The 288,358-nt window shown below is 42.7% G+C and overlaps 6 protein-coding genes and 2 long non-coding RNA genes across 17 annotated transcripts; 3 read left to right on the top strand and 5 right to left on the bottom strand.

Annotated features, from left to right (window-relative positions):
• Nucleotides 1–50,084: 50,084 nt before the first annotated feature.
• Nucleotides 50,085–54,428, bottom strand: LOC133382313 (uncharacterized). Its single transcript, XR_009761900.1, has 3 exons — nucleotides 54,353–54,428; nucleotides 51,995–52,065; nucleotides 50,085–50,241 (listed from the first exon to the last, which is right to left on the bottom strand). It is a non-coding gene; the product is annotated as an uncharacterized LOC133382313 (long non-coding RNA).
• Nucleotides 50,091–62,517, top strand: LOC133382312 (platelet glycoprotein IX-like). The gene is made up of 2 exons (XM_061621997.1): nucleotides 50,091–50,168; nucleotides 60,755–62,517. Exons 1-2 carry the CDS (start codon nucleotides 50,162–50,164, stop codon nucleotides 61,372–61,374), a joined length of 627 nt encoding a protein of 208 aa, XP_061477981.1. The 5' UTR covers nucleotides 50,091–50,161; the 3' UTR covers nucleotides 61,375–62,517.
• A 3,250-nt stretch (nucleotides 62,518–65,767) lies between these two features.
• LOC133380589 (platelet glycoprotein IX-like) lies at nucleotides 65,768–72,217 on the top strand. 4 transcript variants are annotated; one of them, XM_061618126.1, is made up of 4 exons: nucleotides 65,768–66,063; nucleotides 69,099–69,222; nucleotides 69,470–69,558; nucleotides 70,115–72,217. In XM_061618126.1, exon 4 carries the CDS (start codon nucleotides 70,116–70,118, stop codon nucleotides 70,734–70,736), a length of 621 nt encoding a protein of 206 aa, XP_061474110.1. In that variant the 5' UTR covers nucleotides 65,768–66,063; nucleotides 69,099–69,222; nucleotides 69,470–69,558; nucleotide 70,115; the 3' UTR covers nucleotides 70,737–72,217. The 4 variants fall into 4 exon arrangements, with proteins under 4 accessions (XP_061474110.1, XP_061474112.1, XP_061474111.1 ...); XM_061618128.1 differs by lacking the exon at nucleotides 69,099–69,222; XM_061618127.1 differs by lacking the exon at nucleotides 69,470–69,558.
• Nucleotides 72,218–108,341: 36,124 nt separating this feature from the next.
• LOC133380588 (uncharacterized) lies at nucleotides 108,342–127,433 on the bottom strand. The gene is made up of 3 exons (XR_009761474.1): nucleotides 126,795–127,433; nucleotides 122,662–122,696; nucleotides 108,342–108,530 (listed from the first exon to the last, which is right to left on the bottom strand). It is a non-coding gene; the product is annotated as an uncharacterized LOC133380588 (long non-coding RNA).
• On the top strand, nucleotides 126,914–149,120 carry RAB43 (RAB43, member RAS oncogene family). Of its 2 annotated transcripts, none has more exons than XM_061618124.1 (3): nucleotides 126,914–127,656; nucleotides 138,060–138,237; nucleotides 140,082–149,120. In XM_061618124.1, exons 1-3 carry the CDS (start codon nucleotides 127,108–127,110, stop codon nucleotides 140,327–140,329), a joined length of 975 nt encoding a protein of 324 aa, XP_061474108.1. In that variant the 5' UTR covers nucleotides 126,914–127,107; the 3' UTR covers nucleotides 140,330–149,120. The 2 variants fall into 2 exon arrangements, with proteins under 2 accessions (XP_061474108.1, XP_061474107.1); XM_061618123.1 differs by having other exon boundaries at nucleotides 126,917–127,656; nucleotides 138,054–138,237.
• Nucleotides 149,121–151,864: 2,744 nt separating this feature from the next.
• LOC133380585 (haloacid dehalogenase-like hydrolase domain-containing 5) lies at nucleotides 151,865–196,672 on the bottom strand. Of its 5 annotated transcripts, XM_061618120.1 has the most exons (8): nucleotides 196,034–196,672; nucleotides 180,410–180,619; nucleotides 179,674–179,786; nucleotides 170,929–171,022; nucleotides 168,792–168,825; nucleotides 163,795–163,969; nucleotides 159,268–159,456; nucleotides 151,865–153,467 (listed from the first exon to the last, which is right to left on the bottom strand). In XM_061618120.1, exons 1-8 carry the CDS (start codon nucleotides 196,169–196,171, stop codon nucleotides 153,050–153,052), a joined length of 1,371 nt encoding a protein of 456 aa, XP_061474104.1. In that variant the 5' UTR covers nucleotides 196,172–196,672; the 3' UTR covers nucleotides 151,865–153,049. The 5 variants fall into 5 exon arrangements, with proteins under 5 accessions (XP_061474104.1, XP_061474100.1, XP_061474102.1 ...); XM_061618116.1 differs by lacking the exons at nucleotides 151,865–153,467; nucleotides 159,268–159,456; nucleotides 163,795–163,969; ... (2 more) ...; nucleotides 180,410–180,619; nucleotides 196,034–196,672 and adding an exon at nucleotides 171,032–178,399 and having other exon boundaries at nucleotides 179,674–179,763; XM_061618118.1 differs by lacking the exons at nucleotides 151,865–153,467; nucleotides 159,268–159,456; nucleotides 163,795–163,969; ... (2 more) ...; nucleotides 180,410–180,619; nucleotides 196,034–196,672 and adding an exon at nucleotides 171,032–178,387 and having other exon boundaries at nucleotides 179,674–179,760.
• Nucleotides 196,673–198,035: 1,363 nt separating this feature from the next.
• Nucleotides 198,036–236,602, bottom strand: ISY1 (ISY1 splicing factor homolog). The gene is made up of 11 exons (XM_061618122.1): nucleotides 236,436–236,602; nucleotides 234,875–234,897; nucleotides 234,482–234,533; nucleotides 229,148–229,213; nucleotides 221,469–221,511; nucleotides 220,669–220,781; nucleotides 220,240–220,357; nucleotides 217,115–217,237; nucleotides 206,409–206,524; nucleotides 202,128–202,214; nucleotides 198,036–198,790 (listed from the first exon to the last, which is right to left on the bottom strand). The coding sequence occupies exons 1-11, from the start codon at nucleotides 236,436–236,438 to the stop codon at nucleotides 198,683–198,685; spliced, it is 852 nt and encodes a 283-aa protein (XP_061474106.1). The 5' UTR covers nucleotides 236,439–236,602; the 3' UTR covers nucleotides 198,036–198,682.
• Nucleotides 236,603–250,064: 13,462 nt separating this feature from the next.
• CNBP (CCHC-type zinc finger nucleic acid binding protein) lies at nucleotides 250,065–258,061 on the bottom strand. Of its 2 annotated transcripts, none has more exons than XM_061618115.1 (5): nucleotides 257,864–258,061; nucleotides 252,772–252,891; nucleotides 251,975–252,067; nucleotides 251,631–251,829; nucleotides 250,065–251,206 (listed from the first exon to the last, which is right to left on the bottom strand). In XM_061618115.1, the coding sequence occupies exons 2-5, from the start codon at nucleotides 252,872–252,874 to the stop codon at nucleotides 251,089–251,091; spliced, it is 513 nt and encodes a 170-aa protein (XP_061474099.1). In that variant the 5' UTR covers nucleotides 252,875–252,891; nucleotides 257,864–258,061; the 3' UTR covers nucleotides 250,065–251,088. The 2 variants fall into 2 exon arrangements, with proteins under 2 accessions (XP_061474099.1, XP_061474098.1); XM_061618114.1 differs by having other exon boundaries at nucleotides 251,631–251,833; nucleotides 251,976–252,067.
• Between the last annotated feature and the right edge of the window lie 30,297 nt (nucleotides 258,062–288,358).

Raw genomic sequence — 288,358 nt, 5'->3', positions numbered from 1 at the left:
AAGTCAAAAAATGGCAGACAATAACGAAGCGGCAATGGCGGGCGGGGGTAGAGCCGCTTGTGCTGCAGCCGCGGGGCCGATAAGCAAGGTCGCGGCGCAGAAAATCAATAAAGGAACGGCTAGGTAAAAAAGGCAAAAAAGTCGCTGCCGCTAAGGAAGCAGGAGGAGGCAGCCGCAGCCACCGTATGCAGGGACCGTTGCGGCGTGAAACTGTCAGGCAGCGAGGCTCAAGGCAGTCCGAGATAAAAGCCGCAAAGGGAGAGAGAGAGCCGCAGCCGCAGACTCTCAATGAAATATTCCCGGGATGGGGGAGACTCAAACGGCCAGGAACGGGAGGGAAATAACGACGGGAGCTGCAGCCGCAAGCTCCCGCTGGGAATAGAGAGAACCGCAGCCGCGGTCCCTCTGATGGCCATTGGATGAAAGGCTGGGAAAATCAACGGCCCGGGCAACAGGGAACCCCCCCAAGGGAACTCCCCAGGAATGGAAAACACGACGTTAGATACAAGACAGAGGGAAGGGAACACTTGGTAAACACACAGTCACAAAACCTCCACACTCTGTCAAACAAATACAGCAACAAAAAACACAGAAAACTTAGCTAAGCTACGCTATAGGATCTCAATCTTGTTCGTACGAAGGCAAGAATGAACTGGAGAGTGGGAGGGGCCTGACGCCCCTAGTCTTGACTTCAAAGACATTCTTTCCTTCGCACGATAGGCTTTGTATACAACAACCAGCCAATCGCCGGTAAGGTACATCGCTTGCATGTCATAAGCAGGGGTAGTCTTATACGGCGAGTATATCCCAAACTCTATATTTTAACTGGAAAAGTTGGGGGTCGTCTTATATGCCCAGTCGTCTTATACGCCGGAATATACGGTAAACCAGAACTGTCACTAGAAGCTAAAATGATGAAATCAAGATTATCATACTTTGGACACATAATGAGAAGACATGATTCACTAGAAAAGATAATAATGCTGGGAAAAACAGAAGGGAGTAGAAAAAGAGGAAGGCCAAAGAAGAGATGGATAGATTTCATAAAGGAAGCCACAGACCTGAACTTAAAAGATCTGAACAGGGAGGTTCATGCCAGATGCTCTTGGAGGTCACTGATTCATAGGGCAGCCATAAGTCGTAATTGACTTGAAGGCACATAACAGCAACAACCATCCCTTCACTTTAAATTAATCGTAGATATTAGGCCAAAGGTTAACGGAGCCAATGGCATCTGAAGGCTGAAATCACACGTGTGTTATAAAGCACTTTAATTATCACTCTGGAATTTTCCCCTCCTTCAATCAATGTATATTACCACAGTTCTCAAATTATGCTTTGCCTGCTGTACATGTCACCACCTCCACCCCATAACTACTATGAGAGAAGGCACTCTTTCACAGTCCTATACCAAATAGGATCCCATAAAACCTTGTAACTCAGCTAAGATGCCATCGCACAGATAACTTTCAAGCCCATCACACCTTCATTCCCTTCACTGCCTTCACACACCTCAACTGAACTGACAATGTGGGCAAAAGGCTTTTCAGTTTCACCAGTACCCTGACATTTTTTTTAAAAAAAACAAAGATTTTCAGGATAGTATGAAAAAAATGGAAATGGACTGCCTTCAAGTTGATTCCGACTTATGGAGACGCTATGAATGGGCTTTTATGGTAAGCACTATTCAGAGGGGGTTTACCATTGCCTTCCTCTGAGCCTGAGAGGCAGTGACTGGTCCAAGGACACCCAGTGAGCTTCATGGCTGTGTGGGGATTTGAACCCTGGTCTCCCAGGTTGTAGTCCAACACCGTAACCACTATACCACACTGGCTCTCCAGAATAATACAGTGGTATAGAAATCATTTAAATAAATAGATAAAATTTAAATATTGTTGTGCATAATACTGTTGGTTCATAAATGCCTTGTGAGGGTGCTTCCTCCCCAAAATTTTATCTGTTCTCCATAGAGTGGCAGCATAGTAGCACAGGAAAAGTATGGATGGGCAAAATGTTACTAGTATCTGTGAAAATGAAAAGAATCATATGGTTAAGAATCATATCAGTTTCACAAGTGGAGAGGAGTCCTTCCCTTATGGTTGTCCATTCCATGGTGGTGGATATTGAAACTGACAAGCCTTCCTCTCCATATACATCTACCTGGTTGGCCACTGTGTGAACAGGATGCTGGATTAGATAGGCCATTGGCCTGATCAAATGGGCTCTTCTTATGTTCTCAGAGATTTAAAGAGAACGGTGGTATAATCAAAGCAAAAATAAATAAAGTTATTTTAGTAATACAATCCTGAATATAGTGGAGAGCAGTCAATGAAGGAGAAGCCTAACTCTAGATTAAAATAACAAGGCAGTTTGGGTTAACAAATTCATGGGAAATTAATGTATACTGCAATCTTGAACTAGGCAGTTGGAAAGTGGCAATCAGAAGTTAAAAGTTAATGTTCCTCGCTTATAAGGATGGTGGTGAATTGTATCAAGCTGGTTTTGCATAAAGGATTTAAAGCATATTAATATCTTTCTGTCACAAATCCTGTCTGTCACAAGAAAGACAGAACAAATCTGGGATTGTTTGGACAAAATGCTTAACCATGGTTTAGTAGTACATAAACAAATGCTCTCCTGTCCTGTTTCCTCTTCCAATGTGGCCACAAAGAGAAGATCAGCAGCTTTTGCTTCCATTGTTAACTAACCCAGTTTTTTTATGCGCAAACCCAGACAAACTATGCTTAGTCTTAACTATGGTGCAGAGAAACAGATCAACTTCAAACTGGTCAGTGATTTATCATCCTGGTTTGTTTCTCTAAACTATGGGGGGTATGCATAGTTTATTGGTTTTTCAAATTTTTCTGTAACAATACAAGTAACAAGCATGGACAATAAAGGGGGGAAACAGAGCAGCAAAACATGTCGAGTCATAATACCATTAACAAAAGCAGGCATATGTTTTTAAAAAGAGAGACAAAAGAAAGGAAAAACTGAATAAAAATAAATTGTCAGAGAAGGGGTCATATAGGGAAGGGGAAGGGATGGAATAGACTCTCGCAGAGCCCCACATGTTGTACTGATCATGCAAACAGCTCTGAGTCCCAGATCTCAGAGTATTTATGTTCTTTGTGCCTCCGAGTAAAAGTAGCTCATATGCTGCAAGGGAAGAAAGGTCCTCTGACCAATGAGCAATCGGGAGAGCCATTTGATCCTTCCGGTGCTGTAAGAAGAGTTGCTCACATAATAATAAAGCATGCAGGGTCCAGCTACAGTGATCCTCTGTCAAATTCCAGGACTTCGGGATATAATGAGGTATAGCACGAACATATGAAATTTTTAGAGACACTCCTAGGACTAGGTTAATGTGAGTAAATACTTCTGCCCAAAACATGGCCACTACAGGGCAAGGTCAGTCCATATGTTTCAATGCTGCCTCTGTCTCACATCAGTAGATGTAATATGCTTCTGACGTTCTCTAAACTATGGTGAAGATTATCGACAGTTCTGCATTCAGATATGACAAATCACAGTTAAATGAAAATGGAAACAAATACTTCTAATCTCATCCTTGCAGCTGTGCTGAAGAAAGAGATTTGATGCTAGGCTTGTTCACGTAGCACCAAATCATAATTTAGTATTACATCCACACCATATCATAGTTTGTTTCATTTTTCCTTCAAAAGCCTCTGCTGAATCACCTGTATGAATCTATTAGTTGTGTTCCTGGAAATATACACCATATGAAAAGGTTCTAAGTGTCAAGATGTAATGTTTAAAAATGATGTATTTTCATCTGGGAAGTTAACGTGTTCTTGCCATTTGCAAGGGTGAACCCTCGGCAAGGGAGGAACCCTAAGATGACAAAGTCATATATAAGGTTGAATGTCACTCCGTTGAAAGCCCTTTGAAGAAGGGCTATAGCTCAGTGGTAGAACACATGCTTTCCCGGTTCATCCCCTGCTATTCCGATACAGGTCTGGGAAAGTCTCCTCTCTAAAATGCTGGAAAGCTCCTGCTGGTCGTTATAGACCAAGGATGGAGACCATCCAGATGTTATTGGAATGTAACTCCCATCATCCTTGACCATTGGTCATGCTGGCTAAGGCTGATGGCAACTGGGGTTCACCTTGTGGTAGGCCACAGGTTCTCATCCCTGTTGTAGACAATACCAAGCTAGATGGACCAGCGGCTTGACTCACTATAAGGCAGCATCCTAAAGGCATAGAGCTGCAAAATATTATTTTCAGGATAGTTTCAAGGTGCAAAACTAAAGAGAATGTCCAAGTAGCTCCCATGTGCCAGGATGTTTAATTTCTCATTGGCCCTGATGGAGGAAGAGCAATAATTGAGGAGAAGCACCCAATCAATTAAAATTATTATTAAACAATAAATCCAACTTACACCATGGCTAGCCTTTTAGATCATCTGTTATCATTAGATCCAAGTTTTGTGAGAATTATAACCTTATTTCTGTGGTCTTAAGCTTCTTTTTCATATTTCCACTAGCTGTAATAACAGTGACTACAAATGAGATAGGGTTTGATAGGGCTTTCCCCTCAGTATTAAATCATTGTTCAAACCTGTGCACCACCACAGTAGTTTATTGAGGACCCCACTTTTCATTCACTTTCCCCATCATACATACAACGGTCGCAGTGTGCACCTCACCCCACCACCACACAAACTGAAAAAAATATTTTGGACAAACAATTTGATTCCAGAGTATGTTGATGGATATATGAGGCAGTCATGCCACTTCATCCCGACTAGTGAACAATTTTTTAATAATGAACTAAGTGCAAATACCTCTTGTCATGCAGGAAACCAATTTGGCGTTTGCAGCACCTTATCAATATAATTCAAGTTAATTCCTTTCTGAAGTCACATGGCTAAGAGACACACATCAAGGTATATGTCTAATCTATTTAATTAATGTGCTGTGACTTTCCTGTGTAAAGATGCATTTCCATTTTAGAAACTCATTAGTCATTCCATTACAGCTTTCTTTGCAGTGACAAGGACTAAATAACAAAAAAGTCTTTAAGAAGAGCAATTTCATGGAGGTTTAATACATAACTCTTAACTTTTTACCTCAGCATACTTGCTGAGTAAGCTACCAATCATTCTGCATAATGTTAGATTATTACAAGCGGAGTCTTAGCATGAAGCTTTTGTACATTTACAGCTCCAATCTTATCCATCTCTAACATAACCATCTTTCTTCGTTCTATGTATAGTCCAAAAGAACAAATCTCTGTTTCTAAATGCAATTAATTCTCACGCCATTTGGGAGAAATATAGAAAAAGACGGGCTGGATGAAAGGAAAAACAAACAACAGCCCAGTATGCTTGAGAAAATGGGGAAATTGAGTGGAGGAGGTGCATCAAAGAAGGTAGCAGAGATCAAAAGTAAGAAAGGAGAAAAACAAGCACAGATGCAAATAGGGAATAGGTGCTAAAGACAACTTAAAAAGAGATATTTAAAGCACAAAAGTTTTTTTTCAAGTGAGGAAAGAAAAATTAAAAAAATAAAAACATTCTCTATAGTGAAAGCATTTTTTAAAAAAATTGTACAGTTGAAAAATCAGTACAGTTGGCAATGGCATTCAGTGCTAGACTACAAGCATTTTAGGGCTCTTGGGTTTTTGTTTTATGCTGGATTTTATTTTGTTTTTACTGCACTGATATTGGGATATTAGCCTCCTTGGGTTACTATGTTTAAAGGTGGGCATAATAGTAAAAACTGTAATAATAAAAAATAATTATTTATTTTGGGGAAGGATGCCTACCTGTGTATTACTGAGAAATGGGGAGTGGATTGGGGAAAATTGATCTCTCCCAGCTCTGTCTACCTGGGTTCTTGGTGCAGTATCAACACAGACTTGATCGGAGATTGGAGGGTTACAGTATTTTGTTGTCCTTGATAGGCTTCCTGCCATGTTGAGTGTTAGTTCTGAGTACGTTCTTTGTGGAACTGGGACAGATTAGACATGCTCTTATCATACTGACCACCCCGCTGCCTAACAGCCTCTCGCTTGAGCTGATACAGGTAGTCACAGATTTGTTGGAAACCACCAGGAAAGTTGTCCTGGGGGAATTCAGCATCTATATGAACAAGAAGAGGCCTGCTGGATAAGACTAAAGGCCTACCCAGCCCAGCATACTGTATTCCACAGTGGTCAACCAAATGCCAAAGGAAAGCCTGCAAGTTGGACATGAGCACAATAGTGCTCCAGAACGCACTAGTCCCAGTGACTAGTATTCAGAGACAGGCTGCATCTGATCCTGGAGGTAGTATGAAACATCATGACTAGTAGCTATTGATATTGCCAAATCCTCCATAAATCTGTCAAATCCTCTTTTAAAGCCATCTAAACTGGTGACCATACCCACATCTTGTCCTGAATCTCTCACCATTCAGTTTCATTGGATGACGCCAGGTTCTAGTATTCAAAGAAAGGGAGAAAACCTCATTCTGTCTATTTCCTCCATACCTTACTCACTTTTTTTTTTAATTGATAGGCCTCAAACGTTGCAACCTTTCCTCATATGAGAGCTGCTCCATCCTTCTGATCATTTTGAATGGTCTTTTCTGCACCTTTTCTAGCTCTACAACATCCTTTATGAGATGCAGTGACCAGAACAGAATGAGAAGAATGAAATGGAAGAATCCTGAAGTGGTAAAATGGAATGTACCACTTCAGAATTCAGGGCAAAATGCTGCTCTCTATTATTATTATTTTATTATTTGTTAAATTTCTATACCGCCCTACTAGCATAGATCTCTGGGCGGTGTACAACATAAAGAACTCTTCCCAGGTAGTAGATTAGCCAATGCTAAACCTTTATCTACATTATGTGATAGTTTTGTTCTTTAATCCACCACAGTCTGAAGCAGTATATTGCATTCTACCATGTACACTGCATGTATAGATGAGGCCTTAGGCTTGATCCACATAAGCAGCAGACTGGCAAAGATATGAGGCGGCATAATGTACTACTTCAAAGCGTGTAGGACCACATTCAGAGACTCCTGTTCTCCTCATAATTGCCCAAGTGATTTAACAGTCAGTCCATCTTCCCAGGGAACTCTGAGGATTGTAGCTCTGTGAGGGCAATAGGGGTCTCCTAACAACTCTCAGCACCCTTCACAAACTACAGTTCCCAGGATTCTTTGGGAGAAGCCATGACTAAAGTGGAATAATAGTAGAATAATTGTGTGGTGTGAATATGACCTAGATGGATAGAATCAAATTTTAAATGTTCCCATGTACAAAAGCTCCATGCAGAGAAGAGAATAATATGAGCTAGAACCTTTCCCTTGAGAAACCTTTAATTTGTGAGGAGTTGTTATGTTGGAAAACACTGAGCATGTTCCATCTGCAGCCTGAAGTGTTTTAGTCCACTCAGTATTTTTATTTTATTTATTTGTTTGTTGAAACCTCTGAATAATTTACATAAAATATACATTAAATTAACAATAAAAAATCAGAAGTTAAAAATAAGCTGAACGGAAAAAAAATCCAGGTATACATAAAATCAGTAGTTAAAAATATATATTATAAACAACAGAAAGTTACTTATTAAAATGCATGCCATCCTTACATATCTGGGTAGTTTTTAGCACGTGCCAAAAGTAATTAAAGCAAAAGTTCCTGAGTCTTCTTGTGTGTCTATACACGCCTACATGTGAACCCGTACCTTACATGTGTGTTCATGGAGTAAATGATTTGGGGATCTTTATTGGAGGATATTGCCGGTCACAGACATTATTGCTCTGGTTCCAATTACCTTGCTTATGTTTGAAGAATTTAGCAAAAACAAAAAATAAAGTAAAAAAAGTCCATTATATCTCACTTATTTGGGGAAATTAGCAGCAATCACACAGCAATCACATAGTTGATTATAATAAGAATAGTTAATTGTTTTGAAAATGGCTGACAAGTAGTAGAAAAGGCTTTGTGGCTTGAAACGCCAGGGCAGAAGTAGACAATTGTTCATTGTTACTAATTACACAGGCTACCTAACTCATGTTGTCTGGACCACACACTCTTACACCAGTTTCTGAGGCAGGCATTTAAATCCAGCCGAACCCAAAACACACTAAACATATGAAAAAGGCAGAAAGTTCAAATGCAAATAGCTAAGGTTTGGGTCTCATAAGAGCCATAAATTGTTAGTGGGACTTGTGAGATATGAAAGGGAGAAGAGGGAGGAGTGGTTACAGAGGAGCAGAAAGGTGGATTTTCACTGTAAAATGCTGGTGCACGGTCACAGCTAGGATTATTGCTTCAGCAAGGTTTATTGTTGGGGGGGAGAAATGGTGGTCGCAAAGGAGCAGCTGGCAAAAAGACCCCAAGGCCCTTCCCTTCAGTTCCTTAGAACCTTCTTTATTTCAAGTTAAAAACAGAAACTTTCATTGTAGGCAGACACTGTAGTAAGACAACAGCGTCCCAACTAGTTCAAGATATAACAATAACAAACATGGTTCGGAGGCAAGGAGAGGATACCAACTAAAGCTGGAGAAAAGAAGCCTGCTCCTGCAGGGTCAGAGCATCTTGAAAAAGAGGAGCATGGAGCCCTAAAGCTGAACACCTTGGGAATGAGAGGGGGAATAAGCTGTAGGTAAGGAGCTCATGGACAGTAATCTGAATCTGTAAATGGTCTTTCACGAGCATTTGGGGACAGGCATAGGTAACATTAAAGGCTAAGGTAATGAGTTGGCATGAGTCATACCAATTAAGTTTTCTGCTACAAAGCTATGGCAGCAAAATTATGTTTAAAAATATAACCCTACGCTTGCTGAAAGAGCAGGCTTGGATTTCTCATGAAATGCAAATAAAGGAAATCATTTTAATTAAGGCAGGATATCCTTTTTTAATCTATCTGTTGCTTGCAAAGGATAATTAATAGCCAAATTAGAGGCATTACCTGCATTAGATATGGCACTGAGCTCTGTAGCAATCATTTTATCAGTCACTGTGGGGGAAAGTCCCCTTTACAGCAGCCACTCTTGGAAGGACCTTTGGCAGAAATCTCTGGAGATTCTTGTCCTATTACCAAACTTGCTGATCAGAATGAAACTAAAATCACACCCACTTAGTCATGTAGTCTTGGGACATGTACAGAATTCCAAACTGAACCAAAATTCTTGGAAACCAACTGAATGGAATTGAACTGCTTTCAAGTCGATCCTGACTTACGGCTACCCTATGAATAGGGTTTTCATAGTAAGTGGTATTCAGAGGGGGTTTACCATTGCCTCCCTCTGAGGCTAGTCCTCCCCAGTTGGCTAGGGCCTGCTCAGCTTGCCAGAGCTGCACAATCCAGCCCCTTCCTTGTCCTCAACTACCAGCTGGGGGACAATTGGGCTCCTTGGGACTATGCCGCTTGCCCACGGCTGCACAGGTGGCAGAGCACGTAACCCCTGAGCCACTCCCTGTGGGGGTGATCTTTAGCTGGCCCTTGACCCCAGGAGACACGAACGGGGATTTGAACTCACAGACTCTGGACTCTCAGACAGGCTCTCCTCCCCACTGTGCTATACCAGATCAAAATTCTACCGCCTCATTCTCCTGCATGAGTAGACCAGGAGTTAGATGCCACCATTAGTAAAGGTTCCAGAGAACTGTCATGGATTGTTGCATACATATCAGTTATTAAGATGTAAATAAAGTGCTTGAAGACGTGCAACCTATTGCTTGTTTCCTCAACCTTTGCCCCTCCCAGTTCATAATATCGAGCAGGAATAGATCCAGGAAGCAACAAGAGAGGGAATTTAAGAGACACCTCAACCATCTTGATGGAGGTAGTCATGAGGCCACTCCTAAAAAATGCTTCTCTGGACCTCAGAGGCTATAGCAACTGTTGACCTGTGGTGGATACAGCCTGATTGAGCAAAATGTTTAAGCAGGTGGTTGCAGTACAGACCCTTTTGAGAGACACTGAGTTTCTGGATCCATTTCAAACTGGTGCTGAAACAGCTTTGGTCACCCAAACAGATAACCTATGCTGGAAGAAGGACCAAGGGAGTACCACCCTGCTATTCCTCCTGGGCCTCTAACGAGCTTCAATACCATTGACTGTGGTGTGCTTTTGGTCTGCCTGACTAAGATAGGGATTGAAATTTGGGGCCCTGTCCTATCTGAAAGTCCAACTCAAGAAGATGGCACTAGGGGACTACTGGTTGCCCCATGGCCGTTAAGCTATGGAGGTCTGTGGCATATATTTTGTTCCCCACTCGATTCAACATCTAATGCTATAAGTGGGATCATCCAGGGACTCTGTCAGCACAAAAACGTTAGCTCTTCTTCATTTCCATATTTTGAAAATTAATAAGCAAAACAGGAACATTAACAAGAATTGCTCCTCTCAATGGAAACTTTTACAATGTTCAAAAAGTATAATCTAAATAGCAGTTTTCCATTAGGAAAAAAAGGGAAATAGAGAAAGACCCCAGGGGCAAACTCCAACTATCATAGATGGCATTTAAACATAACCATCCAAGTTAGAAATCAAATTCACAGCATGCTCAGTTTACTCCTGCTAGCATGGAGAAAAGCAGTCCTTTTGTCTCAAGAAATTCACTACGGAATGGGAAAGCTGTCACTCAGGTTGTGTAGATAAATGTCTATTTAAATAGCTAACCAAACAGGGAGACAACTTTGTGAAACCTGCCAAGCACAAACACACCACAAACAGCTATTTTATTTTGAAAGGTTTTTCTAATAGCCCAAGAGATCAATCACCATCACACATTTTAAATTAACAGGATTTTAATTTCACATTATGCAAGCTGTTTTATACATTCACAGTTTTAAATTGTATTTATTTATTTATTTATTGCACTTGTATACTGCCCCATAGCCGAAGTTCTCTGGGCGGTTTACAGCAATCAAAAACATTAAAACAAATATACAATTTAAAACACATATTTTAAAAACAATTTAAAACACAATTTTAAAATTTACAACAACATAAAAACAATTTAAAACACATGCTAAAATGCCTGGGAGAAGAGGAAAGTCTTGACCTGGCGCCGAAAAGATAACAGATAATTTGGGGGCCACCACTAAGAAGGCCCTCTCCCTTGTTGCCACCCTCCGAGCTTCCCTTGGAGGAGACACCTGGAGGAGGACCTTTGATCTTGAACGTAGTGTATGGGTGGGTTCGTATCGGGAGAGGCTTTCCATCAGGTATTGTGGTCCCAAGCCGTGTAAGGCTTTATAGGTCAAAACCAGCACCTCAAATTGAGCTCGGAAACATACAGGCAGCCAATGCAAGCGGGCCAGAATCTGTTTTTTATGTTTGGACTGTCTGGTCCCTGTTACCAATCTGACCGCTGCATTTTGCACAAGCTGCAGTTTCCGAACCATCTTTGAAGGCAGCCCCACGTAGAGTGCATTGCAGTAATCTAATCTGGAGGTTACCAGAGCATGGACAACTGAAGCCAGGTTATCCCTGTCCAGATAGCGATGTAGCTGGGCCACCAACCGAAGTTGGTAGAAGGCACTCCTTGCCACCGAGGCTACCTGAGCCTCAAGTGACAGAGATAGTTCTAGGAGAACCCCCAAGCTACGAACCTGCACCTTCAGGGGGAATGCAACCCCATCCAGAACAGGTTGGACATCCACCATCTGGTCAGAAGAACCACCCACCAGCATCATCTCAGTCTTGTCTGGATTGAGCCTCAGTTTATTAGCCCTCATCCAGTCCATTGTCGCAGCCAGGCACCAGTTCAGCACACTGACAGACAAATTCAGAAGGGAAATAGTCTCATTTGAAAACATGGCATTTTCCATTAAAAATAATAAGCCAGAAATTAATGGAAACATGTTTGCAAAAGAAACTGTAGTCATGGATGCACTGATTCTAGGAAAAGCTGAAGTCAAAGTTCACACAGGGAAGCATGGCCAATAGGGATGATGGGAGTTGTAGTCCAACAGCATCTGAAGGGCCACATGTTGCCCAGTCTTGCCGTATAACATACTGTAATGTAGAATCATTTTAGAACTGCTCTTAAGAAAGAGGAAAGTCTGGTCTTAATGCCTGTGTTTAGAGTACAGATACTCCAAACTGTTGCATTGGTAAGTCCCTTCCAGAGATGCCACATTTCAACCTGGCAGATAATGGGAAGTCCAGATATTCATTGCCTTGGTGGGGCAAAACCCAACAAAGGTCCCAAATTGCCGCCCTGGACTCCTTCTGGGAGGAAGGGTGGGATGGAAATTTAATAAATAAATAAATAAATAAAATAATTAATAAATGCTTAAGTAAAAAATGATAATAATGCTGGAAAAGTAGTCACAATAATTTAATTATTACAAATAAAGCTGCAAAACAAAGCTATGAGTGCCTAATAGTTATTATGGCTGAGGCTATCAGTGTTGGCATGATGCTCTTTCCTAGACAAAAAGGATATTTATTTATTTATTTATTAGATTTATATTCCTCCTTTCCTCCCAGTAGGAGCCCATGTGGCTTCAGTTGTTCATATCTTAGGAACATCCTGACTGGATTTCCCTAAAAAGCTCTGTGTAGGGCTGTCTTTGAAAAGTGCTTGGATATGGCAACTATTCTAGAATCTAGAACTGGGGTAGGGAACCTTTTTCATCTCAAGGATGTATTCCAGGTGTGGGAAGCCTCCAGATGTTGCTGAACATCAGCTCCCAGCAACCGCAGCAAGACTGGCCAATAGCCAGGGGATAGTGGGAGTTTTAGTTCAGCAACATCTGGAGGGCCAAAGGTTCCCCACACCTGATGTATTCCTTCGTGGGTAACTTTCTCAGGGCCACATGCCAATAGTGCAGCCTTTCCCAACCAGTGTGCCTCCAGATGTTGTTGGACCAAAACTCCCATCAGCCTCAGCCAGCATTGCCAATGGTCAGGAAAGATGGGAGTTGTGGTCCAACAACATCTGGAGGCACACTGGTTGGGAAAGCCTGCAATAGTGGGTAGGGCCATAGGCAAAAGTGGCTGGAGCAATGGATGCAACTCTTACCTTTGTACAGGAGGCTATATGCTGGCCATGCAAAATTCAGACAATACCCTGATGTTCCACCTCCACTGTCAGAAGCAGTATGCTTCTGAATACCAGTTGCTAGGATTTGCAGGTACAGAGAGTGCTCTTGCTCTCAGGCACTGCTTGTGGGCTTCCCATGGGCATCTAGTTGGCCACTGGCCTGATCTGACAGGCTCTTCTTATGTTCAAGAGGCGTTATCACAGGTCAAGGACACATTCCAGCCAGGCAAAAGCACTCATGGTGGGTGTGGAACAAGATCACTGAGGGATGTGGCTGGGGAGAGTCCCAAGGGCTAGACAGAGGGGCCTGCAGGGCCACATTTCATCCCAGGCCTCAGGTTCCCCACCCCTGATCCAGAATATAGCTGCAAGGTTATTAACTGGGAGTGGATATTTGGAGCATATATGACTGGTTCCAATTCAAAGTGCTGTTTTCAACCTTTAGAGCCACAAATGGTCTAGGGCTGGGTTATTTTAAAGACCACCTGCTCCCATATGAGCCTAATCATACATGTGATCATCTTTGGAGGCCCTGCTTCATGTCCCCACACCTTAGTACTAAGATTATGCAACTCCCTCCCTAGGGAGCCATCTTAGGAGTATTCTGTTCCAGGGGCCTGTTACAGCTGTGTCATTGCTAGTGGTGATTTTATGCCTAACAATTATTATAGCCCCACACCATCTTCATGTATTGGCTCAGCACCTCCACTACTGTGCAAAGCAGTCCTTAAGGCTGGTCAGATTCGATGGCACAAAATCTCTGTACTTGAACATTTGCTCAGAAAAAGGCAAAAAACAATTCAAAATCTCTCTCACACAGCCATGTTCACATGTTTACCATCACAGTTTGCAGAAGAGCATCCGCCATTCAAATGACTTCTTCACTTTCTGAATATGAACACTCTTTTTGTGCGTGACTCAAGCAATATAACTGTTTGGGTCAATGGAAGGTTTCAGCAAGTTTAATTAAACATTGGATGGAAGCTGCTATACTTACCATGGAAAGGAAAACACAGCTGGAGCTGCTTCTTCGGAGCTGACTTAACCGAAGAATAAATAGAACTGGCTGAGCCATGAATTTGCGTCATAAAATCAGAGTGAAAGGGACCACTCAGCCGAATAATAGCATATTCAACAGCCTACGAGAGAAGCCATTTAAAAAAAAAAAAAGTTTTATCACATGGCTTCTTTTCTTCATCCTTGTGTGCTTCAGCAGAATTAACTACCCAAATGAGGAGACATACATTTTTTGCATCGTCTGAAGGTAATTTTCATGAATACTGATCCCAAGCTGCTGCAGACACATGATACAGAAATGCCTCTTGTCTAAATTGTGAACATTTACAGCTCTAGAACTAGCAGCAGACTTGAGCAGTGGGACTGTCAAGAAAATGCTGCAGTGGATCTGCCTCCCTACGCTGGGATGGGGAGTCTCAGGCCACCCCATCACTAGCCCTGCCCTGCATCCTCCTCCTCTCGGCCTGGAGCCGGCTTTGCTCTCTTTTCGGCGCCAGGTCAAAACCTTCCTATTCTCTGAAGCATTTTAAGCTAAATTGATTTACTTTAAAAATGTTATTGTATTTGATTTTTGACTGTATTACTAGTATTATTCTGTTTATTTATTGTATTTTTATGCTATTTTTATGTTCACCGCCCAGAGAGCTATCGCTAGTCGGGCGGTATATAAATCTAATAAATAATAATAATAATAATAATAATAATAATTTCACCTTGCTGGAATATGTCCTTCTATTGTCAGAATACCTCTTGCTTGCCTGGATAGAGACTGGAGAGTGGTGTGTCTGGCCACATCCATTTTGGCCACCACTGGTAAGCACCACCAGCAGGTTGCCCATGAGAGAATGTGGTCCTCAGACTGAGAAGGGTTCCCCACCCCTAACAGAAGAGCTTTTCTCCATGGTTCCAGTCAACCAGCAAACCAGAAATGCCTTCCTCCAAGATATTATCAGCCATTGGATGTGGAAAAACATTTCCCCAGCCCATTATTATTATTATTATTGTTATATTTGTATCCTGCCCTTCCTTCCAGCAGGAGCCCAGGTTGGCAAACAAAGCGCTAAAAACACTTTAAAACATCATAAAAATATATCTTAAAGTACATTAAAACAAAACAGCGTTAAAAACATTTTTAAAACGACAACTTTAAAAAATGGTGTAAAACATAATTAAAAACATATTAAGCAATTCTAAAAAAGATGCAGACTGGGATAGGTCTCAACCTGAAAGGCTGGTTGAAAGAGGAAAGTCTTCAAAAGGGGCCAAAAAGATAGCAGAGATGGCGACTGCCTAATATTTAAGAGTAGGGAATTCCAAAGGGTAGGTGCCACCACACTAAAGGTCCATTTCCTATATTGTGCAGAGCAAACCACCTGATAAGATGGTATCTGCAGGAGGCCCTCACGTGCAGAGCGCAGTGATTGACTGGGTATATAAGGGGTAAGATGGTCTTTCAGGTATCCTGGTCCCTAACTGTATAGGGCTTTGTACACCAAAACCAGAACCTTGAACTTGGCCCTGACACTCAAGATTCTGTGGCTACTGGGCATACTCAGTCATCACTGGGCTATTTTTTGGTCCAGGGATTGCCTCCTTGGTGGTTTAATTTTAATTGCACTTCTGCAAACCTTGGGTCTCTCCCAAGCAAATGGATATTTCCTCATGTTCTATACAGACAGGTAAACTTCCTGAATGAAGCAAAGATAGTATTAATTGTTAAACTTGATAAAGACCCATCTTCACTGCCAACAGGGAGCCAGTGTGGCATAGTGGTTAGAGTGTCGGACTATGACCTGGGAGACCAGGGTTTGAATCCCCACACAGCCGTGAAGCTCACTGGGTGACGTTGGGTCCGTCACTGCCTCTCAGCCTCAGAGGAAGGCAATGGTAAACCACCTCTGAATACCGCTTACCATGAAAACCCTATTCATAGGGTCGCCATAAGTCGGGATAGATTTGAGGGCAGTCCATTCCCATTTTCACTGCCAACAAGACCATTTCCACCATGACTGTGTGAAAATATCCTTATGAACAGTGTGAGTCTCCTATATCCTAAGTTAGAACACTGATCTGTCTAGATAGGTTTTTTCTACAATGGCTGATGGTGACTTCCCAGAGTCTCAGGTACGGGGCTTCCTTTCTGGACCGTGCTACTGCGATTCTTTTAACTAGACATGCCAGGAACTGAACCCAGGATAGTGTTCAGTCCCCAGCATCTCTGATTAAAAAAGAAGATTCCATGGGGCTGGGAAATAAATTTGTATCTGCTCCACAGACACCCGCACAACTTGTATCAGACCACAGATTATCAATAATAAGCAGGTATTTTTCTATGTGAGAAAAATATTTTAAAAAATCAGCCCACAGAGTGCATCTGTACTGGGAAATGAGCACTACCTCTTAAAGATTGCTAAGTGCATCACTATGGAAATGAAGAGATCCCAGCGGGTATGTGGCACATTTAGGATTCTGGGAAATCAATGCATTGGCTGCTGTGTCAGTGGATGATTCCAGCAGCTGACCTTTAAGCAACTCTGTTCCGTGCAAGTAAATAAAAGAGGGGAATGTAAATGGAACAAATATAGTCAATAAAGTGTCTACAGTGCTCTCGCTGATAAGGAGAAATCTCAAAGCATTTTGTTAAAATAACCAGCAATAATTAAGTTCTCACATGGTCACAGTGTGGGCAGGGGCTGCATATGCTGCCTAGAAAGTCTGAATTGTCGGCTGTTGAACAGCAATACAGAACACAGGGTAAGGAAGCAGGGCACACGTTCCTACCAAAATGGCAGCTCAGCACTCAGACGTTTGTCCCACGTGCTTCAATACCTCTGTATATTGTTTATGGGATAAGTTTCAGTTGGTACAGCTTGAGGTTGGTACAGCTTGAGGATGTTGACAAGGTGCTTGGACAGGTTCATGCAACCACTTCTGTACTGGATCCTTGCCCTTCTTGGCTAATAAAAGCTAGCAGGGATGAAACAGCCGGCTGGACCAGGGAAGTGATTAATGCCTCTCTGCGAGAGGGAGTGGTCCTTGGCTGCCTGAAAGAGGCGGTAGTGAGACCACTCCTGAAGAGACCCTCCCTGGACCCAGAAAATCTTAATAACTATAGGTCGGTGGCAAATGTTCCATTCCTGGGCAAGGTCCTTGAACGAGTGGTTGCAGGTCAGCTCCAGACACTTTTGGATGAGACCGATTATCTGGATCCATTTCAGTCGGGCTTCAGGCCTGGTTTTGGCATGGAAACAGGCTTGGTCGCCCTGTATGATGACCTCTGTCGGGAAAGAGACAGGGAGAGTGTGACTGTTGATTCTCCTTGATCTCTCAGTGGCTTTCGATATCATCAACCATGGTATCCTTCTGGGAAGACTGGTTGAGTTGGGAGTGGGAGGGACTGCATGGCAGTGGTTCCACTTCTACTTGGCAGGTCGGCTCCAGAAGGTGGTGCTTGGGGAACATTGCTCGTCACCATGGATTCTCCAGTATGGGGTTCCATGGGGGTCAGTTCTGTCCCCCATGCTGTTCAACATCTACATGAAACCATTGGGTGCAGTCATCCGGTTGGAGTGCGTTACCATCAGTACGCTTGTCAGCTCTTCACTGAGACAGCAGTGTCGGTGGGGGTGCAGGCAGGGCTGGAGATTCCTTGGTAATTGCCAGGCCATAAGTCCTCAGCTGGCAGCTTGGCTATAAATCTGCCAGGCTAGCAAGGAGGAAGCAAGATAAGGGCAGAGGCCGTTCGAAGCTTACGTGCCAAGCCAGAAATCCAGAAGAGACATCAGTGAAGGTCCGGGTCTAGTTTACCGAGAGATCAGTCTAAGTCAAGGTTCAGGGGATAGGAAGACACACAGTGGTCACGCCTGACGTTGTAGTCAGCAACAAGCTGAAGCCAAGGTTTGACTTTTAAGGAGCAGGTTTGTCAGCAGGTGTGAGCCATCAGCGTTTTGGCCTTAAGTGGACAGACCTGCCCCTCTTCTGCCTGACCTTCTGTTGTCTACATTCTGCAGGTGAGGGGGGAGTATCCTGTTCACTGGCTGCGTCTGGCTGAAGGGCTTCAGCTGTGTCTGGGGTGCTCTGCAGCTGAGGGGGAGAAGGAGCTGGGTTCTCAGGAGTTTCCTCCGTTTCTCCTTCTGGGTCTGCTGCTTCTGGGTCTGCTGCTGTTACTCCCGAGTCATCCTCGTCTGATGAGTCCTCTGACGGGGCCATGACAACGCTGATGACACGCAGCTCTATTTCTCCTTCTCATCCTCTTCAGATGAGTCTGTCAATGTGCTGAACCGGTGCCTGGCTGTGACAATGGACTGGATGAGGGCTAATAAACTGAGGCTCAATCCAGACAAGACTGAGATGGTGGATGTCCAACCTGTCCTGGATGGGGTCGCACTCCTCCTGAAGGAGCAGGTTCGTAGCTTGGGGGTTCTCCTAGAACCATCTCTGTCACTTGAGGCTCAGGTAGCCTCGGTGGCACGGAGTGCCTTCTACCAACTTCGGTTGGTGGCCCAGCTATGCCCCATCTGGACAGAGATAACCTGGCTTCAGTTGTCCATGCTCTGGTAACGCTGCCTTTGAAGACGGTTCAGAAACTGCAGCTTGTGCAAAATGCAGTGGCCAGATTGGTAACAGGGACCAGACAGTTGGAACATATAAAGCCGATTCTGGCCTGCTTGCATTGGCTGCCTGTATGTTTACACGGCTTGGGACCACAATACCTGATGGAATGCCTCTCCCAACGTGAACCCACCCAAACACTATGCTCAGCATCAAAGGTCCTCCTCCGGGTGCCTACTCTGAGGGAAGCTGGGAGTCTGGCAACAAGGGAGAGGGCCTTCTCAGTGGTGATCCCCAAATTATGGAATTATAATGCTGATGAGGTGCGCCTGGTGCCAACACTGTTATCTTTTTGCACCAGGTTAAGACTTTCCTCTTCTCCCAGGCATTTTTAACAGCATTTGAATAGCATGTGTTTTAACTTGCCTATTGGTTTTTATGGTTTTTAATTTGGTATGTTTAACAGAAACTGACCAGAACCAAAATGAATTACAAGATGGCTTAAGGAGCCTTAACAGAACCTATATATGATAAATTATTGTCATATAATCAGCAACCAGTTTTAGCCCATGCGTTTCTGTGAACTGCTGATCAGATCACTCCCATAGGAACATAGAAAGAGCCCTACTGAATCAGACACAAGCCAATCTAGTTCAAGGTGCTGTTTTCAGAGGGGCCAACTAGATGCCTTTGTGAAGTGCACAAACAGGGCATGAGTTCTGGTGTTCACAGGTATGCCGCCTCTGATACTGGAGTTAACATTGCCATCATGACCACTGATAGCCTTATCATCCACAGATTTGTCTAATCCCCTTTTAAAGCCATCCAAGCTGGTGACCATAACTACATCTTGGGGGAGCAGTACCTCCCTCTGTTTATAGGATGGGATGTCCTCATGTAACAGAGTAGGAGATTGTACCTCCCAAGGAGAGAGACCTCCTTTCTATGCAGGAAAATAGTAAGGGGTCACAATGGCTCCTCCTCTCTCCCCACTAGCAAAGCAAGGATGAGGGTTGCCTGGTGCATGCATGCTGTCTTTATAGTGAAAGATTGACTCATCCCTTATATAACCAGTCAGTCACGGTGCTCTGCAGGTGAGAGCCTCCTGCAGATACCATCTTATCAGGAGGTCATAGGAAGCAGACCTTTAGTGTTGTGGCACCAACCCTTTGGAATTCCCTCCCCTTAAATCTTAGACAGGCGTCATCTCTGTTATATTTTCAACACCTACTGAAGACCTTCCTCTTCCAACAAGCAGTCTGTATCTGTGTTGGAATTGCTTTTTTAGATATTTCTAATGTTTTATCACTTGCTGTTTGCTGCTTTGGGATCCTTTTGGGAAGAAAGGCAGGATATAAATTTAATAAATGAATAAATCAATAATACTGCCATAAGCACTAGCCCTGGGAATTAGGCAGCTGAAGGAAGAGAGCAGCCTTCTACTTGCTTCTCTTTCGCTCATCCCTAGTTGCTGTGATTGCTTGGAGGGGCACGGGAAGGGCTCAGTGGGAGAATCAAGCTTGCAAACCCACTTTGGCCTGAAGCTATCTGGCTGGAACAGAGGAGCTGTATGGTAGTGGAGTTCAGGCTAGGCTGTGGTGGGTTTCTCCAGCCAGGATCCATGGATCCAAGAAGTATGGGAGGGTGTATAAGGAAGAAAAACTCCTACTCTTTTCCCTAGCCCTCGCACTGATTGTGACTTCTGTTTTTATTTTGTGCAGATCCTCACTTATCTTGCTTTCAAACAGTGACCTGTGAAATAGAAGGCTGCATTCTCTATCCACTGCATTTGACAGAGTTTTGTCACCAAATGATGCAGGATCACATCTAATGGCATTAAAGGCACCTCTGGGTCTCTCTCCTGCTGTTTGAGGGAACACAACTGGATCTTGATTATATAGGACAGAAAGCAGAAGATTGCCTAAATTGACTGTACAAAAAAGGGAGGAAGGAGTGTGAAAGGGAGAGCTGAATTAGTGTCAGGTTTGCACTGATGAAAGCACATAATTATGGCTCATCCAACTCAAGAAATGAGGTCCTAACACATTAAGGTGTTCCCCAGGTGCACTTCTACTGGAGGCTATAGTTTCTTTTATTGCCAGGTCCAGCCATAATTTTGGCTTGCTAGGCTTGAAGAATAATCCACTTAACCACTGCTGTGGCCTTCATGACCCACCTCTTTCCCTCTCTCTTTCTCTCTCAGCACCTTTGACAGCTCCTTGAAAGTTCAGACTAAACTCTGGAACAGATTCACTGCCAAACCGACATCAAAACCACCAGCCTCCACTGGCTGCTTCATCTTACTCCCCCCCCAAGTTCCTACACCTGTTTTTATGTCTGTCTATCTGTCAGTCTGCATGTGTGACTGAGAGAACAAATGCAGCTATACAAAGGAACTTCAAAGGGAAATTGCTGAATTAACATTTATGAAGAAGTACAATTCTATCACCACTGTGATCAGCATAAAAATTATGGGGTTTTGTCTAGCACAGGTGTTAATTTTGTCTAGCAACGGTGTTAACCAAGGTTAGGTTGTTTGCATCATGATCAACACTTCTTTGTAATTATTTTTATATACATATAAGGTTGACACTTCATGCATCTGATAAAGTGGACTAAAGCCCAGAAAAGGTTATGTCACCGTAAGTGTTAAGGTGCTACAAAACTCTCTGTTGGCTTTGCTGCAACAGACTAACCGCAATGCAAATGGAATATCCCTCAAGAAGAGTGAATTGGGAATAGGCAGATCTTGGGCTGTCCTGGCTAAAGCTGCAACTCCTTCATCCTGGCTCAGCTGAGGATTTGTTGTTGTTGTTATGTGCCTCCAAGTCATAAGAACATAAGAAGAGCCTGCTGGATCAGGCCAGTGGCCCATCTAGTCCAGCATCCTGTTCTCACAGTGGCCAACCAGGTGCCTGGGGGAAGCCCGCAAGTAGGACCCGAGTGCAAGAACACTCTCCCCTCCTGAGGCTTCCGGCAACTGGTTTTCAGAAGCATGCTGCCTCTGACTAGGGTGGCACAGCACAGCCATCATGGCTAGTAGCCATTGATAGCCCTGTCCTCCATGAATTTGTCTAATCTTCTTTTAAAGCCATCCAAGCTGGTGGCCATTACTGCATCTTGTGGGAGCAAATTCCATAGTTTAACTATGCGCTGAGTAAAGAAGTACTTCCTTTTGTCTGTCCTGAATCTTCCAACATTCAGCTTCTTTGAATGTCCACGAGTTCTAGTATTATGAGAGAGGGAGAAAAACTTTTCTCTAACCACTTTCTCAATGCCATGCATAATTTTATACACTTCTATCATGTCTCCTCTGACCCACCTTTTCTCTAAACTAAAAAGCCCCAAATGCTGCAATCTTTCCTCATAAGGGAGTCGCTCCATCCCCTTGATCATTCTGGTTGCCCTCTTCTGAACCTTTTCCAACTCTATAATATCCTTTTTGAGATGAGGCAAGCAGAACTGTACACAGTATTCCAAATGTGGCCACACCATAGATTTATACAACGGCATTATGATATTGGCTGTTTTATTTTCAATACCTTTCCTAATTATCCCTAGCATGGAATTTGCCTTTTTCACAGCTGCCACACACTGGGTCGACATTTTCATCGTGCTGTCCACTACAACCCCGAGGTCTCTCTCCTGGTCGGTCACCGCCAGTTCAGACCCCATGAGCGTATATGTGAAATTAAGATTTTTTGCTCCAATATGCATAATTTTACACTTGTTTATATTGAATTGCATTTGCCATTTTTCTGCCCATTCACTCTTTTTGGAGCTCTTCACAATCCCTTTTTGTTTTAACAACCCTGAACAGTTTAGTGTCGTCAGCAAACTTGGCCACTTCACTGCTCACTCCTAATTCTAGGTCATTAATGAACAAGTTGAAAAGTACAGGTCCCAATACCGATCCTTGAGGGACTCCACTTTCTACAGCCCTCCATTGGGAGAACTGTCCATTTATTCCTACTCTCTGCTTTCTGCTTCTTAACCAATTCCTTATCCACCAGAGGACCTCTCCTCTTATTCCATGACTGCTAAGCTTCCTCAGAGGTTTTTGGTGAGGTACCTTGTCAAACGCTTTTTGAAAGTCTAAGTACACTATGTCCACTGGATCACCTCTATCTATATGCTTGTTGACACTCTCAAAGAATTCTAATAGGTTACTGAGACAGGACTTTCCCTTGCAGAAGCCATGCTGGCTCTGCTTCAGCAAGGCTTGTTCTTCTATGTGCTTAGTTAATCTAGCTTTAATCATACTTTCTACCAGTTTTCCAGGGACAGAAGTTAAGCTAACTGGCCTGTAATTTCCGGGATCTCCCCTGGATCCCTTTTTGAATATTGGCATTACATTTGCCACTTTCCAGTCCTCAGGCACGGAGGAGGACCCAAGGGACAAGTTACATATTTTAGTTAGCAGATCAGCAATTTCACATTTGAGTTCTTTGAGAACTCTCAGGTGGATGCCATCTGGGCCCGGTGATTTGTCAGTTTTTATATTGTCCATTAAGCCTAGAACTTCCTCTCTCGTTACCACTATTTGTCTCAGTTCCTCAGAATCCCTTCCTGCAAATGTTAGTTCAGGTTCAGGGATCTGCCCTATATCTTCCACTGTGAAGACAGATGCAAAGAATTCATTTAGCTTCTCTGCAATCTCCTGATCGTTCTTTAGTACACCTTTGACTCCCTTATCATCCAAGGGTCCAATCGCCTCCCTAGATGGTCTCCTGCTTTGAATGTATTGATATAATTTTTTGTTGTTGGTTTTTATGTTCTTAGCAATGTGCTCCTCAAATTATTTTTTAGCATTCCTTATTGTCTTCTTGCATTTCTTTTGCCAGAATTCGTGTTCTTTTTTATTTTCTTCATTCGGACAAGACTCCCATTTTTCTGAAGGAAGACTTTTTGCCTCTAAGAGCTTCCTTGACTTTGCTCGTTAACCATGCTGGCATCTTCTTGGCCCTGGCGGTACCTTTTCTGATCTGCGGTATGCACTCCAGTTGAGCTTCTAATATAGTGTTTTTAAACAACTTCCAAGCATTTTCGAGTGATGTGACCCTCTGGACTTTGTTTTTCAGCTTTCTTTTTACCAATCCCCTCATTTTTGTGAAGTTTCCTCTTTTGAAGTCAAATGTGACCGTGTTGGATTTTCTTGGCAATTGGCCATTTACATGTATGTTTAATTTAATAGCACTATGGTCACTGCTCCCAATCGGTTCAACAACACTTACATCTCGCGCCAGGTCCTGGTCCCCACTGAGGATTAAGTCCAGGGTTGCCGTCCCTCTGGTCGGTTCCATGACCAACTGGTCTAGGGCATAGTCATTTATGTGGACAAGGTGCTTGGACAGGTGCGGGCGACCACTTCCGCTCTGGATCCTTGCCCCTCGTGGCTAATAAAAGCTAGCAGGAATGGAACAGCCGGATGGGCCAAGGAGGTGATTAATGCCTCTTTACGAGAGGGAGTGGTACCACTCTGCCTGAAACAGTCAGTGGTGAGACCGCTCCTAAAAAAACCCTCCTTAGACCCTGAAAACCTTGACAACTATAGACCGGTGGCAAATGTTCCATTCCTGGGCAAGGTTTTAGATCGTGTGGTCGCTCGCCAGCTCCAGGCTCTATTGGATGAAACTGATTATCTGGATCCATTTCAATCGGGCTTTCGGCCGGGGTTTGGTACAGAAACAGCCTTGGTCGCCCTGTATGATGACCTCTGTCGGGAGAAAGACAGAGGGAGTGTAACTCTGTTGGTTCTCCTTGATCTCTCAGCGGCTTTTGATACCATCGAGCATGGTATCCTTCTGGGGCGACTTGTGGATTTAGGAGTTGGAGGCTCTGCTTGGCAGTGGCTGTGCTCCTACCTCGAGAATCGTCTCCAGAAGCTGGTGCTTGGGGAGCATTACTCGAGTCCCTGGGTACTCCAATATGGGGTCCCGCAGGGTTCAGTTTTGTCCCCCATGCTCTTTAATATCTATATGAAGCCTCTGGGTGAGGTCATTAGGAGATTTGGAGTGCATTTCCAGCAATATGCTGATGATACGCAGCTCTACTTCTCCTTTTCATCTTCTTCAGGTGAGGCGGTTAATGTACTAAACCGCTGCCTGGCCGCAATAATGGACTGGATGAGAGCTAATAAACTGAGACTCAATCCTGACAAGACTGAGATGCTGTTGGTGGGGGGGCTTTCTGCCCAGATGGGTGATGTCCGACCTGCCCTAGATGGGGTTACACTCCCCCTAAAGGAGCAGGTCCGTAGTTTGGGGGTCTTATTAGATCCGCTCCTGTCACTAGAGGCTCAAGTAGCCTCGGTGGCACGGAATGCGTTCTACCAGCTTCGGCTGGTAGCCCAACTACGACCCTATCTGGACAGGGAGAACCTCGCCACAGTTATCCATGCTCTGGTAGCCTCTAGATTGGACTACTGTAATGCACTCTATGTGGGGTTACCTTTGAAGACAGTTCGGAAACTTCAGCTGGTGCAGAATGCTGCGGCCAGAGTTCTTACGTGGACTAAAAAATCTGATCATATAACACCTGTCCTGGCCCAGCTGCACTGGCTACCAATATGTTTCTGGGCCAGATTTAAAGTGTTGGTTCTTACCTATAAAGCCCTTAACGGCATTGGACCGCAATACCTGGTGGAACGCCTCTCCCGCTATGTACCTACCTGGTCACTGCGCTCGACGTCGAAGGCCCTTCTCCGGGTTCCAACGCATAGGGAGGCCCAGAGAGCAATAACTAGAGCTAGGGCCTTCTCAGTGGCGGCCCCCGAATTATGGAACGCCCTCCCTGACGAGATACACCTGGCGCCTTCTTTGTTATCTTTTCGGCGCCAGGTAAAGACCTACCTCTTTGCCCAGGCATTTTAAATTTAATTTTCATTTATTTTAATTTTAATCTTTTGTCTTAATTTTGTTTTTAAAAATGTTTTCTATTGTATTGTACTCATATCCACATGTATTTTAATCTGTTTTTACCCTATTGTACACCGCCCTGAGAGCTTGTTGCTATAGAGCAGTCTAAAAATGTAATAAAATAAATAAATAAATAAATAAATTTAGAATATCTAGAAATTTTGCTTCTTTGTCATGACTGGAACACATATGCGGCCCGTCTATGTCCGGGTAGTTGAAGTCACCCATTACTACCACATTTCCTAGTTTGGATGCTTCCTCAATTTCATATCTCATCTCAAGGTCTCCCTGAGCATTCTGATCAGGGGGACGATAGATCGTTCCCAGTATTAAATCCCTCCTGGGGCATGGTATCACCACCCACAACGATTCTGTGGAGGAGTCCGCCTCTTTTGGGGTTTTGAGCTTGCTGGATTCAATGCCTTCTTTCACGTATAGAGCGCCACCACCACCAATATGACCACGACTTATGGCGACCCTATGAATCAGTGACCCCCAAGAGCATCTGTCATGAACCACCCTGTTCAGATCTTGTAAGTTCAGGTCTGTGGCTTCCTTTATGGAATCAATCCATCTCTTGTTTGGCCTTCCTCTTTTTCTACTCCCTTCTGTTTTTCCCAGCATTATTGTCTTTTCTAGTGAATCATGTCTTCTCATGATGTGTCCAAAGAATGATAACCTCAGTTTCATAATTTTAGCTTCTAGTGATAGTTCTGCTTTAATTTGTTCCAACACCCAGTTATTTGTCTTTTTTTGCAGTCCATGGTATCCGCAAAGCTCTTCTCCAACACCACATTTCAGATGAGTTGATTTTTCTCTTATCCGCTTTTTTCACTGTCCAACTTTCACATCCATACATAGAAATCAGAAATACCATGGTCTGAATGATCCTGACTTTAGTGTTCAGTGATACATCGTTACATTTGAGGACCTTTTCTAGTTCTCTCACAGCAGCCCTCCCCAGTCCTAGCCTTCTTCTGATTTCTTGACTATTGTCTCCATTTTGGTTAATGACTGTGCCAAGGTATTGATAATCCTTGACAAGTTCAATGTCCTCATTGTCAACTGTAAAGTTACATAAATCTTCTGTTGTCATTACTTTAGTCTTTTTGACTTTCAACTGTAGTCCTGCTTTTGTGCTTTCCTCTTGAACTTTCATCAGCATTCGTTTCAAATCATTACTGGTTTCTGCTAGTAGTATGGTATCATCTGCATGTCTATTATTGATATTTCTCCCTCCAATTTTCACACCTCCTTCATCTTGGTCCAATCCTGCTTTCCATATGATATGTTCTGCATATAGATTAAATAAATGGGGTGATAAAATACACCCCTGTCTCACACCCTTTCCGATGGGGAACCAATGGGTTTCTCCATATTCTGTTCTTACAGTAGCCTCTTGACCAGAGTATAGGTTGAGCATCAGGACAATCAGATGCTGTGGCACCCCCATTTCTTTTAAAGCATTCCATAGTATTTCATGATCTACACAGTCAAAGACTTTGCTGTAATCTATAAAGCACAGGGTGATTTTCTTCTGAAATTCCTTGCTCTGTTCCATTATCCAATGTATGTGTGCGATATGATCTCTGGTACCTTTTCCCTTTCTAAATCCAGCTTGCACGTCTGGCATTTCTCACTCCATATATGGTAAGAGCCTTTGTTGTGGAATCTTGAGCATTACTTTACTTGCATGGGATATTAAGACAATAGTTCAATAATTCCTGCATTCTCTGGGATCCCCTTTCTTTAGAATTGGGATATATATTGAATGCTTCCAGTCTGTGGGCCATTTTTTAGTTTTCCATATTTCATCTTTTTGGTTGCTCAAAAAATGTGTTCGCAAGAAACAAATTATTGGCTTCACAGAAGTCAATAAGTCTTTCTCCTGCTTCATTTCTGTCTCCTAGGCCCCATTTCCCCACAATTCCAAATTCTTCTCTGTTCCCTACTTTTGCATTCCAATCCCCCATGATTATCAGCATATCTTGTTTTCGTGTGTGAGCAATTTCTTCCTGTACTTCTACATAAAATCTCTCCAATTCCTCTTCTTCTGCGTTTGCCATCGGAGCATAGACTTGGATGATGGTTATGTTGATAGGTGTCCCGTATCCTGAGGATACAGTGGGGTAACTCCCTCAGCCCAGCTGAGCTGGGCCCATGCTGGCTCAGTCGAGGTGCAGCCAGTGGAACTTAAGCCAGCGGAATTTATGCCACTGTAAGTCCCCCAAAAGGGGCAAGGAGAAACTTACATCTCTTCCAAACCTTTTCCAGCTCAGTCACATGACCTGGCAATCCGGCAAAACTTATGCTTGCATAAAGGGTGGTGTAAGTCAAACTCTGCTTTAAAGGCTTGTTTTCACTCTGTCAAGCTTGGGCCAGTTCATCTGGCAGTAGCCACGCTCCTGAAAGGAGTTTGGAATAGAGATAACTTACGGTGGTTTAACTTACTAAGTTCCACCAACTTCCTCTGTTTCGGATTGCTCTGTTACATGGCTACCCCTCTTGATATGATACACTGATGGATATTGACATTATGTAGAATTTTTGGTGATTAAGGGTTCTATAAACAGTTGAAATAAAATAAAATAAAAATATATGTAGATAAAGAACTGCCAGTAAGCATTGGAGCTTACTCACAAGTCAGTGTACACAGTACTGCAGCTTTAAAGGGCCATGAATATGTTTGGCATCCAGAATCTTTAAATAACCATACAGTCAAATTTATACTTAAATTTTATTGATTTGTTCTGCTTTTCAAAAGAAAAATGCCTGCTTTTATTTGTATACCAGCAAATTTGAGCAGTGTTTAAATTGAGACCATCTCTAGGCTGAAACAATTTCACATCACAAATATGGCTCATCTAGCGAGAAAAAAACCTGTCTGAGTTTTCAAGAGTCAAATTGAGCTCCTTATGTCAACATGGCTTAAAATTTGCTGTGCTGTTCCATTGTCCAGGGCGTCCTGCAAAGCACCCAGTGCAATATTTGCACTCTTCCACGTTGGCCATCCCAGATATTTGCTAAACCCACAATGTGCAGAAGAGATTCCATTTTGCTATTTTCTTTCCTTGCCAGGTTGCTTATATTATTAATTCCCTTTCTGACCCCATGCCATTATTTTAGAATATCAGTTAGATAAAATATCCCCCCACCCCAAAAGATAGAATAAAAGCTCTTTCAGAAAACCTTGCAGACAATGAGTCCCCATGCACTAGTCTGAAAGACAAGCAATTTATTAGAACCATAAGAATGGAATGTACCTCAGGGCAGCCTGGTCTGATGGTGAAGGAAGTCTAGTCCTGCAATGAGACACAATTTGAGAGATCAATCTGATCAATCTCTGGCAATTTATTTATACAATTTCTGGGCTGCTCTGTAACTGAAATTCTCTGGGTGGCTTACAGGAATTAAAAGAGACAAATTTTACAATCAAATCTGCCCTTCTAGGCTCATTTGATCCAAGTGGATCAAGACCTGGATCAGATCAATGGTCGACTTCAGAATCTGGAGTCCGGCGGATTCTGTTAAAATGTGGTCTGAAGGTCACAGGCTCCCTCTGTCCCCATCCCATTTTGTCTGCTCTGAAACGTATGAGGCAGTGCAAGGGTTGCATGCTGCCTCCATTTCCCCTTGTCTCCTTGTGGTTGGGGCTGCAGTGCTGCACAGATGCATTGGTGGGAGTGCTGGATTGGCTCCGCCACTGCATCGCACAGCCCTGGCCTCACTTCTGCCCCACCTCAGTCCCATCCAGGTGAGGTGTAGTGATGCCAGTGTTGGGAGGGAGGCTGCAAGGACTAGGCAATACTGAGCTAGATGGATCAATGGTCTGACTCAGTGTACAAGAGCTTCCTCTGTTCCTACATCAAAATGGTGAACAACTTTATGAGACAAATGAGCGAAAACCAAGGATATAGATATACAAAAGTTTGGAAAGCTGTCTTTTTAAAATGAGACAATTCTCTTGTGTGGTTTATCTCTCTCAAGTGACTTCTTGGCTCCAAGTCATTATTAATAACAAATTCCCTCAAATTTGCCCACATTTCCAAGACTCTTGCTACTAAAAGGTCTGTTCTCATAATTTAAGCTTGTGGTTCAGAGTCTTTTCGAGACAGTGAAATGTGTGAGGTATGTTTCTATTTGGCCTTGAATTTCAATTGCTTAGATTCAATTTGGCAGTCTCACGTTATCCACTTGAATGAGTGAGATATCCTTGCAAGCTCTCAATATTCAGAAAACACTTTTTGCAGCTGCTGTAGAATTCCCATGTGTTACAGATGATTTTAGGGCATCGTTCAGGGGACACATCTACATACCAACGCACACTGTTGGCAGGTCATGTCAGTGTCTGACGCTCACCAGGGCAACCTTGACCATGAACTTAATATAAATAAATAAATACAATAAACTTGGTAAGAGTGAGGGAGGATCAGTTTCACATTGTGCTACATATAGGCTCCTGGTTATTGCAGGCAGTTTTAAGAGGCAATCCACAGCATGATGCCCACAAATCCTTCCCTCTCTCTTGCAAAGTGTTTTGCCAGGAAAGAGAAAGAGAGAAAGAGATGGGTCATAATTTTGCAATGACAGGAAAAGAATTTTCAAGGAGAAGGCCTGCTCTTTTGGAGAAAACTCACACACACAATCACTTTTTGTTGCAAAAAATCATGAACCTCACAAAATTTTATTACATCCCTATTTTTGGTTTTAAGCCTTTGTTTAAAATAATGCTCAGAAATAAACAAGAAACCTGGACAGAGATAAAAGCAAGTTTTAATTGAATCAATCACATGAATCCACAGAAATAAGCCAAGTGTCCAGAAGGGATGATTCTTTGGGTACTTAATTCCTGCCATATATTGATGTTACTAGATTCAAAGATGAGAATGCATCTGTGGAAAATCATTGTTGATAATTACCTTTATATATAAAGGATAATTTCCTCAAGACTTCATTTATTTTCATAATCACAAAATGCCACAAGCAGTCTCCACCCTGAAAACACCTTTTGTGTGGGAAACACCTTTAAAGAGGTGAGTGGCTTCTTAGCTCGGAACAGTGATGTAATTCTGAGTGGGACCTCTGGTGCAAAGTTGATGTGATGCCAAAATTCCAAATAACAGCTTTTGGGATGTGTGGCTGATAATATTATTTTATTTATTGAACAAAATGTATATATCACTTAATTGCAAATAAAACCTCTAAGCAGTTTACAAATAATTGGAATCATACTAAAGAGGGAAGGGGTGGTTATCTTAAAAACAGGAATAAAAATGCACAGCATTAAATCACTTTAAAACAGAGAGCAGAGGAATAAAACTTATCAAGCTAAAACAATGTTAGACCAACAAACACGTGCCTATGAGAGAGACACATGCACACACACACCCCCACAGGACCAGCTCAAAACCTTTTGCTGCCTGAAGACAAGACAGCACACACATCCCCAATTCCTGCTGGCTGGACTGAACCTTGTTTCAGCACTAGCAATGGGACAGTGTCCTACCTGAGGGCAGGTTTGCTTAGGTGTCTCAGGGGAGGCATTATGGCACATGCAGCTCTGTCTCCCAACGCCACAGTGCTGCTGCCTGCTCTCCAGCATCCGCCACCTAAGGGAATGGCTTCTCTTTGACTAATGGTAGGGCCAGCTCTGCAGCACGCACGAACACACACACACATACAGTTAATGTTAGCGACACTTTCATGTGAGACATATGTTCCACCATTAGTCCACTTTAAACAGCCATTTCCCTCACAGAGCTACAGTCCCCGGAACGGTTTAACAGTCTGTCCCTCTTCACTCTGACAGTTGTAGCTCTAGGAAGGGAACAGGGGTCCCCTAACAACTCTGACCATCCTTCACAAACTACACTTCCCAGAATTCTTTGGGGGAAGTCATGACTGTTTAAAGTGGAATAATAGTGGAATAAATGTCTGGTGTCAATGTGACCTAAGTTCTGCCCTGTTTGCAATGTAAATCAACGGCAACGGAGCCTCTGATTAATTAATTGCTTCTCTGTGAATATTATTTGTACCTCTTGAATCAGGCAATGTATTGTTAACCCTTTGTTTTTTTCCTGTTACTAGTTTTATTCTCTTATCTTCATTAAGTGTTTTTCAAACATTCATCTGCATTACTGCAATATTATATTTTCACTTACGGTTTTGTTATAAAAATGTATAAGGGGTTGACAAGCCTCATAATCATGGAAGGCCTTAAGAAGGAGGGGGCCAAATCAAATGCTAGCTCTAAAAGCCTCTAAACTAGGAGTGGGGAACCTTTGTCAGCCCAAGGGCCACATTCCCTTCTAAGCAACCTGCCAAGGGCCTATGCCAGTGGTGGGCAGGACCAGCGACAAAAGTGGGCAGAGCAACAAATGTAAATTGTATCTTTTTTTTACAGTAGGCTACTTTCTACCCACCCTCTCCCACCTTTCTCCATCCAGACAAGCCAGAGGCATTATCAGTGTTCAACGACACATTCCAGCCAAGCAAAAACACTCAGGGAGCAAAGTAGGGCCAGTGAGGGCTGTGCCCTGGAGAGACTTCTGAGGGCCAGATATTGAAGCCAGGAGGGCCACATTGGGCTCCTAGGCCTGAGGTTCCCCACCCTCAATTGAAACTTTTCTTTCATCTGCTGTTTCAGATGTGGCCTAGTGGTCAGAGTGTTGGACGAGGACCTGGGAGACCAGGGTTCAAATGCCCAATCAGACATGAAACTCACTGGGTGATCTTGGGCCAGTCCCTGACTCTCAGCCTAACCTACCTCACAGGGTGTTGTGAGGATGAGATGTGGAAAGGGGGAACCATGTAAGCCACCTTGAGCTCCTTATGGGAATGATGGGATATAAATGTAACAAATGAATAAAATAAATTCATTACAGTCAGCCACATTGTGTGCCTCAAGGCACTTGCAGAGAACAACAGAAAATATCTGAAAAGAGCACATCACACCTTTCCAAAGTCAGCACAGACGTCCTCTCAGCTTTTGCAATAGGCTTGTAGCAGCCAGGCAGCCAGCCCAGATGCAAGACTAACACTGATGGATTTCACATTCATCCAAGGGCTGCGGTGCTGACTGAAGGGGACAGAGTGCTCTCCTTCAGTTCCAAGCTCCTATTTTTTCCAATTAGAGATCGAGTTACTGTTGGGGGTTCTGCATCTGACAGACAACAGAGAGACAATGACATGACAAATGACATTGCAGGGCAGCCTCCAGCAATCTGGATGACATGGCTACTATCATAAATAACCTCCAAATAAGAGAGCCACTTTCACTGAGTTCCAACCAGCATCATTTCATTTGAAGGCGAGGAAGGACAAAAGCAGGCATAGGGAAAGCAAAAGCAGACTCCTCCAGCATTCTCAATGAGTTAGAAAAGCCACCTGAGAAAACTCCTCCTTTATCATCATAACGCAACATTGGCATTGTATGCAGCGAAACAGCCACAGCTCAAGATCTCCAAAGGACACTGTCTCCCATTCTGGTTTCATGTTCACATTCCCAGGGCCAAGGCTTTTTATATTCTCATGGAGATTTTTTCCATACTAACTCTCTGGAATTGCCATCCTTGTCTACTCACTTTTTACAAAGTATCCAGCCAATGTCCTTATCATCCAGATGCATTTACATTTTGTTCTGCTTTGTCCTCCTGTGTATTTTCAGATATGTATAATCACAGGGTTTTTATAATAAAATGCAGTTGCAACACCAGCCTGCCTAGCGTGTACAGGCAAAGCACTATTTACATTGCACTTCCATGCATACTTTTTGGGAGTAAGCCTGACTGAACTCAGTGAGGCCTACTTCTGAGTAGACATGCATAGGATTGCACTGATGGCCTTTTCAGGCCTCCTTTGCCTTTAATTAAATGCTTCCTGTTGGCAGGTTAATCTCATTTTATTGCTGTCTAATGGGTGTGGGTGGAAGAACAGTGATGAATACTCTCTTTATTACCCCAGTGTCAGTTTCCATTCCTGCATGAGGTTCTAATTACTGTGGTTTTTCCTCAATATTATTATTTTGTTCTTATGGCAAAATAATGCTATTTCTCAATTTAAAAAAGAGATGAAATCAGTCATAAGACCAACTACTTTGAAGTTTTAAAAATGTGTTGGACCTGTACAAAGAATTGCCTATGCCATGGACCTCCCATACGGTAACTGCAAAAATCACCTTTTGAAGGGGATGATAGTGATAACAACGGAGAATGTATAAAACATATACATATCAAGCTGGCCTTCCATTTTCAGCAAAATCCAAACTTTGAAAGCACAGGAAAGCTGTACACCATTAGAATCGTTGTCTGTAATATTGGTTCCAGAGGAAATGTTGGTGATTCTCTTGAAATAAAAAGCAAAGGCAACAAACATATAGGATTTTTATATCTGCAGAGCTAGTCAAATTTGCTCCTTTTAAAGGAAAGGGCGTGTGTTTGACACAGTGTATATGAAGGCAAGTGCAGACGGTTTTTAAAAATGACTTAATCACAGCAATGCTAAAGAGGTCTGATGTGGAGGTCACTCTGCTTAGCTTTTCTCACTCTCAGTCTTTTGCATAAGCCACAAATTCATTCCTAATTGCTGCCGAGGAAAACAAACTGTCAGTGTGACGGGAAAGCGCAACACACAGCCCTTGCACTTACTGCTCCTCAGGCAGAAAATGGCAGCACTTGCGCAGTGCTGGGGGCACAGCCTCCCTTTTGTGCCAAGTTCTTTTAATGAAAAACAAAAACAAAGTGTTCCAAGTGCTCTTTAATCTTATTGCATCTTTTATGATCCTGTCAGTGTTGTTATGCAGTGGGTGGGCAAAGTCAATTACAGCCCTTTGGCATCGCCTGCTTTTCTCCACTAACAAAAGTACTGCCTAACTCAAGGACAGGGTTACTTTTTAAACTGAACCAGCTAATCTCAGAGTGGCCAAGTGTTAGTGGAGCATGATGCTTACATCCCAAATAATCCCATTTGATTATAAAGGGATTCTCCCCTCCCCACTCATCTTACCCTACCCTGATCATAATGATTTCCTGGATTAACATTTCAAACTGAGCGAGCATTAATTTATTTATCTAATTTCTAGGGGAAAGAGCAATCTTCATGTTTTATCAAAATGCCCATCATTGTGACAGATGTGTGTGTGTGTGTCGAGTGGGTATGTAAATTACAAGGATTCTGGAGATTGCAGGGACACATTACTCCTCCCAGGATTTCTCTCACTGCAACAGTGTCTCCAAGCTTGGCATTTTTTCTCTCCTCATAGAAGTGAGTAGCAGCTCGGCAGCTTTATATACCATTGTAGTGGAGACTAGTGGCTCCAATGTCCGTGGAGCAGTGAATCCCCTCTGGGTTTTAGTCCAAACTTTCAAGGAGATGTCCGCTGTACCACTGACCATGGGATCCCCTTGGGCCAACTCTGTGGGATGGGCATTAGTGGTATTATGCTACTCTTGCTCTGTTCCTACCTGTAGGGTTGTGTCCCGAGAGCAACATTGTCACAGCACTCTTCAGCCTCCTGCTGTTTATGCTGTGGAGTGCCACAGGTCACCATTTTGTCCCCAGTGCTACTGAACATTTATATGAAGCTGTTGGGAGCATTCATTAGGAATTTTAGAGAGAAGTGTCATCAGTATGCTGATGACACTCAACTGTATTTCTACAGGAGAGGCTGTGTAAGCTCCAGACCAGTGCCTGAATACAGTGGTGGACGGGAAGTGGGCCAAGAAGCTGGGCATGAATTCTAGAAAGACAGAGGCCTTGTAGATGAGTGGCTCCCATGTCCAGGAGATAGATCAATTGCCTGTTCTGGATGGGATTATGGTTCATCTGAAGGAGCAGGTCTACAGTTTAGGGGTAATGCTTGATCCACCTTTGTCACTAGAGGCCCCAGTGACCACTGAGATTAGGAGTACCTTTTACAAGCTGCAGGTAGTACACCATATGCAACCTTTCCTGGACAGGGATAGATTGACCACAGTTGTCCATGCATTGGTCACCTCAAGACTCAATTATTAAAATGTACTTTATGTGGGCCTGCCCTTGTATCTGATCCAGAAGCTGCAGTTACTGCAGAATGCAACAGCCAGATTGCTCACAGGAGTGGGCTACTGGCAACATGTTATTCCACTGCTGAGAGAGCTTCATTGGTTACCAGTCTGCTACCAGGCCAGGTTCAAGGTTGTTGTGCTAATTCACAAACTCCTAAATAACCTGGGTCGATTGTTGATGTTTTCTGATGGACTACTGTTGGCGGTCCCACATGCCCCTGAGGTTTGGCTGGCCTTTACCAGGGGCCTTTAGTGTGGCTGGCCCTGCCCTGTGGAACTGCTTGTCAGTAGAGATTTGGTAGGAGTCATCCCTGCTTGTTTTTGATGTTTTCTAAACATTATATTATTTAGACATGCCTTTCAAATCTCAGATTCTTTGCTAACCAGCTCTTACTGATGTGATTGGTGTTTTTTATTATTTTTATTGTAATCCTGTGTTTTTAGGCTATATAATGCCTGGTGATTTTGGATGAAAGTGCAGTTTATAAATATTTTAAATAAATAAATTGCTATCATATGTAGGTTGACCCTTAAGACTGATGGACTTATATATGACTATTTTTCAAAACAGTGAAGCCACCACACACTGACTTTGGGGAGGGGGATTTAGGCTAGTGAAACAATCTTGTTATTTGCCCAATATACAACACATACAAAGATTGCAGTTAAGATACCTTAACTAGAACTTTAGTCTAGAACTTTCTATGTTCCTGAAACAGGGGCTGAAGAGTTTGTATTCTGGGCAAGAGGGTTCCACTAGGAAGACCTGCTGTAGCAAGAATCTGCCAGAAGGAACATCTGAATCCTGTTCTTTGTGTGGTGCAAATGCTGGTTAGTTGTGGGGTGCACAAAATGTGGGGAAGAATGGAGAGGTTCAGCTTTGGCTGAAAAGAGGGGGAGCTATTTCTGCTTGGCTGTGTCTGCCCAAGCTTTGAAGATCTCAAGGGGAATGAAGAGAGTCCACCTTGGATTAGCCTTGTAAACTATGTCCCAGAGCTTCCAAATCCTCAGATGTTACTCAGAGGTTGTCCAATGCAGGAGAAGGACCACAGCTCAGTGGCAGAGTATCTGCTTTGCATGCAGAGGTCCCAGGTTCAATCCCCAACATCTCCAGGAAGGGCTGGAAGAGATCCCTGCCTCAAACTCTGGAAAGCAACTGCTAGTCATGTAGACAATACTGAGCTAGATGGACCATTGGTCTGACTTGGTGTAAGGCAGCTTCCTGCATTCCTATATCCTATTCCATAAGCTAGTGGATAGCCTGTACTGCTTATGTAAGCCCCAGCACTAAACCTGGGGAACCATATCGCGATCTTTTATTGGCAAGAAGGAAAATGGAGCTTGCAGCTCTTTTTCAACACAGACCATCAATGCTTCTCAGCAGGGCCCTGACTGACAACACTCCCAGCTACAGAAACACATGACAGAAGCATTAAAGTTATTGACGTCTTCCCTCAAGATTATTGACTGTGATGCAAGAGCTGTGAAAGCTGAATCTAATGAACTCTAAAAGGGGCCTGAGGATGAAGGGGGATGAATGTTGTTAGCCTAAGAAAAATAGTGGCATGCTTGGGGTCAGATCCAGAGACCAGCTCCTTTACTATTCTTCAGGGATAACTATTAAACATGGAACTGCTCCAAAGGGAAAAGTTTGCACTGAGCCTCAGACTGTGAATAAGAGAAAAAGGCAAAACATAGCTTAAGATCTGAATGGAAGCCTACTGTCTTCTAGGGGACAAGAAGCTCAAAGGAAGAAAGAATGGAGCCATTCATGCTTTAGCGCAGAGGTGCCTAACCTGTGGCCCTTCAGATGTTTTTGGACTACAACTCATTTCATCCCTGTCCATTGGACATGTTGTACGGGACTGATGGAAAGGCTACAGGTTACCGCCCTGCTTTAAAGGCAACTTTGCTAGCCCAACAGGTATAAGGGAAGCAGAAAGTTTTGTAACAGTGTAATGTTCAGCTGTTGAAACGCCACCACTCAATGATAGTTGAGGTCTGTTGAAAGAAATGTTTTATGCAAACTCAATGCATGATCACTTATATATTTGGTTACAGCAGGTCCACTTTCCAGAGAGGTCCACTGTATCTGTATATAGTGAACCAGGCATTTTACAATGCACACATATTAGGGACCAATAACTTGAAAACTGGACCAGGGCCCCATCTGCACTATACATTTAAAGCAGTATCATACCACTCTAAACATTCATGGCTTCCCCAAAGAATCCTGGGAACTGTAGTTTAAGGGTGCTGAGAATATTTATTTATTTATTTATTTAAAATATTTCTATCCTGCTCTTCTACCCTTTAATAGGGCACTCAGGGCGGCTTACAAAAATAAAATCAAACATATACACAATAAAATTGTAAACAGTAAAATCACAAAAACATTAAAATAAATTAAAATACATAAAATACAATTAAAATACATAACATACAATTAAAATACATAAAATACAATATCATAGAATCATAGAATAGTAGAGTTGGAAGGGGCCTATAAGGCCATCGAGTCCAACCCCCTACTCAATGCAGGAATCCAAATCAAAGCATTCCTGACAGATGGCTGTCCAGCTGCCTCTTGAATGCCTCCAGTGTCGGAGAGCCCACTACCTCTCTAGATAATTGGTTCCATTGTCGTATGGCTCTAACAGTTAGTAAGTTTTTCCTGATGTCCAGTCAAAATCTGTCTTCCTGCAACTTGAGCCCATTATTCTATATATACACACACACACACAAATATATACATATATATATAGGGGGTGGTACTAAAGGGACTACAGAGGTAAAATTTAATGTAGAAGACATAAAATCAGAGTCAGGCTCTACCTTCAGTCCCTCCCAAAGGTTCTCCGGAACAAGATCATTTTCAGAAGTCTCCAGAAAACCAACAGGGAGGGAGCAGAGTGGACTTCTTGGAGTAGGGTATTCCGAAGCTTGCGGGCCACAGCTGAAAAAGCTCTCTCCCACATGCCTGTCAGTCTAACATCTTTTATTCCAGTCACGCAGAGGAGACTAGAGGCAGATGATCTGAAATCCCTGGCAGGTACATATGGGCATAAGCGGTCCCTCAGGTATATTGGTCCAAGGCCTTTTAGGGCTTTAAAGGTCAGAACCAGCACTTAGGCCTGGAAACAAATTGGGAGCCAGTGGAGACGATAAAGCACAGGGATGATATGCTCCCTGCGCTGTGCTCCAGTTAACATTCTGTTAGGGAGACCCCTATTCCCCTCACAGAACTACAGTTCTATAGTTCCCTGGAAAGAGGGATTAATTGTTAAATCATTCTGAAATTGTAGCTCTGTGAGGAATTTGACAATCAATCCTTGTTTCCAGGGCACTCTGGGAATTGTAGCTTTATGAGGGGAATAGAGGTCTCCTAACAACTCTCAGCACCCTTAACAAACTACACATCCCAGGATTCTTTGGGGAAAGCCATGACTGTTTAAAGCAGTATCATACCACTTTAAACATATAATGCAGATGGTGCCCTAAGATCGATGTGAACTTGCAGATCCCTTGCTATAAAAACTTGACATCTTCCCTCAAGATTATTGGCCTGGTATCCAAGAGCTGTGAAAGCTGAATATGATTAACTCTAAAAGGGGCTTCTTTGTTATCCTTGAGTTTGCATTGTTCACTACAGTGAAGAATAACATGAAGCATGATTTTTCTCTCTCTCAAAATATTTTCTGGAAAATATCAAACATCAGGAATTTCCTACAGAAAGTGAACAAGATAGGATAAAGTGTGCAAACCCGGTACAGACTGTTGCATGTGATCATTCTCCACACATCTGTTTCACAGAAGTGCTGGAAAGCCACAACTGTTCACATTAGGGTTGCCAGGCTCAGAGTCTGAGAATGATTCTGTATCTTTCAGAGAAGAGAAAATTCAGCCAAGCGCAGGTGTTCTTGCAACACTGTAATGGGAAAAACTACAAGGTGGAATTCTCCCTTCCCCCTGCACAGCTTTTAAAGATACAGAAGACCTCTTGGTTGCCAGGCCCATCCTCCAAGAGGTCTTCTGTGTCTTTAAAAGTTGTGCAGACGAAAGGAAGAATTCCACCTTGTGGTTTTTCCTGTTACAGGGTTGCAACAACACCGGCACTTGGCTGACTTTCTCGTCTCCTAAAGATACAGGATCAGTCTCAGGCCAGGAACTTGGCAACCCTAGTTCACATGTATACGACATGCAGCTAAGTTCAAGTCTGTGATGGTCACATATGACAATCTATAATAATTTGTACTCTTCCTGCTATGCAAAATGGTTTTCCATGCACATGTGTTCTACGCACATACAGTACTTGCCTCTATGAACAAAAATACTTCAGTGACCCCTGCTGGAAGAAAGTTGAACACAAAATGATTTTTAAAAAATCTTATTGAAATTCCTTAAATGTAATGTTGGAGTATAATTTATGAGCTAATAAAATAACAGCTTTTGGAAGAGAATCTACATTTTAAAACAGAAAAGGAAGTTAAGATGTGTACTGAACAGCACACTAATAACAGTTTACTGATATGCTTGGCCCTATTGACATTAATGAGACCAACTATGCACAGAACATTTAAGGTAAAATGGAAACCAGTGTTAGCCTTTAAACTTAAGCTGAACTGGATTTTAAGTTTTTCTGCTCAGTGGTTTGAAAGCTAAAATGGTTTATGAAATACATCTCCCCATTTTAGAAGAAGGATAATTTAAATAAGAGAAATGGCAAGGGAAGAAAGGGTCAAACATTCCTCCCCAGGCAGCACTTCCCCAGTCTTCAAAGCAGCCATATGGAGATGCTAATTAGTTGAAAATATCATCCTGGGAAGTTCCAAATTGTGGATCTCCTGTGCCATAACTAGTGTGGCCTAAAGCTGCTAGAGTCCCCCAGCACTTTACTCTATAGTAATCAAATTACGCAAGGTTATGTTTTTCAGCAGATTGATTATCTGAAGCAATAGTTCTAGCTGCTTAGTGTTTAATAAGAACACTAAAATCTGCTTTTATTTATTTATTTAACAACATATATATATTCCTTCTGGGGTATAGACAGATAGTTAGATTCCTATATCCCAGAAAGAACCACCCAGAAGGAACTCAGGGAGGCATGAAAGGGAAGAAGTAGGAAGGAATTTTGCAGACCAATTGCAAAATTTAGGAATGAAAAGGCAGACTCATAGAATAGTAGAAGTATGTTTGTCTTAAAAGCACAATCACTCACAGCAATGAATGCATTATTGTCTTAATGCGAGGTCAGTGACTTGTCCTCTGCAAGTGTACGTTATGCAGGCTGACCCAAGCAAATCAGTCATGTACTTCATCTGGACATTTATATTTAATCCGTGTGTCCTGAACCCCAACTCCAGAACAGCAGCAGGAGCTCAATCATACCATAATTTGTATGCATGAATCTCTCTGCAAGTAAACACAAGCTGTGCTCACACACAATGGTTGAAATAATCAATCATCAGAAGAAAACATTCTCTTGGAAGGAAGCTTTGAGGATGCAAGAGGGTGGGAAATTGCCAGTGTCTGCTACATCGTAGCTCTTCCATGGCCTGAGCCCTGAGCATTCTACAAAGAGGTCACACTCTTCAGGCCCTATACCATTATACACACTGAGATCCCCAACATCTTAAATTCCCCCCCAAGCCTGGTGGATGAATGAGCTAGATGTGATAAAAAAGGTCTGCATTGTTGTATGCAGATAAAACCCTTTGAGGTGGAGTGTACAATGGGAAAGGCAATGCAAAGAAAATGGCTTTTATCAGATATGAAGATCTAGCAAGAGCAACATATCCTAGCTCTAAACACTTGGCCATTATAGACTGGGACCTGGCTCTGTACACCCTCCCCTTTTACTTTCTGACACCGATACTTGTTTAGCCAAAAGAGTTGGACAGAGTGACGAGTGACAGCATCCCACTCTGTGATTAAGGAGACTGTCTTTTTCTCCAGAGTTGACAAAACGGCCAGAACAATGGGAAGGGGAAGGTAAGAGACTTCAGGAGTGCCAGGATCTGCTTTTTCAGCTCCCTCTGCAAGTAGAGGGAGTAGAACTTCTTCAGTAAATGGGCTGGCTCTGTCTAAATGAGGTGTGAAGAAGAATCTAATAAAGCTAGGCGTTTACATAGCACTCTAGTGTGCAACAAGTGCATCACATACATGACAATAACTCTATACAGCAGGTAAGCATTATTATCCCCATATTGCAGATTAGAGGATCTGAAGATGAGAAGCATGCCTAAGCAGAGGTGAGATCTATCTCTTCAGCACTTGTGCTATATTAACTCTGTAATAACGCTTTCCGTTATCAAAACTTCCCCAACCCCCCCAGTTTCATTACCTCCTGATGTAGACATGAAGCTGTTCAGGGCCAAATGTATGCTAACTGAAAGCATTTTATTCTTTGATCAAGACACAACAGCCAGCCACTTGACTGATCCTGGGAAGTTTTCGAAAAGCAAGGAGTGACTTAAGTTGCTGCGATAGAATATAATTGTTTTTCCAACTGCTGTTTTTAAACCTCAGCCTTAATATTGAAGCAGTGGGCACTGAAAACACTGCACGCAATTAACTGAGCCACCCATGTGTGTGATTAGTCATACCCTGATCCTGCCTATGTGGGAGAAGGAAGGACCTAGGACAACTCTCAAATTAATGCTTTCAGATGTGAGCAGATTCGTCCTACATTTTATTATTATTTATTTAATTTGTATCCCGTCTTTCCTCCCAGCAGGAGCCCAGGGCGGCAAACAAAGCGCTAAAAACACTTTAAAACATCATAAAAACAGATCTTAAAGTATATTAAAACAAAACAGTGTTAAAAACATTTAAAAAACAACTTTAAAAAAGGGTTGAAAACATTATTAAAAAACATATTAAGCAATTCTAACACAGACACAGACTGGGATAGGTCTTAACCTAAAAGGCTTGTTGAAAGAGGAAAGTCTTCAAAAGGGGCTGAAAAGATGGCAGAGATGGTGCCTGCCTAATATTCAAAGGGAGGGAATTCCAAAGGTTAGGTGCTGCCATACTAAAGGTTTGTTTCCTATATTGTGCAGAACGAACCTCCTGATAAGTTGGTATCTGCAGGAGGGCCTCACCTGCAGAGCGCAGTGAAGTCAGTGAGGCTGGTCTATTAGGGTGAAGGGGGCACCGCTCCACCAACCTCATGCCGTGCTCAGCCAACCCCCCCTTGGCTGCCTTCTCACAGGTGGCCCTGGCTGTCGGCTTCCTCTTCCTTAGTCTCAGTATCGCCCTTGTAGAACTCAGCAGGGAGGAGGATGGAGAATTAGTTAGCTCCGCCTGTCATTGGCTCTGGGCCTACTGTTGGGCCCCCTTGTTTTCTGCTCTACCAGTGCCAATGGGCACCCACCACCACTGCACAAGGTGTAGCTAAACCTGCCCCACCTTGCCATAGCCCAGCTAATGTTACAGAAGGAGTTGTGGAAGGAGCATGTCACCTCTAGTAGATTTTACAAGGAAGAGGCGAACCAGACAGCTTCCATTTTGGTTGCCAAAATTTCCAGTTCTACCATAATTTGATTGGATTTTGTATGTAACTGGACTGACCCTAATATTAGACATAGTGAGTCTGTCTCAGAAAATTGATTTTGGGTACCTTAAATTACAAATTGTTAGTGATTTAATGTATTATTATGGCATTTTACTGCCAAGCACTTGGAGGAGTTCTTATGGGATTTTCTGCCTCAGGCATCAAAATAACATGGCTGGCCATGACATGGGGGTGGGGTGTTATTTGATGTGCTGCCTTAGGAAACAAAGTGCCTTGAACCAGCCCTCCTCTGGCAGGGTCACATACCTAGCACATGGAAAGGTGTTAGTTAAGGTTTGTGCAGAAAGCAGGAATTTATTTGGTATTTTTTGCTGAACAACTAGCCTCAGATTTAATTTAAGCCATTTTGATATCTGTCTATGGAATATACACCACAAAACTAGCACCCTAATATTCCATTAGCCTGGGGCAGATATTGATATTCCGTAGATATACCACTGATAACATATATTAAAGACTGTACGAAGTGGAACAACTTGATACTACATGGGATTATTTAGCTTTGTTGAGAATGAAAGTATGCATGTCAATTAGGCATACCAAAGCTAAGGACAACTGTGTAATTTGAAAGAACCCATCAGTTCCATGGCTAGAAGAGGAATGCTCACAAGAGCGCCCTCCATACATACAGCCAATGGGCAAAAGAGGCAACGGGACTATACCCGCAACCTGCTGATCCTGTCCATGATGTCTGTGATACTTCCAGCCCTGCCTCTCCAGACATCTATGCATTAGTTGGAACATCGGGGGGGGGATCTATGTGGATGTAGGATTGGGAGTGAGACTCATAGGTCCACTGACCCCTCCATGCATTGGCTATATGTTTGGTGGGAACTCTTGTGAGCATCTCTTACGTCAACACAATTGTCTTCTAAGTGAAGGGGTGGTATTTGATGATAAATACCTCCCATTTTTGCACTACTATGGAGTGAATATTCTTTCTTATGTTTAATGATATGACTGAATATGACTTGTGAGATGCTATATTAGCCAATATAGCTGTCATAATCATATATATATTATTTAAACTGTTTATACCCCACATTTTCTTCTTTTAAAGAACTCAAGATAGTTTCCATAAAAACATCATTAAAATACAATTGCACCCCCTAATAGTGAACTCAGGAGGAGAGTGTCAACATGAGTGGAGCCAGCACTGGGGTACTGAAAAACAAGAAGGAGATATCAGCATGTTCAAGGGAGCCTGGATGTTTAAAAAGCATTTAAAAAGAAAAGCAAAGGGGGCAAACAAACCAAGAGCAGTCCATTGAGGACTGAATATGCCTAGGAGCCATGAAGTGTTGAACATCAGTTGGAAAAGAAAAATAGGGGGAAATGAATGGAATATGCTGAAAAAGGACATGACTGGCTGGTTGGAACCCTGAACAGGAACACTCCTTTTAAGAGGAAAGGATATACAACAATGTTTTGCTGCAGGGCCCACTTGTAAAATTACTAATTTAGTAAAATCAGTAAAACAGAATAGAGCATGAAACAATAAAAAGGATTGTGATAACATCTCAAAAGCAGCACCAGAATCAGCCGCCCAATGAATCAAAAGCTCTATAAATAAGTTTTAACCTGGCACCTAAAACTAGAGAGTAGGCACTACCAAGCAAGCATCTCCGAGGAAAGAATGCTAGAATTGGGGAGCCACCAGAGGAAAGGCTGTCTTGCTAGAGTTAGGATTTGTTTTCCTATGCAATAATAAAAGAATCCCTCCTGGTACTTACCAGGCCAAAGGGGCGAGTTTTGCAGCCACAGCTGAAGCCTGAGCCGCCATCTTAGATGGTGCATGCACATGGGGCACCTAGGCGGCATGCAGTGAGGGGGTGGGGCAGCCAAGGGGTATTTACACCCAAGCTGCTGGCTTCCCACTCTCCTTTGAATTTGGCGGCAGAAGCAGCGGCAACCCTCGACACTCACAGCAGTGAGCATCGACACACAGCCTCTCCTTGGACTTTGGAGCGGCGCAGCAGAAGGAGACTCAGGCTACGCGGCCTTCTGGCCAGGATTTTTTCTGGATTTGGGGCAGGGGGAAGTTTGCTCTCGGTGCTATCCTTGTGTCGGGGGGCTCTTCCCTGCTCTTACTACCAGTCCCAGTGCCTGTGCTATAATACCCGTGGCATGGGAGGGCTGAGGGAAGGTCCTGATCTGATCTTGACGGGCCTCTACAGCTGCCTTTGATACCCCCCCTCTGCCTCGCGGCGGGCACACCAACCTACCCTGCTGTGGCAGAACTTTGCCCCCCCCACGGCGGCTAGCACTAATGCATGGGGAGGGAGTCAGTGTGGTTTGGGTACAGGCGGGCCTTCCCCCACTGCGGCTGACACTCGGACGCACATGTTGGGAGCTGGCATCCAGCTCCATCTTCAGGCTGTGGACCTTCCACTCCCCCCCCACTATGAGGCCTAGTCAAGCCACAGCGGGGCTAGTGGGGCCAGCTTGCACTCGAGGCTTGCGCTCAGCACTTGTGTCGGCCAGGTCTCCTTGGGCTGTAGTAGCACCAGTAAAGCCAGGTTTTTGGTGTGCCCACCTCTCCCTTCTGAAAGGCATAGACCTGCCAGTTGGGGGTGCCCCTGTTTGCTTCAGTCAACCAAAGATGTCACCCAAGAAAGGGCAAGGCGGGCCGGAAGGGAAAGGCAAGGCCCCCAAGGAAAGGGGTGGGTGCCTGCCCCCTGCAGCTTTAGAAGGGAGGAAAGAGGACAGGCCACCATGGGCAGCCATCCTGGCCAGGTTGGAAGCCCTAGAGTGTGGCCCACACCAGCCTGATGCACCTCAGGCTCAATCTGTGCCTGGGAGGGCAAAGGAGCCACCGGCTAAGCGATCCTGCGGGAAAACACAGCATGCAAAGAGCAGGGCTAACAAGGCTGCCATTGATGCCATCCTGGCTCAGCTGGACGCGCTCGAGAACGGGCCCAGCAGGGCCGATGGGAGGACAACCAGTGTGGCAGTGGGAACAGCTCCCACTTCACAGACCTCCAGAGGGCCCACACCGGACGGCACAATGGGTGAACTCCCTTTTGCTGCACACCAACAGGGTCAGCTGCAGTGGAGCTGGCCCCCATGGGGGTTTCCCTGCTGGCCCTTTTCTCCACCAGCCATGACAGAGGGGTACAGGCAATCAAGGTTTCCCACGGGGGGTGGGGACAGCATGCCACAGCAACAGCTGGGGGCAGCCTGTGAGCAGGTGTGGCAGTCCCTTGGGGGAACGCTGACAGGAGGGGAGCCCACCCTCCTCATCCGCTGCCCCCCTCATCCACCACCCCCCTTGCAGAGGCTGCTGACCCTCTGGGCTCGGTGAGTGACAGAGCTATACCTTTTGGGGAGATGTCAGCCCCACTAGGCTTTTACCTACTACCCGCCACCAAAGAAAAAATATGGAAAGTGGAGTACGTGGACCTGTTCTCACTTTTATATAGGGAGCCAGCCAAAAAGGACAAGGACAAGGGTGATGACATGGAACCTGATAAACCCAAGCAGCGATGCATAGAGCGCACTTCGGCTAACTGGTTGCCAGCGTTCCTAACATACATGGGGGTGGTAATGCAGAAACACCCACAGAAGAGCTCAGTACTTGTTAAGTACCTCAACATCATATATCCAGGTTATTCTGAGTTCCAAGGGGCTGCCTGGATCGCCTATGATGAGGCGTTCCGTATAGGGGCAGCTTTTGATACTTCCCTCCCCTGGGACAAAAAGGAGGCTGACCTGTGGCTGCAGTTTATGTTGCACTCCAAACCCATGTCTGGCGACAGGACAGACATCGGCTACCTCTTAGCTCAGCAGGTAGCACCAGCTCCTGCCAGTGGGGCAGGGGGTTCAACCCCGCCTGCTTTGCTGGGAGTTCAGCTCCTAGGGCTCCTGTGGTCGGAGCCTCTGCAGATTCCAACTTGAGTGCATGATATGTGGGGGCCCTCATGCCTGCACAACCTGCCTCAGGGGCCAGCCCTTTAGGGGTGGGAGCAGGGACGCCACCGGCCTGAGAAAGTCGGAGGCTGCTGGCACAACATTTGTGCTCCAGTGCCTGCGCTATAATATCCTGTTCCTGGCACGCCATGTACCGGGTATCAATAACAGTATTGCCAATGCTCTGTCACAGAACCAGATGGAAAGGTTTCACCAGCTGGTGCCGTGGGCAAGGGCTCAGCCGGATGTGGTCCCCCTCAGTGCTATGGGAGATTGGAGGAACAAAGCAGAAAGGGCCATAAGCCTGTCCATGGCATGGCCAGCTACTAGGGAGCAGGTAGGGAGCTGTCATATTTCAGGGAGGCCATGGAGCATCTTATGGAGTTCTGCGTGGAGGGAAAATGGAGGGGCCTGTCAGTCAGGACCATCAGAGGTAAGCTCTCCAGGCTTTCTTTCCTGACAAAGGCCCGGGGCTTTCAGGACCACACAAACGATGTTAGGGTCCACTGCATGCTAGAGGGCTGGTCTCGCGAGTGCCCAGGCACCCCAGATGCCCACCTCCCCCTTTCCCCAGAATTATTGTTTGGCCTGCAGGGACAGTGAAAGGATCTATGTTCTTCCCCTTTTGAGGAGCTGCAATTTCATGTGGCCGCCCTCACCCTATTTTTCGGGGCCTTTAGAATCGGGGAGGTGGTGGCACGGTCTAAGATGGACGACTCCCAGCAGGCCCTCATGGTTTCGAACCTCAGCTGGAAGGCGGAGCATGCCCTCCTGCGACTCAAGACAGTCTAAGACTGACCAACGTGGTAAGGGATGCCTGATTGTGTTAGCCCTGTGAGCATGAGGAGCTCTGCCTGGTAACAGCCCTGCGGCGCTTCGTGGAGTTCAGGGGCTGCAATAGGGGTATCTATTCATACACAGGGACACTCAACACCCTGTAACTTAGGGGTGGACCCTCGTAAGTTCGGGACACACTCCTTCCGGATAGGTGCGGCCTCCACCACTGCCCACCTGGGTTTCTCAGAAGAAACGCTACAGGCAATGGGCAGGTGGCGTTCAAATGTGTACAAAACTTATATTAGACTGCTGGCGGAGGCACAGAAGGCCGGCTTCTAATTGTCACCCTTCCTCCTGATGTTGGTTGTTATTTTGACAGGCCGCTGGAATGGAATGGAGCAGGCACACATCCTACTCTGCGACCACAGCATGGTTTTTTGGGCAGGCAGTAGGGTGGCAAAGTCTCGTTTGGGTACACAGCTGGGGCTCAGTCAATGGGCCTCAGTGCAGTGGCTCGGCCGCCGTGGGATGCATTGGGACGGGCTCCTTTCCGCATTGTTCCAGCCAGCTGTGAAGCAGGGTACCCCAGTTTCTTGTCATCCACCTGGGGGGTAATGACTTAGGCCTGTTGAAAGGCAAGGCCCTAACTGAGCAAGCATGTGATGACCTCCGGGCCATTGTAAGTCGTTGGCCGGGGGTGCACTTGGTATGGTCTGACATCCTGCCACGCAGGAAATGGAACTGCACTGGTGACCCACAGGTGATGGATAGGGCCCGCAAAAAGGTGAACAGGCAAATCCAGAGGGCTCTGATGGACTCTGGGGGTTCTGTCATTCACCACACAGAGATTAGACATGACAGGGTGGAGCTGTTTCGGCCAGATGGTGTGCATCTGATGGACGTGGGCAGCGATATCCTCTTGATGGACCTGCAGAGGGGCCTACACGAGATTCTTATGGGTTGTGGGGTAAAGGAAGACTAAGCAGAGGCTTGTCTCCCTTCTGTGGCAAAGAAGTACAGGAAAAGGTTAAAAGGGAAGGGCAGCTAGGTGACACCTTTAGGCACCTTTGGTGGTGATAGGCGGTCCAGAGGCCTGCAGCTCAGAGCTATATGTCCTGGGGGCAGAATACAGGCCCCCTTTGGGGCCGTGCATCACCTGCTCAGGGTTTCAGGGATCCGAGGGGCGGTGATGTGGGTCGGACCTCCTACACATCTTCAGGGTGTGGCCTGAGCTGGGGTCTGGCACAGGGCAGCTCCTGGCTCAGGCAGGGTTTGGTTGCCCTATAGCTGCAAGCAGGCTTTGCCTGGATCATCAGGATGCTCCCGCACTTAATTTCCCCTCTGCAGGTTCATTATTCTAATTGGATTCTGTTTAATAAAGTGGCCCATGATTCAACCCAATGAACTGTGTCTGTGCTTTATTTCGGCACTAGGCTGCAGTAAAGTAGGGGTCGGGTGGAGAGGAGGATGCTGTGCTGACCAAATTCCTATGACATGAAGAGAAACGGCTATAAACAGTTATAGTGGCAAGGCTTTTGCACAACAGTGTTGAACTGAATGGCTCTTCCCTTCCCATCCCCTCCATTTAACAGTCTCTAGATGGTTGTGTAGCAGATGGGCTGCTCATTTCAATGGGGGCCACCTCATTTTCTCCCATGATTATTATTCTAAAGAGGTTTGAAGGGTTTTTTAAATTCTTCTGCTTGTAGCTCTAATTCAAGCAGCATTTAAATGTTAAGAAACAAATGTGTGTCATAAATCATCTTTTAAGGAAAGATTACCAACTAATCTTAGGTTCTCTGGGTAATAGACTTGTAGTCCCTTCAGGCCAGTTTGTAAAAGTAAATAATAATTAAACAAAATCTCAGACAGGTTGTGGAGGATGGGAGAATTGTAAAAGCCAGGAGTTTGTCTTGATGCCTCATTTTTCTTAGAAGACAGCAGTTTATCATCATGTAAGAGGCAGGGAGCTCAGGTTGCCAACATGCAAATTGCAAATCACCTAATATACATACCTCACAAGGAACTGACTAAAATTCTGAATTATTAAGACTTTGGGGGAGGGTGGAGAGGAATGATCTTTATACATAATCTTTACCCTGGCCTTGAGATGCATATTTTTAGGACCCAACAAAGAAGACAAAGTCACAGAAACCAAATGAAGAATAACAAAACAAACCAAGGCCACTGAATAATATCAAAATAATGACAAATACAGATTACTACATGCAAACAGTATAGCACATGTAAACAACAGGACAGTTCTCCAGTAAATACAGCAATACAAGACAAGATCTCCAGGACTAAAACTGGGTTTCATTCTTCAACAGCTGGGGAACATGAATGAATGGCAGGTAAGATCCCTTCATTGCCTCAGGTTTCTTGTAGATTTTTCTTCCTTTCAAGGAAATATCAATACTGTGAACCCTGAAAATATAATATTAAGAAAATAATTGGGGGGAAATCACTCACTGGCTAATATAAAGCGTATAACCATAGGACCATAATGCATAATATAAATAAACTTTCAGGACCCACCCTATTCTTATGATTGTAAATTTGTTTGAAGCCAATGTTATGTTTTAAATTCTTGTTACTTTTCCTGGGATCTTAGGGTGAAGGGCAGGCAATAAATCATCATCATAAATAATAATAATAATAATAATAATAAAACATATAAAACTGATGGGAGAAAAGAACTGGCCTATAAGTTCAAAAGTCCCAGATTAGATCTAAATGGTAAAGGCCAAAGCAGCTGCTTGTGGTGGCTGTTGTTATTTAACACCATTCTATATTTCACTCTGTATATATTAAATATATATTTTAATATACCATATAGTGCAGGGGTTGCCAGCCCTGTGCCCATGGGTTTCATGGTGCTCGCAAAGGCCTTCACTGGCAGCCTCAGGGAGAGGCTGCAAACTCTGAGCTTTCATTTTTTAAAAGGAAAGTCTCTAGCCCTCCTAGAATGAAAGTTATGAACCAAAATGAGCAGACACCCAAGCAATTTCTGTGAAATGAGCCAACCTGGCTGTTCCCACCTATCAGGGTTTTAGCCAATGAGTGAAGTTAGAGCTGTGATAGATAAGTGAGTTGTTTGGACACCAGGTAATAGGAATTCCTGAGGTCTTAAACAGCATGTTTTGCCCTTCCTTTTAGTGCACTTTTCCGGTTTTTGTCTTTTTTTCTAGTTCTTGGAATCTGCATAGCAACCATGATGCATCTTTCCTGTGGTGGGTTCATCTGACATCAGGTAGTCCCTAGAAGTTATTTTCTGCAAGTATTACTACACAATATGCATGGGTGGATATTAAAGAACCCCTCCCCAAATAGCTAATGCAAAATGTGAATACTTTGCAAAGAAGAGTGGGAATGACTCCTGCTGTGCTGGAGCTGATGTCCAGGCACTCTTTAAGAATTCAAAGTTTAGTGAACTTACAGTACAATGGTATACATGCCTACTTCAGAAGTAAGTATCATTGTGTTTAATGGGGCTTACCTCTAGGTAAGTGGGTACAAGATGACAGCCTAGGCTTTGGTTTAGAATTGGGATTGTGCCCTTAACAGCTGCATCCACACAATCAGGACCAGCCTGACGTAACTGACTTCCCATGGTAAGTATAAGGTTCCATGAGGTTGTAGGCGGGGGGAAGGATATTGAGAAAGCAGCAATGATTGTACTATCTCTAATTTTGTGTTATGCCCTGTAATCAGCCTTCCTTGTTAGGTGGGGCTGCCACATCTTTAGGTGGGGCATTTGGGAGAGGGGGAGAGGTGCATAGTGCCAGCCAATTCCCCCCTTCCCCAGTGATGGAGAGGACATGAGGGCCTGGCCAGGGGAAAGAAAAGACAGTGAACTTCCCCCTCACTCCTCCTCCATCCAGAGAGTGTATTAACTTACATGAGTGAAGTGTAATTTGGTGAATTTTTTCACCCTATTTTGAGACATCCCCAGGAACACTACACTCAATAGCTTGCCTTTGCCTATAGCTACAGTCCTCTTTCACCTGTGGTCTGTCCTTGTATTCTGATTCTTCATGAGTTGAACTACTTTGGTAATGACAGTGAGCTCCTGAGCTTGGGTCTGATGCTGCATTAGGTATCTCAGTTTTAGATTCCACCCAAAAATCAAACGTGCCCATACTACAAGTTTAAGGAAGGACAGAAAGAAAATAAATACCTTAGGGTGTGTTAACTCCTCCTTGAGAGTCCCTCCTTCTAGTTTTGTTCCTGACCTTTAGATTTTCCTTCCTGTTGGAGAATCAAGGGAAACCTTTTCACTGGCCGCTATATAAAGGTCTAACAAAGCAATTGGATTATGGAAAGCTATTGGATTTTTTTAATTATTTTTTTACTGGCAGCTGGGTTGACTTTTGTGTCCACAAACCCTGAAAAAGGCCCATGATGAGCTGCACATTTATTATTAGTAGTATTAGTATTGTTGTTGTTGTTGTTGTTAATAGTAATAATAATAATAATAATTAATATAATTATTAACAGACATTAAAATATATTAAAACAAAACATCTTTAAAAACATCTTTTAAAAAAAGCTTTAAAAACCATTAAAAAGCAGTTCCAACACAGATGCAGACTGGGATAAGTCTCTACTTAAAAGGCTTATTGAAAGGAAGGTCTTCAGTAGGCGCTGAAAAGTTAACAGAGGATGGCATCTGTCTAATATTTAATGGGAGGGAATTCCAAAGGGTAGGTGCCACTACACTAAAGGTCTGCTTACTATGTTGTGCAGAATGGACCTCCTGATAAGATGGTATCTGTAGGAGGCCCTCACCTGCAGAGCACAGTGATCGATTGGGTATAAAAGGGATAAGAGGATCTTTCAGGTAACCTGGTCCTAAGCTGTATAGGGTTTTGTACACCAAAACCAAAACCGTGAACTTAGCCCAGGCAGACGGTGCAATTCTTCCAGCAGCGGGGTGACATGTTGGTGATACCCTGCCCCAATGAGCAGTCTTGCAGCTGCATTTTGCACCAGCTGCAGCTTCTGGAACACCCTCAAGGGCAGCCCCTCATAGAGTGCATTACAATAATCCAACATAGAGGTTACCAGTGCGTGGACAACAGTGGTCAGCCTATCCCAGTCCAAAAACGGCTGCAGCTGTTCTATCAGCTGAAGCTAGTAAAAGGCACTCCTAGCCACTGAGGTCCCTTCTAGTGAGAAAGATGGATCCATGAGCACCCCCAGACTACAGACCTGCTTTTTCAAAGGGAGTACGACTCCATCTAAATCAGGCAACCTACCAATTGTCCAAACTTGGGAACCACCAACCTACAGTGCCTCCATCTTGCTAGGATTCAGACTCAGTTTATTGGCCCTCATCCAGCCCACCACCAAGTCCAGACAATGGTCCAGTGCTTGCACAGTGTCTCCCAACTCAGATGTTACAGAGAAATAGAGCTTGGTGTCATCAGTGTATTGCATATTGGGAAAATCAGAAATTCGGCCTGAGTTAGGTTGGCAGCCAGCTAGCTAGCTGGCTAACTGTAGTGCACACAGTAATATTTCTATTCATCTCAGGCTGTTTTCATCCTTTGCCATAAAGTAATCAGGGGGAAAAAGATAGCCACTATGTTTGTGAGTATAGTGAGTGCTTTAAAAGAGTAAAGGGTAGCCATTTTTTCAGATCATTTTAAGTTATCTCTTTATTTCACCCAATCCTGCTCTAGTCATTATAATGTTTGCTGAATAAACAAACTCTTCTTACTGCAGGCAAACAAACATGCTTCTTTATTGCAGGCTGGGTAGTGAACACAAATGAAAATGAAAAGCAGAGCAAAGGAAAGTCCAAGGGATGGAGTCTAACTATAGCCCATAATGCAAAGTTCTAATATTTAACTATTCAAGGGTCATGTTACAATATAGGCTGTTTTTTTCAGGATCATTTAAATAATTATAGAGTGATTATGATAATGAAAAATCCACCCTCATGGAAAATCTTATGTGAGTAGACTTTGGGCGCTCTTCCAGATGAAGCTTTTGTTGTGCACTCACGCTGCCTTATTCACTTCATCTTGAAGAGGGTTCTACTCTTGAATTGCTCCTGTTCTTCAGACAAGATGTCATTTTTTAAATGGAGGTTGTCATTGCCTGTCATGTCACAAATTAAAAAGAAGACAATTTCCCCCAAAAATCTAGGGGGAGAAGCACAGCTCGGGGGGGGGTAGCACCTCCATTTGTCCCACGCCTGGCAATAGACCTGGCTAGAGTTGTCATATTGCTCAGTTAGCTGGGTTTTACCCAGATTCTAGCGATGCTACTGGTGCATGCTTAGTCCATTAGGTGGCCCGGATTCCCAGCTTTCATTAAAAAAAAAAAAAAAGTCTCTAGCCCTTAGAGATACAAGGCAAAATGTGGAGGCAGTTTTCTGCCCATTCTGTCAGAAATCAGCCTATTCCTGAGTTCCATTGTTTTTAGCCAATGAGGGATACCACAGTTGTCCTGGGAAAATCAAGAATTTTAGTCTGCCTGCGTGCTACATATGCAGAATCTAGCCGTTTAGAAAAGTGCACACACTCACTTGAGCACACATGCAGGTCCACCCCTCATCCATAGACTTTCTGGTTGAGTCAGCAAGGAAAAACAGCCATCTCAATTGCCTCTGTGTCTCACAGTAAGTGGTGAATGCAATGGGAGGGTGCACCTGCCATCATGGAGAATGGAACAAAGCGGTATGAAGCCACCAAACGCTCCCTTCCTTGAACAAATACAAGATATAAAAACAAGGCTCTCTGTAGAGAAGGCTGCAGTATTACTATTTGCAATTTTTGGCCCTGGCCCCCACCCTGTTAAATGGTGCTTATTCCCAAGTAAAATTGCACTGGAATGAAGCTTTGCCCAGCAGAGCCTCTGTTCAGTAGTTCAGAAGAGGCTAAACAATATTTTTAGACACATATCCTTCTTCAAAATCACTGGCAGGCATCTCCTCACCGAATATATATATATATATATATATATATATATATATATATATATATATATATATATATATATATATATCCTGCCCTTTCTCCCAGTAGAAGCTCAGGGCGGTAATATCACCCTATTTCATTTCCTCTCCAGGGATGGATGTATGTGTGGGTTCCTGTGTGTACATATGTACATATATACATATGTACATATGTATGTACATATATGTACATGTATGTACATGTATGTACATATGTATGTACATATATACTGGGCCCTTGGGCACCAGCTGCCCTGGGCACGTGGCTCCTGCCTGTTCCATCTACCTCTCTCCTGTCTTCTGCTGCACACGCAGGGCTGCCATCAACTACAATGGCGGCAGAGTCTTCTGTAAGAGGCTGATGCCCCCGCCGCCATCTAGGTTGATAGCATGCATGTGCACTACGTGTATGCACATGTCTGCCATCAACCAAGATAGTGGTAGGGGCATTAGCCCCTTAAAGAAGCCTCCACCGCCGTCTTCGTTGATGGCAGCCCAGCGTGCACAGCAGCAGAAGACAGGAGAGAGGTAGGTGGAGCTAGCTTCTGAAGCTCATATAGCCTAAACTGAGTAATGTGCTTCAAGAAATATATTTATATATATATAAAGTACATAAACCTAGGGTGAGAAACAAACCATTTCATCTTGCTAAAACATTTTGTTGTCTTTTAGGGAGCAAACAAAATAACTCCACACACATTGAGAATTATTTTCTCTTGCCTGCTGAACCCAATTTAAAAGCAAACAAAACAAAATAATAGCTCATATAGAAAACTGGCATGATGCATTTGCAAAGGCAATTGCTTTCCGGCAGATAATGAAGAAGGCTAGTGAGCTCTTGATAAACTCATTTCCTTCCTGGAATTCAGAAACAAAGTCTTCTATTTTGTCCATTGCTGTAAGTCTAAGAAAGTTGGAAGAAGCAACAGTGGGAAGGGGCCAGCGCCAATTAAAAACCAAAAAAAAAAAAACCCCAAAAAAGGTAAGAGGTGCAATTCAACAATCTTTTAGTTTGCAATTCTGTAAGACATATGTATTTCATTTTGCATTACTTAACTATCTTATTAAACCACACAGAAATGCACACTCTGCTAGGTAGTATTTGCTGCTACTTCTTTTAGGCAGCTGGAAACCCTGTTACCAGTTTCCACTAGATTTCATATCAAATGATCTCTTTAAATAGATTCACATGGCCAAAAGTGAGCTTTTATTTTTCTCCCTACTGAAAGCATTGCTGTTGTTGTTGCCATGGGCCATCAGTATTCCAGTGGAGAGTCATTATAGTTAGTGTACCATGAGCCAGTTGCTATCTTTAAGCCCAGCCTACCTTACAGGGCTATGTTGGGCTGAAAGATAGTGACTGGCTCCAGATATACTCTAACCATCCCACCACACCATCGTGAGATATAAATGGGATAAATAAATATTGTTCCTCATAAGGGCTGAGCCTTGATCTAAAACCTGTTGAACTATACACAAGGCTAAAGTCCTTGGTACAGAGATGAACGGGAGGACATGGCACCTGCATCCCTTTGGAGAGTCTCCTTAAGCATCTCTAGTGGTGATGATGTGGTGGTGCCAGGAATGGTTGTTGTTGTTGTTGTTTAATGCCCTCAGCCATGCCTTCAGGGGTTCACTGTTATTGCTACCTAATTGGGTCCCTCCCATGCCAGCTCAGTCTCAGAGGTAGGTGAAAACAGTATTGCAATTTGTGGGTCCTTGCATAATTTATAACACCCAGGCATTGCTGCTCCCATTGTTATGTGATGGATTTACAGCCTTTCCCAACCTTTGGGTCCCCAGACATTGCTGGACCACAATTCCCATCATTCCTGACTATTGGCCATGCTGGCTGGGTCTGATGGGAGTTGTGGTCCAACAACATCTAGGGACCCAAAGGTTGGGAAAGGCTGTTGGAAGTCTGCATTCTTCTCAAACAAATGAAGAGGGTTATGGTGCATCTTTGTTCTATCACAAATAGGCTAGGCCAACCTTCCCTAACCTGGTGCTCTCCAGATGTTTCGGACTACAATTCCCATCACCCCCAGCCAGTGTGGTCAATGGTGAAGGATGATGGGAGTTGTATCCAAAACATGTGGTGTGCACAAGATCAGGGAATGCTGACTTAGGGGCAAACTATGAGATTAATGAAATGTGTAATTTGGCCCTAAGTATAGGACTTTTCTTTCACAAATAGCCAGAGCCTGAATAGAGAATCTAGCTGATTAACCTTTGCCCTCTGCTGCAGTGCTGATCTGGATCATGGCCTGTGTACCTGTTATTTGCCAGGGTGGGGGTCAAATTAGCTTCAGAGGTCATTTTTTTCTTTCTCCTATGCAAATAGCAGGCACTTAAGCGCAAACACATGATTAATTTATTACATAGTTTGGCCCTTAATTGGCTTTACTATAGTGAAAGGGACATTAACATTTTCCTGCCTGTAATTCCTGTTCTTACCAATACCATGTGCTGGAGTAAATGTGTGGATACTGATTTAGTGATTTTTCACCTTTTAGAGATAAAAGCCAGAGTGATTTTCTTCAGTACACTTAAAATATTTTATTTCAGAAGTGTGTGCTGTAAAATTGTTTTCCCCAGTCTAAGTCTCTGACTAATATATGTTATAATAAAACTTGTGGTTCAGGAAATATTAACATTTTTCACAATGGTAAAGATGAACTTTTAAAGACCTCTGGATCGCATTCATTACACCTTAAGCATTTTTACTAAAGCCATTTTAAAAGATGGAAAATAAAAATAATTATTGTGTGTCTTAGCATATATTGGAACCATAAAACCATGCATTACTAACAGTTAGATGGCATATTAGAGGTGACATTTCCTTTACTTGAATAGTTTATATTCCATATTATGATTTTAAAGATAATCCACACCTCTTCTGAATTTGACTGGGATTAATTTTCAGCACAACCCTCCCACTAACTTAATTAGTGAATTTTAAATGGAGTTATGGGCCAATTCATGACCCTCCGCAGTGCAGAGTGGTAAGCGGCGGTAACGCAGCCAAAGCTCTGCTCACGGCCGGAGTTCGGTTCCAACGGAAGGAGGAAGTCAAATCTCCGGTAAAAGGGGTCGAGGTCCACTCAGCCTTCCATCCATCCATGGTCGGTAAAATGAGTACCCGGCATATGCTGGGGGGTGAAGAAAAGCCGGGGAAGGAACTTGCAATCCCACCCCATATATACGGTCTGCCTAGTAAACATCGCAAGACGTCACCCTAAGAGTCGGAAACGACTCGCACTATAAGTGCGGGGACACCTTTACCTTTATGGGCCAAGTGATGCCTAGACTGGAGACATGCTACCACCACACCAGCAGAACAGTTACCATGTGCAGTGTGTGTCATGCCCAGCCCAGGAAGAGGGCAAAATCACACAACCAAGAAATACACAAATGGCACACAAATGGCAGATATAGTCACAGTGTCCCTGCAAGCTCCAGAAGTGTCCACCAATATGGATGGGGAGAAATTTTATTCACTTTGTGTTTAAAGGCGAGCCTACCAAATTTGCACTTTCCAAAACAATAGACTCGCCCATCCCTACCCATCAATCAGGTCTGTGCTATGACACCCACATGCCATCCACACATAGAGGCAGACAAGGACAACAGGGGCATGCTCCCCGCATCCACTCCTGCATCACAACACACAAGATGTCCTAGCGCCCCAACTCCCCACAGCCCTAACGGCACAGCCAGTGACATCTCTGACCCTGCCAGTCCCTGGGCATCCCTACAAGTTCAAATCCCCTTATGCTCCTAGTTTGGAGCACCACTCACAAAGGGAAAGAAGCAGATTCCACATCACACAGCACCCATGGAGTTCCCTGGGCATGAGGCCTGCAGAGAGCACACACGCAACTACTCATTAACAAATAGCACTGCATATATCCTAAACTGCTCTGGTGCTGTTCGTCTGTTTTACTCCCATCAGCCACAGCCAGCTGATGGGTCAAGAACTGAAGTTCCTGTTAGATCTTCCTGTTTTGCCTTGATTCAACTCATTGTGCTTAAAATGTATTAATGCATGACGAGCGGTGCTGTAATGTGGCCATCCTATTGAAAGATGCCGAGAGATCATTTACATGATCAAATTACCAGAGTCAGAATGTAGGATGAGTGAATATTGTGAAGCAGTTATGCATTTATTGTAACAAAATCTCTCTCTCTCTCTCTCTCTCTCTCTCTCTCTCTCTCTCTCTCTCTCTCTCTCTCACACACACACACACACACACACACACACACACACACACACACACACACACACACACACACACACACACACACACACACACATGCAGCTCCACGTTTACCCTGCCATGATAATAAGATTTTATTGCATTCTGTGTGATATCTGTAAGAAAGAACTACTATATACAAATAATCCTATCCAGCTAAGGAGATAATGTACATAAGCAGACTTAAGCATGCCTATACGATAGTGGATTGGGAACCACAGATGTAATTCTGATACACAGCAGAATGACTATGTAATGCCATCTATCTGCACTGCAGTACTTTTACAGGGTTGGCCATCCTAATTCTGGCACAACTAGACAAACACTTTTTTTAAGCATAGCAAGATGGATCCAGGTGTTTAGGTTATGTTAAGTGCTGTTTATTAATAATAATAAAAGGATGAAGAGAAATGGCACCCAACTGCAGGCTGGTTTCGCATGTGCCTGTGCATCACCTGATGACTCAGCACTTCATCTCAACTGAATGTGTTGACTCCAATGAAAAGTTGTGCATTTAAAGTACCATCAGTCAGGTGACATTGAAGTTCTATCAATGTGATGCTTCCATCTATGATCTGTGATGCATCCATCATACTTGCCAATTACCATGATCCTGCAGTCATCAAATGAGAAGCATGCATACATGAGTCAGCCCTCAGAGACAGAACAGGAAAAGATGGGAAGGAAGGGGATACTGTAGAGAAATGGGGTAAGTTGGAAAGAATGGGAGAAATTTCTTCCATCGCTTTGTAGGTAGATAAAGACAACCATTTCCCCATACAACTGCACCTGGTGTTTGGTAAACAAAAATCATATGGCAATATCATACATTTGCTAAGTTACTCTGCAGTGAAAGTTACCCTGCATAGTTTGGTAATCTGTATGGGTTTGGGAAACTAGCCTAATAAGTGGCTAAATGCATATTATGGGAATGGGAAGCCAGTTTCTTTTAAACTTTAAGTACCTTTTTTAAAGTAAAAGCTTGGCAAATGGTCACAAATGAGAACATCAGAGCTTCAGGCTGCTCAGAAACTGGAGAGTAAAATGAGGAATCTGAACAACAGAGCATGCGTTTAGCTCTGCTAAATACATTGTACTGCATGAATCAGTGGCAAATATGCCCTCGTCGTCTGTCCTCTCAAGTACCTTGATATTTCAGTGGAAAATCAAGTTCCTGCGCATGTGTAGGACTGTAGCCTAAGCCAGAACCACTGAGTAGACAAGCTGCTATCCAAACATTACCTTCTTTGTCCATAGTTAGCGATATGCTTTGGGCAACACCATTCTCAACAATAACGGGTTTAGATGAGAGGCAGTCAATGTGGTATCTTCCAGATGTGGTTGTTGGACTACAATTCCCATAAGCCCCAGCCAGTATAGCCAATGGTCAGGGTTGTTGGGAATTGTAGTGCATCAGCATCAGGAGCGCACTACATTGGCTATCTCTGGGTTAAACAAACATTACATATAGTACTTAGGATGACTTTGAACATTACACAAAAGCAACACAAGTCTCTCGCACATCTTTTTCAGCCACTTCTCTGTAACATTCAAGAATGCCCAGTACCATATTGTATAGGAACAATTTGGGCAGCATATTTCCAAGAAATTCCAGGTTGTCTATTGATAGAATAAAGTGGGCACAATGTTGCAATCTAGTTTTGCTTTAAGAGATAGAGCAATGCATTATGTTGTGCATATTTTTGCTCCACAGCTGCAAGCATGAACAAAGTAAAGATCTCCACTGCTGAAGTACTAGTCCTGTTACTGTTATTAAGCACAGCTCAAGCCCTGCCCTGCCCTCCCTGTTATTGTGAGCCGCTGGAAGACCACAGGGGATGGGTATTAGACTGCAGTTCTATGGGGCTGAAGGAAATGCCTCTCCTGTCGACAGAAGTATGCCACTCTTGCCATACCATTAAAATTCTTCATTTGCAAAATAACAGTTTGACCACAGTCCCTCCTGGTGCACTGGACAACTTAATCTACCTGAAAGAAGTTGATTTCTCTAACAACCCTTGGCACTGTGACTGCTCTATTTTATATTTCAAGCAGTGGCTGGAAGACTTCAGCGTCATGTCTCTTGCCAATCTCAAATGTGCAAGTCCAGCTTCTGTAAAGGCAAGAGCCTTGAGTCAGCTGAGTGGGAATGAACTGGAAGCATGTAGGAAGCCTCTCCCAATCAAATGCCTTGATTTCTTTTGGAGAGACTTTGCTCTGATTTTTGCGGCTATAATGGTCTTAATTTTAGCATCATGCATTCTGCGATACTCTGAAAAGTTAGCTTCCCGAGCTGCCAGAAAGCAACATTATTCTGAAATCCCACTGCTGTAGTTTCATGACTCGGAAAAATAGAACTTAAAATAAGCGGCCGCAGTGATTAATAGCTCTTCATTAAGAATACCAAAGTCATCCGTTAAAAAATGTGGCATTTGTGCAAGCAATAAGCATATACACAGCCATGGCTAAATGTCCCAGTTGTATTTTGTTTGTTCTTGTTAGTTACATAAGAATTCACACAGTGTAGTTATTTTATGTTGTCCCAAATGGTAATAGCCACACCCTACCCTCTCTGTGTCTGTGACCCATTGGGGTGAAACCAATGATCATCAAGTTCTGTTGGCTGTATAAATAGTTGTGTTGTAATTATTACTACATGCTCTGTTACTGTAGCATGGGGCAATGGAAATGTCCTTCTGTGCACCATGGCTTTTGCTGCTGTCGCACTCAGCCATATGAACATTCCCAAAGAGAGTGAATAATATTACTCCTGGGCAAACAGAGCCTTGTATATGAAACAAATACGAGTTAAAATCTCCAATTAAGTTGGTTATTGGGTCAAAGAATTTAAACTTTAACCTCACACTCTCACCTAAATGAACTGGATTAGAGAGCTAAATTAGCAGTCATATCTCCATTATATTGCATCATTTATTAATGTGCTATAGCAAACTGTATTATAACCAGAGCTTGGAAAAGTTACTTTTTTCAACTACAACTCCCACCAGCCCAATCCAGTGGCCATGCTGGCTGGGGCTGATGGGAGTTGTAGTTCAAAAAAGTAACTTTTCCAAGCTCTGATTATAACCAGATCAAAAGCCTGCTGCACCATCAAATGAATACTGGAGATGGAATTTATGGTGCGTGTTGTATAACAGTACAAAGTGTATTATATAATCCATGACTATAATTCAGAATAGGGAGTAATGGTTCTAATTTTACTAAGGGGAGTATTTGTCTTTTAAGAAAATGATCACATTTCATGGTTTTGTCGCTGGAACCCCAGTACTTTTTACAGACGAGTCTTTAGCCCTTGCATACTGTTGCTAGTAACTACTAAGACCAATAGTAATTTTGCTTGCAATAACATTAGCTATGAATTTACAGTTGTAACTGTCTGTACATGCCTGCTTCAAGCCACCAGGAAGCCATTTGTTTACTTAATACGATATGTTGACCAAGGGGTTTGCTGATTTAAATAAAGTATGCTGATTGCTCGTGCTCAGCCAGTTCTATTTCAGTTTCACAGTTTTTTTTCTGTCTTTCAAATTTCATTTCACACACACCCCAAAAAAGATTACTGATATCTCACTTATACCAGATATATTTCAGAGCAAGGATGGGGAGCCTGCTGCCCTCCAGGTGTTGCTGGACTAGAACTCCCATCATCCCAGACCATTAATCATGCTAGCTGAAGCTGATGGGAGTTGTAGTCCTAATAACATCTGGAGAGCCACAGGTCCCCAACTTCTGGTTTCAGAGGATACTGAAACATAGTGTTTCTCAAGAACTCTTATGAGGATGGCATCATATCTCAATTTTAGACAAGGATGGAGTTGTAGTATTTGGTGAGGAAGTGATGGGCTGCTCCATGAGGAAAAGAAGTCGGAGTAGGAACTCTATTCACTCTTTCCTCCACAGCAGCTCTTTCTACTGCTATGAACGCTTTCATAGCAACACCAGAGTCACTTCCAGATTGGAGCTTTTAATACTACCCAGCCATTGCTGTTCCGTGGTAAGCTACATGTGGAGTTGAATTTGGCTTTCCACATTTTGGTGGGCAAAGCCCAAGTAGGTGCATCATCCTAGGATCTGTCCATGTTAATAATGTAAATGTACTGCCTTCAAGTCGATTCCGACTTATGGCGACCCTATGAATAGGGTTTTCATGAGGCTGAGAGGCAGTGACTGGCCCAAGGTCACCCAGTGAGCTTCATGGCTATGTGGAGATTTGAACCCTGGTCTCCCAGGTTGTAGTCCCTTAACCACTACACCACACTGTTAGTGACCATAAAACAGTGAGGGTCAATGTATCTGAGCACAACATTTTAGTAACAGTATTCTTAATCAGTTTTAAATTTTGTTAAAAGTTTTAAAATACAGGCTCAACAAAAGCATTTCAGCAGAAATGTAAACATGAATAGAAAACAATACACATGCTGCTAAAATCACACTGATCAGAAAGGAAATAGTGAAGGTGTGCCAAAATGAAAAGTGTAGTGAATTAGCCTCAGCTGTCTGTGACATCACTGCATGCTAGTTCACATTTCAAGCCAAATCTATTAAATTCACACTTCTGAAACAATATGAAAACCTTAACACAACCTTCAGAATTCGCACTTATTCAAATTTTGCCAAGCAGTTTGTCAACAAACGTTTATAAAAATGCATATATTACAGGAAAGTGTGCATAAAAATGAATATATGAGTGAAAATAACTTGCAAAAATGGGTACATTAGTTAAAATTGCATACAAAAATGTGTTTATTAGAAGAAATTTGCACTAAAACACTGGATAATTTCCATGGGGATTTAAAAAAAACACAAATGCAAATTGCTGCAGAAATATGGAGAACTGAATTTAAGACTAGAAAAATGAGAAACGGAGAGAGCCAAAACGGAAAGATCTTTCCATCCCTACTGCACACACATCCTTCCAAAACGATACCTCTTTAAAATAAAATAAAAAAGCCCAGAAGAGTATAGTGCTAAGGAAATCTACAACTATGGAGACCGTGCTGCTGTTCTGTTCTTCTTCTCTTTATAAAATTGGATTACAGTATGTGAGTTTTCCAAAGAAATGGAACAAGCAGGAGGAAACACATTATGATCTCCTGCAAAAAAGTGAGTGGATGAAAAGTGCAATTCCAGACCAACACTGCCATTGTCTTCTGCTGGTGGTGCTGTTTTTCCCTACCAGAATCCCTTTGTTGGGTTTGTGAAAGCAACCAAGCGAAGACTCCTTCACTGATAAGTTTGGTGATCATCAGAATTATCTCTAGCAGTCGTTAGCTGAATGCAGATTCAGATGAAATTAGGCAGAGGCAGAGATGCCTGATCAGAATCAAGGATTTCTGAAGGATAATCAGGACAGAGAGGATAAGAACAGTGATCCTCAAAGTCTGAAACAATCATCCACACTGGAAAAAACTGGGTATTTGTTTGCAATATGCATGGGATACTGAATCTACATGATAGCTATATCTATAAGCACAGATAAGTCTTTAGTGCCAGTTTCTGCAATGTCTACTGAAAAGTAAATCCTATTTTTACTGGGCTTACTCCAGGTAAATGGGTATAGGGCTGCATCTTAAATTAAGGATTGGAGCCTAGTTGCATTTGGAGATAGATAGATAGATATTTCCTGAAATGCATAAATATAGATATATAATCTCCAAGATGTAGCTGTCTCTCTTACAACTTAAGAAATCAAAGAGCTTAGTATTGTATTCTTTTGATAGTATATAACCATATTCTTTGTTGAAAATATTAGGTGACATCCACTGCAGCCATTCTGCTCGTCATTCCTCCTACTAGTCCCCTGCATACACCCCCAATCTATTTCAGAGGGTTGGGGTCGGGGAACCCTCCAGAACAGCATGGAAGGTGGCCCAAGGGACTGAATACTGTGGGTAGAGCAGCAGCAGTAGGTATCACCCATCATAATTTGTGATTCTGGAGTAATAACCTTGAAATTCAAAAAGATTGAAACAAAACCCTTGACTAATGGTGTCCAGAGTAATGTCATTACTGTGCATTAAATTATAAACTAACGAGCAGCAGTCACATTATGAGTCGTGTTTGTTATTCCAGACACTGTCATTGGCTTGCCCTGTGGCCTTACTACACTCCAGCCTTGTTTAGCAAGAGACTATAGTTGGCTTTTGTGCATGAAAATAAATTTAGATTTTACACAATACCAAATACTAAAATGAGCACCTTTCTGCCATACAAAGTTCTCTGGAAATTTCAGAGATAAGACAGAGAGAAAAATCTAACATGTTACATTAACCTAATCTATTACTGAAGTTGGAAAAGCAACTTTATATGTTTCAAATTATATTTGATAACTATGAAATAAAGGTCTTAATTGGTAATTCACTGCTGTGAAGACACTTTTACCTTCACAGTTTATGTCAGCTTAAAACGGACTAGCCCAGGCACAAATGGGAAGTCTTCTGTGTTTTGAAGCTGTTCAAAGTCCAGAACTGAATATGATGTGCAGTGGTGAACGCAACCGTTTTTCTTTTGGAACACATCTTCCTATGGAAGTCTTAACAGAAGCCATTTCAGAACAGCAGTATTTCCAACAGGCAGAATTCTCCTTATCAGTTGGAAGCCAGTATGCCTTTATCTGGGGGAATCCTTCCAGAAAGGGAGTTAACAAGCTCAAAAAGAGGATGGAGTGAGCGTCACCTGCTTATCTTGCCCAACCACTTATTTCAGGAGCGTTAGGCCACTTCCCACACAGCCAATCAACTGTGAGCTGCATAGTGTATGCTGTTGATTACACTCCTTGTTGTCACAACCTGCAGAGAGGCAAGGAATTACTATGTCATGCATCTAAAATGGAACATACAGAAAAGGCTACTCCAAGGAATTTGTGAAAAGCCCCTCAAGTAGTCTGCTAACCATGCATTGAAGAATGCACAGTGACTCTTGCTGAAAAATCAATATAAAGAAACCAAAAATAAAAGAATGCAAACCTGTGAACTGATTGGTCTCATGTGTTTTGGACTTGAGGTAAGTGTCATTTTTGGCAGCTAGAGTGTTTATAAGTATATTTTCTTTCTGCAGCAGCCACACTCGTGCTATCCACAAGTCCTTCAGCGAAGTGGTGTCCAAATGGGCCCTGAGATGTACATTTGATTTCTCTTTTGCAATTCATCTATATTAACACTACTCAAACACAGCTGAAATAAAGAGAAAAAGGCACAAGAATTTTTTTAAGGACCTGTAGGAAAATTAGACCATGGGCGTAAACATTTTGGAACATTTTATTCTTTTTTTCGTTATTGTTATTTTATTTTTTGTAAAGACAATGATGTCAAAGTTTTCCATTTTATACTATTAGGCTTCTCAGTATTTTCAAAGGTTTTGCATTTGGTTGTTAACATGAACAAAATTAATAGCCCTGAGTAATATAGTAGGATAATCTGAAATTATTATTCAAATCAAGTATTGTTCCTATAAACCATTATTTTTCTAGCAAGCCATGGAATCCAGTAACTGACAATTTAAACACTACTGTGTTTCACAAGGATAAAAGTACCTGCTTTTAAAAAAATAAAATAAAATAAACTGATGTCCTTTTGAACACAAACCAACCACAATTAACTTGCTTAGAGTGTAGTACATAAATCATAACATGGAGGTAATTTAACATAAATGGCTTTAATTTGCTTTAATGTTTTCATTCACAATATGAGCCATAATTAGGTCTTATGAAAGGTTTGTTCTATAAATTTCATGCATCACAAGGTTTTCCTGCTCATTTGCTACAGATAAGCCTTTACCTCTCTTTGGAGAACACAGCAGGATTTGCTGCTGCATCAAGAAGTGAAAACACACAAGAAATAAAGGAAAGTTCTTAAAAATGTGGATTGGGCAGCGCTCAAAGTTTGTTAGCAGGGTGCTGAGCATCCCTCTGATGTCCACCTGTGTCTGTTTCTTCATCCCTTTCTACTTACCACCTATTAACATGGTTTGGGAACCTCTTGGTCTTAGGGCAAGTCAGAGGAACCTTTGACACACACACTCCGATGCTGCTGGACTCCAATTCCCATCAGGCCCTGCCAGCATGGCCAATGATCAGGAATGATGGGAACTGCAGTCCAGCAATATCTGGCAAATCAGCGATTCCCCAGCTCAGCCCTGCCTTAGGACAATGCTTCTCGAATTGCCTCTTTGCTGTCCCCATACCCAGCACACCCCACCAGTTCCATGGGGAACTAAGGATATATATGTGCCCATGTGCAGCTGTATGCACAGCTCATTGCTGTGTGCAAAGAGATGTGAACAGGATATTTTTCAAACATTGCTGTTATAAAAGCAATAGAGGAGGGCAGCTTTGCTTTCTTCTTAAAACCATATGCAGGAATATATCATTGGAAACAAATTTATGCTAAGGGAGGCTGTACTGACCACAGGATCCTCTCCCTACCTGTAACTTCATGCCCCCATGTGTTCCTCCTTCCATCCCAGGGGACACCCGTCTTATATAAATTGAAAAATGAGGCCATAGGGCATTTTTATATGTGAGGCTTTATTAAAGTTGTGCTTAAAACAGTCTTTCATACCCTGCCTTTTCAAACTGGGAACTGCCACATTTTATCTGTAGCTGGGATCTCCCTAGCTCTGCAGCTCCATTTAGGGCAGGGATGGGGAACAAGTGGCCCACCGGACATTACCAGACTACAACTCCGATCGTTCTTAACCACTGGGGCGGATGGGAGTTGGAGTCCAACAACATACAGAGGGCCACAAGTTCTCCATCCCTGATTTAGGTATTGAAATGGAGGGATCGTTGGGCCAGGAAGATCCCAGTGCCTCCCATGCAGACAAAAACAACCCCATCCAATTTGACTATTATGTTCTATGCAAGTTAAGAGGAGCAAGCAGCAAGGCACACAAGAACGTCAAAAGGGGAAAGGCTACGGCTCAGTGGTAGTGCATGTGTTTTGCATGCAAAAGGTTCTTGGTCCAGCCTCTGGCATCTCCAGGTCAGGCTGGGAGAGACCCCTGCCGGAAACCCTGGAGAGCTGCTGCCAGACAGTGTCAGTAGTACTGAGCTAGATGGACCAATGGTCTGACTCAGTAGAAGGCAGCTTCCGATGTTCACTCCTCCTGTCCCTGCAATGACTGAATCTCAAGGACTGTGCACACATTTAGTGCATGATTACTGGATGTGCGTAGGGTGCAATGATGGAATATGGGGGAGGGAAGCAGGATCGAGGCCTTGCTGCCTCAAATGATGTGCATAGGCTTTGCACACATGACTGGAGAGCCTGGCTGGGGCCAGTTTGTTGCTATGTTGGTGCCTTTCAAAAGTTTGCTGAATTTACACAGGGAGCAGGACCAGCAGGTACAATCTCCCTCACGCCTCTATCTGCATTCAGTAACCACTCTCTTGTTACTTGCACAGTCCTTCAGCAAAGTAGTATCCAAATTGGCCTTTCAGTGTACATTGGATTTTTCTTCTGCAGTTAATCCTAAATTAATACCATTCACACATGGCAGAAATAAAATAAGAAATGCTTAAATGTGCTTAATCATAGAGTTGAAAGGTACCTTGAAGGTCATCTAGTCTAGCCCCCAGCTGGTGCAGGGAATCCACTGCTACAGCACCCTGGTCATCTAGTCTCTGCTTAAAGACCTCTAATGAAGGAGACTCCACCACCTGCCAAGGCAGTCTGTTCCATTGATTAGTTATGTGCACTAAGGTCTTAGTCTTTATGTTTGTACTCCAGGAAAATTCAGGTATGTTTTGAATTAAAGGACGCTTACTAGACAAAAGTTAAAACTCTCCCTTATAGGATGTGAAACTCTTATCTGACCCAAACACTGCAGTGAAGCTTGCAATCCTCAACAAACCTGTAAGCAGGCACTCCTATTAGTGCATGGAGAATTGGGACAGTAGTTTGACCTGCCATCCTGAATCATTTCTGGCATTCATTGAGCTTTGAAATGGAGGTGGACCTCGAATATGTAAGATCCATTCCTGGTGATGTTTACATCTGAAATGTCTGATATGTAAAATCATTATGAATTGTCTACAGAAAGTGTCAGGTTTGCCACCTCTGAGCAGCAAGCTCCACCGACTCCATGAAATCTGTTTTCTTTGGACAAGATTTTCGAGTCGAATCCCACATTTGGAAAAAGGCTCTCCCTACCCCTTCAGAGGTTAGTATTTAGTTAGAACCGTGGTATCCCATAGGGAATTCAGAAGGGGAGGGAGAGATGTAATTCACAGCAAGGAGGGCTTTTTTCCTCCCCCTTCTCTCCCATCGTGATTTCCTTGCCCAGTGCGTGAGGGGACCCAGGGCAGGCCAGGTGTGCATCCTCAAAGCTCTTAGCACCATGCACTCTTAGTCTCCTTGCCCAGCCATCTAGATGGGTTCTGAGTGATAATGTTCTCTTTACCTTTCAGCTGCAAGACCATCACAGGGGCTTGTCTTGGGCAAGTTTCATTCAGGGTCTGAGGCAGTGGACCATCTGAATTTTCGAACAGAAGCAATGGTACATTTGGAAGTCATTCCAAAACACTCCAGCAGAGGAAAACATTAAATCAAAAGTTTAACTGATCCTTAATCTGGTGTTTTAGTGGTATCTTGCTAAAACGAAAAATAAATCATTCCCTCCAGAATATCTTCCCCTTTCTTTCCCAAGGATGCTCGCATGTTATAGATTTCCTGCATGGAAGGTGCTTCTCTGTAGGAAGAGTGCAAAACCCATGTGTAGCCTATTATGTGTGGCAACAGCACACTTGAGTGTATGCAGTGACATGCACCAATGTTTACTGTGCGATGATTACATGAGATGACCTATAACGAAGTTTTATGCTGTTTCAACATGTAAGAAATCTGTATCAAAGACAACCACAAATGGAGCCTTGCTTTTTAGGAAAAGCGAACAGTTGATTCAGCTACTGAAGTATAGCATGAGGGGAAATATTATTTCCTGTTAAATTAAAATCTTTGAAAAAGTTTGTTATGCAAAACTACTGTACAATAATGCATGTTCATTATTTCCTTGACCTATTTCTTTGCACTGATGCCATGATTTCAATTTTCAGAATGGTCACATGTCAAGTAATAGGATTACTGATACTTCTGTTGCTTGAAGGCACCTCTGCAAGCTTCTGTCCCCATCATTGTACCTGCTCTCCTCCAGATCACAACCCACTAAAAGTGGACTGTAGCTTCAGAGAGCTGGTGGCACTTCCACTTCTACCCAGTTTGACACAAGAACTGTACCTCCAGAACAACAAGCTGCGAACAATACCCGCAGGAGCATTTGATAACCTTCAGGCACTAAATATAATCAATTTATCTAGCAATCCGTGGCATTGCGACTGTGGAATTCTGTACTTGAAGAACTGGTTGGAAGACCAAATGGAAAACTTACTGATTAGTGACATAAAATGCTTCACTCCACCTTCACTTCACAAAAAAGTAGTATCTGAGCTAAGAAGGAGTGAACTTCCTTCCTGTTCCACACCTCGAAGACTTTGTTCCAGTTTCTTGTTCAGGGATGGCTTCCTCTTCATTTCTGTGCTCTTTCTTTTTCTGATTGTGAGTGTCTTGATTATGAAAAAGACAAAATTTAAAGTGGAGATTTGCAACAACAGCATGGAGTTCCCAGGCACACTACCTTCAACTTCTTATCGGCTGAGAAAAAGAACAGGAAGAGTATAGAGTAATTCATCACTGCTAACGATTACTACACGTTAGATTGCCAAATGAGAAGAAAAGTCAAGGAAATGATTTTTGTTTATCATTAAAAGTGCATTGGTAAACTGAAAAGAATTGTTATTATTGACTTGTTATTTTAAGGGATGGGAATTCATCAAGAATGTACTCATAATATGCAACTTTAAAAGGCTTTAGTGTCCTTGTTTTAATAGTTATGTTTCTGATTTATGATGCTTTCATGCTGTTGGTGAAATATACTGAACTTGTTGGCTCTGGCTGAACTGGGTTGTTACTTGTTTCCTGGTAGTGATCATTACCGTATTGATTAATCATAAAGACTCTTGGCCAGCCACAGCCTAGAAGCTGAAGAGGTATAACAGTTTGTTCTACAAGCCAAGAAGGAATGACGGTGCTTGCTCTCTGGTAACCCTGTTTTCACTACTGCAATTTGTTGTATGCGGAACTGTCGTTGAAGACAGGCCCCAAACAGCAGTTAGTGCATAATTCCAGCTAGAATTCCAAACAGGACTGCTCACTAGGAAGACTTTTTGCCTGGGTTGAAAGGGCTCCAATAGCTACCAGTCTGTTTTGGAGACAAACTCAAAATGCTGATGCTTACTTATAACACTCTATATGCCTTGAGACCCCAGTTCTTAAAGGAAGACATCCTCCCATGTTGGCCTACCCATTTACTGGTCATATGCCAATGCTCTCCACAGGGACATTAGCAGGGAGCGGTGCAGGGCCATTGGGCTCAGCCCAGATCTTCTGCTCCCCTTTTCCCTTTTTAAAACGATTTAAAATGTTTGCTTACTGAGCACCCTGAAAAGCACAGGGCTAGTGAGACCCAGCCAGCCACATCTGAATTTGCCCTCAGGGACATGCAGTAAATGCAATGGGTGTGTTGAGCCTCAGCTCTCCCTGAAGGAGCAGGGAGGGGAGAGGCATGAGTTTCAGGCGCCTCAGCTGCTAGAAGGCGTGGAAGACCCAGGAGTTGTTGAGTCTGCTTGGGACCTTGAGGGGGGCAGTGAACTTGAACTCCAGCCAATTCCCATGGGTGGCGCAAGCTCTGTAGAGGAGAGTGCGCCACCCCCAGTCATTCCCAAGGGCCCGTCAGGGGACGCCCCAGAGGTTGTACCAACTCCTCCCTTGCCAAGCAGTTCCCAGGACGCTTCCAGCATGATGCCACCTCCTGACCTCGAGCCTGCAGCCCAAGAGCAGGTGTCTTCCGACAAGCCATTGGAAACACACACCCCCTCGCCTCGTGCCCGCCGCTGTGAAAATGGACAGGGCAGAGACAGGAGTCAGAGATTACGATCGAAAACGTTCCCTACATAAGCTGGCCTCTCAAAGAGGGGAGTCGCTGAGTCAACTTCCTTCACGTGCCGCAGAGCATGTCTAAAGTGTAGTTAGAGGTTTCTAGTGAGTAAGGCAGATTTCTATATGAAGCGCAATGTCCTAGATGTATCCATTACTCTAATAAAGCAAGATTCAATTGCACCCGCGTCTCCGTCTCGTGGTTCCAGCTCTGGACAGGACAGGGTGTCTGTGTGGGAGTGGGAGAGAGAGAGAAGCCATGTTAGATGTTGGACAAGCCTATTTTAAAAAGCTGTAATATGTACATAAGTTGCAGTTCTTGCCAACAGAATGCAGACAAGGTAGAGGTCCAATATATATAACAGTGTACTGGACTTAGAAAATCCTATTGGCACCCTATAGCTCAGAGCAAGTCCCGACAACAAGACTTTTTACCCTCTGGAGACTGGCCTAAATTTGCACCCATATGTATAAATTAGCATATACAAATTTTATGCAAATGTGAGGGATGACCTGTGCTCCTTGAAGTTCTTAGCAACACCTCTGGTTGTCTTTCAGGTTTCCCGACAATCAGAGGTGAGGCAGGTGGCAAGCAGAGAGAGGGTGTTCTCAGTTGAGGCACCCCATTTGCATAACTCATTCTGCGGGGGAAGCTTTGTTTGCACCTAACTTGGTATCCTTATAAGTACCAGGGGAAAACTTTCTTAATTCACTCAGGCTTTTCAAGCATCTTAAATGTGTTTTTTTTTAAATGTTGTTGTCTTCTGTTTTAACATTTACTATCGTCTGATTATGCTTATATTATTCATTGCATTCTATTACTTTGACGTTCTGTAAACTGTTGGAATCAGTGATGGTGTGGCACAAGCAAACACATGTGCACGCACACACACACACTTTTCTCTCTCCAGCTGTGTCCCAAATCAGGCATGCCCAGGACAAAACTTGTGTTTTCACTGGATGTATGAAAATATATTATAGCTCCACAGCTCCACTGAAGTCTATATACTGAATCTATTAATTAGATTTTTATATTCCAGCTTAATTTTCTCTGATATCTTCCTTGTGGTAGACACACAGCTATTTAAATAAGGAGCTAAATGTCCAGCAGAGGGATGGTGCCGGAGAGTTTACATTGCAGGGAACAATGCAGCTTCCGGGGAGAGAGACTCTACTTGAGGGGTAGTGGAATATGACGGTTTGCAAACTGTACAGTGCCCTTGCAAGAGTCCCCCCTAATAAAAAGCCCTTCCTCTCAGTCAGAATGATTTGTGCACACACTGTTCTACCTAGTAAGGAAAACTCCAGACAGGTTGAAAACTCAAGATACTAGGAGGAGAATTTTCACCTTTCCTTGTCCTATTTTCCCCTCATTATAGACAAATTGCTTGAACTTCTCAGTTCCCACCACCAGATAGCAAATGGGGAACTGCTGGATAAGCCATCTTGCAGCTCCCCACTTTTCCAGTTCTTAAGTCCAAATGCTTCCATGGGATACCCCCAAACTGGGCAGAGATCGATTATCTGGAGTTCCATAGAACTGTCAATAAACTAAAACAAAGGCTTGCTTTCCCCTTTATTGTGGCAAAGATGAAACATTTTTTCCAGCTAAGCAGAAATCGCACATCCAAGGCTCAAGCATGGGTAGTAATAAAAGTGCAAAACAAAAGAATGCAATTTTCCCCACAGATTACCTGTGGTGAAAAGCATTTTTACTAAAGTTAATAATAACAACTCAGCATACACTTCAAGCGAAGGAATGTTCATTTGAGAACACCACACTCCCCCCCCATTTTATTAGTATTGAAAATGGAAATGGACTGCCTTCAAGTCGATTCCGACTTATGGCAACTCTGTGAATAGGGTTTTCATGGTAAGCGGTATCCAAAGGGGGTTTACCATTGCCTTCCTCTGAGGTTGAGAGGCAGTGACGGACCCAACGTCACCCAGTGAGCTTCATGGCTGTGTGGTCATTCGAACCTTGGTCTCCCAGGTCATAGTCCAACACTCTAACCACTATACCACACTGGCTCTCTTAGTGAAAGAAAAATGGCTGTTTGCTAAAGAACCAGTCTCATCATTCAGTAAGAAAGGTGAATAACTTTTTTTCTCACAAGACTTCAGATTATGTTCACATGTCTGGGTTGCTAATGCTTAGGAGCCAATCTTAATGAGAATCTTGGAAAATCAATCAAACTATCAAATATCTCATGGTAAAAATAGAAAGACTATAGCATATAACATCTGCATGCTAACAAAGAGAGTAAAATAGGATAATAGCCTTACGCATTTTAAACATCTGAATGGATTTATCCAAAATTCATTGCATATATTTTATATTGCATTGCTTTCCCCTTTTTCTCACAAATTTAAGCAGATTCCCTATTTGTGTCAATAACTATGCACCTGTATTTAGTGTTTTTGAGGCTAGTCAGAATTTACACCACTTGTAGCAAGCAAACATTTTATAATGAAAATACAGAAATAATATCTTTTCGTAGACTTTTAATCCAGCCAAAGTGAAGCCCTTGTAAAGTCCCTCAGACAAGCTGTGCCTAAAAAGGACTGAAGGAAAAACCAGAGTTCACTTAGAGCAGAGTTTCTCAAGAGGGGTGGGGTAGGGGTATGAAAATCTCAGGGGGGCATGAGTGGCTCAAAAAAATATGGACAATATATAAGTAAAAAATTAACAATACTAAAATAGAAAAGTATGAAATGTTATGTTTTGTAGGAGAGAAGATCATATGCAAATTATTACGTTCAACATTATTAGGAGTTCAACATTATTAGGAGAGGGCGTAAGATTTTTATGTTAGTTAAAACGGGATATGGGTTAAAAAAGGTTGTGAAACACTGAATGTACTTCCCATTCTCCTTTGAAATCTATTCATCTGATGCCAGCCATCTGTCCCTCCTCCTGCAGGGAGTGAGGGAGTTTGGGGATCCAATCTGCCAGCCAGATTCAGTTCTCCAGCCTGCCGTAGATTTTAGAGTTTCAGCATTTGCTTAATTCTCCCATTTAAAATTATCGAGGCTTTAAAGTTATTAACATTGACTTGATTATGCTCTCACTCTTTAAAACAAAACAAAAAATCTTTGTTTCATATTTCATTTGTTTATTTAAACTATTTTTAACCTGCCCTTCATTATAAATGATCTCAGGGCCAGATACAATAAAAATCTATTTGGTTTTTACAGTTTGGTTACAGTTTAAGTAACCATAATGGAGAGAGCAGATAAAGTCCATCAGTACAATTACCAATGTTTGAAACGACAGTGCGGCAGCATACATCAGCCTGAACTGAACAACTAAATGCCTGAGAAAATGACATTTTCAGCTGGCACTGGAATGAAAGAAGAGTTGGTGCCAGTCGAACCTCAGAGGGGAGGGCATTCCATAACCGGGCACCACCATAGAGAAGGCCCTGTCATGTGTCACTCTTGGAAGTGGGTCACTAAGAGGGGCCTCCCTGGAAGATCTTAAGAGTTCAGTGGACAAGACAATACAAGCACAATTTTGCACCTTTTCCTTTTTTCAATAAAAAAAAAGTATCAGTGGTTTCTTTATAGGTCTCTTTCTGAGATGCTGTTTCCAAATACAAAAACCACTAAGTAAATTACTTAATTTGCATGTTTTAAAAAGAAAACCCATAGGCTAGGTAGTACTTTACCAATCTGAGACCAATAGCTATAACCATCAACCTCAAACAAGGCCCACTACATGAACCTTCACACTAGTTTAACTGTTGTCTGTGCTCTAGCACTTCAAGGTTAGATTACAGCAATGCATGATATCTGGGGCTGCCTTTGAAGACAAGTTCGGAAACTACAGCTAGTGCAAGATTCAGAAGCCAGATTGCTAAATGGGACCAGAAGGTCTGAGCATATTACACCAATGCTGGCCTGGCTACACTGGCTACCAATTAGATTCTGGGCTCAATTCAACATTCTGGTTTTGGTCTATAAAGCCTTTGTGCAGCTCAGGACTCCAATACCTCAAGGACCACTTCTTCTCACATGAACCAGCCCAGATCCTGGGGTCTTCATCAGAGACCCTTCTTCATGTGTCTCATCTGAGGGAGGTGGAGAGGGTGGCTACATGAGAACAGGCTTTTTCAGTGGAGGCTCCCCATCTGTGGAATGCTCACCCCAGAGGAACACGCCTGGTGCCATCATTGTCAGGTTTTAGGCACCAGTCCTAGCTATGTTGATTCACCCAGGCTTTTGGTGGTTAAGTTAGCCTCTACTGCTTTAGTGATTTGAGGAAAGGACTTGACCTTCTCGTCATATTGCTGGATGAGCATTTTAGGAATGTTATATTGCACAACACTTTCTTTGTTTGTATTTTATTGTGTTAAGTCACTTTGAGACATTTCTTCTTGATATAAAATGATTAACAAATGCAGTAGATAGTAATAATGAAATAATATTTTTTGGAACATCAGTGTTGAGATGTCAGGCTTGGTAGCAGTTACTTGCCCTCTTCAGGTATTAGGTACACTTGAAGGGGCTATTAAGGGTGGAGTAGAGAGAAGGGGGAAAATATCTATATTCCCTTTTTGGCTGGCCCCCTTCACCAATCAGAATTGCTCATGGTTCCCCGCTAACCCAATTCCAGATTGGAATCTTGTGGCTTGTCTGGCATTTGGGTACTCATAGCTACTCATGTTTTCAAGTGCCATTTTTGAGCAAACTAAGAAACAGTGTGGTCCAGTGGCTAGAGTGTTTGTCTTGGATGGTGGGTTCAGATTCCTGATTCGATGCAAATTGTGTTTTAAGATTAAATATAGATCTCAGCTCCTTGCAGGAAGGGTGGGGGTGCAAAATACAAATCAATAAATAAAGAAGTGATGTTTAAATTCCGTGTTCAGAAACTGGGTGGGGGGGGTGCCCCTGGGCCTGCTGACATGCATGGGATTCTAATGAGCATCACAACTCAGGCATTTCCACCTGCCTGCATGTAGTTACTGCAAATCCTTGCAAGGTGCTGTTACACCCGTGCAGCAACATTCTGTGTGTTTTGCATCCTCATAATGCATGATCTTGGCCTGAGACCCTTCTACATGCATCAGAGGAGGAGGCTTTTACTCTGTATTTTGTCTTTTAGCCCAATGTTAGATGTACTGACCGCAATCTATGAAGGCAAATAAATAAGGTGCACACGAGGGAATGTAATTCATGAAGACAAAAAATGCACAAACAAGCAGTGTGTACCTGAGATTTTACACTGTCTCTTCAATAGTTTTCAGCTCCAAATTCTAACTTAAAATATAGTTTGAGGATTTGTGGGAGGAAGGCATTAATACAGCCCTTGCATGCAGATCAACTACAATGATCATGCTGGGATGGACTGCAGTGCAAGTGGTGCTGAACATTTTGGCTGGTTTGTGTGTTTTAATGGGTTTTTTCCCCTTGACCTAGAGAGGTTTACAAGAAGAGAACCTGAGAATTTCTGCCCTAAAAGCAATATCTTATTGCTATCCCATCAAAAATCATCTGCTCCATTAAGTAACCAGCCAAACTAGGCAATTCAGTGACAACAAATATGTTCCAAGAATGGTTTGGATTTCAAGACATTCTTTTCTAATGGATTATTACAAATTAAGACAGTTCTTAGATACTTTAATCCTATGTTGCTCAGAGGTAGTTTTAAAAAAAAATCATTTATTCAATCTGCTAAAAGTAGATTTAACTGTGCGCCTCAAAAGTTATGTATCACTGCATTACATTTGTTTTTTAAACAGACCTTGCTCTTAACACAACTGCTTACACGGGCATAATTTTGTAACAGAAACAAGTTATTCAAAAGTGTTGTACTGATAAGGGGCAGAATTGTTTATACAATTAGAAAGGCACTGGGATCCTTTCCTGCAGGACCAGCTATTTGATTCGTCTCTCACAAGCTCTTCCTCAATGAATGGCAGACCTTCATGATGACAGTGTACAGAAGAGTACAAGTGGGAAGTGCACTGTTTTTAAAATGAAGTAATATACAGAAGTCAGAGATGGGGAAAATGTCTTTCTGCTGCTTGACATCTTCAGAATACTCAGCCTGGTTCTTTTAATGTTTAAAATGGTGTGCATATAAAGGACTATGGTTTGTGAATATATAGAACAATGGATTGTGAATATATAGAACTATGGTTTTTAATCATTATTGACTAGCATCAGAAAACTGAGCAATTAACAGAGTGGAGCCTTGTGGCACGTTGTTTGTTTATTTATTTAATATTTATACCCCCTTTTAAAGACAAGCCTTCACAAAGCAGCTTACAATAACTTAACAAACACAAATACCATTTTAAACATCATCTCATTGAAAATGTCCTATCAAAGGTATCATTTGTGCAATGGCACATTCATCTTCATGAAGCACAGCAACAGATACTTCAAATGTTCCAATCATCACGATAATGCAAGCAACTCAGCCACAGAAGACAAGCTTTTAGGAAATGGTAAAAGTTTAGTTGCCAACTCTAGAGCCATCTCATTTCAACTGGTGAATTTCACTGCACTGCACTACACTGCACTGTCTGATTAAGCAAAGATTTCTCCATCATACAGAACAGCTTTGAGCATTAATGGAGTCAAACGGTGACATGATCATTCAGCTGTGCCCTCGCGTGAGAAATGCACCCTCGCATTTCTAACAGTGCCTTTGTTTGAAATCTGAACGTTTGGGACTAGCATTTGGAAAGTTAGCGATTCTTATTATCACTCTCTTCACTGGAACTAGCTGGGATGAAATCGCACATTTTCCAAATTCAGTTTCCCCCCAGAATGGGACAGAAGTTTTTATGGGTTTTTTTAAAGACAGAAACCAATAAACAGAAATTCTAAGGCCCGTAGAGGAATTGCTAGAGGTCAGTGGGTAGAAGAGAACACACACACCAAGACAGAATAGCTAGATTTGGATTTTGGCTAGATTTGGAATTTGGCTACCAAATTACTAACTGTAACATGATCAGTTTGTCCATTACTCATTTTATATTTAAAAGAAATAAAAAATGGGTAGAGTAAGGTTGAAAATGTGATGCTTTACTAATAAGACACTAGTTTAAAATGGTATGAGAGCCAGTGTTGCTTAGTGGTTAGAGTGTTGGACTATGACCTGGGAGACCAGGGTTCGAATCCCCACACAGCCATGAAGCTCACTGGGTGACCTTGGGACAGTCACTGCCTCTCAGCTTCAGAGGAAGGCAATGGTAAACCACCTCTGAATACCGCTTACCATACAAACCCTATTCATAGGGTCGCCATAAGTCGGAATCGAATTGAAGGCAGTCCATTTCCATGTTTTAAGACAATATACATTTTCTGCAATGCTTTACCAATTCCTGGGACAATAGGCATAGTCTTCCATGCAGATTCTGCAGTTTGCTACCTACTTTATTGAGCAAAATAAAAATCAACATTCAAAAGCATTTTCTCAACTGATCTTCTGTACTAGACACTTCATAGACAAGTTAGTTACACTATATTGTACAATTAATTCTGAAAACAAACAAATGAATGGAAAGACTTTTTAATTAGAGTAAGATTAGATTACTCGGGCTAGTAGTTAGCAATTCTAGTCAATCAAATCCAGCCTTGTGTGGCAGTGATCAAAATCAATCCCCAACTGATGCTCAGTTAAAAGATATGTGTGGCTCTCTCTTCTGTTTAGAGACTTCTGAGCAGCTATTAATCTAATATATATAACAAACAAGAATATGAATACCGCCAAATAGCAATAAAAGAAACATGGGTGGTGTAGCAGGAAACCCTGCAAGTGCACAAGCTATCCAACTACCATCAAAAAGTGAAAAATAGCAGCATATGTTTGTGCCTGAGCAGCAAGCCCCAGACTCCTGATAGCACAGCAAAGGAACAGACAGCTTTTAGCTGCTGGATGTGCACCAGTGAATTGTTAGATTGTTCAAAAGGGCAACATGGAATAACTGTAGCCCAAATGTTGAAGGGAAAGCAATCCATTACTAGCACTGCAGTGTTGCTTCACCGCTTGCTTCACCACTGTTTCCCAAATTGCACTTGCACACATCATGAAAGGGCCCCTTACCTGTCTAATTAAGATTAATGAGGGTAATGTGGAGCAAGATGGAAGATGAGGAAGTGTGAGAATTGCACAAAACACTCCAAATATTGCTGCAGAGCAACTTTAGTTATCATTCTGCATGCCCTACTTACCTTTCTTGTGCTCAGTGAATTAACACATCCAGAAATCAGTCCTAATTGTCTCTACTTTGTGCCAACCAATTTGTGCTATCTGACACTACATCAACCAACCTGCCAGGACCACATCATTCTAGCAATGCCCGTGGCTCAGAGGCAGATTACAAACATGCCCAGCATCCAAATTCACCTAGGGGAAAACATGTTTGTTATGCATCCTGATGACTGTGACTCTCCTGCCCCCATGACCAACTGTGTAGAACTAAAATAAAATCAAAGATCAGATAACTAATGCTTGAGGCTCTCCCCCATGACTAACTGGTGTAGAACTAAGATAAAATCAGACAACAAATAGAAGAAAAGGAGAACCATGACTTAACTAAGCCTGAACTTGAGCCTATTCTGGTTTTATTTCTTTGTAACATTTTAACCTTATCACCAAGGCCTCAAGAGTGCTTATCAATGGTTCCTTCTCAAACTGGGGGGGAGGTAATGAGTGGGGTACCACAGGGCGTGGTCCTGGGCCCAGGGCTCTTCAACATTTTTATTAACGACTTGGATGAGAAGGTGCAGGGAATGCTTATCAAATTTGCAGATGATACAAAATTGGGGGGGCACAGCTAATACCCAGGAAGACAAACAAAATTCAAGGAAATCTTGATAGGCTGAAGCATTGGGCTGAAAACAACAGAATGAAATTGAACAGGGATAAGTGGAAAGTTTTACACCTAGGAAAAAGAAACATGTGAGAAGGATCTTGGGATTGTTGTTGATCCCAAGCTGAATATGAGACAGCAGTGCAATGTGGCTGCAAAAAAGGAAAATGTTATTTTAGGCTGCATTAGCAGAAGTATAGTTTCCAAATCGGAAGTATTGGTTCCCTTCTATTTGGCACTGGCTAGGCCCAGAGCTTGGAAAAGTTACTTTTTTGAACTACAACGCCCATCAGCCCAATCCAGTGGCCATGCTGGCTGGGGCTGATAGGCCTCATCTTGAGTACAGCATCCATGGACACCCCACTTTAAGAAGCATGCAGACAAACTGGAACAGATTCAGAGGAGGACAAGGAGGATGATCGGGGGTATGGAAAAAAAGTCCTTTGAGGAGAGACTGAAAAAACTGGGCATATTTACCCTTGAGAAGAGAAGACTGAGGGGAGATATGATAGCACTCTTCAAGTACTTGAAAGGTTGCCACACAGAGGAGGGCTAGGATCTCTTTTCAGTCGTCCCAGAGTGCAGGACGTAGAATAATGGGCTCAAGTTGCAGGAAGCCAGATTCGACTGAGCATCAGGAAAAACTTCCTGTCAGAGCAGTACAACAATGGAACCAGTTACCTAGGGAGGTGGTGGGCTCTCCAACACTGGAGGCAGTCAAGAGGCAGCTGGACAGCCATCTGTCGGGAATGCTTTATCTAGATTCCTGCACTGAGCAGGGGGTTGGAATCAATGGCCTTATAGGCCCCTTGCAACTCTACTATTCTTTGATTCTATGTGGCTTAATATTAAACATGAAAAACAAGCACATTATCTTCTCAATAATGATGCTGAAAGACACTTACCTTACTTACCTGAGGAGGGGAGGAGGTTCTGCATTCATTTTGTTGATTTATTGTATGATGGTGACTTTTTGAAACTTAAAAAAATAATCAATATAAACATTTTTAAAAATTAAAAACAATCACATACAAAATAACAATAATAACAATAAAAACCGTAACAGACATTAAAGCAGTAGACAAAAAACACATTTAAAAAGTCAGTAAAAACACGTGTGGCAAATGGAAATTAAAAGGGTCTCAAACATTAAAAGCCATAAAAGAAATGGGAGAACAAAATGGCCTTCACCCGGTACCTATGGGTGCAATCCTATGCCCAGTTACCTGAGAGTATAACTGCACCGCAAACAGTGAAAACTCACGAGTAAACACGTACAGCAGGGGTGAAGAATCTTTTTCAGCCTAAGGACCACATTCCCTTCTGGGTAATCTTCCAGGGCGGGCAGGGCCAGAAGCAAAAAATGGGCAGAGCAATGAATGTATGGCTTATCTTTGTACGGTAGGCACATTCCTACACGCATTCACACACCTCTCTCTGACCTCCATCCAGGCAGGCAAGTAGCATTACCGAGTTTAAGGACACTTTCTGGCCAGGCAAAAACACTCAAGGAGAGTGTAAAACGAGGCTGGTGAAGGGTGTGGCCTGGAGAGAGACTTGATAGGTATAACTGAAACTTGGTGGGATGACTCCCATGACTGGAATACAGCAATTGAAGGATATAACTTGTTCAAAAAGAACAGAAGGAATAAAAAGGGAGGTGGAGTTGCGCTATATGTTAAAAATAGATATCCCTGCATATAAATACAGGAAAATGAGCTTGGTAGCTCCACCGAGAGTATCTGGATTAAAATTAATGGGGCAAGTAATAAAAGGAATGTGGTGCTTGGAGTCTACTATCAACCACCCAATCAAGGAGAAGACGAGAATGTAACTTTTGAAGAGCAAATTGCCAATGTTTCGAGGAGGCACGATGTAATAGTAATAGGGGATTTCAATTATCCCGATATCTGTTGGGAGACAAATTCTGCCAAACACGGTCCCTCCAAGAAATTTCTGACGTGTTGGAGATAACTTTCTCCTACAGAAAGTGGAGGAAGCAACCAGAGGATCAGCTATCCTGGACTTGATTCTAACCAATAGAGATGATTTGGTGGATGAAGTGGCAGTTACGGGAACTCTGGGGGAAAGTGACCACACTATACTTGAATTCTTGATTTTAACAGAAGCAAAATACATGCACCCTGGACTTCAGGAAAGGTGATTTCAATAAACTTAGAACAATTGTAAGTACGGTTCCATGGCAAGCCACCCTAATGAGAAAAGGAGTCCAAGATGGGTGGGAGTTTCTAAAAAAGGAAATTCTAAAAGCGCAATGGCAAGCAATTCCAACAAGGAAAAAAGGGGGGAAACAACAGAAGAAGCCGATGTGGCATCACAAAAAGCTTAGAGAGGACCTGAAAACAAAAAAGGACACATACAGGAAGTCGAAAGAAGGCCAGGCTACAAAGGAAGAGTACAGGCCGGTATCACGGAATTGCAGGGATGGTGTCAGGAAGGCTAAAGCTGAGAATGGCTGAGGTTAGCGAGGGATGCTAAAAGCAACAAAAAAGCTTTCTTCAGGTATGTCCATAGTAAAAGACAGAGAGAAGAAACGGTGCCACAGCTACTCAATGAGAATGGCAAAATGATAACAGATGACAAAGAAAAGGCAGAAGTGCTCAATTCCTACTTTGTCTCAGTCTTCTCCCAAAAAAGGGTCTGTGACCCTCCCAGGAAACATGAAATAGAAGGGGCAGGATTGGAGCTTGAGATTGATAGACAAATGGTCAAGGAATACCTAATCACTTTGAACGAGTTCAAATCTCCAGGGCCCGATAAACTGCATCCTAGAGTATTGAAGGAACTGGCTGAAGAACTCTCAGAACCGCTGTCTATTATCTTTGCGAAATCATGGAGGACTGGTGAAGTGCTAGATGACTGGAGGAGAGCTAATGTTCTCCCTATCTTCAAAAAAGGGAAAAAGGAGGAACCGGGGAACTACGATACAATGGCATCCACCTGAGAGTTTGCAAAGAACTCAAATGTGAAATTGCTGATCTGCTAACTAAAATATGTAACTTGTCCTTCAGGTCCTCCCCTGTGCCTGAGGACTGGAAAGTGGCAAATGTAACGCCAATCTTCAAAAAAGGATCCAGGGGGGATCCCGGAAATTACAGGCCAGTTAGCTTAACTTCTGTCCCTGGAAAACTGGTAGAAAGTATGATTAAAGCTAGATTAACTAAGCACATAGAAGAACAAGCCTTGCTGAAGCAGAGCCAGCATGGCTTCTGCAAGGGAAAGTCCTGTCTCAGTAACCTATTAGAATTCTTTGAGAGTGTCAACAAGCATATAGATAGAGGTGATCCAGTGGACATAGCGTACTTAGACTTTCAAAAAGCTTTTGACATGGTACCTCACCAAAGACTTCTGAGGAAGCTTAGCAGTCATGGAATAAGAGGAGAGGTCCTCTGGTGGATAAGGAATTGGTTAAGAAGCAAAAAGCAGAGAGTAGGAATAAACGGACAGTTTTCCCAATGGAGGGCTGTAGAAAGTGGAGTCCCTCAGTATTGGGACCTGTACTTTTCAACTTGTTCATTAATGACCTAGAATTAGGAGTGAGCAGTGAAGTGGCCAAGTTTGCTGACGACACTAAACTGTTCAGGGTTGTTAAAACAAAAAGGGATTGTGAAGAGCTCCCAACTGAGTGAATGGGCGGAAAAATGGCAAATGCAATTCAATATAAACAAGTGTAAAATTATGCATATTGTAGCAAAAAATCTGAATTAACCATATACGCTCATGGCGTCTGAACTGGGGGTGACCGACCAGGAGAGAGACCTCGGGGTTGTAGTGGACAGCACGATGAAAATGTTGACCCAGTGTGCGGCAGCTGTGAAAAAGGCAAATTCCATGCTAGGGATAATTAGGAAAGATATTGAAAATAAAACAGCCGATATCATAATGCCGTTGTATAAATCTATGGTGTGGCCGCACTTGGAATACTGTGTACAGTTCTGGTTGCCTCATCTCAAAAAGGATATTATAGAGTTGGAAAAGGTTCAGAAGAGGGCAACCAGAATCATCAAGGGGATGGAGCGACTCCCTTATGAGGAAAGGTTGCAGCATTTGGGGCTTTTTAGTTTAGAGAAAAGGAGGGTCAGAGGAGACATGATAGAAGTGTATAAAATTATGCATGGCATTGAGAAAGTGGATACAGAAAAGGTTTTGTCCCTCTCTCATAATACTAGAACTCGTGGACATTCAAAGAAGGTGAATGTTGGAATATTCAGGACAGACAAAAGGAAGTACTTCTTTACTCAGCGCATAGTTAAACTATGGAATTTGCTCCCACAAGATGCAGTAATGGCCACCAGCTTGGATGGCTTTAAAAGAAGACTAGACAAATTCATGGAGAACAGGGCTATCAATGGCTACTAGCCGTGATGGCTCTGCTGTGCCACCCTAGTCAGAGGCAGCATGCTTCTGAAAACCAGTTGCCGGAAGCCTCAGGAGGGGAGAGTGTTCTTGCACTCAGGTCTTGCTTGCGGGCTTCCCCCAGGCACCTGGTTGGCCACTGTGAGAACAGGATGCTGGACTAGATGGGCCACTGGCCTGATCCAACAGGCTCTTCTTACATTCTTATGTTCTTACAGACCAGTCAGCCTAACATCAATCCCTGGAAAAACTCTGGAGCGGATTATAAAGCAGTCAATCTGTAAGCACCTTGCAAACAATGCAGTGATTACTAGGAGCCAACATGGATTTATGAAGAACAAATCCTGCCAAACCAATCTATGAGGAGACTGAAAAAACTGGGCATGTTTAACCTGGAGAAGAGAAGACTGAGAGGAGATATGATAGCACTCTTCAAGTACATGAAAGGTTGTCACATAGAGGGCCGGGATCTCTTCTCGATCGTCCCAGAGTGCAGGACATGGAATAATGGGCTCAAGTTGCAGGAAGCCAGATTTCGACTGGACATCAGGAAAAACTTCCTAACTGTTAGAGCCATACGACAATGGCATCAATTACCTAGAGAGGTAGTGGGCTGTCCGACACTGCAGACATTCAAGAGGCAGCTGGAGAGCCATCTGTCGGGAATGCTTTGATTTGGATTCCTGCATTGCGCAGGGGGTTGGACTTGATGGCCTTATAGGCCCCTTCCAACTCTACTATTCTATGATTCTATGGTGTGCCTAGGGAAGGGGCTGCGGCTTGGAGGGCCGCATTTGACCTCTAGGCCTGATGTACAGGTTTGCTCTGGAAAAGGTGCACGTCTAGGGAGAGAGTTCCACTGAAGAAGTCCTCTCCCCAGTAGCCACTCACCTTATTTCCAAAGGTGGTACAGAGAAAGGCCTCTGAAGCAGATGTCAACAGAACAGGCAGGTTTACCTGAGAGGTCTTTCGATATCTAAATCCCAAGCCATTTAGGGCACTGGGGGTTAAAACCAGCATTTAAACTGTGCCCACCCAGAACCATAACGTTAGACAGTGAAGTTCTTTTAGTACAGGTAAGGTAAGATGTATTCCGTGCAGTCAGCCCCAGCCAACAATCTTGTTGCTGCATTCTGTTCCAGTTTCATTTTGAAACTCCCACATGTAACACATTGCAGTAATCTAGACTAGAAACACACTCATTATTCTGCCAGTTCCAGTGCGTCTGCACCTCTCCCTTTTTACTATAAAACCTGGTGGGAGCAGCTTGTTTTTTTTAAAAAAAAATCAGCTTCAATTAGATTTTGTAACTGATCAGCAGATCAACCCATTTCCCCTCCAGGTGTGACTAGCAGAAATGTTTTGTTCTGTCAACAAGTGTGTTTACAGCCCTAGTCTGGGTGGTACTAGTGAACAGATAACTATGGTTAGGTCATCTCTTTTGAAGAACGGATGCCGCTAATGCACCAGTTGAAACAGGTGGAAAACAGTCAATGCTAAGGATGGCACTTGTGAATCCAGCCGCAAAGCTGGATCTAGATGCCCCCAAGTTATGAACTTGGTCTCTACAGGAAAGTGCAACCCCACCAAGTACAGATTGAATACTTGATTAGGGATGTGATTTGCTGTGGCATTTCGTGCTGCTTGTGGTCCATCGGACCATTACTGTGTCCTAGTCTGTACTAGTTTGCATTTCATTACACTGAGTTTCTTTCATCCCAATCCACTATACTTACCAAAAAATATGTAATTGATTTTGTCTCCTGTAATGATGGTGTAAGGGTCTTACCTTATTTACAGTGCTGTTGATGTTATCTCCATATGTTTCTTCATTGCTTTTCTTCCCAAGTTAATGAACCAGGTAATTGCCCATCAAGCAGCCATTTGCCTTCAGGGTTATTTTCTCTCTCGGACATGAATAATGAAAGGACAGGACAGAGTTACACACACACGTAAATGAACAGAATTTTGTTTTAGTGTTTTCCATGATACGATGTTGGAAACTGAACACAATGATGAATGAGCATCATGGTTGCATGCAGATTTCTGTTGAGTACTAAAGGACCTCCCTACTCTCTTTACCAAACACTGGTTATTATGGGTAAAGCAGGTATTTAAAAAAGGAATGAACCACAACATGATAATGCTGATATTTTTTTTGCTTCCTCTGGCAGCCTTAATCAGACAACATGGGCCAAGGTCAAACACTCAGGCAGTTTGCCTCATTAACCCAAGGATCTTTTCCACTTCTTCCTTTGTCTCTGGTGTGTTACTGTGATAAGCAGGGATGTAGTTTTCCAGAGCCTCAGGGGGTCTTAGACTCTACTTTTTTCAGAGCAGTGTCCCAGCAGGGTCCCTATGTCTCCAGCATCCTATGAGCCAATCAGCATGAGTGTATTAGCCACTGAGCAGAGTCTTCTAACAAGCTTCCTTGTCCTTTCCTGCTGATTGGAACCAATCAGAGAGAAAGGAAGTGAGTCAGCCACTAAGAAGACTCTTCTCAGTAGCTAACACTCTCCCTTTTCATGCTTATTGTCCTGTAGGGGCATCTGTTGTTGTGCAAGATGGCCTTAACAAGGATCTCATTCTCAAGCCAGCAGCAGCAAAAAATAAAAAGGATGGAAGGCGGTGTAGCTGTAACTATCATGAAGGGACCCAACACTTCTGAATTTACTACTACACTATACTGGTGATAAGGAATTAAAAAATAATGGACAATAAAATATTAAAAGCAATATAGAATACATAAGATATTGGAATTTACAATATTGAGGAGAGATTTTCTTTCAAACAGTGAGTGGTACGTTTTTGTTTATTGAACTATGTCACCTCACACTTCCTTCAGAGATGTAACATGTGCATGTTTGACAATCAGTAAATTTATTTTAATTAATTGTTTTTCTTGTTTATTTTATTGCTTATGTATTTAATAGTTGTTTCCCCCAATCCCGCCTTTTAGGGTGTTCACCTTCTCAAAGTGATTTACAAAGCAATCTATAAAACAACAATAAAACAATAAGATCACAAGCTATTAAAACAATAAAATAAAAACATTAAGGCTGCACTCCTATACATACTTATCTGGAAGTAAGTCTCAATGAATTCAATGGGATTTACTTCCGACTATGAGCAGATGTGCATAGGATTTTGTTTAAAGATATTAAAATAACACTAGATAAAACCATTATTAAAACACAGTGCCATAAAATTACTCCAAACGTAAAAAATATATAATTTTAAAAAACTCTTCTAAAAGCTAATAAAGAGGCTTTTGACTAATTCATTTGTTAGGCAGGTTGTTAATCAACTAAAAGAATCTTTAACAGGCTGAAAGTAGATATAAAGACATTTTATTACATAACTTCTGAACCATGGATGATATCCAACTAAGCCGTACTCGGAGTTGGACTCTGGGGAGGGGCCATTGCTCAGTGGCAGAACAGAAAGTCCCAGGTTCAATTACTGGCAGCTCCAGAGGGCGGGGACTGTTCCACTTCTGAAACTCTGGAGAAGTGCTGCCACTCAGTACAGACAATGCTGAGCTAGATAGGCCAAGTGGAAGACCACCTGATTTGCATGCCAAAGATCCCAGGTTTAGTTCCTGACATCTCCCAGTAGAGCTGGGAAAACTGGAAACTTGGACATTGGATAACCGCTGTCAGTCAGCGTGTAGACACTGCAGTCCTGACTAGACGGATCAATAGTCTGACTTCGTATAAGGAGCTTCTTATATTCCTATATAGGTGAATGAGCATCTCCAAATCTCACGTTTGTTAAAATGCTAATCTATTCAAAATATTTCATATTTGTGTATCCATACTGAGGATCTAAAAACATGCCTTCTTAATTTTCATTGTGGAATGAAAACTCACATCCTAAATATGAAGGGCATTCCTAATGAAACAACAGCTTTTTACCCTGAGGTTCTTGGATTCGTCTGATGCTAGCTGACTACGAGACCACATCTGATATCATGATATTATTAAAACCATTTGGAAGCCTGGGGCTCCCGCCTGCTGTTAAAAGTGAGCAGAAAATGTACTCTGGATGTACAACCTAAACTTCAGGCAAAATAATTTAATTCCAATTGGCATCTAAAAAGTTGGAAATGTCAGCTTCCATCCTTATACGCCAGTTACCGTAAGAGAGCAATCAGTAGACTCATCTACCTGTCCTAAGGAGTATAACTTATCCTCTGGTTATACTCTGTCAACTGGAACCAAGACTATGTCATAAGGTCAAGGTTTTATTTTATTTATTTATTAGATTTATATCCTGCCCTTCCTCCCAGTAGGAGCCCAGGGTGGCAAACAAAAGCACTAAAAATACTCTAAAACATCATAAAAACAGACTTTAAAATATATTACAGCAAAACATCCTTAAAAACATATTAAAACAAAACATCTTTAAAAACATCTTAAAAAAAAAAAGCTTTAAAGACATATTAAAAAGCAATTCCAAAACAGATGCAGATTGGGATAAGGTCTCTACTTAAAATGCTTTTAGAAGCTCAATTGCCCTTGAGAGAGCATACTGCAGGTTTTATGCAGATCCCAGCCTCACTTACCTGGAACCAAGAGAACATAAGAAGAGCATGCTGGATTGGACCAGTGGCCCATCCAATCGAGTATCCTGTTCTCACAATGGCCAACCAATTGCCTATGGGAAACCTGCAAGCAAAACCTGAGTGCAAAGAGCATTCTCCTCTCCTGCAGTTTCCAGCAACTGGTATTTGTACGCTTCTGAATACCAGTTGCTGGAAACTGTGGGGGGAGCTCTTGTGCTCAGGTCCTGCTTGCGGGCTTCTCATGGGCAACTGGTAGGTCACTGTGAAAAGAGGATGCTGGACTGGATGGGCTACTGGCCTGATCCAGCAGATTCTTGTGTTTTTAAGGTGCACTTCATTGTGCAAAGGACATATATTGCCATCTACCCAAATGGGTAAGAGATCCACACAAAAGTGCTGATAGCCTAGAAGCAACTGGAGGACCCAGCTCCAGCTCCTTCCCTTTTTGTGCACCTCTCCCTGCCCCTCAGTCTTCACTCACTTCTTTTCCCAGCTGGACAAGCCACCCATCAAATTAGAGCACCTGCTCTGCTTGAGCTGGGATAAGAGAGGATCATCCCATCTATTTTGTTTTCCACTGAAAGATTAGCTATCCTGTCTGTGACAGGGAAGGGCTGTGAGAAAGGCCTTTCCTCTCCTTTCCAACTGCAACTCTACTTGTCTTCTCTTTCTTTCAAAATGCTCTTGTAAAATTATCAGTACTTGCAGGCAGTGAATTTTATGCCATTTTACATGTATATAATGCTGATTTATTGGAAAAGAATAACATCCTTCAGAAAAGCTGGAAGGAAAAGGCAGTTGGAATTCCCCAGAGCAGACAAAACATGGATAATTAAAGACTTTAAAGTGTTTTCTTCCAGGTTAGTATATGTTCTGTCAACAACCGATGGCTCTTAAACTAGATCAACATTGTCACCTAGTGGCCACTGAAGTCCTTGGACAGCAGGAAAATCCACAAACAATGTTTTTATAACAGTACTATGATGACACACCACTCCATTTATTGTTGCTATTTCATCTCAGACCTGCTGCTTTCTCCCCCCCCCCCAAAAAAAATCTCAACTTTATCCTATGGGATGACTCAACCCAGTCTTGGACTAAAGTTATAGACAATTAGAGCAGGGGACAGGGTCCTTTTCCCCTTATGTAAGAAAATTTCCTTCTGGATTTTTAAAAAATTTAACCAATGTGACACTTGGAGTTCCTGCACACCTCATACAGAGTCCTAGAATTTGACCGAAGTGACACAGTTGGAGGACATACAAGTGTTGACAGGTCCTTGGCTATGCTACTCAGGCAAAATGAGTTATTTCAGATTAATTAATCTGGATTAATTAGTCCCATAAAACCAGGGGAAAGAGGACTCTGTGGTATGGCACATGCCTTGCATGTGCAAAGTCCCAGATTAAGAACATAACAAATCAAAGACCTATCTAGTTCAGCATATTCTTTCCCCACACTGGCCAGCCTGATGCTTATGGGAAGCCCACACAAACACTCTCCCACTCCTCCTTCTCCAGCGACTGGTATTCAGATGCATGCTGCCTCTCCAATCCAGTTTCAATCTGAATTAGACAGTAGCCAGGGTGCTGAGAGCATCCTTTCAATGGATCTTTCTGTGAAATATCTCAGTTACACCTAGAGAATGTTCCTTCCTCTAGTGGTGGTGTTTCCTGCTCATATACTGCTTAGGGTTGCTAGGTCAGAAGCATCCCAAACCCTGAGATTTCAGGGGTGGGCCTGAGTGCTGTCACATGGGCAAGCCCTAGTGATGTCATTAAGCACAATACATTAAGCATCAACCACAGTTGCTTGGAGCATACAATTCAAACAAAACAATTTCTCTATTAGAAATTAAGATAGAAATCTTAGCTAAAAGATGGAGCCTGGGTAGGGAACATTTAATCTAGCCTACTTACTTCTGGGAAGAAGAGTTTAAGTGCCCTCAGGCCAGGCCAGTCACCAGAAGGCCATTGCAGGAAGAAAGGAGCCTAGCGTTGTAGAGATGTTAGATGGGAGCACTTAGGAGTAGAGATGGATGCCCCTGAAGGCCGCAATTCTAAACACACTTACTAAGGGACTAAACCCCATAGAACTCAACAGGACTTACTTCTGAGTAGATATGGTTTGGATTGTGCTGTTGGTAATGCTTGACTAGGGATCCTCTGCAAAGATATCCATATCCACGCAGGGCTGGCAACTCTCTGCCTAGAATGCCCTGCCTGCTTTTTAACGTGGCTGCTCCAAACTTCTTTACAGATTTGGCCCTTCACTTCAGAAAGAGGTCTGATAAATGAGTAAGAGTAAAAAGATTCTCTACCCTTTTCTGTCTACCCTGTGAGCTGCTACAAACTCACTGTGACAGCCAACCCAATTCCAATGCTGGACTAGATGGGCCACTGGCCTGATCCAGCAGGCTCTTCTTATGTTCTTATGTTACGTAAATTATTTTTATTTATCTATTATTAATCATTAGACTGTCCAACTCTTCCGGTTCCGGGTTGATGGCGGCGGGTGAGCTTTTTCTTGCAGCTGTCCCTAGATCGGTTAATATATTATATATTTAGTACATTTTAGTACTTTCATTCTACCGGTTGCAGTTGGAGGTTTAGTGTTTTGCTTCCAATCCGTACTGCTCAGTTAATTTGTTGGCGAAAACAAGCAGGGCTAAGAGATAATTCAGATAGATTTGATTCAGAAAGTTTGATAACGGACAGACAGCTAAGAGTTACGACTTAGCCTACTTTCACATCTTAATGAGCACAAGAATTGCAGGCTGAAATGGTGTTAACAAGAAAAGAGAGGAAAGCTCTAGGTCTGCCTCCTCCTCCTTTAGAAAGCTTGCCAGAAAAGGGAAAGAGGAAAAAAAAAAAAAGACCGGAGAAGACCCAAGATGAAGTACCTCAGACTCTAAAACATTCTGACAGTCTAGCAAGTGAACAAGGGGGACAGTTGAAAATTACGAATTTCTTTCCAACTGTATCACAGCAACATATTGTAAATGACTGCTGGCAGGCTGTATCCTTGCCCTCAGATTGGTCCCTTCCCCTTAAGGGTTTCTCACACAGCTCACGGGAGGCATCTTCCACTATGAATCTAGCTGAAGAAATTGTGATGGCTGATAGTCAAACTTTAAATAACAAAAGTCTCTCATATGGATCCAGCCGTACTCCCCCGCCTGATTCCGCCGTTCTCCCCGTAGATAATTTTCCTCAAGAGGTAAATGACTTACAATATGTACACCCCCCTGAGCAGAGCAATTGTACACGACAACTTACGGCTCCAAGTTCCCCTAGGGGCCGGTCTGTATCACCAGAAGGCTATCAAAGAGCTGCTACAGACACGGATTTTACACAGACTTCCCCAAAGGATGATTCTCCTGGACATGTCCTGTCCCTTAAAAACTGGCTGTTTATGATCACGACCGAGTTGGAGCATGTTAAAGCATACTTAAACGAATGTAATCTGCTGTTGACAACTTTGGTGGAGCTACATCGAAATTCACAAGTCCCTCAGCCTTTTGTCACTCCTGTTAACTCGACAAAGCCTTCTGTGGTGGTAGTGCCTTCTCGAATAAAGTCTTTCCGAATAAAGAAAGAAAGACGACCGATATTTCACACACAGAAGAGTAAAAACCAAAAGGCACGCAAACCCTCACGGAGAAATGGGATGAATTTTAAGAGACTCTTTAACCTGCTGGATAATTTAACAACTGAGACCCGAGCAAAGCCAGGGTCGTCCCTGGCAAAGTCCCCTACAAAGATCTGCCCTTCTACACCTATTAAAGGCACTATAAGATCCTGTAACCCTCCTCCTGCCGAAACGGAGTCAAGCAATGCCTGCAGCAGGAGCCCAGTTGGCTTCATCCCACAGGATCCTTGGTTGGATGCATTAGCCGGTGTAAAGACAAAACAAAATACATCTCCGCGAGCTTTATTAGCTCGATGGAACTTAGTTTTGAATAGGCGCAAGCTGGCTTTTGCAAATTATCCCAAGCCCTGGGGCTATATTTCATCAGTCGCCAGAAAATGTCATTTTCTGAATACTGTAGGGAAAGAGATGCCAGGGCTTCTCAATATAAATGACATTGTGCAGGTAGAATTCCTTTATTATAATGGAAGGCGGGCCCGAGCAGTGGTCACCTTCACCTCTCAGGAGGTAGTCAACCAACTATGGCTCGCTAAAGATTCTCTGGCCAAGGAGGGAATTGCTACTTTAAGATTTTTCAAAAACCTAGTACCTCCATTGGGCCTTAAGCCCCCTCTGTATCAGCTCCAAAAATCTGCGCATATGGAGAAACAGCTCAAGCAAGATCTACTGATTGACTTGGAATCACAGGATCTAATCGATCAAAGAATGGACTCCCCCAAAGCTTTTGGAGAGAGATGTGCTGTAGAGCTAGAGGGGGGGGGAAACTGCTGGAAAGCCTTAATGTCTTAATAAAGACTCTTAACATGCTCTAATGCTCTGAATAAGTTTCTTGCTCATCTTAACTCCAACGTAATGTATGCTGTTTCACGCAACAATGCACACACGCCAACACCTGAAACCTCTACTTTGGCCGAGGACTTAACTCCCTGTCTATATTTACAACAATCTGACTTACGGCAGATAGTGTCAACCAACGTGTTCCCCCAGGAGGCGACTTCGTGGGAAGGAGAATCTACCTCTAGACAGTTTTTGGGCCATGGCCACCCACCGTCCCAAGAGGAGTCCCTTAGGGAAGGGAGGTTGAATGATTCTCTGGGAAAGGAGGAACAAGCGCTGTTTCAATCTTTTAGATCATTACCAGTGCCCGACGGAGAAGAAATTTTAGATAGACTAGTACAACTCTCTTTACGTCTATCTGTTATCCATGAGCAACCTACTGGAGATCAGTATATTCCTCTAACAAGTAAATATGAGAGAAAAAATGCGCAAAAGGATCAATACTCAAAGGAACAAAATTCACTTCAGGTTCTGATTTTCCTTCGCAGCACGTGCCGGATCGAACAAGTTCTTCATTTGGGCCAACACCTTACGAACAAACTAAATCGGACAGCAATTGCCCCGCTATGATGACAGATACAAGTAGCCATGACTGACAGTTTACGATTCTATCCTGGAACTTAATGGGCTGATCCAATAAATTTAGGGAGGCTGATCCGTCCTCCTTTTTGAATAAATTCCAGATTATATGTCTCCAAGAAACTTGGGCAACGCCAGATGTTCCGGTGTTTCTAAGTGGCTATCAAGCTTTTACGCTTCCTGCGATTAAACATAACATAAACGGCAGAGGCAGTTGTGGCCTTTGCATTTTTATATCTGCAGATCTGTCTGTAGATATCCAAGCTTTGCATCCAAACTGTGAGCATTTTGTGCAAGGGGTGATGATTTCTGGCCTTTCTATAGGTTCCCTCATTATTATTAATGTTTATTTCCCCCCTCCTACGGCTAGAAAGCTATCGCCAGGTAATATATGGGACCAACTATCAGAGTTCCTATCTCATCTGGAATTTCAATTCCCGCAATCTAGGGTAATACTCTGAGGGGATTTTAACGCCAGGTTGGGCCCTGGGTGGATTGAAGGGCCCTCATCAAATCAGGGCCCGGCTTTTGACATTCCCGTTTGCTCGGAAGTCTCAAGATCAGATAGCAAACAAACAAGGTTATAGATTAAAAGAACTTATCCAATTACATCATCTGGAGTGCTTGCACGGCTCTGCCGTAGATCAGTCCAATGGAGCACATACATTTCTTTCATCAAGGGGAGCTAGTGCAATAGATTTCACGTTTATTTCAAGATCACTTTTTCCAGAGGTTTGTTTCTTCAGGGTTTTAGATAGAGTTGATAGTGATCATTTTCCTACTATGACTGTTTTGCGCCTCTCCCTCCCTCAGCCTCCTGCTGTCTTACCATCCCTGGATGGTTTGCAAGTTGCTGAGCGCAGAGTTCGATGGTCTCCCAACCTTTGCACATCTGCTTCGCAACTTTTGGGCAGTAGTACCCTGATTTTACTCAGGCAAGAAGCTTTGGAGCCCGAGTCAGATGCCCTCATTTCTTACCAACGCATTATCTTACTCCTTAAACCCATGTTGATCCTGAAGGGCCCCCCTAAAGCTGCTAGCTTAGCAAGCTCTAGGTGGTTTGACAAGGAATGTAAAATTGCTAAACGTCATTTAGTTTCTTACGCACACAGATCAATAAGAGACCAATAACATTCTGTCATGATCAGCTAGTCCTCCTTCGTTCATCATATAAGGCTCTGCTAAAACAAAAAAAGGCCCTATTTGTGGAATCACAATGGCAACAACTTAATCAAGCGTTGCTGTCAAATAACGAGCGTCTATTCTGGGAATTGGTAGCGGCCGGAACAGGATCATATAAGCAGTTTATATCTGGCCAAATAACTGCCCCCATTTGGCATGATCATTTTACCAAGCTCTATACGCTCCAGTTGATAAAATTGTCCCTTTCCCACTCACTAAGGAGATGATCTTCCCCATCTGGCCTCCGGTTACGATACCCCAAATAAGGGTCCTTATCTCCTCATTAAAAAGGGGAAAGGCACCGGGGGAAGATATGATTCCCCCTGAACTTTTTATCAATTTCCCAGACTGGTGGGCCCCCATTCTGACTAAATTGTTCACTCAGATTAACTACACGGGTATTGTACCAGAGGGATGGAAGCAGAGTGTTGTCATCCCTATCTTTAAAAAAGGTGAGAGACAAGAGCCAAACAACTATCGGCCTATCAGTCTCTTGGATATTGGTGCAAAGTTGTATAGTAAATTTCTTTTGCTTAAACTAGAGGAGTGGGAAGCGGCCAATAGTGTTATCTGCCCTGAACAAGCAGGGTTCCGGAAAGGACAGAGCACTGTCGACCATTGTCTCACCCTCTACTTTATAGCTAAACATTCGGTGCTTGGACCCACAAAACATCTGTATGCCGCCTTTGTTGACCTGGCGGCCGCTTTTGATTCAATCGACAGAAGCCGACTATGGGCCAAGCTCGCCTGCACCAATATAGATAAGCGCCTTTTATATTTAATTAAAGAATTGTACTCTAATAATAACATAAGAATCAGAGTGGGAAATAATCTAACAGACCCAATTCTGGCTAATAAGGGGGTAAAAAAGGATGTCTTCTAGCACCCACCCTTTTTAATCTTTACTTGAACGACATCATAGCAGAGCTGACGGGTCCAAACTTTTTTCCGCCTACAGTGGGCAGTAGGAAGGTCACAACGCTACTATACACGGATGACATGGTTCTTTTATCTCTTACCTCTATTGGCCTTAGGAGACATAAGAACGTAAGAACATAAGAAGAGCCTGCTGGATCAGGCCAGTGGCCCATCTAGTCCAGCATCCTGTTCTCACAGTGGCCAACCAGGTGCCTGGGGGAAGCCCGCAAGCAGGACCCGAGTGCAAGAACACTCTCCCCTCCTGAGGCTTCCGGCAACTGGTTTTCAGAAGCATGCTGCCTCTGACTAGGGTGGCAGAGCACAGCCATCATGGCTAGTAGCCATTGATAGCCCTGTCCTCCATGAATTTGTCTAATCTTCTTTTAAAGCCGTCCAAGCTGGTGGCCATTACTGCATCTTGTGGGAGCAAATTCCATAGTTTAACTATGCGCTGAGTAAAGAAGTACTTCCTTTTGTCTGTCCTGAATCTTCCAACATTCAGCTTCTTTGAATGTCCACGAGTTCTAGTATTATGAGAGAGGGAGAAGAACTTTTCTCTATCCACTTTCTCAATGCCATGCATAATTTTATACACTTCTATCATGTCTCCTCTGACCCGCCTTTTCTCTAAACTAAAAAGCCCCAAATGCTGCAACCTTTCCTCGTAAGGGAGTCGCTCCATCCCCTTGATCATTATGGTTGCCCTCTTCTGAACCTTTTCCAACTCTATAATATCCTTTTTGAGATGAGGTGACCAGAACTGTACACAGTATTCCAAATGCGGCCGCACCATAGATTTATACAACGGCATTATGATATCGGCTGTTTTATTTTCAATACCTTTCCTAATTATCGCTAGCATGGAATTTGCCTTTTTCACAGCTGCCGCACACTGGGTCGACATTTTCATCGTGCTGTCCACTACAACCCCGAGGTCTCTCTCCTGGTCGGTCACCGCCAGTTCAGACCCCATGAGCGTATATGTGAAATTCAGATTTTTTGCTCCAATATGCATAATTTTACACTTGTTTATATTGAATTGCATTTGCCATTTTTCTGCCCATTCACTCAGTTTGGAGAGGTCTTTTTGGAGCTCTTCGCAATCCCTTTTTGTTTGAACAACCCTGAACAATTTAGTGTCATCAGCAAACTTGGCCACTTCACTGCTCACTCCTAATTCTAGGTCATTAATGAACAAGTTGAAAAGTACAGGTCCCAATACCGATCCTTGAGGGACTCCACTTTCTACAGCCCTCCATTGGGAGAACTGTCCGTTTATTCCTACTCTCTGCTTTCTGCTTCTTAACCAATTTCTTATCCACAAGAGGACCTCTCCTCTTATTCCATGACTGCTAAGCTTCCTCAGAAGTCTTTGGTGAGGTACCTTGTCAAACGCTTTTTGAAAGTCTAAGTACACTATGTCCACTGGATCACCTCTATCTATATGCTTGTTGACACTCTCAAAGAATTCTAATAGGTTACTGAGACAGGACTTTCCCTTGCAGAAGCCATGCTGGCTCCGCTTCAGCAAGGCTTGTTCTTCTATGTGCTTAGTTAATCTAGCTTTAATAATACTTTCTACCAGTTTTCCAGGGACAGAAGTTAAGCTAACTGGCCTGTAATTTCCGGGATCCCCTCTGGATCCCTTTTTGAAGACTGGTGTTACATTTGCCACTTTCCAGTCCTCAGGCACGGAGGAGGACCCAAGGGACAAGTTACATAGTTTAGTTAGCAGATCAGCAATTTCACTTTTGAGTTCTTTGAGAACTCTCGGGTGGATGCCATCCGGGCCCGGTGATTTGTCAGTTTTTATATTGTCCATTAAGCTTAGAACTTCCTCTCTCGTTACCACTATTTGTCTCAGTTCCTCAGAATCCCTTCCTGCAAATGTTAGTTCAGGTTCAGGGATCTGCCCTATATCTTCCACTGTGAAGACAGATGCAAAGAATTCATTTAGCTTCTCTGCAATCTCCTGATCGTTCTTTAGTACACCTTTGACTCCCTTATCATCCAAGGGTCCAATCGCCTCCCTAGATGGTCTCCTGCTTTGAATGTATTTATAGAATTTTTTGTTGTTGGTTTTTATGTTCTTAGCAATGTGCTCCTCAAATTCTTTTTTAGCATCCCTTATTGTCTTCTTGCATTTCTTTTGCCAGAGTTTGTGTTCTTTTTTATTTTCTTCATTCGGACAAGACTTCCATTTTTTTGAAGGAAGACTTTTTGCCTCTAAGAGCTTCCTTGACTTTGCTCGTTAACCATGCTGGCATCTTCTTGGCCCTGGCGGTACCTTTTCTGATCTGCGGTATGCACTCCAGTTGAGCTTCTAATATAGTGTTTTTAAACAACTTCCAAGCATTTTTGAGTGATGTGACCCTCTGGACTTTCTTTTTCAGCTTTCTTTTTACCAATCCCCTCATTTTTGTGAAGTTTCCTCTTTTGAAGTCAAATGTGACCGTGTTGGATTTTCTTGGCAATTGGCCAGTTACATGTATGTTTAATTTAATAGCACTGTGGTCACTGCTCCCAATCGGTTCAACAACACTTACATCTTGCACCAGGTCCCGGTCCCCACTGAGGATTAAATCCAGGGTTGCTGTCCCTCTGGTCGGTTCCATGACCAACTGGTCTAGGGAATAGTCATTTAGAATATCTAGAAACTTTGCTTCTTTGTCATGACTGGAACACATATGCAGCCAGTCTATGTCTGGGTAGTTGAAGTCACCCATTACTACCACATTTCCTAGTTTGGATGCTTCCTCAATTTCATATCTCATCTCAAGGTCTCCCTGAGCTCCCTGAGACTCTTGGCGAACCTAGAAGAATACTGCAATAAAGCACAATTACAAGTTAATTACCAAAAAACTAAAATAATGGTCTTTGGGAAAAGACATCGCAATCATAAATGGACCATTGGTACACACCCAATTGAACAATGCCGTTCTTTTAGATACCTAGGGATTCTGTTCCAAGAAACCTTTTCATGGAAAAACCACATAGCTGCTACTAAACTCGAAGCCACCAGGTCAGTTGGGATAATTCTTAAATTTTATAGAACCAAGGGGGGCCATCTCGTGGCCCCCGCCCTCTATCAGAGTAAGGTTTTACCACAGATTGTCTACGGGGCAGCTGTCTGGGGTTGGGAGGAATCATCTCTCCCTAGTTTAGAAGCTATCCAAAACAATTTCCTCAGACAGCTTCTGCGTCTTCCCCCCGGCACCCCTGCCGCGTTTATGTGTGCTGAATCTGGCTTACTTCCCGTTAGCGCCCGAATTCATAATACCCTGCTGGCATTCTGGGTCTCGCTAACAGATGCACCAGCCAAAATCCTATTGAAGTCTTGCTTCAACAGGATAGCGGCAGATAGCTTTTGGATTCTTAAATTATCAAATATATGTCATCTATACCATATCTCAACACAGCCCAATATACCTCACAATAGGATTAAAATTAGAGAACAGATTGAGCGGCACTGTGCTTGGATGGACAAATTGGCTATTGCCAACTCTAAGTTTTCAAGGTGGTACGGTTTAATTAAAACTGACCATCATAGGGCAAATTATCTATCTTACCCTTTCTCTGTACACCTAAGACATGCATTTACGGCGCTTAGGTTCCAGACAATGCCTAGTGCTATTATGTCTGGCCGATTTCTCCAGATCCCATGGGTTCAACGCTTATGTATTTGCCAAGCGGGAAAGGTGGAAGATTTACCCCATTATTTGCTTGATTGCCCTCTTTATGCCCACCCAAGAAATAAATTCCTTGATATTTTGATTAAGCGCTTGGATACTAGTTGGGAGGAGCAAATGGTATCCTTCCTCTTAGCAGATAACGATTTTAGGGTCACCACTAGAGTGGCTCTTTTAGCCTTTGCAGCCCAAAAGTTGAGAGCAAAGTACTTAATAGATCTGGGGCCTATGGAAAAATAGAGACTGAGGGCGCTCCAATCCCATTGTCTCATTTTAGGATTTTAATAAGTCCGAGCTCATGGATTTTAGGATTTTATATGTTAGAGCTCATGGTTTTGTTTTAATGTATTGATTTTAAATTTTTGAAAGTTGTATGACTTTGTGATGGCCTATGGCCTGGCAAATAAACTTCTGAAATTATTAATCATTATTTGTCACTTCACAAAGAATTCTCCAAGTGACATACCATCAATTAAATATAAAACAAGGTTAAAAACATAACACATTCAAATCAACACTAAAATATAACACAATCAAATTCAACACTAAAAGCCAGCACCCAAGAATAAAACAATTGCCATGATCAAGGGGAAGAGCCTTTCTACACAATCAGACAATTAAAACATGACCTATACTGGGTGTATAATTTCTGTAAGATCTAAATCAGCTGTATAGCATAATATCTTGTCCACCTGAGGTGATCAGGAGAGAAGAGTGGGAGTGACAGAAGGCAAATGAAGTACAAAAGCCATAGTCCGGTTTCTATATCAGTGCAGATGCAGATCAGGCAGAACTAATGTTACATTACAGCACGCAGAGAATTACAGAAATACCTAAGCTGGAGAGATCCACAAGAGGGGCATGTGCACAGGGGAGAGAACTCTGCATGAAGCCAGACCTTTGCATGCACTGCCATTTGCAATTCCCAGGACTGTTGAAGAAACAAGCCACTATTAAACTGAAGAAGTGGCTTATCTCTTTAGAAGCCTTGAAATATCTTCCTCTCGTGTACTTGCACTGCAATCCTGTTTAGACTTTCTTCTGGCTGTGCATACAGGGAGGAGTGGGATTGTGACTGTTTGCAGCAGTTGCTGATCCCACCCCTACCCCATATCTGTGTTTTTGGCTGAAGCTGTGGGAGTCTCTACATGTCCACAAACTATTTCTGCAGAGACTCTGCCTAAAGACACGCACTTTATACTTCATAGGCTCTTTCAGACCTTCTTCCAAATGTGCCAAATATTGGGGCCAGCAGCTGTGAGCAGGCATGATATCTCTCCCCTGTATACATGTTCAGAACACCTGAACAAGGATGTAGCCTCTATTTTTAAATGATCTACTCAGTAAACACAAGAATTAAAAATGCAGCATCTGAATATATTATTTAATCTCACTTTTTTAAGTATCTAAGAATGGTGGTCACTGACATATTACCATGTATGTGCGCGCACACACACACACACTTTCCTTTGGCAGCTCAACTGTTTCTAACAAGCTGCCTTGCTTAATTCTGGCAGGCTCCCCTACTTTTTTCTGCCAACACTACATTTCCGAGTAACTCCAAATCCAACAGCACTTTGGAAGAAAAGGCTCCCCCTTTATTCGCTCAAACAACCACATAAGCCAATAAGTAATTTTTCTTATGGACCTTCTCCAATAACTCTTTTGATCAAAGAGGTACACATGCTCTGTTCTTTACTCATTTGAGTGTAGATCCCACTTAGCAGTTTTGAAATGTGCCAGTGAAGGGTTTGAATTTCCCTTCATTGAAGCCATCCGTGCAATGTGCATCTTGCCTGGGGTGAGTAGCAATTACCCTAAGGTGAGCAGCTGGGATGCAAACTGGACCTGTCTGCTCTCCTTCTGCTGCCAGGTAAGGAAAACATAGTATAGCACCTGGACTCATGCTCTCCTTTATTCACGTAAGACAGGGAGTGACCACAAGTGTAGCGGCCACAGTTGTGCACTGCAGTAGCTACAGTCCCCAGAGGACAGAAGGGAGTAAGACTGGCAGCAGCAGCTGTCACAGCACTGCTGTTTTGCTGTCAAAATAATAACAGTGCTATGGCAACGGTGTACCTCTTTCTTTCTGACATGAGATGAAAACAGCAAAATGGGGATGCACATACGAGCTATGCTATGGTAATGGATTTCCTGCATCAGCAAGGGGTTGACCTTTGAGGTCCCTTCCAACACTATGACTCTATATCAACGGGGGATGGCTCATGTAATGTTCTGTGGTGGGTGCTGTGTATGAAGGAGCAGATACACACTCTGTGATTCCTGAGTAACAAAGAATACTTTACTTTGTTTTGTACCCTACAGTTCATGTCACTAGTGCTAGTGGCATTAACTGTAACTGCACTTACTTTACAACTACCAGATCCCATATATTACAGCCCAAAGAAAGAAAAAAATAAATGGAAAAGACCTGGTGAAAAAGAGATGGAAATTAGGGTAGGCAGACTAATAAACAAAACAAAAAATGTCAGGGAGAATGGAGAAAATTATCTCAAAAGAAACATTGTTCTTATCAACTGTTGTCACAATTTCATGCCTCTGGTTTGATCAGGGGTGGGAAACCTCTAGTCTGTGGGTCAGATTTGGCCCTGCATGGGTCCCAATCTGGCACACAAGGCTATTTTCCCCAAACCACACCCAGCTGCCCCACACCTGACATCATATGTGACATGAGGTGTGGGACAGGTAGAGATGCATCTGGATCAGCTGTGCAACCAAGCTCCCTGTGGGTGACTTGATTGTGCAGCTGATCCCTGCAGAAAAGAGGCTTGAGGTCACTGCCCAACAGCCAGTAGGCAGTGACTTCAAGCCTGCTGTTCAGTAGCACTTCCAAGAACTGTATAGGGACTCTTCGCAAGCCGTGTGTGGTGCCTTGAAGCCCAAATGATCATCATCTGATGTCACTGTGACATCCAGTGATTGACCCACCTGCCAAATTTTGCCCTTCAGGGGTAGGGGAGACACGGATTTGTTTGATCATATCTTACATATGACCCTCCGTGGCGCAGGGTGGTAAGCAGCGGTAACGCAGCCAAAGCTCTGCTCACGGCCGGAGTTCGATTCCAACGGAAGGAGGAAGTCGAATCTCCGGTAAAAGGGGTCGAGGTCCACTCAGCCTTCCATCCATCCGTGGTCGGTAAAATGAGTACCTGGCATATGCTGGGGTAAAGAAAGGCCAGGGACGGAACTGGCAATCCCACCCCATATATACGGTCTGCCTAGTAAACGTCGCAAGACGTCACCCTAAGAGTCAGAAATGACTCGCGCTACAAGTGCGAGGACACCTTTACCTTTATCTTACATAAAATTATTTTTGAAACACAGGCATATTCAGTATATGTTCAGAGAACACCTTTTGTACTTTGGTTAAGAGAAAAAAAACTGCTTTCATCTGAATTCTCATAAAGTATTATAACAGACTTGCAGCATGGCCTTCATTATGCTATGTGGGGGAAGTACAGTTTATTGCGGCAGCCGTTGTGAGAGGACAGTGGGTCTCTGTGTCGTTTCTACGCCACCCTACGGTGTACAAAAGCAGTAGTGTATTTCCTGCCACATTTTAATGACTGGATTTACTTCTATGGCACAAAATTAGGAGGGATTGAGGGACCGCACACTGAGTGTGGTGGGAACCCCAGAACCCCATATCTTGATCTTTATCAAAATCATCACTATGAAGGTAGGCAAGACCTCCTCCCTAGTCTCACTGCTTCCTTGCCTTGGTGCCAGAACTCATACTGCTGAGGTGGAGTGAACTGAGATGAGGCACATAGGAAGCTGTTCTCTATGAAGTCAGGCTGTTGATCCACCTAGCCCAATACTGTCCACAGCGGCTGACAGCTACTTTCCAGAATTTCAGACAGGATTCTTTTCCAAAGTGTGGAGAAAGTGAAGAGAGATGAAGTTTTCTCCTTACCTCATTGTACATGGGATACCCCATGGCTATCCAGTGAAGTTGAATGTTGGTAGATTCAAAGTCATAAGAACAAACTGCTTCACACAGAGGATAGGTAAGCTGTGGAAGTCACTTCCACAGGATGCAGTGATGGTTACACCTTGGATGATTTTAAAAGAGGATTAGTCAAATTCATGGAGGATAAGGCTGTCAGTGGCTACTAGCTATGATGGCTATGCTCTGCCTCCAGTATCAGATGCAGTATGTCTCTGAATTCTAGTTGCTGGGAATCACAAGTGGGGGGAGTGCTGTTGTCCTGCTTTTGGTCCTCCTACAAGCATCAGGTTAGCCCCTGTGAGGACAGAATGCTGGACTAGATGGTCCTTTGGCCTGATCCTGCAGGGTTCTTATGACCTTCTGCATGCAAATCATGTGCTCTACCACTGGTTCTTCCTAGGCAACGTCTCATTGCTTTCCTTTCTCATCCATATCAATAGTGCTCAGACAGAGCATCCGCGATAAAGCTGACACAAGTTTTCCAGAGCCAGCAACAAAGCTGAACAATTTACTACCTTGGCCATCTGCAAAACCCTGTTAAACCATCTCTTAGACATTGCAGAGTGACCAAAACACAGGTTGAAAAGCAGCCTTAAGCTTTTATGTAGATGATAATATGACTAGAACATAAGAACATACAGAGTCAAGACATGAGTGCAATAGCCCTTTCCTACTTGTGTTCCCCAACAACTGGTATTCAGATGCATGATGTCTCTGATACTCCATTAATTTCTCTAATCCTCTTTTACAGCTGTTCAAGTTGGCAGCTATCACTACCTCTTGTGGGAGCAAATTCCATATTTTAACTATGTGCTGTCTGTCCTGAAACTCCCACCATTCAGCTTCATTGGATAACCCTGGGTTCCAGTATTATGAGAAAAGTCGACGGAGAAAAACTTGTTCTTATTCACTTTCTCTATAGCATGCATAATTTTATACATCTCTGTCATATCCCTCCTTATGTGCTTTTTTTCTAAACTAAACAAGTAAACACTACAACATTTCCATGTATGAGAGATGCTCTAGACCCCTTGATCTTTTTGGTTCCCCTTTTCTGTACCTTTTCTAGCTCTAAAATTTGGTGACCAGAACTGTGCCAAGTGTTGCACTTTGCTTTGTTTTCAAGTTGCTCAAATTATTGTTGCTTTGTTTTTGTAAGTTAGCACCCAGAATAATCAATTTAAAGCGTTCTGCATGTGCTAATAGCATTTTGCTATGTATTTTTAGAGCCAGCAATCCAAATCTTGCCAACTGTGGATAACCAACTTAGTTCACATAACGACAGTACATGCACAAACCTGGCTTTGAATAATGAACTGAATAAATATTTCATTGAAAATATTTCAGCAATTAAATAGCTGGCCACAAATTTACTGAATTTGTTTGTTTCTTAAATGCCCAAAACTTCTGGTGCACCTATTCATCCTTAAGTTAAAAAGTATGTTCCTAAGAAAAGCAAGAATAAAGCACTAGGTACAACTATATTTTTAAAGATACTTAAACTGCAATCTACCAGTTACATACATATTGTGGAGTTGGTTCCAGATTTAGGGAGTGGGGATGGGATAGCATCTTTTGTATTATGACTGACAATCTCATTCTACTGTTTCTCTATTTGCCGTAAAGATTAATGAAAACATTAACAGAGTCAATTATTATACCAAACTTACTTCTGAAGGTCTCACATGATTTTTGTTCTTAATTAAAGCATTATTCCTACTCTTTAGCCCTAAGAGCCCTCCTGGATCAGACCCAAAGCCTTGGCCCAGCATTCTGTTTCTTATAGTAGCCAATCATATGTCTTTAGGAAGGCCACAAGCAGGACATGGGCACAGTAGTCTTCTCCTATTGTTGTTTGCCAGTGACTGGTATTCAAAGGAATACTGCCTCTGATTCTGGAGGTAGCATATAGCCATGACTGGTATTATCCCCTTCCATCCTGACCCCACGCCTCCAAATGAGGCTCTTCCATGAGCAGCACATGAGTTATGGTATGTATAAGGGAGGAGGTGGATCAGCCCTCAGTCTCTTCTCAAGGATAAATAACTCCATTACCATACATAAAGGATGGAATGTTTCCCACAAAATTGCACATAAAAACACAGAAAACAAAAGTCATTTAAAATACAATCCAGCGGAAACCAATCTCCACTGTCTCAGAGGTATATGGAGTAGCCTCACAGACTGCAGAGCAATCAAAGATAGGTGAGACTTGGAGTACAGTATATTATCTCCTATGGATTGGTGTGAGGCCTCCACAGATGATCACAGGGAATGGGAAGGCACATATAGGGGCAAGTAGACCATGCAATATTCTAATACCAAACTGTATAGGACTTTATTGCTTAACACTAAGCTATAATTTTGAACTGCATTTGGAAATACATAGGTAGCCAGTGAAGCTCTTTAACACTAGCAATATGTATGTCCTATAGCCCATGCTGGTCAGTAATCTAACTACTGTGCTTTGAACCAGATGAAGTTACTAAGAGGTCTTCAAAGGCAGCCCAGCATACAATGTATTTACAGTAATAAAGCCTGGATGTTATTAGGACATAAATAGCAATAGCCAACCTATTTACCTGGGCTGTCAATTAGGGTGTCAGTTATTATGCTCCTGTGGACAGGATTTAGCCTGGGAATTACCCATTGCTGACTCCAACTATAAATGATTTCAAAATAATCATGCATTACTCTCGTGGAGGGCTCTCAGACATAGAAACAGAAGTGGGCCCTTGCCCCAACATTGCAAGCCCAAGCTAGGCCTGCCCCTGACATCTACACTGAACATGTATGTCTGAAAAGGAACTACTACACACGAGCTGGGGTTTCTTTTAAGAAATTCATGCTCAACGTGGGGATATCGTCAGGTCAGAGCTAGCAACAGTCCTGTGGTGTCAGGCCAATAACAAGGACCTGATTCTCTTTCTATGTATGAAAGCAACTATGAGGAGAGGTCTTTTATCTCAAACAGGTAACATAGGAAGCTGTCTCATACCAAGCTAGACCAACAGCTCCCCAGGGATTCAGACCAACAGCTTTCCAGGCTTATCTGGAGATGCTAGCATTTGAAAATGGAAACTTTTGGATGCAAAAACTGGTGTTCTACCACTGAACTACTGGCCTTATCCAAACATTAATATCTTTGATATGAAATGTAATGTTCTTTCAAATAAGTGCATTAAAGGCCTTCACATAAATGGATTGCTCCAGTTCTCAGGAGCTTGATCTTATACTGTTTTCTAATAGGGAGGTGATATTTCAGGAGAACAATATTTGTTAGCACTGTAGAAAGGATACACCTCATTTTTCACTTTTAATTCTATCTTTTGCCAAGGCCAGTGAAAAATTGACTAGAATCTATTGGGAAATCTGCCTTTGTTTGCACAAAATATTGAGAAAGTTGTCTATTTGTACAAATAATTGTAAATGAGTTTACACTATGCTTAAATTATGCTCTCTCTTTTATCAGATCAAGAAAAGCATGCAAAAGAGGAAAACACTGGAAACTAATTCTGATGAATTAGTTATAAGGCTCTCTGTTGAGTTATAAGGTTCTCCCACCGAACTTTACTTTGCAGGTTTTAATAAGTTCTCACCTTTTCCCCTTTAAGTAAGGATTTACAAAACATTATAGATCTTCATATGCAGATATGTAATAACCTTTGAACTTGCATACCTTTTAATGTATGAGAACACTCTTTATTTAACAGGAAATGCAAAGGTAGTTACAGGCTAAATATAGTCTGAAGACAGATACGGCTGTTACAGTGTTAAAGTTAAGCAGGTCTTTGTCTACTCAGTGCTTAGACAGAATGTTTGTCATCATAATACCACAGTAGTTCAGCTGGGAACTCCATAGAGGCCATTTCAAGTTCCCTGAAAGAGAGGATAAAAGGGTGATAAATTAAAATCAAAAGGTTTGTCAGGTTTCCTTATATGCACTGTACCTATGAAAAGCAAGATTAACTGGAAAGGGGATGACCCATTACCTGGCTCTGGGTCTTTTATTTCCTTGAACTTGTGACAATAGAATCTAACTGAACAGTCATAACATGGACAAAGGCACATGGAAATGTAGGTCATCAGTTCTGTATAAACGTCATGAGTCTCTGTGACTTATGTTATATGCTACCTTGATCATTCAAGTGGACCTTTTGAGTGAACCTCCATCCAATGACTTATCTCAGCCACTGCAACACATACAGCCAGTCGATTGTTCTTTCATATCTCATACAGTGTCTCCATAACAGCTTTTGGCAGCACAGTACAGCCAAGTGCTGGCATAGAGATGCTGCACACAACACAGGAGAATGTGGTGGTCATGACAGATTCTATCAAAATGGTAGAAAAAAGTCATCATGTCATGTGGAGACCATTCCAACCATTCTCCAAGAGTTCTTTGGCCCTTGCTCAAGGTCACTGAAGAGCCAGAGGAAGAATGACAAAGTCATTCCTTGTGCTTTTGACCACTTTAGAGTTGCATTGGGGGAAATTATGCCAGCTGAGATAATGACTTCCAATTTAAAGTTGTGTTTGAACTGGTAATATTATGATCCAAGCTAATATATTATTGACTAGCTGATTCCTCCACCAATAAAGAAGTGAAGTGCAGAGTATTAGTGCTATGACAGTCTGATTTATTTTATCATTCTCTGAAACCTGACTGTTTAATATTTATTATATATATTAATTTTGATTAAAAGGCAGTTTTCATTCTATATCATGGAAAAAATATAAATATTTAAAGAAAACATTTCTATATAAAAACATTTCTGTATCATGGAGCACTGAACATCATATTGGATGGTTGACTTGCCAGATTCACCTATAAAGAAACTGGCAAAAATCTATAAAAACATTAGTTAATTTCTTCCATTTGAAATATTTGGATGCTTAAAAGCACAACTGTTCCACTTAGAAGTTATTAGCCTGTACTAGAAAAAAAAAAAAAAAACTTTTGCAGATTTGCCAGATCCTACTGAAACAGAGCATTCAAGAATGTGCTCAGTTTTAAGTACATGGTGTCATTGAATTTTCAGGAACAAGTACTGTGGACAGTGTTAAACACAGAGTCTCACACTTAGAGCCAAACTAAATGTCATTCATACAATTATAAATTGTGTGAATGGCTTTTTAAAAATAAATAGCAAGTCTTATAATCTGGACTGGGACCTTTGGCAGGGGATATGGGCTTTAACCCTTTGTCCCCCATTGAGGTTCCAGTCTGGAATAGAGGTCCCTATATTTGCTATTTGCATTGGAACAAAAGCTCTTATATGCACCAGTGGAAGCTTTTATTCCAATGCAGACAGCATACACAAGGCCCCCAATCCAGAGTGGAACCATGGAGGAGACAAAAAGTTAAACCCCCCTCCCCCCACAGATGGATTGAGGGCCTAATACCTGCTATTTGTTTTTTAAAAAACATTAAAATAATTGTTTTGTGTGAATGGCATCACATCTAGTCTGTCCCTTAAACTCCTCTAGCAATTTTAGCCGTATTCATATTGAAGTATATCAAGTTCATTAAGATTTTTTTTTCAAAATACAGTAGATCATGTTAGTAACTACGTCCATAGGCTCACATCCCCTTTTTCAATTTCTTATACACAATAGCACCCTTTGCCTTAACATATATATATTACTGTACAGGCAAATCACAGCTTTGTGCCCAAGCTATATAGCGTCTTACAAAGCTTTTGCACCTGTAAATCAGAAGAACATGCACACAAAAATACAGCAGCAAAGCCACTGCAGTGCTACCTTATCGAAAGCTTTGTTTTTGATACCTCTCAGCTGGCAATATCACTCTGAATAAAAATATGCCAAACATTTTAATGCTAATACATTTTAAAGCAGCTGTCTGCTGAATGTATGTTATAGAGTTAGGATGCTCTTAGAGAGAGAAAACATTTCATTACATCATCCTGTGAAATAGAACAATTGAGGGCATAGAAAATTAGCTGCAAACGTCATTTTCAAGAAATCTGTTATTAATATCTGACATATGGTATTATCCAAATACCATAGCAACTGTGCAATATTTTCAATCAAAGAACTTTGATTCATAGCTGATGCCAAAATTACAGATAAATCCTGTTATTTATAGTATATTTTCATAGCAAACTAATGATCTCTATGGTAAAACTGCAATAGGAGGAGGAGGAGGGGGGGGAGGAGGAGGGGGGGGAGAGGAGGAGGAGGAGGAGGGGGGAGGAGGAGGAGGGGGGGAGGAGGAGGGGGGGAGGAGGGGGAGGAGGAGGGGGAGGAGGAGGGGGGAGGAGGAGGAGGGGCGGAGGAGGCGGCGGAGGAGGCGGTGGCTGCTGCTGCGGCTGCTGCGGCGGGACCACCACCTCCACCACCCTTCCCTGTGGGACTTCTGCCTGGCAGGACCAGGCCCCAGGTACCCAGCCAGCTAGGACTGATTCTCACCACCTGTCCCTCTTTGGAGGGATACATAAGCCGGCTGGCTGAGGTGGCCTGGGAGACCCAGTGCCTGCAGGAGGAAGAGACCATTGCCCAAGGGAAGGAGAGGCTGCTGCTACTGTGCTACTGTGCTACTGTGCTACTGTGCTACTGTGCTACTGTGCTACTGTGCTACTGTGCTACTGTGCTACTGTGCTACTGTGCTACTGTGCTACTGTGCTACTGCATTTTTTATTATTTTTTTATTAATTGTATTTGTGTGGTTGTTGCTCTGTGTGTTTTGTGTGTGTGGATTAGTGTGGTGTTAATGACTTGTATGATTGTTTTGTGTATGTGTATTTGTGTATTTGTATTATGTGCCTGGGAGAAAGGATTCCATCCTTTGTGGGGGGACTTTCGGGGGCCCCAATTAATGTAGTGACGGGTAATGGGAGGTATGGTGTTAGGAGGAGAACTGGCCAGGTAAGGGGAACTCGTCCAAGACAAGTTGTGTCTGTGCCTTGTTCCGGTTCTCCTCTTACCCACAGGATTGCTGGTTGTCCTATCAGCCAGCTCTCGGATCTCCACGTGCTGCTCTTGAATGCCAGGTCGGTACATAATAAAACCTCCCTTGTCCATGATTTAATTCTGGAGGAGGGTGCCGATCTGGCATGTATAACCGAGACCTGGGTGGGTGATCAGGGAGGAGTTGCTCTTTCCCAGCTTTGCCCACCCAGGTATGCGGTTCAGCACTGTGGTAGATCTGAGGGCAGGGGAGGGGGAGTTGCTGTGGTCTATAGGAGTACTTTCCCTCTCACACAGCACCCTGTCCAGGCGGCGACTGGTCTGGAGTGTCTCCACCTTGTATTGGGCCAGGGAGACAGACTAGGAATACTGTTGGTGTACCGTCCACCTTGCTGCCCAACAGCTTCCTTAGCTGAGCTGACGGAGATAGTCTCGGGGGTACTATTGAGATCCCTACACTTTTGGTACTGGGGGATTTCAATGTCCACGCCGAGGCTGTCTTATCTGGTGCAGCTCAGGACTTCATTGCCTCCATGACAACAATGGGGCTGTCTCAATTTTCTACTGGCCCAACGCATGTGTCGGGACACACTCTTGATTTGATCTTCGCCACTGGTCATGGAGATGGTGATCTGGAGGTGGGATGTTTTTCATCTACCCCATTGTCATGGACAGATCACCGCTTGTTGAGATTTAGACTTACAGTAGCTCTTCCCCTCTGCAAAGGTGGAGGACCTATTAGGTTGGTCCGCTCCCAGAGTCTGATGGATCCTCTTGGTTTTCAGAGGCCCCTGGGAGATTTTCCGGCTGATAAGACTGGTGCTCCTGTCGAGGCCCTGGTCGCACTGTGGAATATGGAGATGACTCGGGCTATTGACACGATCGCTCCTGCGCGCCCCCTCCGATGTAGAGCTCATACAGCTCTGTGGTATACCCCGGAGCTGAGAGTGATGAAACAAGAGAGGAGGAGGCTGGAGTGCAGATGGAGGGGAACTCCCAACGAATGTACCCATGCTTTGGTAAGTGCCACCAATAAGTTGTATATGAAAGCGGTAAGGACAGCGAAAAAACTTTATTTCGCTGCCTCTATTAGGTCATCCTTATGCCGCCCAGCGGAGCTTTTTAAAGTTGTGCGGGGGCTTTTACACTCTGGCCCTCACGATATTATAGAAACATCTGAAGCCCGCTGCAATGAAATTGCTGGACACTTTCAAAATAAGATTGCTTGCATCCGTAGGGACTTAGACTCCGACGTTGTGACAGATGAATCCAGTGAAGTGTCCGGAGCACGGCCTTGTCCTTTATTATTGGATGAGTTTCAGTTGGTGCAGCTCGAGGAAGTGGACAAGGTGCTTGGAATGGTCCGGGCAACCACGTCTGTTCTGGATCCTTGCCCATCTTGGCTAGTGAAAGCTAGCAGGGCTGGAACCACCGGCTGGGCCAAGGAAGTGGTTAATGCCTCCTTGAGAGAGGGAGTAGTCCCTAGTAGCTTCAAGGAGGCAATAGTGAGACCTCTTTTAAAGAAACCTTCCCTGGACCCAGATAATTTGAACAACTACAGACCGGTGGCGAATGTCCCCTTTTGGGGCAAGGTTTTGGAGCGGGTGGTTGCTAACCAGCTCCAGGTGCTCTTGGATGAAACCGATTATCTGGATCCGTTTCAATCCGGTTTTAGGCCCGGTTTCGGCACTGAAACAGCCTTGGTCGCCCTGTATGATGACCTTTGTCGGGAGAGCGACAGGGGGAGTGTGACTTTGTTGATTCTCCTTGATCTCTCAGCGGCGTTTGATACCATCGACCATGGTATTCTTCTGGGGAGACTCGCGGAGTTGGGAGTTGGGGGTACTGCTTGGCAGTGGTTCCGCTCATACTTCGCGGATTGTCGCCAGAAGGTAGTGCTTGGGGAACATTCCTCGACACCCTAGACTCTCCATTGTGGAGTCCCTCAGGGGTCGGTTTTGTCCCCCATGCTTTTTAACATCTACATGAAGCCTCTGGGTGCGGTCATCAGGAGTTTTGGAGTGCGTTGTCATCAGTATGCTGATGACACGCAACTCTATTTCTCCTTTTCATCTTCTTCAGGTGAGTCTGTTGATGTGCTGAACCGTTGCCTGACTGCGATAATGGACTGGATGAGAACTAATAAACTAAGACTCAATCCAGACAAGACTGAGACACTGTTGGTGAACGCCTTCCCCGCTCAGATGGTGGATGTGCATCCTGTTCTGGATGGGGTTACACTCCCCCTGAAAGAACAGGTCCATAGTTTGGGGGTCCTTTTTGACCCTTCCTTGTCTCTTGAGGCTCAAGTGGCCTCGGTGGCATGGAACGTGTTTTACCATCTCCGTTTGGTAGCCCAACTACGCCCCTATCTGGATGGCGACGACCTCGCCTCAGTTGTTCATGCTCTGGTAACTTTGAGATTGGATTACTGTAATGCACTCTACATAGGGCTGCCCTTGAAGACAGTTCGGAAGCTTCAGTTAGTGCAGAATGCGGCAGCTAGACTATTGACGAGGACCAGTCAGTCTTTGCACATAACTCCTGTTCTGGCTCGCCTGCACTGGCTACCTATTTGCTTCCGGGCGAGATTCAAGGTGCTGGTTATGACCTATAAAGCCTTACATGGCGTGGAACGCCTCTCCCGCTATGAACCTACCCGCTCACTTCGTTCAGCATCTAAGGCCCTCCTCCGGGTACCAACCCATCGTGAAGCCTGGAGGGTGGTTACTAGATCTAGGGCCTTTTCTGTGGTGGCCCCCGAGTTGTGGAATAGCCTCCCCGAAGAGGTACGCCTGGCACCTACATTATTATCTTTCCGGCGCCAGGTAAAGACCTTCTTACGCTCCCAGGCATTTTAATCATTTTAATCTTTTTAATTTGGTAATACTAATCCTTTTATCATCTTATATTTTGTTTAACTGTATTTTGTTTTAATTGTGTCTTATATGTTTTGTGATTTTATTATTATGATGTATGTATTTTATCCTATTCTGTTTACCGCCCTGAGAGCTACTTGCTATGGGTGGTATATAAATGCAACAAAATAAATAAATAAATAAAATAAAAATGAGTGTTTCATCTCATCTGAGAGATGAATTGTCTGCTATCAAAGCTCAAGATTCTAATCCCATTGCAGAGAACCCCAAGAACAGTAACAGGCAGGAATGCACCATCTCTTAGCCAAGAAAATATCAGCTCTGTCAGTTCTGATCAGGTTAGATGATCAGGACAGAGGAATGGCGTCTTGAATGTAATCTGCTATCTGCTGCCCTCTCCTTATCTCCTTGCTTAACTGGTGAGCCATACTGTCAGAGCTCAGGTATGTGTCTGATACAGGAGCACTGTGAGTTAGGAGAGATTTGTGTGCATTTACCCATTACTGCTTTTGGATCTGGGTCAATGGATCAAGACACATCTGGTTTTAATATGCTTTAACAAGACTATGGAACAGAATTTGAGAAAATGGGGCAAACACCTAAGTCTTAGATCTTAGTATGATTGATTTTAGGTGTGTGTGTGTGTGTGTGTGTGTGTGTGTGTGTGTGTGTATGCACTTATGAACTTGTGTTATTAAAAGGCCTCCCTATAAAAAAAATGTTCTCAGAGCAATTCTCAGGATTAAAAATTAAGAAGTTAAAATTACAATAAGATAAAACACAGCATATACAATACAATGTAGGATACATAAGCTAAAACACATTTTTTTAAAATAACACCATATTGTATTAAACAGACAGATAAAGCAGAGAAAAGAGAATAAAATAATCACAGCTAAAACGTTTTAATATTAACATAGCAGCACTCCAAAAAACTCGAAGAGCAGGAGAGGGACAATTGAAGGAAGAAAAAGGAGGTTACACCTTCTTCTGGAAAGGACTGCCTGAACAAGAACGACGAATACATGGAGTAGGCTTTGCTATTAAAAATGATACTGTGAAGCTCTTGTCAGAAGTTCCTACTGGCATTAATGAACAACTCTCAACTCTCCGATTAAAACTCACCCAAAACCAGCAAGCAACTATTCTAAGTGTTTATGCACCAACATTAGATGCTGATGAAGACATCAAGGAAAAATTTTGTATCCAGCTGGACACCATCTTATCAGAGATACCTAAGGAGGATAAAATTATCCTCCTGGGCGATTTCAATGCAAGAGTTGGGTGTGATTTCGATTTATGGCCAGAAACCATTGAGAAAGAAGGAGTTGGCAATAGCAACCTGAATGGCATTCTACTTCTGACTAAATGTGCAGAGCACAAACACACTCTTTCGCCAGAAAGATAAACTTAAAACATCTTGGAAGCACCCACGGTCGAAGCACTGGCATCTCCTGGATTACGTAATTGTCTGTGCCAGAGATCGTCGTGATGTACTCCTCACTTGGGCCATGACGAGTGCCGATGACTGCTGGACAGATCACCGATTAATTCGATCCACTATGGCCACTAATATTGTTCCTCAACGTAGGCTCCAAGGAAGAAAACCAAGGCATAAAATGAACATCCACACCCTTCAAGAACCTATTAAATGAGCCTGCTTTCAAACAACTCTCAAGAAATATCTACCGACGGAACTCCCTGAAAACGTCAAGGAACATTGGAGTAAACTGAAGACTTATTGCAGCATGTGAACAAACTATTGGATACCAAACTAAGAAACATCAGGACTGGTTTGATGAGAATGATAGTGAGATTGAACATATCATTGACAAGAAAAGGAAAGCCTTCCAGATATGGCAAAAAGACATTAACTGTGCTGCTAAGAAAAAAATCTATGCCAGTGCAAAGGCTGAGGTCCAAAGAAGAACTAGAGAACCTAAGAACGCCTGGTGGATAAAGAAAACTCAAGAAATCCAGCATTTTGCAGATGCTCACAATGCACTGGGTTTTTTTAATGCCACAAAGGCCATCTATGGACCAACAAATTATGGTACAAATCCCTTACGCTCAAAAGATGGTACCAAACGTCTAAAGGACAAAGAGTCTATTGCACTGTGTTGGAAAGAGCATTACCATGACCTTCTTAATCATAACTCTTATGTGGCTGGTGAGGTCTTCTCACAAATCCCACAACAAATAATTAGAGATGAGCTTGCAGTATCCCCTAATTTGGATGAAGTCAGTAAAGCCATTAATCAAATGAAGAATAACAAAGCTAGCGGTCCTGATGGGATTCCTGCTGAAGTCTTTAAAGAAGGTGGGCCTGAACTTACACAACAACTTCATAAACTCATCAAAAAAATCTCGATGAGGGAGGAGATCCCGGAAGACTTTAGGGATGCCATAATTATCACTCTTTTCAAGAAGGGTGATAGAACAGATTGCTGGAACTACCGAGGCATTTCTTTTCTAGCTACCCCAGGTAAAATCCTTGCAAGGATCCTCGCAAATCGCCTCCTACTTATCTCAGAAGACATCCTCCCTGGATCCCAAAATGGTTTCCGCCCTTCCAGGGGGACGGTGGACATGATCTTCACTGCATGACAGCTTCAAGAAAAATGCAGGGAGCAAAACCGACCTCTGTATATGGCGTTTATTGGTCTGACTAAGGCGTTTGATACCATAAATCAAACTGATCTCTGGACCATCCTTCTGAAAATTGGATGCCCTGATAAATTTGTGAATATTTTGCAACTCCTCCATAACAACATGACAGCAACAATTTTGGATAACAATGGCTCTCAAAGTGATCCATTCAAAGTGGGATCAGGCATCAAACAGGGATGCGTCATTGCTCCAACGTTATTTCCTACTTTCATTGCCATGATTCTACACCTTGTTGAGGGGAAACTTCCCACTGGCGTGGAAATCACATATCGAACAGATGGAAAGCTTTTTAATCTCAGTAGGCTAAAAGCAAAAACTAAGGTAATTACAACCTTGGTCATAGAACTTCAATATGCCAATGGTAATGTAGTCTCCGCACATTCAGAGGAAGATCTTCAAACTATCCTAAATGTCTTTGCAGAAGCATATGAAAAGCTTGGCCTCTCGCTTAACATTAAAAAAGCCAAAGTGCTTCATCAGCAAGTGCGAACCAATCCCTCTGTAGCACCATCAATCCAGCTTAATGGTGTGACGCTGGAGAATGTCGATAACTTTTCTTATCTTGGCAGCCATCTCTCTGTAAAAACTGACATCGACGCTGAAATTCAGCATCGTCTGAGCTCTGCGAGTGCTGCATTTTCCCGAATGAAGCATAGAGTGTTCGAGGATTGGGATATTCGCGGGGAGACCAAAATGCTTATTTACAAAGCCATTATGCTACCGACCTTACTGTACGCCTGTGAAACATGGACCATCTATAAACGCCACTCCTAACTTCTTGAAAGATTCCACCACCGCTGCCTCCGGAAAATTCTGCAAATTACTTGGGAAGATAGGCAGACTAATGTTAGCGTATTGGAAGAAGCAAAGACCACCACTGTTGAAACAATGATCCTCCAACATCAACTTCACTGGACCGGCCATGTTGTTTGAATGCCTGATCACCGTCTTCCAAAGCAGCTACTTTACTCCCAACTTAAGGATGGAAAACAGAATATTGGTGGACATCAAAAGAGGTTTAAAGATGTTCTCAAAGCTTATCTAAAAAAATGTAACATGAGCATCGAGAACTGAGAAGCCTTGGTCCATGAGCGTCCCAATTGGAGGTCGGTCATTATCAAAGGTGCTATGGACTTTGAAGAAGCACAAGTACAGGGCGAAAGGGACAAACGAGCTAAGCGGAAGGCACGTCAAGCAAAGCCTCACCGTGACCATCTTCCATCTGGAAACCTATGTCCTCACTGTGGGAGGCTGTATGGATCAAGAATTGGCCTCCACAGGCACTTTCGGACCCATTGTTAAAGACCTTACCCTGGAAGACAATCTTACTCGGCCACGAGTGATCGCCAGTGACATAAGATAAAACACATTTTTAAAATAACACCATATTGTATTAAACAGACAGATAAAACAGAGAAAAGAGAATAAAATAATCACAGTTAAAACGTTGTTGTTATTTCTTACTCGCACTTCATCAGAAAGTCCCAGGGCGAGTTACAGCCTATAAAAACACAATACAAATAAAACTGCAATAAACAACAACTCCACCTATAACCTCAGAACAATAATTCCATACACCATATCACAGGGAGGACACTGTGATGTTCCTGTATTAATGTATATATGGTAAGTGCTGTTTGTATAGAAGATACATGGTAAGTGGAATGAAAGAGGAGGGGGGAGTAAATGAGCAGTAGAATGCTGGATGATTGGCTGAGTGTTTGAATGGCTGGGAGTATAAATGGAAGAATGACAGTTGAATCTGGGTGGAGAATCTGTGGTGAATCTGGGTGGACGTTGCTGGGTTGTTTGAGAAGTGTTTGGTGGTGTTTGGAGGTGGATGTCAGGAGCGTGTGGAGAGAGAGAGAGTGGGTGTTCTAGTTCATGATAAGTCAAGTATCATAGTAATAGATGAAACCATATGCTTATGTGCCTTTATAAAGTAATCTTGTTATCTCTGTTATTTAATAAAAACTATATTTGGTTTACCAAAGGCCTGATCCTTGGCTGGGGTTTCACAGACCAGAAGGGAGGGTAAGGTAATGACCAAGGCTGAAGGGAAACAGTAACAAATGGTGGCAGTGGTGAAGAGGAGATTATAACATTTATAAGTATCTAGAGCAACCCTGAGTTATGAGTTATCTGCAGTGATACAAGGGGGTTGGGGACAGCTTAAGCACGCAGTCACAGAGGTAACCTGATTGAGAGAGACTCAGGCAGAGTCTCTGGGGATACTGGTTATAGGACGTGACTGGTGGTGCTGCCTAGCAGGGGGATCTGGTGAGGTCTATGCTAGAGCGGAGAGAGAAACCATAAAAAAGGACAGTCTAGACTGGTGGAGTCCCTGGTGGTGCCTAGTGAAAGGCAGTAGCCACGAGCAGGTAGGAACCTGACAGGGAGAGCCAGGGAAGGGCGTCACAGACACCACAATCAATTTCTTACAAAATCAATTCATCAATTCATTACAGAAACAGTTCTGGTAAGCAGCTCTAACAAGGCCAATGTAAATTGCCTTCAAAGTGCCACATGCAATGCAGTGAAGTGGTTCAATAAAGTGCAAAATACAGGATGAAAACTCATAAAGGGCTTCGGTAGAATACAAAATGCAAACTGGAAGATGATACAAATGCAAGGTGTACGCCAGTGGTTCCCAACCTTTATGAGCATGGGACCCCCTTTATAAGCTCAAAATTTTTTATGAAACCCCAACTGTAATTTTAGACTCTGTTAATTGAAAAAATGGTGCGTGGCAAAATCACATCTCCAAATATTCCTTTCCATAAAAAGCTCCCTGCAGACAGGGAGGTATTGCTTTTTTTTCTTAATGCAAAGGTCCAATCAAATTAGTATCCACTGAATATGTACAGTCCTGTCTCCCAACACTAGTGGGTTACAATGTTGGACTAAGATCCAAGTTGAAATCCCCACCCAGCCAGGAAGTCTACTGGGTGACCTTGTACCAGACAAAGTCTCCTAGCCTAAACTATCTCACAAGATTGGTGTAAGGATAAAATGGAACGGGGAGGAACCATGTGCACCATCTTGAACAACCTGGAGGAAAGGTGGAATAGAAATGCAATAATAATTAAATAAATACATTTCAACTGAAGTATGTGGACCCTAGCTTCAGCCAACCTGCTGACCTTTTAAAAATAATAATCAAGAAGCAGCAATGTAGTAGTGGTGGGTATGCTAGATTGTGAAGACAAAAGTGTAGATAGATTGAGGAGGGAGTTAGTGCTTTTAGCCCCTGAGATGATTATAATCAGAACTGATGACTTGGTTAGTGTGTACTTGGGGAATGAGAGTGGAGCAGAGGACAGATCAGTGTACACATACAAACACACCTGCCCCTCCTGCAAGCATCTGCAGACATCCATGCATTTGGGTACGTGGGACAGGGGAAGACCTCAAGTGCCACAGCATCTTGGAGAGAGATTGGGAGGGGCGGAATGTAGGTGGAAGAAAGGGGGGGATGCTGGCACACACACTTAGCCTCAGAGATGGGGGTGAGCAAGTCATGAGTTTCCTCACAGCTGCTTAGCTCCATCTGGGCTGAAGGCGAGATCTGGGCGGCCTTGCAAATAAGAATAATTTTTAAAAGGAGGTGGCAGTGAAGCAGGAGCCAAGAAAGGCAGGCAGGCTGGCTGACAGGAAGGAAGGGGGGAAACAGCTTTCCTTGTAGCCTTGCTTCTTTTTGCTTCACGAAAAGCCCTCTCCTCTTGTTCTGAGTAAGGGCGTCATCAGCAGTGGCAGTGCAAGGAGATGGGAGTCAGTGATAGTAATCCCCTCTTCTTCCTGGAAGCTCCACAAGCAGCCTCTTTTGACATGTGCCATATGTTTTAAAGGCAGATGCTTGCCCTCGGCATGCCTGAAAGACACTCTGGTGCTTCTGCAAAAGGCCTCCCTCTCGTTTGGAGCAAGGGGGAGGTGCCTTCTGCAGCAGCAGTGGGGAGCAGACAGCATCCAGGGAGGGAAGACTTTTAAAAGATTAATAAATAATTCATTTCCTTACTGTTCATGGCCCCCTCTGGATTACTTCGCGGCCCCCATGGGGGTCACAGCCTCTTGGTTGGGAACCACTGGTATAGGCTACTATTAAAGTTCTAGAATATCTCACGAAGTGCTAAATCAAGTGTTACATACTGATATAAATACCATCAGGCACTGATAATACCACACACACCATCTTCTGGCACACCTCCTCATTCAACACCTCAACCTGCTGCCTCTCACTCAAGACTCCAGCAATTCATTTTGACTCTTGCCCAGGGCCCAAACTCATAGCCCCCCAATCTCTCACAACAGAGGGGGTCCTCTGAACCTTCTGGCTTTACCCTAATCTCTAATCTCGGTTTCAGACCTCACTCCTCACCCACCACAGTAGTCAGTGATCAAGGGGGGTTGTGCTCCCACTCCCATGACTCCTCCAAGAAACAACCCAAAGGAAGAACTCTCTTTGGCAGCATCCCGCCTCCCACAGTAGGTGGAATGTCCTCAGACTGCCCACAGCTTTGTCACACTCTGCAATCAGTCACATGCGCTTCACAGTTGCAGGTGTGTGTGTGAGAACAATGGTAAATAGGACTTCCAGTACTCATAATTCTTTATCTGGCTTTCCCATGCTTCTTTTCCTCCAGCTGTTTTAAAAAGCTTAGGCTAGTATCAAAAGGACATTAAATAGGAACCAGGCAGGTAGGTCAAAGTGTCTGATGGGAGCACTCAAATAATGGCTTCATATGGAGATCGCTAGGTCTGAGTACATAGATGAGGTAAGAGGTGATCCTTCAAGTACTGACATTGGCTTAAATGTGATAGGTCTTAAAGGTCAAAACAAATATATATCTGCTCAGATACCTTATGGAATGTGCAAACTATAAATGTGAAATGAATGAACAAATGAAACTTTGATGTTCAGAATCACATCTAGGAAAAGTACAAAGCATGGCATGCAACACTGAATTAAAACTCAGTTTTCTGCCCTGGACTGAATAATTACTAATGAAGTTGGGGACCTTAGATAATTGCCTATATTCAAACAAAAGTAATTAAAGAAAAATAGAACAGATAGCATACCTGAAGCCATATGTATTCAGGTGATACATGACTCCTTGGTCAGCAACTAAGTCTGCCAGAGGACTACTTGGAGAAGGGAAAGGGGAGGGTGGACAAGAGTCTTTGCATAAGAGACTACCATCAAGTACTTCTGCAAGATCCATTGCTCCAAGTGATGGGCCAAGCCTTCAAGAGCCTGATTTGTCTCTGAACCCACCAGTTGCTGATCCCATTAATCACTTATGTTTCAAAATTTGATGTGGTTAAAAAAATTAAGGCAATGAATAATAATCAACAATAGTGGCCAAACACATGCAAGAAACTGGCTTCCATCAATGTAGGAATGTGGAATGGATTTTAGGGGGATTGTCAAAGGCAGGGTCAAGGGAGAGGAACAGCAAGCAGAAGGATTATAGCTGGATCCTATGTTGAAAATGCAGTTTTTTGAATGGAATACTGGCAAATTCACTTACAGTTTTAGATCTTGTTCAGCCCTTCAGAATATTTTCTGGGATAAAAATAAAGAAGAAACAAGGAAAAAATTTAGACTGCCTTTTTATCCATTTCTGAGGAAAAAGAATGGAAGAGGTGTAGAACTATTTGTTGAATCATAGATTATTCGAGTTATTGGTACTGTATTGAACAGACTTATCAAATGTTATGGTGAGATCATAGAAATCTTTATAGCCTTACTGGTTTAGCTGGACAGGCAAGACAAATGATATATTGCCTTTTGATTCTGCTTTTTGGTGAAAGACCAGTTCCATCTAAATGACTGATACCTTCTCTGGCCTTTTATGAAATTCTTAGGTGACAGTATCAGAACTTTAATGCTTGTAAATGAAATAATTCAAGAAATGTAAGCTCATTTTTTCACCTTGCATTTTCCCAAGAGATTTTATAAATACTGTTTATTGGCAATTCCAACTCTAAAGGACATAGTTCTTCAACACCTTGCACACTGCAAAAATACAAGATAGGATTTCACACTGCCAAGTACTGTGAATTACATTTGGACAGTCAATTAAAAAATAAGGCGTATGGTATGGTAAAATATGGCCCTTTAAAGGAATAGTTATGAATGTGGCTAGGAATATTATCCATGCTTAAAACCTGTTTCTGATAATGAAAAGCAAATGCCATAAAACAAGTAGTTTTCATGCTTGTATCTGGCAATTCAGGGGAACAAAGAAAACATTTCACATCCTGTTATTCTACATGCACATAATATTAGCCAATACCAGAATTTGGAATGTTCACACTAAAATGGAAGCCAAACGCAACATATGATTGGCATATTGATTTATCTCTTTCAGGAAAAAGTCTAAACTCTCCTACTAATCTGACCATGGCCCATAATAGAAGTCATGGATGTGAAGATCCAGTTAAAGTTAAGTACTTTTAAATTTCCTGCTAATCTGACCTGCACCAAAATAAAAATCCATGAGCGTGGAGATATAGTCAAAGTTAAGTATTTTTTAAAGGTATTGTTAAAATAATGTTGTAAGCCACCTTGGAGCCAATTGTGGTTAAAAAGCTGGATACAAAACCAAATAAATAAATACCTAAGTACATAAAATCATACCTATCACTACTTTTTCTTGCATATAAAAGTACTTTGTATATTTTCATCACACATGTCCATTAATGTTGTGTTGTTTAATCATGCCTAGTAGAAGCAATACATTGCAGAATGACATTCTGCAGATTGTAGAATATAAAATTTGGTTAACAATTAATGACAATATTTATTCATAGACTTCTTTAGATGGAAAGATCAGGATCCAAAGATCTAACTCCATAAGCACAAAGGACTTTTGGATGTTTGTTTCTTGAAAACAATCCTGCATTTTAAAATTGTTGTTTTATTTATTTATTTTTGCATTTATATTTCACCTTTCCTCCAAAGAACTCAAGCTGGCTATTCCCCTGTTTATATTATCCTCACAATAACCTTGTGAGGTAAGTTAGGCTGAGAGCTAGCGATGGCCCAAGGTCACCCAGTGAGTTTCATGGTCAAGTGAGGATTTGAACCTTGATCTCCCAAGTCCTAGTTCAACACTAACCGTTACACCACCCTTGCTCTTATATGTTGCTTTTTCACACTAGACCATACCAAGTTTGAAACTGAGGGTATTTCAAAAATAAAATGATATGGCATGGTGGTGGCCTGCTTTTCAAAGAATAGCAAAAAAAAAAGTCCAACTGGACATCCACAAATACTAATGGTTCATTTATATTAATCGATTAGGCCAATATTAACATGATGTAGAATTTACGCTTAAAATTGTCCTGTGCACAGTTTGGGAAAGAAACACATTTTCATGACAATAATTGTAATTCTGCACATAAATAAAATCTGAAGATTGCATTCAGTTCTTATTGTATTACTGTGTATTGCTGTACCTTAGCAGTGTTTACTTCTAGAGTTAACTGCAGCACATTTATCATAAGCAGCAGCAGAAACTGTTTATGCCAGGAAAAAGCTGCAAACCTTTGTTTTGATCTACAATAGTGATTAATGTAATTCGTAATTCTAAAATCATTGACATGAAAGCAATGCTTCTAGTTTTTGAATAAACTACATTATGTTGTTATCTTAAAAAAAAAAGATTGTCAGCCCTAGTAGCATTCCTTCCTAAAAATCTATTGTATCATAGATTTGGATATTGATTATTTTATCAGCAAAATGTAAACCAACTGTACAAGTTACTACATGCCAACACCAATCTTTAATTTCCTCATTAACCAACTTGCTTTCTTGACTCGCCAGTATTTTTGTAACTCGCTTTTTAATCAGGTTTGAAGATCTGCTGGATAAAGTGGCTAGAACATGGGAACAGGACATATAACATTAAGTTATGCATCTGGGACTGGTGAGGAGCAGCATGGCATACTCCCCACAGGAATGTTCAGGAATATTAAGTAGTACAGCTGGGCGATGTAGAATAATATAGCCACAAGCTATGGCTTGGCTTAGGTTATAGTGGTAAAAGTCATGAACAGTGCCATAGGTGAAACACAATTTTATTCTGGAAAGAAGGATGAGCCTGAGGTAGCATGGGAATATTTGGGTGGTATTTTATACAGTTTCTCCTATTTGTTCTCCTGCATGAGAAGGATTAAAGTGAGGAAGATGAACCTCCACTCCGTAACACAAAGGCTATTTCCCAGGGTATCTATCACTCTGCCATACAAAGGGCTAACTACTTTTCTAGAAAGCAATGTGGAGGATTCTGGAATATCACCCCATGACTTCACTGGAAAAAGTGGAGGGTTTTTTTCTCTTCCACAATAAATGCACAACACCGAAGCAAGGCATGCCTGCCTAAGTAACCCTCACAAAATATTTTACCATTGTTTGTAATAAATGTCCCCTAGATGGTTGATTACCCCTTCCTTATCTGCTTGGAAAAGATCAGCAGAATTACTTTAGAAATAATGGGGAAGGCAACAAACAGTCTGTGTCATAAGAACATAAGAAGAGCCTGGTGGATCAGGCCAGTGGCCCATCTAGTCCAGCATCCTGTTCTCACAGTGGCCAACCAGGTGCCTGGTGTCATGCTGTTTTCCAGAACCAATTGGTTTTGAGATTAACAGTCCAATACACTTCCACTCAGAAGCGAGCCTCACTGAGTTCAATGGGTATGTCTTCTATTATTGGATTTCAGCTGCAACCCTATGTACGCTTACTTGGGAATAAGCTCCATTGAACTCAGCAGGGCTAATTCAAGAATAAACATGCAGAGGATTACTCTGTAAAACACATGTTGTTGTTTTTAAATGGAACTTCTTCACACACAGGCATTTCAAACAGGGCTAGCAGCATTTTATGCCTTAGCATGAAATGGCTGGTTCAAAATTTGCTTCATCCATGAACTCACTAGGGTGCTGCTCTGGCATGCCTTTTCTCTCAGCCTCAATGCTCCCTCCCACCCTTCTGCAACATGGAGTTAACACCAGTGGCCTTCAATACGAGTCTTAGACAGTAAGGCTGCAATCCAATACATGTCTACTCAGAAGTAAGCTCCATTGGATTCAACGGGACTTACTCCTAGGTAAGTGTGTATTGCATTGCAGCCTAAATCATGAAAGGGCAGCAAATTTCTGTTTTTGAATTGAGTTTTTAGTACCAGAAAGGGCAAGAGTTGCTTGTGGAATTTTCTGCCTCAGGTACCAAAGTAGTGGCTGGCTTTGGATCCGATGCACCTTGAGTTGAGTGGAGGGGACCATTTGCAGCTCCACCTCAAGCAGCAAAATGTCTTGGGATGGCTCTGGCAGCTTTCCTTACAGGACTAATGTGAAGATTATGAAAAAACGTATCTGAAGTACATGAGAACCCTTGAAATGTGCTAAGAATTATTGTATCTTCTGCGCCCACAGAATACACCGTGAAAAGGTGTCTTGTTAAGCATGTGCCAGCTACTTAGGAGTGCAGCAAACGGGCGGGCAGTGAATACAATCATCAGCAGTACTTAGCTTATCAGTGTTTCTCCATGTGAGAATGTGGCAACTCTTAGTTATCACTCGTTTTCTCACTAACTTTTAGCTATGTGCACACTCGGCACAACCCAGTTACTGTTGAGAAACCCAAATATAAGTTTACCTAATTTGTGGTAAGAGCCTCGACGCGCTGATTGGGATCATACCACAAACAACGGTTCCTTGGTCAGCGGGGACGGATTACCAATATCACCAACTCCATACGCGTGTGGTTAAGGCTTCCCCCTAACACGCGATGCGCAAATCGTCCCGTCCCCTCCCCTCAACATAACGGAAGCGGCTTTCTTTCCTAAATACGAGGAGTCGGTCGTCGAACGACCGTGACACGCAAAACGTGCCATTTGGGGCTCAAGCCTCTCACAGACGCCAATGCCAGTTTTTCTTCGGGGCGGTGGAATGACTGTGAGCTGGGTATTATGCAGCCTGTGCGGGACTCGCTTCTAAGCATGAAGTGTGAAGGCAGGTCGGACTCTGAGCCTCTATCAAAGAAGGCGACGCTTCTCTTCTTGCCCGCCCATCCTGGCCAGTGCATGAGGAAGAACTTCAGCTCCCGTTGCGCATGCCCAGTCACCCGACCTGGCAGGGCTGGGGAGGATGCTGAGGCGGTCGCAGTCGCGGCCCAGACGGGAGCAAGGGGGGCCGAGGGTTCAGCGCTAGGCCGGCCTGGGCGCTGCCGAGCTTCCCGCCGCTGTGGAGGCGAGGAGGCCAAAGACAGCAGCCGTAGCAGCTGCTACAGCGCCGCCGCCATGCCCGGACCCCCAACCGCAGTAGCAGCGCCCTCCGGGCCGGACCCCGAGGAGCGCTACGACTTCCTCTTCAAACTGGTGCTGATCGGCGACGCCAGCGTGGGCAAGACGTGTCTAGTGCAGCGTTTCAAGACCGGGGCCTTCGCCGAGCGCCAGGGCAACACTATCGGCGTTGACTTCACCATGAAGAGCTTGGAAATCCAGGGCAAGCGGGTCAAGGTGGGGCCCGGAGCGTATGAGGGAAGGTGAAATCAAGGGGGGGGGACTGCTTCTCCTCCAGTGCAAGAAGAGAGGCTTCTTGGTTCCTACCTCCCCACCCCTACTAGCCAGGCAGGTAACAAGTGTGTGAAAAGAACAAGACGTGGCCGAAGAAGGAAAGAGGTTAGGTATCTGTGGGTCCACCTCCTCCTGACATCCACTGAGATGCAGTTTAAGGCATTGCCAACGCAGACTTTACTGAAGGGTTTGTGCTTACAAATAGGAACTCAATTGCTGGGACTCGTTACCCTAAATGCACCATAGTAACCTTTAAAAAAAAAACTTGAAGTTGTTCTCCTCTCTATCCTCCGGGCCAGAAAGGTGAGGGCATTGTAGTGGCTGGCACAGCTTGTATAGAAGTGCGTGAGAGAGTGTTACATGACTTTCTGGAATTGCCTGTGAATTATGGAAATGCCTCGAAGGTTGTTCACGGTGAACTCCTGGATCACCTCAGTTGGGGCATTTCAGGCTTACCTAAATGAAACTTCAAAGCTGTTCAAAAATATCATCTCTTTAACAATCACCATAACCTCAGTGGGATAATAAACTCCCCGGGATATCTTACATAGTGCCTTAGTGACCAGAGTGTATTCTGTTGTTGCCTGGTTAACTTGGTTTTAAACCATAAACCTCCACACAGTCCACGTCATGCATTTGATGAGTGCTGTTAAATACAAAAGTTTGTGCTGCAATAAACTTTTTCATCTCTATTCTTTTTTGCTGTTGCTACACACAGACTAGGGATCCATGACCTTGGGTGTGCTATGCTTGCATGCTAAAGCTGCATACACACATGGAATGGCAATTCAGTTTGAATGTGATTCTAGCCTTTTGGAACCCTAAGGATTTTGTTTTGTTTTTGTATTATGCCCAGCATCACTATTAAACCAGGCAAATACAGTACTCTTCTAAAAACTTGTATTCCATTAATCTCTTTTGTTGTTATGTGCCTTCAAGTCGATTTTGACTTATGGCGACCATATGAATCGGCATCCTCCAATAGCATAAACCACCCTGTTCGATCTTGTAAGTTCAGGTCTGTGGCTTCCTTTATGGAATCAATCCATCTCTTGTTTGGCCTTCCTCTTTTTCTACTTCCTTCTGTTTTTCCAAGCATTATTATCTTTTCTAATGAATCATGTCTTCTCATGATGTGTCCAAAGTATGATAACCTCAGTTTCATCATTTTAGCTTCTAGTGATAGTTCTGGTTTAATTTGTTCTAGCACCCAATTATTTGTTTTTTTTTCGCAGTCCATGGTATGCGCAAAGTGCTCCTCCAACACCACATTTCAAATGAGTTGATTTTTCTCTTACCACTTTTTTCACTGTCCAACTTTCACATCCATACATAGAGATCGGAAATACCATGGTCTGAATGATCCTGACTAGTGTTCAGTGATACATCTTTGCATTTGAGGACCTTTTCTAGTTCTCTCATAACTGCCCTCCCCAGTCCTAGCCTTCTTCTGGTTTCTTGACTATTGTCTCCATTTTGGTTAATGACTGTGCCAAGGTATCAATAATCCTTGACAAGTTCAATGTCCTTATTGTCAACTTTAAAGTTACATAAATCTATAGATACTTATATATAAAAATTATAGGTCAATCTGTAGACTACTCGTGCCCCTTGTATTGTTGGGCCTCACAGCAAATGCTAACACAGTGGTTCCCAACCTTCATGAGCATGGGATCCCCTTTATAAGCTGAAAAAAAATTGTGACCCCCTCCCCCCAGGGAGGCAGGCTGGCTGCCAGGAAGGAAGGGGGAAAGCAGCCTTTCTTTGCAGGCTGCTTCTTTTTGCTTCACAAAAAGCCCTCTCCTCTCATTCTAAGCAAGGGCGTTGCCAGTAGCGGCAGTGTAAGGAGACGGGAATCAGTGATAGTAATCCCCTCTTCTTCCTGGTAACTCCACCCTCAGCCTCTTTTGTCATCTGCCATGTATTTTATAGGCAGATGCCTGCCCTTAGTGCGCCTGAAAGACGCTCTGGCGCTTCCGCAAAAGGCCTCCCCTCTCGTTTGGAGCAAGGGGGAGGTGTCATCTACAGCAGCAGTGGAAAGCAGACAGTGTAGAGGGAGTGAAGACTTTTAAAAAAATAATAATAAATAATTCATTTCTTTACTGTTCACGGCCCCCTCTGGATTACTTCGTGGTCCCCCTGGGGGTCCCGGCCCTCAGGTTGGGAACCACTGTGCTAACATTTCCCTTTTGTAGACCAGGAAACCAAAATTCTCACACATGACACCAAAAACCATTTTTGCATCTCCTTGTCTGTAATGTGAAATGTACAGTGGTTAGAACACGCACATGATTTTAAAACAGTTGTCATGCTTTCTTTCCTGCATTAACATTTTCAATGCAAATCAATAATGGAAGAGAACCTAAAAGATGTTTGGTGTTACATGGAATGACCATAGCCTTTTCTTTAGAAAACTGTGTTGTGATACTAAACTGTTTTTGGAGAGGTGCTTCAGACACTGCTAAACAGGTGTAAGAATAGGCTTTAAACAGAGGTTAATAAACTTGTTGTGCTGCTGCTTTATCAGCTGACTGAGCTTTCCAAACTGGCTTAGAAAACTGTCCAAAGTACTGAGAAAGTAAACAGAATGATTTTCCAGATGCCATCTTAGTAGTGAAAAAACAACAGAGCAAAACTCTTTTCTGAAAAACAAACGCTGTACTCAGTACCTTACAGTACTGCTGCGCAGAAGGTGTCCATAGCAAGATTTGAGCTCAAGCATCTCACTCCCAAGCTGGGGCACCCTAACTCACTTTGTAGTGCATACTGCTAGGCCACGTATTCAAAGAAAAAAAATTATTTTAACTGCAGTAGCTACACCTCAAAATACACTCTTGCGGCACCATTAATACATTCTTGTTGGTTCCAATGTTGGTTCCAATGTTGATAATTCTGGACAAGCCAGAAATAATAATAATAATAATAATAAAATTTTATTTTTAGGCCGCCAATCTGGCCGAATGAACGGCCACTCTAGGCGGCGTACATAATTAAAAATACAACATATAATACAGTTTTAACATATAAAACAATTATAATCCACCAACCTGCATCTATACACTGTAAACTAAAATTATCTAGGAGACTTGTATGCCCGCTGAAACAACCAAGTTTTCAATCCTTGGCGGAAACCTACCAGGGAGAAAGAATGGACAAGGCTGAACTTGCTGTGTATGAGAGCAGCAGCTGTAACTTGGGATGGACTAGGAGGAAGCTTTTACTTGTGGGTGTAATATTGATATAATCTGATATGGATTTTGATTTTTACGTCTATTATCTGATTGTTTTGTTAGTTGGAAAAAATTGTCTTTAGGCATATTTGGCTAGGTGCCTTGGACCTTTTCTAATGAAGGAAGGAAAAAAGAAGCCTCAGCTGTTTACAGAAGTATGTATAATGTGCACTCCAGATTTTTATTTTATTTTATTTTGCATTTTCTTTCTCAGATGATGTCCCCACAGAATCTTCAAACTGCTATTGAAATTCCCCCGGGTTGAAAATCTGGTTTAGGGATTTGGGTTATAACCAGTCCAAAAGAAGCAGCTAGCAGTAGGAATTTAGGCCTTTCCCCCCACTAGGTTTCCATGCAAATGATTATTTTTATTGTTGTTGCAAATCTCAAATCATTTTTTCAACCTATTTTTTGAGTCTAGGGAAGTTTCAAAAAGAACTAATTGTGAGTCATATAGAAGAAGCTTCTGAGAAGGAAGCAACCCAGAATTGGGGTGCCTGTGCCCCTTGGATATCAGCACTTGGTATCAATTTTTTATCCTTGTTTTCAAAGCAAAATGACTTGGTAGCCTCTAGCCACAACCCCTATATATTTTAGCATTGTTTCACGAAGATGACACATCACCATTTGCTAATGCATAAGAGAGATAATTCCATTGTATAGACTTGTTCTGCTGGTTATGTGCTGCAATTTTCATCTAGCCAAAAGAAATGAGGGATTGTGCCTAGACCTCTAGGATAGTTAGACTGAACCAATTCAACTTTTATTTTTGTGCTGCTACATAAGCATCATAAGAATATAGTTCATTGAATCATACAGCTGGAACAGGCCTAAAAATCATCCTTGTTCACTTTTTACCCAAAGTCAGCGAAACCTTTCCCAGAGTGAGATTCCTTTTCTACAGCAGCATTCACTCACACCACATATTAATATGCTTAAACTGCACTCATTGACTGTGTTTACACATCATGTAAGCCATAAATCATGACTTACTGCACACAGGCTGGTTGTGGCTGCTTTAGTTCTAGTTAGCACCGGAGAGAAACAAACTATGATTCCTGGCTTAGCATTGTGTCCAAATCAGGGATGTTGGTTTGTTTTGCACCAAACAAACTGCAATGATAAGCCAAGGTTTACTCTTGGCTTACCAATCATAGTTTGTTGAGCACAATTATATCCTATTTCAGATGTAATACTAAGCTGGGGTCTTGGTTTACTCTGCGTGCTAATTGGTTTCACTATGGTTTACTGTGATATGCAAACTGAGGGTTGTATCCAACAAAGCCATCCCATTAGTGGATGGATTTCTGCCTTTGCAACGGGACTTTCTCTCCCAACCTCCCCTCCAAATCTGCACTGGAAAGTTGGGGGAACCGTCACAGCATATTGGGGGCACATAGGGGGAATGAGAGGAAGTTCCATGGTGCTAACAGGACGGCTTAGTTGGATCCAACCCGGGGCCATTAATGCTATAGTGCACGGTTGGGAACTGTGGCCCTTCTGCTGTTGTTGGAGTCCAACTCCCATCAGCTCCAGCCAGCATGGCCAGTGGTGAGAGATGATGGGAGTTGTAGTTCAGCAGCATCTTAAGGTCCACAGGTTCCCCATCCTTGCCATAGTGTGTCACAGAGAGAAAACGACATACACATTTTCCTGTGTGATGGATATACCTACTTTCGAATGTAGGCTGTATAAGCTCCTGTGGGTTTGGGGGATGGGGATGAAAAATGCTTGATAAACATGTAGTTACAGTTCTGCTTCACCTGTTCTGGAAGACCTGTGTGCCAAATTTGAGTAGGCTTCGGAGAGCAGGTCCTGTGTCCTATATTAAAAGGGCAGAAAGAAAAAAGATGTTTTTTGTTTCTTTCTTTGCTTATGTGTGTTGGAAGAGGATTCAATTAATGAACACTTCACAGGTGAATTTTTATTTTTTTCTAATGCACCTTTTATATTTAGTTTCTTTTTCCTTTTTTCTCAAGTAAAAAAGCTGTGTGGGAGTTTTCCCCTGACTGAAGCTTGGCCAAATGTAAATGCCAAACACACACATGAATTGCAAATATTTTCCGTCCTGGGACTCCACCTAGTACCAGGTGCCTCTGCAAAGTCCTCTTGGAGCAGGGCAGCACTAGCTGAAAAACGAAAGAAGACTTCTTACATGTGGCAGAATATAAAAATAAATTTCCAGTGATTGGCAGTTAGACATTACTGTAGAAGAACTAGGTACATGTATAGTTTGCTTTTATATTCCACTAGGAGATGGTACTCAGTTTTTTTTTGGCATTTCAAACTAATTGTGGATAGTCTAGCATTTGAGAAATTCAAGGGCAGTTTCAGACTTCTTTAGTGGTGTCAGTATTTTGGGCTTGGTTGAAATATTTCCTGTATGTGAAGCTTTAATCTACATGTTAGATAAAATAGGACCAATGTCTTATCTGTCTGACTGCTTACTGCCTCTCATAAAACTGTTACCAAATGGGCAATTGTTTTGTGAGTTCGAAATCCTTCCAGACTTTGCTCCTGGACAGGGCTCTTGGCCTTGAGTCCGTAAGATTGAATTTGTGTTCTGAGAGGAATACTGCGTGCTTTATCTACATTCTCCTTGATCACAAGGGTACTATAGTTCTATTTTGTTTAGTAAAAACTAAAGGAATTTATTTTTAGAGTTAAAAGAGGATAGTGTTTTTAAATGCAGAGGACAGCAGGATAGTTGATGTGGTGGTTAAAACAATGCTTTGTAGTCTGCCTGAACACACACAAACATTAGACAGTGCCTGTACTGCTCCCAAGTTCTTAACTAGGCTGGATTTTGCCTGCTATATGATGCTTATCCACATTGAACCCAGTAATGCAATAAGCCAGGGTAATTCTTAGTGTGTAGGACAAGTAAATTGTTTTAACTTACTATTTCACAATTTATTTTTTCTCCACTACTTATTTTATAATGTATTTATTTTAAAGCAGTTTTTCTCACTCTAACCAAAAAGACTCAAAAACTGACTTACAAAGATCAGTAGTACAACAGTCCCTGAAGAGGTGCATAAGGGAAAAGGGAGGGGGAGTGAGGAGGAAAAAAGCAACCGGAGTTCTTAAAGTTGGAGGGCAGAATCCAGTCGGTTCTCCTAGCACTGTTGCTTGAGTGGAGATGCCCACTCATGGAGGTGAGGAAGCTATTTTTGCCTATTCCCCACTGCAGTCCCTCCTAATCTGTTCTGGAGGGTCTCCAAAACAGATTGCAGGGGAGGGGGCTACAGGTGAGAAAGGGAATTGGGAGAATACTTTATAAAGCAAAGTTGGCCTGAGAAAGGAGTACTCTTTGAGAGTTTCATTTTCATATTTTGTGAAATACAAATTTAAAAAGTTCCAAAATTTCAGAGAACTATATAGATTTTTTTAGAAAACCAAACCCCTTTCTGAGAAGTGCTGTGCACTCTCTCTTTGAAACCTTCCTGCCTCCTGCTCCTCCCCATTGCTGTGTCACCAATCAGGTTCAGCATTGGTGATACAGCATGGGGAGGGCAGTTTAACTCCCCTCTCATGTTGTATTAATCAGGATAGGGACCATTCCTATTGTTCCTGCTCCCCCCCCCAATAATTGCTTTAGTGGAAAAGAGAAGCTAAACTTTCCCTCCTTCCGTGAGTCATTTGGGGCTTCCACCTTGTAAATTTCTTTTATTTATTTATTAGATTTATTAGTCGCCCATCTGGCTGGTTGTCCAGCTACTCTGGGCGACATACAGAATAAGAACATACAAATACATTAAAACATTAAAATCTCAAACAGTAGTAATAAAACCTAAATAGCTTTGTTGGGCTATCCAAGTAGTGTTTCTAGACTGTGTTTATATATGGAAGAAAAGAACTGACAAGGCATTTGTCTACCCTTTGTCTGGAGACTAGTCAGTTTTGGCTCCTGTGCTAGTTTCTTTTTTGGAAGCTTGAGTGCCCCACAGGAGGGCAGGGGGGGGTTATGTTGCTGGTTCATCAGTGCTATCTTATCCAGTGAGTATGGATGACACTTGCATCATCATATTCTAGACAGCATACCAAATTACAATAGCCCACTAGTAGTAGAAAGAACTGCATTTTTACAGCAATAGTACCGTGGTTTGAACTGGAAAACTGTAATATTGTAATCAGAAGTGCTTCCTTGAGGCAAGAAGTGAGAATGCGCCCTTCTTTTATGAAGAGAGAACTTCAAAAGGCTGTTACTGAGGCAGGAAGGTGAAGCAATGAGGGGATAAAATTTGTGGCTTGTTGTAGTTGGCTATTGGATTGCTTCATGTTGACACATAACTCTCTGTTTCAAAAGTATCTGAATTTTCAGAATCTGAAACTCCATGTGTATGAACACTGGCAGGATGTTGAATCCTAAAATAGATCTTTTAGTTATACCCATGCAAATGCCTAAAGCAATACCCTGAAGAGGTTTGTATGTTTGTTTATGGCTTGATCTTGGATTGCTATGTTCTTATGAACAGCAAATCATGCTGCAGTAGATCCATGAAAACAAACTCTACAACTCAATCAGCACAACCCCACAGGCTACATAGGTTGCCCATCAGAGTCAATCAAATATGGTTTGGGGCATTTGTAGTATTTGTCATTTGACCTAGAAGAGATGCTATATTAATTGGATAAAAACTGAATTCTTTTCAAATTAGTGTATCCTAATGTTAGTGTTGTATCTTGCTCGCCTTTCTTTGCTCAGCATTTGATGCAGCGATAAGAAATAGAATATTTTAAAAACCCAAAATGTTGGTTATGCAAATAATTTTCAAGGAGATGGATTTCTTAGTTCTTTTATTAAATGAACCCTCTAGGGCTAACTGAAATATGATCTGTTTTTGTTAAATCTATTTTTTTTGTAATGTCCTCAGTGCTATTTAACATCTATATGAAGCCATTGGGAGCAGACATTAGGAGATTTGGGGCAAGGTATAATCAGTATGCTGATAATACCCAGCTCTATTTCTCTGTAACATTTGAATCGGCAGAAGCTGTGCAAGCTCTGAACAGGTGTCTGGACTCAGTGGTGGGTTGGAAAAGGGTCAGTGTACTGGCTGAATCCTGGCAAGACAGAGGCACCATGGATGACCAACTTCAGAGTCCAAATAACTGGTCAGTTTGGATGGGGTTGTACTCCTCCTGGAGGAGCAGGGCAGTTTGTAGTCTGGGGTGCTCCTGGATCCATCTCTGTTACTAGTGGCCCAGGTGACCTCAGTGGCTAGGAGTGCCTTTTACCAGCTTCAGTTGGTAAGGCAGCTACAGCTGTTTCTGGACTGACATGACTTGACCACTGATGTCCATGTGCTGGTAAACTCCAGATTGCATTACTTCAATGCATTCTATGTGGGGATGCCCTAGCAGCTGCGGCAAGTGCAAAAGTGATGGCTTGACTGCTCACGGGGGCAGAATATTGCATCATATTATACCACTGCTGAAAGAATTGCACTAGCTGCCAAGTAGCTATCAAGCTAAGTTCAACATGCTGGTACCGGTGTACAAAAGCCCTATTCAGCTTGGAACCAGGATACCTAAAAAATCACCTCAACTGCGGTATACCCAAATGATCCCTGCATTCTGCAGGAGTGGCCATACTGTAGTGACCCTCCTATCAGGAGGTCCATTCCACACAATGTCAGACTTAGGTTTTTAATGTGGTGGCATTTACCCTTTGGAACTCCCTTCCATTATACATCAGATGGGCCCCTTCTCTATTTCCTTTCAGCACCTGTTGAAGATGCTCCTCTTTCAACAAGCCTTGTAAGTGGAGACTTCTATCACTGTTGATACCCATATTGGATTTGAATTAATTATTTATATATTATGTGTTGGTTTTTGTTGTGTTTTTAAATGGGGGGAGTGCGCTTTTTTTTTGGTGACAGTATTTGCTAGTAGAGAATACTGTCGCCTCTTTTTTTTTGCTGCCCATGGCTACCATTTTGTGCTGGCCCTCATTACACCTATATCAAGTTATGAGTACTGGCGCTGGGTGTGTGTGTAGCAACTATTTTATATATGCAGTTCTGTGTATGTTTTTACTGTATTGTAAATTGCTTTGGGATGCCTCATGAGAAGTGATTAATAAACTAAATAAGTGTGAACATTCTCTGTAGAGGACAGTTAAATAATCAACCATTTGATTATTTAACTTAGGATTGAATATTTTAGAGTAAACTACCATTTATTTCTCAATGACAGACTTTACAGCTATACTGGTAGGACAGGAACCTCTTCAAAATGCTGTTTTCAATGGCAGCCAAAGAAATGAAAACCACCGTAATTTAAGAATGCAAACTCTAGATATATACTAACAGCTCCAGTGCTCACACGGGGGGGGGGTCATGATGCATGCTGGAACTCTACATAGCCATTCTCCATGTGCCATTCTCTTGGGCAACAGAAAATACTTAACTCACACATGTCTGAAAACAGGTTCTTAAATTTCACTCCATTGGGCTTGCTCCAGCAAGCCAGTGGTGGTAATCAGACAGAGACCAGAGGCAGACCAAAAATAAAATAAATTGGACAGGTTTATTTAAATGAAGGACATGTATGATTGAACTATAAAAAAAAACTCAGCAGCAACTGAAATATAAGAATAAAAAGAATGTATGGATATAATATAACAATTTATAAATGGAAAACAATATTAGATTGGCCAATAAAAACAAACCAAATAGCTATCAAATTGTGTCTCCTGAAACTTCTACCAGTCCAAATAAAACACATCTTTGTTTTAACTAAAGCTTACTAGACTCCCAGCCTTATAGTAATTTAACCTAAAGATTAAAGGGGGGAGGGAGAATATAGTTACCAATCCCAAAAGGGACTCATAAAACTGGCTTATGTGGACTTAGGGGGGAAGTTGACAAAGATGAATCCAGGAAAATGCAGTGGTACCTTGAAATGAGATTACCGAATTCTCCTCACATGTTTAAAATATTATTTATTACTACTGAAAAAAATTGTATACTTGTGTACTCTGTTAGATGCCTGAATTCAAAGTGAATCTTTTATTTTGCTGGTTGAGGAAAGGCATATCACTTGAGAAGTACATCTTGTGACTGAAGAGTTGGTAACCTAACATCTTCTTTTGTTTTTGCTTAGTTGCAGATCTGGGACACAGCAGGCCAGGAGAGGTTTCGGACCATTACCCAGAGTTACTACCGTAGCGCCAATGGGGCTATTCTAGCATATGACATCAGCCAGAGAGGCTCTTTCCAGTCTATTCCTCGCTGGATCGAGGATGTGAGGAAGTATGCAGGCTCCAACATAGTACAACTGTTGATTGGTGAGTGTGGAAAATTACTTACATTTTCAAATGTTAAGAAATATAAAGTGATATGCCTCTGCTTAATAGGACAATAATAGCCAGCACGGAGACATTGTCTTTATTTCATTTAATTGCTAAAATGCTGAAACTGACGTTATCATACTTTGGACACATCATGAGAAGACATGATTCAATAATGCTGGCAAAAACAGAAGGGAGTAGAAAAAGAGGAAGGCCAAACAAGAGATGGATTGATTCCATTAAGGAAGCCACAGACCTGAACTTACAAGATCTGAACAGGGAGGTTCATGACAGAGTAGGTCACTGATTCATAGGGTCGCCATAAGTCGTAGTCGACTTGGAGGCACATAACAACAACAACATGTTTTTTTAACCCTTTTTATTTAAGATGTTTTTAAAGCTTTTTTAAAGAATGTTTTTAAAGTTGTTTTGTTGAAATGTATTTTAAGGTCTGTTTTTATGATGTTTTAAAGTGTTTTTACTGCTTTTGTTTGATGCCTTGGGCTCCTGCTGGAAGGAAGGAAGGGACATAAATTAAATAATAAATATAAATAAATAAATAAATAAATTTTCAGGATATCCTCAAGATGAAGAGGTGTTTCACGCTTATGTCATAATGGATTCAGTTGCTCACTAGGGTCGTTGGTAGAAATTGGGAAGCTTTGGCTTCTAGTCCTTACTGCAGTTCACATTGCGTCATTATGCATTTTTGTTTACTTTCAAAATAAATGTTTTAGGATTCTATAGCCTTTATGCTTTTCCAAAATTCTGTATTCAAGAACACATTTTCAGATACTTGGGAATTGTTTAAGTAAAGCCATATTGTGCCATCATGATCTGGCTCTTGCAGTTTATGACATACTGTAAAGCTCCAATAAATGTTAAGCTGAATAACATGGATAACTTCTGATATTAGATGTAATTTAAATAATATGGTGTAGGCCTAGTTAAAACTATAGTCCGATGTCCAATATGTCAAATAAAATATGTATTTTGTTAGGGATATATTTCTCTCTTCTATATAGTTTATTGATACATTGTTTGCCTGGAACAGAAGCATTCAGTTTCATGTTAGTTCCAGAGATAAAACCTGCATTCGAACCACAGTTTAGTGTTACAACCAAATCCTAAACTGTGATGACTCTTAACTATAGTTTGTTTGAAACAAGCCAGTTTAATGTTTTGTAGTTGACTTGTTTTATGCAAACTATGGTTATAGGTTCTCCACGGTTAGTTGGGCATGGATAACACAATAAGCTGTGGTCTTTAAAAAATGGAAATGAAAGCTTCTGATTTTATCCTTGTGGCTGCACCAGAGGAGGGGACTGGGGAGTGTATGAGCCTGGGTGGAAGTAGGCTCATTCTCATTATAACAAACCATGGTTTATTGTGATGTCTCAATGCAACCAATGTGATAAAGATACAAAATAAGCAATATGAATCAGTCAGTATAGTAATATATATACAGAACTGGGATGCACAGCACTTTTAATTAGATAGAGTCACTGTGTTGAAGGTGTATGCATTGTCGGCATCAGGATAGGATGAAATTATGAATCCAGAGTACAAATGTTATACATTTCCAATGGCTCAGATTTCTTCATCCTTCCTCCACAGACTTTCTATCAGCTTCCACTTTCATCTGCTCTTTCTCATCTCCAAGATGAGTGGCATCTCATCTCAAACCTGGTTGCTTCCTTCACCTCTGGGGTACTGCTGCTCTCCAAGCACAGATCCATTGTATCTTTTCCTTCCTATACTCCCCTGACTGTACACTTTCTCTGACCTCGAGAGTTGCATTAAAAAATTAATATGTAAACAATTCCACTTTCTCCTGCCAGGAAACAAGTCTGACCTAAGTGACCTTCGGGAGGTTCAGCTAGAGGAAGCTCAGAGTCTGGCTGAACATTATGATATCACCTGTGCCATAGAGACTTCTGCGAAGGACTCAAGCAATGTGGAGGAGGCTTTTGTAAAGATGGCAACAGAGCTGATGATGAGGCATGGAGGTCCCATGTTCAGTGAGCAAAACACAGACAGCATCAAACTTGACAGCAAGGATGTAGAAGGATGGGGGTGTGGCTGCTGATACAGCTTATGAAATATCACTTAACTGTTACTGGAATAAAGGTGTTCCCCCCCTTCTCTTACATATACAGACATGCACATACCCTCCATGCTGCATATCCTTTTCCTGTAAGCCCAATATTTTTGTAGGTTAGAGATTAACATTCCCAGGATAATTTTAAATATGAAGATACTTAAGTAGATCTGCAAGTTAGCCTTCCAGGGCAGTAACTATGTAACAGTGTCTGCCAGATTCTTTTCAGAGAACTTGTGCAATTCAAAAGTTGAGTTGCATAGAAGGAAGCTCCTGGGACCTCTTTGTATGAAATTGTCTGAACAAGAAATGATTGTGTTACCAGTTATAAGTCCCTCTACATGGGATCTTGTCAGTGAAGATAACACTTTTGCTTTTTGGACAGTGAGTCCAAACACTGCCTTTTTTAAAACTCTCAACATTCCACCAAGAATCAGAAACTGCACAGGATCACACAGTTTCTCTGCATGGATGCTTCAAGTATGAAATACTTGAATTTTTTCCATATAGAACAAATCTGAAATTTGTTCAAAATGAGGAACCTCCACAGAACTTTTTCTAGACATTAAGTGTAGCATATGAAGAGGGTTGGTTAATACTGCTGGGTGCAAAGCTGGCTGGACAAATTTCCATTTCATGTTTTTCAGACAAATAGAGAAAACAGCATGAGCACAATTTAACACCTATGTAGCACATGGGTCGCTAATTCTTTTCTTTAATTCCACCCTTGGTAACTTGATCCTAAAAAATTTCATTGGATGGAAGTCCTACTGATTTGAATGGAACATTCTTGGAAGTAAATGCCTTTGAAAATTCATCAGGCTCACTTCCAAGTAAATAGGCTTAGGATTGTAGTGTCAGTGTTAAGGTTTGTTAATAATTTATTTTGCACATTTTAATAATCTCCTTGATGTTAATATTGTGGGCTTCTAATACTCAGTGTTATTAATTTCATTTAAAATTCATATTCAGCATTGTTGGAAAGAAGGAGATGTTTTCAATTTTTTTTTTACCGTAAGCTTCTTTAATTGCTGTAATGCATCTAACCAGTTTCATTGAAAGTGAGTTCCAGTCACGGTGATCATTAATGTTGTTGCTGGGGTATTTTTTTATTTTTATTTTTTGCATAGGATGTTATCCTGGCTAGAGCTTCTTCCTATTTAACTTTGGATATTAAATTAGGTGAAATTGAAAATCAACAGTTACCTGTTGGGTCTTTAGGTATTTTATATTTTCACAAAATCAGCTCCTTGTGAAGTTTCTCTGGGCCAATTTTGTTAAGCAATTGCTTTTTGATAAATGTTCGTAAACTGCACAGTCAAGTACAGGTGATCACTGCTAATTTTCCTTGAATGACTACCCATATTATGGAGCCCCTAGAAATCATGTAGCAATTGCTGTCATATCAGAAATTAGCTCAGGAGTTCCCAGTGTCATGCACAATTTTGTGACTTGTAAGATAATCCTTTCATAGAATTGAATACACTATCCTGCAGATCTCTCCCACCCACTCCATTAGTTTATGCCACAGCACATTCTTTTAAATTGTAGCTTCTCATTTCTGCAAGAAAAATATTCACAACTTTTTAAAAGGTCTGCAACTTATTAATCTAACTATGTGACTATTTCTGCTCAGCATATTTAACTTAAGTTTGTGTGAGGTTAAATTTATGCCTACAGCTTAGCTGTATAGATGTTAGCCACATTTTTCTTTTTCTTTTTTTTAGCACCTTAAAACTAAGAAACTAGGAAGAATGAATAAGGGATTGAATCTAAAGAAAAATGCACCAAAGGGGGCTAGCGGAAGCTGACTTTCCCACCTGACTTTCAGCGATATCCCCTTTCCTCTCAGCTACCTCCCCACCCCATGACACATCCCATTCCATTCAACAGGGTCCCCCAACCTTCATGAGAGACTTTTGGATGTGATTGGGGGGCTGTCGGGAAGGATGGAGCAGAAAGTTTTGGTATACTTTTCTCTGGATTCAACCCAAAGTGTCTGCAGGTTTTTAGCCAGTTTTTCAGTGTTTAATTTATGGTACCTGTTAAAAGGGCCTCATTTCAAAACAAAGGGCTAAGTCTCTGAAAAACATGTCTCTGCAACTAGGTAGTCTGAAAGTCCTGATCACCTTAGAAAAATGCATTTTAGAAACTCAGATTATTATTGGGAAAACATCTGTTTATTCTTATTTCAGTTGACATGAAAGAGAAGATCAGGACAAGGCTGATGTCAGATCTGTTTTGAAAATTGGTATGATTAATCAGAGAATCCATCTTTCTATATAAAAAAGGAACCTTTTATCTGCTTCAGTTTTTGTCATATAAAGCATCTGACTGTATAATTTGTTTACTTTGATAATTTATGTCCCACTTTTTCCTATCGAAGATGGACCCAGCATAGGTCCTATTGTGTTTTTGCTTCTTCTAGGAGAATAGTGGCTTTACTTTCAAGTCTGTTAGATATGAAAACTAGCAAGGCCTAAGGATAGTTTTCACAACTACATTTTACAAAGAACTGTAGTGTGGGGTGTGATGGAGAAGTTTTCTAAATAGTACTTTGTACCAGAAGATGTCAGGTCTACTGCATCCAGACTTTGAAAAGCACTGATTGCCCCACAGTAACTAATCACTGTATTTAGGTGTTAAAGAAAACTCGAGTTGTTACCTTAAAGAAATGTTGGTATCAAAAATCTTTCTACACTGTGAGTACAATTTCCCAAAGTTCTGGTATTGCATAATTCAAATTACTAGAAGCTGAATAGCAACAGTGCCTGGGTAAATGGATCCATCCACTTTAGGCCAAGCCCCAAGTTGATGTATCTGTGTAGAAACTTTTCTATCAAAGCCAGGTCTCTCTCAGCTGTAAGGGTCTTCTCCAGCTAACTCGTTGAAGAACTGATGCCATTACATATTTAGAATCACTTTGGGCTGATTCTGACATGATGGTGTTCCCACAGTGATTTTATTTATTTATTTATTTAGAAAATGATCCTGTAGATCCACACTGGGGACTTTGCAAATAGATGGTGAGATCTATAAGATTTCCGGGTTTTATGTGACCAGGATCCTGTTGGACTACGCTCACAAGACTGTAGTCACACGTGCAGTTCAGGACATTCTAGGGCCACCAGATGTTTCAGAATTAACCTGTTTACTCAGATCTATGCACATTTTATAGCAAGTATATTGGTACTACACAGATCTCAGCTGTTAATTTTCTCCAGCATTTTACATTCCAATGTAGCCTGAGGGTGAATGATTATTATTGGGATTATTATTGTTATTATTAGCTGCCTCTTGTAGCCCTTGCTGAATAGGACTGATTTTGCTACAAGTTTAGTACTTTCACCAGGCCGTTTATGTAGATACAATTGTACTGTAGCTTACCAAACATTATAAAGAGATTGGCTTTTGTTACAAGCATTCCATTGCTAACACAGGTAAATTTGACATCAAACTTTAGAGAATGATAAAAACCTATCTCATATCTACGGAGTCTTCTGACACCCTTTGGAGTGGGTGCCTAATAAAAGGGCATGAACTGTTAACAGAATAGTGCAAGCAAATAGCAACTGCCAAAGTCACCTGTGTCATTCTCTCTCTATGCTTGCAAGTATGTAATTATGAGGTTGCTGTTAAATGTTCCCAGCAGAAGGTATGGCTAAGCAACCACTCAGTGGTAAAGCTGATTCCTCTCTTGCTAGAGTGCTTAAACCTCATGTCCTGCCAGGTGGTGGTGGAGGAAGGGGGCAGAATATGCGGCAGAGTAGCGTTCTGGGTTTGTACTTCTTTACTCAGCGCATAGTTAAACTATGGAATTTGCTCCCACAAGATGCAGTAATGGCCACCAGCTTGGATGGCTTTAAAAGAAGATTAGACAAATTCATGGAGGACAGGGCTATCAATGGCTACTAGCCATGATGGCTGTGCTCTGCCACCCTAGTCAGAGGCAGCATGCTTCTGAAAACCAGTTGCCGGAAGCCTCAGGAGGGGAGAGTGTTCTTGCACTCGGGTCCTGCTTGCGGGCTTCCCCCAGGCACCTGGTTGGCCACTGTGAGAACAGGATGCTGGACTAGATGGGCCACTGGCCTGATCCAGCAGGCTCTTCTTATGTTCTTATGTTCTTATCCCTTGGCCCCAGGGGCTTGGGCTGAACCTGATCTTTTAAAAGGGGAACTTGGCAAGAACACACTGACAGGGTTCTCTTATAATTGGAAAGAAATTAAGCACTTCGTTTTTCCTCAGTCTTTTTAGCACAACTGCAAGTTGTTTCCCATAAGTGTATTGTATAAGAAATATTTTCATCAGACAGAAAATACATATCTCAAATGAAGCTTCCCAGTATAGTCACTCGTCTTAGAGGCTGGGAAGCTGGGAAACCTTTGCTATAAATAAATTCATATTTCTGACCAGGATTTATTTTCTTTCCCTCCGGCTGAGGGCTAAGTCACACAATCCTTAAGTGTTGAAGTGATGATGGTTTACTTTTGCAGTGGTGGTAGTCATCTGACTGCTTTGCCCCTTGGCTAGATCATGTGAGCTGGCCCTCAGCCATAGTACAGATGATCTGTGGCGTTTGTCTAGTTTAGTCTAACATTGCAAGTTTTTCTTTCACAGTATTGTAAAACTTCATTAAATTAACAAAGTTGTCTTGAATCTATCAGCATTGCAGTATTAAGATAACACATATTTGCATGCCAAAGACACACAATAATGGAAGAGATGGATGGACTTGCCTGAATCAGTTTAGCAGAAAATGTGGATGCACAGGCAGATTTCAGATATATCAACAGAGGCTTATAAAACACACACCAGATTCTGATGATGATACTAGATTATCATTTGTACTAAAACAGTTCCCAGTCTTATGATGGGTACTTCAGATGAGCCACATTTCTTACGTAGAAAACATTCTGTTGCATATTTTCTACACAATAAATATTGTTCGTGTAGGAGAACCTACATATGCACCATGCATAATTGGTGGCACCAGACATGTATCTCACCATTTATAATGGGATTCTTGTAGCAGAGGTTTTTTTAAAAATACATACTATTTATAATGAGTTCTATGTGTGTCCAAATTAACTTTGGAAATCTTGTAGTAGAAGTGAGCACACTAAATGTGTGATTAAGTAGCATGTGACCAGAGTTTATGGCCTAAATATTTGAAAATTGTTTCCTAGTAATTGAACGCTATCTAGACCCTTTAAAGGGTTGCTTCAAGTTTTGGAAAGTATTCTATTTGTGACAGGTAGTTATCAGCCTTAAGGTTCTGTTATTTGTAGTCACTGGTTTTCATTTGTTTCATTACTGGCTTGCAAGATGAAGTCTATCTTTTGCTGTACAAAAAGGAAGATGCAGCTAATAATTACTATTGATTTTCCCACTTTTATATGGACAGTAATTGTCCACATAAATGTTTCCCAAATAGCATGGTTTTGTTTAGATAGCTGCCTTAAGAACCTGTTGGTAAGGCTCATCTTAATGCATAGTCTATGCAAATATTTGTTAATCGAAGATATGTATTTAGTACAGTGCCTTTCTTTTGTGTTTTTACAAAACATCTGAAATGTTTGAAGTACATAGCTATGTGCACCTCGTTATGTTTGACATTGGCCTAATACTAGGTTGGATTGCTATTCTTTAGACTGAAGCCACTTCTAACTCAAACATCTCCAAGTGATTCACCTGTAAAAACATAAACATAAATACATCATAGCATTAACAGAATGTATGTGAAAGCAAAACCCACCATAGTAGGAAACGTAACACACTTAACAATCAACCATCCAGCCTGAGCGATTTTGTATATATTACCTAAAAGTGCAAGGAGAGATGTCACTTTTTGCACTTCTTCTGTAATATCGAAGGAGGACTTCACACGTTTTCCATGGAAAGGTGGTGGATGAACTAGGAGAGCTATCCCTACTTTCTCTTCCACTTCCTTTTTATCAAGAGCAATGTCGTTTTAGAGAAAGAAATAAAGTCTTTGCTTCAGAACAAAATGGTGAATCCTGCTAGATCCAGCAACAGCAGAAGAAAATGCCTCCTGCCCCCCATGTCTTTTCTTTCCCTGCTCCACCCTGATTTTTTTCCTGACCCTTTTATAGTGATAGTTCTGCTTTTTTGCTTTTATTCCTAACTTTCAAAATAAGCAGGGAGATGGCAGCATCACAATTAAAACGTGATGACTGCAGTGTTTGAATTGCTCAAACGGGCACAAACATCTGGAGAATTGTCTGGAAAATCTGGAATGTGAGGAAAAAGAAAAACATGGCAAGTACAGTATCATGGTTGTGGTTTAGTGGATGAAACCCATTCCCTAAATCCCAAACTTATGTGGCAACAAATGCCATTGGAAGGCAACCTGAATATATTTAGAATCAGGGTGTAAACTCTTTCTCTAGTTGCACTGCAATCCCTTCTAACTTGTACAGCTAGGAAAGAAATGTACAGGGTATAGTGAGACAATCTCGCATGATGTGCTATTATGGTTGTATAAGATTCCTACATAAATTCTTAGCTGCTTTGGCTGTATTTTGAGAAAATAAAAGGTGCATGAGTGATTCAAGTGCATACTCTTAATATATTGATATTGGTCACAGTCTTCATATTGTGATGCTCATAATTTTGCAACATATGGAGGCTTTGGTTATTTGCATTGTGTTAAGCAAAACTCTAGGGGAAATTGTTATTTTATCCCTCTAAGAAAAAAAATTGAGAGATTCTCAAGCTTTTGAGGACTGGCTATTTCCCTAACTTACCAAAATTTTAATTTCCTTGAGCTCAATTAATAAGCACTGTGCTGTCATACGAGGACAGCTCCTCCTCCAAAACTTCACAAGAAAGATCTGCATGCAGGACCAGGATTCCATATACAGTTTCTTTTGCTGAACTGGGACCCACACAGGCAGATCAATTCTAAATATGCATCTGCATTGTGATGTACATTCTCCAGTCCCCATCCATATTGCAATGCAGATTAAATGTACATCTGCATCTGCTGTCTCAAGTACAAGCATATGTCTATCTCTATATTAGAGATACAAGGTAACAGTATTAATTTTTTATGCAAACGGAGTTATGTCTCTGAAAATAAATAAGAACTTTAAAACTTGAGCATGCAAAATGGTATACTTAAAATTAGGAAAGCTTCACTTTAAAATATAGGACAAAAATCTAGATGTCTTATACATACCCAAAAAAGATGCCCTTACGAGTAGAGGCTGTGTTTTTAAAAAGGAAAGGCAGGAGTGAAACAGGCATGGGCTTCTTGTTTGCTTGCTTGTGTCTGTCTTGCCAAAAAAAAAAAAAGGTATAGGAAGTATAATAGAAAAATATAGTAGCCCTCATTTGGAGCATTGCCTAAGGCTACAATCCTACACACATGTACTTGGGAGTAAATTCCATTGAAATCAATGGAACCTACTAAAATAAACTTGATTAGGATTGTATTTATAGCCTTGTTCAAGTAAGTAGGATAAATTGACAACTAACGTTTTAAGTCCTGAAATCACTGGGATTTAGGTATAACTGCCTCTATATTGGAATTGCATATCTTTTTGAGGACCACTACTTTGAATCAGTATTGGTTCAATTTACATACACTGACTAAAATAACTTCTAATTTTGTGTCTCTGTGTGTGTGTGTGGGGGGGGGGGAAATGTAACCTTTTCCTTTCTTGTCATCTCTCTCAAAATCATGCCCCTTTCCCCAGCTGCTTTCTCATCCAGGGAGGGGGGCAGGGAAGGGAGATCCGGAGATGTGTGGATGTCTGTTTGTCTACTAAGTGCAGTGACATTCCCCATGAGTTAGGTGTTTGCATTATTACCCTATTGCTTTTACTGACTACATCTGGCCCTCCATAAGAAGAATCTGTAGAAAGATAGCACAAGGCTATAGAATCAGATATTCTGGGTTGGGATGGGGAGGTGTAAGTCTATGATCGTGGTGTTGGCACAGGCTGGAATCTGATAGAGATAATGCCTGCACTACTTGAAAGGGGGAAGTGATTTGGGGGGAAATCTTTGGTGATAAATGTTAACACAGTCTCTGGAGGTTCCTCGTGCTCAGTGGGTTCAGTAGCATTTCCTGTTCTGTAATAGCACCTCGGATGTTGGCATCAGGTGTTTTGTTTGTTTGTTTGTTTGTTTTAAATCTCGTGTTCCTGGGACATGCAGCTTCCACTAGCCATAAAAAAGGCCCAGCTAACATGCATAGTGGGGAGAAAGTTCTGATTCATATTGAATTCATTCACTTCGTTCCAAAAAGAACTGAAAGGTTTGAAGAACTCTGGTGTAAACTGAAGTGTTCTGCATTTTTTAAGAACAATTTTATTGCTTGAAATAATCAGGGTTTCTGGGAACAGTTATAGAACCCATCTTTCTGATCACCGGCAACTGTCTTGCTTGTCCTAGTACAGTGTTTACCGGAGGAAATGGAATGCAAGATAACAAGGGAGCAACACTTGCATACAATAGTCAATTTTGACATTTTACTGTCACCTATTTATGAATTTATAAGAAAAATATTATTTTTAAAAACTATGAATCCTACTTTTTTTGTAAATTTTAGCAAAGTGTAGCAAATGCATTGTATTGTGTATAATTAAAATGAGCATTTGGCTAATTGTGTATGTTTTATTAACTATACTACATATCACCACATTGTCACTGTTCACCAGGTTTTAAATTGTTTTTAATATGTATTTTTTACTGTTGTGACCCACCCTGGGACTTACTGGTGAAGGGCAGGTCAATATTGAATTGAATTAATTCCAATAAAAATTTGAATTAAAGAGCATGACAAATGTATTTGTCCCCCAAAAGTAGCTTTGCTAATTTGCACCCCAAGTTTAAGCTCACTAAAAGGAGGGGAAACTCTTGTAAATGGAGGTTGTACATTTGCTGATTCTTCTGTATTTCTTAGGTGCAGGAGTCCAAGCTTTATATAACTGAAATGTTCCCTTCTCATTGGCTTGACTATATTCCAACCACTCAGAAATCTTAAAAGTGCCACCACTTGAGACCTACTGCTCAGCTTTCATAACAGAGGGGTGGAAATGAGATGGTAAGAAAGGACTCTGCCCCTTCATTGTAAAGGAAGGTTTTTTGTTGTTGTTCAGCACAGCAGGAAGTGAACTTGGATAGAACCTCTCTCTTTAAGGTACTGGGGTTTTTTGGGGGGTGGGTGGGTGGGAGGGGGCTGTTTTTCATGGGGCAATGTAGAAAACATCTCTCAACTGCACTGAATTGTACTGTCCAACACATTCTGCAGCAGGTATAGATCCAATTTTATGGACAAATGGGAAAAGGACTTGCTGGAAGAGTGAGTTAGTTATTCTTTATTTATATCCTGCCATTGGGAGAGGCGCTCCACCAGGTATTGCGGTCCCATGCCGTGTAAGGCCTTATAGGTCAAAACCAGCACTTTGAATTTAGCCCGGAAACAAATAGGAAGCCAGTGCAGACGAACCAGAACGGGTGTAATATGAGCGGACCTTCTTGTCCGCGTCAACAATCTGGCCGCTGCATTCTGGACTAACTGTAGTTTCCGAACTGTCTTCAAGGGCAGCCCAACGTAGAGCGCATTGCAGTAGTCCAATCTAGAAGTTACCAGACCATGAACGACTGAGGCAAGGTCGTCACTGTCCAGATAGGGACGTAGCTGGGCTACCAATCGGAGATGGTAGAAAGCATTCCTTGCCACTGAGGCTACCTGAGCCTCAAGAGACAAGGAAGAGTCGATAAGAACTCCCAAGCTACGAACCTGTTATTTCAAGGGGAGTGTAACCCCATCCAGAACAGGGTGAACATCCACCATCTGGGCAGAGAAGGCACTCACTAACAGCGTCTCGGTCTTGTCTGGATTAAGCTTCAGTCTGTTAGCTCCCATCCAGTCCATTATCGCGGCCAGGCAACGGTTTAGTACGTTAACAGCCTCACCTGAGGAAGATGAAAAGGAGAAATAGAGTTGCGTGTCATCAGCGTACTGGTGACAACGCACTCCAAAACTCCTGATGACTGCACCCAGCGGCTTCATATAGATGTTGAAAAGCATGGGGGACAGTACCGATCCCTGTGGGACTCCACAATGGAGAGTCCAGGGTATCGAGCAGTGTTCCCCAAGCACTACCTTCTGTTGACGACCCACCAAGTAGGAGCGGAGCCACTGCCAAGCATTACCCCCAACTCCCAACTCCGTGAGCCTTCCCAGAAGGATACCATGGTCGATGGTATCAAAAGCAGCTGAGAGATAAAGGAGAATCAACAAGGTCACACTCCCCCTGTCCCTCTCCCGACAAAGGTCATCATACAGGGCGACCAAGGCTGTTTTGGTACCAAACCCAGGCCTAAAACCGGATTGAAATGGATCAAGATAATCAGTGTCATCCAAGACCTTCCCTGTAACAGTAACATCAGGAAGCTTGTAAGCAAAACATGGGGATTATGATAACGTGGAGGGCCTTCCCCACCACCACCTCAAGGGATTTGGAACATTTCTCATTCAAATTTGTGGCCTGAGGCAGGACCTTTAGGCCAATGCATGATTGCCTGTCTTATTGTGTGGTGGTAGCCTTTATGTGCTGCTGTAGCAGTCAAAGTGTTACTATGGGCACCTGCTTTGCTTTAAACAAATTACTTTTTCTTCAGAACTGTTATAAAGCAAAGCACAGCCCAAGAATGATAACTCTCTCACACATGAAGTTCAAGCTCTGTTGAAGAGGAATGAAGCACACTCAAATGTGAGTCTCCTGTCTGCCAGAGAGCCTGATAAACTTAGGATTCCATAGAGCCAGCACTCTGAAAACATAACTCACAAGAATAGCACTGACTGAGTGATAGTGTGTCTTTTGTGGCCATCAGTACATGCTACATCTTATTGGCTTAATAGCCATGCAATGGGCCTCAGTGGCTCTAAAGAGAACAAATGATATTGCATGACTATGAGCAATTCTGAAGCTGTCCAGCAGAAGTTATTTCAGGTAGCCAGCCAAGGCTCTGTGTGTTCATGAGAGCCACTTTTTTTTATGAGCCTGAAAGATTTAATCAGTACATGCACTGGAAACCGACATATACAACCTGACTTGTTATTAATTATCAGCTGGGGTTAATTTTAGTGTTGCTTTTTCTCTGACTTATCAGACAGTGTACAAAACAACGACTGAACATTTCACAGAAGCATCAAGGTATAAAATAGGGTTATAAGCATTTATAGCTTTAAAATTTTGCATTTTCCCCATAATTCATAATACTAGTCTACATGAACAAGTCAGCTAGACAGTTATTTATTAGATTTATATCCCACCCTTCCTCCCAGTAGGAGCCCAGGGCAGTCTGGCACTGGAAATCTCATCTCTAAAAAGAGAAGGTGACTACAGCTGTAGAACCCAGGCTTTAAAAAAAATTAAAGTTAAGAGAGGTGCAAGGGAATTATAAATGCCTTTACAAATCCAATTTGTAAGCTTGGCTACTATTACTTATAACATAGAAGCAAAGAAACAACAAAGAAAGATTGGGTTTTTTTAAACAGAAAATATTTTACTGGACAGGTTCTTTGAGCTAAACAGAATGTTTTATAAAACTGGAAACATGAAATAAGTTATAATTTAAAACTTTACATCCATGAGATACATGGCCATTAAAGACCAGATAATTGTTACTGAGCAGGGGGAGGCAACTCACTGGCAACTCACTAGCACATGCATTGTTGCCATTGTGGTTTGGAGTTTCAGGATAAAACAAGCAAGTCAAATAGCTGTTGTGCATTCTGCAGTTCAGTGCAGGAGAAACATTAATATGACTAATAATATAACGTCAGTGTATTTAAGACTTTAATGAAGAATCCAGACAGACAATGGATAGTCTACCAGAAACCCCCCCAGAAAGCACTTTAAAGTGAGTGAGATTTGAACAAAAATCTTACCTTGCTCAAATTCCATTGTTCACACAAATTTATTCTGGGTAGCTTGTGCCCAAGGCCATATTTGATAGGCCATTTGAGAGTCTTCAGTTCAGTTATGATTTCAGCCAATAGAACTTAAATCCAAAAAAAGACACTGAACACAATGTTTTCCCCTAAAGTGCACATTCCATATTGCCTTTCCATAAAGGAAACAAGGGGACAGTATAGAGTCAAGAGGACTATGGATAGAAATAGCAGCATGAGAAAGTAAGATGCTATGGAGAAGAACAATGTGATCCCTTAGGTGTAAGCATATAAATCAGAGTTGGTGAACCTATGGCTCTCCCATCATCCCTGACCATTGATTATGCTGGTTGGGGATGATGGAAACTGGACAACAACAACATCTGGAAGATTAGCCATCCTTGCTTTACATCTGGAACAAGGTATGGAGCTTTTTACACTCTCTCTGAAGCAACTTGATTGTTTTGATTGCTGAAAACATCTGATAATCCTCCTCACTGTTCAGACCACTAAATGTGATCCCCCACGCCGGGCTAGGTAGTGAAGCCAACATGCAGAAAATAATTAATAAAAAAAGCACAATCCATGAGAAGAAGATTAGACACAAGAAGTCAAGAGCACAGAAACCAATGTTAGTCATCAAAAGAAATGCTGTTAGAACAAACAGGAATGTATTAGAGATATTACATATAAAAATATAAACATGTTAGAAAGGCTTTGCCACTAAGTGCTTCTATCTGCTTTTCAGAAAGAAAAAGTACACAATATTAAAGTCATTAAGGAGTCCTGTAATTTTCATTTCGTGCAAAGTTCTCCAGCTGGAAGATTAGGTTGACAGCAGCATCAACATCTGGCACAATGTGGTCTGGTTCTACTAAAGCAGGATCAAACCTGAAATCTCTGTGCCCATGGAATACAGTCTCAGTTATGCTCTCCCTTGTATCAGAGGGCACCTCTGTGTGAGGGTTGTAAACTCCAGTGCAAACAAGGACAGACCTACAGCTTGTGGCAGCAGCAGATGCCAATTCACCTTCCCAGGTATTTTCAAATTCCTCATCCTGAGAGACCATGGCAGATCTTGTGCCACCAGCAGCTTTGGCCTGGACTTGTGCCTTGGAACCTCTTCTTGAGTTCTTTTCTTCAAGGTAGCGGTTGTAAAGATTAGCACCATAAATATCTGTCATTAAATTATCCCTAGAAAGTCAGGAAAGTTTTATCAGGATAAATATATTTCATGTATATGGACAATGTTTTTGCAAATGAGGTCATATTAAAATAGCTTGCTATTTCAGCTATTACAATGGTAATGCTTTTCACCAAGATGCAGAGACTCTGCTCTACATATTGCAGCCTACACAGATCTAAGCTCTGTTTCGGAACATCTCACTCCTGGCCCAGTGGCTCTGTGAACCCAAAGCCCAATGAGATATGGCTCAAGTTTCTTATTACTGTTGGGAAAATAAATGTCAACCTGTTTCATGGAATGTTTGTACAGGCAGCAGGAATGAAGTAAAAAACCTACCAGGGCTAAAATATTAATGTAGTGGGAGCATTTTACAGGCTCACAAGTGTTGCCATATTAAAGCCACCCATACTTTTCACACACACCCTAAACCAGTAAAGCCAAGGCTGCATATATTTTATAGACAGCAGAAGTCTAAGAATCTTAACATTTGTAAAGGGTTTTTTCCCCCAAGCTTGTCTGATGTGTGAAGACTGAAATGCAAAAGCAGGATGGGAGAAAAGGAGAGGATAATGGTGACTGAGAGCAGAGCTTCAGTGTTCTACAGAGCACTTGAGCTTTACCCTATGGGCTAAAACTCTTTGCCTCCCCAATAAGCTAACTCAAACTTCTAGCTACTCTTTTTTCACTCCATCGCATGCCAAAATATTCTGAGTTTAGAGTGGGTACAATTTAGGGTTGTCAGGCTCAGGGCCTGAGACTGATCCTGTATCTTTAGGAGAAGAGAAAGTCAGCCAAGTGCAGGTATTCTTGCAACACTGTAATGGGAAAAACCACAAGGTGGAATTCTCCCTTCCCCCTGCACAACTGTTAAAGATACAGAAGACCTCTTGGAGGCCGGGCCTGGCAACCTAAAGGTCTTCTGTATCTTTAAAAGTTGTGCAGGGGGAAGGGAGAATTCCACCTTGTGTTTTTTCCCATTACAGTGTTGCAAGAATACCTGCACTTGGCTGACTTTCTCTTCTCCTAAAGATCAGTCTCAGGCCCTGAGGTGGCAACCCTAGTACAATTAGACTTCAATAACAGAAAGCAAAATGAAGTTGAACACAATCTCAAATTTCAGGTATTCCAGCATAAGTGATAAACCAAAAAGCACATCTAAAAAGTGGTTACAATAATTCCTTCCAAGCTGAAATCAACAGGATTTGGCCCATAAGCTTTCAACAAGGCACGCTACCCGAACTAAAATGACTATTTATGCAGCTGCTTGGGATTAAGTCCTACTGAACTCACTTACTTCTGAGTAAACATGCACTGGGCTGTAACTGCTTAAGCAGACAGCAGCAGGTGACTTGTTTGCTAGTAACTGCTGATTAGAAGACCTCAAAAAGAAGGTTTCAAGTTCACCAGCAGTCACACATTGTACAACCATATAAACAAGTATTAGGCAGATTATTTCATTAATTCACTCCCTAGCTAAATTTCAAACAGGAATGATCATAGAATCATAGAATAGTAGAGTTGGAAGGGGCCTGTAAGACCATCGAGTCCAACCCCCTGCACAATGCAGGAATCCAAATCAAAGCTTTCCCGACAGATGGCTGTCCAGATGCCTCTTGAATGCCCCCAGGGTCGGAGAGCCCACTACCTCTCCAGGTAATTGATTCCATTGTTGTATGGCTCTAACAGTTAGGAGGTTTAACCTGATGTCCAGTCGAAATCTGGCTTCCTGCAACTTGAGCCCATTATTCCGTATCCTGCACTCTGGGACGATCAAAAAGAGATCCAGGCTCTCCTCTATGTGACAACCTTTCATGTACTTGAAGAGTGCTATCATATCTCCCCTCAGTCTTCTCCAGGCTAAACATGTCCAGTTCTTTCAGTCTGTCCTCACAGGACTTTGTTTCCAGTCCCCTGATAATCTTTGTTGCCCTCCTCTGAACCTGTTCCAGTTTGTCTGCATCCTTCTTGAAGTGCAGAGACCAGAGCTGGATGCAGTATTCAAGATGAGGCCTAACCAGTGCTGAATAGAGGAGAACTAATACTTCACGTGATTTGGAAACTATACTGCTGTTAACGCAGCCTAATATAGCATTTGCCTTTTTTGCAGCCACATCACACTGTTGCCTCATATTCAGCTTGTGATCAATGACAATTCCAAGATCCTTCTCACATGTCGTATTGCTGAGCCAAGTATCCCCCATGTTGTAACTGTGCACTTGGTTTCTTTTTCCTAAGTGTAGAACTTTGCATTTATCCCTGTTGAATTCCATTCTGTGGTTTTCAGCCCAATGCTCCAGCCTATCAAGGTCCCTTTGAATTTTGTTTCTATCTTCCACGGTATTAGCTATGCCCCCCAATTTTGTATCATCTGCAAATTTGATAAGCACGCTCTGTACCTCCTCATCCAAGTCGTTAATAAAAATGTTGAAGAGCACTGAGCCCAGGACCGAGCCCTGTGGTACCCCACTCGTTACTTCCACCCAGTTTGAGAAGGTACCATTGATAAGTACTCTTTGAGTACGATTCTGGAGCCAACTGTGGATCCACCTAATAGTTGTTCCATCCAGTCCACATTTAGCTAGCTTGCCAATCAGAATATCATGGGGCACTTTGTTAAAAGCTTCACTGAAGTCGAGGTATATTATGTCCACAGCATTCCCACAGTCTACAGGGGAGGTTACCCGGTCAAAAATGAGATACAATTAGTTTGGCAGGATTTGTTCTTCATAAATCCATGTTGGCTCCTAGTAATCACTGCATTGTTTTCAAGGTGCTTATGGACTGACTGCTTTATAATCTGCTCCAGAATTTTTCCAGGGATTGATGTTAGTCTGACTGGTCTGTAGTTCCCCGGTTCCCCCTTTTTCCCTTTTTTGAAGATAGGGACAACATTAGCTCTCCTTCAGTTATCCAGCACTTCACCAGTCCTCCATGATTTCACAAAGATAATAGACAGCGGTTCTGAGAGTTCTTCAGCCAGTTCCTTCAATATTCTAGGATGCAGTTTATCGGGCCCTGCCAATTTGAACTTGTTCAAAGTGATTAAGTATTGCTTGACCATTTGTCTATCAATGTCAAGCTCCAATCCTGCCCCTTCTACTTCATGTTTCCTGGGAGGGTCACAGATCCTTTTTTGGGAGAAGACTGAGACAAAGTAGGAATTGAGGACTTCAGCCTTTGTCATCTGTTATCATTTTGCCATCCTCAATGAGTAGCTGTGCCAACGTTTCTTTTCTCTGTCTTTTACTATGGACATACCTGAAGAAAGCTTTTTTGTTGCTTTTAGCATCCCTCGCTAACCTCAGCTCATTCTCAGCTTTGGCCTTCCTGACACCATCCCTGCAATTCCGTGATACCTACCTGTACTCTTCCTTTGTGGCCTGGCCTTCTTTCCACTTCCTGTATGTGTCCTTTTTTGTTTTCAGGTCCTCTCTAAGCTTTTTGTGAAGCCACATTGGCTTCTTTGTTGTTTCCCCCCTTTTTTCCTTGTTGGAATTGCTTGCCATTGCGCTTTTAGAATTTCCTTTTTTAGAAACTCCCACCCATCTTGGACTCCTTTTCTCATTAGGGTCGCTTGCCATGGAACCATACTTACAATTGTTCTGAGTTTATTAAAATCAGCTTTCCTGAAGTCCAGGTTGTAGGTATGGCTACTCTCAGATTTCACTTCTGTTAAAATCAAGAATTCAAGTATGGTGTGGTCACTTTCCCCCAGAATTTCCATAACTGCCACTTCATCCCCCAAATCATCTCTATTGGTAAGAATCAAGTCAAGCATAGCTGATCCTCTGGTTGCTTCTTCCACTTTCTGTAGGAGAACGTTATCTCCAACACAAGTCAGAAATTTCTTGGAGGGGCCGTGTTTGGCAGAATTTGTCTCCCAACAGATATCGGGATAATTGAAGTCCCCCATTACTACTACATCATGCCTCCTCGAAATATTGGCAATTTGCTTTTCAAAAGTTACATTCTCGTCTTCTCCTTGATTGGGTGGTCCGTAATAGACTCCTTTTAGTACTTGCCCCATTAATTTTAATCCAGATACTCTCGGTGGAACTACCAAGCTCATCTTCCTGTATTTTTGTGCAGGGATATATATTTTTAACCTATAGCGCGACTCCACCTCCCTTTTTATTCCTTCTGTTCTTTTTGAACGAGTTATATCCTTCAATTGCTGTATTCCAGTCATGGGAGTAATCCCACCAAGTTTCAGTTATACCTATCAAGTCGTAATTGTCCTCCTGTATTAAGAGTTCAAGTTCATCCTGCTTGTTTCCCATGCTCTGTGCATTAGCGTACAGGCATCGAAGACCATGTGATTTATGGCTTGGCTTCCTTACTACATTTTTCTGAGGACTGTCACTGGTTCCTATTACAGCCTATCTCTCTGGTCCCGCTACTGTGAACAAGCCTTCATCAGTCGTTACCACCAAGTTTACGTCTCCCTCCCCCTTAGGATTCAATTTAAAGCCCTCCTGATGAACTTCTCCATGCTGTGGCCAAACACATTCTTCCCAGTCCTTGTGAGATGCAACCCATCAATTGCCAGCAGTCCATCGTCCACGAAGCATAGCCAGTGGTCCCAAAATCCAAATCTCTCACGTCGGCACCACCTTCGTAGCCATTCATTCACACGGAGTGTTTTTCTTTTCTTTTCCACTCCTCTTCTAAGTACTGGAACGATGGATGAAAAAACGATCTGGGCCCCAAAGTCCTTGAGTTTCCTTCCCAGAGCTTCAAAGTCTGATGTGATTTCTTCATAGCTCCATTTGGCAGTATCATTTGTTCCTACATGGATAAGGAGAAAGGGATACCTGTCGGTGGGCTTGATGAGCAATGGCAACCCTTCCGTCACATCTCTAATCCCACCTCCTGGTAGACAGCATACCTGGCGAGTCCACGGATCTTCTCGGCATACTTGGGTTTTGATCCCACGCAGTGGTATTCTTCTCCTGTTGTTGTTGTGGGGCATGGTTTCATTGGCCCTGCTTGATTGAGCTTCAGCCTCTCGCTCGTTGTCGCACGGGGTCTCCTGTAATTCTTCCACCACAGGTTGTCCTCTAGTCTCATCCTCGAGTGGTTGAAAGCAGTTACATAGTTCCACTGGTGCAGGGTGTCTTCTAGGTCTTCTGCTCTGAACTGTCACCCTTTCCCACGGAGTTTCCTCCACTTCATTGTTCCTCTCCACAGCAGTCTCTTCTGCTACCACATGCTGTTGCTCTTCCACCTCCACTTCTCTTTGCTGCTGTTGTTCCAGCATTCTGTCTAAGAACTCTTCATCTTCTCTAATAGTCCTCAGTGTGGCCACCCGCCATTCCAGGCCTCTCACTTTTTCTTCCAACAGTGCCACGAGCTTGCACTTGTTGCACGTGCACGCCATGTTGTTCTTAGGCAAGAAAACAAACATGGCACACACCTTGCGGGTCACCACCACTGCAGTATCCTTCCCATTCATTTTCTCTTCTACCTTTTGTTTCTTTCTAACTACTTGTTTTGGAGTGGCCTGTGCTTTGTCCTGTCCTACTTCAGGGTAAACTTGAGAGTCCCGGTGCGCTGTACAAGGAGAATTAGTAATTTTTTTTGTTTTTTTTTATGGTTTTGACAGTCTGCAATGTTATTAGATTAGATTTCAGAGCTTTCAGGGGGAGAACACAATTATTCCTTTGAAAACCCTACTGTTTAACTTTGCAGCAACTGTTCTCCTCCCTTAAATGAAAGGCAAATTATAAGCTTCAGCTCATTCATTTTACCAAGTTCCCCTTTGCTGCTGTTTGCAACAGGAATATTTTCTGATGAAAAATATCTTACCCAATGGCATAGAGGGTTTGAATAGGCTTCCTCCATTGTTTTGCAGCTGCTTGTGTCCTGATTAAGTATTCTGCATAGTGGTAAGTCACTTCACTAGGCTTTCCCATCAAAGCTTCATATTTCAGATCTTTGCCAGTGATCTTTTTGTAAATATTTTCCAAACAAACAAGGAATGTTCCATGCCCAAACCTAGAATATACAGAAATAAAGTTTGGCCAGTGAGAAGAAATGATCAAACAGAATAAAAGCAAAGTATCATACCAAAAAAGTAGACCAGCATGCAATTTGTCCACATTCTTAATTTCTAGCAAGACAGTGTGTGAAGGCTGAATTAATTCTATTCAGTTTTTTCATAAGGAGGCAGCTGAGTAGAGCAAACACACATACCTGTCAACTTCCCCCTTACCTACTGGAACAACTCCTGGCAACCACTAAAATCCTGTGTTTTCCTATCTGCGGAAACATACCAAGGCATGCTTATAGCTGCTCACTCATACATTCTCACCAGTGAGGGGAAATGAGCTAGGCCACCTCCTCCACAATACTTTTGCAGTAGAGAATACTGAATGGATCTCTCTTGATCAGACAGCAACAACATGACTGCAATCCTAACCCCATTTATCTGGGAGTAAGTCCCATTCAATTTGATTTACTTCTGAGAAGACATGGTTAGGATTGCACTGTAAGTCAGTTGAACATAGTTCCCACTGAAATCAATGGGACTTAAGTTAAGGCATGACTAACTTGTCCTACTAGTTTCAATAGGAAAGGGTTCAAAAGACTTAGCCTGGATCTCACCCTATCTGTTTTTTTAAAAAGCATATTAAGCTTAAAACAACAAATTATGTATATTTTGTAGTGATGGGCAACCCCCTCTCTCCTGGGTTGATTTGCAACTGAACTTTGCAAACTGAGCTATTCCCCTAAGTCAGAGAGCAGTTCAGTTTATTCCAAGCACAGTTACAAATCAAATCAGTCCTGCTCCCCATAATGTTACTAGGAATGCAGTAAGGCCTAATCCATCTCTCCACCCGTTCTCAAGCCTTCTCCCCTGCAAATGATGGCTACCCTAGTGGGAGTTCTCCCTCTCATTCTTTCCTCCCTTCCCGCACCTGGAATGCCACTATGGCAGTGACTCGAGCACTGGGAAATATAATTTTCCCAGGGTGCTTGATGGGCATCTTCAGGATGAAAGGGTCCAATTTTGGTTCTTACTTAGGCCTGGACTTCCTTCCCTGCTGCTGACAGAGAAACAGCCAGGTACGTGTGTAGACAGATGGGAGGGGAGGAGAAGTTCTTTTCTGCTCAGGTTTTAATCCAAATTGAAAAGGGGTCAGAATGTTTGCCTCATAAGTAAGTTGAGCATTATGAGTCAGCAAGGGTCTCTCTTGAATCAAGGAATTATGAACTGTGGTGACAGTGTGTATTGCCCTGGCCGTGGGCTGCTTCAATTTTAAGTTCAGTACCAAGGAATCAATGAGTCATATCCAAGGTTTACTCACAAAGGAGATGTTTATTGAGTAATTTAGCAACCACACAGGCATACTCAACAAACATGGAACAGGCTGCAAGGTCTTGGCATAGACACTTGCAGTCTGAACCCCAAACTGGGCTACATGGGTGCCTTTTATAGCAAAAATCTTGGCAAGGCACAAAGGTGATGGAATACATAGTTAGCCACTATCTTACATCAGATCATTGCATCTTCACAGAATACATGATTAATTATGCTATATCAACCTAAGCATCAAAGCCATTCTATGATTAATAGAGTTTATGCTACTATCTTACTATCTTTGAAGTATCACAGTCTCTTGATCTAGAGTGTCAAGGCACTTGATGGATTACCCTAGCTACGTGAGAGGACACTGTTCTGGTGTAAACAGGTCCTCTTGACCAGTCTATGCCACCCTCTCCTTGGCACATGCACTACTGTTCCTTGACATGTGCAGCTCATTAGAGCTATCTAGACCAGCTTCAAGGCTACTGTACATCAAACAGTCCTTCCCCATCCCCATCAGCCTCCTAGATCAGACACAGCTGGGTGTAAATTGGGTACTCATTGACCATTACTTGACCTAATCTCTGATGAGCTGAACTTCTTGCAGGTGTTCAGAGTTGGGAAAAACATTATAAGCTCTCACTTGCAAACCTTAACCTCTTAAAGGCAAGTCTACGTAATAAAAAATACCCATACATTTGCATTGCAACAATTACATGAACGCCCCATGGACTATACAGTGCTAACATTTCATCCATGGTACATGCTGATAAACTCTGTGAAACTCCTTTGGATAAAAGAGTTATCCCCTGATCTTTTTTTTTTTTTTTTTTTTCAATAATTTTTATTCAAATTTTCATAAAACATACAAGACGAAATCATAAAACATTCAAAGACAAAAAACAAAATCAAAAATAGTTAAACAAAACAAACAAAAAAAATAAAATAAAAATAAAAATAAAAATAAAAAATAAAGAGTAAAATATTGACTTCCCATTTGTCAAAGATCAGATCAGTTATAAGTCTATAATATATAACAATCCTGTCTCTTAAGTCATATTATAAAATCACTTTCCTCCAATAGTTATCTTACTTAATCATCAAATCTCATAAACATTACTTTATTCTTTCCACAAAAAGTCAAAGAGAGGTTTCAATTCTTTAAGAAATATATCTATCAATTTTTTTTTTCCAGATAAGCATATCAATTAATCCATCTCATTACTAATTATGATAATCTTATTGTCATAACCATAGTCAAAATAAACATTTCAATTAATCCATCACATCAGAATCTGTTAGGTTCAGTAATTTCAGTAGCCATTGTTCTATTATCCCTATTAGTTCCATTTTCCATCTTCCATCTTCAGTAGTCTTGTTAAGTCCAGTAATTTCAGTATCCAATCTTCCATTATCAGTATTCCATAATAATCTTGCTGTCAAAGCCATAGTCATATAGTAAGAGTCTGATGGGAATTACCTCTATCCCAAATATTTTCTTGCCATCCATTCTGAATAGGTTGCTGAAATACTGCTGTAAAATCATATCTCTGTTCTTTTTTTCAAAATACACTGGGTCATCTCTTGAAAGTTTTTCCATTGTTACATGGCTGCAGTTAATTCCATAAATTTTCTCTATATTGGGCTCCATCACATCATTCCAGTCCAGAAGATTATCCATGCCATTGATAACTTTATCTCTAGAATCTTCATTAATTTCTTCAGAGATAACATTGAGTTCCAAACAATAGATTTTATTTCTAAAGTCCATAGACTCCAAATCTTTTTCCTGTTCCACGTTTGTTCCAATCTCCGGGGTCTCCTCTCTCACAGGGACCCCTGTTCCAGTCTCCGTTCCAGTCTCCAGGGTCTCCTCTCTCACAAGGACCCCTATGTCTTTAATCTCCTGTGTCTCCAAACAATAGATTTTATTTCTAAAGTCCATAGACTCCAAATCTTTTTCCTGTTCCACGTTTGTTCCAATCTCCGGGGTCTCCTCTCTCACAGGGACCCCTTCCAGGGTCACCTCTCTCACAGGGACCCCTATATCTTTAATCTCCTGCGTCATTTTACTCAATTCAATTTTCAGCTCCTTACAACCCTGTCGCAGGTTTTGTTTCGTTATCTCAATCTCATCCATTATTTTCTGAAACATAGTTATTTCCAGATTCTCAGCCACTTTCTTAATTGCCATTTTAAAAGAAAAATATAGGAAAACCACTTCTTATTTCAGCAACAATTGGGTTAATACTCCAAACTTGGTGACATCACAGTATAAACAGAGCAGACAGCCTTATCTCTCCATAGTTAAGTAAACAAAATGCAGTTCCCAGGATCGAAACAATTAATGGCAGTCGTCAAGAAACAGATTCGTCAAAATAAAATAGACCAAAAAGAGAGTAGTCTCAGACAGTATAATATTCTTCAAAATAAAAATCTGGAATAGAAATCCCTCTTCTGTGTATATCTTTAGAATGCAAATCCAGGACAGCTTTTTGCAACAAAAACAGAGATAAGCTATTAATTAGTGCGTAGCAGAGAGAAGTTATGGCTCCCCAGTGAGATGTCAAAAACCGATCAATCTGGCAAATCTCTTTTAAACAGCAACAATTTAAGTCAAGTAAAAGAAAAATATAGAAAGAAGGGTGCTTGCCTGTTAGTGCGTTCTCTCTTAGAAGATAAGATGAACGTTCGCTTTAACAGATAGAGCTTGCTGTTGAAAATCCGTCCCACCTTCGTCGGCTGGACCTCGTCCCATAAATTAATGAGATCTGGTCGTCCCAACAAAAATAGGCTTTGAGGTTAATCTCTTCGTTTCTCCCTACCCGGGAGAAGTTTAATCAGTCAAAAAAAAAAGAAAAAACTGACTGATATATCTGAATAAGCTTCTTTTGAGGCAGGAGCCCGTCTCAAAAGCAGGCACAGGCTAAGTCACCCTTCCCGGAAGTCTATCCCCTGATCTTTTTACAGATGGAGAAAAACACATGCAACCTTCTCACTACCACTCTTGCACACCCTTGCCCTACCTTGGAGACTGGGCTTCAGCCATCCACATTAGATCCATATTACAAGCCAATACAGGAATATGTGAGTAAGTTGCCTGAAGATATGGATTCCCAGGATAGCCACTTGTCAAAAGAACATCTATTATCAACTGCAGGTTTGTTTCCCATCTCACTGGCTCACCAAACAAAACAATTGCTGCAAGACAAACACAGAAACATTAGGGACACAATTCTACATTGTTACCAAAATACAACAATTCTACCTTTGTTGCACACTATAAGATGGTACAAAGTCTGAAATATTTAAAGTGGAAATCCATTTGCTAGTAACTTCTTTACAGCTATACTATTTTAATGCACTTTCTTCTTCAGAAATTCATAAAGCATTAATTAATTAAATTTATATCCTGCCATTCATCCCAAAAGGAGCCCAGAGCAGCAAACACGTGATAAAACTCTAAACAATCTATAAAATACCTTAAAAAATATCTTAAAAGCATTTTTAATTTTTTTTAAAAAAAATTCCAACACAGATGCAGATTGGGATAAGGTCTCTATTTAACACGCTTATTGAAAGAGTAAGTTCTTCAGCAGGTGCCAAAAAGACAACAGAGACGACTCCTGTCTAATATTTGAAAGTTTTAGTACAACTCCAGGGTGCATGTTCATTTCACTCTTTCAAGAATGCTCAATCAGGGTGTCCACACATAGGACTTCCATGGGTATGGGAAACCTGCACACAAATGGAATCTGCCCTTCAGATTAAACCAACCATGTATTGCCTAAGGGGCATGGCTGACATGTTTGTCTCTATCAATGGGTTAGAGCTAGTGCTGTGCGTTCCCACTGGTCCTTTTATGTGTTGGGTACCCATAAGTACTGAACGCCTGGAACAGGGCTAGAATCATATTGTGTTATACATAGATTAAACAAGATTTAAATCTTTGATCTTAACTGAAATACTCATTAACATTAGAAAATGTTAACACACACCCAATAAGATTTTTGTAGCACAGAGCCTGTCCATACGACTGTATAATCTCCAGTGTTGTAGCTTTGTGTCCACATTACTTCACCATTGTCCATATGACATTGCAAGCTAGTACGGATTTTCTTGTTCACAAATCCGCATTAGAAATACCACCCAAAAACCGATATGCTTTCCTAAACCGATAATCAATCGCATTAACGTCTGTGCACTCTAATGCAATGCTGTGGACTTTCCTGCAATAGGTAGACCATGGGTGTTCCTCCGTCATATGCCAAGCCCCTTTGTCTCCTTCCCACCCAATAGCACATCCACAAACCTGCGCATGTGTGGGAATTTAAAAAAAAAGTTTCTGCACTCTTCCGAAAAAGCGCACGAAAAGCAAATGACTATTATGGACCAATCACTGCAAAGGGGTGGACTTAGGGGAGTACCCAATGCTAAAGTAATTTAGACGAAGAAAAAAAAGCCCGTATGTATAGATGCTTGATAATTGGGTTTTCACAATAATCTGACCGCTAACAGGGCATGTATGGATCTTGAGGTCACCAACTGAATATGGAAATCACAGACTTCGTGTTTAGGTATGGATGGGCCCACAGAATATGGTTTTAGAAGATTTGCCTCGGTATATGTGTTGTTTTATACTGCAATTTTCAGTGTCATTTTTGGGGGCGCAATGAACCAAGCGAATGCCTAGTATCCACAGGTCTACCTCCTTGCTTTTAAGTTTTCATTTGGAATATAGATTGTAAAGCTAAGACTTAGTACTAGAAGCATCAGGGCTTAGCTCTGAACGGCTGCTTTACCAGAGTGCAGATAGCACGAAGCTGGAAGAAAACAAATAGGTAAAAAGCATAGGTAAATTAATCTTATTTTATTTATGTATTTATTATTTGGTTTATATCCCGCCCTTCCTCCCAGCAGGAGCCTAGTCCTTAATGGACTGTATGCTATATATGCCAAGTGTTATATGCCTACAAGTCAGGTTCATCACAACTGCTGCAGCACTACAGGGTGATTTCAATATCCACACTGAGGCTGCCTCTCGTGTTCCGGCTCAGGACTTCATGGCCTCGATGACGGCCATGGGGCTGTCTCAAGTTGTCACCAGCCCAACGCATAGGGCAGGGCACACCCTCGACTTGGTTTTTGCTCCAGATGGAGGAAGGGGTGGTCTGGAGATAGTGGGGGTGGATGTCACCCCATTGTCATGATCAGACCACTTCCTAGTGAAGTTTAGACTTGTAGCTCCGATCCTTCCCTGCAGTGGTGGTGGACAGATTAAGATGGTCCACCCCTGGAGACTAATGGAATCCACTGGATTCCTGAATGCCCTAGGGGCATTCCCAGTAGATAGAGCAGGTGAAGCCCTTGTCACGTTGTGGGACAGTGAGGTGCATCAGGCTCTTGACACGATTGCCCCCGAGTACCCTCTCCGGCATTGTGGAGCCCGGTTTGCACCTTGGTATACCAGTGAGCCAGAGCTTGGAAAAGTTACTTTTTTGAACTACAACTCCCATCAGCCCCAGCCAACATGGCCACTGGATTGGGCTGATGGGACTTGTGGTTCAAAAAAGTAACTTTTCCAAGCTCTGCAGTGAGCTAAGGACAATGGAACAGGCTGGATGATGGCTACAGTGCAAGTGGCGAAAGACATGCTTGTGAGGCTGATCGGGCATGAGTAAAACATCATAACCATGCCTACTGTGTGGCGGTGACAGAGGTGAAGGAGGCCCACTTCTCGGCCTCCATTGCATCCTCAACTAGCTGTCCAATGGAGCTTTTCCGTATTGTCAGGGGTCATAGAATAGTAGAGTTGGAACGGGCCTATAAGGCCATCAAGTCCAACCCCCTGCTTAATGCAGGAATCCAAATCAAAGAATTCCCGACAGATGGCTGTCCAGATGCCTCTTGAATGCCTCCAGTGTCGGAGAGCCCACTACCTCTCTAGGTAATTGATTCCATTGTCGTATGGCTCTGCAGACATCAACTCCAGGAAATGGAGTTTTAGACCCTTCAGAGGCCCACTGTGAATTGTTTGCAAGGCACTTTGATGCTCACCTCCGCAGCAGTCTTGATGCCCCATCCACATCTACTGTAGTTCCCAATGAGGTGTCCAGTGCAACATCTGCTGCAACTTCTTGGGAACGGTTTCAGTTGATGCGGCCTGATGACATAGACAAGGTACTTGCAATGATGCGGCCAGCAATGTGTCCTCTAGACCCTTGCCCTTCTTGGCTTATTAAAGCTTGCCAAGGGGGGTTGACCCAGTGGATCCAGGGTGTGGTCAATGCATCATTGCGGGAGGGAATGGTTCCAGCTGCTCTGAAAGAGGCAGTGATCCACCCTGGACCTATTGCTCTGCAACAATTACCGACCGGTCGCAAATACTCCCTTTTTAGGGAAGGTGATTGAGAGGATTGTGGCACAGCAATTGCAAATACTCTTGGATGAAACAGATTATCTTGACCCGTTCCAGTCTTGGTTCAGACCTGGTTATGGGACTGAATCAGCCCTGGTTGCCCTGATGGATGAGATTTATCGGGAGAAGGACAGGGGAGTGCGACCCTGTTACTCTTACTTGATCTCTCAGCGGCTTTTGATACCATTGACCATGGTCTGGGCCGACTTGGTGAGATGGGTATCGGAGATACTGTTTTACGGTGATTACGATCCTATCTCCAGGGTCGTTTTCAGAGAATAGCATTGGGTGACTGTCTTTCGGCCCCCTGGCAGTTGTGCTGTGGGGTGCCGCAGGATACCATCTTGTCCCCCATGCTGTTTAACATCTATATGAAGCCCTTGGGAGCAGTCCTCAGGAGATTTGGGGCAAGGTGTCAGCAATATGCTGATTATACCCAACTCTATTTCTCTGTAACATCTGAATCGGGAGAGGCCGTGAAGCCCTGGACCGCTGCCTGGACTTGGTGGTGGGCTGGATGAGGGCCAATAAACTGAGTCTGAATCCTAGCAAGACGGAGGTACTGTGAGTTGCTGGTTCCCAAGTTTGGATAATTGGTCAGTTGCCTGCTTTGGATGGGGTCGTACTCTATCTGAAAGAGAAGGTCCATAGTCTGGGGTGCTCCTAGTTCCATCTTTGTCGCTAGAGGCCCAGGTGACCTCAGTGGCTAGGAGTGCCTTTTACCAGCCTCGGCTGGTTTCTGGACCGGGATGGCCTGACCACTGTTGTCCATGCACTGGTAACCTCTAGGCAGCACTACTGTAATGCGCTCTATGTGGGATTGCCCTTGAGGTTGGTCCAGAAGCTGCAGCTGGTGCAAAATGTGGCAGCGAGACTGCTCACTGGGGCAGGTTTTCATCAACATGTCACCCTGCTGCTGAAAGAATTGCACTGGCTGCCCATTTGCTACTGGGCCAAGTTCAAGGTTCTAGTTTTGGTGTACAAAGCCCTATGCAGCTTGGGACCAGAATACCTGAAAGACTGTCTTATCCCTTATATGCCCAATTGATCACTGCATGCTGCAGGTGAGGGCCTTCTGCAGATACCATCTTACAGGAGGTCCGTTCTGCACAACATAGGAAATGGACCTTTAGTGTGGTGGCACCTACCCTGTGGAACTCCCTACCCTTAAATATTAGACAGGCTCCATCTGTATCTTTTCGGTGCCTATTGAAGACCTTCCTCTTTCAACATGCCTTTTAAGTAGAGACCTTATCCCAGTCTGCTTCTGTGTTGGAATTGCTTTTTAATATGCTTTTAAACCTTTTTTAAAAAACAATGTTTTCTAACTTTAAAAAAAAGTCTTCAAAACTTTTTTTAAAAAGTTTTTAAAGTTGTTTTGTTTTAATGTATTTTAATATCTGTTTTTCTGATGTTTTAAAGTGTTTTTAGTGCTTTTGTTTGCTGCCCTGGGCTCCTGCTGGGAGGAAGGGTGGGATATAAATCAAATGATAAATAAATAAATAAACTGGCCACTAAGGCAATCAAGATGGGTTCTTTTCAAGAAAGCCATTATACGTTCTACTTCACTTAGGAATCATTTACTAGAGCACTGGACATACTGACCTTCAATCTTGGGAAGTTCCACTGCTGTTGGATGCTGCAAAGAGAAAACAAGTTATCTTTACTAGGTGAGTTATCTTTACAAGAGGAAAGTATCCTCTTTGGGCACCTATAGTTTCCTTTGACTCTGATAGGCATACAAGTCACATTTTAATGAAATTCTTGACATGCCTGCTTACATTTGTAAGGAATGAAAATGTGTCTGTTGCAAGAAGCACCTGGAAGAGCATCTCATTCATATGCCCTGCAAATCTAAAGTCCCTTTAAAGTACTTGTCCCTGGTTCTTCTTAGTTTTACGTCATGTCTTGCTCCCACACTAACCGGTATAATTGTTCGAGTCCCTTCACTTTCCAGGACAGGTCACTGCTATCTTTTCAAGAGCCAGAATTTCCTCAAAACACACATTTCACTCCTTGAGGTCTAGCACATTGCCACAGTGTGCCCAAATGGACTTTACTCTTTGCACAATACTCAATAATGCAATATCCTAGGTGTGAGGATAAGGTAGTATGGGGTGTGTGTGGCTATGTAAGAGGAGAAGACAGCTGTGGTGCATTTCAATTCCTTCTCTATTTTTAAAAAATATTTTCAGAACATTCAAATTCATTTTGTTACCAACAACAAAAATCCTACAATCTCTTTACAGTTAAAATTCACCATTTCCATGATGCAATTCAAATATACATAGACCTCTTCTATCTGATTATTCCTCGCAGTCCTACAATACCATGTCTAATTTATTATAGAAACCCTATGAAATTTGATCGTCCTCCATTTCCTTGCCTTTCTTTAAAGTTGATTTAAATATGTGTGTGCATGCTCGAGCTTAATGGAGAAAGAACACGCACCCAGAACAGACCCAAAAACAAGTTTCATAAAATAATGCAACTACACATAACTACCCTCCACAAACAAAACAAGGCAGTAAAGGCAATTAAGGAGCTAGACAGTCTCCCAGCCCCTTCCTCCTGGACTAGACTGGTTCAGTCCAATGCTCTTGCCTCTTCACTCCCTTCCTCCTACAATACTTGGGCAATGCTGTTACTAGTTCTTGGAAACATTTCCTCATGTTTATATCCTGCTCTCTTAGTTGCTTCCTAATCTATTAGGGATCAGTCAATAATGAGTAATCCTCAGAACAAAGTGTACAACCTTTTAAATGCTGTGGACAATATAAAGGCAATGAAATTTTCCTTTCAACTGCCTATATAACATGTACTTGAAAATGTTTTTTTGCACTGAAGCTTCCAGAACATCCTAAGTTTAAGAGTACTCAATCAGCAGGCAGGCAGACTTTTAGGGCCAGACTAGGTGTTGGGTAAATGTGTTATTAAACATGAAGGTTTTTAAAAACAAAAATGGCAGCTGTGGAGAGTAATTAGGATAATGGCTGTGATAGCCAGGAGGTAGAAGTTTAAGCCAGCCTTCCCTGTCATAGAATAGTAGAGTTGGAAGGGGCCTATAAGGCCATCAAGTCCAGCCCCCTGCACAATGCAGGAATCCAAATCAAAGCATTCCTGACAGATGGCTGTCCAGATGCCTCTTGAAGGCCTCCAGTGTCGGAGAGCCCACTACCTCTCTAGGTAATTGCTTCCATATGACGTATGGCTCTAACAGTTAGGAAGTTTTTCCTGATGTCCAGTTGAAATCTGGCTTCCTGCAACTTAAGCCCATTATTCCGTGTCCTGCACTCTGGGATGATTGAGAAGAGATCCTGGCCCTCCTCTATGTGACAACCTTTCATGTACTTGAAGAGTGCTATCATATCTCCCCTCAGTCTTCTCTTCTCCATGCTAAACATGCCCAGTTTTTTCAGTCTCTCCTCATAGGGCTTGGTTTCCAGTCCCCTGATCATCCTTGTTGCCCTCCTCTGAACCTGTTCCAGTTTGTCTGCATCCTTCTTGAAGTGCAGAGACCAGAACTGGATGCAGTATTCAAGATGAGGCCTAACCAGTGTCCCACCCACCCCGCCCCATGATCTCAACTAAAATTGCCAAGGATAGCTGTAAGCCTTGCCTATCAACTACCAGTTTACTTGGATACCATAACACTGGCAACTATGGTTTTTATCATTTTGGTTAATGACAATACAAAACTCTTAAACAAATTGTTAAGATAAATGTTCAGTAGTATACTTACCAGAGCTTTAGGTCTTCTGTCATGGTCAACCATGTCCAACAAGGGAAAGGTTTCTCGCAGCCTGTCGATTGTAATAGGCTGACAAAACCCAAGACTAGTAATGTTTTCATTATGGATAATAATGCAATTTCATTGCTGTATTTTAGTGGAATGTACATTTCTGCACTGCCAAAACAGATTTCATTTGGCAGTTAACAGTCAAATGTTGTTTGCGGCCTATTGCCGAAATAAAACACAGACACCATTGCTTGGGTAAATGATGGGCCACTTTATTTAAACAGAATCAATTGAATAATGAACCTGCAGAAGGGAGATTAAGGGCGGGGCGTTCTGGAGATCCAGGCAAAGCCTGTTAGCAGCTATCGGGCGATCATGCCCTGCCTGAGCCTGGGGCTGCCCTGTGCCAGCCCCCCAGCTCCAGCCACACCCTGAAGATGTGTAGGGGGTCCAACCCGCATCACCGCCCCTCGGAGCCCTGAAACTCTGAGCGGATGAGGCACGTTGGCCCCAAAGGCGGCCCGTACCCTGTCCCCGGGCCGTGTAGCCCTGAGCTGCAGGCCTCCGGACCGCCTGTCACCCCCAAAGGTGCCTAAAGGTGTCACCTAGCTGCCCTTTCCCTTTAACCTTTCCCCGCACTTCTTCGCTTGCATCCCAAAGTGACCGTTAACAATACAAACTAAACAGCCCAATCAGCCTATTGACCCCAGGGGCACCCGTGCTAACCCTTGACCCCTCCCCCCAACCACAGTGTGGAGTAGGCAAAAGAAACCTGCCAGCAAAGCGAGGCAGGCAGGCCAAAAATTCCTAGTCGGCCCCGTAGCGACCAAATGGATCACACTGCAGCAGAGGGAGGGTCGGGCGGGTGCCGCCGAAATTTGAACTGGATGGCGGGAAGCAGGCGGGGCGGCCTTAAATAGCCTTCAGCCGCCCCGCCTCCCTGCCGCGTCACACGACGGCGCGCCAGCGCGCCGTGTGTGCACGCATCCCATCCAAGATGGCGGCCGGGACATCGACAGCGGCCGCAAGCTCGTCCCTCTGCCCGGTAGGTCCCAGGCACGGAACGGGATTGCGGCCTATTGCCGAAATAAAACACAGACACCATTGCTTGGGTAAATGATGGGCCACTTTATTTAAACAGAATCAATTGAATAATGAACCTGCAGAAGGGAGATTAAGGGCGGGGCGTTCTGGAGATCCAGGCAAAGCCTGTTAGCAGCTATCGGGCGATCATGCCCTGCCTGAGCCTGGGGCTGCCCTGTGCCAGCCCCCCAGCTCCAGCCACACCCTGAAGATGTGTAGGGGGTCCAACCCGCATCACCGCCCCTCGGAGCCCTGAAACTCTGAGCGGATGAGGCACGTTGGCCCCAAAGGCGGCCCGTACCCTGTCCCCGGGCCGTGTAGCCCTGAGCTGCAGGCCTCCGGACCGCCTGTCACCCCCAAAGGTGCCTAAAGGTGTCACCTAGCTGCCCTTTCCCTTTAACCTTTCCCCGCACTTCTTCGCCACAGAAGGGGGACAAGCCTCTGCTTAGTCCCCCTTTACCCCACACCCGATAAGAATCTGGTGTAAACCCTTCTGCAGGTCCCTTAGAAAGATGTCGTTGCCCTTGTCCGTCAAATGGACGCCGTCAGGCCGAAACAGCTCAAGCTTGTTGTGGCCCACCTCTGGGTAGTGGATGACAGAACCTCCTAAGTCCCTAAGGGCCCTCTGAATTTGCCTGTTCACCTTTTTCCGTGCCCTGTCCATCCCTCGTGGGTCACCGGCACAATTCCACCTCCTGCGCGGCAGGATGTCTGACCACACTAAGTGCACCCCCGGCCAGCGACGTGCAATGGCCCGGAGGTCACCGCATGCCTGTTCAATTAGGGCCTTGCCCTTTAACAGACCCAAGTCGTTGCCCCCGAGGTGGATCACCAGCACCTGGGGCGCTGCCACTTCCACAGCCGGTTGAAACAAGGCTGGCAGGAGCCCATCCCAACGCATCCCCCGACGTCCCAGCCACCGCACTGCGGCCCATTGACTGAGCCCCAGCTGCGTGCCGAAGCGAGACTTCGCCGCCCTGCGGCCTGCCCAGAACATCATACTGTGGCCACATAGGAGGATGCGTGGCTGCTCCGATCTTGTCCAGCGATCTGTTGAAACAACAACGACATTGGGTAACAATGGGGGGGGGCCCTGGGGGGGGCAAAGTCTAGCCGCTGGCGCCGTGTGTGTCAGCAAGTGGTCTAACGTAGGCCTTGTACGCGTCCGAGGACCACCCGCCCACGGCCTGAAGCCTGTCTTTAGTAAAGCCCAATAGGGCCGCCGTGGAGGCCGCGCCTATCCGGAAGGAGTGTGTCCCGAACTTACTGGGGTCCACGCCTAAGTTCCCCAGTGCGGCCTTCGCCACGGACCAGAACTGGTATCTGGTAAGGGGCTGGGAGTTCCTATGTATGAATAGGTACCCTGACTGCGACCCCCTCGCTGCCACAAAACCGCGCAGGGCTGTTACTGGGCAGAGTTCTTGCTGCCGGCATGGGGCCAATACCACCAGGCGCCCCTTACCATGCTGGTCCGTTTTAGACCGCCTGAGCCGCAGGATGGCCCGCTCTGCCCTCCAGCTGAGGTCGGAGACTAGCAGGGCTCGGAGGGAGTTATCCCTCTTGGAAGCTGCCACCACCTCCCCAATTCGGAAGGCCCCAAAAAACAGAGTGAGGGCCGTAGCATGATATAGCAGGGCCTCGAAAGGGGAAGAACACAAGTGCTTCCACTGTCCCTGCAGGCCAAACAATAGCTCTGGGGAAAAGGGGAGGCGGGCATCCGGGGGGCAAGGGCGCTCGCGGGACCAACCCTCCAGCATCCGGCGCACCCTAAAGTCACCCGTGTAGTCCTGAAAGCCCCGTGCCTTCGCTAGGAAAGCGAGGCCTGAGAGCTTACCTTTGATGGTCCTGACTGAAAGGCCTCTCCGTTTCCCCTCCACGCAGAACTCCATAAGCTGCTCGACCGGGATGGGCCACTCCTGGACGTAACCCCTGGACTCTCTGAAGTTAGATAGATCCCTACCTGCCCCCTGGTAGCTGGCCAAAGTGCTGGGCGCCACAGAAAGGCTTATGGCCCTTTCTGATTCAATCCTCCAATCTCCCATAGCGCTGGGGGGAACGCCTCCGGCAGAGCCCTTGCCCACGGTGCCAGCTGGCGAAACTTCTCCATCTGGTTCCGTGATAGAGCATCAGCAATACTATTGTCAATACCCGGAACGTGGCGCGCCAGGAACTGAATATTATAGCGAAGACATTGGAGCACGAATGCTCGCACCAGAAGCATAACGTTGGGGTTTCTAGAGGACAGGGTGTTAATAACGTGCACTGTGGGGAGGTTGTCGCACCAAAAGTGGACTGAGGAATTACACAGCTTGTCGGGCCAGAGGTGTACGGCCACGACAATGGGGAAGAACTCTAAGAACGTCAGGTCTCTGGTCAGGCCGGCCAGTGTCCAGCCCTGTGGCCAGCTGCCGTGGCACCATGAGTCATGCAGAATGACCCCAAAACCGAAGGCACCCGAGGCATCGGAGTGCACCTGTAGCTCTGCCTCCAACAGGCGATCCCTTCTCCATAGGGAGACCCCATTAAAGTTCCGCAAGAAGGTGGACCACACTGTCAGGTCAGCCCTAAGAGCGGCTGTCACCCGTGTGCGGTGGTAGGATCGTGATAGGCCAGCCATGGCGTCATATACGCGCCGCAGGAAGGCGCGGCCGGGCGCTACAACCCTGCAGGCAAAGTTCAGCTGGCCTGCCAGCCGTTGGAGAGTGGCTAATGTCACCTTATTAGAACTGACCACCTCTGAGATCTTCTCCCTGAGGGCCCCCAACTTGTCCTGAGGAAGCCTGCAGCATTGGGCCACCGTATCTATCTCGATGCCCAGAAACGTGATAGCAGTGGATGGGCCCTCAGTTTTTTCGGCCGCGAGGGGGACGCCCAGCTCCCCAGCCAGCCCCGCGAAATGTGCCATGAACGCCCTGCAGGTGCCTGAGTCCGCAGGGCCCGCAAACAGGTAGTCATCTAAATAGTGTACCACTGATTGCAAGCCTGCGCGCCTCTTGACCGCCCACTCCAAGAAGGAGCTGAAGCGCTCGAAAACAGAGCATGATATAGAGCAGCCCATAGGCAATGCCCTGTCCACGTAATATTCACCATCAAAAGCCAAGCCCAACAGCTCGAAGTCCTGTGGGTGGACCGGGAGGAGGCGGAAAGCAGACTTGATGTCACACTTTCCCATAAGGGCCCCAACCCCGCAGTCCCTGACCATTCGCACAGCACAGTCGAATGATGTGTAGCGGACTGAGCACAGCTCCGCTGGGATAAAGTCATTGACTGACTCACCCTGTGGAAAGGACAGGTGGTGTATCAGGCGAAATTCACCTGGTGCCCTCTTGGGGACGAGGCCCAACGGGGAAACTCTGAGTGAGGGGATGGGTGGTGCAGCAAAGGGGCCCAAAACCCGGCCGGCTACTACTTCCTTCCTAATTTTTTCTCTCAGAACTGATTCCATGCCTTCCACTGACTTAAGGTTGCAGGACATGAAAGGTCGCCTGGGACCTAAATAGGGGATCCGAAAACCCACTGTGAAGCCTTCTAATAAAAACTGGGCATCTAGGACTAGGGGGTAAAGGTGGAGTAAGTGTCGGAGCTCGGCAATTTTAATTGGGCTGGGGCCCCTTTCCCTGAGCTGCGCCTGCAGCCCCTGTCCTCCTTGCGCCAGCCGAATCCCTGTTTCCACCCCTGAAGGGGCGGCCCCTGGGGCAGCTAGTGCAGGCGTGAGGGCCCCCACATATGGCACATTCATGTCTGAACCTGCACGGGCTCCGACCGCAAAGGCCACGCGAGCTGAACTCCCAGCAAAGCAGGCGGGGTTGAACCCCCTGCCCCGCAGGCCCGCGGGAAGCAGTTGCTGATGCCTGGCGCGCCAAGAGATGGCCGCTGTCCGCCCTATCGCCTGCCATGGGTCTAGAATGCGCCATAAATTGCAGCCACAGGTCAGCCTCCTTCTTGTCCCAGGGGAGGGATGTATCAAAAGCCGCCCTCATACGGAACGCCTGGTCGTAGTCCAGCCATGCCGTCCCTTGAAACTCCGAATAGCCCCGGTATATGATATCGAGGTATTTGATCAGTACCGAGGCCCTGTGAGGCTGCCTCTGTATTACCACCCCCATGTAGGTAAGGAATGCAGGCAGCCAGTTAGCCCAAGAGCGCTCTACCCGTCGGCGCTTGGGCCTATCGGGCTCTGCATGTTCTCCTTTATCCTTATCCTTCCCAACCGGCTCCCTGTACAGGAGCGAGAATAGGTCCACATACTCTCCCCTCCATATTCTGTCCTTCGTAGCAGGCAGAAGATGAAAACCCAGTGGGGCAGACGTTTCCCCAAAAGGTATGGCCCCCTCTCTGACTGATCCCAGGGGGTCGGATATCTCTGCAGGGGGGTTGGCAGACAGGGCGGGCTGATGTCCTCCTTCCGTCGCCGTCCCAGCGGCGAGGTGCCAGACCTGCTCGCAGGCCTCCCTTAGGGGATGCTGCTGCTGTGGCGTAACCTCCCCCCCGCCGGCGGGGGTCCCTGCCTGCCCATATCCCTCGGTTACCGCTGGTGGGGAAAAGGGCCAGTAGGGGTACCCCCAGGGGGCCCAGCTCCACTGCTGCTGTCCTTGTTGTTGTGGCATGATAGAGGACTCACCCTGTGTGCTTTCCGCCAAAGGTCCTTGTGCGGGCTGCATTGTTGGGGCTGCTTGCAGGGTGGGAGTTGCGCCTGGCTCTATGCTGGGCGTCCTCGCCTCAGCCCTGAGCCCGGCCTCCAGCACATCCAGTCGCGCTAAGATGGAAGCAACAGCCCCTGCATCAGCACTGTTCACTGGCCGCTGTGTTTTCCCCCGAGACCGTTTGGGTGGTGGGTCTTTCTTCTTCCCTGTCACAGGTTGGTCCCGGGGTGCATTAGGGTGGCTTGAGCCATGTTCTAGGGCTTCCAACCTGGCTAATATGGCCGCCCATGGTGGCCCCTCCCCACTCCTTGCCCCCTCCGCCGCTGGGGGTGGGCATCTCCCCCCTGCTCTGGGGGCCTTTCCCTTCCCTTTTGGCCCCCCTTGTCCTTTCTTAGGCATACTAGAGGGAGATAGGGGGCCCCGCTTGCAAAACGACGTGATTACAAAGCGTTGTGAAGGAGCCCGCCTGCTTAATCAATACCCCCACCCGGCACCCAATTATCCTGGAGGGTAGCCTAATTGCCCTGCACGTGGCAAGGATTGATGGTTGGGTCGTGCCCCACCTACCCCCGCGCTAATTAAAATTAACAATTAAATTTAAAAGTTGCCGGCCAAAGGCCGCCTAGCCTGTGGTCCTCGCCGTGCTGGATCCGATCCTGCGCTGCCGCCTCGTCGTGACTGCCCCAGGATCCTCGCCGCCTAGGCCTTGTTGCCCGCCGCCACTGCCTCCCTGTCTCTCAATGAGGTTGGGGGGGGGGCTCGCTGCCGCCCAGCCACCCTGGCCACAGGAAGCCTCCGGAGGCCCACGTGCGCCGGCAGAGAAGCCGCCGCCGAAGCTGCTGCTGCCGAAATTGCCGCTGAAGGAAGCCGCGCCTTGCCGAAGCTGCTGCTGCCGCGATCGCTGCCAAAGGAACCCCGCCGAAGCTGCCGCCAAAAGGAGCCCGGCCGAAGCTGCCGCTGAAGGAAACCGCGCCGAGCCGAAGCTGCTGCTGCTGCGGCTGCCCCGGTTGCCGCCGAAATTTGAACTGGATGGCGGGAAGCAGGCGGGGCGGCCTTAAATAGCCTTCAGCCGCCCCGCCTCCCTGCCGCGTCACACGACGGCGCGCCAGCGCGCCGTGTGTGCACGCATCCCATCCAAGATGGCGGCCGGGACATCGACAGCGGCCGCAAGCTCGTCCCTCTGCCCGGTAGGTCCCAGGCACGGAACGGGATTATATAAAAGAAGTGTTTTCCCACCCTTTGAGAGAACATAGAGGCACAGAGCAACAATAATCTTGGGCCCGCTATACTTCAAGAGAAACTCTTCTTTGGTTCACTGGGATTCTCACAATTATCCAAAGGCAAGTTTTTTGAATTGGTATAGTATGCATTCATGCTGGTTATACTTCAGCTCTGGAATATTCAACAAAACCCCCAAATTCAGGAACACTTTTCATGCTTTAAGATTTCTTTCTTTTTTTATTACTATTTTTTTCTGCAAAGAGAAAAAAATTACATAAAACTAGGTGGGTTCATATTCCACACAGAGAAGTAGGCATCCATTAGTGTCACACAACTGAATACTCTGCATAACCATTTGCGGGCAGGAAAGTTCATATATCACAGTAAGATCAACGTTGTTATTATAAGACGACAACTGTGTTCACTCTGCAGCTCTAACCAGTGAAGAACTGTACAATTGCTTTAGCTGTTAAAAGTTGGGTAGGCATCCTTTTTTCTGGTGAGGGCCACATTTCCTCAGGGATAATCTGTTAGGGGTTGTTAACGATAGGCAGAGCCAGAGACAAAAGGGTTCTGGATTAGCTACTTTGGAATAAAGACAATTTCCACCATGGCTACCTAAGGTCAGAATTTCCCTGCCCTATAAAGTCTATTCAAAAGTAAGGCCAACTGGCAGTGATGGAGTTACTCTAAAATAAGCAAACAGAAGTCGTGTGTGTTTTAGTATAGAAGACCAATATAGCTCCTTTTCTGGACAGCAAGTAAAAGCAATTCCTTATTGACTTTAGTGCACTATATACACATACACAGAAAGGAGTATGTTTTAGCAGAAGCTTAGCATTGTTCTCAGACAGCTGGAAGAGAAAACTTCTTTTCCTCAAGCAATACAACCAATATTTTAAAAAATAATTAACCCAACTGATGTATCAAATAAAACTTTGCCTTTTCTGCTTATTCTGAAACGACATAGAAAGAAGGAAAAAACACAAAAAAGCCAGGAAAAATAAGGAGGAATCAAACAGAACTCTGACAGAAGAATGGGGCAACTTCAGGAGCTGCCTAAAATAAGGCCAACAACTGCATGTGGCCCCTGGCTTCCAGGCTGCCCATCTGTGCACTGAACAGTGTGAAAAATAACTGCACAGATGATGGGGAAAGCCCATGGGACAAGAGGTGCTATTTTTACATTCTCCAGACTTTAGAGCCATCTGAGTGTTTTATGAATGTGTCTTTTTCTTCAGAAACACAATGGTTGCAAGAACTAGTATATTATTAACTTTTTGCACACTTAAAACTCCAATCTTCAACATTTAATTAGAAGCACATCCTGCTGATTTCAAATGTGTATCTAAGAGCATTTGCTTAAAGTGGTAGGCAAACTGAACTTACCTTGTTTGTTTCCCGCAGCCAAAGACAAGCACCCCACAATTTTTCAGGAGTGAGCAAAAGCTCACACACTCCCCCATCACTACTGTAGTGTGACTGAATAGCTGTTAACTGCAGCCTCTCTGCTTATGCCTGCTCAAAGAGAGGCGTAGGTGAAGCAGCAACCATCTTCAGGGAGATGGGAAACGTTGAGAAAAAGAGGAAATGTTCCCCTTCTTTGCCTGCCCTTCTTTCCCTGTCCTGTGATGTATACTGCAAGACCACACATATGATTTACTAACTTCATCAGAGTTCATGGAGAACATTCTCTACATTACAAAATGTACCTATTAATCCCGATAACAAAAAATAGGGTTTCACCCTTCACACCAAAAGCTTCTTCTGTATAAAATAAGCTATGTTTTCTAAAGGATACTGCTTAGCAATGTCAAGAAGTGGCCCTTGCCCAGACACAAGAACACATTTGTCATGGTAACGTTTGAACATTCGCAAAGGACTGTGTGACATCATGATTTGGTCTTGGAAGATCTATGAGAGAGACAATAGGAAATTAGTTCTTTAGTTAGTATGCTTTCTTTTACCATGGTCTTCTTTCCTCATGAAGATGGTACTTCAACATTAATTCAGATCACATTTGTTTCCAGAGCAGACAACCAGTGCTTAAAATGGGGGTTGCCTCCCTCTCCCTCCACCCTGGCACCCTATTTGTGTATTAGAGGAAAGGTTCAAACGCACATAGATTTTGAGCCTGTGGACAAAAAGCACATTATTAAGCACTTGATAAATGTTATATTTGATGATGATGTACAAAAGAAGCAAAGCAATATTGAGAATGCAGCTTACTCTTAATGGGGCTAATGTTACTTGTACAGAACTATACACAATTAGCCCTGTAAAACATGAAGCTGATAAATATATTAATCCCCTAAGAGACACTCGCTGAAATGATTTGGAAATATATTGCATCTTTGTTAAAAGAGAACAGTAAAATTGAGAACTGACGTTTAAAGATGCTGTCTTTATTAGCGCAAGACAAAAACCATTGAACTAACTTGACTATTTATAAAAATGTGAAGATTCCTTCATTATGTATATGAGATAGGAGGGGGAAAAAATGCTGTCCACATTCAGAAGACATTAAACTTACTCACCGGCACTCCAAGAACATGAGATAGCTGGTCTGCTTTTTTCTGACGAAGGCAGTTTCCTGCATTAGTGACAAATACTACAGGCACTAAAAATTCTCCCTGAGAATTAACTAGTTTTTGAAAAGCTTTTCTTGCACCTAGAATTGGTGTCTTTCCTCGTACCAATACTCCATCAATGTCAAAAAGAAAGCCAAAGGTAGGTTGTACATTGAGCTGAAATAAAAGGGGAGGGGAATTCATCAACAAAACTTCACTTGATCAAGCAAAGCTTACATTCACAACATCATTTATTTATTTGGTATATATCTCCCGTCTTTCCTCCAAGACACTCAAGATGGCATACATGGTTCTCTCCTCTCTCATTCTCTCTCACACCCCCTAAAATCCCACAATGCTGTAGCTTTAAATATTAAGTTTAGAATGAATGTTCTTTTGTCATAAGAGCCATTTTGTTAAACAATGTTTCATCACATGTTTGAACAATGTAAAAGATGAACATCAGATAAAGTGGTTCCCAAGAACAATATTGCTGGGCTTAATACCAGAGGCCAAAACACTGGGTTGCTTTCAAATACTGTATAAATATTTCCAGTTAATTATGTAATCTTTGCTTCAACTCAACATGCACTCAAAAAATGTCTCCTTCTAAAGCCAGTTTGGACTGTTCAAATGGGCACAGTTGGCAAGAAAGTAACAAAAACAAAAAATAGGTTTATCACCAAATCTTCCACTAATGGATTACAGGAGTAAGAAAGCACCCAGCACTGTTATTAAAGCTATCTACACAAGTTTCAAACATGCAGGAAGAATGTTTTGCTTCCATTTTTAAACACTGTAACTGTTTTGGAGACTCAGATAACATGTGTTGAACCACCCCACCGTGTATCTTCCACAATTCCAAGTAAGCAGTTTGTGGACTCTCACAAGTTTAAATGGCAGCTTCAGAGGTAGTGATGGGAGCACTGCTCTTTGAAAATAGACAGTACACATCCCGCTGCTTGCACACTCACACATCCACCAAGGAAATTACGGGGTCAGAGACACTGCCCCTCTTTGGACTTTCCTTGCAAAATATAAATGTTGCTTTCCTAGTGAGAATCGTCCCTTAATATTTATTTATTTATTGTATTTATATACCACCCCATAGTCGAAGCTCTCTGAGCGGTTTACAGCCACCAAAAACATTAAAACAAATATACAAATTTAAAACACATATTTTAAAAAAAAATTAATAGTTTTTTAAAAAACTCTTTCACCTCATCTTTAAAATAATGCTGCTTCCAGTGTTCGGGATGCCAGTGCTATAGCTTACATAGCTGAAACAGTACACGAGGAAACACGGACAAGAGGAAGGTATCAGCAGATACGAGGAACCCTGACATTTCCACCGGTACATAAATTCTTTTTAAAAGAAAGGGCCCCCAAAGCCCCAAACACAGGGGAATTCAGCCTGTGCACTTCACCACATTCACACCATACATTTATTCCATCATTATTCCACTTTAAACAGTCGTGGCTTCCCCCAAAGAATCCTGGTAAGTATAGTTTGTGAAGGATGCTCAGAGTTGTTAGGAGACTCCTGTTCTCCTCAGAGCTACAATTCCCAGAGTTCCCTGGAAAGAAGGACTGACTGTTAACCCACTCTGAAACTGTAGCTCTGTGAAGAGAATAAGAGTCTCCTAATAACTCTCACCAACCTTCGCAAACTACGCTTCCCAGGATTCTCTAATAAATTAAGTTTAACTTTTCTGGCAGCATAAGCTGATTCTCCTCTAACACAAATAGCTTAGAGAGAGAATAACTAAATTTAACTACATAGACTAGTACAAACACAGTGTTCATTGTAATACTTCATTTAAAACATCTGATCAAGGAAGTCTTATAATTAACATTTGAATATTTCTTCCTATATAATATTTTTGTGTTATGCTACATGCTTCTGTGCAGAAGCGTTCATGCGCAGCATGCTGCTGCAAGGCAGCGGTGGCGATAGCACTGCCACTGCGCAAGTCATGCAAGGCGCCTGGTGGTGGCAGCAGCAGTGGTGCCCGGTGGCAGCGGTAGTGCCCACGGTGAGCAGGTGAATGAGTGAGTGGGATGGTGATGAGAGAGGTGCCGGGAGCCAGCGGGGTCTGGCCCTCGGTCAGTCGGTGGGTGGTGGAGGGGGGACCATAGGGGGAGACCCAAGGGGGGGAAGGAGGAGGACCTGGGAGATCCATGGAGGGGGGGATCCATGGGGATCCAATCTCAAAGGATTCTGAGGCATGAAGAGCAACAGCCGGTTTTAAGGCAGAGCAAGAGACTTTGCGAGAAAGTCAAGCCATACGTCAGCAGCTTGAAGACATGCTTAGGCAGAATAAGCCAGGGAATTTAGTTCTTAGAAAGCATAGACAGAATGAGTCGAAAGGCTTTTGAAGTTGCTGTAACTTTAATAAAAAGAGAAAAACTCACAGAACCAAGTGCGCCTGGATTACTTGGCTTTGGGCAGGACAAGAGGGAGCACTGGCAAACCATGCAGGGGTGCACTGGTGACAGTAGGCGGAGTTGGCAAGTGAAGCGTGCAGTGGCAGAGTCCCTAGATTTAAAGGCTATATTTCCCTGGCAATAAGGTATGGACATGTTTAAAACATACCAACAGCCATTGCCTCCGTTTTATAGAACCACTAGAATATCTGAGCAGATTAGCATACGGTCATGCAGGGATTTCAACATCTCATCAATAGTTCTAAGTTTGTCACAATATTTTCAGACCTTTGCTTGTGGTGAGAGGTTGACTATTTTGTCTCTGTCTCACATTACGCTATCAAAGGTGGAAGAGTTCACACGTGTGAGCACTACTGCATCCCTAGCTACAATCAGCCCCTCACAGTGACAAAGAAAACAATTTAAGGGTCCATGTTATGCCTGCTCCATCCATTTTCAAGTAATACTCACTACCGAATTTCTTCATGAAGCCATGTAAGTATAGGTACGTGGCCACATGCAAAAAGGTTAGTGGGAATTAGCCTGCACACATGGTAAGCTTGCACATATTTTAATGTTCATAGTCTGTTTATTCAAGGTCTTTATATATCACCCTTCGTAATATTTATCCCAGACCAAATTACATTGTATTCTTTCATCCCAAGGAAGCTTACAGTTGGACTTTTGTCAATTCCTGGGATCACAGTATGCAATGTGTGGTTTACAACCACATATCCTGTTCTACAGTGGAGAGATATTAAGGAACCATCCAACAATATATGTAGAACATTGAGGCTATTCTGGAGCCAATGAAGAGTCTTTCTGAAGGATGCTTTAAATGATCCGAGTTTGAGAACTCTCTCATTATTAATTAAATTTCTATTTTCTAAGTGATTTACATACACCAATAGATCAGTATAAGAAACAGAATACAAATATACATTCAAAACCAATCAATACTCTGATTTATATCACTATTAATTTCCACATTTAAATAACATAATTAAATATCAATCTTAAACAATAACATAAGTAAACAACAAAGGACCACAAAGCAAACCATGTAAAAACCATCAAAATACAACAAGATAAACAAATAACATAATTACAATATATATCATCATAAAAACCATATTACAATAAGAAACACATATAATAATAAAATCACCAAAATCATTCACAATCACGCATCATTCTATCCCTTTCTCCCAGAAGAAGCCCAGGGTGGCAAACAAGAGATAATACACTAAAAACATCTTAAAAACAAATAATCTTAAAAACATCTTTAAAAAAATTTAAAAACATCTTAAAAAGCAATTCCAAAACAGACACAGACTGGGATAAGGTCTCTACTTAAAAGGATTTTTAAAAGAGGAAGGTCTTCAGCAGGTAGCGAAAAGATAACAGAGGTGGTGCCTAGTAAGGGAATGCCAAAGGGTAGGTGCACAACATTAAAGGTCTACTTCCTATGTTGTTCAGAATAGACCTCCTGATGGTATCTGCACAAGGCTCTCACCTGCAGAGCACAGTAATCAGCTTGGTACATAAGGGGTAAGATGATCATAACACTACAACTTGTAGACATCCAATGAAGCTGAATGTTGGAAGAATCCGGACAGACAAAAAAAGTACTTCTTCACACCGCGCTTAGTTAAATTTGTGCTAGCTGTAAAAGAGGATTAGACAAATTCATGGAGGATAAGGCTATCAATACTCTGCCTCCACAGTCAGAGGCAGAATGGTTCTGAATGCCAGTTGCTGAAAACCATGCCGGGGGGGTGCTCTTGTGCTTAGGCCCTGTTTGCAGGCTTCCCATAGGTATCTAGTTGGCCACTGTGAGAAGAAGATGTTGGACTAGATGGACCACTGGCCTGATCAAGCAGGCTCTTATGTTCTTATAAGAAGTAGTTACCATAGAATCAAAGAATAGTAGAGTTGGAAGGGGCCTGTAAAGCCATCAAGCCCAACCCCCTGCACAATGCAGGAATCCAAATCAAAGTATTCCCAACAGATGGCTGTCCAGATGCCTCTTGAAGGCCTCCAGTGTCGGAGAGCCCACTACCTCTCTAGGTAATTGGTTCCATTGTCACATGGCTCTAACGGTTAGGAAGTTTTTCCTGAAGTCCAGTCGAAATCCAGCTTCCTGCAACTTGAGCCCATTATTCCGTGTCCTGCACTCTGGACGATCGAGAAGAGATCCCGGCCCTCCTCTATGTGACAACCTTTCATGTACTTGAAGAATGCTATCATATCTCCCCTCAGTCTTCTCTTCTCCAGGCTAAACATGTCCAGTTCTTTCAGTCTGTCCTCATAGGGCTTTGTTTCCAGTCTCCTGATCATCCTTGTTGCCCTCCTCTGAACCTGTTCCAGTTTGTCTGCATCCTTCTTGAAGTGCGGAGACCAGAACTGGATGCAGTACTCAAGATGAGGCCTAACCAGTGCTGAATAGAGGGGAACTAATCGTTCACGTGATTTGGAAATTATACTGCTGTTAATGCAGCCCAAAATATGGCGAGGCTGTCTTATCTGGGGCAGCTCAGGACTTCATTGCCGCCATGACAACAATGGGGCTGTCTCAATTTTCTACTGGCCCAACGCATGTGTCGGGACATAGTCTTGATTTGATCTTCGCCACTGGACATGGAGATGGTGATCTGCAGGTGGGGTGTTTTTCATCTACCCCATTGTCATGGACAGATCACCGCCTGCTGAGATTTAGGCTTACGGCGTCCCTTTCCCTCTGCAAAGGTGGGGGACCCATTAAGTTGGTCCGCTCCCGGAGACTAATGGATCCTCTGGGTTTTCAGGAGGCTCTGGGAGACTTTCCGGCTGATAAGACTAGTGCTCCTGTCGAGGCCCTGGTCGAACTGTGGAATACGGAAATGACCCGGGCTGTTGACACGATCGCTCCTGCGCGCCCCCTTCAATGTAGAGCTCATACAGCTCTGTGGTATACCCCGGAGCTGAGAGTGATGAAACAAGAGAGGAGGAGGCTTGAGTGCAGATGGAGGCGAACTCCTGACGGATGCAATTATGCTTTGGTAAGTGCCTCCACTAAGTTGTATATAGAAGCGGTAAGGGCAGCAAAAAAGTGTTATTTTGCTGCCACTATTAGATCACCTTTATGCCGCCCAGTGGAGCTTTTTAAGATAGTACGAGGGCTTTTACACTCTGGCCCTCAGGACACCACAGAGTCATCTGAAGCCCGCTGCAACGAGTTTGCGGGGCACTTCCAAAATAAAATCACATGCATCCGTAGGGATCTCGACTCTAATGTTAGGACAGTTGAATCCATTGAGGTACCTGGATCACGGTCTTGTCCTCAATTATTGGATGAGTTTCAGTTGGTGCAGCTTGAGGAAGTTGACAAGATGCTTGGACTGGTGCGTGCAACCACGTCGGTACTGGACCCTTGCCCCTCTTGGCTAGTAAAAGCTAGCCGGGCTGGAACTGCCGGCTGGGCCAAGGAAGTGATCAATGCCCCATTGAGAGAGGGAGTTGTCCCTCGCTGTCTCAAGGAGGCTGTAGTGAGACCCCTTTTGAAGAGGTCGTCCTTGGATCCAGATAATTTGAACAACTATCGACCGGTAGCGAATGTCCCATTTCTGGGCAAGGTCTTGGAACGGGTGGTTGCCAGCCAGCTCCAGGCGCTCTTGGATGAAACCGATTATCTTGATCCGTTTCAATCCGGTTTTAGGCCTGGTTTTGGCACAGAAACAGCCTTGGTTGCCCTGTACGATGACCTTTGTCGGGAGAGGGACAGGGGGAGTGTAACTCTGTTGATTCTCCTTGATCTCTCAGCTGCTTTTGATACCATCAACCATGGTATCCTTCTGGAGAGACTCGCGGAGTTGGGAGTCGGGGGTACTGCTTGGCAGTGGCTCCGCTCCTACTTGGCGGATCGTCTCCAGAAGGTAGTGCTTGGGGAGCATTGCTCGATACCCTGGACTCTCCATTGTGGAGTCCCTCAGGGATCGGTTCTGTCCCCCATGCTTTTCAACATCTACATGAAGCCTCTGGGTGCGGTCATCAGGAGTTTTGGAGTGCGTTGCCATCAGTATGCTGATGACACGCAGCTCTATTACTCCTTTTCATCTGCTTCAGGTGAGGCTGTTGATGTGCTGAACCATTGCCTGGCCACGATAATGGACTGGATGGGAGCTAATAAACTGAAACTCAATCCAGACAAGACTGAGACGCTGTTGGTGAGTGCCTTTTCCGCACAGATGGAGAATGTTCATCCGGTTCTGGATGGGGTTACACTCCCCCTGAAGGAACAGGTTCGTAGTTTGGGGGTTCTTTTCGATCCTTCCTTGTCACTTGAGGCTCAGGTAGCCTAGGTGGCTCGGAATGCGTTCTACCATCTTCAATTGGTAGCCCAACTACGCCCCTATCTGTGCGGTGACGACCTCGCCTCAGTTGTTCATGCTCTAGTGACCTCTAGACTGGATTACTGTAATGCACTCTACATGGGGCTGCCCTTGAAAACGGTTCGGAAGCTGCAGCTAGTGCAAAACGCAGCAGCCAGACTGTTGACGAGGACCAATCGGTCCTCACATATTACACCTGTTCTGGCCTGCTTGCACTGGTTGCCGATTTGTTTCCGGGCCAGATTCAAGGTGCTGGTATTGACCTATAAAGCCTTACACGGTGTGGGCCCGCAATACCTGATGGAACACCTCTCCCGCTATGAACCTACCCGTGCACTTCGTTCGACATCTAAGGCCCTCCTCCGAGTACCGACTCATCGAGAAGCTCGGAGGGTAATGACAAGATCCAGGGCCTTTTCGGTGATGGCCCCCAAATTGTGGAACAGTCTCCCCGAGGAGGTACGCCTGGCGCCTACGTTGTTATCCTTTCGGCGCCAGGCTAAAACCTTCCTATTCTCCCAGGCATTTTAATGCATTTTATATATTTTAATGTTTTAATGTTTTAGTTATCTCAATACTGTTTAGTGTTATTATGTATCTTATTTTATATCTAGTGATTTTTGTTGATTTATTGTATTATTATATGTTGTACACCGCCCAGGGAGCCATTGGCTATGGGCGGTTTATAAATGAAATTAAATAAATAAAATAAATAAATAAATAATATTTGCCTTTTTTGCAGCCACATCACACTGTTGGCTCATATTCAGTTTGTGATCAACAACAATTCCAAGATCCTTCTCACATCATATTGCTGAGCCAAGTATCCCCCATCTTATAACTGTGCATTTGGCTTCTTTTTCCTAGGTGTAGATCTTTGCATTTATCCCTGTTGAATTTCATTCTGTTGTTTTCAGCCCAATGCTCCACCCTATCAAGGTCCTTTTGAATTTTGTTTCTGTCTTCCACGGTATTAGCTGTGCCCCCCAATTTTGTATCATCTGTAAATTTGGTAAGCATACCCTCTACCTCCTCATCCAAGTCATTAATAAAAATGTTGAAGAGCCCTGGGTCCAGGACCGAGCCCTGTGGTACCCCACTCGTTACTTCCACCCAGTTTGAGAAGGAACCATTGATAAACACTCTTTGAGTATGATTCTGGAGCCAACTGTGGATCCACCTGATAGTTCCATCCAGCCCACATTTAGCTAGCTTGCTAATCAGAATATCATCAAGATATTTGTTATCTTCAACAAAAAAATCATTTCTCAAGTTCATTTACTCATACATTGTATCTCAATATCTTATAGTCGTGGGCCTGATTTCTGGAGAGTTTTAGTGCACATTTGTTCACAAGGAGTACATGATAGTATTTACATGTAGTCAGTCAACTTGGTTCAACTTGCTATTCCCAATAAAGAAGAAAGTAATTTCTGGTGTTTCCATTTGCTATAGCAATGATGAGAAGCCTTCTACAAGTTTGAGAGTGAAAGTCTGAAGTGGGCAGCCTCCTCTACTGCATGATTTAGAACCCTGCACAACCCTGCACAAACCGAGGCCTGATTGCTGCGCCCTCACTGACTATTTGATGAGAAGATTGAGGACAGCTAACTTTGAAGATGTGAAGTAACTGGATATTTTTACTTGGCCTACTTGTGAGCTTTTTCCTCACTTATTTGTGACCTTTTTGCTCACTGAAATGTTGATATATGTTAAATGAACTTTAACGGTTGATATTTTTAGTGTTATGTTGTAGGGATATTATACTTTTTATTACAGTATACAGCCAAAAGAGTGGCTGTATACTATAGCCAGCATGGATTTTTCACATTCCGCAATGTTAAATTGAAAATACCCCCCATGCCATTCTGATGCTTCCCATAAACTCATTTCAAAACAAAACCTTACAAAATGTATAGTCCTGAACTCAGAAACACTTTCTTAACAACCCTCTCAATTTTCATGGCGATACACAAAACAGTCAGAGAGAATCAAGAGTTCAAAGTCTAAAAAGAGGGGAAAACCCAGAGCCCTTTTGGACTTTTTTCTCTCTGAGTTCTCATAATCTGTTGAAGTTCATTAAATATCAGCCATGTTCACAGAGTACCTGTAATCCTATTACTGACCTTGCCCCATACCCTGACCTTCATCTTCTGCAGTTTAAAAGTTTAAAAAACGCCTGGTTGATTTTTAATTAATTTAAGAAATTTTGCATTGAACTGAATGATAGTGTCAGGCATGCTCAGTAAGAACCAACTGTCAGTGTTCTAAAAGCCAGACTCACAGCTGCTTGGCTTGCCTCATCAGGGTCCCACACCCACACCAGACTTTGATTTCACTTGAGACAGTCATGGCTTTCCCCAAAGAATCCTGGGAAGTGTAGTTTGTGAAGGGTGCTGAGAGGAGACTCCTATTCCCCTGACAGAGCTCCAGTGGCTAGAGCAGTTTAACAGTCAGCCACTCTGATTGAAGGTCTGTGAGGGGAATAGGGCGTCTCCTAGCAACTCTTAGCACCCTTCACTAACTACTCTTCCCAGGATTCTTTGAGAGAAGCCATGACTGTCCAAAGTGAAATAAAGGTCTGGTGTGGATGTGGCCAGGGACAACTTTGGTTTAAATGTGGATGGGAGGCTACATGTGCCTGCTGTAGAATAAAAAGGTGGGGGGAACGCTGAAAAGCATTGATACTGTTCACAATGTTTTCCTTTTGGAAAGGAAAGGGGCTTTACCTCTGCCCAGTGCCCACCCAACCAATCTCCTCCCCTCCCCCTCCCCCCCTGCTCCTCCCCCGGGTCAGTGTTGGACTACAACCTGGGAGACCAGGGTTCAAATTCCCACACAGCCGTGAAGCTCACTGCGTGACCTTGGGCCAGTCACTGCCTCTCAGCCTCAGAGGAAGGCAATGGTAAAACCACCATATGCTCAGAGGCACGTTACCAAATTCTTCCAAGCTACACAGGAAATGGATTGGACTGTGAAAGACCAACCTAAATTGTGTTTGCATTTTTGACAAATTTGTAGGGCAGTACAATATCTCAGAGAGGAGGTCAGGTCTCCTGCTCCCCTGGTGCATTCACTGTAGCTGCCCCATTTCCCTGCCTTTTAAAATTTGATAGAAATATCTGTGGGCTATAGGTACGTTCTTAAACCGCAAGGTTTTTTGCCTATTAGTGAATATAATATATAATTGTACTACTGTATTTAGACTGTTTTTATATGAACTGCTTTGAATAGATGTATTGGTGGAAAATGCGTTATACAGTAGGGCCCCGCTTACCGGCACTTTGCTTATTCCGCTAATGCGGCGGCTTTCATTTCCCGTTTTAAAGCCGCTTCTGGGCCAAAAGCAAGATCTGGGCAGCCTTGCAAATAAGAATAATTTTTAAAAGGAGGTAGCAGCGAAGCAGGAGCCAAGAAAGGCAGGCAGGCAGGCTGGCTGCCAGGAAGGAAGGGGGAAAGCAGCCTTTCCTTGCAGTCTTGCTTCTTTTGCTTCAAAAAAAGTCCTCTCCTCTCGTTCTGAGCAAAGGCATTGTCAGCAGTGAGGAGACGGGAGTAATCCCCTCTTCTTCCTGGTAGCTCCACCCTCAGCCTCCTTTGGTGTTTCCCACGTTTTATAGGTAGACGCCTGCCCTTGCATGCCTGAAAAGACGCTTTGCCACTTCAACAAAAGTCCTTCCCTCTTTTTTGCAGCAAGGGGGAGGTGTAGTCTGTAGCAGCAGTGGGGAGCAGACAGCATCCAGGGAATAAAGACTTTAAAATAATATTATAATTCATTTTTTTAACTGTTCATGCCCCCCCCATTACTTCACGGTCCCCAGGTTGGGAATCACTGGGCTATAGCTTAGTGTCAGAGCACATGTTTTGCATTTAAAAGTCTCTGTTTCAGCCCTTTGTATGCCTAGGTAGGGCTGGAAGAAACTCCTGCTAGAAAACCTAAAGAGCCACTGCCAGTCAGTGTAGTCAAAACTGGGTTAGGTGAACTAATGGACTAACTTTGGATAAGGTAGTTTCTTGTGAGAAACACTGCTGTAGCAAATATACTCACTTCTGCACCCATTTGTGTACCCATTTTGACTAGTTCCAGAGACATTGGACCAGGCCCCATAGCTGATTTTCCTTACCCCAATGCAGCTTAATTAAAATCATTATATTGGGAATAGAAGACATCTTTCCATTTTTTGTAAGGTCCTTCAGAGACAGACCAGATTTGCAAACCAGACTGGGACATCACTACTCCCCATTTCTTTATCTTGAACCATACACCTGTCTCTCCTGTTTATACAAAGGAAACTTTGAATTGGCTAGACTCAATCAGCCCACATTTGTAGATTAGCTAATTAAATTGGGTTCACAGCAAATGTTATTTTTAACATTGATACAATTTACCACTATGCACAGATGTGAACTAAACACATTCTCATATTAATATAATCTAGGTTTTCATAATAAAATAGCAACTGATTGTATTTGATGTAGTTCTGCTAGATGTACCTATAATTGTTTCTCTTTGATGATAGGTTATATTTAATCAAAACTGTTGCAAAAGTTGCAATGTATGTTACTTTGGCATATGATTTATTGAAGTCTTTTATGTAGTTGGATATTTTGTAGAATTAAGCTTTGTCTTTCTTTAATAATTGAGAAAGCTAGCAATTTATGAATGTTTAGGAAAGTGTCATAAATTTATCTTTCAAAGGAAAATTTTAGTATAAATATTCCTTCCTTTGAGCATTTGTCCTTTCTGAGAGGCACCTATCACTTTGCTTGTGCCCTAGAGAGCCTTTTTGATCCAGGTAATTATGATTTAATAGGGTTTCTCAACTCTGCATCAAAAGTTTAGAATTATAACAACAGCAAGTGTATTTTATAATACTTCTATGTTATTGACTGATTTCATTTATTTTATTTTCTGTAATGTTTAAGTTCTGTTTAGTAAAGGAAATGTATTTCCCAGACTTATATGCCTAAGACTCATCCCTGAACCTTACATTTTCTGTGTGCTAATACATAGGGAGGTTAACTCCTTAATGTGACATCTGTGCAAAGGGAGCGAAAGTGAAGCTTAACTGCCAGACTCAGTATTTGCTATATCCACACAAACTCACACTTAAGAGTTTCACTCTGAACAGAGCAAATTTGCCATACTGTTCTGCCCAGAAACTACCACTTCTTGCTTCTGGCAAGTTCTGGGTGCAAGCAGTCCAAATCTGTGCCTGTTTATTTGGTAAGTCATACAGCATTTACTTCTATGAAGCAAGTGTTCTTCAACTGGAGACCTTATTCTTCCAGTATGTGATCATACTTAGTGTCCTTAAACAGAGTACAGGCGGCACCAACCAACACAGAAATGCTTAATTTCCCAATTGCTTTCCAAAGCACTAATGCTTTGGGGCTCTAAGACCAAAGATTTTGAATTATGCACCTGAGCAACATGACAACTCTGTTTTAACTGCTGAGAGTTACATATCAATTGAGATAGCAACCTATTAGTATGTATACTCAATTCAAAAAATGTATAAACAAGATGGGAATTGGAACCAGCCCTTTTTCTTGCTTTGAATTTACCATTCATTTATTTATATACTGCCTTTCTGCCAAGGCATCCAAAGCAGTTTACCATTTTTATATACCAAAACACATAAACGAGTATGTCAAAGACACTTTCACATTCCAGACTTGGGAACTACTAGTAAGAAAAATAACGTTCCAGGATGGTCATCACTCTTTTATATTGTTAAGCCAAGTCCCAGCAAACAGTGGGGACAGAGGGGGGAAAAGCCAAGAAAAAAGGGGGCAAGCAGGCTGGTGTTAGAGGTCTCCAGCACTGGGCAGCTGCCGAGGCCCTATTCGTTTATGAGTACTCACCACTGCCCATGCTAGCAAGCAAATGAGGGGATTTACTCCTCCACAGGCAGGGAAGCAGGCCATGGTGGAAAGGAGCAGCAGTGGGACTCTATTTGCCATCTCTCTCTGCGCAGCAGTGGGACTCAGGGCTTATCCAAACGGAGCGGGATAATCCACGGTTTCCATATTCGGTTTCTCATCTGATAGTCCTCGCTTTGCCTTTTAGTTCACTCTTTCCCAATTTAAAAAAATGCATTTTTGCACCCGCACACGCAGCGGTAAGACCCCTACATTCTTTTTGCTTTTTCCAAGCTCCGCCTCTAAAACCTCCCCCTATCAACCAGTTGGTCAGCAAAAAAATGACATATGCTCCTCTCCTTTTGCAACGAAGCACAATATGGCTGTAAAGGAGTTCTCGCTGCGGAAGGAAAGGGAGAAGGAGGAGGGTGGTCGGTTTCAGCCTGCCTCTGGAAAGCTTTGTCAATTTCATTACTCACTGAGGTTTTTGCTTCAAATCATTTTGCTGTGGGAAGGAAAGGGAGAAGGAGGGGGAGTTGACACGTTTCTTGCTTTTTTGGAGAAATAAGTGCAATTGCCAGCATGTGTATCTCCTTAAATATTCATAAAGGCAGAAAAGCATACATTTGTTTGCGTAATATCCCAAATACAAACAAGAAAGGGGCTGCTGGTCGGTTTCATGCCTGCCTCCAGAAAGCTTTGTTAATTTCATTCTACTCCCTGGGGAAGGAAAGGGAGAAGGGGGGGGTGACACATTTCTTGCTTTTTTGGAGAAATAAGTGCAATTGTCAGCGTGTGTATCTCCTTAAATATCCATAAAGGCAGAAAAGCATACATTCATTTAAGTGTAATATCGCAAATACTGCTGGTCGGTTTCACACCTGCCTCTGGAAAGCTTTGTCAATTTCATTCACACACCCTTCCTTCTCCCTTTCCTTCCCTCAGCAAAATGATTTGAAACAAAAACCCCAGCCAGTAGAATGAAATTGACAAACCTTTCTGGAGGCAGGTGTGAAACCCACTAGCAGCCCCTTTCTTGCTTGCTGTGCATTACAGATCTCACCCAGAGCGGCCGCCCAGTTTGCAGGCTGGCAAAAAATAAAATGCATCTGTGCAGTAGTTGCAGACCCCCCCCAACACCCCACCATTGCGATGATTGGTTCAATTTTCCCGGGCTTATTCTCGCACATGCGCAAAAGTTCAGATACGTGATTGGCTGGAATGAGGAGAAGGGGCAAGGGGAAACGCCCAAGAACCACCCATCAGCTGTAAAGTCCGCGGTATTGCATCCTACCTCCGGAAGGCACAGCAGATGATTCCCGATTTTAAACAGCAAATTGCATTTTTGCCGGTATTGCAAGGAGTGGATTTAACCCACGAAAATGCGTAACAGTGTGAGACGTCATTTGGATGACCAAAAAATAATGAACACACATAGTGGGTATGTCACACATTTTGCAGTCATCTGGATGAGCCCTCAGTAAGTAGCAGAGGCGGGTTCAGGCAGACCCATAGGCAGGGATGGGTTGGGGAGTGGGTTAAAAATTCCTCTTTCCCCCCCTTTTAAAATTTATTTATTTATTTAATTTGTATCCCGCCCTTCCTCCCAGCAGGAGCCCAGGGCGGCAAACAAAATTAATTTAATTGATTACAGATTTTTTTCTCCCCTGGTACTTTTTTGGTGCCCACCCATACATTTGGGCTGGCTATGAGCCTGGGTTCAAGGTATCACCTGCTGCTTCTGCTCAATCATCTGCTTCTTCTGGGTGGTGCCCAGCCCTGTCTGCTACACTGAGTACTACGCTGTTTCTTGAATCTGCCTCCCCCAAGGTTTCGTCTCTTCCCCTCTCCCCTCCAGCGTACAGCACCAGCAGCACCCCATCTGCAAGTAGCAGGACTTTGAGACATTTTCTTATAGGAAGAAAGTAAACACGAGAGATGGGAGCAAAAGTCAAGAAAGGGGGGAAATGAAAAATGCAGGAAAGAAAGAGACAAGCAGTAATTAGTGGTACATTCAGAAATGGGTGTTCCCTTGATGATAGTAACATCCAAAGCCCTCCCCCTTTTTTCTTTTGCTGCTGGATTGAGAATAAGATCCTTGTTAATACCTTCTCCTGCAACAACAGATATCCCTAGGAGCCAATCAGCATGAATGGGGAGTGTTAGCTACTGGGAAGAGTCTTCTCAGGGGCTGACTCCCCTCCTTTCACTCAGGTTGGCTGCAATCAGCAGGAAAGGACAAGGAAGAAGACTCTTCTCAGTGGCTTACAGATCCCCCCATGCAAATCAGCTGGTAGGATGCTGGAGACATAGGGACCCTGCTCTCAAAAAAGTACGGGGTCTAAGACCCCAAGACCCAGGAGGCGTACATCCCTGGTAAGATGGGGAAATTGGAAGAGGAGACATAAAGAAAGATGTGGGTAACTTGAAAAGAATGAAAAATTAATGGAATATCGTCCCTCTTCCCCAACATTTCTATTTTTTTAAATAAAATGTATATCCCGCCCTTCAATGGCCAATCAGCATTCCCAGGGAACTTACGAAACAAAGGAAGGAAAGGGGAGAATACCAAAGTTACAAAACAAATAAAAGGACAGCACTGGTTAAAAATGATAGTACTAGTTTAAGATCATAAAGCCTAAAAGGAAGCAACACTGTTTTTCGGCTCCCTCCCGCTCCGCACCAACTTCTTTCGTCTTCTTTGTCTTCGTCTTCTTAAAGTAACACACAACCAAACTCCTTGTTCAACTCCGTACAGCTAAGCGCACACACGAAGACTTGGTTCCCAGTGCCTAAAAGGTGTCCCGCTACAGGCTAGAAGCCCACTCTGTTCTCTCTCCCTCGCGGCGGCGGATGAGACGAGATGAGACAGACGCCCCAACGCCACCCAAAACAACCCTGCGAGAGGGAAGCGGACCCCAGCGCCAGTTACCTCCGTGCCCACGTCGCTCTTGGCGGCGGCGGCGGCAGGAACAGCGCTGCAAAGCCCACTCAGCCCCGGAGGTCGCGCGGCCACAGTTCTCTGGAGGGGCCGGCAAAGGAGTGGCGGCAGCAACAGCATTCCCCTCATGGCGGCCCCTTCGAGGAGCGGGCGCTCCCGGGAGCCCAAACACTGGCGGCGCCTCCTCCTCTGTCGGGTCTTGTCTTGTCCCAGCCAGAGTCCAGTCAGGCGCTGCCGCCGCGCCGGGCAACAGCGACGGCCGACACCGGCTTCACCTTACTCCTCGCTAACCCCTCCCCCTGGACGACGCTGCAACAGCGAGTAGAGCCTGCTCGGCATTTACCCCCCCCCGAGTTTTCTCGCCTCCGCCCCCGCGCGGGACGTGCTCCTGCAGTTACCGGGCAGTTCACCGTGGCGTCGCTTAACACCGCCCACCTGCTCTTTAAACAGCAGTTTCAAATCTCAAGCGGCCTTTTCCTCCAGTTCTTTTTAACTTCGGCAGGTTGCACTTCCTCGCATATATTACGTAGGGTTCCCTGCCTACTCCTGCTTCACCACTGAATCGGAGAAGCGAAGAAAGACGAATGTGGACGGCGGGTGAAAGGGAAAAACAATGCCCACATTTTGCAACAAAGGCATATTCAACTTGACCTTATGCAAAAACCACCACCCCACTATCTCTCTCACTGTCTTCAATAGCAGGTGGGTGCACTGCAGCAAAGAAACTACCACTGATTGAAGAGGAGCTTACTCTCCCAGCTGATACAGAATTGCAGCTTATATCCGTCTTGATGCTTTTACACACACATCACTATTTTCTGAACTTCTGATATTTTCTTCCCTCAGCTCAGAATAAGGTAGGTGGACCCACTCTCCCCTCCTACTATATCTTTATTATAGGTTTGTGAGAGCAAAATGAACAGGGACTGGTGCCATAGCCTGCATACCATACTTATGTCATATACAACTGCCTGCTGTCTTTGAATTATATATACTTTCATAGGGATAGGAAATGATACACATAATCAAGTACTGTAACCTAAGGTCAGTATTAACGTGTAAGTTAAATTCATTAAAACCAAGGACAAGATAAATACTTGAAAGAGATTTTGATATGTGCCACAAAATAGAGCGACTTCGCTACAGAAAATTATGCTGCATTACACCAGCGACAATGATGCTTGGGATTTTTAAGTAATTCTTTCCATTTTTCAGTGCTATTTTTTCTTACTACAGTCTTTTTCAAGATCTGAACAGGGTGGTTCATGGCACATGCTATTGGGGGTCACTGATTCATAGGGTCGCCGTCAGTTGTAATCGACTTGAAGGCAACATAACATCAGTTCTTTTACCACAGAAAAGAATGAAACTATACTAAGCAATTCCTTAAGCAAGCTTAGTGAGTGATTTCTTGGTTACAAGCCTATAGCAGGTTGAAGAAATTAGAATTAAGAGTTCTCAGAATGGTGGTGGGATAATTTTAAGCAATCTTCTAGTTGCTGGTGATTACCAAAACCACTGGCATTTACGGAAAATCAGCCCATACTTTGCTTGGTTGGCTTTTCTTAATATATATTGTTTAACTCCCTTTCACAGCCATGATAAGCACACAAAGGACACATGGGTACTAGTGGCTACACAGAAGCTTCCTTGTTTGTTACAGCTACTTTAGAAAAGTGGCTACAGTAGGTAAATTCCATGCCTTCCTATGAATTAGACTAGTGCAAGATAATACACACAGGGATTGCATTGCAGTATTCCTCTGACAAAAATGTGTGCCAGGTTTGCCTGCTATATTAACTCTTTCAAATGGTTTCTATACACATTCATTTCAGATAATCATTGTATTGGTACTGGTCTATGGAGCCCTAACATTGCTTGATTCTCAGTTCTGTCTCCCCTCCCTCATGTGATAAAGCAGATTCAGGCAGCTGTAGTCTTATTACCTGTCCATAAAGAAAAAGACATTTTTAAGTCACAGTGAAGACAATGATCCAACACATCTACATTTTTTTTACTGAAAAGGTCTGAGTGATATTACAAAGGTCAAACAGTATTTACAGTATTACTTGCTGAAATATCCAGCACTTCAGAGATCCAACCAAGTGGATGTTCATATTAAGAGCTTTGAGGATGCTACTTAAAACTGCATTAGGTGTGCAGGGCATTTTAGTTCTATTGCAAAGTCAAAGCAAAAAAAAAACACAGCGGCAGTAGAAACTGCCTTCCAATTCTGTTCCAAATTTACAGGCAATAGGCAATAGCTTTTGCTAAATGCCATTATATTCTTCTGAGACTGGAGAAGCACAGTGGAATGCTGACCTAATTTAACAGCAGTTATTACACTTAAAATTGCTGCATAAAAGCAGAAATTAGGTAAAGAGGAAAGTAGCTAGAAAAGGACAGCTCAAAAGCAAACTAGCTAGTTACTTGGAGTTTGACCATAGAAGCTAAAAACAAGAAGTTGCATAGAATCAGACAGAGTATAATGCTTGTAATGAAATGCACTAGAGGAAATAATCACCCTTTGTTTTAAGCATTTGTAAAGAGTACATTATTTCTGCAGAACTAAATTGCTTTAAGCAGCTGCTCCCAGGATGCTTTAGGATGGAGTATAAAACAGGAGTGTCACAACACATACTACAATCCTAGAAGTCTCTTAGCCTCTTCACTCTGAGCCATAAGAGCTTCACTGGCATACTTCTGAAGAAGTTCCATCTTCTTTCGTCGGACAAGAGCTTCCTCGATCTGTAAATTAAGAACATTCAGCTTAAAATAAAGTATTGAAACTTTACAAATTGCAAATGATTTTGTAAAAATAGCTTATACACCAGCACCAAAGAAGGAACTACCTAATGGAAAGCTTTGGAGAGAGATGTCAAAGACTATTGCTGTGGCTGTAGAGTCTAGTCTTCCTTGATTTAAGTTTCCAGTTATTTTAAGATGCTGTATTACAAATTTTCAAGAACTGTTACACAAACTTACCTTGCAGAGATGCTGAGGAATACTCTTTAAATCAAGTTGTGGACCAACACGCACCTTATGCAGTGGTGTTTGTCACTGTGGATGTGAGAGGCAGGGAGATGCAACCAAACCTAGTTTCCTTCCATAAGATTCTGTAGCCAATACAATGTATGGAAGAACTCTAAAGACGGAATACTAAGCAATAGGTTTTGTCCCTGTCTTTGAGGTTTAAAATTCCTGTAAAAGTGTCCCACTTTTCAATTTGTTCTCTGCATAGCTAAGAAACAACAAACAGTTGGTACTGCTACTATTCTGATCTAGGATTAGGGCAAAATCTTGCTTTTATACTATCTGTCCCCCTTTCATAGTAAGTTCACATTACTGTGCCAGAAAATAGACAACAACCATACAATTAATGTCAAAATACTTTCTTCACTCCCAATTTGTTCAGTTCAAACTCAGTATCAGTGTGGCCTAGATGTATGCATTATACCTTGTTCATAAAATATACCTAATTCTGTAAAGAAATTGATTTGTAGCCACACTGGTTTTGAACAAACCATCCTATCATTCAGCTCCAATTGTAGACTCCAACTTGTAGAGGTGGAGTAAGAAATCTGTCTGTCTTTATTAACAAATATATGAAACTGCCTTATACAAAATTCAAAGACCATTGTCCCATCTAGCTCAGTACTGTCTACACTGACTGGCAGCAGCTCTTTTCAGAGTTTCAGGCAGGGATTTCCCAGTCCTACCTGGAGATGCCAGGGATTGAACCTGACACCTTCAGATTCTCTACCTTTCAGCTGTGGCCCTTCTCCATTATATAATTATAATGAACTAGCATGCACATTGTTTATTTTAAACTATGTTTTAACACTATGGGTTGATGCAAAAGAGCATCAGGCACTGCTCAAAAGTTCCTATTTTGCTCCTGCCTTTGCAGTGCTTGGAGGAAACAAAAAAGCTGGTTTAACATGTGCAAACCAGCACTAGTGGTTTATTTCTCTACAAATAAACCACAAGCAGTAAGCCAAGGACAAACCCTGGCTTTGGTTTGAGGTTTATTTGAAGAAAAGCAAGCCACAAGCACTGGTTCACACATAATGTTAAGCCAGCACTGTAGTTTTTTTCCTCCAAGCATGGCACAGGCAAAAATGGGGCAGAAGAAAAGTGAGGACTTTAGAGCAGTGTGCACTAGTTTTAAACCACAGATTTTAAAGTATGGTTTAATACTGCATGTGAATCAATATTGACCCTCCTTTTCTATGCACTTGGTGAAAAATGCAATTATGGAACATAGGAGATGTACCTGATATTTCTAAATTGATTCATAAAGGAATCAATTAGTTAAAAATGAATGACAACAGCAAAATGCCATTATTAACTTTGCATGAATTGTAAGTTCATCAAATGCTGAGAACATAGAAGTTCCATTTCAGTGTCTTTGGCATTACGTCTGAATGACCCCAAAACATGGTTTGACGTGAATAAAATTAGGCCCAAGGAGTTTTGGGCTTCCACACACTTTCCTTTCCCTTGCACACTATGCTTAGAACCTTCTAATTTTGGGTTGCAACATACCATGTGTTGCTGTTTCATCCCAACAGGCATGCTATGGCTTGCTGTAATCCAGAATCAGAAGTTTATTTTTTATTTATTTATTTTATTAAATTTCTATACCGCCCCATAGCCGAAGCTCTCTGGGCGGTGTACAAACTAAACTTCCATTTACAATTAAAACACATATTTAAACAATGTTAAAACTACATCCAAATTTCAAAATTGTAAACATTTTAAGACACACAAAAACACATATTAAAATACTAAATACTAAAATGCTAAAATGCCTGGGAGAAGAGGAAAGTTTTAACCTGGCGCTGAAAGGATAGTAATGTTGGCGCCAGGCGTGCCTCGTCAGGAAGATCATTCCACAATTCCGGGGCCACCACTGAGAAGGCCCTCTTTCTTATTATTATTTTATTATTATTATTTATTAAATTTATATACCGCCCGACTAGCACTAGCTCTCTGGGCGGTGAACATGTTGTCATCCTCTGAGCCTCCCTCTGAGGAGGCACCCGGAGGAGGGCCTTCGATGTTGAGCGCAGTGTACGGGTAGGTTCATATCGGGAGAGGCGTTCCATCAGGTAGTGTGGTCCCAAGCCGTGTAAGGCTTTATAGGTTAAAACCAGCACTTTGAATCGAGCCCGGAAAAATATAGGCAGCCAATGCAAGCGGGCCAGAATCAGTGTTATGTGTTCAGACCGCCTTGTCCGTGTCAATAGTCTGGCCGCTGCATTTTGCACGAGCTGCAATTTCCGAACCGTCTTCAAAGGCAGCCCCACGTAGAGCACACTGCAGTAATCTAATTTGGAGGTTACCAGAGCATGGACAACTGCAGCGAGATTTTCCCTGTCCAGATAGGGGCGCAGCTGGGCCACCAACCGAAGTTGGTAGAAAGCATTCCAGGCCACCGAGGCTACCTGAGCCTCAAGTGACAGGGATGAATCAAGAACAACTCCCAGGCTCTAAATTACTGTGTGCACGGAGGAAGCATGCAATCCCAAGGCTCATTCTTGTAATACATAACCATGGTTTGGCGTGGTTATGTCTGAACAACCCCTTTACAGTTATCAAAGTGTGAAATGGTTTTCTGCTGAGATGCAAGCAGTTTCTGAACCTTAGTCTGTTCTATTTTCAGCTAAACTGTGTATGTTTGCTTCAGTTCTTTCCTTTACATTTACAACATGAACTGAAGAAGTCAGGAATGAAAGAAAACACGGTAGCCTTAGCATTTATTTCTTATGCCTGAATTCTTTGAGAATGCTTCTTATATCTTACCTGCCATGAAAATGCTTCCTATACCTTGCCTGCCATGAATTAAGTTCCAATATAAGCCCTTTCCCCCCCACTATTTACCATTTTTTCTCTACACACAAGTACACACACACACACCTGCTAACTGAGGCCTCAGACTATGAAAGTTTATGCCACAATAAATCTGCTAGCTTTGACAAGTTGACACAAGACACTTGTTTTTGCTGCGACAGATCAACATGGCTGCTACTCTGGAAGTTCAAACTATCTGTACAGCTTCCTTTTTCAATTTGTTTCTTACCTCCTGTTGTGATGGCACTGGGACATGTGCAATAAACTTCTGCTGACTATCCTCGCCTTCCTTTTCCTTTCCACTTTCTTCATCAGACTGCAACATATTTAGAACATATCGATTCAGTTTGTACAATAACCCACATTATGCCAGTGAAGGCAGGCAAAAGCAACACCACATGACTGCTTCTGTTCCAGTTGGACTATCCCGACTCCTGCCACAGAGCCACCTAGGAAAGACCATCGGATTCTAGTCCTGCTAGAACAAAGCTGGTTGGTTTTGTTTTGTTTTCATTTTACATGTGCAGTTCTTGGTGTACATGTTGTATGATTATAACTGAGGACAGTTATTTGAGTCAGATGTATATCTACTAAATAAATAAATAAATAAATGTTTAAAACAAACTTGCTCACATTCTTTTCCATTTAGCTCCTCCGGACCTGGTACATACAAATGCAAGCCCTTGGACTTATTATTGACATTTGAGCAACTGCAAGTTTCAACGTGAACTGGCATGTACAACGGGAAGCAGGAAAGGCTAAAAATTTGCATTAGCTGCACGTTCTGTTTTATCTGGTCTAAGTGTAACTTGACAAAACTACAGAAGGAACAGCAGGCTATAACTTTGCAAAAGGCAATGTTCACATTATAAATTCAAACATCCATAAACAGAAAGGATGCTAAAAATGCACAGATTTCTAAGAAGTGTTAGAATTTTATTTATTTATTTATTTCATTTTTAAACCACCCATAGCGAATAGCTCTCTGGGCGGTGAACAAAACAAGATTAAAATACAATATTACAATAAAATTACAATAAAATCAGCAACAAGTTAAACGAAAAAAAAATTAAATGAAACACATTGAACATTAAAATGCCTGGGAGTATAGCCAGGTCTTAACCTGGCGCCTAAAAGAAAGTACCGAAGGCGCCAGGCGTATCTCCACAGGTAGGCTGTTCCACAGTTCGGGGGCCACTACAGAAAAGGCCCTAGATCTAATAACAATCCTCCGGGCATCCTGATGAGTTGGTACCCGGAGGAGGGCCTTGGATATTGAACGAAGTGAACGGGTAGGTTCATAGCGGGAGAGGCGTTCCACAAGGTATTGTGGTCCCACACCGTGTAAGGCTTTATAGGTCAAAACCAGCACCTTGAATCTGGCTCGGAAACAAATAGGCAGCCAGTGCAGGCGGGCCAGGACAGGTGTTATATGCGCAGACCAGCGGGTCCATGTTAACAACCTGGCTGCCGCATTTTGCACTAGCTGAAGTTTCCGAACGGTCTTCAAGGGCAGCCCTAGGTAGAGCGCATTACAGTAGTCCAGTCTAGAGGTTATGGATCAGAGTCATGTGCCAGAAGCACAGCAGAATTAGCAACACAACATAACTCTGCAATTTACTTGGCAACAGCGTATCGAACATACAGTAGGTCACAGAAGGGTATAACTGAACTGGGATACAATTTTCTTGTATACAAAAATGTAGCCAAATATTTCACTTAGTATTCATAACTTGGTTTAACCAATGCCTGATGGCAGGGATCACAATTTTTTCTGGGCCCATGGGCATATTTTCAAACTGGAGAATCTGTCATAGACCCCATATACCTCAACCAAGCACAAACCTCAGCCTATTGGCTACAATTGAATGCTTCTTTCATGACTAATTTCAGAGGAGGGATGAGTGGATGACCTTGTCTAACAGAAGTACATATTCTTAGTCTAGATCAGCCTTTCCCAACCGGTGTGCCTCCAGATGTTGTTGGACCACAACTCCCATCAGCCTCAGCCAGCATTGCCAATGGCTGAGGTTGATGGGAGTTGTGGTCCAACAACATCTGGAGGCACACCAGTTGGGAAAGGCTGGTCTAGATGCTGTTGGAAAATGATTACCTGAGCCTGACGATTTCACAGAACTGAAAGCTGGGTGTGTATCATGTAAAAGATTCCATCAAGTAAAAGTTTCACCAAAATATTTCTTTTTTAAAACTTCAACATCATTAGGACAAGCAGATTCAACAGAAAAGGAATTAAGTCTAATCTCTCCTATGTGATGTTATATTTATATACCGCCATTTCTCCTGAAGGAGCCCAGGGCAGTGTACAACACCATTAAAATACTAAAATCTCAAAATATCTAAAATCAGAAATCTAATTTAACATGCAACAATTCTGATACTGATAGATCCCAGGGCCATTCATGTTGCAAAGGCCCATGTCTTCAGCTTTTGTTCCAAAAATCTTAGGGGACAAACACACTTCCCCAGGGAAGACAGTTTGATGAATGAGGTGCCACTACTCAGAAGGCCCCTTCCTCAGATCATTAGCTAGCAGAGCTACAAGCAGGGTGTCCTCCATTATTTATTTATTACTTAAAGTATCAGTAAGCTGTACTTTTCGTAGAAGTACATCAAGGTATGCAACACACAAAGACACAATAAAATGTAAAAACCAATAAAAGCACAATTAAAAACAGTAATAAAAGCATCAATACATACCGCATTGGTTAGAGAAAAATTCATGTTATAAAGGCCTGTCTAAAAAGTTCAGTTTTCAAGAGACGCCTGAAAGAGAAGAGGGATGGTTCTTGCCAAACCTCTTGGTAGGGACTTGCACAGGGCAGGGCCTGCCACACTATAGGCTTGGTCTCTGGTGGAGACCATCCAAACCTCATGGGCATGGAGAGCCACCAAAAGTGCCCCATCAGAAGATCTTCATGATCAAGATGGAACATAAGGAGTTTCTTTCTCCATTGATGAATGGTAGATTAGTACAAAGGGAGGTGGTGCTTGAAGTATTTGGGCCCCAAGCTATTTAGGGCTCCGTACACCAGTACCAAAACAATACACTGAAGCCATCTTGCTACCCCACATCAGTTGCAGATTCTGAACAAGGGTAGTTCCACATAAGAGTGCATAGGAATGATCCAATCATGAGGTTAGTAGGGTGTGGATTACTGAAGCCAGGCTGTCCTGGACTAGGACACCCCTTGTCAGAGACCACTTGAGCTTCAAGTGACAGCTTAGAATGAAGCAGCACCCACAAGCTACGCTCCTATTCCAGGCAAGAGTGCAATCCTATCCAGAACCCACCAACTAACCAATTCCTGGACTCGGGAACCACCTACCCGCATGTGACAAGATGGAATCGTGGGAACCCACAGTACAAGTGCCATGAGGCTGAGCAGAAGTTCCACAATGCTACTGTCTGGATTGGAAGGAGCAGAATCACTGTTATCACAGTGCTTCTCAATTCAAATCTACCAACCACTCCAGGATACCATGGTCAAGCATGAGTATCAGAGAGAGATCTAACAGTGTAGCACTCCTCCCCACCCCCAAGAAAAGGTCAATCCATCAAGGCAACCAAGGCCATTTTGGTGTCAAAACCAGACTAAAATGGATCCAGATAATTTGCTTCATTCAGACATGTCAGCTGGTGGCAGGCCATCACTCTCTCAGTCACCTTGTCAAGGAAAGGAATGTTCTTGACAGGGTAGTTATCTGTCTCAGGCTACTCCTGTTTAGTTGAAGGACCAAATCAGACATAACAGCAGACCTGTGTACATTCACAAAAAGAAATATGGACCACTTAAAGCACAGCGAGGGTGGGACAGAGAAGAGAAGGATCCTTCCCCAAATACTTTTTCCCTACTAAAATTGCTTTACAAAGCAGTGAGAGGTTGAGAGACTGGAAGGAAGTTGCCTGGGAGGGGGAAAAACTGGTGAACTAATTTCAGGGGTAAAAGAATGGACAAGGGGAGGATTCAGCTTTCCCTCCTGCTCTACTTTCAAAAGCACCCATTTTATATGAATTCAGACAACCCAAGTTAGGCTGGGCTGCTTCAAAAATCAAGTTTTCCCTGAAGCAGAAACAGGAAAATTAGGGGCTTTTTTATCACCTCCATTTCCTAACCTGGTCAAATGCAAACTGACAAGCTTTCAAGAACCATTACAAAGTCAATCAAAGGTATAGGCTTAATGTTCTCAAAAGGTTTCATGTGAGGCTGTGTATACCCAGGTAAGTCATCCACCAACAGGAAGCATAGCCAAAATTAGTCTTGATCTATGTTTCATTCCTAATTTAAGAACACTCCCCAGCTTCTGACAGTCACATTTTATTCATGTAGTATAGAAGAATTAAACTGTATCCACCATGTACATAAAGACATTGAAATGTGGGGCCTATCCAAATTTGCTAACAATTTATGCCACTCTGCCTTTCACTGTTAATGAATTATTTAATATTCATGACATGCTATTATTAGCAGAAGTAAAAGCAGTGCAATACCTCATCATCATCATCAACTGCATAGATGTTTATTTCTTCTTCCTCCTCTTCTTTATCACCTCTTGCAAGTTGTGCTTCTCTCTCTGCTTTCCATTTTTCCACTGCTGCTGTGATAACTGGGAAAGTAAAAAAGTAGTAATTAAAAGCTTTAGATTCAGATTTAGGAAGTCTGGGCAAATACAAAAAGAACCAGATCTTTCATTCTAGAAATGACACAGTCAACATTTGGTAAATCCACAAACAGATGCATCAGTTTTTACTTGCACAATTAGAACTCCCCTTCCTTGAGACGGGTACTGTAGATTTGGAGAAGGCATTTAGAAGGGTACAATTAGGTGGATCTTACTGCAGTCCTACAATGAGTTCAGTACAACATACACAGGGTTTCTCCATTTTATAGTTACAACTCCCCAAGGGGTAGGTTAGGCTAGTGGGTTAAATCCAACGATGTCACTGAGCTGACAGGGTTGTGTCAGCAGAACAGGAAGGGACGCAATTTTGGCTATTCTTCCTCCCCACATTTTGGTCCAAGTCTGCAGCACACATTACGTATCTTCAATCAGACAGAAACTGACTATTTCCTCCCCTAAACCTTGTTTACCTTGTACCAGTGCCACAATAAGTTCTGAGAAAGCCTGAAACTATCCTATTAAAATGGTTTGCCTTTTATGTATACATAAATAATTATTTCAGGTTTATGAGGTGTGCCTTCTATGTACAAAAGCAAGCTTATAATGTTTATATGTACTCAGTTGTCAAAAGCTCCTCCAGATTGTGAAGCTGTTTGTAAGCCAGGTTAAGACTACCTCCCATAACCTGCTCAACAGAATCATAATTTTTAAGATTGCAGGACTTTAGGAATATGTTGGGATATATTTTAATTGAGAGCTGTAGGTACCAACAAGGGACGTTCTGTCACTTTCTCTGTAAATCTGTCCTCAAGCAGGTCACTCGTGGATACCAATACAACCCTACCAATCTGTTCAACCTCACTGGGTGGGTGCTATAGGTTTAGCAATACCTGCTGTGGCTCCTTCAGGGGTTTCGTTATCCTCCAGGGACTGCTACAAATGTGATTAGTTTGCAGCCTGTTGCATTTGAAGATGAACTCATCTAACAAGTGTTCTTTACACCAAATATCACACTTCAAGAGAATGTACATGAAAATACTATATAGTTGCTGAGTATTATTAACTACTCTTCAGCTCCTGGAGCACTGTTTCCTATCTTACTGATTCCATTGACTTCTTGACCTCAAGCATACCACAGTGTCTAAGATTTATGCTCATTGCTTTACTTACTCTTATGCATCTTTCTCCATGTATCTACAATGTCCCTTCTATCCCCTTTTCAGTAGCCATGATAAGATAAGGACATTAACGTAGACTAGAACAATCCTAACAAATTGCTCTAGTATAACTTTGGCATAACTTCCAAAGTTGAGTGAGAGTGAAGAAACATAGTATGCTGGTACAGCTCTGAATCCACTTCTGGTAGCAGAATATTTGTTCAAAATGGGAAATAATTTGCTGCAGGAAGTTTGAACCACCCTGCTTCCTGCATTCATAGCACCAGCTAGGTTAGTGAATTAGGCAACAAGCAAGCCTGAGTCCACTGCAAGAACAGTAAGACAGAGTAAACAGCTGAGTAAAGATAAGTACTCAGTTTGAAAACAAGCTGCCAAAAACCAACCACACATACTTGAAGATTCTTTTCCAGCTTGCCAGACTTGGCTATTACTCCATTACCAGAACTGGGTGATGCCAGAACTTGCACCTAGGTTGTCAGTGTTACCTAAAAGAGACCTGTTCAAACATGTCCCAATTCACTCTTCTCTCCTTCAGCAGCAGCAAAATGTTCATTATACAGCCACAAGAGTGGCTGTATACTATAGGCAGCATAGACTTTTTGCATTCTGCAATGTTAAATTGAAAATAACCCCCATGTCATTCTGCTGCTTTCCATAAGCTCAAAACAAAATCTTACAAAACTTATAGTCCTGAACTCAGAAAACGCTTGCTTAACCACCCTCTAAATTTTCATGGCAATACACAAAACAGTCAGAGAGAATCAAGAACTGGAAAAAGAGAATAAAACACCAGACCCCTGTTTGACTTCTGTCAGTGTTCTCATAATTTCTTGAAACTAATTAAAAATCAACCATGTTCACAGAGCACCTGTAATCCTATTACTGATCTTGCCCCATACTCTGACCTTCACTTTCTGCAGTTTAAAAGTTTAAAAAATGCCTGGCTGATTTTTAATTAATTTAAGAAATTTCACACTGGAATCAACGATAAGCCCAGACACGCTCAGTAAGAACCAACTGTCAGTGTTCTACAAGCCAGACTCACAGCTGTTTGGCTTGGCTAATCACCCACACCAGACCGTGATTCCACTTTAAACAGTCATGGCTTCCCCTAAAGAATCCTTTGAAGTGTAGTTTGTGAAGGGTGCTGAGAGGAGACTCCTATTTCCCTGCCAGAGCGGTTTAAACAGTCAGCCGCTCTTCTGGGGATTGTAGCTCTGTGACGGGAATAGGGCATCTCCTAGCGACTCTCAGCAACCCTTCCCAAACTACACTTCCCAGAATTCTTTGGGAGAAGCCATGACTGTCTAAAGTGAAATGAAGGTCTGGTGTGGACATGGCCAGGGACAGCTTTGGTTTAAATTTGGGAGGGAGACTACATGTGCCTGCTGTAGAATAAAAAGGTGGGGGAAACCCTGAAAAACAATGATACTGTTTACAATGTTTTCGTTTTGGAAAGGAAAGGGCCTTCCCCTCTGCCCAGTGCCCACCCACCCAATCTCCTCCCCCGGGTCAGTTTCACCTATCCTAAGCTTGATTGCACAGTAGATCCCACTCAAAATGCATGCAAATGACCAAACCTGCCCTCCCCTCCTCCTCCTATCTCCCTCCTTCTTGCCCCTTCCCTCCCCTCCCCCTTCTTTTGCCCCTTCCTCCCCATCCCCTTCCAATCCCCTCCTTCCCCCTTTTCCTCCTTCTCTTCCCCTCTCCCCTCCCCCTCCCCCCCATGGTCAGTTTTACCTATCTTAAGCATGATTCCATGGGAGTAAATCCCACTGAACTCAATAAGCATGCAAATGATCAAACCTGCCCTTCTCCCCTCCCCCTCCTGCATGCTCCTATCCCCCTCCTCCCCTCTGCCCTTCCTCTTCCTTCCCTCCCCATCCCCTGTGGTCAGTTTCACCTATCCTAAGTAAGATTGCAGGGGAGTAAATCCCACTGAACTCAATAAGCATGCAAATGTTCAATCCATCCTCAGCAAACTTGCACAGGATCCCATTTCTTACCTCCTGGATTAAAAAGCAGGGAAATTCACTAATAAGCAAAAAAACCCGTGTAAATTAAGAACATACCTATAGCCCACAGATATTTCTATCAAACTTTAAAAAGTAGGGAAATTGGGCAGCTCTAGTGAATGCACCAGGGGAGCAGGAGACCTGACCTCCTCTGAGATATGCCCTACAAATATGTCAAAATGCAAACACAATTTGGTCTTTCGCAGTCCAATCCTCTTCCTGTATAGCTTGGAAGAATTTGGTAACATGCTTCTGAGCATGTGCCTCTGAACACCTGCAATCAGCTCAAATAACAGAAACAAGACATGTGCTGTGCTGATCTTGTTTTAGCAGGGAGGAAGCAGCAATATTAAGACAGTTGATACAGTTCAGATAGTCACTTTAAATATGTTTGATTTACTTTGCAATTTTAGTGAAGTTTCCTATAGTAAATTATTTTCTTTTGCTTCTGTTTCTGTGAATATGTGAAGTACAGCAACACTTTGCAACACTAAAAAAACTCCAAAAACAATTATGGAATAATGGCACTGACTATTTTGCAGAATAGTTTCCAATGGACATGAGGAATATATCAGTTTGCACAAGATAAAACAGTGGGAGGTGAAATATATTCTAGTAAAATTCTAGGTGTACTCTATGTTTTTAATTGACCATGCCCACCTTTCCTTAAGTGGTGTAGTTTAAGCATAGCTGGCTGAACACATGCATCTTGGGCAGGCCAAGTTTGTTTTTTCCAACAGCTAGATTCATTGATTAATTAGCAACATATTGGAATCAGTCTGATTTTACATCAAGCTGCAGTTTCAGATTCAACTGTTAATGCATCCAAAATAGAAATATTTATTTATTTTATTTATTTAGTTGCATTTCTAAACCGCCCTATAGCTAGCAGCTCCCAGGGCGGTGTACAACATGATAAAACCACAATATTTAAAATACAGCAAGTGTGTATTGCGCAGACAATATAAAACATTATATAAACAAAGTAAAAGAAAACTAGAAATAAAATAAAATAAATAAGATTAAAAAGCATAAAATACATTAAAATGCCTGGGTGAAGAGGTGGGTTTTTACCTGGCGCCGGAAAGATGACAGGGAAGGCGCCAGGCGTATCTCATCTGGGAGGGCATTCCATAATTTGGGGGCCACCACCGAAAAGGCCCTAGATCTTGTTACTGTTCTCCGGGCCTCTGTATGGGTTGGGACCCGGAGAAGGGCCTTAGACGTCGAGCGGAGTGAACGCGTAGGAACATAGCGAGAGAGGCGTTCCATCAGATATTGCGGTCCAGTGCCGTTAAGGGCTTTATAGGTAAGGACCAACACTTTGAATCTGGTCCGGAAACATATTGGAAGCCAGTGCAGTTGGGCCAGAATAGGTGTTATGTGGTCGAATTTCTTCATCCCAGTAAGAACTCTGGCCGCAGCATTCTGCACTAGCTGAAGTTTCCGAATCGTTTTCAAAGGTAACCCTACGTAGAGAGCATTACAGTAATCCAATCTAGAGGTTACCAGAGCGTGAATAACTGAGGCTAGGTTCTCCCTGTCCAGATAGGGTCGTAGTTGGGCTACCAGCCGAAGCTGGTAGAACGCATTTCGTGCCACCGAGGCTACCTGAGCCTCAAGTGACAGAAGCAGATCTAATAAGATCCCCAAACTACGGACCTGTTCCTTTAGGGGGAGTGTAACCACATCTAGGGCAGGTCTGACATCAACCATCTGAGCAGAGGGCCCCCCAACCAACAGCATCTCAGTCTTGTCAGGATTGAGTTTCAGTTTGTTTGCTCTCATCCAGTCCATTATCGCGGCCAGGCAGCGGTTCAGTACAGCAACAGCCTCACCTGAAGAAGATGAAAAGGAGAAATAGAGCTGCGTATCGTCAGCATATTGCTGGAAACGCACTCCATAACTCCTGATGACCTCACCCAGCGGCTTCATATAGATATTAAAAAGCATGGGGGACAGAACTGAGCCCTGCGGGACCCCATACTGGGGCACCCAGGGACTCGAGTAGTGATCCCCAAGCATCACCTTCTGGAGACGATTCCCAAGATAGGAGCACAGCCACCGCCAAGCAGTGCCTCCAACTCCTAAATCCGCGAGTCGCCCCAGAAGGATACCATGGTCGATGGTATCAAAAGCCGCCGAGAGATCAAGGAGAACCAAGAGTTACACTCCCTCTGTCTTTCTCCCGACAGAGGTCATCATACAGGGCGACCAAGACTGTTTCTGTACCAAACCCCAGCCGAAAGCCGGATTGAAATGGATCCAGATAATCAGTTTCATCCAAGAGAGCCTGGAGTTGGCGAGCGACCACGCGCTCTAGAACCTTGCCCAGAAATGGAACATTTGCTACCGGCCTATAGTTGTTAAAGTTATCAGGGTCCTAGGAGGGCTTTTTTAGGAGCGGTCGCACTACCGCCTGTTTCAGGCAAGGTGGGACCACTCCCTCTCGTAACGAGGCATTAATCACCTCCTTGGCCCATCCGGCCGTTCCATTTCTGCTAGCTTTTATTAGCCACGAGGGGCAAGGGTCCAGAGCGGAAGTGGTCGCCCGTATCTGTCCAAGCACCTTGTCCACATCCTCGAGCTCTACCAACTGAAACTCATCCAATAAAACAGGACAAGACTGTGTTCTGGACACCTCATTAGATTCAACTGTTACAATATTGGAGTCAAGGTCCCGACGGATGTTTATGATCTTGTCTTGAAAGTGCCTCGCAAACTCATTACAGCGGGCCATTGATGGTAATATTGCGTCCGGAGTACTAGAGTGTAAAAGTCTCCGGACAACCTTATAAAGTTCCGCTGGGCGGTTACAAGATGACTGAATGGAGGTAGCGAAGTATTGCTTCTTCGCCATCCTCACCGCCTTCACATAGCGTTTCGTGGAGGCCTTCACAAGTGCATAATTACAGCCGTCAGGAGTTCGTCTCCATTTACCCTCCAACCGTCTCCTTTCTTGCTTCATCACTCTTAGCTCCTCGGTAAACCAAGGAGCCAATTGAGCTCTGCAATGGAGAGGGCGCACCGGGGCGATTGTGTCAACTGCCCGGGTCATTTCCGTATTCCACAGAGTGACCAGGGTTTCGACAGGATCGTCAGTTTTATCCGCCGGAAAATCCCCCAGAGCCCTCTGAAATCCTTCAGGATTCATTAGTCTCCGGGGACGGACCATCTTAATTGGTCCTCCACCCTTGCAGATGGGAGAAGACGATGTGAGTCTAAATCTCAAGAGGCGATGATCTGTCCATGACAAAGGAATAGATGTAAGATTCCTCACTCCCAGATCACCTTCCCCCATTCCAGTGGCAAAAATCAAGTCTAGAGTACGTCCTGACACATGCGTTGGGCCAGTAACAAATTGAGACAGCCCCATGGCTGTCATGGAGGTCATGAAGTCCTGAGCCGCACCAGACAAGGCAGTCTCGGCATGAATGTTGAGATCCCCCAATACCAAAAGTTTGGGAGATCGCAACACCAAGTCCGAGACCACCTCTGTCAGCTCAGTTAGGGAAGCTGTTGGGCAGCAGGGTGGACGGTACACCAACAGTATTCCCAGTCTGTCTCGCTGGCCCAACGTAATGTGCAGACACTCCAGGCCATTAGCCACTTGGATGGGGTGCCTAACAAGAGAGATGGAACTTCTATAGACCACAGCGATTCCCCCTCCCCGACTCTCGGATCTACCCAGATGCTGAACCGAATACCCAGGTGGGCACAACTGGGAGAGATTAATACCTCCCAGATCGCTCACCCAGGTTTCGGCCGCCTCATCCACGATTAAATCATAGATGAGGGAGGTTTTATTATTTACCGATCTGGCATTAAAGAGCAGCAACTGGAGATCCGAGAGTTGGCTGGTAGAACTGCCAGCAATCCTGTGGATGTGAGGAGGACCGGAACACGGCACAGCCAATAGAACATAACCTCACAAAAGGTTTGAAACACAAAAGGCTCTCTTCACCATCATATGACATTGACAAATAAAAAGACTTTGAAATTAATAAAAATAAATTTGATACAGATTTCTAGGATGAATAATGAGAGAAATATAATCGTCTAGGTTGGATTCTCTGTAGAAACAGTAGTAACACAGGAAAGAAGCAAAGTAAGAACACCAACAAACATACAACAATGTAATTCTCTGAAGGCACATGAGGCCAGCACCCTGCTTGTCATGGCCCCGTCAGAGGACTCCTCAGATGAGGACGACTCGGGAGTAACAGCAGCAGACCCAGGAGCAGCAGGAGACACGGAGGAGCCTCCTGAGAATCCAGCTCCTTCTGCCCCTCAGCTGCAGAGCACCCCAGGGACAGCAGAGGCCCTGCAGCCAGACACAGACAGTGAACAGGATACTCCCCCCTCACCTGCAGAACGTAGACAGCAGAAGGTCAGGCAGAAGAGAGGCAGGCCTGTCTCCTTAAGGCCCAAACGCTGAGGGCTCACACCTGCTGTCCATCCTGCTCTTTATAAGGCACACCTTGGCTGCAGCTTGTTGCTGACTGCAACGTCAGGCGTGGCTTTGTGTAGACCTAGTTTCCCTGCAGCATCTCTTTGACTGACCTCCTTGGCAATTGATCCCGGACCTCCACTGACCTCGCTTCTGGACTTCTGACTCGGCAAGTACGCTTCGGATAGGCCTGGCAGATTTACAACCCGACTGCTGGCTAAGGACTTTCCTTCCCTGCCAAAGACCCAGGAATTTCCAGCCCCCCCTGACACTGCTGATGCAGTGTAGAGCTGACACTGCTGAAGCTAAGCAGGGTCGGGTCTGGCCAGTGCCTGGATGGGAGACAGCCTGGAAACCATATGTAAGCCACCTTGGGTTTCTATAATTAAAAGAAAGGCAGCATATAAATGAAATAAATAATAAATAAATAAATTCTCCAGTGTTGCTCAAAGGCACATGTTACCAAATACTTCCAAGCTACGCAGGAACTGAATTGGACTCTGAAAGACAACCCAAATTCTGTTTGCATTTTTACAAATTTGTAGGGCAGTACAATATCTCAGAGAGGTCAGGTCTCCCCTGATGCATTCACTAGAGCTGACCAATTTCCCAAATATCTGTTGGCTATAGGTACGTTCTTAAACCACAAGGGTTTTTTTGCCTATTACAGGAATACCCTGCTATACGGACCTTCACTTTATGGACACTCGCGAGTACGGACATATTTACAGTAGCACCATCCCCCTGTTCACGTATGCTCGCTTCGCAAGAACGGACACTTAACAGCATGACACCACCGCCCAATCCGTTTCCAATTACAAACTTGAGTACAGTACGTACTGTTAAAATAAGGGCTACTGTGTTTATTTTAGTTATAAATGCATTATTTACATCAGTTATGCCCGTATATGATGATTGCAGTGCTGTACATGCATCGATAAGTGAAAAAAGGTAGTGCTTCACTTTAAGTGCATTTTCGGTTTACGTACTTGCTGTGGACCCATTGCATACGTTAATGCAGGGTATTCCTGTAGTAAATATTATCTGAATCATCATTTCTGTCTTTGGCAAAATAAATTGTCCAAATTGTCCAAAGAAGCTATACAAAGACCTTCAAAATCAAACACCATAGTCAGAATGAAGGAAAGGAGCAATATAGGTGTCTTAAAATACATATATAATTTTTTAAAAATGAACTTTTATCTGCCGAGCATCACACCTCCTTTTGACCTCAAGACAGTACCACAAACAAAGTATCTAGAGGAAAAGTGAAGAAGTTACTGGAAAACCCAATGGGTTTATCAATACCAAATTTCCAGTCTCATGCACATAAGTTGGAAGCAAGAGCCATGGGATCAATGGAACTAACTTCTGAGTTAATATTCATACATTCATGCTCTTTGTATCATTCTTTGAAACAGTAACAAACTGAAACAAGATAAGCACAGCTGATAACCAGATCCTAGCAAGGCTTATGACCTTGTCCCATGTAAAAGTCTGCATATGAAAATTTTAAATGAGAATGATACTTAGCTGAAGGGAGCCATACAGTCATGGTACAGGATCAAAGCACAATTGGGAAAGGGCTGAACATACTTCAAAAAGGAGCTGATTAATTTACCTAGGTTTTAAATGATACTATCTGAATCAGGTACTGCTTACATACCAATTTGCCCTCAGTTGATGGACTGATGTGGAATTTCATAAAATAGGTAACAGTAAACTTTACATGCTAATTCATGTAAAGATTTTCAACTTTACAATAACGTCTATAGAGTACAGCAAACCACCAATCAGATTCTCATGATGTACAGCCTTCAAACCTCAAGCTCCAGGTAATGCAATGAAATACTTTTGATAAACAGGCTATTATGTTGTTCAGAATACCATCTAGTACATGATCTAATTAAAATTACTAGTGTATTCATTTTTCAGTTTTCTGAACACAATAAGCAAAACAGGAGGACAGTACCTTAGTTAGAAGTACCAGAATGGTGGCAAGGAGGGAACTCTGTTGTGGGATGGCTCACATACACAGCTTTGACATAATCAACAGCAGCAGCTTAGTTACTTTCTTTTAGCAGCTCATCTAATTTTCTTTCAAAACTGTTTGAATTAATTTCCTCTGTCCCCATGTGATTATCATCAACATAACTAAAGAACTATGTATTGGAGTGAATTGCCAACGAGGCAGATTCAGATGAGTGTACAGATAAATTTCAGCAGTATTTTCTGAATTGCATTATACAGCAAGACTAATGTCACTAGTACTGACATCTGACTGCCCTTTAGAAAAATATTCTGCACTTCTATAGTAGAAAACCTCCAATACTGATTAACTTGTATTTTATTGAACTATCAGAATGAATTCATGAAGTCACAGCCTCTGGCATTGGACTTCAGTATAATTCATTACAATGCTAGTGCAAGCTTATTTTATCCAGTATGTGAAATTCGCTTTTAAGTTATTAGAAAAAGTTTCAGTGAAGATATCTCAATGGAATCTTAATTTTGGGAAGGGGACATACCATGCAGAAGGTCCCAGATTCAATCCCTAACATCTAATATTAAAAAGTGTGTGTGGGTGTGTGGAGAGGGGAGAATCAGGTAACAGGTGATGGAAAAAACCTCTGTCCCAGAGTCAGAGTAGAAAACACTGGACTAAATGGATGAATAGTCTGACCTGGTATGAGGCAGCTTCCTGTGATGTATGAATCTACATGGAGAGCAAAGCAAGCAGTGCACCTGGAGCTTTTAAGAAGGCATGCTATTTATGGCTAATACAATTTATTCTTAAATAAGAAACAGAAGTAAAATCTATCTAAAAAGAACAGAACTGTTTACTTCTTTATATTATTGGTAACTACAAGTGGGAGCTTAGTGTAATGGACACTAATCAGGGCAACAACCTATAACAAGCTACTATATATACCTTTCCTTTCATGTTCCTGTTCCAACGGCTCCAGGACACCATCATCCTCATCTCTGTAGCCATAGTATTCTGCATCAATAGCCTTCATGAGTTCAGCTCGTGTCTTTCTGGGAGGAGGAAGAGCTGAAGGAATAAATGTAAAGTCACTCTCCACCAAAGGAAGATTTATTTATTTATTTATTTATTTTATTAAATTTATATACCGCCCGACTAGCAATAGCTCTCTGGGCGGTGAACATAAAACAGCATAAAAATACAATAAATAACAAAACAATACTAAAATACAAGCAACAATCCAACACAATAAACATTTTTAAAATTAAATCAGTGTAATTTAAAATGCTTCAGAGAATAGGAAGGTTTTGACCTGGCGCCGAAAGGAGAGCAGAGTCGGCGCCAGGCGTACTTCCTCAGGGAGACTGTTCCATAGTTCGGGGGCCACCACTGAGAAGGCCCTAGATCTTGTCATCACCCTCCGGGCCTCCCTGTGAGTTGGAACCCGGAGGAGGGCCTTCGTAGCAGAACGTAGTGCACGGGCCGGTTCATATCGGAAGAGGCGTTCCGCAAGGTATCGTGGTCCCGCACCGTATAAGGCTTTATAGGTTAATACCAACACTTTGAATCTAGCCCGGAAACATATTGGCAACCAGTGCAAGCTGGCCAGAACAGGTGTTATATGCTCGGACCGCTTGGTCCTTGTCAGCAATCTGGCCGCCGCATTTTGCACTAGTTGTAGCTTCCGAACTGTCTTCAAAGGTAGCCCTACGTAAAGCGCATTACAGTAATCCAAACGTGAGGTTACCAGAGCATGTACCACTGATGTAAGGTCCTCTTTACTCAAATAGGGACGTAGCTGGGCTACCAACCGAAGTTGGTAAAACGCATTCCTAACCACCGAGGCTACTTGAGCCTCAAGTGAGAGGGAAGAGTCTAAAAAGACTCCCAGACTACGAACCCGGTCCTTTAGGGGGAGTGTAACCCCGTCCAGGACAGGGTATATATCCACCATCCGATCAGAGAACCCGTCCACCAACAGCATCTCAGTCTTGTCTGGATTGAGCTTCAGTTTGTTAACTCTCATCCAGTCCATTGTCGAGGCCAGGCAACGGTTCAGCAAATCGACAGCCTCACCTGAAGAAGATGAAAAGGAGAAGTAGAGCTGCGTGTCATCAGCATACTGATGACAACGCACTCCAAAACTCCTGATGACCTCTCCCAAAGGCTTCATGTAGATATTAAAAAGCAGGGGGGACAAAACTGACCCCTGCGGGACCCCATATTGGAGAGCCCGCGGTGTCGAGCAATGTTCCCCAAGCACTACCTTCTGGAGACGACCCGCCAAGTAGGAGCGGAACCAGTGCCAAGCAGTACCTCCAACTCCCAACTCCGCGAGCCTCTCCAGAAGGATACCATGGTCGATGGTATCAAAAGCCGCTGAGAGATCAAGGAGAATCAACAGAATTACACTCCCTCTGTCTCTTTCCCGACATAGGTCATCGTACAGGGCGACCAAGGCTGTCTCAGTGCCAAAACCGGGCCTAAAACCCGATTGAAATGGATCTAGATAATCAGTTTCATCCAATAGCGCCTGGAGCTGGCCAGCAACCACCCGTTCCAAGACCTTGCCCAGGAATGGAACATTCGCCACTGGCCTGTAGCTGTTAAAATTGTCTGGGTCCAAGGAAGGCTTTTTCAGGAGTGATAAAATGGAAGCACATAGCTTTACTAACTAAGATCAGCTAGTCATGAAATTTCAGTCAAATAGCCAAGGAAACCACTAGGTAAGGCATCCATAGGCAGTGTGGCAGCAATTACTCTCCTTTTTTATTTTTTATTTCAGACTTTTCTTCCAAAGACCAACTGACTTCTTCCTTTTTGGGGGGAGGGTTTGTTAAGTGTCAGCTTCTTTGTACTATCACTACAAAACATCCAAAATTGTCCCACCCATTTATATTTTAAAATCAGATACTGTGTAAAGAAAAATCTGTGAGATCTGCAGCACCTGTGCTGTTTCACAGTAAGCTATATCCTGCTTTTATTCATTTTTAAACATATAGTAAAGATAACATTCCATTTGACATGTCAAGTATGAATGGGGCCAGCAACAAGAGCCAGACAAGGGTCAGTAGGAAAAGAAAACAGATTAGTGCATAAAATAAAAAAGATATACAAAGGAATCTAGGAAGCTACCTGACACCAAGAGAAGAGCACTGGTCCATCTAGCTGAGTCCTGTCACACTGACTGGAAACGGGAAATTCCAGCCCTACCTGGAGATGCCAGGAATTGAACCTGGGACCTTCGGCAGGCAAGGCAGGTGCTCAGCCGCTGGGTTATGGCCTTGCTCCAAGATTATAATATTGCTCCTGTACACTCATTCTCCTGTGTTGTGAGATACAGCCCTACATTACTTTCATACTGGTGGAACTTTCACACCTTTTTTCTCCAACATACAAACTTGGGGTCTCCACTGACCCCAATATTAGATGGGGATAATGCAGGGGAGGGGAACCTCCACACAACAGGCCTAATTAGGCCTGGCAGGGATCCTAATTTGGCCTGTGAAGCCATTTCTCCCAAACTACTCCACCTGCCCCTTCCTAGATGTCATACATAACATCAGATGTGAGGCAGGTAAAGACGTGGATGCCCTCACTTCAAAGTCCGTTTGCAAGTGGTTTGTCCTGCTTGTAAACAGACTTCAAAAGCATGCCCCTTTAAAATTGTCACCTGTTGCTATAATGATGCCAGCGAAGTGACGGGGGGGGGGAGAATCCAGCCCTCTGGCCGGATCCAGTTCTCCACCCCTCAGATAATTATTTATTTTTCGTCAGCTGCAGGAAGAACTCTGAATAGGAGGGCAGCGATAAATGCACGGGTTGAAGGAAAAGGGGTTCTATTTAATCAAAGTTTTAAAATTAAGACAATAGCAACTGTTCTGCAAAAACAGAGCAGGACAATCAGTTGCACTATATATATTTTCACCTCCTTTGTATCTGCATTAAACTGGGAGGAAAGTACAGAAAATAACTCCCATTACCAGAAAATGCTACTATATTTTTCCTCTAAAATTTTGTATTAGATTGCCCTTATCCAATGCATGTGCAATATGCATAAAAATACTTACGTTCTTTCTCAAAAAGTTCTCTAACACCAGGCAAATCTTTAGCAGCTCCAAAATATTTGTACCCTCTATTTCCTGGAACTTCTTTTCCTTCATGATCAAGCATTTTGGGACCAATTTTCTTTAAAGAAAAGAAAGAAAAGGCCACGACTATTAGTATTTCGTCTTTCCTGACTTACTAGATGGAACTTGTGAGTACAGCCAGAGCTTCATGGTGTTAAGGAGACTGGTGTGGTTAAACTCTGCCCAAATAGTTTGGGGAACTTCAGACAAACTACCTACAGCATGGGAGGCCCACCCATATGTTTACAGTATGAAGTTACTTATGGGGATGGCCATTGATATAATAACCAGGCATTAGGTTACAATTTATAAATTTGTCCTGACTTTGTGCCTTCCTTCATATAGATCTAATTATTTTGACATACTTACTGCATAATCAGGTCCTCCCAGCTCCTTTATCCGGACTTCCCAGTGCCCTTTTTCTCTTAGGAGTTTGTTAATTTCATCATTCAAGTCACGAATTCTGAATTCACCTAAGCCAGCTTTTTTAAAGGAGAAAAAAAACCCAGTGCTTTCAGTGATTGATATATTAAGACCAGTTTAAGGCAACACTCTCCCTATTCTGATTGTATAGGATACAGCTCATTCATATTGCTTTACTCCTCTCTATCACATCAAGACAATCTCTGCTTTTGGAAAGCTTGAATGGCACTTTTTAAAAAGATTAAATGTTTTTAGTGTGTTCCATAAATAAATCAGAAGCATCATGTCCAGTTATGATTTCAACAATGTAAAGCAGGTGTGGAAAACCTTTGGTCCCCCCAGATGATGCTGAAATACAACTCCCATCAGCCCCAGCAAGTATGGCCAATGATGATGGGAGTTGTAGTTCAACAACATCTGGTGGGCCAAAAGTTCCCCATACCTGATTTAAAGAATAGCAGTATCAAGAAGGTTGCCTAATATCTGACCCAAGACTAGTTTGGCTACATCAGCTTGTTGAGTACCAGATTCACAGTCCAGATATCACAGCATCCTTTCCCAACAACAGCAAGTTCTTAAGCAGTAGCACCTATTACCAGCTCACCACTATGAGGCTAGACCTCAGAGATGTGGCAGCCCTTCAGAGTCAGAGACCAAAAAAAAGTTTCAAGGGTAAGCAATGTTAATGAAAAGTACATTCCCCAGACACATAAGAATATTAACAGTGCACTTCATTAGGAACTTACCATTTTGAATTTGTGCCACCTTCTTGGAAATTTCACCAATAATCTGTTTAAAAGAAAACATTATAAAACAATAAGGTTTTTCCCCTCAAACAAATTAGCAATAGCTATTTTAAATTGTTTGATGCAACAAAAACAAATTGGTTTTTGTTAAAAATACAGCCCACTTTGTGCATATTTCATAAGAGGAAAAATACAGCCCTGCCATTAGTCAAAGTAGGGGTGGCAATAGAGGAGGAGGAGCAACAGAGCAGCCCCTCCTTGCCACAGCTGCCTACCTACCTGTTGTTGCTGTCAACCATCTGCAAACCTGCTCAGCGCAACCAGTCTTTGCAGGACCATCCACTGCCAGGTCCCTTCTCTCTGCCATCCCCAACCTCATGACAAAGCAGGGCCACCTTAGCTGGTGCTGCTACCCACTTCCCTATTCCCTGCCTAGCCTGCCCTGAGACAGAAGGCTATGAAGCAGTCCCTTGCCAGTCATTTTTTCTTGGATGGCTTCAAGCGTGGTGGCCCCTGGGCAGCTGGCAGCCATCAGGCTTCAAGAAAAATCAATGTCCATCACCTTTCTGTTCCCTTCATTGCAGCTGCATCATGGAAAGGGGTGGGGGAGGGGGTGTTGACCATTGAACCACACTGTCACTGAGTGTTTTTCCATCAAGTCTGAAAGTGTGGAAATCTGTAGCTAAGAGAAGTTATGTCTTTGCCCAGTCTGGGAATGGATAGCCAAGGCCGTTGTCATGGCAGCATCAAGATAGACTGGGAGAGTTCTAGCAGTTATCTGTGTTGAGCTGAGTCTTCTGTGTAATGTCTTTGAACTGAGAACTTCTCTCCTACAGGGGGGGGGATCTTAAAGCCTTAAGCCATAATGTCTTAATAAAAGACTCTTAACCTGATCTAATGCATCTGAGAAGTTTCTTGAGCAACTTAACTCCAACGTAGCATATGCTGTTTCACGCAACAATGCTCACACGTCAACAGGGGTTATGGGCCCAGATCCACAGCGCATTACACGGGAGTAAGTTGCTGGTCTGAACGGCAGACGGAGTTCCAGAGGGCAGCTTGATTGATTGTACCAGACAGAGGTGAACAACATGGCTGTAAACCTGTCTGGGGGAGGCTTGCCAATGGAAAGATTGACGGAAAAGAATTTTGCCAGCTGGAAGCCGAGGATGAGGGCTTTGCTGATAAAAGAGGATTTATGGGACATTATAGATGGACCCCCTCCGGCGGTACTGACCGCGGCCTGGACGCGTAGAGATCAGAAGGCGCAAGCTTTTATACTTCTGGCTCTATCAGACTCTCAACTTCTACACGTGAGAGATGTTACAAACGCCAAACAGATGTGGGACGTGTTGGAAGGCATTCATGTGCAACAGACTGCGGGATCTAGATCGTGTTTGGCACGGAAGCTTTACCAGATGCGCTTCACGGGTGAGTGCGAAATGAGTGAGCATCTCACGGAATTCAGACGTTTGTTTGCTGAGCTGACGGACCGAGGCGTCGAACACTCTGAACTTCAGAAGACCTATCTGATCCTGGCTTCGCTCGATGGGACTTGGAATAATATGGTCATGGCTTTCGAAGCCATGCCTGACGGAGGTCTGAACGTTGCGTTTATTGAGGAAAAGCTGACCCAGGAATGGCAGTGGAGACAAGAGGCGAAAAGTGCTGAGGAAAAGCAAAGAGCCAAGCTGAAAGAAGAAAGCAGCAGCAAACAGGAAAACAAGCAAGAACAGCAACGGCTGAAGGCTTGTTATGCCTGTGGGCATCTCCAGAAAGACTGTGCAGTCAAGCGAAACTCCAGGGACGGAGGCTTGAAGCAGGGAAGTGTGAACTTTGTTTGTAAACAGAAGTCTCAAGATTTAGGACCTGTTGACTGGATTGTTGACAGCGGGGCAAGCCATATATTAATCAAAGACAGAAGTTTGTTTTACACTTCAGAAAATGTGCGGGATTTTGTGCAACTAGCGGATGGATCGCAAAAGATTGTGGAAGCCCGAGGTCTGGTGAGATTTGATAAACTGGGAATACTTTCAGAATGTTTGTTTGTTCCAGAATTAGCTCATAACATTTTGTCAGTCAGAAAACTGGTGAGTTGTGATTTTTCTGTATTGTTCCACAAAGACAAATGTTATGTAATGAGGGGAAATCAAGTGTGTTTGCAGGGAAGCCTTAATGATTCACAGTTTGTAATAAAGAGCAGTCAAGCAGGGTGTGCTGTGTTAAATGCTGAGGCACAGGTACATCAGGGCTGCATCCATGAATGGCATCAAAGGCTGGGGCATGCAAACCTTGACACGATTAAGAAAACCCCAATGCATAGTGAAGACATGCGTTTAAGAGATTGTGGACAGTTAATGGATTGTGATTCTTGTCATAAAGCTAAAATGACTATTGCACCAATTAACCGGGAGGCTGAAAGAACCACAACAGCTCCCTACCAGCTAGTTCATGTTGATTTATCAGGGCCAATAAATGCTTCACGAGGAGGTGCGAAATTCTTCATGGTACTGGTGGATGATTTTTCAAGATTTTGTCATGTTTATCTGTTAAAGCATAAAAGTGAAGCTGAGCAAAAGCTGAAACTGTTCATTAAGAGAATCGAAACTCAACATGGCACCACAGTGGGGGCTATACACTCGGACCGGGGGGGGGCATTCACGAGTAAAGCATTGAGTGACTTCCTTGAGAGTAAGGGAATAAAACAGAATTTTACTGCTCCATACAGCCCGTTTTCCAATGGAACTGCAGAGAGAAAAAACAGGGTGCTGCAGGAAGCAATGAGAGCCATGTTAATGGATTGCAGTTTAGGGAATTCTTTCTGGGCAGAAGCAATTCTTTATGCGAATTACATTCACAATAGGGTATTACACAGTGCTCTTGGAATGTCTCCTTATGAGAAAATCACTGGCAGAAAACCGAAAATACAACACATTCAAAAATTCGGGGCAAGATGCTGGATCCACATTCCACAGGGAAAAAGGAGGGGCAAGCTTGCACCGAGGGCGCAGCAAGGTTTTGTTTTGGGATTTCAGAATGCATATTTCAGAGGTTGGTGTCCAGAAACACAGCAGTTAATTCTGAGCAGAAGCATTAAAGTCTCAGAAAAGCCTTGGGATCAAAGGGAAACAGTTGTTCTTACAGGGTCAGATGACACACAATCACAAACATTTAAGCCAAATCCAGACATAAAGGTGGAGGGCACACATATTCCTCTCAGAGATGCGTTAAATGAGCTCATTTGTGGGAAACGAAGATCAAAGAAACGTAAGGCTGAGGAAATGGAATCTCCTGCGCAGGCTGTGCCAAGCACAAGCACAGATGGGGGGGCAGAGAGAGCAGAAGCCCTAGTGCCATTAAGACGTTCTACAAGAGTAAACATAGGGAAACCGCCAGAAAGATATACTGTGGGGGTAATTACCAGTCCTGGAATGCATAAACTGGTGGACATGGATCCTGACACTTTGTATTTGACATGTGTACAGCCAAAGTTTGATTGAATAAAGTTTTAGCTAAATGTGCAGAGATGTTCTGAACTGTACTGAAATGTAAGCTGTATTGCAAGATGTATTGTAGAAATGTATTATTGTAATTGTTGTAATGAATTACAGACATGATGGGAAAAAGGGGGGATTGTTGACCATTGAACCACACTGTCACTGAGTGTTTTTCCATCAAGTCTGAAAGTGTGGAAATCTGTAGCTAAGAGAAGTTATGTCTTTGCCCAGTCTGGGAACGGATAGCCAAGGCCGTTGTCATGGCAGCATCAAGATAGACTGGGAGAGTTCTAGCAGTTATCTGTGTTGAGCTGAGTCTTCTGTGTAATGTCTTTGAACTGAGAACTTCTCTCCTAGAGGGGGGGATCTTAAAGCCTTAAGCCATAATGTCTTAATAAAAGACTCTTAACCTGATCTAATGCATCTGAGAAGTTTCTTGAGCAACTTAACTCCAACGTAACGTATGCTGTTTCACGCAACAACGCTCACATGTCAACAGGGGGGAGGGGGAGGAGGAGGAGGGGCATGCTAAGTGGATACTAAGCACACCAGGTTGCCTCTCTTCTCTGGCTGTGGTCACTGGAGCCCAATTAGGTATGAGATTTTGCAACGTCTTTGCTTTTCTAGCAAAAATCTGACTTTGGCTTTTTTATAATCCCTGACAACTCACCTGATTAACCCTCCCTTGGTTCTGCCCTGATGAGTAAACATAGTTTATTTTTTTCTTTTTAAACTAGAGAGATGAGCACCTGATGTAGGCTTTATTATGCTCTTCCTTTTCTCCACCATTACCATGGATCCTAATCTCCTTCTGCAAAAGGAATAGAGTTCATAGCTGAGGTTTCCCTTCTCTCCCTCCTCTCTGAAGCCTCCTGAAAATCTGTTCCTGGGGGCTCTTTAGGAATGGTGCAAGGACTGCAGATGGAGGAAGGAGTTGGCAAAAAAAAAAAAAAAAGCAAACACAAAAACACCCCACTTGCTGAACAGAAGAGCTATTTAAGATCTAGTCCAGTCTTTTTTATCTACTACTCCGGCATTCCTTGTTAAAAAGAGTAACTTCACCATGTATTAATGCATATCCAACAAGGAGGATTTAGCCCCCCAAAAGTATGCCATTTGTTGGTCTTTGAGATGCTACAACATTTATTTTCCCTATAACCAGCGACTACACTAATCGCTCAATACATTTAACATAACTAAAAAGTCTCTCACTCCCATGCAGTAAGTCTTTCTAATTCACGTACTGCCCAATCCCCCCAATGTACAAAATAATATGTTTTGCCCTTACACCATGTCTGAAGTGGAACATCTACAAGTCTCACATAGGGACAAGAGCTGCAGGCAATTATGTACCTCTTAAAATTAGAAACTTACAAGACATGGGATGAACAGGCACTGCTGCTGCTCTTGACAACAATCCCATTTTCAAGCCAGCAATGTCCCTCACACTGCACATTAGCATATCTCATATGAAACAACAGTTTGTGTCCAATGTAGCACTAAGTGATTATCTCCATTAGTGCAAGGATTCACACTTGTGTAACAGAAATTCCTTCTCTCCTCCCTCCGCGTGCCCCTGAATTTGTTCTGAGATTTAGTGGAGCAGATTGAGAGAAGATGCTGGGTGCATGCCGGGGGAAGAGAGGAAGGGAAATTCTGTTGCACAAGCATAAATCGTTACGCTAACAGAACGAGTGCACTGGATACCACCCAGTGGGTTTCTGCTATTTCAGACAGGGCCTTGAACTCTGCTTGGAAGGAGGCAGATCAGAAGACACACACTGGGGCTACAGGGGCAGGGGGATGGGCTATTCCTATACCCACTTTCAAAATGTGCATGTTCCCCTAGAACACCTTCCTTGCATTTAGATGACCACTGCCTGAAAAATAATTAGATACAATTTAATGTAAACGTGGGGGAAAGCCAATGTTCTATAACATGCTAGACTATGGCAAAATCTACATTTATTGTTTGTATTGAGAAAAAAATTGTCAAGAAATATGGAAAACTAAACACTGGCCCACAGACTGGAAGCATTCAACATATATCCCAATTCCAAAGAAAGGGGATCCCAGGGAATGCAGTAATTATCGAACTATTGCCTTAATATCCCATGCAAATAAAGTAATGCTCAAGATTCTACAACAAAGGTTCTTACCATATATGGAGTGAGAAATGCCAGACGTCCAAGCTGGATTTAGAAAGGGAAGAGGCACCAGAGATCATATCGCACACATATGTTGGATAATGGAACGGACCAAGGAATTTCAGAAGAAAATCACCCTGTGCTTTATAGATTACAGCAAAGCCTTTGACTGTGTAGATCATGAAAATCTATGAAATGCTTTAAAAGAAATGGGGGTGCCACAGCATCCAATTGTCCTGATGCGCAACGTAAACTCTGGATAAGAAGCTACTGTAAGAAGAGAATATGGAGAAACCGATTGGTTCCCCATCGGAAAGCGTGTGAGACAGGGGTGTATTTTATCACCCTATTTGTTTAATCTGTACGCAGAACATATCATACGGAAAGCAGAATTGGACCAAGATGAAGGAGGTGTGAAAACTGGAGGGAGAAATATCAATAATTTAAGATATGCAGAGGATACTATACTATTAGCAGAAACCAGTAATGATTTGAAAAGAATGCTGATGAAAGTTAAAGAGGAAAGCACAAAAGCAGGACTACAGCTGAACATCAAAAAGACTAAAGTAATGACAACAGATTTATGTAACTTTAAAGTTGACAATAAGGACATTGAACTTGTCAAGGATTATCAATACCTCAGCAGAGTCATTAACCAAAATGGAGACAAAAGTCAAGAAATCAGAAGAAGTCTAGGACTGGGAAGGGCAGCTATGAGAGAACTAGAAAAGGTCCTCAAATGCAAAGACGTATCACTGAACACCAAAGTCAGGATCATTCAGACCATGGTATTCCCGATTTCTATGTATGGCTGTGAAAGTTGGACAGTGAAAAAAGCGGATAAGAGAAAAATCAACTCATTTGAAACGTGGTGTTGGAGGAGAGCTTTGCGCATACCATGGACTGCAAAAAAGACAAATAATTGGGTGTTAGAACAAATTAAACCAGAACTGTCACTAGAAGCTAAAATGATGAAACTGAGATTATCATACTTTGGGCACATCATGAGAAGACATGATTCCCTAGAAAAGACAATAATGCTTGGAAAAACAGAAGGGAGTAGAAAAAGAGGAAGGCCAAACAAGAGATGGATTGATTCCATAAAGGAAGCCACAGACCTGAACTTACAAGATCTGAACAGGGTGGTTCATGACAGATGCTTTTGGAAGTCCGTGATTCATAGGGTCACCATAAGTCGTAATCAACTCGAAGGCACATAATGACAACAATTGAGAAAGATGTGACTTTTTACTGCAAGTTAATCCCTTAAAAGGAAAGGCTGGGAAGCCTCACCGGTCATGAAACAGAAAATGTGGCACCATAATTACATTAAAAAAATTCATCTCAGTGTTAAGATGATTTCTTCTTTGTTAACATCCAATTTTAATAAAGTTTTTTCCAATTAAGATGCCTCTTTCAAAGCAAAGCTTTTCATGATAATTTTAATCCCTTCTGATTTGAAATGCCCAAGTGCCCTTCCCCCCTGACAACGCAGACACCTTCCCTATGTATAATATAGGGTCAGCGGTGTTGTTGTCCAGGATCTGGGGGATCTTAGACCCCTTACTTTTTTGGGAACAGAGTCCTAAGCAGGGTCGCTATGTCTCCAGCATCCTGCAAGTCAATCAGCATGTTTCCTTCTCCTTTCCTGCTGATTGAAGCCGATCAGAGTGGAAGGAGGTGGGTGAGACACTGAGAAGACTCTTCTCAGTAGCTAACACACATCCCTTTCATGCTGATTAACTCCTGGGGCATCTGTTGTTCTGGAAGGAGGCATGTGAGGGAAGGACTGAGGAGTGCGGAGATGATGACGGAGAGCAAGCACGCAAGCAAGCGAATGAGGGGCATGGCTGTGAAAGGGCGTGGCATGAAAGGACCCTGCACTTCTGGATTTGCCACTACACTACTTTATAGTGTCAAAAGACACATGAATATTTCAATCAATGTATAGGAAGAGAAGTTAGAACTATGTCATCAAGTGTTAGTTTACATATTTAGAGGACTATTACTCTATTACATATCAATGAGCAAATACCTGTCGTCTCCATTTCTCAGCTTTTGGCAGCTCGTTACATTCTGAAGCAAGAAAAGGCCTTCGTTCCTGTTTGAAACAAAGAAGTATATTACTACCAGGTTGTTAGAAAGCAGAGACACAGTAATGGTCCAATTTCCATAGCCTCATACTCCCATCATTAGAATACTTGTTATTTCATCTGTCCATCATATACAGACAACAAGGACACAGTCTGGCACTACCAGCAGCTGACATGAAATGATCAAATTCATTTCCTTTGGGCAGTCCAAGTCAAAGGCTAAGCATCTTTTGTGAGTAATGTAACCCCTTGTTAGGTTTACCTGCTGGTGGCCATATATAACATGAGAAGCATTCACTGGATGCAGGGCAAGTCCTAAATAAGTAGATATTTGGACTCTAGCTAAGGAATCCACCAGTTGCCCTCACTAAGATTGTTTCAGGGTCCATCAACATCTTCGTGACACTCATTCCAGGTATTTCTCCTGGGACTGAAGCTTCTCTCCCTATCCCAAGAAAAACATAATTTAGTGTATCCCACACTAAAGCTCTGGATATGTACAGTAGGGCCTCGCTTCTTGGTGCCCCGCTTCTCGACATTCCATTAATACGGCGCCAGTGGGGCAATCAGTTGGGGGGGCCTGGAGCTCCCCACACTCCAGCTGATTGCGCCGGAGGAGGGGAAGATCAGCTGTAGAATGCTACAGCTGATCTCCTCTTCTGGCGCGATCAGACTCCCCCACTCGAGCTGATCGTGCCAGAGGAGAAGAGCTGATCTCCTCCTCTGGTGCAATCAGCGGGTTAGGTTCCAGACCCCCGCGCTACAGCTGATCCACTTTCCGGCAGTTTTTGCTTTCCGGCAGGGGTCTGGAACCTAACCTGCCATATGAGTGGGGCCCTACTGTATCCTGACTTTCTGGCTGTAAACTTAAATTTTAAAAATACATTTTTCATTTATTTTCTGCTTTCCCACAGGAATCTATGCCCCAAAAAGTTCACTTTTTTAAAAAAAAAATTGTAATTCTTAGTTTGCTGGCATTAGTGGCTGTTACTAGATTTTTTTAAATACTTATTTTATGAGCTTAGTTTTAAAGTGAGCTGTAAAACCTTTCCTAGGGTGATATACTACTCGTTCAAACTCAAGAGTAGATCAATGAGATTGAGATCAATGAAGCTAACTTATTTAAACCAGTTTATTTCAATGGGCCTACTCTAAATATGATTATCACTGGATATTACATTTAAATTCCAGGATTAATATAGGTTAATAAATCCAAGAGAGTGAGTTTTCAGATGAACGATATTAACCCCTTTTCCAACAACAATATATGCCATCTGCCCTCCTGTCACAAAAGAAGCAGCAAATAGTCTTGCACTGCTGCTTTTGTCTTAATACTCTCTTTTGTCTGAACAGATGCCAAAAGCCACGTGTTGAAGCAATTTATTCTCCTTCCTGTAAGTATATGGTTCTCTACATGCAAGGTGACATGACTGATTGCATCTGTGAAAAACTACAACCACAGATATTTTAAACCTTCACTACTACCCTGCAGGTTTTGTCTGGACAACCAAACAGCAGTGGCCATTTGGGGACATTTGGCAATTGAATGAGTATTTAGGTGATCCTTTCCATTCACAGAACAGACACAGAACAGAACAGACACTCTGGATCCAACTTAATGAGTATGGGGCATGAAAGGGAATCACTATTTTTTAATCCAAAGGAGAAAGCAGGGCTATAGATTTTGTTGGAGGATTGTACTTGTCTTCTCCTGAGCCTTTGCCCTATCACTCCCTTTGTCGGTTTTAGCTGTGAAATTACAGGATAGGTTGTAAGAACATAAGAACATAAGAAGAGCCTGCTGGATCAGGCCAGTGGCCCATCTAGTCCAGCATCCTGTTCTCACAGTGGCCAACCAGGTGCCTGGGGGAAGCCCGCAAGCAGGACCCGAGTGCAAGAACACTCTCCCCTCCTGAGGCTTCCGGCAACTGGTTTTCAGAAGCATGCTGCCTCTGACTAGGGTGGCACAGCACAGCCATCACGGCTAGTAGCCATTGATAGCCCTGTCCTCCATGAATTTGTCTAATCTTCTTTTAAAGCCGTCCAAGCTGGTGGCCATTACTGCATCTTGTGGGAGCAAATTCCATAGTTTAACTATGCGCTGAGTAAAGAAGTACTTCCTTTTGTCTGTCCTGAATCTTCCAACATTCAGCTTCTTTGAATGTCCACGAGTTCTAGTATTATGAGAGAGGGAGAAGAACTTTTCTCTATCCACTTTCTCAATGCCATGCATAATTTTATACACTTCTATCATGTCTCCTCTGACCCGCCTTTTCTCTAAACTAAAAAGCCCCAAATGCTGCAACCTTTCCTCGTAAGGGAGTCGCTCCATCCCCTTGATCATTCTCGTTGCCCTCTTCTGAACCTTTCCCAACTCTATAATATCCTTTTTGAGATGAGGCGACCAGAACTGTACACAGTATTCCAAATGCGGCCGCACCATAGATTTATACAACGGCATTATGATATCGGCTGTTTTATTTTCAATACCTTTCCTAATTATTGCTAGCATGGAATTTGCCTTTTTCACAGCTGCCGCACACTGGGTCGACATTTTCATCGTGCTGTCCACTACAACCCCGAGGTCTCTCTCCTGGTCGGTCACCGCCAGTTCAGACCCCATGAGCGTATATGTGAAATTCAGATTTTTTGCTCCAATATGCATAATTTTACACTTGTTTATATTGAATTGCATTTGCCATTTTTCCGCCCATTCACTCAGTTTGGAGAGGTCTTTTTGGAGCTCTTCGCAATCCCTTTTTGTTTTAACAACCCTGAACAATTTAGTGTCGTCAGCAAACTTGGCCACTTCACTGCTCACTCCTAATTCTAGGTCATTAATGAACAAGTTGAAAAGTACAGGTCCCAATACCGATCCTTGAGGGACTCCACTTTCTACAGCCCTCCATTGGGAGAACTGTCTGTTTATTCCTACTCTCTGCTTTCTGCTTCTTAACCAATTTCTTATCCACAAGAGGACCTCTCCTCTTATTCCATGACTGCTAAGCTTCCTCAGAAGTCTTTGGTGAGGTACCTTGTCAAACGCTTTTTGAAAGTCTAAGTACACTATGTCCACTGGATCACCTCTATCTATATGCTTGTTGACACTCTCAAAGAATTCTAATAGGTTACTGAGACAGGACTTTCCCTTGCAGAAGCCATGCTGGCTCTGCTTTAACTTGTCATCAGTTGCCAAGTGCAACAAAATATAACAGCTGTATTATTATACACACTAGAGAAAACACTGATTAATAAAAGTTGAAATGAAGTATCACATGGCTATCCAGTGGTGCAGCATAGTATCATGTGGAAGACTCGAGTTCATAATTGTGCCCAAAACAAAATGCTCAATAGCTGGCTCTCTAGTAAGACAATTACCATGATGGTGAAAGGTTAGAGACTCACTTCCAGTTCCCCTTGTAGAATCATGGAAGATAAGCAGAAGCATATGATCAAGTTGTAATGGCTACATAAAAAGGCATCCATCCCAATGCTCAAATAGTTTAGAAGAGTTTGTCTGCTTTAGAGGCACATGACTTTGGCTGTTCTGAGAAACCCTGGTCTAACTACATTATTAGAAGCTGCCCCTTTTAATCTTCTTCCTCAGAAGCCAAACCTTTGCAGTAGATCAGTCTCACCTTTGATTACCTCAATCACACTTAATTATTAACATTCGGCTAACATCTTTGTCTTGCAACCAGAGGATACACACTAGTCACTGGCTCTCTGGGTCTAATGATTTGTGCAAAAATCAATCATACATAACAAACATGGCAGCAATAGACATTGCCACCCTGGGCTCCTGCTGGGAGGAAGGGCAGGATATAAATCAAATAATAAATAAATAAACAAACAAAGTTTGCAAGAAAAATCAAATAATTATGGCCATATTAACAATTAACATAAAGGTCCAGTTGGGACAATCATCTCAGCCTTCCCCCATGCATACAGTCCCTTTGCTCCTCCCTTTGTGCAAACTGAGATGAAACCAGTAAGTCTCCAGTTAACCATACTTTCGCATTTTGTCTCAGCCAAGAAGCTATGATTACCAGCTTCAGAACGCTAGATCACTTTGAAGTTGATTTAATAACTTGACTTGCTCTGAAGGTGGTAACCATGGTTTCCTAGTTCAGACAAAAGGGGAAACCATTGTGAATTAGGGAACTCCTAGTTAATTGCAGGTCATGTGAAGGGACTGTGTATGATAGAACGAGGATGCTATGCTTCTCAGCTTAATGAAGGAAGTTCTGATCATCCAAACACATTAACATCTGCCAAAGTTAACATCTGCACAAAGAACTCAAAAATAATTTATATAATCAATTTACTAACCATTTTCATGAGCACCAACCCATTATATCTTTTATTTCTAATTGGGGTGGAGAACTTTTTTCAACCCAAAGACCACATTCCCTTCTGAGCTGCGTTCCAATGACCACATGCCAGTGGCTGGCAGGGTTACATGCAGAAGTGAGTGGAGCAACTAATGTAACTTTTATCTTTGTACAGTATGCTTCCTGTTACACTGGCTGCCAGTATGCTTCTGAGCCCAATTCAAAGTGCTGGTTTTGACCTATAAAGCTCTTTATGGCTGAGGATCTCAATATCTTTTGGAACACTTCTCCCAATATAAATCTACCCAGACTCTTAGTTCTTCTTCTCCAGCCCTTCTCCAGATCCTCCAGATCTGAGGGAGGCTCAGAGGGTGATGACAAGGGAAAAGGCCTTTTTAGTTGTGGCTCTCCATTTATGAAATATATTCCCTAGTCAGGTCCACCTGATGCCTTCATTGACATCTTTTCGGTGTCAGATAAAGACTTATCTTTTTTTCCAGGCACTTGATAGACTAAGATGATGTGGTTTGTATTAGTGTGCTGCCAAAGCTCTCTGTGGCTGTATGGGAGTGGCAGTTGGTTTATTATTTTGTTTTATGGTATCATATATTTATTTTGGTTTTCAATAATGTTGTAAAATGCTTGGAGACCTTCAGGTAACAAGTGACTAATAAACCTAATAATAATAATAGCCTTGTTTCCTCACACATCCCTCTCCATTCTCATCCAGACAAGCAAGAGGCATTATCAGAGTTCAAAAACATATTCTAGTCAGGCAAAAACACTCAGGGTGTGAAACAGGGCCAGTGAGATGCATGGCCTGAGGAGAGTTACAAGGGCAAGATACAGGGGCCTAGAGAGCCACATTCAGCCTCTGGGCTTCAAGTTCGCCACCCTTGGTAAGAAGCACTGCAATGGAATAAATATATAGTTTTGGCTTACCTTAACTTTCCCTTCTTCTAGCTGAGCTTGGCGAAATCTCGCCAGGGCTGTCCTAAAAGGAATAAAATTTAGTTCAACATCACCAAAATACTCAAAACATGTCATACAATTATACCCTTTTAGCGCTGGAAACACAAAACAATCCTTATAAGGAACAGGAAAACAGATTAAATACAAGAATTTCAGCAACAATTAGCTTGCACTGAAATACTGTGCCCCAAATGTGTATAATAAACACAGGCAAAGAATACCAACATTAATATATTGAAAGCCACAGAAGTTCAATATGACATTTCTTAAATGTGTGGCTCAAAGGCAGCAAGTAGCTGAACTGTTAGAAAATTCTCAGTGATATTCTCCATGAGAGAAAATCAAGATTCAAACTGTACTTACATGGCCTTTTCTGCATTTCGAGCCTAAAAAGAGAAAATGGGAAAACAGTCTTTATTTTAGAACTCTGTATCACAAAAACATAGTCTGGATAATATTATGCAGAGATAGCTATACAAACTGGCAAATCAACATGGTAATGGGGTCAGATTTCCCATAGATCAATATTATGTATAAATTTTGTAGTGCAGCAGCATTCTATACCATATTGATGTATATACCCAATTAGGCAGCCCTCTCAATAACCGTGGTCACATGTTTCAGTAAACTACCGTTAATAGTTTACTGTGAATGTGTCTATGAGGGGTCAATCGCTCCTTCCCACTTGCCCTGGGAGGCAACAAACTACAATCCCCAGCTTTGTATGACATCTGATATGATATGACCATAGTTTGTATCACTCCCAACAAACCACGATCTGTAGCCAAAATTTGATTGATACATGTGGACAGGGGCCATGTTTCTATTCACTTTATGACAGGAGCGGGGGTGAGGGGGAGGGAGACTTTTCTCTATTAAGCCCCAGTAGCTGTCAAGGTCTCCAAAAAGAAAAAAAGTCAGCCAGTCACCTGTTTTGGAAAACACACAAAAAAATACAGAAATGTTTTCACTTGGCTTGGCTTTTATCACAGTGCCAGGTTGCTGAAAAGTTCATTGAGAAGTTGAAGAATATAGACACTTGGGCAACACATTTTTTTTGGTAAGAAACACTATAAAGCACACACTGAATATGGATACTACATCCAATGTTTAGTTATGCCAGTACAATGTCCTGTCTGTGGCTCTTGAGGAATGTGTTTGGTCTTAACTGAAGTACTGATTTGAGTTCAAATAGTTTATTGTTATTCTGGCCATTCACGATCGCATCAGTTTAGACTTTCAGGTGCCGATAAAACAAAAAAAACTGAAGCTAGAGAGGAATGAAACAGAATTGGTGATGTGGTTACTAAAGCTGAGATAACAGCAGTAGGTAAATCTGAATAAGACTGCTGTATGACTTTAAGCATACAATCTGTTCAGGCATTTATCTTCCAAAACTAAGAGCATCCACATTTTTAATATCTACCTAATAGATAGGTATTCATGATGGGCAGAAATGCAACAGGTTCTGCATTATTTCCAGGGGAAAAACAACACGCTGGGTTTCTTTATACCATTTTTGTTTATTTAAAATATTTATATCCCGCCCTTGTATTTGTAACACTCGGGGTGGCTTACAACAGTTCAAAAATAGATAAAAAGCAAAAAGAACAAAAGAGGAGGCAAGTCTCTGTCGAAGTAACCACAAAGAGAGAAAGGACATAAACGGACTTTTCCAAAACCATTCAGTGGGCGATATAGCTGAGGAGGGATCTTTATCTTGGGTCTAGCCTATCAGAAATCAACACTAACAACCCAAACGTCCACACTTGTCCCTTTTCCAAAGAGATGCGTTCCCAGCTAAATGAAGCACCCGGAGGGTGCCAAAAGGAGCCAAAGGAGAAAAGCACCAGCTTGACTGAGGCGCAAGGGCAAATAAGCACAGACCCTCGGGGGCTAGCACGATGCTCACCCACCCACTCACCATAGTGTCAGCCTCCGCGGAACGTAAAGCTACCCTGAACACGGGAACCGAGAAGGAAACGGCACAGCGACACGCAAAGAAATTGCCCCGGAAGAGAATACTCTAAAAGCGAGCACGGGGCTACAGTCTTAATATTTTTCCACAGTAACTTCCGGCTGCGGTTCGTTGAGTTCTTTTCCACAGTGCGAAGTGATGGAAACTCATAGGAATTTATGTAAAAACAGCAAAGGGAAACAGAATTAGAAATTTCATTTTTTGCAGTTCACTCTGTCAACAACAGCGATTTATTTCTCTATTTTTAGGCTGGGTCTTCTGGGAGGAAGGATATACATAGAGAGTTTTGAAAGCAACAAACAGAACCCCACCCAAGCTTGCTCTGGATCCCTATAAGGATTCCGTTAATCACGTAAAAATATATGCACGTAATTGTGATTAACAAAACAGAGGTTTTTATTGTAATACCAAAACGTTTCAGCTTCCGCCTTCATTAGATGCTAACATACAAATGCTGTTACCAAGGTGGCAGTTATAGAGCTTTGAGGATGGAATGCTCAGAGGGGCTTCATTTGCAGAAGCTAAGCAGTGCTGGTACTGTCCTCCAGGTTCAGGCCATGTGGTGCCAATGTGGCCAGGGAGTAAATGCGAAAGTTCTCTCATTTAGCTAATGCTGCTGGATCTGTTGGCATCTCTATAGCTGTTATAGAAAAGTCCCACAGGCTGTAACCCTCAATGTTGAAGTGTTTTGCAACTGGTTGCTCCACGTTTTTTTGTTAAGATTGCCGATTTGTGGTTTCTGAAGTGTGTGTGTAGGTCACTTGTGGTTTTTCCTACGTATTGGATATGACATCCTGGCCTTTTGCATTCGATGACATAAATTATATTGCAGGACCTGCAGGTGATATTCTGTTTGATGTAGTATGTCCTGTCTGTCAGTGGTTGTAAAAGTAGCTGTCTCCCTGAGGTACACACAGATACAGCGTTTGGAGTGACAAGGATGAGACCAGATATATATATCTGGCACGGCTGTTCAATGCCGCCCTTATCACTCATAAGGGCTAACTCAGGCGGTGAGTGGTGGTTGAAGCCACTGAGGGGCGATGTCAGTGTGCTTAAGGAAATGCCAAGGTTTGCAAAAGAAACAATGACAAAAACCTTTAGAAGAGAAAAAATCACTAAACACAGTCCAGCGAGGACTAAGCACTCTCAGTGACCTCAGAATGTGTGTGTGGTTTCCTGAAAGAGTACATGGATGACTGGCTGGAGCACTGAAAAAGGCACTCCACACTGCAACAGTTTGTTACATATCCAACTTGTGATAAGCAGAAATTCAACAGATGGAGATGCAGAGATGAGAAACTTTGCTAGTTGAATTTCAGCCTATCATCTAGGAGGGTTTTTAAAGGCACAGGAGTGTAACTTTGAAAAGCATCATGACTGCCCTCTACACCTCTCAAAAAAACTATACATAATTATGTGCCATAATTAGAGTGGAGGTCCTGTGCTTCCAAAGGCTGTGTGACTATCCGATATTCAAGAGGTGCATCTACAGCCCCAACCCTGCATATAAACTGTTTTTGGCAAATCATATAAACTAAAAGGGGGGTTGCTTTAAATTTTGCCAATCATATAACAATGTAATTTCTACCATACTTTCAAGAAGTTCAAGACAGAGTACATGGTTAATTCCCTCCCCGATTTTATCTTCACAGCAACTCTTTGCACAACACAGTAAGCTATAACTGTAGCTTACCAACCATGCAAACATTCTGGCTCCTGGAGAGGACCTCACACTCACTTTGCTCCTCCCCGGTCCTTTTAACCCAGACTTGGACTTATGGTTAAGCCCTCTCCTCATTAACCAAAAGCCATGGTAATTCTTGGCTAGTAGAAATGTGATCTTGATTACCATGGAATAATTGCAGACACACAAACAAGCAGTTTTGGTAATTAAGCACAACCAATCCATGCTTAAATAACTTTCAGCCATCATCCTGACTCTAAATATGTTTACTCTGAAATAAGGCCCACTAGCACACTTAGGATTGCACTTCCTGAACACCAGTAGCAATGGGAACAACACAGGAGCCACAGATTGGATTTTCTTTCACAGCTGGGTCTGGAGCTAAAAACTATCATAAATGCCAGGAGTACTCTTGGAGCTATTGACAGAACAAAACTAACATTTAAATTCAGCCATGAACTCACTGGATGACCTTGGAAAAACTTCTCTTCAATAAAGGCGTAAGAATGGCCTACATCACACCATTGTTATAACCATTTCCAAGATATGTGAAGTGCTTTGAGCACTCTTAGGACAAACTGCTAGTTACTAAATTTTAATGTTAATCCAAGCATGAGAAGATGGAAGAGTGTATGTGTGTGTCATTCCTCTCTCCCCTAAAACCACATAGAGAATTTTAATTGGTACTGTTTTTCAGTTTCAAAGAACTCTGTGATTATTTTTAACTGCTCATGCTGGAGATTTTTCCTGTTCACCACTCAAAAAAAATTTACTTCCTTCTGCCATCTGATGGATGTATACTGTAACTACAGGCATGGGAGAACAAATCTCAAATGAGCTATATAGGCTTCTAGAAGCTTAGCTAAGCAAGCTGTACATAAGCATACATCATAAGCCCTTCTCAGTGTAATGAGGCATTTTTACAGTATGTTCCTAAGCATTTTTACTGAGTTTACCATTCTAACAGCCATGCAGCCTGATCCTATGCAGTTAGGCATATCTATGCCCACTGAAATCAGTGTTCTTAAATGCAACTAACTACATAGATTATGTAGAGCTTTAATTATGTAAGCATTGGTGATCTTCAGTGCATCTGATGGTCTAGTACATTGTATCTAAAACTGAGGTTCTGGATCTGGAGATGTGATTTCCTTCATATAAACTACCCTTCCCATCCTCTTAAATGTTGTGTGAAACCCATGTCTCTTCACAGGGATGATGTATATCAGGGGTAGCCAATGTGGTGCAACCCATGCTCTGTATGGAGATATCCCCTGCTTAAAGGTGCCTGCAGAACGAAAAAGGCCAGAAGACTCAGGCAAGTTCAATACATCATAGGAACATACTGGATATCCCCTAAATCTAGTATTTTTCCTGACAAAGTATTCCTCTGAAGATGGAATCTGTTCCCAATACAAATTTAATCTTTTTACCAATGCATTATATTGTTCAAATTATGGTGGATCATAGGAACAGTTTAAATCAATAAAGATGTACTTAACACTTCCTAACCATACATGGAAATAAACATAGTACATGTTGATTACATAAAACACACAAAACAAAAACACCATAAGAACAATGCTAGCTTTTGTACCAGTGTTTGATTTGCAAGGACTAGCGTAGTGCCATTAAATAAACATAGTATCCCAAAGTACTAGATGGGTATATCAGTTGTTATACATGAGAGACAAACTAATGGTTTATGCTATATTAAGCTAATAGCAATAGTTTATATACAGTAACTTTAACGGTAATGTAGTGTTTGCCCTGCCACATTGAGGTGGAGGGCAGCTATAGTTGTTCCCTCCCTGCTTTATCCCCAGAATGAGAAGCAATAGTCTTTGCTTAAAAAAGGTAAAGGTGTCCCCACACTTGTAGTGCGAGTCGTTTCCGACTCTTAGGGTGACGTCTTCTGACATTTACTAGGCAGACCGTATATGTGGGGTGGGATTGCCAGTTTCTTCCCCGGCCTTTCTTTACCCCCCAGCATATGCCGGATACTCATTTTACCGCCACGGATGGATGGAAGGCTGAGTGGACCTCGACCCCTTTTATCAGAGATTCGACTTCCTCCTTCCGTGAGCACAGCTTTCGGCTGTGTTACCGCCGCTTACCATTCTTAGTCCCTTGCAATAAATGCAAGAGGATGGAGGATTCTACAAGGGGGCATGCTACCCAAGTGTTTATTGAAGAACAGGACTTTTTAACACCAGTAATCCTCAGCCTCTCTAGACCCAGGACCTTCTCTAGCCCAAGCTTGTATTATGGGACCTCCTTTTTTGTTTTTTACTTACAATTCCTGAACAATCTTTCAAGCATTTTGTCAGAACTTCCATAAACAATTTAACACCATACTATTGCTCAAGAGCAAACCATACAGTTCTATGAACATATCCAGTAGAAAACTACCTGTGTGAACTCACCTATAGGTCTACAACATGAATATTTTAAAAGGGACTCAGAACCACGTCCAAGCTGGTATGTGTGGAGACATCACAAAACGTAATTGAAAACTAGGGGCCATCAGTTTCTGAGATGCTTGGCATACTACACATTTCTGTATTACACAAGTATTACACAAACACCAAGAATAACCTGCTCTAAGGAACAGTATGCTAGTCTAGTGAATCTTTAACTTTGTTGCTCGGAGAAGTTTTCTACAAAGGAATTAAGCTTTAAACATAAAAATTATTACTGATGTTAAAATCCTATGCCCGAACCCATGTTTACTCTGTAGTGTGTCTCATGGTGTTCAATGGCGTTTGTTTCACAGGAAGTATGCATAAATATGCAGCTCACTGACATAGCAATATTTATCTATCTTGAAATCTTAGGATGTTTGTTAGCTCTTGCTGTACAACAGGAATATGAACTATCTTTAGCAGCTCAGCAAAGACATATACAAAGCTGTGTATTCTGTGACTGCAGAGGCACAAATCCCAATATTGAGGAAGAACAGAGTATCCTTAGAAACTTGGCATTCACTGATAGCCAAATAGTCACTAAAATGGCAACAGTAAGTCTCCAGCGTTTCCCAACCTTTCAGTCCCCAAATGCTGGTGGACTACTACTCACATCAGCCTCAGCCAGCATAGCCAATTGTCAGGAATTATGAGAATTGTAGTCCAGCAACACATGGGGACCTAGAGGTTAGGAAAGGCTGTGTAGGCAATGCCTGGCTGAAACCTCAGTGTGAGGGAGAAGGTACTGAGAATTTCCAGTATTGGAGTCCTCAGTGTTCTCTACTCTCCCCAGACTTACTGCCTAGCTTTCCCCATCCCACTTTAATGTTTTTGCCGAAAGGAAGCCCAGAGGCTGATGTGCACAGATGCGAAAGGAGAGTCTGGAGTTGCACGACGCACACCATAGGAACATGGAATGTGAGAAGCATAAACCAGAGAAAGTTAGAAATTGTCAAGAAAGAAATGGAACGTATCAACATTACAATACTTGGCGTGAGTGGATTAAAATCCAGCAATACGGCATTTTCAATCAGGCAACTACAAAATATTTTATGCAGGAAATGAGAAATCAAGAAGAAACAGGGTTGCTTTAATAGTGAGAAGTAATGTAGCAAAAGCAATTAGGAGCTACAACGCAAGGTCTGAGCAAGTGATATCAATGAGATCCAACGGGAAACCAATTAACATAACCATCATCTAGGTCTACGGTCCAATGGCAAACACAGAAGAATTGGAGAGATTTTACACAGAAGTACAGGAAGAAATTGATCACACACCAAAACAAGATGTGCTGATAATCATGAGGGATTGGAATGCAAAAGTAGGGAACAGAGAAGAACTAGGAATTGTGGGGAAATGGGGCTTAGGAGACAGAAATGAAGCAGCGGAAAGACTTATTGAATTCTGTGAAGCCAATAATTTTTTCTTGCAAACACATTTTTTGAGGAACCGAAGACTGTACTCATGGACATCACCAGATGGTCAATATAGGAATCCAATTGATTATATAATTGGTAACAGAAGATGGAGAAGTTCCATACTTTCTGCAAAAACAAGATCAGGAACAGATTGTGGTACAGATCATGAACTGGTCGTATCAAAAATCAGAGTAAAGCTAAAGAAGAACAAAGCAATCATAATGCCAAAATACAATTTAAATAACATCCCAGAAGAATATAAAAATCAAATAAGGAACAGATTTGAAGCTTTAAACTTAGTTGACAGAGAGCCAGAAGAACTATGGAGTAAAGTTAGAGACATAATCAGGGAAGAATGCAAAAAGACAATACCTCTAGTTAAAAAAAAAGAGAAAGACCTCAATGGATGACTGAAGAAACTCTTAAAATGGTTAAAGAGAGAAGGAAAGCAAAAGCAAAAGGAGACAGAAACATGGTCAGAACCCTAAATGCAACAATACAGACTAGTACGCAGGGACAAAGAGAACTATTACAATAATTACTGTATAGAAATAGAAGAGGACAACAAAAAGGATAGAACAAGAGCCCTATTCCAAAAGATTAGAGAAATGAAAGGCAAATTTAAAACACGAGTAGGGATGTTGAATAATCAACAGGGGAACACACTGACTGACCGGGATGAAATAAAGGAAGATGGAAACAATACACTGAAGAACTCTATAAAAGAGATGCAAGGATGACAGATTCATTCACAGAGGAACCATATGATGAAGAACCAGAAATGTTAGAATATGAGGTAAAAGCTGCTCTTAAAATACTTGGAAAAAACAAATCACCAGGAACAGAGATGGCATACCAATAGAGTTGCTACAAGCCAGTGACTGAATCTGTCCACATTTTGACAAAAATCTGTCAAGAAATATGGAAAACTAAACAATGGCCCACAGACTGGAAGCGTTCCATATACATCCCAATTCCAAAGAAAGGGGATCCCAGGGAATGCAGTAATTATCGAACTATTGCCTTAATATCCCATGCAAGTAAAGTAATGCTCAAGATTCTACAGCAAAGGCTCTTACCATATATGGAGTGAGAAATGCCAGATGTCCAAGCTGGATTTACAAAGGGAAGAGGCACCAGAGATCATATCGCAAACATATGTTGGATAATGGAACGGACCAAAGAATTTCAGAAGAAAATCACCCTGTGCTTTATAGATTACAGCAAAGCCTTTGACTATATAGATCATGAAAAATTATGGAATGCTTTAAAAGCAATGGGTGCCACAGCATCCGATTGTCCTGATGCGCAACCTACACTCTGGACCAGAGGCTACTGTTAGGACAGAATATGGAGAAACTGATTGGTTCCCAATCGGAAAGGGTGTGAGACAGGGGCGTATTTTGTCACCCTATTTAATCTATATGCAAAACATATAAAAAAGCAGAAAGCAGGACTGGACCAAGATGAAGGTGTGAAAATTGGAGAAATATAAATAAGATATGCAAAAGATACCATACTACTAGCAGAAACCAGTGATTTGAAACGAATGCTGATGAAAGTTAAAAGAGGAAAGCACAAAAGCAGGACTACAGCTGAACATCAAAAAGACTAAAGTAACGACAACAGATTTATGTAACTTTAAAGTTGACAATGAGGACATTGATCTTGTCAAGGATTATCAATACCTCGACAGTCATTAACCAAAATGGAGACAATAGTCAAGAAATCAAAAGAAGGCTAGGACTGGTGAGGGCAGCTATGAGAGAACTAGAAAAGGTCCTCAAATGCAAAGGTGTATCACTGAACACTAAAGTCAGGATCATGGTATTCCTGATATGTATGTATGGATGTGAAAGTTGGACAGTGAAAAAAGCAGGTAAGAGAAAAATCAACATTGAAATGAGGTTTTGGAGGAGAGCTTTGTGCATATCATGGACTGCAAAAAAGACAAATAATTGGGTGTTACAACAAATTAAACCAGAACTGAGCTTATCATACTTTGGACACATAATGAGAAGACAGGATTCATTAGAAAAGACAATAATGCTTGGAAAAACAGAAGGGAGTAGAAAAAGAGGAAGGCCAAACAAGAGATGGATTGATTCCATAAAGGAAGCCACAGACCTGAACTTACAAGATCTGAACAGGGTGGTTCATGACAGATGCTCTTGGAGGTCACTGATTCATAGGGTCACCATAAATCATAATCGACTTGAAGGCACATAACAAGAATGTGTCCTTTAACTCTTGACAATGCATGAAGAAGCTAGCCTACTGTACAAAGAGTTTCATTTGTTGCTTTGCCCACTTTTGCTTGCTGATTCACCCATCAGTGGCATGTGGCCTCCAGATGGGCATGTGGTGTTCCATCTGAAAAAGTTCCCTACCCCCCCCAAATGTGGCCCTGCCCTATGACTGGTACACACAGCCCACAGTACTCCATGCTCTGGTAACTTCCAGATGGATTATTGCAACATGCTCCACTTGGGGCTGCCCTTGAAGACTACTTGGCAACTTAAATTGGTCCAAAATGCAGCAGCCAGATTACTGGCTAGGGTTGCTTTTACAGCTCATAACCCATTCTAAAATGGTTGCATTAGTTACCAGTTTGTTTCCAGGTTCAATTTAAGATACTCATGCTAGTGTTTAAAGCCTTAAATTTAGGCCCCAAATATCCAAACCAATTTACTTGTTTAATACTGAATTTTAAACTGCTGTAAGCTATCTTGGGACCTGCTAGTGAAAGGCAGATAATAATATAACTATATAAAGCAGATATATAGCCCTGGGCTCCTACTGGAAGGGCAGGATATAAATTAAATTAATTTAATTTAATGTTGGTCAGTGAAGCATGCTGTGAGACTCACAGACAGGGTTTTTAGCAGAGAGAGTGAAACCTGAAGCAGAAGGGTTAAGCTGAAAGAACAGAGCGCCAGGTTTGCCAAGGTCAGAAGCTGGCTGGGAAGTAGATAAGAGACATCTTGCTGTGTCTCAGAGTGTGGGGGAAAATGTCTGTGAAGAGAGAACTGTGTCTAATGTCTTTGCCTAGTAAAGACTCTTACAAGAAACTTGCCTGGCCTATCTTATTCCTGTTCTAAACGGCTCTTGGATTCCATCCCTGTATGATCTATACACGCACACACGCAACAGGGGTTATGGGCCCAGCTTATCATACACGGTAGCGGGTTCAAGAGCTGTTGACGTGGCGTTGGTGCGGAGAGAAACAAAGTGCGAGAAAGAGGCAAGTAAGAGTGGGCAACATGGCTGTAAACCTGTTATCCGGGATGCCGATGGAGAGACTGAATGCTGTAAACTACTCCAGCTGGAAATGGAGAATGAGAGCAGTTCTGATTAAAGAAGAGTTGAATGATGTCGTAGAAAACCCCCCTCCGGCAGCTCCTTCAGCAGCGTGGTTGAAGAAAGACGAGAAAGCGAAGGCTTTTATTACTCTGGGGCTATCTGATTCTCAACTGTTGCTGGTGAGTAATGAGCCGACAGCTAATCAGATGTGGGAAAAGTTGAAAGCCGCTCATGTTCAGCAAACTGCGGGGAGCAGGCTGTGTTTAGCACGGAAACTTTATCAGATGCGTTTTACAGATGAAGTGACTATGACAGAGCATCTGGCTGAATTTTGGAGATTAAATGCTGAGCTGCAAGATAGAGGAGTGCATCATAGTGACATTCAGATGGTCTATATCCTGTTATCTTCATTTAATCAAAAATGGGATGTGCTGGTCTCGAGTCTGGAAACTTTACCTGACGGACATCTGAATTTGGACTTTGTGGAACAGAAACTTCAACAAGAGTGGAATAGAAGACAAGAAAATAAGAAAACAGAGATAAAAGAGACTGTGACTGTGACTGAACAACAAACTCAAAGAAGCAGGCAAGAGACTAAAATATGTTATTTTTGTGGGTCACGTGGACATATACAGAGACATTGTTTAAAGAAGAGGAATAACAGGGGCTTTGAAAGTCAGAGAACAAGCGTGAACTTTGTTTCAAAGGAGGACAATAAACTCATTAACTCCAAGTGGCTTCTCGACAGTGGAGCGTCTAATTGCCTAATCACCGACTCTAGTTTATTTTACACTTCAAAGCCGACGCAGGAGAAGCTTTATCTGGCTGACGGATCGACTCAGGACGCGATTGCAACAGGCACGCTGAAGTTGGGTAATTTGGGAATTTTAACAGATGTATTACTAGTGTCTGGTTTAAAATATAACATTCTATCAGTAAGAAAATTGGCTCAAATAGGTTGTAAAGTTACATTTGAAGGGGATAGATGTTTTGTGAGAAAAGATGGTGAAATATGCATGCAAGGGAAATTACAGAACAAAATGTTCATGGTTGAGTGCAAGCTTGATAAACCCATGTGTGCCTGGATAGGAGTTAATAAAGATACACATGATAATTGTTTCCATGAATGGCACAGAAAACTGGCACACGCACATTTCGAAAAGATAATAAACACCCCAAAACATAGTCAGGATTTGAAGTTAACACATTGTGAGCATGCAGATGAGTGTGAGGTATGCTATAAAACAAAAATGACTGTAAATCCGGTAAATAAGAGATGTGAAAGCACAACCACTGAACCTTATCAGCTCATACATGTGGATTTACCTGGACCTTTTCAGTACTCAAAAGGTGGAGCAAGGTTTTATGTAGTGATTGTGGATGATTTCTCCAGATTTACACATGTGTTTTTATTGAAAAAGAAAAGTGATGCAGAAGAGAAATTAAAGACATTCATCCAGAGAACAGAGACACAATATGGGGTTGTTATAAAGAATATCAGATCATATAGAGGTGGTGAATTTACCAGTAATTCATTTCAAACATATTTGGAAAAGAAGGGAATAATACAGAGTCTCACTGCTCCCTTCAGCCCATCCTCCAACGGAACGGCAGAGAGGAGGAACCGGTCATTGCAGGATTCATTGAGAGCAATGCTTGCAGATGCTGATATGAATAACACTTATTGGGGTGAATGTATTCTGTACACTGTTTATATTCAGAACCGTCTCATGCACAGAATAGGCATGTCTCCCTATGAGAAACTGACTGGAAGAAAACCCAGGGTGAAACACATAGAACGTTTTGGGGCAAAATGCTGGGTACATGTAGCAAAACAGAAAAGGCATGGTAAATTAGGCTCAAGAGCTCAGGCAGGACGCATTTTGGGATTTCAGAATTCATATTACAGAGTTTGGTTGCCTGAGAAACAACAAGTAGTGTTAAGCAGAAGCATAAAGGTGATAGATAAACCTTGGAGAGACAGTCAAACAGTTATACTTGATAGTGCAAGCAAGCAGGAAGCAGCTGATGTTCCTTTTGGACAACAAATGCCACAAATTCCATTAAAAACTGCATTGACTGATCTAATTCACGGCGGCAAACGTACTGTAAAAAGGCTGAGAGGTGAAGACATGACAATGCAAGATACAGAAATGCCAAGTACCAGTGGAGGCACAGGTGCAGGTCCAAGTAAAATAGAGAGTGAAGAAGAAATGGAAATAGATAATGTCAGGAGATCAGAGAGAACGAAAGGTCAACCACCTCAGAGATTCACATTTAATATTACACATAAAAATGATGAGACAGATGAAATTCCAGTAGAATGGGGAAAAGGACAAATAGATAAAGAAACAATGGATCTCATGTGGAAGTATTGTGTTGAAGAATGAAATGCAAATGTATTATCCAATAAAAGTGAAATAAATGAATCTGTGAAATCTGTGTAAATAAAGAAATAAAGGAACAAGAACAGAACTGAACTGAAAATGTAAATAGAAACTGTAAGAAAACAAACCATGTACTGAAATGTATTGTAATGAAAAGTTAATGTTGTAGAAATGTAATAGTGAGCAATTTGTAATCTGTGAATCTGCGAGTCTCAGGTGGGGGCTGTTGGTCAGTGAAGCATGCTGTGAGACTCACAGACAGGGTTTTTAGCAGAGAGAGTGAAACCTGAAGCAGAAGGGTTAAGCTGAAAGAACAGAGCGCCAGGTTTGCCAAGGTCAGAAGCTGGCTGGGAAGTAGATAAGAGACATCTTGCTGTGTCTCAGAGTGTGGGGGAAAATGTCTGTGAAGAGAGAACTGTGTCTAATGTCTTTGCCTAGTAAAGACTCTTACAAGAAACTTGCCTGGCCTATCTTATTCCTGTTCTAAACGGCTCTTGGATTCCATCCCTGTGTGATCTATACACGCATACACGCAACAAATATATGGGAGGGAACATTGGTAAGTCAGAGGATTATTACTGCAACATCATTTTTATCAAGTGCAATTCTGATGTGGTCATCAGTAGTATTCAGAACTATGAGTCAGAACAACTATCCATTGAAGCCCTACTCTCACTCACTGAAATAGACAAATTACATAAATTTTCTTCAGTATGTCTACTATGACTAACATTGGACATCACCTAGTATGCTACATAATGATTTTGGAAGTGATTAAAGCCAGCTTTTAAAAAGTTTCTATCATTCAATTATTAGCCTACTCATGGATTAGGTCAGTATGAAGAAAACTTGAATACTAACAAATTTTTATGACAAAAGGACTCTTGTGTATTCAGAGATTAAGCCAATGTTACTTGTTCATCTAAAGATTACTTGCTATATTTGAACTGACAAACCAGACTTTGCTAGTCTCTTTTCACAGAGTATACAACAAAAAAACAGAATGGATAAAACACTGGGAAGAGGGTCTCACATCTATGGTAAAACTTTACTTGCTTTCAAAAGAAGCTAGTTTTTCCTCATTTTGTAGCACAGTAGTGGTCACGGAGAATTTATCAAGTTCTAGTGTTAACTGTTCAACATTCGTGGGATGCACTGACCAAATTTTACAAGGCCGTTAGCCTCCATGTAGTTAAAATCCCGATAAAGTTGTAACACCCATATTTTAATTTAAGCCAGGAGCTGCAATGACTGCATAGAAGCTATCATGGGCTGGATCTGAATTTCATCCACATAAGATCAAAGTGATAAGCTTTTAGAGGAATATAGTCATTAGCAGCCATTATGCTTCTTCTATATCCCATGCATCTTTTCCAAGCAGGCAAAAAAAAAGGGGGAATTTATTTCTAGTCAACCTCAAGTACAGCTTACATTTTTATCTCAGTACCATCACAGGTAAATCAATTAAGTCCCTTGCTAGAAAACATTGTTATCTCTATTAATATGCTAAACAAACCTTTCTGATATGAAAGTATTCTTTATACTCCTATGGTTTGGCCTTTCCACTACATTACTGGAAATTTTAGTGATGTTAAGAGTAGCTAAATAGTTAATAACATAAATGCCAATTACTAGATGGATTATTTAACTACCTCATGAGTCCCTTCCTCCATTCTATAGACACTGGATTAATTTCCAGCACTAAGTTAGCAGTGCCTGCAAAAGCAGGGGATATTAAGTAAAGGTGCACATACTTACTTGCTCCTTCCTCAATTTCATTCAGCCAAGAACCAAGGGAAATTTTCTAAGGCGGCTCCTGCTTGCTCTATTTTCCTTCCAAGCACAAGCTGGTCACACAACAAGCAAAGCTTTCCTCCATGATGGCACCTTTATCATGAACTTATTGCTCAGTTTTAGACAATGTTGTTCCAGTACCTATTGTACACAAGCCCTCAAGCACTATTTGCTGTTGAGGCATTTAGAAATCCTATGCAATCTTGTCTGACTGTAGCAGGGAATACATCTACAAGTAGTTCACCCCTTTATTGCTAGATCCCTGTGGTTACTTGAAGGTACTTTTCACATACTTTCCCACCACAAAATGTACTTCGTCCCTATGTCTAATGTGCCATTGGGAAGACTACAGAATTTAACACAAGATTTATAGTGTGTTCCATTGATATTTCAGCACTCTGGATTCTGCCCTATAGATTCTTGGATAGTGTATTTAGGAAAAGTATGTATGAAACCATTTTCCTAACAATCAATCATTCTGCTCTTTGTCAGTGTATGCATAGAAAAAAGAATGCGAATAGTGCTGCTGAAGTGATGTATTTGACAATTCTACAGTTTAAATGATACAGGAATTAACTTTGTATAATACATTTGTGGTACAATAGTCAATGTTCAGCTTTCCCCCCACACATTTGCCTCTGTCATGTTATTTTGCATTATGTATCTGAAAAATAAACCCCAAACAAAAAACTTCAGCCAAACTCCCCTTCCTCCTCCAGCTTTATTGATAGTTTAAAATTACATTTCTATATTCTAGGACTTCAATTGCTTTTACCATCTGACTTTTAAAAACTGATTACAAGCAAATGGAACTCAACAGTTGTCTAAGTGATATAGTATACAAAAATAACATCTTGATTTCTGTGAAAATGCATTTCTTTGCAAATCCTTAACAGCTCCAAATTGTGTATGCTCTAAAGCATTGATGTTCTGGGTTTGATTTCATTTGAAATATTTAATGTTTCCCATTACCTTGTTATCTCATATTAGACATTCACTTATTGTATTACTGTTACTTCAATTCTCGATTTCTCCCTCACTCTCGTGGCCATTAACAGGCATGTGCATTGTTTTGTTTATCCCACTTAGCTATATGCGCTAGGTAAGGCCTGATACAGATACTCGGTGTTATAACAGTTACTGAGGTCAGACAATCCAAGGCCATTATTGTAATTAGTTACTGTGGAAGTTCAGACACTTCCAGTTTGTTTTCCTCCTGCATACGATCACTTCCATGGTACCCAGGGAGGCTTTGCTGGTCTGACTTAACTCTTTCCACTCATCCATCCCTATTCACCAGTGGCACGGAAAGGGGGTTCTTTAACAAAGCATTATACATAACACCTCTACCAAACTAAACATAAACATTTTTGTAGTTAAATGCAGAAAGTCGATTTTTCCACCCCTTTCCTCCTTTTACACGGCAAGTAAAGCTCACTGGCCTGGGAGTAGCCTCTATCTGCCAACCTTTGGCCAGTGAAGAGGATTCAGAGAAAAATAATACAACCATCAATCAGAAAAAGGAGGGGCGACAAAGGAAAACAGTTAAGCTGTAGCCTCAATTGTGCATTCCCGTGCAAGGTGTCCTGACTCGCCACAACGATAGCAGTTGACTTCGCTAGTCTTGCTGCAGTTGATGGCTACATGTCCAGTTTCACCACACCTGAAATCAGACACGGCAGAACTTTAGTCCCACACACAAAGCACATTCATAGAAACACTGCAGTATAGTACTGGAGACCATGAAGATAAGATTCCTGCATACCATGTCATTGCCAGCCATAAAATAAATGAGTTCTGTACTTATAAGGCATACATCTACCAAAACCTAGCATAAAAGCATTGAAATTCACACAACAGAGCACTGATATATTAGCAACTGGAAAAGGCACAAAACAAGTATACGGAAAGAGATACAGCTAGAAAATAATACGTAAGTGTAGAAACTGTTGCAGAAACTGTAGAAAAATCCAAATGTTAACCAATCTCACATATTTTCTTGTGAAATACAATTTGTTGATGAGAGAACAAAAGATTAGCATAAACAGATTAATATTCACTTTTGTTGTTTTAAAACTAATTTTTACCTATAGCATTTCACTTTGGTGCAGTCCTTTTGGATGTGTCCAAATTCCCCACAAGAATAGCACTTTTGCTCATCTGCATGGTCACAGTCACGAGCCAAGTGGCCAGGTTTGCCACAGTTGTAGCAGCACTGCTCTCGCTCTCTCTTGGGCTCCTTGCAGTCCTTTGCAATATGGCCACCTCTACCGCAGTTATAGCAGGCTTCCACAATAAGAAAAAGGAAATAACAAGACTATAAAACCTTGATAGAGTTCCAGAATCTGTACTTAACCTTGTGTTAAATCCCACAATTTACTGGTAATATATTTATTCTTATCTGTGCTCTCCAAAGTTTAGTAATACTTACCATCCTCCTGAAGATCACAATCCTTGGCAAGATGACCAGACTCACCACAGCGGTAACAGATGTCTGGGAGTGATGAAGACATAAATTGGAAGCCTGTTCAGAAAGACAAATCCATTTAATAATCTAGTGGTGACACTACATATATCAATCAAACTATGTAATAGTACAAAAGAGCATACCAATTTATTTTTGCTCATTCTGTTGCTCTGTAAATAATTCATTTGCAGCCTGGTTAATAAGCCCACAAAGGTTACCAATCAGCAAGTTTTATTTATTAATCAGCTTAGAGGTTAGTAGTCTGCATATCCATGCTGACTAAAGAAGAGGGGAGGCCCATTCCTGTACAACCAGCAAGGAAACACAGACCAGTTTTAAAAAAAAGACTTCTACCAAAGAGGCTGGCAAAGGAGAGATGACAACTCTGCTTGCCCCTTCAACTGTGTTTCCACCCCTGTCTTGCAGGAAGCCTTGCTTCCTCTGCAGCTAGTTTGGAAACCTAGCGGAAAAGGAGGATATGAAGTGATCAGTCCTTCCCCCACTAACACGCTTACTCACCTGCATGGAATTCTGTGGCTACCAAACAGGTTATTAAATAAGAGACAGAGTATTATCATCATCAAATTTATATCTCACCCTTCCTCCCAGAAGGAGCCCAGGATAGCAAAGAGGCAATAAAACACCTTTAAAAACAAAACATCTTAAGAAAAACAATGCCAACACAGATGCAGACTGGAAAAGGAATATCTACTTTAAATTCATATATAAGTTTTTTTTGGGGGGGGGGGAAGAGAATCTACCTCTGCCACGGCTTCTCATGCCACGGCCACGACCAATTCCAGTAGGGCACTCCCGAGCCCAGTGGCCAGTACGCCCACATTTGAAGCACTCGTTGCTGCTCATTGCCACAATTAGGTTTCCTAAGTATGAGAAAAACAAATTATTAGAATCATGACCTAAAGTATTCATGGGGAATACATGTCCATCTTTTGGCAGGCGTCTTGGCTCTGGGAATGTGTATGGTAACCTGACCAAGAATGCTGTCAGCCCCCAATTAACACATCTTCCCTGTCCTTTATCAGCTCTGCCTTGTCTTTCCTCTCCCTAGTTCTGTTTCCTCCAGTACTCCTCTCAAGCCCAAATTCCTCCACATACTGCATTTGGCCTTCCCCACAAGCCTCTTTTCCTACACTTCCTTACCCTTTCATTCATTCTAAGTTCCTTTACCTTCCCCTCAGCCACATTCAGGTATAAGCCCATTCCTATGACTATTTTCCCATCACATAATCCAGTAAGTGTATATGAAAACATGACCTAAACAGGCAAATCCTTGAAGAAGAATCTTTTATTTGTGCATCCAAAGCCGGCAACATGTACAGCTTCTCTAAGTTCTGCACTGCCATACAGCTAGTGACCGAAGAATAGCTGGTGGCAACTCACTTCATTTTTGATCATTCAATTCCCAGGCCTGTTACACATCGCACTAGTTGTATTACCCAGACCACTCCTTCCTTAATATGAAATTAAAGCAGTTCAGATGCTAGACAACTATTTAAATTACCGTATATTCTGGCATATAAGACGACTTTTTAACCCAGGAAAATCTTCTCAAAAGTCGGGGGTCGTCTTATACGCCGGGTGTCGTCTTATAGGGCGGGTGCTGAAACTTCGGAGCCGGACTGGAGAATCTGCGGTCGCCGCATATGGTGGGGGGAGCTCAAAAACGGCCGCGGCCGCATCTCCACCGTATGCGGCGACCGTATGAAAGCAAGCCGGCTGGCTGGGTGCTGGTCTTGAGCTGGGGGGTGACAGTCACCCCACCTCACGCGAAGGCAACCCTGTTCCTACCAAGCGCCCCCAATACTAAGACTCACAGGTAGCTGCAGCCTCCGACAGCAGGGCGGGGTGCCGTAGGGAGCGCACCTCTGTCTCCTCGGGGGGGGAGTTGTTCGCTGTCCTCCCCAGGTCTGGCAAGCTTGTAGAGAAGGGCTCGCTCAGGCAAGGCAAGCGCGCACGTTCCCGTGTCTATCGCCTCCCTATTTTGACAAGGATGAGCCCAGCGCAAGCGCGCACCCGCCGGCCTGAGGCAAGGAGGCGAGAGGAGAGGGATGAGCGCGGAGAAGGCCCTCTCCCTCCGAGACAGCACGGGCGCTGTGCCCTCCTTAAGCTGGCAGATTTCTTCCACTCCGTCTGACAAGGCGCGTTCCCTCTCAGACCATCACAACACGCGTGCGCGCACGCTTCCTTTAAATCAGGTTGTGATCCAGTAGTGTATTAGTACCGTATATTCCGGCGTATAAGATGACTTTTTAACCCAGGAAAATCTTCTCAAAAGTTGGGGGTCGTCTTATACACCCAGTCGTCTTATATGCCGGAATATACGGTACTAGTATGAGAACCTTAAGTACCTGCTCACCAGTCAGTTGTGGGTCAAGGGGGCAACTTTGTTACTGGCAGTTGGCAAAGATACTTAAACCTGGGCAGTCTTCTTGTATCTCACCCACCCAGGTATCCCAGAACTCCTCAGAAACTACATGAGGCAAGAATCCCACTGATGTGTTAAGCCATTTCTTCCAAGAAAAACTTCTCCTTTCCCTTTCTAAACTTCCCAGCTACTCCTCCCTTCCCTGCACCATTTGAACAACTCAAAAGAAGGAAGGAGACAGCAAACAGATGTGGAGTATATTATAGTCATCTCCACAGCAGAAAAGCTTAAATCCACATTGTATTAATAGTAGGCAAAATGTGCCTTCTAAAACTACTGCATTATCAAAAAGGATTCAACACATTATAGCACATTTTGGCAATCCACAGCTCATGACATGCATGCACCCCTCACAGACCTATGTGACCCAGGGCAGGTGGCAAGCCATACATTCCCTGACCCAACCAATTTTGCTGCCTTGGGGTGAGCACTATTATGATGGAAAGCTTCATCCTCATGTGCCTTCCACCCCATGTAAATGGCACAACACATAACATGATTAAATTGAAGAAGGCACTCTCTCCCTGTACATCTTCCTCCTCGTCACAAGAATGAGTGTGTATGAGAACGGCACAGCCCAACACTATCTGGCCATGCCCTATATCATCCATGTGGCCCTCAGGGGCAAAAAGGCTGCCCAGCCCTGCAGTATAAGCTATATACCATTTCAATGGATCCACAGATCCAACTTTGCCTGTTCCCCAGGTTTTCTGACACACAGAAAACATGGGAAATAGGAAATCTGATTTCCAAGCTGCGGAGGCAGGCACTCAGAATGCCTCTGAACTACAGTGTGAAGTCAGATGAAGGGAAATTTACCAAAAAAAGAATTGCATGCTCAATTTATAAGTGTATATTGTCATTGTGAAGCAATTATTTTCTATTTCCCCCCCACATGTATTACAACAGACTTTATCTACATTGCTGACAGTCCTAGAAGTTAGTAACTGCAATTAAAAAGGTCAAGACCCAGTGCAGGTCAGGCCTAAGAGATCAGCCAAGTCTTTTTAATTAATCAGCCTAGTTCTTTAACATTCCTATTTCGAAAATCCACATGAAAATCATTCTTAATTATATCCAAATAAGGGCATTGTAAATTGTTTGAAAGCACTAGATTCTACAGTGTTGCTGAAGCTGATCAGATATAGATCTGATCAGTCTTCCTGACAGGAGACCAGAATTTTTATTCAGAAGTCTGCCTAGGAAGTGCAAGACAAAAGTTACCTGGGACATTTGTCAAGTCAATGAGATTCATGATAACCACTACCGGAAGTAATCAATTCAGCTTTAATCCAATGCCAAACTTGTTGGGCAACTGCTTGTATGACAATCAGTTTCACTCTTAATCACAGTCAACTTAAAGTAACCATGTTAGCAACACTCTGAAACACAACACTTGACAGTATAAACTAGATATGGTCACTGGAGCTTTAGTATCATAGAATGCAACAATTATTTTTGCTTTCACCAATCAGTAATATAAACTCTTCCCATATTGAAGGTGCAGTATGACAAGAATTTTTTTTGCAATTGACTCATTTTGGGCTTTCTAATGAGTTAAAAGAATGTGAAAGACAAACTAAGATTTGTTGCTTTTTCTCTAAAGTGAAGACTAACAGTACTCTTCCTATAGCTTTTTCAGAATGCAATTCCCTGACATTCATCTTCAAGATCTTTTTGGCAATAGATAAAAACCTTGCTTAATCCAGGGCTTTTTAATAACTGATGTAACCTGGGTCTTTGTTATTAAATCTGTTTTAACTTCAGGATGCAATTAGTTGTGTTATGTTTATGTTGCCTTTGATTTTATGTTTTATGTCTTATTTGCATTCAAATTACATTTCAACCACCCAACAACTTTGTTTTGGGGCAGCGTACAAAATGCTGTAAATAATGAACAAGTTGTTAAATTCCTAAATAGTAACGATGTCAGTCTGGCGCAAATAACTAAGAATCCTAGGAAATCTTACAAGTCTAAGAAAGTTATCGTTACATAATCTACTGGGATCTCAAACCTGCTTCTGTAAACTTTCATAAGTGGCATAAAGCTGTAAGATCAAGACTCACAGAAGTATGTGATTGTCTTGCTTTCAGAGGACCTGCAGTAACCAAGTAGTAATCTTTTTTAAGCAAAATACTAAAACAAAAGCCATTTCTGCCAAGATTCAATTGGAGTTTTGGTATTTAGTTCTGATCTATCCAATGACAGTCACAGAACATTATCAACAAACTCTTCCCAACCTGTAGGATTCCATGTATGTTAGAAGAGTAATAACGCTCAGGTGCCACTTTTAAGCCATCTCCTGCTCTTTCAGACTTTTCCCCCCCTCATCACTTTTTAGAAATTGACCACTCCACCCAATATAGACCGCCTGGCTCATTTCAAACCTTTCTCAGTCTATCCGTTTAAATAGTACTGAAGTGATACAGAATCCTACAATAAAGTCCTCGCGTGTCTCCACTGGGTTTTTTTACACTTTCAAATCGTCCAATCAGTGCGCTTGTCTCCTAGATTACTTCCAGTAAGCAGCAGGTATATCACTTTTGGATCTGAAGATACTGATCAGCGGTTCATCCGTGCCTTGAAATTGCAAATACACCCACTTGCTTGGAATCACGTCCACTGAAGCCAGCGGGGCTTGTTCTTCAACCGAGGGCCCTGCATTTCACTCTTATTTATGATCATACCACACTCACCAAGACAGCTAACAACATACGCCACCTTCTACCGTCATAGACACGATCATGAATGACAATGCATTGGCAAAGGACTGGCTCTTCTTACGAGTTACTCAGCCGAACACGTGGAGAACGCGCGGGATATGCGTGTGTGCGAGAGAGAGGAGAAAGCGATGGCGCCATCAGAGACAGGCACCTTCCCAAGCTAACCAGAGGGCGGCACGTAACGCTACGCCTCGGCCCAGAGCCACCAGGGTGCTCCCATCCTTCGGCAACACTCACATGCTCCTGTTATGGGGCGGGCGGGGACTAGAAGAGACCGTGTCGAGGGCCTATCCTGCCCTCACGATCTGTCCGCGCCAAGCTCCCACCTTTCACTGCCCGTTCCAAACACCCATACGCAGGCCCACATGGGGCCCAGGCCAAGGGAATAAAATGGGTGCTTTTTGTCACGAGTAGGGCTCGCTTGTCCCATTTCCCTCCAAGGCCCCATCTCCCCTCCCCACACCAGAAGGCGGTAATTAGAGGGGTTCCTTCGAAAGCCTGCCTACCTGCACCGCTTCGTCCCTCTCTACCACTGACCGCCCTCGTGGTCCCCTCTTCCTCGTAAGTAGCAGCCAAGGCGGACTTTTTTTTTCCCGCGCAGTAGGCCGGAACGAGCCAGCGCCCTCCTTTCCTCACCCCGCCCAATAAGCTTTCCCCCGCCCGGCCTTCTTCGCTCCGGTTACCTTTCTGGAGGTTTCGGCTCTGTTGGTGGCTGAAGCTGGACCGTCCGTGCGGCGATAGACTTTCCCCCTTCGCCCCCTCTCCTCCGCGTGCGCGCGATTTCCTGGCCTCTCTTTCCCCCGACGCCGTTGAGTCCCTGCTGGCTGCGCCACACGCGGTTTGCACACGACCCCACGCACCCTCCCTGCTGATTTGCGCACGGCCCCCTATCCCGATCAGCCAGCCAATAACTGCCTGGCAATTCTTCCGCGTGGCCTATCGACGACAGGAGTGGAAGGGGCCAATCAGCACCGTGAAATGGGGGGAGGAGTCCGCCTACCGGAATCTCCTACGTTCATTCTTTTAGCGTGAGCTGGTGGGAGGGGTTGCAGGAGGAATAAGTAGAGGAGAGAAGAGAGCGTAAGGAGAGGCGGCTTTCCCGCTCGCTTTCTGTCGCGGACCTTCATCTTTTTCGCCAGAGATGTTCGCTCGCTTCCCGCCCTTATTGCACCTGAATTGGGAGAGGCGACGCCTCACGGTCATACTGCGGCGTCGCACAGCGGAGGACTCCAGTAGGCGCTCCACGACGTTGTTTAAAAATAATGTCCCGACGTACAAAACTACACCTGGCACTCTCCTTTTTAGGTTCTCTCGATAATCTTACATTTTACTTTTAAATGTTCCTTTAGTATGTGAAGGGTGCATGTACATATTTACCTGCGCGCAAGTCCGGACCTTAGTAGAAATTCACAGGATTCACACGATACACAATGCATCATATAAATTGCGTATCACCAGCTCGTGTTCGCAAACGTTATCGTACAATTTCATTAGTGAGAAGCAGTAACTGGCTGAGACTCCCTATCCTCTGCCAAGATTTGCTGCCAGATCATATATGAAACAGCGGTTCACCAAATACCCGTTTTACCCCCCCCCCACAACTTTGATTTTGTTTTTGCTTTTTTTGGAAAGGCATGTGGACCGAATGAAACAACATTTATTGCACATTTAGGCTGCAATCCTAGACTGCTATATGAATGGACGAAGGAAAATCTTAAACGAAGGCAGGAGTGTTTGGGATGTTTTAGGCAGCCAGTACACCAGAAGAAAAACAGAAAAGAAAAAAACCGATTCTGTTGGTTGATTGGCTGCAGTAAAAACTTGCAGTATATTAAAGGCTGTGTGCATGCTTTTCCCCTGCGTGTGTATAGGATTGTCTATGGTTCGTGGACTTGGTTTGGAGAAAACAATAGTGCAGAAAGACGGTAAAGTTTGGAAGCAGAGAATTATCACACTGGGTATATATCACAAAATTCTCCCAAAAACAAAAATGTGTCTCAAGAGCAGTAGTTTACCAATACATTTGAGTACTCCCCTATCAGAAAATGCAGAAAGGTTTACAATATTTTCTAAAGGAGCATGTTTTTTCAAAAGTAGCCCTCCTGCATTATAGTTATCTTGAATTCTATATAAGGATAGCATGCAATTTTAGGGAGTGAGTCATATGGATAACATTTGGGCAGGCAGAAATGATCTCACTGAAAGAAAGGTTTACTCAAATAGATTATCAATAAATAAATTTGTTAAATCTCATGTTACTAAATTTCCAGATACGTTTAAATAAAAATATAAAGACAATTTGGTTCTATCAGCTCAGCCGAGGAGCTGTAGTGCCTTGCATACTTTTATATACTAAAAATAGCCCTGGTCTCCTTTTAGGAGCATGAGAAACCACAAGCAGAGGGTTAGCAGCAGAATCATAAAAGGATACATAGCTGGGAGTTTTAAAAAGTAGAGGTCTCGGTAGGAATGAGTAGCGGGTTAAAACAGGCATATTATCAAAAATTATGTATACTTTGGGTCAAGTATAACTTTTATTCCACATTATTCTTTCAAACCTTGTTGCTGTTTGTATTTTAAAATGAATGTACCACTTTTCAACTACATACTTGGAGGAAAAAAATAAAATCAACAAATTTTAAACTCCAAAAAAACCCTAAAAGCAACCATAAGGCAGCAGATCAGGAATTTGGGATTCGTAAATTGGGGGTACTCCTTAATCCAGCATTGTCACTGGAGGCTCAGGTGGTCTTGATGACTAGGAGTGCCTATTTCCAGCTCTGGCTGGTTCATCAGCTGTGGCCCCTTTTGGACAAAGATGACTTGGCAACAGTAGTCCATGCTCTGGTAACTTTCAGACTGGATTATTGCAATGTGCTGTATTTGGGGCTTCCCTTGAAGATGACTCGGAAACTTCAACTGGTCCAAAAGGCAATGCCCAGATTCCTGTTTGGGGTTCCTTTTAGAACTTCAACTGGTCCAAAATGCAGCAGCTAGATTCCTGTTTGGGATTTCTTTTAGAACTCATAAAATCTCTGTTCTAAAACAGTTGCATTGGTTGCCTCTTAGTTTCCAGGCCCAATTCAAGGTGCTTGTGATGTTCCTATATTAATGTATATATGGTAAGTGTTGGTTGTTTAGAAGATACATGGTAAGTGGAGTGAAAGAGGAGGGGGAGTGAATGGGCAGTAGAATGCTAGATGATTGGCTGAGTGTTTAAAATGGCTGAACGTATAAAAGGAAGAGTGAGAGTGGAATCTGGGGGGAAGAAGAGAAAGAGTGGGTTGCTTGGTGGGGTCTGAGAGAGTTGTTTGCCAGGAGAGAGTGGAGAAGGAGGGGGGTGGAGTTCGGATTAGTATTGAGTAAAACCATATGCTTATGTGCCTTAAGAAGAAATCTTGTTAATCTTGTTAGCTTTGTTATCTTTAATAAATACTTAATTTGGTTTACCAAAGGCCTGATCCTTGGCTGGGGTTTCACAGACCAGAAGGGAGGGTAAGGTAATGACCAAGGCTGAAGGGGAACTGTAACAAATGGTGGCAGCGGTGAAAAGAATAACAATACCAGTATTCAGAGTCTCTGGGAATACTAGTATTAGGACGTGACTGGTGGTTGCCTAGCAGGGGGATCTGTTGAGATCTGTGCTAGAGCGGGGAGAGAAACAATAAAAAAGAACAGTCCGGACTGGTGGAGTCCCTGGTGGTGCCTAGTGACAGGCAGTAGCCACGCGCAGGTAGGAACCTGACAGGGAGAGCCAGGGAAGGGCGTCACACGTGGTGGCAGTAGCGGTGGGATACGAACAACAGAGAATCCAGATACGAATACTAGAGAATCCAGAACAGTGGTGTGGCAAACAGAAATAACAAAACAAGATTTCTTGTGAGAGTGACTGGCAAAGAGTGTGTGGCAAAGAGTGAGTGAACTCAAACACCATGGCTGAATACATAAAAATGAAAAGAGAGGAGCTGGTGGAGAAGTGCATAACATTCAATTTACCTCACGAGGGTAAAGGGGTAGATGAATTGAGGGTAGCACTTATAGGATTTGCAACTGCTCAGCAAAAACAACCTGTCAGGGAAGAGACCCCAGAAGGATATTTAAGCAATCCCGCTTATATATAGTACATGAGAGAGAAGTTAAGATGGGAGGCTGAGGAAAAAGACAAGCAGAGGGAGTTGGAAGCTGAGAGATTGAGGATGGAAGGTGCAGAGAAGGAAAAACAGAGGGAGTTGGAATTTGAGAGAATGAGAGTGGATGCGGAATTACAGGCAGAAAAGTTAAAATTTGAAAGAGAGAAGTTTCATTCTGATGAGACAAGGAAAGACAGATGGAGCAAAAATAAAAATTACTCCAAAGGACTTTGCTGTCTATGAGCCTGGTCAAGATCCTCAAATTTACCTCAGCACCTTTGAAAAAGCAGCTCAGTTGTGGGGGCTACCTGAAGATAAATACATGCAGTATTTATCAAACCTGATCAAAGGGGAATTGGCTGAGGTATACCAATATTTCCCCTTAGACAGGCCCGTCACCTATGCTGAATTCAAAGAAGCAGTGTTTAAAAGATTCAGACTGGGGCCTGATTATTTTAGAAAGCTTTTCAGAAACTGCCAGATACAGACAGGGAGGTCTTTCGTGGAGCTGGGGGCAAAACTGATGGACATATTTGGGAAATGGCTGACAAGTGCAAAAGCTCAGTCTGTGGAGGAGGTGAAAAACCTCATGATATTGGATTAATTATACCATCAGTTACCACCAGAAATAAGGCTCCTGGTCAAAGACCGTTCCCCTACATCGGTGCAGGAGGCCGACGAGATGGCGGATCACTTTGCCTCCAACAGAACTGGCTGGGTGGGGAAAACATCAAGAGATTTTAAACCCAGACCATATAATGCTGGCAGAAGGGATGTGGTACCACAGCGAGTGAGTCCTCCAGTAAAATCTGAAGGGCACAGGACACCCCAGAGTGGATCTGTGTACCCTAAAAGTGAGGAGAAATTATGCTACAAATGTGGTAGACCGGGGCACCTACGTTTTCAATGTGAGGTTGCCAACCCCATTAGTAATCCTGCTCAGACAAGGGCAGTGAAAACAGAGCCCAAGGCTTTAGAAACAGCGAAAAAGGTTCAGTTCTGCCAGATAAACTGGACAGAAGTAACAGACCTTGATTCAAGTCTGAGAGAGGAAGTGAGTGTACAAGGGACAAATTATTGGGCATTGCTTGATACTGGTGCCGCTCAGACATTACTGAGGCCAGATTTAATAAAATCTGAGGTAATATTACCTCAGGAAACTGTGACTATCCAAGGAGTGAGGGGTCAACCAGAAAGTTTGCCTGTGGCCCTGGTGGAAATGACTTGGAGAGGCCGAGAGGGCCGATATAAAGTAGGCATTAATGCCCAGCAACAAGAACCAGTAATACTGGGAAGAGATGTAATGGGAGCCCAAGGAAAGATCTATGTAGTGACCAGACAGCAAATTGGCAGAGAAAAAGAAGCCATATTAAGGGGGGCTGAAACAAACAGGGTGGAATCTGTTAACCAGCCTCAGGTCACCATAGCAACCACTAGCAGGCCTGCTGAAGGAGACAAACTGTATCAAGTGGTCTCTGATAAGAAAGGAGCAGAGCAATTCAGGGAAGAGCTGCATAAAGATATAAGTTTGAAGCAGATAAAGGAACAAGCTCTGACCCAACAGATGCCTTTCACTGACAAACTGAGGAATCAAGTTGTGTGTGAGAATGGGATTTTATATAGACTGTGGATGCCCGCTGAGAGAAAGGATGAATGTGAACCAGTGAAGCAATTGATAGTACCTAGCAAATACAGAACCAGATTGCTAGAGGTAGCCCACGATGTCCCATGTGCAGGACATCTGGGAATAAAAAAGACCAAGAGGAGATTGGCGGCACACTATTATTGGCCAAACATCTCCAAAGATGTAAAACAACATTGTCTATCTTGTGGAATATGCCAAAAGGTGGGAAAAAGTGGAGTAAAGACTAAGGCACCCTTAAAGCCCCTTCCTATAATTGGACAACCCTTTTATAGAGTGGGAATAGATTTGGTGGGCCCTTTTTCCAAACCCACAAGGCATGGCAAGAAATATCTATTGGTGGTGGTGGATTTTGCCACCAAGTACCCAGACGCAGAAGCACTAAGATCTGTAGAAGCCCCTGTAGTGGCAGAGGCTTTATTAAAAATCTTTATGAGGCTGGGTTTTCCTCATGAAGTGCTGACGGATCAAGGCAGTGTATTCGTGGGAGATATGGTTATGGCGTTCATACCCAGGAAACATGACAAATTACAGGCTAACTGGGAAGGACCATATACCATCAGAGAAAGGCTTGACACAGTGACGTATGTAATTACCACAGACCAATTAAACAAAAGCAAAGTGGTTCATGTAAATATGTTGAAGCCTTACCATACCAGGGATGCACAGGTGTTGCAAGTTACCTTATTCCCTGAGGGAAGTGGGCCTGAACTTCCAGATTTGGTACAGGAAAGCAAAGACAAAGGAGGGGTAGATCAAGTGGAATGGTCAGAGGAGGTGAAGGAGGAAGTAAAAGAAGAGATTCTGAGAGTTTTGAAAACCTATAGGAATCTCTTTAGCAACAAACCTGGCCGAACCAGTATAGTTATACATTCCATTGATACTGGAGATCATGCCCCAATCAGATCTGTTCTGTACCGTGTGAATGGGAAAGTTTTGAATGAGATCAAAAAGGAGGTGGAAGATATGCTGGAATTAGGAGTGATCAGGGAATCCATCAGTCCCTGGGCCTCAAGTATTGTCCTGGTTCCGAAAAAAGATGGAACGACAAGGTTTTGCATTGATTATCGGCTAATCAATAAAATTACTGTCCCAGATGCGTATCCTATGCCTAGGGTAGACGCAATGTTAGAGTTATTGGGGGCAGCAACCATTATCTCTACACTAGATCTCTGTAAAGGATTTTGGCAAATGGAACTAGACGAGCAATCCAGAGCCAAAACTGCCTTCAGTACACCAGATGGGTTATATGAGTTTGTGACCTTACCCATGGGACTAAGGAACTCACCAAGTTCATTTCAGAGGCTAATCAATACTGTGTTGCGAGGCATGTCAGATTTTGCAGTGGCCTATATCGATGACGTGGCCATTTTTAGTAAGTCGGTGCCTGAGCATGTCCAACACCTGACAACAGTATTGGAGGCCTTAAGAAAAGCAGGCCTCACAATAAAAGCTAAGAAATGCCAGTTTGGACTAAAGGAAGTAATCTATTTAGGACATAAGGTGGGGAGTGGGAAAATCACCCCCTTATGGAGCAAGGTGGAGGCAATACAAGCGTGGCCGATCCCCTTAACCAAAAAACAAGTGAGGGCATTTCTGGGTGTGGCTGGATTTTATAGGAAGTTTGTGAGAAATTTTGGGGAAATAGCAACCCCCTTGCATGAATTAACAAAGAAGAAGTGTTCTGAGCGTGTGGTATGGACGGATGAATGTCAGAAGGCTTTTGATCTACTGAAGCAAGCCTTGTGCCAAGGACCCATATTAATAGCACCAGACTATGAGCAGCCATTCATCGTGGCTACAGATGCGTCGGACCTGGCGCTGGGAGTCGTCTTGCTACAGGAGAGAGAAGGCACCAGACATCCAGTGGCGTACCTGAGTCACAAGCTGACGCTGAGGGAGAAAAACTATTTGTCGGTCCAGAAGGAGTGCCTAGCGGTCGTGTGGGGACTGAACAAGTTGCGCCCATACGTGTGGGGACGAAGATTCACAGTGACTACGGATCATCGGGCCTTGTTATGGTTGCAGACTATGAAAAACCATAACACTATGCTGCAGAGGTGGTCCTGGGCCCTACAGGACTATCAAGTGGACTTCCAGTTCATAAAAGGCAAGGACAATGTACTGGCCGATGGACTTTCCAGGCAAGTGGCTGGGACTGCAGTGACGTGACCAGACGGAGGAACAAAGAAAGACATTTTCCCCATAGAGACTTTTATTTGTTAACGCGATGTATAAATCCTGGAACAGGAATAATACTCTGCCGTTGTTTTAAGGGGAGGGAAATGTGATGTTCCTATATAAATGTATATATGGTAAGTGTTGGTTGTTTAGAAGATACATGGTAAGTGGAGTGAAAGAGGAGGGGGAGTGAATGGGCAGTAGAATGCTAGATGATTGGCTGAGTGTTTAAAATGGCTGAACGTATAAAAGGAAGAGTGAGAGTGGAATCTGGGGGGAAGAAGAGAAAGAGTGGGTTGCTTGGTGGGGTTTGAGAGAGTTGTTTGCCAGGAGAGAGTGGAAAAGGAGGGGGGGTGGAGTTCGGATTAGTATTGAGTAAAACCATATGCTTATGTGCCTTAAGAAGAAATCTTGTTAATCTTGTTAGCTTTGTTATCTGTAATAAATACTTAATTTGGTTTACCAAAGGCCTGATCCTTGGCTGGGGTTTCACAGACCAGAAGGGAGGGTAAGGTAATGACCAAGGCTGAAGGGGAACTGTAACAAATGGTGGCAGCGGTGAAAAGAATAACAATACCAGTATTCAGAGTCTCTGGGAATACTAGTATTAGGACGTGACTGGTGGTTGCCTAGCAGGGGGATCTGTTGAGATCTGTGCTAGAGCGGGGAGAGAAACAATAAAAAAGGACAGTCCAGACTGGTGGAGTCCCTGGTGGTGCCTAGTGACAGGCAGTAACCACGCGCAGGTAGGAACCTGACAGGGAGAGCCAGGGAAGGGCGTCACAGTGCTCACCTTAATGTTTAAAGCCCTACAACAACTTAGGCCCCAAATATCTCAGAGACCATCTCTTTCCCTACAGACCCTCTCAAGTGTTAAGATCAGCAGAGTGGGCCCTGTTCACATTTGCACCACCCTCAGAAGTTCAGGGGATGGTGGCCTGGGAAAGAGTTTTCTCTGTGGCAGTTCCTAAGTTGTGAAATTTCCTCCCTACAGAGATGCATCTGGCACTTTTGCAATATAGTTTTCGGCGAATGCTAAAGACACATCTCTTCATCCTGCCCTTTAGCTCCTGAGTTACATGTTTTCAGAACCCATGTGTTTAAATTCTTTTTAATATTGTATTTTAGATTTTGTAACTCGCCCTGGGACCTATGGTGAAGTACGTAATAATAATAATAATAATAGAAATGCCAGCTTAACCCTGTATATTGTTCGGTGAACAGAAGCATTCTGCACAAACTGAGGTTTCTAGCCATTTTCAAGGTGCAGCCACATGCATAAAGTGGGAGTGGGAATGCACCCTCTGGCTCCATCCCACCAGCAAACAAACCCAGAAATAGCTCGGAGACTGGCCAGATTTATACTGAGTAGTATGACTGTTACTGAAAACCCACTTCTTCTGGTTAGAGGCCCCCACTGCAATGGTAACATGCACAATCATCAACCACATAGATCACCCAGATCACATGGTTACTTCCTCTGCCAGTGCTGCACTAGGGTTGCTGGCATTATAAGTAATGGGATGACTCATGTGGTTGCACATTAGAACTATGACACGGAGTTCCAACCATGTGAAAGTTTTTTGGGGGGGGGGCTTTGCAGCAGCAGCAGCCATCCACCAATACTTTTTGAATAAGTATCAATGACCAGCACTGGGTATATAGAGAAGGGAGCCAGAATCAACTATGTAGTCAGAGCAGAAGCAAAGGAAGTTGTGCATTCATAAACTCTAAAGGAAGCTGTTAATATCCAGCAAAGGTCTAGAGCTGACCGAGGGACTTAAATAGTCACTGCCTTTACCTGGTCCTCTGCTTGGTCAGTGTCTGCAGCAGGGTGATGGCTTGCAGCTGGATCTTTTCCCTCCTACTGAGTAGACCGCTAATAGAGCTGTCTGACAGTCAAATGGGTGCTCCTCCTGCAACTTTTGCTTCCTGCCTGCATCACTACCATCTTTGCTCCTTAGGCTTAGGAGGGCAATGGGGAGAATTGGGGATGAAGGCAAGGCTCACAGAAGACCCCAGGCGAGGCATAACTGCAATGGGGCTCTTCAGACTGTCTTTGGACTGGTGCAGTTTCTCCATGTCTTCAGCATGAGTGGGGTACAGCATGGAGCACCAAGCCTCTTTTTCCAAAGAGGTCTCCTCATGGTCAGCCAGGATCATGATGATCAGCCCATAGTCATGATTCAGACAGAGTTTCCACTGACACTTAAGAAAATAAATGCCTTTTATACAATGGAAATGTAGAGCAGTATTTGGACTACGTTAGAGTTCCAGGATTAATTAATGTTCTTGGGACCATTTCCACCTTTGTTCCTCTAGTAAAATTCATTCAATACTAGAAATGGACTTTCTCTCTAGTAATTTATTCCCCGCTAAACAGTAGGTCTAGCCCTATGTACAATTTCTCTTGATTTAAAGATGTGAATTCCTTCATACATTTCTTTGTTTGTTAGCTATACAGTTCAGAATATATCAAATATTTTTTTCTAATTGTTCGCAATATTGAGTGCAAGAACAATGTTATTTGAATGGTATTACCATGGAAAGGGCTGCCCTGATGTTCTAGTAGATTAGTTTAGCTGCAGGAACTGTATGACCATTTTTTCTAACTCACAAGTGACAAAGTGTTGTATCCAACATTAGTCATCCTCAGAGTAGACCCACTGGAATTAATGGACATGACCAACAGAGGTCCAATATTGTAAGTAGTTCTACTCTGAGAAGAACTTATTTATTTATTTATTATTTATTAATTAAATTTATATACCGCCCCATAGCCGAAGCTCTCTGGGCGGTGCACAACAGACAGACAACCAATATACAATTAAAACCATATGTTAAACAACTTTAAAATAGATTCATTATATCATAAATCAAACATAATTAAACACAGAAGTAACTAAAAAACTCAGTACAAGATAATAAATATTAAATTTAATTAGTTAAGATATTAGGATGTGAAGATGTTAAGGTGTTAAAAATTACAATATTAAATATTAAAGGTATTAAAATATTAAAATATTAAAATATTAAAATGCCTGGGAGAAGAGGAAGGTTTTTACCTGGCGCCGAAAAGATAATAATGTTGGCGCCAGGCGTACCTCATCAGGAAGAGTATTCCACAGTTCGGGGGCCACAACTGAGAAGGCCCTTTTTCTCGTTATCACCTTCCGGGCTTCTTTCTGAGTAGGCACCCGGAGGAGGGCCTTTGATGTTGAGCGCAGTATACGGGTAGGTTCGTATCGGGAGAGGCGTTCCAACAAGTATTGCGGTCCCAAGCCGTTTAGGGCTTTATAAGTTAAAACCAGCACTTTGAATCGAGCTCGGAAACATATGGGCAACCAGTGCAAGCGGGCCAGAGTCGGTGTTATATGATCGGACCGCCTAGTCCCTGTTAATAGTCTGGCCGCTGCATTTTGCACGAGCTGCACTTCCGAACCATCTTCAAAGGCAGCCCCACGTAGAGTGCATTACAGTAGTCTAGTTTAGAGGTTACCTGTGCATGGACAACTTATGCAAGGTTGTCCCTGTCCAGATAGGGGCGTAGTTGGGCCACCAGCCGAAGTTGTTAGAAAGCACTCCGTGCCACCGAGGCTACCTGTGCCTCTAGTGACAGGGATGGTTCTAAAAGAACTCCCAAACTACGGACCTGCTCCTTCAGGGGGAGTGCAACCCCATCCAGGACAGGATGAACATCCACCATCTGTTCAGGAGAACTTAGTTGTATTACAACCCAAAACGGATAAAACCTAGCGGAAGAGCACCTGTTCTTCATCCCAGGAGGCTGAGACCGGCACATAGATATTACAGAACTGCTGCAGGAATATAACACTGGAATTGGCCCTCAGACGTTGGGGCATGACTACAGTCCATAGTGGGAAGAGGTGAGGACCTGCCCTGTTCATCAAATCCCCACTCCAACAAGGAACATAGGAAGCTGCCTTATACCAACATAGGAGACTGCTGGATCAGGCCATTGGCCCACCTAGTCCAGCATCCTGTTCTCACAGTGCCTATGGGAAGCCGAAAACAGGACCTAAGTGCAACAGCATTCTCCCCAATTGTTATTCCCAGCAACTGGCATTCAGAGGCATACTGCCTCTGACAGTGAACCACTGGTCCAAGTCAGACCATTAGACCATCTAGTTCAATACTGTTGACACTGACTGGCAGCAGCTCTTCAGGGTTTTGGGCCGGGGTCCTTCTCCGTAACTGAAGACACCAGGGGTTAACATGCAAAGCATGTGCTCTATCACTGAGGGATGGTTCTTCCACTATTCTTTTGTACCACCCACCTGTCCTTTATTGCAGCCCTTTTCTGTTACAAAGTACTTTCTGTCATGACTACTCAGTGTGAAATATTAAAGCATTTTGATTTGGGGGGATCCTACAAGGGTCTGCCCCTGGATGATTGCTTGGTCAGTCCTGCAGCTACTCCACTGAGTCCAGATTACCCTTAAATTACTTGCTGCAGCCACCTACTGACTTACAGAGAGCAATAGGACTCTCTCTTTATATCCTTATTGGGGTATATATTTACCTTATACCCCAAACCAAAATGCACCCAAACCAAAAGATAGATACTTAAAACACAAACATACATTCAATTATGGACGTTACATCCAGAATAAGCAGTCATTATATACAGAATTCCTAAAGAGTTCTAATTTCCTGGTCTAACACAACTATCCTAACTTTCATAACAGCTATCCTAATTCTTTTACATATATCTCTGTCATCTCCAGGGCCAGCGTCAAGGATTGGCATGGCTGGGCATCAACCAAGGGTTCATACCCCAGGAGAGGTCCCACTGACAAGAGACCCTGGACTTCCTACAGTGAGGAGGTAGACGCTGCTCATCACATTCCCCGCTTACCCTCTGCCTCTCACAGCCGTATTCTCCTTTTAACTATCATTCTCCAGGAGACACCCTTTACCTGTCACTCACTCTAACTCCAAGCAACATTCTATTCCACCTTCCTGCTGTCATTCATTATTTCACTCACTCTTCTGTCACAAGCAGAGCATACATATTCCCAAGATAATGTTTTTAATTGATGAGTTCAGCTCAGGGTATAGAATTAATTAGCAAAAACAGATGCTATGTCTATTGGTTTAGTACCAATTAGCAGGCAGAATTCTCAAACCTAGGTGAGTTAAGACAATAAGGTTAAGACAAAACTTGGATTATTGGGCAGGCCTAACTGTGAGTCTCTGAGGAAAAATAAATGTTAAAATGAACAAAGTACCTCAGTTAATTTATGTTCTATGGGCTTGCCCTGTATGTTACCACAAAGATATTTTAATAAGAAAAAAATATTAGATTGTGTTTGCAGAGACTTAATGGCAAACTTTGTATGTACTGAATGATGCCAATGGAATAAATGGAAATGGACTGCCTTCAAGTCGATCCCAACTTATGACGACCCTATGAATAGGGATTTCATGGTAAGCCTTATTCAGAGGGGGTTTACCATTGCCTCCCTCTGAGGCTAGTCCTCCCCAGCTGGCTAGGGCCTGCTCAGCTTGCCACAGCTGCACAAGCCAGCCCCTTACTTGTCCGCAGCTGCCAGCTGGGGGGCAACTGGGCTCCTTGGGACTATGCAGCTTGCCCATGGCTGCACAGGTGGAAGGGCACGTAACCCCTAAGCCACTCACTGTGAGCGTGATCTTTAGCTGGCCCTTGACACCCAGGAGACACGAGCGGGGTTTTGAACTCACAGACTCTGGACTCCCAGCCAGGATCTCCTCGCCACAGTCTATAGGTCTTAATCCAACCAACTGCATATATATCATAATACATATCTAATTGCACAGGCAAGATATTGCCAGGGAAACTGAGTTTGAAATTCTGCTGTGGGCATGATTTGAAAGAGAGTTGGTGGGTCCTCTAACCAGTTGGGAGCATTAGGCTCAAGACATTTGTGATACTTGAATGTCAATATGCCTACCATAAAAGCTGTCCGACATGGGGTTCAGCAGCTAATCAGTTTGATCCACTTCTACATACTGACCTTACTCTTTGGGGAAACCTGCATACCACCATTGTCCATAGATCCTTTTTATGAAAATCAAGGGACATTTCACACAGTACAACAAATTGTGACAAAAAAACACACCCATGCAATTAAAATTGTTGAATTATTACCAGGAGAGGAATGGTAATACCTGCAGCTTAAATTTGGAAATGAGGTAAAGTTTGGCCCAGAATTATACATGTAGTGCAGTGGATCCACCAGATCTACTACAGACAGCACACACAATGGAGATTTCTAGGTGATTAAACAAATGTTTGTATTCTGAGATGCACAACAGGGCAATCCCTAGCTTAGATCAAATTAGAGACTTAAATGGAATGGGGAACTCAAAAATAAATTGCAGATGGTGCCTTGGAAGTCAGCTTTATGCAGCATCAAGTTTCCCACATTGGATCTTTGCTGAAGGTTAATCCAGCAAAACATTTTGCTCAAGGTTTATTGGACAACGGCAGAGTCTAACCATTTGCATATTCAAACAGATACTAGGTGCTGGAGGTGTAAGTTGGAATGATCTGATTTACTTCATTAGTTTTGGCAGCACCCAGTTGCCGCTTTTTAGAAAGAGGTTCATACTCGAATAAATTTAGTTTTGGATACAGCTTTAGAGATTGCTGATGTGAATGCAATAGTTGGCTATGTATCAGATAAATGGGGGCTGGCAGTGGGAATGCTTTAGTGGGGCCATGCTAACAGCTAAAAGAATTATCTAGAGGCACTATAAATATAGGGTGATTCCAAATATTGAAGTGTGGATGCATGATCTCCTGGAGCTGGCTGCTCATAAAAGGGTGCTGTCTGGTAAAATGCAGAAAGATGGGATCTACAATTTTATATAGTTTTGTACACAAAATTGTATGCAGAATAGCATTTTGAATCAGACCTATTGGGAGGCATGGCACACAAAGAAGTATTTCTGATATAGGAATGTGCTATTATTTGTAATCTATTATTATTATCATTATTAAATTTCCATTTCAATTTTTGTTTCTTTGAGGAACCAGGATAGGTTATGTTTCGGTGAGTGGAGAGGAGTGGGGAGATTGGAAGAGTAATGTTGCTAGATGCCTTGCTATATGAGAAATTATCAATAAACCATTAATAAACACAAGCATATATTTATTTATTTTGAGACCTAACTACATATTGCACTCAAGCGTGTGTAAGACAGCTTTAGCAGGGGATGGCATTGAGGAGAGAAGCAGCAGGGGGAAGGGTTGTGTAATTTCCCTAAGTCCATTTTTTCTCCTAGAACTCCCTTCCCCTTTTGCTTCTCAACAAAGGGGAAATCAACTGAGAGGGCAATTTGCAGTTGTGAAGCTTTTAATGCTTTTGGATCTACCACTTTAGAAAACAGGCATACTTGGTCCTTTATAGTCAGTATAGTATTCTCTGAGAAGGCCCAATATATGGTGAAGTTGTTTCTCAATAATTCTACATGGCTGCATGGAGAAATCACTAGATGGAGTAGGCACATGCAGTCAGTGTGAAGCTGCATGTTCAGTGTGTCTTAAGGGTGCCTGCTGTTAAAGTTGATATACTCTGTTAGGGACCAGCCACTCTGAAGGTAGCAGTGTGAGGAGAGCCAAATTGGCATAGTGGTTAGAGTGTTGGACTATGACTTGGGAGACTGGGATTCAAATCCACGCCTGGCCATGAAGCTCACTGAGTGACCATGGGCCAGTCAATGTCTCTCAGCCTGACTTATCTCACAGGGTTGTTGTGAGGATAAAATCAGGAGGTAGAGAACCATGTTTGTATGCCACCTTGAGCGCCTTGGAGGAGAGGGGGGATATAAAAGTCATAAGAAGAAAAGGAAAAAGAAAGGGGGAAACAGCAAGGCCCTTTTAATGTTAGATATCTTGATTTCTTCCAGTCAAATACAAAAGGCAAAATGCAGAAGGGCTCCAGATTAGTAGTAGAGCATTGGCTTTGTATGCATACGATCCCAGGTTCAATGACTGGCATCTCCAGGTAGGACTGGGAGACAGTCTCCTCTGAAACCCTGGAGAGCCTCTGCCAGTCAGTACTGACAGTACTGAGCTAGATGGACCAACAGTCTGATTCAATCACTATAAAACAACTCCCTTTGTTCCTAAATACTTTAAAATTAAATAAATAAGGCAAAGGATCAATACCAATGTACATTGTTTTAGCAGTTGAGCCGCTGAAGAAGTGCATTTGGTTCATTCACAGATGTACAGTTCCCAGTCCATGACTGAATTCAGGGGAAACCAGTTCTGCCAGTTTGCAGCAGGAACCAGCTGGGCACAGCACCGATTGGTTGGTTCTTGTGACATCACAAACCTCTCCCCATCCCTGCAGTAGTTTTGCAGCTCTTTTAAAATGGATTCTCTGTTTTATTATATTATTTTTTAAAGCAACAAACAAATGTTTAATTAATATACTATATGCTGTACTTTACAAAATAAGCAAGTGAGAAAACCTTCCTGAAGATTTAACGAGAGAAAATAGAAGACAAAGTACAGCATTCAATAAGCTGTTAAGTACATTTGCTAAATGAGTTATGAAGGCAGGAAAAGCTGGTTCACTCCACAGGAAAAAAAGAAAACACGTTGAATCATGTTTATATCTGTATGCACACAAAAGCTATTGAGAGAAAACTGAATGCAGCCCACTAAAATATTACACTAGACCAGTTTGCCTGTCATAATTTTTTTTAATTAACACATCTCCCACATCATGTGTGGCTTGGCTTGTGTAGCATGTGTAGCTGAAAGAAATGAGTACAATGATTAAGATGTATGGATGCAGGCATGTGATGGTACAAAGTAACTGTACAAAAAAAGGGCTGCATAAATGGCAAATAGTGGTATAGTAGACACCCTGAGGGCTGCACACATATGTAGTCTCAAACCCCCATGGCATGTTTATTTTTCCCGGTAAAACCACTTCTGAATAGGGATGGGGGAGAAATTCAATTCAGTTCGCATTTAAAGCCGAATCGATAAAATTAACCCTTTCCACAACAATAAGAGATACGAAGCACAGTAATCCTTCAAAATTCGCAGTCATATAAATTTTGCAATGCAGTTCTCCAACCAATGTTTACAAAAATAAATACATTGGGGGAAATGTGCATAAAAATACAGTATTAGTGAAAATAACATAAAAATGCAATATATTAGAATAAATTGCTTGCAGAAGTGTGTATATTAGTCAAAACTACATACAAAAATGTGTCTAATGAGAAATGTTTGCAGTAAAATTCTGAATAATTTTCATGAGGATCTTTTTTTAAAAAAATCACAAATTACTGGAGAAATGTGGAGAACTGAATTTAAGAATGGAAACATGAGAAACTGGTAGAACTGAAACCGACAGATGCTTCCATCCCTACTTCTGAAGGGGGTGATTTTGAGCAAAGAAGTGGGAGGCGGTGCTTAACCCTCTGGAGTGGCTTACATCAAAACAATAAAAATACAGTAACACTGGGGGGAAATCCTAAAAACTAGATTTAAAAAAAGCAAAACTATGTATCCCAAATAAAACCAAGCCTTCCCTATATGGTGATCCACAGAGTCTAGTGCATCTGCCTACACACTATAGGATTCCCACGTATGACACTGAGCTGCCCATGCAGACTGGGCATTGGCTCAGTTTAACACACAGGTGGGGAACCTGTGGACCTCTAAAAGTTGCTAGACTTCAACTCCCATCATCCTTCACCATTGGTCATGCTGGCTGGGGCTGATTGGAGCCGTAGTCCCAACAATATCTGGAAGGCCACACATTCCCCACCCCAGCTACCAGAAAGGGCTTATAAAGGCTTCCTGTTTAGGTTGCATTTTTGTTGAGGAAACTGGTGTCTGCCTGGCTCTGGCAACAGACTGACAGCCACCCACTGTGATCTCAGAGCCTGGTTTGAGGTACATGGTGTAGAGCAGTGGTTCTCAAACCTTTTCCCCCATGGATCACTTAAAAATAGTTGAGTTAGTGGTGTATTAAGTGCCTCTTGAAGCAGTTGTAATGCACTGTGCTAGGTGGTGTATGATTTTTAATTGTATTTTTATTGCTCTTTTTATTTCTTTCATATTGTATTCCATAGAACTCAAATTGTAATATAACAAAATACAATATAAGAAATAAAAGCAGCAATGAACATACAATTCAAAATCAAGATGAATATTCTGATGGGAATTTCCCCCATCACAAATATGTCCTTGCCATCAACTCTGAATATGTTACTGAAATATTGTTGTAAAGCCACATCTCTGTTCTGGGTACATCTCTGCTCTGTCACATATTTGTAGTTAATTCCATAGATTTTTTCTATGACAAGCCCCATCACATCATTCCAGTCAAGAATTCTGAATATGTTACTGAAATATTGCTGCAAAGTCATATCTCTGTTCTTCTTTTTTACAAAATGCACTGGTTCATCTCTTAAGAGTTTCTCCACTGTCACATATCTGTAGCCAACTCCATAGATTTTTTCAATGTCAAACTCCATCACATCATTCCAGTCCAGAAAATTATCCAAGGCATTGGTAACTTTACCACCAAAATCTTCATTAATTTCTTCAGAGACAACTTTGAATTCCAAACAGTAAACTTTATTTCTAAGATCCATAAACTCCAAATCTTTTTCCAGTTTCACACTTGTTCCAATCTCCAGGGCTTGTGGCTTCCCTTTAATTTTTCTTTTTTCATCTCTAATCCCATCAAACACCTCTTTTACAGAATCCCCTATTTCTTTAAGCTCCTGTGTCATTTTGTTAAATTCAATTTTCATCTCATGTCTGCCCTGTCTCAGGGTTTGTTTTGTTATCTCAATCTCATCCATTATTTTCTGAAACATAATTTCTTCCATGGTCTCAATCACTTTCCTGGCTGCCATTCTTAAAACCACAGAAACAAAAAATATTTCAGCCACAATTGGGTTAATATTCCAGGCTGCTGATATCAGTGTAGACAGTACAGCCTGCCTTATCTCTATGTGTTCAGGAATACAAAACAAACTTAGTTCCCAACATCAAGACAATTAGTGGCGTCGTGAACAAGCAGATTCGTCAAAATGAAATAGACCAAAAAAAGTTTTTTCCCCCTCCTCGAAATAGAAATCCCTCTTCCGTTGGTATCTTTAGAATGCACCTCCAGGACAGCTTTTTGCGATAAAAGCAAAGATAAGCTTTTTCGATTTCTTTCCTCCTTAATTTTGTAAGTGAATGAGAAAAGCCATAACTCACCTAGGAATTCTTCACAGCTGATTCATTGACAAATCTCTTTTTTAACTGCACCAATTTAAACCAAGTGAAAAAAGAAAATAGAAAGAAGGATGCTTGTTTGCCTGTTATAATCCGTTTTTTCTTTGAAGAAAATATAAACGTATTGCTATAATCAGCTAGAGCTTGATGAAAGTCCGTCCGACATTGCAGTTTGAACCTTTTCTCATAAATAAATGAAATCCAGTCCTCCCCACAAAAACAGGCTTTGTGGTTAATCTCACGTTTCTCCCTGACCGGGAGAAAATCTTTACCAGTCAAAAAAGACGTTCTGACTGATTTTGAAGCTGAAAAAGCTTCCTCTGAGACAAGAGCTCGGCTCAGAGGCAGCACAGGCAGAGCAACCCTTCCCGGAAGTCTTGTTATATGACTATGGCTATGACAGCAAGATCATCATAAGATACTGATAATGGATGAATGGATACTGAAACCACTGGACTTAACATAATGGATGAATGGATACTGAAACCACTGGATTTAACAGGACTATTGAAGATGGAAGATGGAATTAATATTGAAAATGGAAGAATGGTTATGGAAATTATTGGACTTAACAGATTTGACGAGATGGACTAATTGATATGTTTATTTGGACTATGGTTATGACAACAAGATTATTATGGGATACTGATAATGGAAGAATGGCTACTGAAATTACTGGACTTAACAGGATTATTGAAGATGGAAGATGGAATTAATATAGATAATGGAAGAATGGCTATTGAAATTATTGGGCCTAACAGATTTGAATCAGATGGATTAAGCGACATGTTTATTTGGAGAAAAATTGAAAGATATATCTCTCAAGGAACTGAAACCTCTCTTTGACTTTTTGTAGAAAGAATAAAATAATGTTTATGAGATTTGATGATTAATTAAGATAACTACTGCAGGAAAGTGATTCTATAATATAATTTTAGAGATAGGATTGTTATATATTGTAGACTTATAATTGATCTGCGACAAATCGGAAGTCAACATTTTATTTTGTTGTTTGATTGTTTTTGTTTTGTTTTGTTTTTGAAAATTTGAATAAAAATTAATGAAAAAAAAACAAAATCAAGATGAATATTGAATGCAATGGAGGTGCCATCGGTCGGAGAGAGTCGCGATGCTGGGAACGGAGAGTTCTGAGCTAGCTTATATGTGTGTTTGAATCCTTGCTAAAGATTATACCTTCCCTGCAAATTAGTCAGACAGAGACTTTAAGCTTTAAAATAAGAAATAGCTACTTTATTCTGGAAGTACATACTTGATAGGAAAGAGTCCTATATCTAGCTAACTAGCTAAGTTGGAGACGCAAATACTGAGCCCAGTGCTTGCCCTCATGCTTGGAGGAGAGGGAGAGACAAAGGAATATGTCTGCTCTCCCTCACAAGAGAAAGAAGAAGAAGGAAGGAGGGAAGGAACTGGGATCAGCATCCTTTGCATATCAGTCTAGCAGGAAGGAAGAGACAGCAGGAGATCAAAGGACAGGTATAGCCTAGCAACCAAGAGGTCTCCTCTCTAGCTACCCTTTTTAACCCCATGCACCCTCAACCCACAAGTTGGAGTTGAACCACATATATTCCAACACCATCTCCTGTCTTCAATCTCAAATCCACAGACAGGCCATGGACCACATGAATTAAGCTCATGGACCACTGGTGGTTTGCAGACCACAATTTGGGAACCCCTGGTGAAGAAGCCATACTGAAGCTAAGTAGGTCAGTGCCTTGAAGCCCTGTGAATGCTGTGGAATTCTAAGAAAGAAAGGTGGGATTTGTCATAAAAACAGTTAAATTGGAAACACGTGCTTAATCATAACATGCAGTTCATAGAAAATCTGATCACAACATATGGTTCAGCCGGTGTAGAATACATAGTTCTAATTAATTAAAAGTAATGGAAGAATTAAAAGCATACTTAGATTTTAGCACTTCAAATGGTTGAATAAAAGTTACTGTCTCTCTACTTGGGAGAATCAGTTCAGATTATTCATATTGACATGGAGAGAAGAGCTGGAGAAGGACACTAGTGAAAAATCCCAGCTCTGCAGTTTCACCACTGGAACAAGGGGTATACTCAGATGATTTCAAAGCCTATTCTGGCTACACTGTAGGATAGCCAGGCAAGGACGGATTCAGAGAGGAACTGTGAAATCCATTCTAGATGTATAGTTATGGGTAGGGGATGGAAATGATGCAGCAAGGGAAGTTATGTAATTGCTTCCCTTTTGTTAAAAGCCTACATAATGTGCCAGAGACATGACGCAGGAGATCTACAATTGGTTCACCTGGAAGTTTAAAAAATATTTAAAATTCTATTGGGGGGGAACGGGGGGAAAAAGAGCTCCAATTCTTTTTGTAAACAATTTTTATTATTTTAAAGTATTTATCTTCCATTCATCAAAAATAATGCCTTTACATAACCATCCAAACATCATTGTGGATGAATAAGAAGAAATAGATAAACATATAATATTAACAAAAATAACAACCAAACATTTGGCGTGCACTTCACTTTTGGAGAGCATAGTAAAAATAATAACTATGAGTTAATGAGTGATTAACACTGTGAGGGATAGTATTAGATTGAAAATGAAAATAAATCTTTGGAAAAACATATCGTCTATTGATTTCTTGGTCATTTTTGTTGCCAAATTGTCTTTTGAAGTAAAGTCAATTAATTTAAGCCATATCATATAGAAGGTATCTGGTTTATCTCCAATTTTGATCTGAGTAGCAGTACTGGGTGGAGCAGGTTAACTCTCTCCCATTTGTTGTTGTTATGTGCCTTCAAGTTGATTACGACTTATGGTGACCCTATGAATCAGCAAACTCCAAGAGCATCTGTCATGAACCACCCCGTTGAGATCTTGTAAGTTCAGGTCTGTGGCTTCCTTTATGGAATCAATCCATCTCTTGTTTGGTCTTCCTCTTTTTCTACTCCCTGCTGTTTTTCCAAGCATTATTATCTTTTCTAGTGTCTCTCTCCCATTAAGGTGCCTTTATAATCCAAATTATGCACACTCAAACCCCAGATCTGCTATTAGTCCTGGAAAGGGAAAAATAATGGTACAATACTTGTATTTTTTTCCCCTAGGAGGGTTGTGTTTAGATCAGGGACATTTGGAGCACCTATTTTAAGGTGAAAAAATAAAAAGGGGAGCACTCCCACATGCATCCCATTTGTTTTAGCACTAGGACAATGTTTGACTAACTCTTTGTCAGTTGTACGTAGCTAGTAAGTCCAAAAGAATTTTGAAAACCCCATTCTGGTGATCAAAGTGACAGGAAGTTTCTTCATGCTTTGCCTTTATACTAGTTAAGTTCCATATGAGCCCCCTCAGTAGAGTGAGGACTGATGATGGGGGCAGCAGGGTGTGGAAATAAGGACAAGGGAAGGACTTAAGTCACGTGCCATTGGTGAGGAAAGTGCTATTGTGCCCAGATCCTCCTTTCAAGCTTTCTGAAGGCATCTGGTTGGACGCTGTGAGAACAAGATGCTCGACTAGACTGATCCACCAGGGCTCTTCTTATGTTCTTATGGTGAAATTCATTGATACTGTCCGATAAATGCCCATGACATTTGCACAACCACATGCTAGACAGTGTTCTAGATTGCAATGGCCTCGATAGCTAGGAAAAGAGTAATGTTTTCTTGGCAACAACTTACTGCGGTTGGAGTGCTAGGAAAATACAATGTCCCCAAAGCAGATTAATTTTCTTGAGAGATGAATCTGGATCCCACACAACAAATGAGCACCAAGTACATTTGCAGAGCTGTAAACTGATTAATACTAAATTATTACATCAGTTACATTTAAACAAATATATTACCTTATCAAAACAAATGCAAAACATTCTAGAGCTATTCATTTTATTTTTATGTATTTAATGACTTCAGGCGCAATCCAACTCACATTTATGGTGGGCTGAGGGGAGTTGGATGCAGTCGATCTCCAGCTGAGCTGGCTGGGTCCAGACATAGCCGGGCTATGATGGCTTAAGTCCCTCAGCCTGGCTCAGCCAGCTCAGCCTAGACTGGTGTAAGTGACGCTGGCATAAGCCAGCTTAAGTCCTGAAAAAGGGGCACTCTGGGGGCATGTTGGGGAGAGGCTGAGGTGAGGGAACTTAGGCCACAACCAACTTGTGTTTGGAGCACTACTGCCAGTCGCAATCCAGGCAATCCAGGCAAAAGTTACTCTGGGAAAAAGGTTGGTCTAAGAAGATTAATCAATAGAAGTCAATAGGGAGGCCTTACTCCCCGGTAGGGGTATTTGGAAGAGCTGGCTTTTACTTTCTGGTTCCTTTGTGCAGCTCCTGGCTGAGCCAGCATCCAGCCAACCCAGAGACTCCTGAATGGCAATAGATGTGGCAGAACATCCACTGAGTTGGATTGCTCTGTTTGTTGCTTGTTTATGATCTGAAACATAAGATGTTTAAGAATATCAGTATACAATTTTACTGGTAAAAAAGAATATAGATTTTTCTGTTTCATGCAGTATTATGTATGAGTTACTTTACAGTTATGGAATTTTAATATTTTACTTACGTTTACTACAAGTAAATTAGTAATTTACTTGAAAATGGATTTCAAGCTGTGAAACTTAAGAAGTCAATGTAAAGTTTTTAAGAAGTGAATGACATTTGAATTGAATTGTGGCCAGTATTTGTGGGGTACCCTAAAAATATTTTAAGAAGGAGACATTGGCATCCTGCAGTTTTCATTAGCCCCTGCAACAATTGATGAAAACTATATAAAATTACTTTGGATGTGTGCTTTTCTTTTCTTTTCAATTCAAGTTATTGTCCTGACAGATTATTGAAATAAAGATGGATGCTTGGAACCAATAAATAGCCTTTTCACTTATTTAATATTCTTTCCTTCATTTGCTATGGTAAATGTAAATTAGCACATTCCCAATTTAACAGAAGGCCTTCAAAGAAGGATTAAAGTGGTCTCTGCATCTGTATATTTAAGAGCAGGGGTTAAGCATGTCCATCTGTGTACTATGAAATTTATCAGTAACTAAATTTGCAGATGAGCCCAAAATGTTTATGTTGGTAGAAATCCAAGCAGACTGTAAAACTACCTCTCAAGAAGGACCTCTCCTTATTAGAGAAGGGGCTGAATATAAAATAGCCAATATTATAATACCTTTATAGAAATTCATGGAGTGATTTCTGCACAGTTCAAGTTGCCCCATCTCCCATCTTAAAAATGTTATCCTAGAACTAGCAATGTTAAGAAAAGGACAACTAAAGCAATCAGTTTCAAGAAGGGTTAGTTTGTTGCAGCAAAAAACAAAGAGTCTTGTGAAACCTTAAAAACTAGCACATGTTATTAAGGCATAACCTTTATAGGGCTTCATCAAAGTCCGCTTCATCAAATGCATAAAATGTTGTCCTGGATTGCTGGTATGGACACATATTGTCAAGGGGTTAGAGCACCTCCCATATTGAGGAGAAGCTAAAACATCTGAGGCTATTTAGCTTAAAAAGAGAAAAAAGGGGCGATGGAGAGAAATGGTAGAGGTTTATACAATTATAAACAGGATGAAAAAGTGGATAGAGATGTTTTTCTCCTTCATAATACTAGAATTCAGGATCATTCAATGAAATTGAAGGACAATGGATTCAAGACAGAGAAAAGAAAATATTTCGCACAGTATATAATGAGTTTATGGCATTCACTGCAACAAGGTGTAGTGAAGGCCACTGATTTGGATGGCTTTAAAAGGGGATTAGACACATTCCTAATATTTAGATCTATCAACCACTGTTAGGTATGATAGCTGAGGCTCTGTGTTCAGAGGTGATATACCTCTGAATATAGTTTCTCGGGGTAAAGCAAAGGCAGTGTGGGGGGGAGTCTTTTGCCTTAATCTCCTGCTTGTGGGCTTCCTGAACACAACTGGCTGGCCTGCACTGGAACCAGGATGCTAACCTAGATGGACCCTTCGTCTGATCACGTAGGACTTTTCTTGTCTTCTCAAGGCATCATCCCCCCAAACTCCATAGCCAATCCATGCCTTAGTATTCTGCGAACTGCTGTCTTCAGAACTGTGATTCTGCAAGGATTCTCCTAATCTCCACCAAGCGATACAAGCATGAAAGCAAGGTAAAGTAGGTGTGGTTGCAATCTTTTTTGCTTTCACTCTTGGTAGTTCTCCTGCTTTCAGGCAGAAATTCAAGGGCAGCTTTCCCAGGCTTGAAGTCCTATGCTGGCATCAGGGCTTGAAGAAACAGCAATTGGAAAATCTTGTCTGCTGGGTTTTTGTTGTCATGTATGTCTTAAAACATGCAGCAGACCTGCCAGACAAAGCTGCCTTAGGGACAATGTGGTTGTGAGGAGTTGATTATTATCTTAGTACAGCTACATTTCCATTTTGTTCTTAATGGTATTGCAAGGATGAAAAAGAATTTAAAAGTTTTTATGAAACTCCTATCATTCAACTTGTAATACTCACAACTAAGTTGTCTAAGACAGGATATCCAATGGAACTAAAATAGGTAGGTAGTGTACACATCTATCTTTGCACATATCGCACAGCTGCTGATACAGCTATTCCAGTTACACAAGCCTGGGAAGGAACCTTCCACTTCTCCACCCTACAATTAAAGCCATTCCTAATGACAATGCTGGCAACAGACATTTTGCTTTATGAGACATCTGTGACATTCCAGGGAAGGCCATTTTGTCACATAGGAGAAATGAGAATTTAGATCAGGAGTGGGGAGCCTTTGACTCTCCAGATGTTGCTGAACTACAACTCCCATCATCCCTGGCCATTGGCCATGCTTGCTGGGACTGATGGGAGTTGTAGTTCAGCAACATCTAGAGGGCCAAAGGTTCTCCACCCCAGATTTAGATGTAAGCTCAGATCCACCAGTGCTGATAGAAATGGTCCCTGGTTGCAGCACTGTTCATGGAAAATAATTTCATAAATCTATGACAGAACTCAAGGCTACTTTTTTGCTTCATGCCTGAATCCCTGACCTGGACACTTGCTAAAAGTGACTAATTACAGAAAGTTCAAAAACACAAAAGAAATAAGCCATTCTCTTCCCCACCAGCATGTCCTAACAATGCTTTTTAAAACAACAAACCATTTGCGCCAAAAGTCCTTCCCATTTCCTTTCTTCCCAGCTCACAGTCTTTTTCCACAGACTTCCAGTGAGTACAGAGGTGTGTTCTGGCCAGACACGATACAACACAGAAAAAAATAGTAAACTGCTGTCTGGGCGTTGTTACACATAAGCAACTTGTAATGTGTCATTTGCCCTTTGGGGTGCTATACACTCACAAATGCCTGCAGGAAATCTTATAGAAAAGGGAGTCACAGCAGGGAATAAACAGCTATCTATCTGTCTGGGAATGGGAGGTGTGACGTAAAGCTCCTTGCAATATAGAGTTCTACCTCTATAGCAGTCTGTATTACGTGGGACCTGCCAAGCACAGTCTGCACGCCTTTTAATGACAGCCCATCAGACAGGTTTATTAAACCTCTGAGCATTTATAATTCTTGGCTTTCTCCTTCCTCTCCCCCTGCACCACCATAAACAAACAACACATTTAGTTTTCGAAGCAGAGTTTCTGAAGTAATGCAAATAATGTAAACAATCTGTAGTAAAAACAGTATGCTGCAGTTATTATCATGTTAAAGGTGAGCAAGTAAGAGCTTTAGGCTGTGTACACACCTTACCTTTAAAGCACATCCAAAGCACAAATCCCCCAAATCCTGGGAACTGTATATTTACCGTGAACAAACTGAACAGCACAAGGGGAGTTGCATGGAGTCAATCATCAGGTGAATTGCAAATCAAAGCAGTGATTTGACAGCCGCCACTCCCACTTTCTACAATAGCTGGTGTGAGTAGGTGGGCTGCAGATGTGGCCGTGGCCCTACTGCTCTACTAAACCATAATGTTTTCCACCTGGAGTTTGGACTATGCATTTAAGCTGCGTTTCTGGCCTGCAAACATCCAGTCCTAAAGCCTTGAAAAAACTACAATAATGAGAGAAGAAATGGACAACCTTTTTCCATTAAGAGCTGGATTCTCTTGGAGTAATCTGTGAAAAGTTGGAGGGGGGGGCAAAAATGGCAGTGGGTAGGATCAGAGTTAATTCACACTGTTTCTCTCCCAGTCCTCTGTTCCCTGCTGGGTAGCCCTTCCTCAGCTGTTTAAATCTTCCCTTCTTTGCAATTCTCATGATGATTGACTCCACATGCAACCCCCCTTGTGCTCTTCAGTTAACTGGGTGAAAAAGGCTTGGACTGCAGAAACATGTTAATCTCTATCTGGAGCTCCACCACTTCCTGCTGCTCTGCTGAACAGTGGGAGGATATGTTGTGGAACATGCAAGATTAGGCAGTGGGCCAGAAGAAACCCAGGGGGCACAGACTGCACACTTCTGAACAAGAGATATTTAAAAAGGCATGTTCCTTGGAAACTATGCATACTGACCAGAGAATGTGCATATGGCCAGGGGAATGTACAAATGAATACAGTTAAGAGATGTACATTACCCAAGGCCTGTTGGAGATTATGCACAATAGTCAGAGAATGTACAAAATTAAGGCAAGATATGCACATTACCCAAAGGCGTGTTGGACATTATGTATAATTACTGGGAAATGTGCACAATTCCATCATCATGATAGGTTAATGTGCACATTCTCCATGACGCCTGGTGAATGTGCACTAAGGTCACTTATTACACACATTAACCGTTCAACTTACATTCCAGTTAATATATGTGCGTGTGCATGTGTGTATTACACAGGGGATATTAGAGGTAAATATAGACATCGATCTATGGCTTAGATTGACAAAGGTGGCTGTCTTCCAGTGGGATGCATGAACTGAACAGCAGTGGAGTTCTGTAGTCTACATGCCAAGATAATGCTAATCATTGCAGGGGTGTAATCATCCATGGTCACAGGGACTTGTAGATCCCTTACTTTTTTGGCAGCAGGGTCCCAGCAGGGTCCCTGTGTACAAACTAATCTGCATAAAAGGGGAGTGTGTTAGCTGTGAGGCGTCCTTCCCTGGCTCTCCCTGTCAGGTTCCTACCTGCTCGTGGTTACTGCCTGTCACTAGGCACCACCAGGGACTCCACCAGTCCGGACCACTCTCTCTTATGGTTTCTCTCCCCGCTCTAGCACAGATCTCAACAGATCCCCCTGCTAGGCAACCACCAGTAACGTCCCAATACTAGTATTCCCAGAGACTCTGAATACTGGTATTGTTATTTTCTTCACCGCTGCCACCATTTGTTACAGTTCCCCTTCAGCCTTGGTCATTACCTTACCCTCCCTTCTGGTCTGTGAAACCCCAGCCAAGGATCAGGCCTTTGGTAAACCAAATTAAGTATTTATTACAGATAACAAAGCTAACAAGATTAACAAGATTACTTCTTAAGGCACATAAGCATATGGTTTTACTCAATACTAATCCGAACTCCACCTCCCTCCTGGCAAACAACTCTCTAAACCCCACCAAGCAACCCACTCAGTTCTCTTCTCCCCCCCAGATTCCACCCTCACTCTTCCTTTTATACATTCAGCCATTTTAAACACTCAGCCAATCATCTCGCATTCTACTGCCCATTCACTCCCCCTCTTTCACTCCACTTACCATGTATCTTCTAAACAACCAACACTTACCATATATACATTAATATAGGAACATCACATTTCCCCTCCCTTAAACAACAGCAGAGTATTATTCCTGTTCCAGGATTTATACGTCGCGTTAACAAATAAAAGTCTCTATGGGGAAAATGTCTTTCTTTGTTCCTCTGTCTGGTCACGTCACTGCAGTCCCAGCCACTTGCCTGGAAAGTCCATCGGCCAGTACATTGTCCTTGCCTTTTATGAACTGGAAGTCCACTTGATAGTCCTGTAGGGCCCAGGACCACCTCTGCAGCATAGTGTTATGGTTTTTCATAGACTGCCACCATAACAAGGCCCGATCATCCATAGTCTCTGTGAATCTTCGTCCCCACACGTATGGGCGCAACTTGTTCAGTCCCCACACGACCGCTAGGCACTCCTTCTGGACCAACAAATAGTTTTTCTCCCTCGGTGTCAGCTTGCGACTCAGGTACGCCACTGGATGTCTGGTGCCTTCTCTCTCCTGTAGCAAGACGACTCCCAGCGCCAGGTCCGACGCATCTGTAGCCATGATGAATGGTTTCTCATAGTCTGGTGCTATTAATATGGGTCCTTGGCACAAGGCTTGCTTCAGTAGATCAAAAGCCTTCTGACATTCATCCGTCCATACCACACGCTCAGAACACTTCTTCTTTGTTAATTCATGCAAGGGGGTTGCTATTTCCCCAAAATTTCTCACAAACTTCCTATAAAATCCAGCCACACCCAGAAATGCCCTTACTTGTTTTTTGGTTAAGGGGATCGGCCACGCTTGTATTGCCTCCACCTTGCTCCATAAGGGGGTGATTTTCCCACTCCCCACCTTATGTCCTAAATAGATTACTTCCTTTAGTCCAAACTGGCATTTCTTAGCTTTTATTGTGAGGCCTGCTTTTCTTAAGGCCTCCAATACTGTTGTCAGGTGTTGGACATGCTCAGGCACCGACTTGCTAAAAATGGCCACGTCATCGATATAGGCCACTGCAAAATCTGACATGCCTCGCAACACAGTATTGATTAGCCTCTGAAATGAACTTGGTGAGTTCCTTAGTCCCATGGGTAAGGTCACAAACTCATATAACCCATCTGGTGTACTGAAGGCAGTTTTGGCTCTGGATTGCTCGTCTAGTTCCATTTGCCAAAATCCTTTACAGAGATCTAGTGTAGAGATAATGGTTGCTGCCCCCAATAACGCTAACATTGCGTCTACCCTAGGCATAGGATACGCATCTGGGACAGTAATTTTATTGATTAGCCGATAATCAATGCAAAACCTTGTCGTTCCATCTTTTTTCGGAACCAGGACAATACTTGAGGCCCAGGGACTGATGGATTCCCTGATCACTCCTAATTCCAGCATATCTTCCACCTCCTTTTTGATCTCATTCAAAACTTTCCCATTCACACGGTACGGAACAGATCTGATTGGGGCATGATCTCCAGTATCAATGGAATGTATAACTATACTGGTTCGGCCAGGTTTGTTGCTAAAGAGATTCCTATAGGTTTTCAAAACTCTCAGAATCTCCTCTTTTACTTCCTCCTTCACCTCCTCTGACCATTCCACTTGATCTACCCCTCCTTTGTCTTTGCTTTCCTGTACCAAATCTGGAAGTTCAGGCCCACTTCCCTCAGGGAATAAGGTAACTTGCAACACCTGTGCATCCCTGGTATGGTAAGGCTTCAACATATTTACATGAACCACTTTGCTTTTGTTTAATTGGTCTGTGGTAATTACATACGTCACTGTGTCAAGCCTTTCTCTGATGGTATATGGTCCTTCCCAGTTAGCCTGTAATTTGTCATGTTTCCTGGGTATGAATGCCATAACCATATCTCCCACATCATACACACGTTCCCTGGCTGTTCTGTCATACCAGTAACGTTGCTTCTCCTGTGCTTGACTCAAATTCTTTTCCACCACCTCCATCATTGATGTTAATTTATTGCGGAATTCCAATACAAAATCTACTACAGATGTTTTGTACTCTCCCAGGGTTCCTTCCCATGAATTTTTTAATAGTTCCAAAGGTCCCCTCACTTTTCTAGTGAACCTGAGTTCAAAGGGTGAGAAGCCTGTTGACTCCTGAGGGACTTCTCTGTATGCAAATAAGAAGCATCCCAACCGTTCATCCCAGTCTTGTGGGTGATCTTGAACATAGCTTCTGATCATGCCCTTCAAAACGCCATTGAATCTCTCTGTTAACCCATTAGTGGCGGGATGGTAAGTAGTGGTCTTTAGATGTTTTAGACCACAACATTTCCACATACATTGCATCACTTCTCCCATGAATACAC

This window comes from Rhineura floridana, chromosome 3 (assembly GCF_030035675.1).
Source record: "Rhineura floridana isolate rRhiFlo1 chromosome 3, rRhiFlo1.hap2, whole genome shotgun sequence".
NCBI lineage: Eukaryota > Metazoa > Chordata > Lepidosauria > Squamata > Rhineuridae > Rhineura > Rhineura floridana.
This window is presented reverse-complemented; position numbering and strand designations above follow the sequence as displayed.

Excerpts from the sequence above, each read along its gene's own strand:
- ISY1 (XM_061618122.1), bottom strand. Across the intron at positions 221,512-229,147 it reads CTGAGAAATGGAGACGACAG|ATTATTGGTGAAATTTCCAA; the intron begins GTATTTGCTCAT and ends TCTTTTAAACAG. Across the intron at positions 206,525-217,114 it reads ACAGGAACATGAAAGGAAAG|TTATCACAGCAGCAGTGGAA; the intron begins GTATATATAGTA and ends TTACTTTCCCAG.
- LOC133380585 (XM_061618116.1), bottom strand. The coding sequence starts at position 175,747 with ATGAATGTGCCATATGTGGGGGCCCTCACGCCTGCACTAGCTGCCCCA.
- LOC133380589 (XM_061618128.1), top strand. The coding sequence starts at position 70,116 with ATGGTCACATGTCAAGTAATAGGATTACTGATACTTCTGTTGCTTGAA.
- RAB43 (XM_061618123.1), top strand. The coding sequence starts at position 127,108 with ATGCAGCCTGTGCGGGACTCGCTTCTAAGCATGAAGTGTGAAGGCAGG. Across the intron at positions 127,657-138,053 it reads TCCAGGGCAAGCGGGTCAAG|TTGCAGATCTGGGACACAGC; the intron begins GTGGGGCCCGGA and ends GTTTTTGCTTAG. Across the intron at positions 138,238-140,081 it reads CATAGTACAACTGTTGATTG|GAAACAAGTCTGACCTAAGT; the intron begins GTGAGTGTGGAA and ends TTCTCCTGCCAG.
- CNBP (XM_061618114.1), bottom strand. The coding sequence starts at position 252,874 with ATGAGCAGCAACGAGTGCTTCAAATGTGGGCGTACTGGCCACTGGGCT. Across the intron at positions 252,068-252,771 it reads CATGAGAAGCCGTGGCAGAG|GCTTCCAATTTATGTCTTCA; the intron begins GTAGATTCTCTT and ends CTTTCTGAACAG. Across the intron at positions 251,207-251,630 it reads ACCAAAGTGAAATGCTATAG|GTGTGGTGAAACTGGACATG; the intron begins GTAAAAATTAGT and ends GTCTGATTTCAG.